The 288,358-nt window shown below is 38.5% G+C and overlaps 1 protein-coding gene across 16 annotated transcripts; it reads left to right on the top strand.

Annotated features, from left to right (window-relative positions):
• Positions 1-55,228: 55,228 nt before the first annotated feature.
• Positions 55,229-286,343, top strand: Mlip (muscular LMNA interacting protein). Of its 16 annotated transcripts, none has more exons than XM_051197975.1 (12): positions 55,229-55,427; positions 159,922-160,077; positions 162,209-162,601; positions 171,519-172,994; positions 184,630-184,701; positions 207,850-207,915; positions 207,997-208,080; positions 208,201-208,260; positions 213,143-213,187; positions 219,580-219,624; positions 229,308-229,436; positions 286,234-286,343. In XM_051197975.1, the coding sequence occupies exons 1-12, from the start codon at positions 55,272-55,274 to the stop codon at positions 286,234-286,236; spliced, it is 2,685 nt and encodes an 894-aa protein (XP_051053932.1). In that variant the 5' UTR covers positions 55,229-55,271; the 3' UTR covers positions 286,237-286,343. The 16 variants fall into 16 exon arrangements, with proteins under 16 accessions (XP_051053932.1, XP_051053937.1, XP_051053934.1 ...); XM_051197987.1 differs by lacking the exon at positions 55,229-55,427 and adding an exon at positions 67,097-67,393; XM_051197976.1 differs by lacking the exon at positions 55,229-55,427 and adding an exon at positions 155,680-155,848.
• Positions 286,344-288,358: the final 2,015 nt, after the last annotated feature.

Here is a 288,358-nt window from a genome sequence, read left to right as displayed (position 1 = left end):
GGACTTTGCATATGTAAGAGGAGTCCCTGATGGGCTGACTATAAGTAAGAGGATTATCATGATGACGTGAGTGAGCCTGGGCAGAGCTGTTGGAAGGCATCAAAGGAAGGACAGGTTTTCCCAGGAGAGAAGACATTGCAGTTGGCAGCTTCAGCCTGTCCCCACAAAGCCTCCCTGAGCTCCTGAATTTCAGTCCTTACAGCCCTGTGAGACAGGGGTGGTGATAGTTGCTTTGGCGCTGTGTCCTGCTGCCTTCCTGGTACATCATGTATAAATACACACATCCTTTAGTTCTGCTTTGGTTTGACTTTGACTAACATGCCATTCCCCCCTTTCATATGAATTGCAACGTCAGCTTGCTTTACTGTACAAAAAAATAATGTTTGGGTTTTGATTTATACTACATGGAATCTGCTAATTTGAGTGAAATTGCTATCGCCATCAAATCTAATCTTCCAACCCACGATTTCCACTTAACTAGATCTTCTTAATAGTTTATGAAGTTACCATTTTATCAAAAAGTTAGTAGCTATTATGGATGCCAATTAACCCCCCCCATATTAAATGAAACATAGATATGGAAACTGTACAGCTTAAAGGGCTGTGATAAGCATCCATGTAATTACTACGCATGTGATGGAGCAGACGCCGTCTGAGACTTTCTAAGTACCCGCTCTGTTCACAGTCCCTCCCAACCTGATGGTCACAGTCATTGTGGTGTGAATAGTGCACACCAGAGCCTTCTGTCTTCTGAGATGATCGTTCTGAATCCCCTTTCCCAAGACCTCCACGGTTTGTCTTTTTTTCTTGTATCTTTAACAATGTATCAGATTTTTAAAAACTTCATTCTAAATAGGGTGGTTAGGACAATTTAACTCAGCCATTACCAGAAGCATTTACAGAGTTCTAGTTGTAATTTCTTTTAAATTGTTTTTCTTCGTGGCTACCTTGTAAGATAAAATCATTTTTGATACATTGATCTTAATCTTCTCCAGTTGCTAAATTCAATAACTTAAGCTTTTTATGTATAATTTTTGTTTTCCACGTAGATCCTAGTTTCATTGATAAACAATGAAGATTTCATTCTGTCCAGTCTCCATGTTGTATTATTATTCTCTCTCTCTCTTCCCCCCACCGTGTGTGTGTGTGTGTGTGTGTGTGTGTGTATGTGTGTGTGTGTCTTCCCTCTCTCTGTCTTGCCTTGACAAGTATCTTAATATAATGAATATAAAAGGAGATCTTTGTCTGCTGACTCCAGACTTTAAAAGGAATTCCTTTTAAAGTTTTACCAATGAGCAGGCATTTTTCACAGATTTTTTTATTTTTAGTAGATTAACTTCATCAGTTCAGTGGGTTTCTTTCTGTTCTAATTTTGGTTAGACATTTAAGAAAATCTGTAATGGTTATTGAATTTTATTGGTACTTATTCTGCTTCTATTGAGATGATCATGCCATTTCTGAATCTATTATTATTGGAAAGTCACGTTACTAGTAGCATACATTACATTCACTTGTGATGCTGAACCTCTTGTGCTCCTATGAATAAATTCAATTTCACCACAATTGTCACTTTTGTACTTCTCTTAGTTCGTGTTACTGATGATTTGCATAAGGGTTTTGTTCTCATGCTCACAGGTGGCCTGGAATTTAACTGTCTTATAATATTCTTGTCTAGTCTAGGCATTCCACTGATATACAGCTCACAAAATGAGCAGGGGCATATTTACTGTTCTCTTTTTAAAGTAGTGTAAGTGTGGCATTATCTCTTCCTTAAATGCACAGGAGAGCTTGCGTCTAACCCATCTGGATCTTGCCTTTCTTTGTGGGAAGACCATAAATACTGATTTAGTTTATAGGCAGAGCATACATCATTAAGATGTTTCTAGTGTGGGAATGTCTAAGGCAGGTGACCTGTCCCAGCTGTCACTGTTGCCTTGCTGACCCCTGTCCTTTACCAACTTCAGGCTGCAGCGACCCCCAGTGGCCTCTGAAAGGCATCACTCAAGGGGACTGACTGTCAAGTTGCTCAGTCCTAGCCTTGGGGAAGTAGAGGTACCTGCCTCCAGTCTCAGCACTGTTGAAAGCCTGCCATCTCCCCACTGGGATGAAGACTGATAAGAGGAAGAGAGTAGGAGCAGCTGCGGAGGGATGCTTGGTAGGTGAAAGGACTAGGGTATAGGGGAACTCAGAGAGCGTGGGCAGGTGCATGGTAGTCCTGGGACAAACTCACTGCTGTGCCACATTCTGGAGCACAGGGACATCCCAGGAAAGCTGCAGTCACGTGGCTGTGTGGCACATGCCTGAGCCGGGGACGTGGCTTGGTATTTGAATGCCAAAAGCAACTTCTTTACTGTGTAGCAACTCTGCCGACTTTTGTGTAGTTGCAGATGGACAGATATTTTCTTTCAATATTTTTAAAACATTCCCTTAAACTTGGGTTTCCTTCTTTTGTGAGAAATTATTAGTCACGCTGTGTTTCCTTTTTCTCTATGATAATTTTTAAAGGATCTTTTCCTACTTGGTTATTTTGCAGGTTGGTGATCACATGTCTGTCAGCGTCCTGCTTGGCCTTCATGAGTATTGAAATCTATCTCCAGTATTATGACTTTCTCGTGCATCCTGTCTTCAGTGCCGGACCCCCACCCCATTTTCTGTTACTTTCTTCCATGTTGTTTAGCATGTCCTCTTACTTTTCTCTCATAATTTACTCATGAATTCAGTTTTCTATGATGTCCTCTGGGTGATATTATAAAGCTTTGGATGGTATCTCACTAGCTCTCTTGTTGCCACACCTAACCTATTGTTTAGCCTATGGAAAGTCTCATTTCTACAAGCTGCACTTGGTCCCTTTTCAGAAATGCACACTGACGTTTGGACGTCTCTTATTTAATTCTTTGAAGTGTTAAAATGCTTATTTTACAGAGTCCCAAATGTTTCCGTATTTGTGCCTCTTCTGGGGTTTCTCACAGTTGGTTGCTGTTCCCACCTTGCAGCCAGGTCTGATAGTGAGCGAGCTCCCGGCAGTCCACTTTGCCTCAGGCACCAAATGCTAGGACTGTAGATTTGTGCCACTATGCCTGATTCACTCTACTGATTTGAATTCAAGATGCCTATTTCTTCTGGCTCGCTGAACTTTTACTGTGCAGTGTGATTTAAAAAACAAACTAAACGAAACAGTTTTACCTGTGAGAGAGTATGAGATTCTGGTGTTGAAGGGCTTGGCTTAGTGACCACTGTAAGATACTTTTCCATGTGGAGGCTTGCCGTGAAATACAGACCGAAACCCATTCTTTTGTGCGCTGATGTTACCACTTTTGAAGGAGAGACTATCCTATTCCTACCTGTCCACCAGAAGAGAGGCAATGGCTAAATAGAGCATCAGTCCATTCTTCATATCATAGCCCTGAAGACCTAATTTTCTCCCCAAGTATCACTACAGACATCCATTCTAGTATGCTCCACCAATCTCTTACCTAATTCAATTACATTGATTGCCAGGATTAACCATTACGTTTGACAGTCAGTGATGGAACTAATCCATTCTTGGAACTGTTGAGAGGAATCTTTTGGAATGACTGAGGTCCTTTTAGAAGGTGTTGGCCATTTCTGTCTTCTTTCTGGAGAGCTGAGATGAAGAAGCCCAACTCCCTTCAGAAGCCCCTCCCCCCCGTTAGAGTTTGTGTGGATCCCCTCAGTGAATCATATTTCCAGAATCACAGTGCAATGAATGGAAAGTTCTAGGACTGATTTGATTTGGAGTTATCTAAATATGAAACTGCCCAAGGAATCCCTGGTTATAATTCATCATTTTTGTGTGGGAAAGTAAAAATTTCTACCAGAATGTATTATCTTTACTAGGTGATATGAGCAACCTGTACGATAAGCAACTGTTAGGAAAGTAGTTTTTAATATTTTATTTAATAGTCATACATAATGTATGTGGTTCCAGTCCATGTCATCATTCCCTCCCTCCAGTTCTTCCTCTGTTTCCCAACTTTTCCTTCCACATTCCATGTGTCCTCTTTCTTCTTCACTCTGTTTCAAAGGCCACGGAGTCCATTTATTGCACTGTCTCTATGCAAATGGGTATAGATACCAGAGTAGGGGTATCCTCTTGGTGCCTATATTACCAAGGAAAACAGATTCTTCCTTCCTAGCAGCCAATAGCTCCTCTGATAGTGGTGGGGCTTCATGAATCCCTCCCCTATCTGTGTTGGGATTTTGGTTGACTTTATCTTGTGACAGTTGTGTGCATGCAATGTTAGCCACTGTGAGTTCATGGGGACAGCTTTGCTGTCCTGTCCAGCAAATACTGTTTCACCACACGCATCTTTTTCCCCTGGCTCTTAGAGTCTTTCAGTTTCTTCTTCCTTGGCAATCCCCAAACTTCTAGGGGAAGAGGTGTGATTTAGAGCTGAGAATTCCACAGGCTGTTCTTCTCCATGTGTTGACTGGTTGTGAGCCTCTGTCTTAATCTGTCTTAATCACCAGCTATGCCTAAAAGAAGCATCTCTGGTGACGGCTGAGTGCTGTACTGATCTATGGGTATAAAATAAGAATGTAGGGGGCAGTTTGTGACTATGCCTATTTAACACTGTGGTTTTCAACCTTCCTAACACTGTGACCCTTTAACACAGTCCCTCTTGTTGTGGTGACCCCCAACCATAAAATTACCTTCATTTCGACTTCATAACTGTTGTGGATCGTACTGCAAGTATCTGATATACAGGATGGTCTTAGGAAATCACCATGAAAGGGCCATGAAACCCCCAAAGGGATTTCGACGCATAGGCTGAGAACCCTAGGGCCTGTGACCTGTCCAAGTCATAACCACCACCCCTAGTTATTGTTACTTGATATCTAGGTGCCAACCTGTGGAATAGGCTTTAAATCCAATTATGAAATGGTTGGCACAATATTCACCCCACTATTGCACCAGTGGGTATATCTTTTTAAGTAGCTGGCAGGGATTTGCAGTTAGGTAATCCTAGTGATGACTTTCCTTTCTGTCTGTCTAGCATGTGTAGAATCTTCCATAACTATGAAAGCTAGCCAGTTTCCACGTTGGTATCAGTTTAACTTTTCTGTGTTCTGTGACTCAGGTAGAGGATGTCTTCAGCAATAGGGTCTTAGCATCAAGTTCTGGAGGGAAGCCAAGAGCAACACCAATAGCTTATAATGTTTGAAGGGGTCAATAGATCATCACTAACCAACAAGCCAAATAGGTAACCCATACCTGGTACTGGGATTTTTTTTTTTATTTGATAGCTTATGGAGTCGTGTGTGTGTGTGTGTGTGTGTGTGTGTGTGTGTGTGTGTGTGTATGTGTGTGTGCACGCGCGTGTGTATGTATGGTGTTGTCCCTCCTATGGTCCCAGAGATACTCTTAGTATATCAATGACCAATATAATTTTTGGTATTTTATAAATATAATAGAATGATTTAGTATCTAGTAAGGACATTTTAAAAAGATGACCTGAAAGTTTTCAGTTTTTTTTTTATTTTAAATATTGTGTTACATTCTCTCAGTGTGTGCACTTTAATAGACACTTCTTTGTAAATGTTCTAAATTCTTAGCGGTAGTAGCCGCAGGATCTGATATCAGTAACTTCAAATAGGATGCTATTATTAGCAAAACCAACACCACCTGGTCCTACCTTGCCTCTCAGGACATGGGGAAGAGGCTTGTGAAATCTCCCAAGAGCTAACCAAGAGATCCCCAGTGGAGCTCATTACCGGGAAAGGAAACTTTTTCACAGTGGTTTTTGGACAAACTCAGACCAGCTAATGAAGAGCGGAAGGAAGAGTCAGCGAAGAGCAAGAAGACCGGAGACAGAGCACCTGGAGAAGACATAAGGAAGGATTTCCTTCAAAATAGGTCTACGAAAAGCCATTGACATTTCTCTTTGCAGCTGTATAGTTTAATACCTAAAGAAACAAGCATCTAGTGGGCTGGAGTAACCATATTACCTGGCCACCATGCTGAGTTTTCCCTATTAGTGATCGGTTGTTCTGGTTCTCCAGACTCCCAACACTGATCCCTTTTGTATGATAGCCCGTTGCCATGGCATCAGCAAGCCTTCTTTCCTGAAGATGGGCCTGCTAATAGGCTTTTCTATTCTCAGTTTCAGGAAGAGAGTAGAGAGAGGGGAGGGAATTTGATTATTCTAGTTTACCTAATGAGTTCTTTGAATGACTGAATAATTGGCCATTTGTACATAGAGGTGTTGAAACAACTCCTTGATGAACCTTTGCCAATATATATTGGACTCAAACATTTTTTTTTTATTTTTTGTTGATTTTTTAAAATTCCCTTTGAAGTTACCAACCCATGCTTTCATACTAAAGCTTGTCCTATGGGACTTTAATATTATTTTCTTTAGTGTTGGGATTGATTCTAAGGCCTTCAAGTGCCACTAAAGCTGCATTCTCAGCTGGACTTAAGGTCATTTAAAATTGCATTATATGTGCATGTTTGTATAATGTATGTTTATGTGTTTGTGTGTGTGTTTGTGTTTGTGTGTGTATATCTGGGTGTGTGTCTGTATGATGTATGCTTATGTGTGTATGTGTGTATGATGTATGTCTCTCTTTCTGTGTGTGTGTGTGTGTGTGTGTGTGTACTGATCATGGGGACTCTGAACTCAGGTCACCAGGCTTGGGCCAGGTGCCTCCACCAGGTGGTCACCTCACCAGTCCCTCAATTCATCTTCATATTAAATGGGATATGTCTGTTTATGCAGTTTTGTGCCTTGAAGCATCACTAGCATCACAGTTTACAAATACATGATTATTTTTTCCCAATGTTGCTTAGCTTTTCAAACTGGTTTGTTGGCAATTTTAGTAGATTGCTTATTATTTTGATAAATATGAAGTTAAAAATAAAGTCTTAAGAGTTAGGATCGCCTATGTTGGTAACACCAGTAGATTGCTTATTATTTTGATAAACATGAGGTAAAAAAAAAATCTTAAAAATTAGGATCCCCCACAGTCCAGTAACTTTCTTCATGCTGACTTAAAGGAATAATTAGATATACATTTCCAAGAAGTTTACCCACTCTCACATTCTAGTCTAAATGTAAAGCAACACAGTTAAGCCCACAGGACCACATACTTTGAGATGTTAACTACTCACAATAGGCATAGATGAATTTTCCTTTGTTGGTAGAACATAGAGAAGTGTATCTTGCTGCCTAGCATCCCTTGGAGTTGCTGATGCTTCTTCTCCATTCATTCAAAATTCTGTGTCTTCCTGTCCCTGCACCGTCCAATGTGGGGATGGCAGGAGCTGACTTGGATTGGGAGATGATCACTCTTTCCTTAAAAATCTAATTACCGACCAGCTGTCTTTCTTGACTTCGGTCTCTGATTGTTTAAAATATTTAGATCATAATGTATCTGGGTCTTCCTGTCACCCTGAAATTGATGTCATTGAGGTTTCTCAAGCCACAGAGCAGTCAGTCATTTGTAGGAATGACAGAACAATTTAAAGAACATTGCTATTTGGAGTTTCCTAAATCTTCTGAGAAATGCTTGCATGGCTGATTCCACAGCCATTTCGTTTCCATTCTGCTTGTCTCCCCTGTTACTTAGGAATAAGCTTTGGACATAAGGACTTCTGGGAAGGCTCTTAGGCCTCTCAGATAAACGCCCATTTAAATTAGGTACAGAAACAAAAGGGTGGAAATTACTTTGAATTACTTTATTAAAGTCTTCACCAGTTTTAATTCACTTTATTTTATTTATTTATTTATTTTTGTGGGCATTACGATTTAAAAGTTTGCTCCAGTTTTTTTGAACGATGAATTTATTTATTTATTTATTTTTTTAAATGAAGAACTTACACTGCCTAAAGGATTTTGAATCAGAATTAGTGTGGAAAAGGTTAGTTCATTCTGAATGATAATGAAGGAATCAAGAAAGAGAGTCAAGAAGGGCTAGGAGTTTACTCGGTTTTGCAGGGACTGTTTACTGTTAGCCAGACCTTGTGTGCTGTGTTGAAAATGGCCTCAGCCTGTGATACAGGCAGTGTAGTTTGCCAGTCTGGTTGAAGTGGCCTCAGCTTTGTTGAAAACAACTTCACCATGAGTCGGTTACTTAAAACATTTGTAGCCTTGCATACAATAATTTTACTTTTAGAAGTTGACTTTCTCTGTATATGTAATGTATTTATTATATATGCATATGTATGGGGAAATAGTTATTTATAAAAGATAGGTAGGCCATTTTAAAACTTTTCTTACTATGTTTTGACTTTGTTCCTCCCCAGGCTAGGTTACATTCTTTCTTTCTGAAGATTAATGTTTGAAAATTGCAGACACGTGTATAATGTGTTTTGATAGAATCCACATCGCTCTTCCCTTCAATGCTTCCCATATCTCTTCAACTTTTACCTCTAAACTTTATACATTCTATTTAAAAACTAGTGAGTGCACTTAATCATGCCAGTATGAGCTTGTTTGTAGCCATCCACTGGAACATGGACAACACCTCACTATCTCCTAGAATCCATCAGTTAATAATAGTTATTCATCTGGAGGTGAGAGTTTGTGAGCCTCTCCCTTACCCATGCTGGGGTTTTGGCTGGCTTATCAGATTCATGAGTGGGGACACCTGCAGAATGTGTTGAGTTTCTGGTTTAACAAACATAAATGATAGAAAATAAGCAACCTGGGACTCTATTAGGAATTGCTAGTGAACCTAAATGTTAATTTAAGTATTGTTGAAAAGTATAACCTCTGCCAGTTTCTTAAGCTGTTAAATCTACAATTTAGACACACATCGTAGCAGATGGGAGAGGTAGTTCTCAGAGGGGTGACACACAGTTATTTCCATTGGCGGAAATCCTCTGGGATCAGTAACATTAGCGCAGACATCCCATTTAACAACCCCTCCCCTTCTTCCTGCAGCCTACAGGAGAGAACTGCCTCCACTCTGTGCGGTTGTCCCTAGGGAGCAGTGGGGACCGGTGTGTGAGCATTAATGAGATGGATTCACTTCTGCAAAGTAGATCCATTTTAGCTTGTAAGTTAGAAACAATTTTCCAGCTCACTGGGTCTCAGGTTGGAAAGTTGGAGGATATACATGGAAATGGAGTTAAAGACATCTCACACAACAGCCACCCCAGACAGAAATCTCACAGAAAGTCTTGGTAGCAGCTACAATCCCACTTCCTTCAAATTGAAGAAATAGACTAGAAAAGAGATAATCGTGACTTTAGAATTCTTGAAACAACAAACCAACCCTTTATTCCTACTTTCCCCCAATATTCCTGTAGATTTCATGTTTACTTTTTAATGGCTTTTATCTTTTGAAATCTCACCTCAGGTTATTTCCAGGAAGAGTACAGATTTTAAAAAAATACAATTAGCAATATTTATTGGATAAGCTATTTTCAAGGAATGTGATATTCAAATGACCTAAAGCTGTATATGAACATAGTTTGAGAAGCCAGAAATTGCTGTGAGGACATAAGAGCAATTCCTGGGTGGCCCTATCTGCTTTCCCAATTTCCACTCTGCAGGAACCATTTCCAAGAAGAGGGGTAGTTACTTCCTGAGAGCCCTTTCCGTCTTTGTGTTCATTATTTCCATGGTTACTTCTTTTGCTACAACCTTATTGCTAATGTTTTTGTATTTAATCCACAGTATTGCTCCATGATCTCTTATTTGACTGCCCCCTTTCCTCTTTCAGCCTCTCAAAGAAAAACAGAACATTCTTTTAGTGTTCTGTTTTGTTTGGGCTGTGGAAATGCTGCTTTTAGATGAGCCAAGTGGAAGTCTCTCATCTCTCATTTCTCTCTCTCTGTCTCTGTCTCTCTCTCTCATCTCTCTTTTTGTCTCTGTCCTTCCTTACCACCCCCCCACCCTTTTTCTTTGAGACAGATTTCTCTGTGCAATCCTGGCTGTTCTGGAATTTGCTTTATAGGTGCTAGGCCTGGATATTCCTTTTCTTCCTTGTACATTATTTTCTTTTTCTGGTAGTAATAGTTGTAGTTTACATGGGTGTTTCATACACTTGTTCTGAATTGTGTCAGTTGTCCAAATTTAAGCAGCCACATTTAGTACTTCTGTAGTCATCTTCTTGGCTGGGACCTATTGTCTCCGTGGGAGGCTAAAGCAAGAGCTCAGGGTCCTGTTGGGTCCTTCAGGGTCTTTCCCCATCCCTTGCTTGGGAAGTCCCTGTCCTTTTTACAGATTGCCTAAGCAGCTGTCATGAAGCATCACTTGGATTTTGTTTTCTTGGTCCTCCTGTTTCTTAGTTTAGCCTTTGTTTTGGAGAAACACATCCTTATTTGTTTTCTGAGGAAAAAAATTGTGTGTGTGTGTGTGTGTGTGTGTGTGTGTGTGTGTGTGTGTGTGTGTGTATTTAGGAAAATGTCCCTGCCCCTAGATCTTACTTTAGAAAACATTTACATGTTACTCTGTTATTTAACCCACTGTTTTGTATAGAATCACAGGTTGGAAATTTTCTTCCCTCATAATTTCCAGTTCTCAGACTTGTGATTGAATTGCCATTGTCATTCAGAGACTAAGAAACAAGTTCCTAGAGGTTGTATGTCTCTATTGTCTCTATTGTCATTCTGACGTTCTACAGAGGTGTATACACTAGGAATTTTCTATAGTTTCATGTGCAAACTACTCTCCTTTAAATCTGGAGAATGTTTTATATTATGTTTTGATTGCTTGTTTTCTGCTTTCCTGGTTTTTTTTTTTTTTTTCCTGTAGTTCCTATCATTTGGGTATTTGAACACAACTTTACTAATTTAATATTTTCTATGTTTTTTTTTTTTAAATTTAAAGTCTCTGTTGCTGTAATAAAACACCATGACAAAAGCAGCTTGGGGAAGAGTACAGCATCCAGGGAAGTTAGGGCAGGAATTTAAGCATCATTCCTTCATGGTCTCTGCTTCCTTCAGTTCCCGCTTCCAGGTTCTTGCTTTGAGTTTCTGCCTTGGCTTCTTCCAGCAATGGACTGTTACTCAGAAGCATAAAACTAAATAAACCTTTTCCTCCCCAGTCAGCTTGTGGTCATTGTGTTTATCACAGCAACAGAAAACAGAAATAGAAGAGGGCTCATGTGTGGATACTGTTGTTTTTTTAATGAAATGGTCAGTTGCCTTGGGCTCATAACACAACATTAAAAATAGAAAAGACCAAGTGTGGTGGTGTATACCTTTAAGGTAGATACTAAAACATAGCAATTATGTTGTATGACCATCTAAATAAATTATTAGTGCTAATTCCTTTTAGTAAAATGTATTACAAATACTTGTGCAAACTGTCTTTAATATTTATACTTACATTCCTTGGAAGTTAAAGTACAATTTTATCCCAGCCATTAGTCAGATTTCTTATAAACTTCTAAGCTACCTTTCCTCATTTTAAAAAGCATGTAAACCTGTATTTGGGATTGTGGTGGTTTGAATGGAATGTGCCCCATAGTAGTCTTGGGCACTTGAACACTTAGTTGGTGGTGCTGTTTGTGAGGGTTAGGAAGTATGTCATTGGCGGTGGGCTTTGAGGTTTCAAAAGCCTTGCTCTATTCTCTGCACGCCTTCAGCGTGTGCTCCAGTCACTGTGCTTGCCTGATGTCCCCAGTGCATGTCCTCAGGGTTGTAGGATATTAGTTGAAGGCATGTTACATTTGCTAAGCTGTGGAACATTTGTTTAATGATGCGAAGATGTGTTGCATTCTTTTATGTTACGTTTGTTTAACTCTGCAAAGCTGTGTTACTGTGCCTGCCTAAAACACCTGATTGGTCTAATGAAGAGCTGAATGGCCAATAGGAAGGCAGGAGAAAGGATAATGTGGGACTGGCAGGCAGAGATAATAAATAGGAATAGAAATCTGGGGAAAAAAGATTGAGGAAGGAGAAAAGGAGGAGGGGAGGATACCAGGGGTCAGCCATGCAGCCAGACACATAGTAAGAAGGAAAGAAAAGATACACAGAAATAGAGAAATGTAAAAGTCTAGAGGCAAAAGATAGATGGGTTAATTTAAGTTAAGAAAAGCTGGCTAGAAAGAAGCCAAGTGAAGGCCAGGCATTCATAAGAAAGAATAAAACTCCATGTGTATTTATTTGGGAGCTAGCTGGGTGATGGGCCCCCAAAAGAGTAAAGAGTAAAACGGCCAACAACACCTCAGCTTGCTGCTCCAGTCACCATGCCTGCCTGCTGTTACTCCTCTCCTCTGCGATGAGGATAGACCAGCAACTTCTGGGACAGTAAGCCAAAATAAACTCTTCCTTCTATAAGTTTCTTTGGTCCTGGTGTTTTATCAGAACAAGAGAAAAAGTAACTGATATAGAATTATTCACAACAAAAATAAAATATGAAATTACCCATAGCCATCACCAGATAAAGAATTTTCTAGTTGTAAGACTTTTCTGTGAGATGATAGAATCAGCATGTATAATAAAACTTTTCCTCTCACCTCTAGCTCAGGGCTTTTCTGTTTACATTGTTACTTTTTAATGGACATAGACCAACACACAGCATCTGGTGCCCTCTTGTGTCATGTCACATGACTTCTCCATCCCACCTGCTCTGGTGAGGAGGTCAGACGCTCTTGAGCAGGCCTTGCTCTTGACCTATCTTTTTCATTGTGTCTTTTGTATGTGCATTGACCTGCTGTGTGGATGTGCTCATTCCTCTGGCTTCCATGACCACAGGGAAAATTTTTTTCCAAGTTTATTTTTCAAAACTAAACTTATTTTCTGAAGTGATTTCCTATCTCCATCTGTTCTTTAGAAGTTTGATTTTGGATGTCGTTAATGTTTACTTAAAGTCTTTTTCAAGAATAGAATTTTGGTCTCTCTTTAGGTTTCCCAACAGCTGTTGGTGATGCGTGTCTCTGGATTAATCATTGTTCTTGTCATCCTTTCTGTGTCCCGACACCCCCTCTCATCTCAAGCTGTTACCAAGGCCCCTTGACAACCAAGGTCTCTGTGATTCTTTCTGTTCTTATTGTTATCCTTTTGTACTTGGCCTTTTTGTTCCCTGTCTCTTTCTTGCTTCAAGTGCTGCAGCAGTAACCTTGTGAACACACCCCTCATAGGCTGTTATCATCCTGCCCAAGTGCCCTCAAAGGCCTCCTGCTGTCCAAAGTAGAAAGCCATGGACATCTGGTGCTTAGGTCTCCACACTCGAGCTGGTGCTCAGGTCTTCTGCAATGGCTGTCCACCCTGAAGTACCATCTCCTAATTTTAAAGGACAAACAGCATCACTCCTGCTCTTTTGAATGCTCCTGGTTTATACTCCTCTTTATGGTTCTTATGTTGACTGAGGCTCTTCTTTCTGTCTTCTGTCAGATGATAAAATTGTATTTTCTGGGAGACCTTTCTGTGTATGTTTGTGATAAGGTAAGTTTGTTTGTACCAGTGTATGCAGAAATTAGAGGTCAATGTAAAGTGTCTTCTATACTTGCTCTCCACTTTAGTTTTTGAGGCAGGGTCTCTCACCAAACCTGGAACTCATCAGTCATGGAAGCTGGTTGATTGGAGAGCTTCAGGAATCTGCCTTTGTCCAATTCTCTTCTTTTTCTCCCTACCCTAAGCAGAAACTTCCATACCTTGTTTTTGTGTGGGTGCTGGGGATCTGCACTCAAGGCCTCCAGTCTTGCACAGCAGACTCTTCACTGACTGAACCATCTCCACAGCCCAAAGAATCTCATTTGGTCAACTAATCAATCTACAGCCTTTCCTCTATTCATTTGAGGTGAAAACAACTCCTGTCTCATGTATTTGGATCTTAACTGTAGGAAAACGGCTGATGAAAACTGCTTTTAGTGACTATCACATAGATGAAGTGGGTATAGTAATTGCTTCATTTGCAGACAGGGAAATCAGGCCCAGACTGAGTACATGAAGTCCCAGGATGGCATCCAGGCCCTGGGCTAACTCTATTTAGAGTCAGTCCTCTGCATTCTTGGATTACTCCTTGTACCCAGTGTTTGTGCTGTACATTTTGTGTGTCGCCTTGTCAAGTAAAGTGTCTGCCCCTTGAAAGCAGGGCCATATAGTATTCCCATTCTCCAGAAGGACTAGCAGAAGCCTGTGTAAGCACTCAGTGCTGTGTGAATTGGAGTGGGCTATAGAAGTGCTTAGTTCTTTTGAGATGATACAACTGATTTTCATCAGCTGCGAAAGCGGTCTCAAGTTCTGGACTCTTGAGAGCAAATATTCACAGAAGCCAGTGTCCTGGCTTATATCACTACAGTCATTTCCCGAGCTCTGGAAAATAACGATGATGCAATGATCCCACATACCCCCTGCTGCTCCTTGTCACAGGTAGAAATCAAATACCAGTGAAGTCCGTGAGTAAGCAAATAGAGTGAACCAGACTTGAGTTTATGTGTCTCAGCTTGGTGGCATTATGAGTGTCTTTTTTTCCCCTTTGATGTTAAGTGTGAAATGTGGGTGGAAAGTTCTGATGAGGTGTTTTTGTCTTTTTAAGGTCCCCCACTGATTCCTGAAGTTGCTTCAGGGAAACCAAGAAATGCCAGGACTGCCGGGAAGAGGTGGGCCCTCAGAGGTATGACTGATGGAGAGGATGCATGTTTAAGACTGGTTATATTTCAGCATTACTTGAGGCTAAGTCATGAGCCACAGCTTTGATTTATTCTCTCCCCAGAATGAGAACTTTCCAGAAGCTTGTGAGATTGCCTAAATTATATGTAAATGAGATAAAACTGTCTGTCTTAAAAGCCACCCACTTTAAAAACAGTAGGCTTGAGTCTCAAGCTATATGCTAACAGAGCGTTTAATAGCCTCTTCTAGAATGTTCTGGGTGCTTTAAAAGTGAAAAGACATACTTGCATTTACTTTGTGGTTATTAGTAACTTGAGTAGAATTTGACTCTCTACAGTCCTTGGGTGGACATCCTTGCCCTCTGGCCTCCCCCAGTCTACAAAGAAACAAGTTAGACATTCCTTGCAGGTCATAAGTAAGGCCTATTGTTCTATCAAGAAAGAAATGGGGAGGGGATTGAAAGAGAGTAGGCCCAGATGACATTTACCTTCTAGCTGTGAAGGGCAGCTTGGGCTAGGGCCCATCTCCTTCACCCACATATTCCTTCTCAGTAGCTTCAACAATATTCTCTTGTCCATAGACAAAAGGGTCAAGGTTGTGCTCTCTCCTCGTACTTTGTCATGTCATATGGTGCCAACCTTGCATGACCATCACTCCATGTTGGCACTGACCACTGTGCCTAGATGTGTTTGTAGATTGCCAGTGCCATTCATTTGGTGTTGATGTTATTTAATACTCTGAGTTCTGAAGAGGTTTCCATTTGTGTCCATATACTAGCTGCTTAAGGTAGATCCAAACCAAACAAAATCCTAATTACAAATGTCAGACAGTAATGTCCTAAAAACTGAACAATCTGAAAATGTTTCTAAGAGTCAGAACATCTATTTAATTTAGAGCTGGCCGATGACTTCAGTTTTTACTATTGGCAGGTTCTATAAACTTTTGCAGTGTATAAAGGGGGAAGCAACATTTGCCCAGGCTCTTCCCTGGACTGTTAGAAAGCCCACAGGAGCTCATGGAAGGGAGCAGGGAAGAGGTGTCCTGAACACCCAGAGCTGTGGTGTCCTATAGAGTCTTCATACTTTCTATTATGGGAGATACTTGTTTGTGCTCATTTACAGAGGGCAAATCCAGATGTTCACTTCCAGAGAACATCTGGTAGTGATTTTTAAAACATGTTTTTTAACCTTTGCTAGTGTGAGCCGTTGCCAAATCCTTCCTCTAGAATTGGCACTGCTCAGTACAATAGCCCCTGGCCACATGTAGTTCCTGTGCATAGGTAATGGTATGATATGCTAACAGATAGTACACATCTTGGAATTTGAAGACAAGATAAAAGTGCAAAGATTGAATTGTTAATGTTTTGATAGTAATAACTTTGAGACCATGAAATTTTGGATATACTCGATTAAACAGAGATGGACACTTGCTTTTTTTTTTTTTGGTATGGCTACCAGAGAACTTAAAGGTACACATGTGACTTGCATGCGTGGCTCATATTATCCTTCTGCTAGACAGTGCTTGGTTAGAATTTATACAGAAATGGAGATGCCACACAGAAAGAGCATTGCATGTTGGGACCAGTGCTTTAGGGGGGATGCTTGTGAAGTGGGTGCAGCTGGCAAGCTGGTGGCCCTGCGGAAGATGAGAGGAGCGGTGAAGGGCATACATTTTTGAGGAAGAATACAACTGTAAGAAAAGGCAGGTCAGGAAGACAGAAGTTTGCACTCCTGGGAGGGAAGGAAGCTTTGGGACTTACAGGAGGATCTGCCTGCAATACAGAGGAAAGCGGAGGAAGAAGGAGGGAGAGGCTCCAGGAAGCATAGAAAAGTTATTTTTATAGTTTCTTTTGATAGAGGTCAAGTTTAGGGAAGCCTCCCTAGAATACGGTTCTCGTACTTGATTGACAAGCCTATTTATTTGACTTGCAAATAATGCATGTATTATCTCAAGGTATCAACAGATGGCACTGTGTTCTAGGACTGAGAAAAAGGCAAATTCTTGGATTAGTGGTGCTTAAAATTTCAAAATATCACTGCTGTCATTTTTGAGCGTGCAAGACAAATATATATATAAATCACACACACACATACACAGAGTAATCATTAGACTTCAGAGCTTCAGAGGATGGGTTTTTAGGTAGGAAAAGACCCCATCATTATCATCTAGAGAAGGACAATTTCTGTTAATGAATAAGGAAACTTGGTTTAGGAGCTAATGATTTCTGTAATGGCTGTGACCCTATTTAACCAGGTTGGGTGTCAGTCTCCTCTCTCCTGGACATAAACAGAACAATGTTGTTCTTCAGTTGATGTTGACTTCTCTTAGGTTCCCTGAAGTCTCCTGGTGCCTTTTAAAGAGTCTCTCAGAATGCTAGCATTGCAGACAGTGTAGAGAATTAAACAATGTCATGTAAGCGCAGCTTAAATTATAATGAACAATACAATTTAAAGTTCTCTTCTAAAGTGGGCACAGCATCCCACCCCAACTCAAGAAGCTATTGGAAAGGGGAAAATGCTCTTTCTTCCATGGAGTGACATTGGGTATATCAGTCACATGCAGGGCAGGCTGCATGGTCAGGAGTTTGTTTAAAGGGATGGAAAGGATATGAAACTGGGTGAGGGGAAAGCACATGCTAAAAATACGTTCTATGAAATTCTCAAAGGACAATTAAAAGCATTTAAAAAGTAAACAAAGTTCCCTCCTTTCTCATCACCTGGGTGGTAGGGTGGTATGCAGCTCTCGGAGTAGGCACTGTGCTCACCTGGCAATACTGTGTCCTGTCTTCACCCCGAGCCTCTTAGGCATGGCGTTTTCGGTGAGGGAGGCAGCAAGAAGCCATGCCTTCCCTAAATAGTGCTCTGTGTGTACTCTCTGGGGGCTGCTGCTGACTTTCATAGAAGATTCTAGCCTGATACAGACAGGCTATTTGGGTAATTCTGGAAGCTTCCCAGAGCCTTCCTCATGGCTTAGTCCTCCACCAGAACTCTAGCTTCCCTTCTTGTTCTACCAAGTTCACGGAGGCTCCCATCCTCAGAGGCTTGGTTGATCTCTCGCTTCATGTCAGCCATTTTGGGTAAACAACAACAACAACAAAACAAAACAAAAATCCAGCTAGAAGCTGGGGCCATGCTTCTTCCATGCTGTACATGTGACCTAAGGAAATCCAACATCCCTTCTGAGCCACAGGCACAGGGTTCTTGTTCATAGCCGCTTCTCTTCAGTTGACTTTGCGCCTGTCTCAGTGGAGAGAAGTGCCTCCCCATAGCTTCCACCACAGTTAATGGAGAAGAGCGAAAATCCTAGCCTGCTCTATGGCTGTAACATTGCTTCCAGTAACATCGCTTCCTCCCCTCCCTGCCTCCATTGTACTGAGCATCCTCCAAATACTATAATCTTCACACAACAGATAGTTTGTAACAGACAAGGGCGGGGACAAGCACAGGCTAGAGAGCTGAGTACTGTTAGACAGCTATTGGGCAAGTTATAGTTTGGAATGAGGTGCTCTGACCTCAGGCTGTGTTTTTTATATATGGTGTGTGTGTGTGGGGGGGGGGGGCTTGGGCTTTTGCTGTGGGCAACAGAATCTGGTGGTGGGGGACTCTAAGTAGCCATGTTCAGCTCACAGGAGTCCATGGCTTTCTTGGTAATATGGCATGAGGCACTTAAAACCCAAGAATTGACTCTACTGACTTGGCACTTGGCTTTCTTCAGTGTCCACTCTTTATGGATGGATTGTTTGAATTGTTAATTCTATAGGAGAGATGATTTGAATGTATGTGTCATTTCCAAACTTAGGGCAGACTAGGAAAGCCAACAAGCAGGTGTCTCACAAACGCTAATGAAGCTCTCCGTCTCTCAACCACAAACCAGGATAAAGAATAACATGTCAGGCAAAGAAGCCGATGAACAGTAATGATTCCTTGTTCAAGTTCCTACATGAATCACTGTGTTAGTCAAGATAGTGGTGGGATGTTCTTGCTAGCCACAGTTGGAGCACATTTCCTGTCTCCATTGGCTCTTGGCAGGAGCTAGGGGAGGGACTACACTTATAGGCTTCCTATGTAGGGCATCACGGAACAAGCCATGCCCTGGGATTCCTCCCTCATTGCTTAGTCACTGAGTCAGGAGGGAGCCATCATCTCCAGAGCTTTGAGGGCTGGGTTTTGTGACAGTTAGGGGACTAGGAGGTAACATAGATGTGTTTTTTTCCAGTTGAGCACTGGAAGTGATGAAATAAATGTGTCCCCTTTGCCTTGCAGGAAAGGGCCCCTCAAAGGCAGGGTGAGCCGATTGTGCTGGTGATGCAATTTCAAAGGCAGCCTCCCTCCAGCCAGTGAAGCGTGTAATAACCATGAGTTAGCCCCATGATGTGGGTAGCTGATTGGAGCTTCATTTAATCACCATTTTAGCAGCACCACTTCTGTCTGTAACCCTTTATGGTTGTCAGGGGAAGTCAATGTAAAGAGATAGATGACTTTTATTTTGTTTTGTCTTACTTTGAGGCCCAGGCTGGCCTCAAACTCAAGATCCTCCATCAACAGCCTCCAGAAGGCTGGGGTTTCATGTATGTTTTTGGCAAAGTTTGTACTATTTTTTGATAACAGTACAGGTACTTGCTTCTCTTGCTATAACTGAGCCACTGTGAAGATCAAATTGTTTAATTTTCCCAAACCACCATATTGGGGCCATCCCCAATGATTTTCTTTGCTCTGAAGAGAAATTCATTTCTAGGTTCCTCTTCAGTGGCAACAGTTTACACCATGACTTCTGTTGAGAAACGTAAAGCATTGTATGGGACATTCACTTTTTCATAGCTCTGTATAGGTTACATAATGAATTTTGACTATTTTACTTAAGATAAAAGTTTAACAATTTTGATATTAACCTGTGACATTTGTAAGCGTGGAGTTCACTGATCCCCCAGAATCAACCAACCTGCCAGGTGGCACATGGCATTTTATTTATTTATTTTTACATTGCGGCATATATCTTATTATATTTTTATGCACTGTAAACATTTTGGAGGGGTGGGTGGGAGAGATAGGACACTGATATTAAAGAAAGAATTTGTGAATTGTATACATTTCTAAATCACTTAAATACATTGTGCTGTTATTCTAATATTCACACGACAAAAATATACAGAATCAACCATTCTTAAACGAATGAGGCAAAAAGAAAAGAGTAAGTCTCTGCAGGCATCATGTCTGGTGGCAGTGAGACAATCCACAAAGAGGTAAGAATGAAACTCAGTTCACCTTGACTTCGTCAGCAAAGCTGGATCAAACTTTGGGAGTCTGCTGCCAGGTGGTCTGCTGTAAGCATATTTAAACATCATACAATTTGGAAAACAATTATTCCAATTCCAGGGGCACAATAAAGCTTAAGATATGACTATATAGAAATTCCTTTGCAAAGTACGTGTGACACCGTGAAGGTGGGTTCTGTAGCTTAAAGGTATAGGTGTAGTCTCTGATAGCATAGATGTCAGTAAGCCGTGAAGTACGTGCCGTGCACGCGGCAACTCCTGTAAGGATGGGCTCTATTAACAGGGAGCTAAAGATAAAGGTCTTTGGAGGGAGAGTCTGGGATAGATGTTCTGGGGGGTTTGGGTGAGGTCTGGCTCTATAGATAGCAAAGGTCACCAGGTCATTAACAACGTCCACTCCCAGCTTACTGGGTGGAATGCAGGTGCTTTATTTCCTCCATTGAGGAGACACCCCTCAGTGTTTAACATTCCTGCTTTCCCTATCTGTGCATACAAGGGCTTGTGACTTCTGCAATTTGAGCTTAAGATCCTTTCTTCATGCTAATCCTGAGGTGTGACAAGGGCCCAGTGAGAACTAAGCCACCATCACGGGGCTGTGGAAATGAAAACAAAACCAACAGCACACTGGGATGAACTTCGGAGTCACCTATTCAAATTGTTTTTTCTACAAAACCTGGAGGAATTCTAAATGGTGTTCAGCATCCTAAGTCAGAAAACAACGCACCTCGCCATGTGTGGGAGTGCTCATCCCAAGTGATTGGGAAAACATGTAAGTGGGGTGACTGTCTGATTCATCCCTGTCTGTGTGTATGCCTTTGTCTTTTTAGGGACAAATGCTCACCTGAGAGCCAGTGAGGCCTAGAACCTGGGATGATGTACCAGTCTAGGACCAGAGAATCAGTCTCTCTGTCTGTGTCTCTGTCTTGCTCTCTTTCTCTCTGTCTCTCTCTGCCTCTCTCTCTCTCTCTCTCTCTCTCTCTCTCTCTCTCTCTCTCTCTCTCTCTCTCTCTCTCTCTCACGCACACACACACATCGAAGTGAAGGGTTGTCTGGGGATACACCCGAAGCTTTGGCAACTATATGTAGAAGCAGTTTCATTTGATTACTTTCTGGCAGCTTCTGGAGGGTGACTTCTAGTTCTCAAATGGATTGAATGGAAGGCCACAGACAGTTGCCTTTCATGGCAATTTGAAACCAGTATGCAAACAACTTGTTCAAATGTGGAACAAACAGATAGGGCAGTTATGCAGATTAGCCTTGAGAGCCACTGAGGAAACTTGCCTGTTATGTCTATTAGTCCCGGTTGGGTTGGAGACGATGTATCCTCTCTCCTCCCCTGGCTCCTGGGTGCATTTCTTCAAATGCCCAGCAGGCGGTATTGTAGAGCCAGCTGATGAGTTCAGCCTTCAGTTTTCTGTTCTTCAGGGCTCCTTATTCCTCATATTCCCAAGGACAATTTGCTTTAAATGTCTTTCTACCATTAAATACTTTTGAGGATATCTGGAAAAAGCTTACTGTGTTTTCATAGACATTATTTTACTTGATCTTCACATTTTTTTTCAAGGAAAGTACTCTCCCCACATTTTATGGATAAAGGAAACAAATTCTGAAAGGTTAGAGGACATCCAGTAAGTAGAAGAAGAACTGTGAAGCAAATGGTGGTCCTCTGATTTCTACCCAGAATGCAAGAACGATGATATAGAAGATAATGTATTTTATTAAGCTTAAGCACACCCAGACAGAATTGATTGCATTTATTTTATTCATTGTGTGTGTACTTTTTTGTGTAAGTATGTGGGAAGGTCTGTGCCACTCAGAGGGTGTGGGAGGCAGAGGACAACTTTCAGGAGTTGGTTTCTTCCTTGACATAGGTCCTGGGAATAGAACTCAGGCCATCAGGCTGGTTGCAAGTGCCCTATATGCCATATTACTGTGATCTGAATATGGTGCAAATCCTCTAAGGCTGTTCCTAGAGTTCCTCAAACTCCAGGGCTATGGCCCATCCTGAGTATGCTGGCTGCATCCTTCCTCTGACTATCTTCCTTGTTAGAGAGAGACGAATCCTCTGGACTCTTCAGACACTTGTGAGCCATGGTGTGGGTGTTGGAATCAAACCCCACTCCTCTGGAAGAATGGTCAGCTCTCTTAACATCTCAGCCACAGTGGCACCCCTTTGGCTTGGTTTATATTGACCTCTCAGGTGGAGGGCTCAAGAATGGTACAAGCTAGGGGGTCTTGATATTGTTTGCTTTCTCTGCAGGTTAAAGAATTGGAAGGCAGGAAACATTTAGAGCATAGCAGATATCAGCAGGGGAAATCTCAGACACAGCATATAGAATCAGCCAGTTAAGATAAGCGTTACTAGTGAAGAGGACACACACACACACACACACACACACACACACACACACACACACACACACACACACACATGACAAGGCATACAGAGACAAGGACTCTGTGCAGAACCAAGGGGGGACTTGGGAGCTGGAAGTAGAGGTCTTCATCTACTGAGTTAGTGTTTACTTTCAGCAAAGACAGGGGAGCTGAGAGGCCTCACCCACCACTCATGGATAAGCATGCCCTGACCCAGGCTTGTACTTTTGGGACCAATTCACAGGCAGGCAGGCTTTACTGGAAGGAGAAAAATTGCTCCAGGTCTTTGTTTTAACCTTTTTTTTTTTTTTTAGGGGGGGCATCCTTCTACTTGGGGCCCTTGTCCCTCTCTGCCTATTGGGGACAGTTCCTACAGGCACACTAACCTCAGTGCAGCACGTGGTGGGCCTTGCCTTAAAAACCCTTGGTAAAGGAAAGCTGTCACTTTGTAGCTGTCAGAGAAATGTGGCGGATGACCCAGGCGAGCTCTCTACATGTCTCTCAGCACCAGCCAGCTAAGAGAGATGCGCCACTCAGCAAACAGCTCGGCTGTCCTCAGGCCGTTTTTACCGTGTGGATGAGTCTTTCTTCCTTAGCTTTCACTGCCTGCTTTAGCCTGGTGCTCTTCTGACTCACATTTTGCATCTTTTTCTGTGACTCCCGACTCTCCACTGCTGTCTCTTCCTCTTGGATTCCCCCTTTTATATCCTGACTTTATTTCCATAAAGTCACTATATCTTGAAGCATATGTTTTAGAAGGAATTTTTTTAAATTTAGTATAGGCAGTTTACATTCTAGAGCTGTCTCCCCAGTCCCCATGTTTGGGTGACACATTGTGTGTTATGCTCACAGGAGCCCTCCTATATATTCTGGGGGCATTTCTCCCCAGATAAATTGCCCTTCTAGATAGATGCAGAAGACTAGCTAGTGTTAGCATCTTCCAAGCTGACTCCTGAAGGTGACTGCAAAGCAGAAGCTTTCCACCAGGGGTCAGTCTCTCCCAGTAGAACACAACCTTCATTCTACCGCATGTTCCTTTTTGATTTTTTTTTTTTTGAATGAATCTTTGAAAAAGCAAAACTAACCTCTTGTATGTTTTAAAGAAACTCTGGGTTGGCTTTCTGAGAGAAACCATCTCAGTCTGGTACAATTGCACACCTAGAATTCCGTACTGATACTTTCCCTCTTATTAAAAACATTGACTGGGGTATTGTCTGAGTGAATGAATATCATTCAATAGGTGATCCAAATTTTAATTTTTTACTTGAAGGCGATTGATTCATGGTTGTGAGTATGGGACCGACTGTGTCCTCTGGATGTGGGCAGCATACCCCCAGGACCTGGAATTTTAAGCTGATAAAACAAGGAAAGAGGTTTATTTAAAAACTCATAGCTGTAAAGGTAAGGCTCAGAATTAGAATCAACTCAAGAGACTAAGTATCCTATCTGGGTCTTCAATAAGCCTGAGTATTGAGTCGGAGTGTAAAGCTACTGGTGACTTCCTTGACCTTGGAGATTGTCTGAAATCAGTAATCTATCCTGAATTTCCATGCTCAGAGGGGCAAAAGCTGTCAAAGTCCATACATGCTCACCAGTGATTATCTTCAGTGTAATTCCTTCAGCAATGAAGCACAGTGCCAGCTCAGAGCTGGGTGATAGAGATGATTGCACTAGTGAAGGAAAGAAACTCCCGGGGGATGGCTTCTCATGCTTATTGGCCTCTGTGGTCGTTTTCCCTTAGGCAGCCACAGTAAAACTACTTGCCCATGCTGGCTGGAGCTTCATGCCCAACAAATAGCAAGCCAGGAATCACCTTGATTTTCATTTTTTGTGGCTGCATAAGGGATTCATGCCCTAGGGTGCCTTTTATTATAGTAACCACCAGACAGGGAGAGATGAAGTTTTAGGACAAGGATCAGAAGCTAGCAGTGGCTTTCCAGAGGGAAACTTGAGCTGGTAAAACTAGATTTAATAAACACAGGGACAAAGCCCAAGGCAGGCCTCCCAGAGCCGACTTCGTTGGGTTTTTAAAAGTGGTTTGGGAATGCTGAGTGACTTTTTCAGGAAATGGCAGGGCTTTAGGTGGAAACAGCTGGGCTCTACCCTGTGAGGTTGGTTCACAGCAGTGCAGTAGAAATAGTGGTGCTTTGTCCTGTTCTTCAGAACAGCTGTCCTGACCAGCTGTGGGGAGTGTGACCCACAGCTAGAAGACAGATGTCATATTTTGTGCCACCCTCAGCCTGCCTTGTGTCTCCCTTCACCCAAAAGCCCACCTTTAGTGACCACAATGGAAGCTGGGAGGAAAAGGAAGTTCCTCACACCCAGTGGGAGCTTTTAGGCCCAGAGTGGGCTGGCTGAGGCCAATGGACTTTTCCTTTTGCCCAATTCTTCATTCTCATCTCAATCCTTCATAGATGTTGATCCTAAATCTGTCTCAGCATCTGCCACAAAGCAACTTGCCTCATCTTCTTGGAGAACCTACAGTGGAGAAAAAACAAAACAAAACAAAAAACAAAACAAAATAAAACTAATTAGAGCCATAAAGTAAATGTCTAAAGTCCTTTAGAGATGTTTACCTTGTCAAACATTTTACATAAGAGAGAAGGTTTATTTTCACAGTGTCTCAGGAAGGAAAAAGTTGTCAAGTGTTACTATTATGATTGCTTACAGTAAATTGACTTTCGACATAGGTCACTCAACTGCATTTTACAATGTGAAGAAAAGGTTACTAGGCTTTTGATTTATAAGGCTTAAAAAGCCATATCCTGAAGGGTTATGAACTCAGTTCCTTATTCATAATTTCCCTAACATTTAAACATGTTTCTCTTTGTGTTTTTGTGCTCCATTTTGCACACCTTTCTAGTAGTTTCAAAATGCCCAGGCATCACCTAGCAGTTGTTGGATGTAAGGGTCATGCTTTCCCACCCTGAGAATTCTTGTAGGGCTCTGGGACTAACAGGATGAAGTGAGAGGGGAGGAGGGAGGTGGTGGCTCTTCTTGGTACACGAGGCTTCATTCTGTTTCCCTGGCAACTTTGACCTTTTAATTTTCTGACTGAATAAGTTGGAGACTGTTTAGAATCTATGGTTTGGATCAGAAAAGAGGAAAATCTGAAGGAACAAATACACGTTTACCTACTGCTTTTTGAGACAGTGTTTTATGTGTCCTACGCTGAGCTTGAACTTACTATGTAGCTATGGGTGACCTTGAAGTCTGACCCTCCTGCCTCCATCTCTTAAGTGCTGTAATTACAGGCAGGTGTGCCCCACCAAGGCCTGGATTTTGGAATGTGCCATCTTGCCTTGAAAGTGCTGGAGAAGCATCCAACAGCATTAACAACTGTTTGTGACTTTGGTAAACTGATTTGTGAGCAGAGAGCATGAGCACAAGCTACATGTAACCTACAAAGTGATGTGCACATATAACCCACTGGGTTACGTGAAGTATGGAAAAATGTTGAATTTAACAGAAGGAGCAGATTGGCCAGATCAAGAACAGGTTTTAATATGATACTGTGTCAAGATAACCCTGGATCTCACAGGGCCTGTGTTTAGGAGGTGTGTTTAGGGTGATGATAATATCTTGTTCTTATGTGTATTTCAGGAAGCATTCTTATTAGAACCATCTACCCCCTAGGAGAAAGAGAGTTATATTAAAAAGATTGTGGCTCTGGTTAGTTTTCAGTTTCGCAGAATGATGAAAAGCTATATCTGTGCATCTTTCTTGGAAGCTTTATTAAGGGTGAAGACTTAAAAGCAACAAAAGAACATCACCAAGAAATGTTAGTTTCATTTCTGGGATTTACTACTACTAATAATATGTGGATACAGCTCTGTCAAAAAAAATGTGACATGTGTTTTACTCTGTGAGCTGTTGACACTGGTCTTTCGTCTGCTAACAGGGCTCTCTTGAGTTTGAGCTGGTATGTGAAAAAGGAAGTCACGAACTTCTTACCATATGAGAATGTCTTTTTCTCAGGTATGTTCTAAAGCTTTGAAAAATTTTTTCTCACAATGTCATCAAGGGAGTGTTTTCAGAATTTCTCCTTTTAAGACTTTTTACTTTTCCTATTGATTCAAATTCAGAATGGACAACGTAGAGTTCAGCTGAGCATTTTCATTTTGGGCATACTCACCTGGGCTCACTGATTCCTGTGTCTGTAATCAGAGGCCCTGTCACAAGCTGGTTGGCTCCCTTGTGCTGTCTGCAGCAGAAAAAGCAGATTACATTTGGGCCCAGCCACCTGGCTTGAACATTGTTTTTCTTTTCTTATTTTATTCTTTGACCTTTTAAACAATTTCTTCTTCTTTTATCCTATTACCAGCATTCATCTCTGCTGAGCTTTCTCCTTCTGTTCTGCCATTTCTGGGTTTTATTTGCCTCTGTGAGTGTGTGCGGAATGTGTGTATGTTTGTATGTGTGTGTGGTGTGTGCTGTATGTGTGTATAGTGTGTATGGTATGTGTGGTGTACATGTAGGGGGTATGTACATGTGTGGTATGTGTGTGTGTGTGTGGTATGTGTGTAATTGTGTGTTTGTGTGGTATGTTTGTGTGTGGTGTGTGCATGTGTGTGCATATGGTATGTGTGTTGAGTATTTGTGTAGTGTGTTTGTGTGTGTGTGTGTGGTATGTGTGTGCATGTGTGGTGTGTGTGGTGTGTGCATGTGTGTGTGTGCATGTGGTGTGTGTGTGTGTTGAGTATTTGTATAGTGTGTTTGTGTGTGGTGTGTATTTATGTGTGGTGTGTGTGCATGTGGTGTGTGTGTGTTGAGTATTTGTGTAGTGTGTTTGTGTGTGGTGTGTATGTATGTGGTGTGTGTGTGTGTGTGTGTGTGTGTGTGTGTGTGTGTGTGTGCACTGATCTCCTGGAGTGGGAAGATTTCAGCTCACTAGAAGTGCTGACCACACTCCACAGAGGTCTTGATTGTTCTTCATCTGCAATGCTTGGCTGAGATAAATGATGTTGTTTAGCAGTGTCCTCTCTACAACTTAGAGCAGGAGGCAGGGAAGACATCATAGAAAAATGTGACATGTGTCTGGGAAAACAGGGCAATTTAGGGATGGTTTTGTTCTCCTTGTTATTTTTAAATTTCTTTTATTTTTAGCTTTGAGTATCAGTGCCCAGTTTTAAATCCCCACTGAGGATGCTCCTACATTACCATAAAACTTCATGGAATTTTCCAGTATTTTCCTTAGTTCCATCATCCTGGCATCCAGAGGAACTGAAACACTGCCAAGTCTTTTCAGTGTTCTAGTTGGAGGTCTGCCTTACTCTACACTTATCAGGACCCTCATGACTAATCTTCTGGAAGTTAAATATTGTGATTAAGAAAGCCAATATACCCCAGTGCCCAGACATTCAATGTCACCCTGGAACTTGAGAACTGTCCTTTGCAGAGTAAGAACAAAGCCAATGGAATTCTTTGGAAGGGTTCCTACTAGAGAACAGTGTCCCCAGAGGTCACAAGTCCTTATCACCTCTGGGCCACAGGCATTTCCTTTTCTTCCCTGTATATCACTTAGACAGCTCATTTCATTAACAATGATTTTTGCCATCTTTGAAAGACTGATTAATGTTCTAGTCTAAGCAAACACTCCATCTCTTTATTCTAGCTATGGTTAATTGAGCCCACCAATATATCAAATGTTTTTAACAAATGCATGTTTATTTTTCTTTGTGTTTTTAAAACATTCCACAAGTCATACATTCTACTGGTGAAGCAGATGCCATTTTTGAAGATATATGCAAAATGATATATATGTATACATATTTTTTTATTTAGAAGTAGTTTTGTGTTTATAGAAGTTTCTTGAATAAGGATAGCATAAAGAACAGCATTTAACCAGTTCCAGGGTCCATGCATTGGTGACATTGTACATACCCACTAAGACCATTTATTTGCTGTTCTGTTCTCTCAGATCTCTACTCCCTGTCACATAATGCTATAAAGTGTATATTCATTTATTCATTTGAGTAAATATATCACTACTTCTTTTTTTCTGAGATAGGGTTTCCATGGAACTTGCTCTGTAGGCCAGGCTGGCCTCAAACTCACAGAGATCTGCCTGTGTCTCTGCTTCTCAAGTGCTGGGATTAAAGGCACGCTCCACTACCCGGTACTTTTCCTATTTTTATGGTGACAGAAGTTTTGGCAAGAGCCCCTTGTTTTTAAAACACTCACTATGAATCTGTCTGCCATTTCTTCACAATTAAATTCAGGCTGTGTATTAATGGCCAGACTGTCTTATTTGTGACGTGTGTGCTTCTCAGAGAGTCCATCTGCCCCATCCATTATGATGTTTTCATCACACAAAACTGTTGCACCAATTCTCCAGTTGTAAATGATCATCATTCCCTCTGCCCCTTGCCCTCCCAACCCCACCACACAAAAAAGGTTTATGGAGGGACACTTTAGGATCGTGCAGACATCAGCATTATCATCTAAATTTCCCCTTAGGTATAGCATCTATTGAGGATTCTTGCCTGAACCAATTTTTTTTTTTTTTTTTTTTTTTTTTTTTTTTGTGTGGAAGTAACACAGTGGTAAGTAAGGATCTTCTCTGACAGCATTTGGCATGTCACTGGAGCCTAGAACCCTTCTCTCTCTCTCTCTCTCTCTCTCTCTCTCTCTCTCTCTCTCTCTCTCTCTCCCCTCCTCCTCTCTCTCTCTGTGTTAGGCTACTCTCCTTGTCTAACAAAAATGATGGGAGATGCCATTCTGTAAATATGTTTCTCATACTGGTTAATGAATAAAGCACTGTTGGCCAATAGGAAAGAAAGAGATGAGGGACTAGGAGACAAGGAGGAAAGAGGAAGTAGGAAGGAGGAGTCAGCATGGAGAGACTGGGGAGACCAGACACAGGCCCCTTTCCCAGGTAAGATGAAAGCACATGGAAATACGTAGATTAACAGAAATGGGTTAATAATTAAAACAGAGCTAGCAGATAAGAAACTAGTACCTGGCCAACAGTAGTATATCAAATACAGTGTCTCTCTGTGTGTTAATTAGGGCTGACATGGCGTTGGAACCGGCGGTGGAGAAAAACTACTTGTAACACAAAAATATTTCAGATTGGGAAATGTAGAAGTAATAAGACACATCGTGCATGGATATGGATGCTGAACAGTCTGAGATCAAGGCACCTTCAGACTCTGCTCCATGTTAGGCCCCTTTCTCATGAAGAGTGCCCTTCTGGGTGTCTTCACAAACTTGCCCAGTTCTCCCTTTACTCCCATTCAATAGGGTAGGGCCCTCCATGCTCTATTGTAAGAGTGTGGGGAACACACTCACTAAAACCGCAGCAGTATGCGTTATCTGTATGGACTCACAATCCCATTTCTGTACTGCATTTCAGATGGTCAGCAATTATGATCCACACTCAGTTCAGTGCTTAGGTTATTTTAGATCTGGTCAGTTGTAGGCCTTTCAACCCAGTTTTGTGTGCCTGTACCATACAGCAGTTATTCTTGTGAACGCATCCCTAGATTCTGGCAGCACAATATATTCCAGGCTCCTCTTGTATTTAAAGTTCTGGAACCTTGTCTTACTGCCCTTCTCCAAGGTATTCTGGTTTTCTCCTTTTGGTGGAGAATAACATTAAAGATTGAGATCTGTGTACTAGCTGTGCTCATTGCTCCTGAGATGTCTCTTTCCACACTTTTTGAGTTAGGAGATCCAGGAATACAGGCACGTAAACGCACATACAAACATGCACACACGCCATGCACAACACACACAGATGGATCTACATGTTTACACGTGCAAGCACAGCACTCCCATATTTTACCTATTGTGTCTGCATCAGCACCTCTGCGTCATAGTCATTACCTTGTGTGGGATTTGGCTTTGTGTGAATATAATCACCTTGATTTGTCCCAGATTACAGCTGACTGACCAGTTGACAAGTAGCATGTAGGGTTTTGCAATCATGGCTATATACAGGTCCCTTTGATATTATCTTAAGATAAACCAACTATATTCTAGCTGGGATGAAGTCATCTTTCTCCTAAACCATAAATATACCCTTTTAATGAAAATTGTAGACCTTGCCAGGAGCTAGGAATACACATCCACAGATCACATCCTTTAACTCCACAGACTGTGTTCTGTAACACTGACCCTGTCACCCTCTTCCTGTGGTCCCACGGTATCATGGAGAGGGATTTCATCCACCGGGACTGAGTCTTACCAGAACACCTTCCCCATTCCATATTTGCTGTTCCTTCCTTCATGGTGAGAGCCATGGCTTCCCAAAGCTGCCACACATCTTTTTATTTCCTCAGTCTTACAGCACATCTAAAACAACAGCTTTGCTCATACAGAGCACACACAGCAAACCCATTAGAATGAATCCAGGCTCTTCACTTTCTAGTTCTCATTTTCTCATCTTGACCATGACTGAGGGCATGCAATCTTGTGATGGAAAGTATATGGAAAGTACATGATAACTTTCCTGGATTATACATTTTTGAGAAACAACTTTGTCTCTCTGCTATGATTATAATGTTCATTTGACATATACTTAAGCTAGTTTTCTGCACTGGCCTCTCTTTGCCTTGTTAACTGTTTTTGTATCTAAGGAGATTTTTAGTTCTTTAGGAAAATATTTTCCTTCTCTTTGCATTTATTCATTTACAATGTCAAAATTATTTACTTGTTTACAAAATACAATACCATGTATTTTGATCACCCCCTCCACTGTGCTCTCTTACCTATGTCTGCTCTACTCCTTCTCCTTCCCAACCAGTCCCCTCTTGCATTCATGGCTTTTGCGTTTTGTGCCCTGCTGCACTGAGTTAGAGATGCTTGCATGAGGTTATTGACTGAGGTGGGTTGTTTATTGGGTTTGCCAATGGCTACAGCACTAAGGTCTTGACTGTTCCTTCACCAGAAAGCACAATTGCCTACAGCTCCTCAGGGAGGAATGAAGCTCCATGCACCCCCTTCACCCTATGAGGGAAAGATCAGGGCCTCAGTCTTGTCGGGTATCCACAGCTACTGTGTGATCAAGGATGCCACAGCCATACTGTGTTTTGCAGAAGACAGTGTTTCACAGTATTCCTTCCCATCCTCCTCCCTCACAACCCCCTCATGGTGTTCTTTGAGTCTTTTTATGAGCACACACACACACACACACACACACACACACACACACACACACACACACACGAATATCAGTACTGAGATTTAAAATTAAGCCACCACCTAAAGCTTTCTTTATTACTGTTTCTGGCCTTTGAATCTTGTGTTAGTGACAGTGGTAGCATGGTCAAACACCAGTTGGGTAATACAGAAATTCTGGCTCCTGAACTCACACTTTACAAGTTGTCAGGAGTCAATTACTTTTTAATTGGTTTAAAGTACAGCACAGTAAAGATGGAGCAGAGGTCACTGGGTTCTTTTTTTAAGATGGTCTCAGAGGAAGGGGGCAGCCTCTATAAGACAAATATCCAGGTGGCATGTGTGACAGCCATGCTTAAATTATCTGCATGATGACACATACAACACAGGGGGTGACTCAGAAAGTGAGGGCTCTTTCTGTCACTGCTTGGCTCCTGGAAATAAATCCATATTTGGTGGCTCCATAGCTACTGTTTCAATTTCATTTGCGTATAATATTGAGTTCTGTGCCTTTCAGTCTTTCTGTGTTAGACATTGCTTAGCCACTTAAGGGCTCTGAGTGACTTAGTTTTGTGACAAAAGCCCATTCAGTTTACAGTGATAGATGGCCACTCTGATTCTGTGAGATTAAAAGTTAGATCAGAGGAGTACATTTACTAGAGTTTAACATTCCACATTTTATGACATTGCTTCATGTAATCACGATTTGTTCTTTCAGAAGCAGGGGTATAAATGGTTATGCATGGAAATGATAACCAATCTCTCTACCAGACTTCAGCTGGGCATTTCACATATCCTTCTGTCTTTAAGCTTTGTTTACTGAATCCTCTCAGAAAATATTCTTTTCCTCTGACCATTACTACTTTTCTTAAATAAGGGTCTGTTGTGGTTCCAATGTCTGTTTTGCCTGCTTGTTATGAATAAAGTTCTAGTTACATGGGGTGTACATGTGCCCATTTTACTGTGTAACAGTAAAATTGTAGAGTGATGGGATCACAAGCCCAGCATGGTCTTATGCTTTGCATGTTTAAAACATCAAACATTAAGTACAGAGATTTTTCTGTTTACTGTCCAAAAGTACATAGCAGCAACCGAACAGTTACACTTAGCTTTTTGGCAAAGACCTGACTCTCTCTCCTCTGGATTTCTCTGACTCTCATCTGTATTTCAGAGCCCAGAATTAACACGGATTTAATTTGGGTGAAATCTGCCTACTAAATGATGCTTGCAAATAACACATTCACCCATTAGCATTTGGGATTTTGATTAAACCATTTTGTAAGTAATTTCACATTAGTGGTTGTTAAAAGGAGTATAGTTTGAAAGGGAAAAATATGTTTTGGCATTTAGCACTCTGAGATTCTCTGCTTTTTTTTTAATCAAAATCTATGCAAATTTTAATGCGGCCTTTATTGTACAGCTGAAACTTCTGATCCCAGCACTGTCTGCTGCATAAAGTAATGCACGTGCCTCCATTGCTAAAACCAGCAGAGAGGCAATGGTTTTCTTTGCTCTTGTTAGCATTGTTTTCTTGGCTTATTAGCTGTAATTGGATGCATCCTCTCCATTCTTGTCTTCAATTTTTCTGTTTCATTGCTAGCCCCAGTGCTTCTGGGGCATATGGTCTGCAGGTGCCTTCATCTACTCATCCTGTTTCTCCTCACTGCTTCCTTACTTTGGAAATTTCTCTGTCTCACATGTCAACCATCTCTGGTTATCTCAAAGGTGCCACGGATGACCTTCACTGGACCTTCAGCTTCAGATGAAGACAGCAGCTTGGTACCTCAGGATCCATAACTTGAACACAGGAGATGGAGCCAGCGCTGATGTCCTCCATGGTTCATATATTGTTCAAACCCTTTCTTTTCTTTCCCTTACCCTATTGCTTTCGTAGAAAATGGTTTAATTTCCCATTTACATATTTCAGATCTTGTTCTTTAGTTTGGTGCTATAGACATGTGGTTAAGTAGGTTGTAACAAAGGTGTTTTCAATAAAGCAAAAACAAAAAATTATGTTTGGGTCTTTTATTTACAAATTCTAGCTGAAATCAGTTAAGAATTGTAAATCTTGGAATAAAACAATCAAGTAAAATTATTGGCTTATTGAAATTTCCTAATGTTTGGGCTGTGGAGGCACCTCAGTGGGTAAAGTCTTACCTATACAAAAATGATAATGTTTAGATTTCCAGTACCCATGCAAAAGCATCATATATGTGTACCTTTAGCACTCGGGAGCTAGAGATAGGTAGATCTAGGGGGCTCAGTGGCCAGCTAGACTACTCAGCCCCCCACTTCCTATTGTTTACTTTAAGTGTATTTTATTTGACATAATACTCCACAGCACTAAAGTAATCATGATAGTATCATTGTTTATTATATTCCACTGGGAAGAATGATGAAATAATTGCATAGATTTTAACTTTATTGTTTTATGCTGCAAAGCCAATTATTTGCTTTATGTATAAATGCCTTGGTTCCTGAAAATGTTTGCTGTTCATTGAAATAGAGACTATTTTCAATTTAATAAGTAACTTTTTATGTATATACATTTGTTTTGAGAAAGAGCAAATAATACTAATTTATTATGTGCAACTTTTCTTCTGAACTTTATTAATCCACTCACAGTATAATGGATTTCTCTCAGAATAATAACCTTTCCTCAAGGAAATGCTATCCTTCTTAAAATATTTTTAGCTTGTAGTTCATTTTTTAAAGTTCATTTTTCTGAAACAAAAGTCCTGTCTTTATTAAACGTGACAGAGTTAGTATAAGGACTTAAAGATGTCATGTTGAATAGTGGGTGTGTAAGTCTCAGAGCCATTTGCTCATGGTCACAAAACAGTTGCAACCAGTCCAAGCATTGCATCTACTTGTAGAAAGGGGAAATCTTTTCCTTTACCTTGTAATTCAAGAGGTATATAGGAAACTATTCTCCGGAGGATCTGTTACCTGACAGCACAAATGCTACATCTTTTATTTGTAAAAAACACCTTACTTTTCAGAAGTGTAATCTAAAACATACATGTCCTATGAATTATTATTTAACATTTATTCATTTAAGGATTGTTGTTCACCATGTTCCAAATGATGTTTAAAGAACTGAGACAATACATGTAAATTAAACAGATTTTTGTCTTTATATTGCTTTTGAACTCATACTAGAAAGAGGGACAATAGGGTACCTGGGTACAGTACTGTGTGAGTGAGAAGCCAAAGAGTTTGCTACTGCCAGGCACAGGACAGAGTGTGGAGTTGCTATATGGAACTTGAACAGATGAGATCTGGTCTAAAATGTGTCACTAAAATTGAAGAGAAGGAATAGTGTTCCCTAAACATCAGGTCCAGTGTATATACAATCTTGGAAATGCCAGAGTACAAGAATCAAAAGTGATTCTGTATGTGGTGATAGATTATTTATGATTTATTAAAACTTGTCTGAGGGTTAAGAATGCAAAGCTAACCACAAGCCATAGAGGTCACCTATGGTGATACACACCTTTAATCCCAGCACTCAGGAGACCGATAAATGGATCTCTCTGAGTTGGAGGCCACCTTGGCCTACACAAGAGTGAAGAGTAACAGAGCCAATGCCTTTAATCCCAGCACTAGGGAGGTGGAGTCAGGAGTGATATGGCAGGGTGGAGAAAGGAATATAAGGAGGAGGAGACAGGAACTCAGAGCTTTCAACTCAGAGGATTTGTGGAGATAGCATTGTCTCTGAGGATTCATGGAGACAGGAAAGCTCTTTGAGCCTGAGGCAGAGGTAAGAGCTAGTGGCTGGCTGCTTTGCTTTTCTGATCTTCAGCTTGAACCCAAATATCTGTCTCTGGGATTTTATTTTTCATGTTACATCTGTGTGGCTTGCTTCCAGGCACAAGGAGTGGAACTCTATTAATAATCCCTTCCTTTATACTTTGGTCTTCAACCTTCCTTTGGTAATTACACTGTAGCTTTTTACATTTGCCTGGTTCTGATTCCTTAGAACTTCATTTTGGATTCACAGTCCTGGAACACACAGAATATCAAGTCTATTTTTCTTGTTTTAATGTTAGTATTTAGTAAAATTTTGTTTTGGCAGTTGGACAGCCTAATCTGATCTACAGACATAGGGGGTTATTTTTCCTTTTTTATCCCTCAAAGTTGAAACAAAACTAAACCATATAGTTCATTATGGTATTGGAAAATCAGGATTTTTATAGATGAATCAATTACTTTAGAAAAACTAGAAGATTTGGAGTGGGAACGTGAAACAAGAACATTGCAGGCCTGGCTTATGTAGTGGGCCTCTGTGTCAAGTAGAGAAACACACAGCTAAACAAGAATGAAGAGGAGGAGGAGGTCTGGGAATCCCACACCTCCTGTACTGCATAGCTTGCCACAGTGCCATTTTTTCCTGTGTTTTTATGACATGTTCACTTGATTAATCAAAGGATGCTGCCTAATCCCCGAGGACATTTACACTCACTACCTCTAATAAAGGCTACTGGGCAATATAAGCTCTTTTTTTCTCACCATTTTTAATTTATTTTTCTTATTTTACATATCAATCCCAGTTCCCTCTCTGTCCCTCCCTCCGTCCCTCCCTCTCTCCCACCCTCCCATGCCCCTTGACCACCCTCCAATTCCACCCCTTTCACTCCACATGTAGGGTGATGCCTTTCAGGAGGGGCCATCTAAATCTGTCAAGTCATTTGGAGTAGGGTCTAGGTCCCTCCTCCTGCCTCTAGGTTAAAGGAGTATCCTTCTATGGGGAATGTGCTCCCAAAGTCCTTTTGGGTACTAGGGATATATCCTGGTTCCACTGTCAGAGGTCCCTTAGACTGTCTAGGCCTTCTAACTGAGACCCATGTTCAGGGTGTCTGAGTCAGCCCCATGCTGGATTCCCAGCTATCAGTCTGGGGGCCCATTAGCTCCTCCTTGTTCAGGTAAGCTGTCTCTATGTGTTTCTGCAGCGTGGTCTTGTCCTCCCTCTCTGCATCTGGATTCCATTTCGGCTCAGTGTTTAGTTGTGGGTGTCTGCTTCTGTTTCCATCAGCTACTAGTTGAGGGCTCCATGATGGTGGATAAGTTAGTTATCAATCTCAGTTTCAGGGAAGGGCATTTATGGTAGCCTTTCCACTGTTGCTAAAATTGTTAGTTGGGGTTAGTCTTATAGGTCTCTGGGCATTTCTCTAGAGTCAGTTTTCTCTTCAAACCTATAATGGCTCCCTCTTTTATGGTCTCTCTCTCTCTCTCTCTCTCTCTCTCTCTCTCTCTCTGTTCTCTCATCTATTCCTCCCCTGACTCAATCTTCCTAGTCCCACATGCTTTCCTCTCCTCCCCTTCTCTTTCTCATAGTTCTTTCTCCACTCACTGCCCTCCCCTCCACTCCCACTATGCTCAGGAGATCTTGTTCCTTTCCCCTTCTGTGAGGGACCTTTGTATGAATCTCTTAGATTCCTCCTTATATCCTAGTTTCTCTGGTGGTGTGAATTATAGGCTGGTGATCCTCTGCTCTATTTCTAACAATATAAGCTCTTTTAACTTACAGTTTTTCCTCAAGGTGTGGTGACATAAACATTTGTCACTGACACAAATTGACTATATGATGTTTAACACTGATGCCAGCTTGCTTCAATGAATATGTGTCAAATACCTCTATATCATGAATCTTGTTTTTAATTATCTTACGTAATTTTATTGTACATGTGTGTGAGTTCATGTGTGAGTACATGTGCTAGTGTGTGTGTGTGTGTGTGTGTGTGTGTGTGTGTGTGTATGTGCTCATGCATACACAACCATATGGAGGCTTGAGGAAACTTTAGGTGTTGTCCCTCAGATGCCAGACACCAATTTTTAAAATTGAGACAGTCTCTCACTGTCCTGGAACTCATAGAGTAGGCTAGTTTGACTGTCCAATGAACCTTAAGGATCTGCTTATCTCTACCTCCCCAGCACTGGGATTACAAGAGCAAGCCACTATGTGTAGCTCTTGGGACTGAGATCAGGTCCTCATAATTTTTCAGCAAGTACTTTACTGACAGAGTCATCAACCCAACCCCTTAAGTGCCATTTCTGTCTCTAAAATGATTTTTTCCTCAATAGACATAATGATCTGAAAATTCATATCAAATTATTCAAATAAAACACAAATATCAAGCTATAAATCTCTGGGCACAATGTCCAACAAATGTACTGATATTAGCTAACTGTACTTACTCCCTTGGCCCTCAGTATCTTCTTGTCTAAAATATGGCCCTCGGTATCTTCTAGTCTAAAATATTTATAGTGAATGGAATGGGATATGACTTAGTGAAAGTGCTCATTTACAAACATGAGGCCCTGGGGTCTATCTGTAGAACCACAACAGAAAGAAAGAAAGAGAAAAGAAAGGAATTTATCTGTGAGGCCATCACTAGAATTGAAGTGAATGGCATGGCACATGCCATTCTTAGTGGAGGCTATGGGGAGGTTCAGGTCGGGGCAGGGGGCACTGTTTATGGGATTGTGTACAGTATTTTATCCTTTGATTTTCCTAAGAGCACCACTAGCCTATGGAAATTATCCCCCTTTAAACCAGCCAAGCATGGAGGCTTGTGTCTCATAGACTGATGGATACAGACAGGTGTGTCAAGGTTTTATGTTTTGCTCAAGGAATACATTAGATTTTTAAAACATATCTTTATCATTTTTTTCTTATTTTACATATTGATCACAGTTTCCTTTCTTTCCCTCCCAGCCCCCTGGCCCCCTCCCATCCCATTAGATTTCTGTAACAGAAAGAGAAAAGAGAAATCATCTGCTCCAGGCCATTCATTTTAATAATTGCCACACAGATCCTAGAGGGACAAAGGGACTAAGTATCAGAAATGAGGTGAGAAGCACTCATGTCTAAGTCTCAGTTCAAAGATGAGATGATTTGGTGTTCATTTGGGGCTTAGTTGCAAAGCTGTTGATTTTTCTGGTTCATAAAGAAGCCATTGTGTTTAAAGATGTCTTTATCTTGTGTGTCAAGGAGGGGAGCTTCAGTCAACAGTTCTCATCCCAGATGGTTTGGAATCAGCAGAACTTGGGATGCGTTCTGACTTCTTAGTGGTTGGAGGAACATGAAATAGAGTTGCTTCTTTGCCTCAGATACTGTAGAATGCAGACATCTCAACTCTGTCTTATGCCTTTGTGACTGGAGTTCCATCCTTAATCATGGCTATGCATGAGGAATCTTCTCAATGGCAAACCTGTCACAAGTCCACCCACCCATAAGGAAACCTGTTACAGGTGAGTAAAATCATGTCAACACTAAGGAACTTCTTCTTTCTCAATACATTGGGTTTCATTTCCAAATTATCACTGCCAATTATATCCATAAATAATCTCATTTCTAACACCAACTAGCTTAACACTAGAAATCAATCCTGTATTTTTGTTTCATTGATTGATTTCATTGATTTTTTTTTCTTCTGTTTCTCTGGCTGGGATTTCTTTCTCACTAGATCTGTCTTGCCTGGGTTTCTCCACTACAGCATCTTCAGATTTTCCTGACTGTGTTGAGTCCGTCTGTGACAGAATGGTTGAGCTTGAAAGTGTCCTTCCAGAGCTTCCTTCCAGCTGAGTTTCCTGTGGAATTAGTGAGAGGAACTTGACGAAACACAGAAGTAGAAACATAGTGTGGAGATGACAGGACACAGCGGTGTCTGATTGGTGCTAGCTGATTCTCACAGTGCTTCCCTTGATGACCCTTCCATCTCTCTAGCTTTTGGGCATGCTATCATCTGTCAGCCCAAGCCCACCATCATGAACAGGAGCTGCTAGTTCTGAGACCTTCAGGAGCTTGGCTTTCCAGCACTCTGCTTTAGAAGCTGACCCTGCTCTGCTTCTCAGCTGGAAGTACTCCTGGGGCTCTTCCTAAGTCTGTCCTCCACCTCCATCTTCCAAAGCGCTGTTTCTCTTGCTCTTCTCACACTCACATAAGCCATAACTCCCACATCAAATTCTCTATTTCCATATTGGTTTTCTCTCTGATAGAAGCCCAGTGGATTCTCATCCAGGCTCATTCATTTCCTTTTCCAGAGCAAAACTTGCATAGTGAAAATAATGTGTGCTGACTTAATCTTTTACTATTTCAATGAATCCGCGATCCTCATCTATTTCAAACTATTATTACCCAAGATTCTGAGATATCTTGCTAGATCCTACCCATCTTGCTCCATTTTCCTGCATATTTTGGGGTGTCAGACTTCTGCTCTGACAGGGTAAGGTCAGAGTCAGATTAGAGAAGATATTGTGCAAGAGAAGTCATTGATTCACTTCCTCAGTTTCCCTTTCCAAGCTGGCTAAGAGTTTTGGCATTTATTAGATGTAGCTTTATCACTTGTGAAATCAGGATGGTAATAATAGCTACTATACAGAATTACTTTTGGATGTAGATACAAAATCGTAAGCATTTAGTAAGGTCAATACTTAAGAATACTTCCACAGATAGTGACTTCCCTTTATCTGTCAGTTTTTACTGCCTTCCTAAGCAAAAGATGTGGTTATGATCCAGGCATGTCACTGTTTCTGCTTCCATAACTTTAATAGGAAAAAGGCTAATATGAACTGTGGGCTGAGACACTGTGTTCTGGGGTAGGGACATCTTGACTCAAGGGAGGGAGCTATGTCTTTTATTTATTTATTTATTTATTTATTTATTTATTTATTTATTTATTTATACATTGTTTCTATATAGCTCAGGCTAGCCCAAACAGTCATGACCTTTCTGTATAAGTGTCCTGAGTGCCAGGTTTGCCCTATGGGCTCTGTCTTTAAGATGAGTGTTCATGTCAGTAACAACATTGAAGATAACATTTAAAAAATGCTGACGTTGGAGTTCACTAAACATTTGAAAATGGACAAAAAGGAAGAAGAGAAATAACGAAAAAGGACTTGATTGTAAAAGTAATTGCAGGCATTTACATTCATGGCTTTTCACATATAATTATCATGCCATTGCATAGCAATGATACACATTAGACTTACAACACCATTCACTGCATTGGATTGAAACAGTAAATTTAGTACATGACTCTTTCTTGTTGTTTGAGTAGTATGCTTACTTGTTGTTAATCCAGAACAATTAGAGCAAAAACAGTTCCCATGAGATAAAACTGATGCGTGGTCAGTCATCGTTTTTAAACTTTTCAGTTTTAGCACAGCACCCAGAGAGGTGTTAACCTATTGTTTTGATGAGAAACTAAAGTTTGGGGTATGGGAATGTGCTTTGAGCCATCAGAATACTCATGTCCCCCATAGGCATCACCTTGGTGCTGTGTGGCATGTGTGTTCTGAAAGAAGAGTCTAAGTGATGGATGGAAATGCCTTCAGTCAGTGACATGGAAATGGGAGTAGATGGTTTGTGAAAGTCAAGGTTTGTTGGGCATGAGCATGAATTCCAGATCCTGGGGCAAGAACTGAGCTTCTCATTTGCCCCTGAAGTCAGATTTCCTAAATATTTGCTTTAGGTATGTGTACCCACCTACATTTTATCATCCATTGGCTTCATTCTTTGCCACAGTAGACATTGACACCTCATACCAAAAGGCTCTGCCTATCTCAAAACCAAATCAAATCAAGGCCAAACAAGATGCAGAAGAGTTATGGTTGACTCTAGCTCTTGTAGTATAACCAAATATATCCCTGTCACTCTGATGTAATGGTTCTGAGATTCATCTTCAAGGTCTGGAGGAAATTAGTTAATCATACTTAAAGGAAGGGACTTTTTAAAAACCATTGAAGTTTTTTTCATTTCCTCTTCCTGGGCTTTCTTGAGATTCTCACCATCTGTGGTGATATATTTTTTATGATCTAATAAAGCTTGCCTGGACATCAGAATGCAAAGCTAGCCACAGCCATAGAAACTGGGCAGTGGTGACACACACAATTAATCCCAGGACTCAGTAGATAGAGGCAGATGGATCTCTGTGAGTTCAAGGCCACCCAGGGCTACATGAGAGTGCATCAGTCTAAAAGAGAAACAGAGACCATGTCTTTAATTCCAGCACTAGCAAGAATATACGGAGCTCAGTGCAGTCTCAAGATCAGTCTGAGATTTGGTGAGGAGCAGTGCAGTCTGGAGATGCAATCTGAGGTTTGATGGATCACCCCTTCAGTCTGAGCATTGGTAGAGGTGAGAACTCTTTGGTGGCCTGACTGCCTTGCTTCTCTGATCTTTAGCTTGAACTCCAATATCTGTCTCTGGGTTTTTGTTATTTGTGCCACAGCCATCCTCCTGCCTCAGCCTCCTATTGCTAGGAAAGCAGATATGCATCTCTATACCAACTTGCTCTGAAGGTTTCAGAAAGCCAGATTGCACTGTCCTCTTGAAGGGAAGGGTGGCTATTACCCTTTTTGTAGTGTAGCTTGACAGTTATTTCACAAGCCCTGAAAATACTGTAGCAATTACTCAACAAATAGGGCACAATTAATTTATGAACAGGAAAATTACATGCAATCTGCTACTATGTTAATAAGTTTGTGGCTTTCGTTAGTAGGTAGGCCAATTTTGAGCTTTATCAACCCCAATTGTTGAAATTAAAATGGAAATAGCAACATTTGTTTTTATTCTTCTTATACAAATGACTAATTATTTTCCTCTGGGTAATGATAATTAACAAATTCCCTCCTGTGTTCCTGATCTGTGCACAGCTGCTACTCAAGTGATCACAAAGACTTGGTTTTATGTGGTGACATTAAGCTTCCAACTTGGGGAGTATATTAACTACATGGTATTTCCTGAGCTTATTAATTCTAAATTATGCCTCAATGAACTTCTCACACTGGGAGTAACATTTATTTGAATGAATTGAACGAGAGAAAAAGTAAATATATATATACATAAATATATAAATATATATGTACATATATATGTGTGTGTATGTATGCATATATGTATAAAGAGATAATGAAAATGTGCCATGTGCAGATGTTCGCTGCTCCTCATATTATGGCTGAGCATATGCCTTGATGTGTTTGAGTACATTGCAAAAGAGCAGCTCATCCATCATCTTGGGTCTTCACTCATTCTTTCAGTTAAGCAGGAACAGAACGTGCTACATAGGCCTGGTTTCAGCGATGGGTTATGCTCAGATCATTACCCACCTCATTCCTTGGGCTTTTCTGACTTGCAAGGTTGAACAAGACTGGCAGAAACGCCTTCTGTGTGAGCTCCATTGAGGGTAGGATGCAGTGATGTTTTTCTGGGTATAATCCCATCTTGACAGACACATTTCTTTCATACCCTTTGTGTAGCAGTCCCAGTAAGAATAAGTGCCAGGTACCTATGCCAATTTATTTCTGAATTTTCAACAGTTATTGGTTGATTGTTTATGTGATCAGTCAGTGCTTCCTGAATGAATGCAGGGAAGTACAGAGGGAGGAGGCTTGATGCTCATGTGTGATGAGTAGCCTCTGCAGTCTGGGAAGAAACTGTATGTGTACTCCTATTAGCTCACAATACTGTAAGTGTTCTCACTATCTCATTTGCATTATGAAAATTATTAAATGCAATATTGTTCTACATGTGTGTAAAGGGTACATTACCCCATTGAAAAGCAATTTGCAAATACCTATCTCCAACTTGAATAATGTTTATTTCCTTTAATGTGAAACTGAGCATTGGGAAGTCAACTTCCATTAAATAATTTAAAATAGAGAAATACCTTTCTGCATAAATTTCTAGTGAAAATATAAAAACAACCTAGATTTCCAGTGAAAGGGAATGTTGGTACCAGTGGCACATTCCCTGACTAGTGCTTCATTTACTAAATTGAAAAGTAAAATGTTTCCCAACTCTACAGTTATATGAACAATCTCTATATTAAATATAAAGCTGATGTATAATCCTTGCAACAATAACACTGGTAGAGTATTCTTAAATGAAAGGAGAGAAAACAAACCAGAAGAAAATCTATCGAGACTTTAACATATTTAGTTGTATTTTTCATTCATTTTTGTTTTCATTTTCCAGGTTTATAGTAGGCTCATTTTCTCTGCTTTCCTCAATACCTCTGTGTAGAGAGTACCTAACCCCATCTGTCTGTCTTCTTCCTCTTCATGATGGATACTTCACTCCAGCTCAGCAAATTGCATTCTTTCTCCTGGGAATTTATGCTTGAGAATTCAGAGAAAGCGAGTCTATTTATATGCATGAGTCAAGTTAAATGGGATGCAAATCACCATGTCTTCTCTCCCTCATATAAAGAGAATAAAACTTCAGGAAAATGACAAAATAATATATACACACAAAGAGAAACATAAAGGAAAGAGAAAGAAAGGGAGAGAGAGAGAAAGAAGGAAGGAAGGAAGGAAGGAAGGAAGGAAGGAAGAAATGGCAACTCCAAACCCAGGAGCTCAGGATACCCCAGAGAAAACTAATTCCAAGTGATTTGTTGTTTCCTCTAGCCTTCTTGAAGACTGATGAGTGCTGTGAGATATTCTTTTCCTGTTAATATGGGCTTTTGTTCCCAGTCAAGCTTCTGTTCCTTATAATGAGGTGGAAGCAAATGTAGGTGGAGACTTTTTATGTCCCAGTCGCTCCCAAACAACCACAAAGAGACTTAACATTAATTATAAATGTTTGGCCAACAGCTCAGGCTTGTTACTAGCTAACTCTTACAACTTAAAATAACCAATTATATGAAGCTACATTCTGCCACGTGGCTTTACCTCTCTTTCATCTTGCACCTCCCGTTTCCTCTCTATGTCTGGCTGGCCATTTCTCTGACTCCACGCCTCTTTTTCCCAGTGTCCTTGGTCTGGTTCTCCCACCTAAACTTATCTATCCAGCTATTAACCAGTCAGCTTCTATATTAAGTCAGTCCCAGTGACACAGCGTAAAGGAATATTCCACAAGTAAATAAGATGCCGTTACTTTCAGGATGTGTGTAAGGACTACATCATTTTTGTTTTGATTTTGAAATAAAGCTTCACTCTGTAGCTCAGGCTACCCTCCAACTTCTGCACCTTCAGGCTCAGGCTGTGAGTGTTGGCATTTTAGTCAGACACTTCTGCACCTCACAAGAGGCGTTTAGAAATTACTTTACTTTTAGTTAGCATATGGAAGTCACAGATTTCCTTATAGCATTTTCATACATGCTTCGTTTAGGTTGCTTCCTCCTAGCCATTCCCACACCCACATGTCTACATTCCCTTCATCTCCCTGATCCTCTTTGCTTGTGACCTCCCACCCCCACCACCTCGCATCACAGTTTTATATTGCCTGTATTCTATCAACTCCCTTCCCTTCCTTAAAGCCTCTGTTGCCCTCCATCCCTGTGGGTCTCTTTCTAGCTTCATGATCTGTACCCACTCACTACGCTACCACATAGAGACATACATATAACAATTGAAATCCAGGATACTCATATGAGAGAGAACATATTGATGGATAAAAGTACTGGTAATAGAGGAAATTCTTCATGATGCACTGGTCAGCAAAAGTGTAATGACAGAACAGTGTGCATACATGAAAAACCATGGATATTCAAATCAGCCTGTCATGTATTGAGTGTGGCTGTTCAGATGACTGTTTCTTTTTGTAGATGCATGTTTTCCCAATTTTTCTATATTACATATGGATTTAATTGATAGGAATTAAAAGCTATACTTTCAATTTAGAAATAACTACATACTCACAAGACAAAGCAGAACTGTCAGTCTTCTCTCCCGGTTCCACCAGGACCAGGATCTGGAGGAGGGAGGAATGGAACAAGGGCTGTGTGGGCTGCTCTCCTGTGGGACTCGCCCTCCTGTGCTGTCTGTGGACTGGATGTGGAGTACTGGGGGTCAGAGCAGACAGAGAGCACTGGCTCAGAAGTGAGTAGTTTAGAGTCTCAGCTCTGTCCTTTTCCATCAATGGGAACTTAGAAAATGATGTGACATCCATCTCAGTGTTCTCATTTGTGAAATGTTGGAGTTGTTGGACACAGGATGGGAGAGTTTTAGAACGATCATTTAGCAGAGTGGCTGTGTCAAAGTCAATAGCCAAGTAGTTTATTTTTATCACTTCTGATGGTGACAGCCAGAGTTTTCATACATGTTCATAAATCTGCCACTTGTCCTTGCCATTACTCATGCACATAGCACATATTTTGGCTGTCATTTGTCTTATTTGTCTTTCCACCTGACTTCTCCTTTCAATATCTCTATCAGTCCCCAAAGAAGTTTAATAAATGTCTTTAAAGCTTATTTTTGAAAAACAGGGATTCTCGGTGTAACAGTTATGGCTGTCTTGTAACTCTTGTAGACCAGGCTGGCCTCGAACTCACAGAGATTCACCTGCCTCTACCTCCTGAGTGTTGAGATTAAAGGTTTACACTACCATGCCTAGCTTATGCTTTTCAAACTTTAATGCTCATACATGTGACCAGAGGATCTCACAAAAGTGCAGATTCTGACTCTCTAGGTCTGGGTCATGGCCAAGGATCTGGATTTTTAATAGGCTTTCATGTGAGGTTAGTTGCCTCTGCCCAACAGCACCTTCACTGGCAAGTACCATAATGACTCAGTTCGAATCCAGCATCTCTATAGGGTCATATCAGCATCCTTCCCAGAAAGGCTTTCTTGGCATTCTTCAAGTACATCATTTACACTTCTAGTTTAACTCTGTAGTGGTTTGAATGATAAATGTCACCCATAGGCTCTTATATTTGAGCATTTAATGTCTGTCTAACTGATGGTACTGTTTGGAGAAGTTAGAAGTTGTGGCCATGGTAAAGGCAATCCATTACTGGATTGGACTTTGAGAGATTATATATAGCCTTGCCCTACTTCCAGACTGCTCTTTCTACTCTGTGCTCCTAGTTAAAAAGATGATCTCCTCTCTGCATCTGGATTCCAGTTCGGCTCAGTGTTTAGCTGTGGGTGTCTGCTTCTGTTTCCATCAGCTACTAGATGAGGGCTCCATGATGGTGGATAAGTTAGTCATCAATCTCATTATCAGGGAAAGGCATTTATGGGAGTCTTTCCATTGTTGCTCAAATTGTTAGTTGGGGTCAGTCTTAGGTCTCTGGACATTTCTCTAGGTTCAGTTTTCTCTTCAAACCTATAATGGCTCCCTCTTTTATGATATCTCTCTCTCTTTCTGTTCTCTCATCTATTCCTCCCCTGACTCAATCTTCCCAGTTCCACATGCTCTCCTCTCCTCCCCTTCTCTTTCTCCTAGCTCCCTCTCCACTCATTGTCCCCCCCCACTCCCAATATGCTCAGGAGATCTTGTTCCTTTCCCCTTCTATGAGGGACCTTATATGAATCTCTTAGAATCTACCTTGTATCCTAGTTTCTCTGGCGGTGTAAATTATAGGCTGGTGATCCTTTGCTCTATGTCTAAAATCCATATATGAGTGAGTACATACCATGTCCCTCTTTTTGTGACTGGGTTACCTCATTCAGGATGGTTTCTACAAGTTCCATCCATTTGGCTGAGAATTTCAAGATTCCATTGTTTTTTTTCTGCAGAGTAGTATTCCATTGTGTAGATGTGCCATATCTTCTTTATCCATTCTTCAGTTGAGGGGCATCTAGGTTGCTAAGACCAGGCTATAGAAACCCACAGAGACAGCTGATCTGAACAAGGAGGAGCTAATGGGCCTCCAGACTAATAGCTGGGAATCCAGCATGGGACTGACTCAGATCCCCTGAACATGGGTCTCAGTTAGAAGGCCTGGGCAGTCTAAGGGACCAGGATGTATCCCTGGTGCACAAAAGGACTTTGGGAGCACATTACCCATGGAGGGATACTCCCTTATCCTAGAGGCAGGAGGGAAGGCCTAGTCCCTACTCCAAATGACTTGACATATTTAGATGACCCCTCCTGGAAGGCATCACCCTACATGTGGAGTGGGGGGGGAGTGATGGGAGGGGAGGGTGGTTGGGGGGAATAGGAGAATGGGAGAGAGGGAAAGAGGGAGGGAGGGAGAGGGAATTGGGATTGATATGTAAAATAAAAATAAAATAAAAAAATGAGGTGCTAGTTTGTTGTTATTTTGTTTTTTTGTGTTGTTTTGTTTTCACATACATATTTTCTTCACTTGACCTATACAATTTCTCTAATAATAATAAAGTCTTTTCAAAAGTCAAAAAAAAAAAAAAAAAAAAAAAAAAAGATCTCCTGGCTTTCTGATTCCACTGCCATGCTTGCCTTTTGTTGCTCTCCATCCATCTCGTGATGGCCTCTTATCCTCTAGAACTGTGAGCCAAAATGAACTTATTGTTCTCTGAGTCTTCTTCATAATGGAATTTTCTCCAAAGCATCATAAAAGTAACTAATACAAGCTCTCATCATCAGCCTCTACTGGACTCACTGTATGGGATTCTCTTTACTCCTAACTCAGCTCCTGGCTGCTCTTTGGAAGCTCTCCGTGCCAGCCATGTATGTGTGTGTGTGTGTGTGTGTGTGTGTGTGTGTGTGTGTATAAATTTTTTTTAGTCACCAAATATAAGTGTCAAGTTATTGCACTGGCTGAAAAAGAATAGCAATGATACCTGAATATAACATTGTTCATTTGACAGGAATATTAACAGGCATTGCCAATTTAAGTCTCATTAGTGAGAATTACTGAAGACAGTAGGCAGGTGAATTATCTCAAATGCAAATACATAGTTGTAATTTGTTTCTTTTAAAAATGCACGGTGTCTTATAAATGTGTAGTAGGCTGGTGGACTGGGTGGACTGATGACGGTAGTCTTGGATGATTTGTATTCTAAACACAGCTGAAAAAAATAGATAATGATTTGTTTTGCCAATTCTGGGTCTCTTAGGTTATAATGTAAATGGAGCTTCTAACTGGACTGGAGTCCAGGGTAGATCTCCCGCATAAAGCTGAACACGCAATTAGTAGTTTTGGTGGTAACATGGTCTTAACTCTACTTAAAGTATTCAGGGACTAAACTTCATCATACCGAGGAAGAGGTGGAGGAGGTCACCCTGCTCTGAACTATTTCCTGTTGGCTAGCAGTCACTTATGCTACCTGGTTGTGGAACTTGTTCAGCCTTGTCTTTGGCCATCTGCTGTATAAATCTAGCTTTCTTTCCAGGGAATAATTGGCATTTCATTTCATAACTTAAATTTTTTCTTTAAAAATCCACTCAAAATACATAGGACTCATTTTGGTAGCATCTCACATCCTTAGGGCAGCTTGAAGAAATTTCCAACACTTGGCTCCAAAGCTTCACTATACCTAGGACATTCTTGTGAAAAAGTCACTTGGGGAAACTCAGCAACTATTTTTTTTTTGAAAATGGTCCCAGTGGGGATGAGGTGGATACCTAATTCTTTTAATTTAGTTTCTGTCTCTTGAGCCTGGCATCCTATATTAGTGACAGAGTAAACAGCATTTTCCAAAGACTGACAGGGTCAGCTGCTTTGGGAATGTGGCTGTGACCTCTCTGGTGGATTTCCATCCTGTAGGCTGCTTCCAAGTCCGTGGAAAGGTAAGCATTCTGTTTGGAAGTGCAAGTTGCTTTGGAACATGGTTCAATTTGCACTGATAAAACTGAAAGTACATCCTGGGCATGCTGTATCAAAGGACACAGAGTTGTTACTTTGGGGGCAAAGTGATTTGTCATGTCAACACCGCCAGGACAGCTAAGCTACTGGGTTTAAGGGAGAGTGAATGCTAGTGTTGAATCTGGTTGCTTTGACGAAGCCACAAAGCCACAGGAAATTTTCAATCCAGGATTCTTTTCTGAAGTTAGAAACATTCACTGCAGTTCCATGTGAGTCCTTTTCCTACAGTCTCATCCATTTAATCTGGTTTGTTGCCTTCACTCCTCAAACACCAGTGTGTGTGTGTGTGTGTGTGTGTGTGTGTGTGTGTGTGTGTGAGAGAGAGAGAGAGAGAGAGAGAGAGAGAGAGGAGAGAGAGAATGTGTGCATGTGTGTGTGTGAGGATATGTATGTGTGTGAGAGAGAGTGTGTATGTGAGAGAGTGGGTGAATGTGTGTGTTGTGACAGAGAGACAGAAGGAGAGAGAGAGAGAAAGAGAGAGAGAGAGAGATGCACAATGATGTGCAATTTCCTTAGTGTTCAAAGTGGCTGGAAGTTTTTCTAGTGCAAATTCAAGAGAAAAAAATATATCTAAACATGTATCATCACCATGAACAGGGGAAAATGCATCCAAGTTCCTTTGAAAGCTGGCTATATCAAGTGTGGAATGGTTGGGCATATGGAACATGTTAGAGTTTGATCCCAGTGGATGTAGTCATTTTTTATAGACCCCGGAGTTGTGAATTTAGCTTCATAGCTGGATCATTGTTTTTTTAAAATTGCCAGTATTTATGCTATTCTAAACAATACTCTAACTCAAAAGTGATTTTTATAAAGAATATGTTCCATCCTTTACAGCGACTAAAAGCTTTGTCTCTAGTCATTAGGAAATGGGGCCCAGTACCAAAGTCTGAAGAGGGAAAACTTTATATTTTAGTAAAAGCAGTTCTTTTGAAGATGGTTATTACAAAGGCGCATGTTTGTGGAGCCATCGTTATCTTAATTATTATAGACCGACACTTTGGGATTTACTTCTTTGGAAGTTATGAAATAACTTTATTATACAGTGATAGATTAAACTTTCAGAAGTTCTTCTGTAGATGTTATATTTTTACAAGTTGTGGAAGTGTGCCGTGACTGTTTTTTGCACTGCTGGTGTGCATAAGCTCTAACATGTGTCCTACACAGGGCAGTGGTGGAGTTAGAAGCTTCCTGGCACTTTCCTTCTTACCAGATGGGAAGGCAAGAAGAGTCAAAGGCAATTCCCGGAATAGTTTGAGCTGCTGCTTGAGAGCTTTGAGTTGATAAACCCGTGCTAGGTGAATAGGAGGAGTTCAGAGCCATTTGCTCTTCTCTGCCTCCTCTAATCTCCCCAACCCCTGATCAGCCAGTGGAATAGAGTGTTCTGTATAGTTTTAAGGAGTGAGTTAAGAACAACTATGGACAGGATATTCCCACTTTGATCCAGGTCAGTTCACAGTGGCATAGCCCAGCCTCATTTTCAACTGGCTGTTGGATGCTACAGGAATTATACTCCTGGTTTGGAACTTGGGACAGACTGTCCTACCTAGTCCTTCAATAAACGAGTCTCCTCATCTCTAACTGAACTCATAGAGAGATGACTGATGTGTGTGTGTGTGTATGGGGGTGTCCTTTTATTGTGCTGTCTTTGAATTCTTTGATTGCCAATGAAGGAGCAACAGCTGCTAAAGGACATTTGATTATAAATGCTGCTGAATTAAACCAGCCTATATATTTTGAAAATGCCTTGACTTCAAAATTTAAGTCTAAGGACATGTTACTTTGGAAAAGAGGATCTGCTTTTGTTTCCACAGAAGATGAAAAGCTGTGGATTCCTTCAGGACTAATATGGGTTGATCAAGCAAGACATCCTAAAGAAGTGGCCCAGGTGATCCAACATCCAAAACAGCTGAGATGATGCAGCTTCAAAGACTACTATAGCCAGAATTTGGACATGGTTCTGGGTTTTTACAGGATCCTCATGTGATTGATAGCACCCTCAAATAGCAGGAAGCAGTTTAGAGAGAACTATGCTCAAATTCCCAAATATTGTTTATAAATGTTTGTTTTCATTTAAATGAGGTTGGTTATAAATGGTTAATAATCACAGTCAATTTTCTAAAGAAAAAAATGGAATATAGTATAAAAATAAAAACATTGGTATGGATTTTGGTTTATTAATACAAAGTTAAGGCCAATTTTGTTATATGTATGTTGCTACTCTTGTTTAGATATTGTGTTTATACAGCTCATTTAAAATGTAATGTATAATTTAAAAATACAGATTATAGATAGTTTTGACTATTATAGTCAAAACTTATGTTAGTTAGGTTTTCGCGATATATATAAATTCCAAATAGATAGGTATTCTTCAAACCTTTCAAATGCCTACAGAATATGGCATTTAAAATAGTTTGTTAGGGTTTTTCATGACAATGAGACACAACTGTTCCTGGCAACACCAATTTTGTCAGAGAGGAAAATGGGCATCGAAGGAACTAATTATGGAGTTTGCCTTCAATATGGCAGGGATAGCCATTTGGACAAGAAACTGCTCTTGCCTAGACTGCCTGACAACCCTCTGTCCAACAAACAAGTTATAAAGAAAAGTGCTGCTGAACTTGCCAAGGGACAGGATGGTCCTTCAAGGTTCCTGTTTCATCAAAAAGCCTGCCAGATATTCTGGGCCTATAGGCTAAAGAGGAATGCCTAAAGTTACAGAGGAACTTTTGGTGACTGTCCAAGCAGCAAGATGTCTCTGCCAATTCTAGAGTTTATATAATATCCTTCTGGAGTCTTTGGTGGAGTTCAAGACAGATATGATTTTCCTTAGTTATGATAAAAGATAAGTTACATATAAAACTTAAGATTCACAAAGTTAGGATAGATGATAAAATATTTTCTTTATATTTTGCAAAATGTTAGTGGACTAAATATTGTTAACTATAGTTTTCACTTGATAACTGTTTTGTTATATATAATTTTCCATGTTAAAGTTAAAACCTTCCTTTTAATTTAGTCAGAAAAGAAGAGATGATGGGATGTTCTTCTGTATGCTGTGAATATATGTTTCTCTTATTGGTTGATGTATAAAGCTGTTTTGGCCAATGGGCAGGCAGGATATAGCCAGGTAGGAAATCCACACAGGAATAGAGAAAGGTAGTAGGCAGAGTCAGAGAGATGCAATGTAGCTGCTGAGAAAGCAAGAGGCTCAGGCATCACCAGTAAGCCAAGACCACATAAAGATACACAGGTTAATAGAAATGAGTTAGTAATGAAGAGAGATCTAGCAAAAAAGAAGCCTGAGCAATAGGCCAAAACAGTTTATAATTAATATAAGCCTTTGTGTGTTTACTTGGGATTGAATGAGTGTAGGACTGGGTGGAACAGAAACTTCCATCCACATGTGATCCATGTCCTATGTTGCTATGTAGAATGATAATAAGTGTTGATTTTCTTGGAGGAGAAGCCTCAGTAGTAGTGGTCTTTAACTATGGAGAATGCAATGGAGCAAATTGCTGACTCCCTCCTATACAGATTGTCATTCCTGTAAAGAAACTCCACATTTATTTTCATGCCCTGTGGGTATTTGATCTGCCTTGTGAGGCTTTGGTAGAAGAGTATTTATTTGGGCATTCTTTTCTCTTTCCTTTTTTCTTTTCTTTCTTTTTTAAACTTCGAGACAGGATTTCACACTGTAGTTCTGGCTGACCTGGCATAGGTTATACATGCCAGTTTGGCTTCAAGCTTGTAGCATCTTCCCATTTTAGCCTCCTGAGTGCTAGGATTACAGACATTAGCCAGTCATCTTGCTTAAGGTAATGATGGACGGGGTGAAGAGAGGTGGCAATGTCTTGAAGTGAATGTCATTTGCTGAGGGTCTTCTGTGTCAGTGCCGACAAGAACTTCTTGCTTGCCTTCTTGCAGCACAGGCTTCCACTCCCTGTTTGGAGTGATCCATTGTGAATAATATATTTCTAAAAAACCCAAGAAATCTCCAGTTTAAACAGGAATTGTTCTTTTGTTAACTTTAATAATAAAGAGTTCTATAGAGACATATTAGATGTACTTTAAAATTCATAATTTTCATATTGCTTAAAAGTTACTGGTTATTAGAGTTTTCACAGTTATCTTACTATCAGTATATTATTTCAGAATATTTTTCTTATCCCAGAGAGGAATGCTGTATCCATTAACTACCACATGCCATTGTGTCTGTATCACAGCTTCTGGGAAGAATGCATCATCTTTGTTCCTATGGATTTACTAATTCTAAACTCTTAAGTAAGTCATAGAGTAAGTGGCCTTTTGTGATTAACTTTTTCACTTATTTCATTTTTCAGGGTTCTTCCACGTTGCTGTCTGTATGAACATTCTATTCCCTGTTAGTGTAGAATAATATTTTTCTGTATATTATATAGATATATTACACCACTGTTACTTCACTTTCCTGGAGGAGACATGAGCAAATATCTGCTCAGCTCCAACATGGAACCAATGATCAACCAAAAAAGTGATGTTTCTCAAGTCTATCTTATTGAACCAGTGGCTTTAATTCATGTTATTACAGGAGCACGGGGGAGAGGTTATATAGTTTAGGGTGGGCAACTTATGAGCAGCTATGCCACCAAAGAAATCTCTGCAGCAATAATTATTATCAAGTGTATATTATCCTATACACTTGGGGGAGGAGTGGGACTTCATGTATTTGAGGTTGACTCAGTTTTTTTCTTTTTTTGTGATTGACCAACAAGTATAAGAGAAAATTTATCGTCTCTGATCATAGCTAAAGTATGTTTAAATATATTTCCAAAAATAGAGTAAATAGTAGAAACACAGAACTCTGTATGTTACTACTCACATGGTCATGCCCAGGGTGGAACTGATTAGAGAAGCTACAGTCCGCAGTGGTTAGTGAAGAATTTAGATTGGAGTGCAGATGCCAGTTGCTAGCTGTGTTGCTACTGGTTTTGTCAATGTTGAAATATAAATATTAGAGAGTCCAGAACAAGTACCACTGGCTACATGGTTTGCAAAACAGGAATTTATGTCTCACCATTCTGCAGACTAGAAATCTGAGATCAAAATCTCAGTGGACTTAGTTCTAAAGTATCCCATCTTGACTTAAACAAGCTGTCTGCCCATTGGGTTGAGTTTTCACATTGTCATCCCTCTGTGGTGACATGTGTCCCCATTTCCTCTGATTACAAAGACAGCAGTTAAACTAGATTAAGGTCCATTTTAATGGCATCATTTAATCTTAATCACCTATGCTGAAATACAGACATATGTTACATGAAAAATAAAAGATCTAGAGACACATACTGGAGTTCCAACTTCAAGCTGAAGATCAGAAAAGCAAAGCAGCTGGTAACTAGCTCTTACTCTACTCCAGACTGAAAATTGATCCTGGCTTCACCAAACCTCAGACTGCTGCCTCTCCTCAGCATGGCTGGAGAATTCTGAGACTTCAATGTCTTTCTAACCTCAATGTGGCTGAAGAATGAATGCCAGCTCTGAGACCTTGCTCCTGACTTATATACCTCCCTAATGGGTGTGACCCCAATTATTGGGATCAAAGAGCTCTGTTTCTCTTTACTCTTGTGGCCTTGAACTAATAGATATCCATCTATCCCTTAATCCTGAGTCCTGGGATTAAAGGTGCATGCCACCACTGCCTCTATAGTTTAAGGCTGACTTTGCTTTCTGAATCATCAGGCAAGCTTTAATAAATCATAAGCAATATATCATCACAGACATATTCTAAAATATTGGAGAATCAGGACTTCCAACACGTGAATTTGGAAGGGATACAATGCAACCCATGACAGTGGTGTAATAACAATGTTCACCTTCTGGATTTATTTCTAAGATTTTATTGAGATGTTATATATATAGAAAGCATTGAAGAAATACATAAGGCACAATGTGTGCAAGACAGGGTGTGAACATCAGGGTTACTACACTAAGAAAAATCCAGACTCTGCTTGAAGCTTGAACCCCAATATCAGCTACTGGGTCATTTATTTTTTTGTGTTACAGTCTATACTTGCAGGATGAAAACGGGACTCTGAAAGAACCAGTAGCCCAATAATATTCATTCTATGACCATCACATTTTCCCTTTTTAGTTGATTTATAAAGATGAATTCTGGAGTATTTTTTATTCTGCTCCAACAGCTATTGATGAAATCTGTGACAAAACTGCATGTCACGTCCATCTTTTTGAGTTTAGGGAACAAAACTTGTTGGACATTCTCCTGCTGAAGGGTTGCTTTCATGTTTAGTGACATTTATCATTATCTAGGGCCAGCTGCCTGACTTCTCTTCTGTGCTCTGCTTATGGGGTTTGGACATCTATAAATGGAAACACTAGCTAACCAGAAATTATCGCCAGGGCTTCTGATAGTGTCCCAGGCTCTTACAACGTGGAATGCCTGGCATTATCTCACATGCAAGCATGGCAAATCATTTTTCTGGACAGCATCTGGACCTCTCCCTCTCTCATTCTCTTTCTCCCCCTCTCTCATTCTTTCAGCATGGAATTGGAAAAGCATGAACAAGGAAGTTCACCAAAGAAGAACAAGAATTTAGAGGAGAGAGTGACGGTAAGATGCCTGGGCTTCAGCAAACTCAAGCTTAAAATGTAATTGACAGGGTGAAAGGGCAGCTGTCACACATTAGAAAAGTTGTTACACTGTCTCAGTTTCCATTTTGGGCTGGTCAATAATCTTGAAATTAATGAGTACATAAAATCTCATTACTGGGAAGTAGGCAAACTTGATTTGAATGAAATCTCCCTCCACTTTCAAAGCTGATGTCCCTTACCCCGAGCTTTTGCTGTGTGTGCCTGATTTATTGTTTAACTTATTGATACAAAGAATGATTAGTGTTCAGAGACAAGTTTCCTGGGGGAATATAACAAACATTCACCAAAGAAAATGCTGTAGAATATATTAATGTTTTATGAAGTAAGTTTTATAAATGTAGGTTAATGTTTTCTCATTATATAAAAGCTTGGATTTCTTTTTTTGGACATAGAAATTGTAAAAGCAACATTACTTGGATGCTAAACATGAAACAGTTGTCAGTTAACTGTAGTCACTTACATGTTCTTCCCACTACAACATGCTCTGCCTGGCCCACCTAATGGGTTTTGGTATAACTTTGCTTGAAGGCTTACTATGGTTACAAAGCAAATACTAGATTCATTCACGCCTCATTTTACCAGCAACAGAGCAGCATAAAGCTAAGCAGTAATGATTTTGTTAAGGCCCCCTTGCATAATCGTATTGTTCTAGATATCTGAAGTTACTGATAGTAAAAGCTAAAAATGGAAAAACCATCCTGACTTGAATGTTCCTGAAGAAAATAAAAATTTCAATTACTTAAAGACATTTTGGATAATATTTAATGTTTCTTAAAGGACTCAGGTCATCATTTTTTTGAGTAATAATTGTGGATGCTGTGTAGCATATGATGACCACAGAGTATTTTTTGTTTTTACTTTATGCAAAGGTCAAGTGTTAGAGAAATAACTATGGCTTTTGAGTCAGAAATATCGGCATGGAAATTATTGCTCTCAACTTCCAAATGAAAAACTTTGGAACTTTGTTCAACCATTTTGAACCTCAGGTAACTTGTGTATATGACATGGGCAGTAATAACTAACTTGAAGGGTTTTGTGAAGACTAAAAGCTGTAATGTGTGTACAGGAAGTCTCTAGAATTACTCTGTTTTCACATTGGCTTGGCTTGACTTAGTAAAAAAGCATATATCCCAAACACACACACACACACACACACACACACACACACACACACACACACACACACACACTCACAAATTATAAAAAGAGAAAGCAGAAATTAATTTCAAAGCAAAAGCAGAATCCAGATCCCTAAGTGTAAATGCTGAGTGTTATAACACCCTGATCAAAATATGTGACTAGAGTGCTGCTTTGAACAAGTGTCAACTCTTAACTCCGAGTTAGTTTTGCAAATAAACACAGTGGACTTGGGGGCAAATGTACAAAGTGAAAATGGTCTCTTATTATTTGGTGTGATTTGATGTATTAACTTTTTACTCTCAGAAAGGTCAGTCATCTTGTCTGCCTCATGCTATCTTGAAACCAGCTATAAATCTAAAGGAGAGAAAAAAAAAAAGTAGTCTTCTTAGAGGAAACCATTGTCCCACAACTCATGTACATGACTGTTGCAGAGACCTCAAGTGTCTCTTATTAACTTTCAGAAGACTGGAGGACAGTATTTCAGTGGATGAGAAAGTACAGGAGAATCAGTTTATAGTATAGAGACAGCCCACAGGGAGGGACGGGATACACAAAATTAGTCTGGGGAAACTGATGTGAACAGCCTAGCAAGCTGCATGTGTTAGATACTGTTCAGATGCCGTGATTCTGATGGTATTGATACCAAGGAAAGACAAATTCATGGTCATTGTTTACTGTACAAGAGAGCTGAGAAATGTTAATACATCTTAGGAAAAAATGAACCCAAATGTAGTGAACGTACAGTTGTTTTGCGGCTATACATCCAAACATATTCCTGGCTGGGGTACTGCTTTCTTTATCAATGTCAACATAACTCAGTATATTTAGTTTGCTAAAATTAGTTCAAATATATTTTATATGGAGTTAACATCATTCTAAAAATTATTCAGTTTATTTTAAAAAATATTTCTTAAATTGTTTTTTAAAAGAGAGAATATTTTGCTACCCAAAATTTTAATATGTGCACCTTGCTTAAAGTTGTGTCTCTCTAGACTTTAATGAACAATGTTGTAAAATAATGTATCACACTGTAAAGTAACACACATAGTCTCATTCTCAATTTAAAGTTAATATCTGAATGAATGAATAAGAAATCACTAGCCTGCAGCATTTTGAAAGGCATTAAGTTATTCTACTAGAGACAGACAACACTGAAGGGGCAGTCTTAACTATCTTTTGTCCTATAGTGAGTGAATTAAATATTATTTTTTGTATGTATACATGAATGTGAGTATATTCATGTTCACATGTTCAAATGTATGTGGATGCACATGCACTTGTGCTTTTGTGAAACTGGAGGGCCAAGGTTGATGTTGGATATTTCTGAGTCTTTTAATTCACTTTATTTATTGAGGTAGAATCTCTAGCTGACTCCAGTTGGTCTGGATGGCCAGCTTACTCTAGGTATCCTCTGTTGCTACACCCATAAGTGTTGCGATTAAGGACAGGGGACCCATCGCTCTGGCTTTGATGTGGGTGCTGGGCATCTCAACTCCAATTGTTGTATCAGCCTGGCGAACCTTTATCCACTGAACCATATCTTCAGCTCTATTTTTAAATGTTGATATTTGCTTTTGTCCTGAATTTATTGATGTTTATTCACTAAAAGTAAAGATTCCTAGGTGCTGTATTCTTTTTTCTTTCTTTTTTTTTTTTAATTTTTAGTTTTTTTATTTTACATATCGATCCCAGTTCCCTCTCCCTCCCTCCCTTCTTCTTTCTCCCTTTCTCCCCCTCCCCCTACTCCACATGTAGGGTGATACCATCCAGGAGGAGCCATCTAAATCTGTCAAGTCATTTGAAGTAGAGACTAGGACATCTTACCTGTCTCTAGGTTAAGGGAGTATCCCTCTATGGGGGCTATGCCAGCAAGATCCTTTTGTGTACCAGGAATACATCCTGGTTCCACTGTCTGATGTTCCTTAGACTGCTCAGGCCTTCTATCTGAGACCTATGTTCAGGGGGTCTGAGTCAGTCCCATGCTGGATTCCCAGGTATCAGTCTGGGGGCCCATTAGATCCTCCTTGTTCAAGTCCACTGTCTCTATGTGTTTCTGCAGCGTGGTCTTGTCCTCCCTCTCTGCATCTGGGTTCTAGTTTGGCTCAGTGTTTAGTTGTGGGTGTTTGCTTCTGTTTCCAACAGGTACTAGATGAGGGCTCCATGATGGATAAGTTAGTTGTTGATCTTATTATCAGGGAAGGGCATTTATGGTAGCCTTTCCACGGTTGCTCAAATTGTTAGTTGGAGTCAGTCTAGTAGGTAGGTCTCTGGACATTTCTTTAGGTTCAGTTTTCTCTTCAATCCTATAATGGCTCCCTCTTTTATGTTCCCAGTCTCTCTCATTTCTGTCTTCCATTCCTCGCCTAAGTCAGTCTTCCTAGTCCCAAGTACTGTCCTTCCTTCCATTCTCTTTCTCCTAGTTCCCTATCCACTCACTGCCCCCTCCCACTCCCCATGTGCTCTGGAGAACTTGTCCCTTCCCCCTTCTGTGAGGGACCTTATATGAATCTCTTAGAATCCACCTTGTATCCTAGTTCCTCTGGTGGTGTGAATTATAGGCTGGTGATCCTTTGCTCTATGTCTAAAATCCATATATGAGTGAGTACATACTGTGTTCCTCTTTTTGTGACTGGGTTACCTCATTCAGGATGGTTTCTTCAAGTTCCATCCACTTGCCTGCGAATTCAAGATTCCCTTGTTTTTTTCCCGCAGAGTAGTATTCTATTGTGTAGATGTGTCTTCTTTATCTATTCTTTAGTTGAGGGGCATCTAGGTTGCTTCCAGGTTCTTGCTATTACAAATAATACTGCTATGAACATAGTTGAGCACATGTCTTTGTTTCATGGATGTGGATCATTTGGGTATATGCCTAAGAGGAAGATTGCTGGGTCCTGTGGTAAACTAATTCCCATTTTCCTGAGGAACCACCATAGTGATCTCCAAAATGGCTGAACAAATTTGCACTCCCACCAGCAGTGGAGGAGTGTTCCTCTTTCTCCACATCCTCTCTAGCATAAGTTGTCATTGTGTTTCTAATTTTATACATTCTGGCAGGAGTAAGATGGTATCTCAAAGTTGTTTTGATTTGCATTTCCCTGATAGCTAAGGACCTTGAGCACTTTCTTAAGTGTCTTTCAGCCTTTTTTTGATTTCCTCTATTGAGAATTCTCTCTTCAGTTCTGTACCCCATTTTTTAACAGGGTTATTTGGTGTTTTGTTGACTAGTTTCTTGAGTTCTTTGTATAATTTGGAGATCAGCCCTTTGTCAGATATAGGATTGTTGAAAATCTTTTCCCAGTCTGTGGGCTGCTATTCAGTCTTGTCAACTGTGTCCTTTGCCTTACAGAAGCTTCTCGGTTTGAGGAGGTCCCATTTATTAATTGTTGATCTCAGTGTCTGTGCTACTGGAGTTATGTTCAGGAAGCAATCTCCTATACCAATTTGTTCAAGGGTACCTCCCACTTTCTCTTCTAACAGGTTCAGTGTGGTTGGATTTATGTTCAGGTCTTTGATCCATTTGGACTTGAGTTTTGTGTGTGACAATAGACATGGGTCTATCTGCAGTCTTCTACACGCCCTCATCCAATTGTGCCAGCATCATTTGTTGAGGATGCTTCTTGCCCCCCCCCATTGTATACTTTTAGCTGTTTTGTCAAAAATCAGGTTTTCGTAGGTTTGTGGGTTAATATCAGGATTTTGATTCGATTCCATTAGTCTACTTGTCTATTTTTGTGCCAATACCAGGCTGTTTTCAGGACAATAGCTCTGTAGTGGAGCTTAAAGTCAGGGATGGTGATACCTCCTGAAGTTCTTTTATTGTACAAGGTTGTTTTGGTTATCCTGGGTCTTTTGTTTTTCCATATAAAGTTGATTATTATCCTTTCAAGGTCAGTGAAGAATTGTGGTGGGATTTTAATAGGGATTGCATTGAATCTGTAGATTGCTTTTGGCAAGATTGCCATTTATACTATGTTTATCCTACCTATCCACGAGCATGGGAGATCTTTCCATTTTCTGGTATCTTCTTTAATTTCTTTTGTTAAAGACACAACGTTCTTATTATATAGGTCTTCATTTATTTGGTAAGCATTACCCCAAGATACTTTATGATGTTTGTGACTATTGTAAAGGGTGATGTTTCTCTGATTTCTTTGTCAGCCCTTTTGTCTTCTGAATATAGTAGGGCTACTAATTTTTTTGCATTTATCTTGTATCCTGCTAGTTTGCTGAAGATGTTTATCAGCTGTAGGAGTTCCCTGGTAGAGTTTTTTGGGTCGCTTATATAAACTATCATATCATTTGCAAATAGAGAAAATTTGATTTCTTCCTTTCCAATTTGTATCCCCTTGATCTACTTTTGTTTTCTTATTGCTTTAGCTAGAACTAACAATATTGAAGAGATATGGAGAGGGCAGCCTCTCTGATGTTGACTGTTGGTTTACTGTATATTGCTCTTATTATGTTATCCCTGATCTCCCCACGACCTTTATCATGAAAGGGTTTTGAATTTAGTCAAAGGCTTTTTCAGCATCTAAGGAGATGATCATGTGGTTTTTCTTTTTCATGGTGGATCATGTTGATAGATTTTTGTATGTTAAACCATCCCTGCAACCCGGGATGAAGCCTACTTGGTCATGGTGGATGATTTCTCTGATGTATTCTTGGATTTGGTTTGCCAGTATTTTATTGAGTATTTTTGCATCAATGTTCATCAGGGATATTGGTCTGTAGTTTTTTTTCTTAGTTGTGTCTTTTCGTGGCTTGGGTACCAAGGTGATTGTGGCCTTGTAGAAAGAGTTTGGTAATGAACCTTCTGTTCTATTGTGTGGAACAATTTGAAGAGTATTGGTATTAGCTCTTCCTTGAATTTCTGGTAGAAATTCTGGTAGAATTTCTGCACTGAAGCCATCTGGCCCTGGGCTTTTTTTTGTTTGGAAGGCTTTTGATGACTTCTTCTATTTTGTTAGGGGTTATTGGTCTATTTAAGTTGTTTGTCTGTTCTTGATTTAATTTTGGTAAGTGATAGTTATCCAGAAATTTGTCCATTTACTTGAATTTTCAAATTTTGTAGAGTACAGGTTTTCAAAATACGACCTGCAAATTGTCTGGATTTCCTCTATGTCTGTTGTTAGTCCCCTTTTTGTTTCTGTTTTTGTTAATTTGCATGTTCTCCCTCTGCTTTTTCGTTAGTTTGGATAAAGGTTTGTCTATCTTGTTGATTTTCTTGAAAAACCTGCTCTTTGTTGCATTGATTTTTTTGTATTGTTTTCCTGGTTTCTATTTTATTGATTTCAGCCCTCAAATTGATTATTTCCTGGCGTCTACTCCTCCTGGGTGAGTTTGTTTCTTTGTGTTCTAAGGCTTTCAGTTTTGCTGTTAATTCTCTAATGTGACTATCCTCTCTTTTCTTCATATGGACACTTAGTGCAATGAACTTACCTTGTAACACTGGTTTCAAGGTGTCCCATAAGTTCAGGAGTTCAGGAATGTTGTGTCCCCATTCTCATTGATTTTTAGGAAGTCCTTAATTTCTTTCTTTATTTCTTCTTTGACCCAGGTATGGTGCAATTGTGCATTGTTCAATTTTCATGAGTTTTTAGGGTTTCTGTGATTTGTGTTGTTGAATTCCAATTTTAAAGCATGATCTGATAAGATACAGGGGACTATTCCATTTTTTTTTTTTTTTTTTTTTGTATCTTTTGAGGTTTGTTATATCGCCTAGTATGTGGTCAATTTTAGAGAAGGTTCCATGTGGAACAGAGAAGAAGGTATATTTTTTGTGTTTGGATGGAATGTTCTATAGATGTCTGTTAAACCCAGTTGAGACATAACTTCTGTTAGTTCTTTTGTTTCTTTGTTAAGCTTCTGACTGGTGGTCCTGTCTAGTGGTGAGAGTGGTGTGTTGAAGTCTCCCACTATAAATGTGTGAGGTTTTATGTGAGGTTTGAATTCTTTATTTTGTATGTTAGGTGTTTTGATTATTATGTGTCCAGGGGTCTTTTTTCTTTGGTCCAGTCTATTTGGTGTTCGGTATGCTTCTTGTACTTTCATAGGCATGTCCTTCTTCATATTGGGAAAGTTTTCCTCAATGATTTTGTTGAATATATTTTCTGCATCTTTGAGCTGGGCTTCTTCACCTTCCTCTATGCCTATTATTCTTAGGTTTGGCCTTTTCACAGTGTTTCACATTTCCTGGATGTTTTGTGTTGAGGATTTGTTGGATTTACGATTTTCTTTGGTCGATGAATCTATTTCCTCTAGTTTATCTTCCATGCCTGAGATTCTGTCTTCCATCTCTTGAATTCTGTTGGTTAAGCTTGCATCTGTAGTTCCTGATCGTTTGCCCAGTCTTTCTATTTCCAGTATTCTCTCAGTTTGTGTTTTCTTTATTGTCTCTATTTCAGTTTTCAAGTCTTGAACCGTTTCCTTCACCTGTTTAATTATTTTTCTTGGCTTTCTGTACTTTCTTCAAGAAATTTGTTCATGTCTTCCAATTTTTTGTTTGTTTTTTTTCTTCCATTTCTTTAAGGGATTTTCTCATATCATCTTTGAGGGCCTCTATCATTTTTATGACAATACTTTTTAAGTCATTCTCTTCTGCTTCATCTGCTTTGGGGTGGTCAGTTTTAGTTGGTGTAGAGTCCCTAGATTCTGGTGGTGTTATGTTTGTCTTTCTATTGTTAGGTGTTTTCTTATTGTTAGGTATTTCCCACAGCTTCTTCCAGTAGGTGTAGGTAGGGTCTCTCTCTCTCTCTCCCTCTCTCCCTCTCCCCCCCCCTCTCTCTTTGGTACTCCCCAGGTAGGCTTAGGTGGGTCAGAGTTTCAATGTCTGGAGCTCTGGGTGGTCCAATCTCTCTAGGAAGTCTGTCCTCAGGCAGGGGCCTGGCGATGGGGGTCAAAGATCAGGCTCCAGCAGAAGACTGGTGATGGGGGTCAAAGACTAGGCTGCAATTCAGGATGTTCCATGTGCACATAGGCAGATCTAGCCTGGGCCAGCTGAGGCCTCTTTAGCAGAAGCTCGGTGATGGGGGTCAAGGGTCCAGCCCATAGGGGCTCAGAATGGCCCAGAGGGCATAGGTGGATCTCTGGGAGGGGCTAGGAACTCCAGTAGAGGACCGGTGGTCGGGGTCAGAGACCAAGCAAGTGGAAATTACTGGTCGTCTTGCGTGGACAGGTAGGTCTAGTGCGTTCAGAGCAGCTCCAGGAAGTTCCCCGAAGGTGGCAGGATTGTTGGCTCCACTCTCTGTCCCAGTGCTCAACCAGAGAGATGGGACAGTGGACTGGGTAGGGCATAGGGTAGGGGGAGGTAGGCTCTTGGCAGAGGTGGGTGGGTGTATATCAGAGCACCAGGAGTGCTCTTGATGGGGACATGGTACAGGGAGAGTGAGATCCAGGGCCAATCCAGGGAGTTCCCAGGGAAGGGTGTGGGGGGATTCCACCTGAATTGGTCCCAGACTCACCTCTAGCAGAGTTCTGGCGATGGGGGTCAAAGATGATGGGGGTCATCTACAAAGCATGACACATCAAATTATGGTACAACTAAGCATCTCCCAGTGTTACAGGTCTATTTAAACTATTTATCTGACCTTGATTTAATTTTGATGTATGGTATCTATCAAGAAATTGATCAATTTCTTTTAGATTTTCTAATTTTGTGGAGTACAGTTTTTGAACTATGATTTAATGATTCTCTGGATTTCCTCAGTCTTGTTATGTCTGCCTGTGTGTTTCTGACTGTTAATTTGGATATTCTTTATCTGCCTCTTAGTTAGTTTGCATAAGGGTTTTTCTATCTTGTTGATTTTTTTCAAAGAACCAACTCTTTGTCTCATTGATTCTCTATAGTTTTGTCTTTGTTTCTACTTTATTGATTTCAGCCACCAGTTTGATTATTTCCTGTCATTTACTCCTCTTGGGTGTGTTTGCTTCTTTTTGTTCTAGAGCTTTCAGTTGTGCTGTTAAGTTGCTAGTGTAAATTTTTTACAAATCCTTTATGGAGACACTTAGTGTCCCATAAGTTTGGGTATGTTGTGCATTCATTTTCATTGAATTCTAGGAAGTCTTTAATTATTTTCTTTATTCCTTCATTGACACAGTGGTGGTTCAGTTGAGAGTTGTTCAGTTTCCATGAGTTTGTATGCTTTCTGTAGTTTGTGTTGTTGAACTCCCAATTTTAACCCATGGTGATCCAATAATATACAGAGGGTTATTCTAATATTTTTGTATCTGTTAAGTCTTTCTTTGTGACTGAGTATGTGATAAGTTTTGGAGAAAGTTCCATGAGGTGCTGAGAAGAGAGTATATTCTTTGGTGTTGAGATGGACTGTTCTGTAGATATCTGTTAGGTTCAAGTCATAACATTTGTTAGTTGTATTTTTTTTCTCTGTTTAGTTTCTGTTTGTATGACCTGTCCATTGGTGAGAACATGATGGTGAAGTCTCCCACTAGTAAGGTGTGGTGTTTGATATATGATTTAAGCTTTAGTAATCTTTTTTTTCTTCTTCTTTTTTTTCTTTTTTACAAATGTGAATGTCCTTGTATTTGGGGTAGATGCTACTTTCTTTTCATCTAATTAATATTCACAAAAAATAAAAATAGTGATGTTCAGATCTTTTAAAGCTTTCTACATTTGTCAGTGCTGAGTGAAATCACTCATAATCAGGTTGATACCATACCAAAATTTCAAACATCATAATGAAAAATTAGTTCCATTCCCAGCCCTTGAGAATGTCCTAGTCATTGGGCCTTCAAAGTCAGATTACACTAAAGCTAAGGTTTATGAAATATGGTGTAGGTTGGGGCTATTTGTGGCATATTTCAATGTGGTGATTTCCACTAACAGAGATGTTTGTTTTTTGTTTTTCCTGTTGGATTTTTGTTTTTCCTGTCTTGTGCATTCTCAACTGTGTTCTTAGGAACTCTATTTTTTTTTTTTTTTAATGACTTCCTCCAAAAGTGGTTCTGGCTGTTCTCAGAACATACAGAATACACTAGGGAATGTACTTTTTGGGGCTTCTATTGTATTTAACATACATTTGTAGGATATATTTGAGCTTGATTTAGTGTTTCTTAAGCTCATGGATAAGTGTGACATGTCTTAGCATGCTTGCAGGGGCAGTTGAGTCTTCTGAGGAACTCTGCTGTGGAATATAATTATGAGTTCATATGTTGTTCATATGAGTTCATATGTAAGTTAGTCTTTTGATTTTATATATAACTTTATATATAACTTGCATCTAATATAACCATAACTTCAAGTTATATGTCACAAAAATCTATAACATAAAGCAAATTTTGGAGTAATTTAAAAACCGGTATTAATTTCTATTTAGTATGTCTATTAAGACATAAGCAAACCAATGCAAAATATCCTGGCTGTTCATCAAAATGCCTCTTATTTAGACTAAAGTATATCCACAAAAAGGTTAATTGAAATCTTGAAATGAAAAGAAACTATTCATACATTAATGTAGTAAAAATAGCCATGTACCTTAGAGCATTCTAAGATTTTGTGGTTTAAGAGATAATAAAATCCAATAATCCCTATATGTTATTGTGATGTGTCTCAGAAAACAATCTCATTGTCCAAAGTGTTGAATGAAGGTTCAATGATGTCATAAAATAATAAGAGAGTGTGTGATCTCTTTTTATATTGAAAGTTGTTAGATGTAATGCAACACTGTAGTAGATTTTGGAATGTTGTAAATATTGCTTCCTTAAGTAAAAGAAGCTCTCAAGATTTTGATTTTCATTTTTCATTTAATTTTTAAAAATTTCACATATTGATCTGAACCAGATCAATTCTCACCTGTCTATAAAAATCCATGTTACGTGCCTGCATGTGACTCTGGGGTGCAGATATGTTGAGGGTGGAGAGGACTTCTAAGCGGCTGCTAACTCAGTGGATATCACCCTCAAGGAGCTCAGCATTAGAAAAAAAATGTGTTTATGTGACCTTTGACAAATCACTTAACCTGTGGGTTCCTTATCTACAAAGTGATGGTTTTACAAGGAATGTTGAACTGTGTAGCATTTTATGTGTATGAAAAATGTTCTCTATCTGTGAATTCAGTAAATCCTTTGCAACCATAAGCAATCTTGAGACTTTTTTTTTTTTTACATGTAAAATGTGTTGGTAGAAGTTATTGCTATTAGCTGAAGCCTTTTTAAGTATGGAATTCACAGTTCAATAATCATGGATTAAATTGTGTATGTTTTTGCATTTTTTAAAACTAAGAAACAAACAAACAAACAAACAAACAAAAACCTCAGGAATTTGATCATAGGAGAAAGTCGTGGAATAAGTGAAGATAATTTAAGAGTCTCGATATTTGTATATAAAGATCAAAATAAAATAGTATTTTCTCATAATATTACAACATTGTGGTTTCATCAGTAAAGAAAACTTAGAACATATAGATAACTGTTTTAAATGCCATTTCCAAAATGGCCCCTTCAGCCGTGACTCATTCTGTTTTGTAGTTTTCACCATCCCCTGCAGAGCACCTGACACAGATATCTCAGTTCACTAGCTGCTTTAATTTTAGCCCCTCTGCATCACAGCAGGTTTGAGGCTCAAGAGTGGTGAAATCCTAGCCAGTGTTTTCTCGTTCTTTTTTTACCCCTGTTGACAAAAGCGAGGGTTGGTGAATGTTAGAACCCAGGGGGAGTTAAGAAGTGCGACTGATAAGGATCCAGGCTTCTGCTTTCTGGTTCAAATCCAGTTCTTGAAGCCATCCAGCCTTTTGAGAACCACTGCTAATTAAAGCACTGTCTGCTGATAATGTAAGTCCGGGATGCGCTGTTTGAATAGCTCTTTGGTTGTAGCTGTGTGTGTGATGGCGAATGCGAGGTGGATGGATTGCAGGCTGTAAACTCAGCTTTCAAAGTGACATTTAGAGCACACAGTATGAGGGGGAAAATATGTTGCAAGTTTTCATCGTGGGAATTACAATTATGTGTAAGTTCAGTCCCAAGCACGATTCCCCGTAGGGGATGAGGAATAGATGATCACCGAGGTGGAATTACATTGCTACATGACCTTCATGAAAACAGGATGGTTTCAGAGACTTTCTGCAGAATAGCTGTGGTTTAATTGCTGGCCTGTTGCAAATGCTTTCTACCTAAACACCTCCCAAGGCTCCTTTCAGGAGCTTTCTGAGTTAATGCGCATTTTCTTGCATGGGTAGCCTCTGGGGAACAAACTCCCACCTCCTCATCTTATTCTCCAAAATAGGCCTGTGCCTTTGTAAATATCAGGATGCTGCGATCCAGGGATCGCCTTATGATTTTAAACTTGATAACCTTCATCTTAGAAGATCAGAAAGCCAGAAAGCCAGTAGGATTGCTTTTTCAAGCCTGCTATAATTTCTCTGGGGACATCATGTCATAGTGTGAGGCTGAAGGCAGAAAATGTCAGCATGAATTAACAAGCTTATTGCAGAGAGTGGGGTTCTCTTTAGCCTGTGGGAAGTGAAATAAAATCTTTACCAATAAAATCTTTACCATTCTGGTTTCTTTTTTTTTTTTTTTTTAAGTTGGCTCAGCTTCTCAGCTGGGAATTCCTGCAGATTTTGTCATGCTTTTTGCTCTCCTTCCCTGTAGGTATATTTATTCACCCACCCACCCACCCACCCACCCTTCCATACATCCATCCATTCATCCTTCCCATTCATATGAATGCATTCATTCCTCAGTCTAAATGCATTGATTCATTCATCCATACAGCTGGGCAGTATCTAGTTTGTTCATTTCCTGGCTACTGCTACTGTTATGTCTGAGGTACAGAATGAGGTGCTCCCCTTAGACTTCCACAGAACTCTTTTATAAATTTAAGAGCACCATAGTGGAGGCTCTGTGGGATTTTCTTTCCTTGACTGGAAGGAACCCTTAGGGTTTATAAAGTACCCATTAGAGTCTTTTCTTCCTTCCTTCCTTCCTTCCTTCCTTCCTTCCTTCCTTCCTTCTTTTCTTTTTCTTTTTTTTTTCTCTACAACTCAGCTTCATCCCACAGCTCAGTTCTATTTCTTGTTCCCCAGGAAACTCTCTTCTCCTGCCAGATCTCTTAATTTTAAAACTTCCCTTTGAGTGGCCAGGAGACACTTGCTTCACCCATCAGACATCTTGGACAAGAAGCTCCTTGATTTATTTTCAAACACTTTATTCATTTTTGGCGTGTGTGTGAGTGTGTGTGTGTGTGTGTGTGTGTGTGTGTGTGTGTGTGTGTGTGTGTAGGTAGAAGTTCTCCTGGATCTGGAAATACCAGCAGTTTGAGTCTTTCAAGCATAGGTACTTGGAACCAAACTCAGGTCCTCTGCAAGAGCAACACATGGCCTTAACCACTGAGCATCTTCCTACCTGCCCCAATTCATTTTTATAGCTTTTTCTCAATGTTTTATTCACGTTGGAGATTCTTTGCAATTAATAAGCAATGAATGTCACTTTTAAAATTCTAATTTTAGATTTTTATTTGGTCATTGAGGTAGAGCACTGATATGCAGTTCAGGCTGGCCTAGAACTCCTTGTATATCCCATGCTGGCTTTGACTCCAACTCCCTTCTCTCTTAGCCACCTGATTGCTAAGATTAAAGTGTGTGCCATCAGGCCTGGGTTGTTGTACAATTTTATTCTGTATCAGGAGATGCTATAGTCAGAATGTGTCCCCTCTAACTAATTTGAACTAGCCAATGGGGTGCTATGGAGGACTGGGGTTCTTTATGGGTGTGGATAATTAAGTTATGTGGTTAGAGCCCTAATGAGTGAGATTAGGATCTTATTCTTCTGTGTATGAGGACAGAACAACTCTCTTTTTCTTTTCTGCCATTTATTCATTCCTCTATGTGAGGACACATGGGAGTCACCATCTCTACTAAAAAATAAGCCAAGCCTTTACCAGACATAAAACATTCAGTGCCTTGATCTTGAACTCCGAGCCTCAGGGCTGTGAGAAAGTAAAGTTCTATTCTTTATAAATGATTTAGACTTAGGTTCTTGGTCAAGCAGCACACATGAAGAATGATGTTCACAGCATTGTGTGAAACTATTGTGTAAACTATCACCTGGCATGCCAACATACATAGATCTTAAAAATTCAAATTCTATTCTCATGTACTGGATTGACTTCCATATTTCATCCATCTCTGTTTTCTTTGAGTTGCTTGCCTGTAGTTTTAACTATTCTCTAAATTCTTTAGAAGTTATTCTATACCTTTTCATTAAGGGCTGTTACTATGGGATCTCTACTTCTTGGTGGTGATATGTTATTATTTTTATTTCTGAGTTGGGATTTCTACATTCAGAGCTACTGTCAGTTGATAGCTTCTGGGAGAGGGATAGTCACTTTTCTATGGGTGTGTCCTCTGGTGGGTAGACTACTCTCCAGTGAAGGCCACACACCCAGGAGTATATAGCAGCAAAAACTATAGTTGATATGTTAAGAACAAAAGAGAGAGCACAATTTGGGTAAGTGGGAAAGAGGATGGATCTGAGAGTACTGGGGGAAGGGATGGAAAATGCATTATAAAATATTCTTAAAGAACTCGTTGGTGGCACAAGCTTTTAATCCCAGTTCTCAGGAGGCAAAGGCAGGTGGATCTCTGTGAGTTTGAGGTCAGCCTGGTCTAAAGAACAAGTTCCAGGAAGGCTCCAAAGCAATTCAGAGAAACCCTGTCTCAAAACAAAACAAAACAAAACAAAACAAACAAAGAACAAATCCAAAAAAACCAAAACAACAACAACAATAACAAAAAAGGGGGGGACAAGAAAGAATGTAGGTAACATAACTAAAATGATCCCATTTTAGAGGTTTAAAAACCGTGATTTGTGTGGCCATGATGTATACATGGTAACCCATCTATCTCGCTGTACCGTAGACCTTCAATGTGGATTCTTAGGCAGGGATGAGGAGGAGCGATAGAAAACATCCCGGTGTATGTGTGAGTGTGTTGCATGTCCAAAAGAGCTCCAACACATAGTAAGCAGCAATGACTGATACAAAGATTTATTAAAACCCATTTCTCCAGTGCTGGAGATCAAAAGCCACACTGGGTTACCCATTATTCAGAATATCTTAAAGTTTCCCTCTTTATCTGCCATTTTCCTTCCTTGTACTTATTTTTCCAGGAAATTATATTTCTCAAGGTCTTTATATAAAAGTTTTCCTATGAAACATGCAGACTAATAGTCAGAAGAACACCATAGGATTTACATTCCTGTAGCTTTTCTTGAGTGAAACAGTTCCTGAAACCCAAATATCCAACAATATGCTTTCAGGTAGGTGATTTTATTTATTAGAAGAAAAGACAGATATACATACTTGATTACAACAATGCTTATGAATATTGTTCACAAAAATAATAAACACAGTAGAAAATTGCTAATCCATGATGCCAATATCTAAGGGAATTTAGAGGCATGGGTGTACTAGACCTTGCTTTTTATTATTTTTCTAGAAAACACAGCTTTTTTTTATATAATTTTTTATTTAATTTTATATAACAAAGTCCAATTAAATGAAAACAAACATTTATACACAATATTTGGGAATTTGGGCGTCGTTCTTTCCAAACTACTTCCTGCTGGTAAGGGGCGCTGTCTTGGGGGATTCGAAGAAGATTCAGATATCCTAGCTGTAGTCTGTAGGGCTGTTTTGTCCAGCTGTTTGGAATGTAGGGTCAGCTTGTACTCTATTTCAGGCGGTCTGGTGTGATCAAACCACATTAGTCTGGAAGGAATCCACATCTTTTCATTTTCTGTGGAAACAAAAATAGAAATCCTTTTCCCCAGTAACTTGGAAAACACAGCTTTTATGCACAGTAGAAGCATCATAGATCATCCATGTCACAGATGTTAACGTGAAAATCCATGAATGCATTTGTTCAGGACAGCCCTATTTGCCAAACCCTATTGATCTCTTTTTTCCTTTTCTTTTTCTTTTAAAATTTTACTTTTCATTTTTATATACCAACCCCAGTTCCTCCTCCCTCTCCTTCTCTTACTCCTACCTCTCTCCTTCCCACCCCTCCCATCCACTCCTCATGAGATGACTCAGAGGTTAAGAACACTGGCTGCTCTTCCAGGGGTCCTGAGCTCAGTTCCCAGCAAACACATGGTGGTTTACAACCATCTGCAATGAGATCTGGTATCCCCTTTTCTTTTTATTTATTCTTCTCTTATACAGTACACCCTGACCAGTTTTCCTTTCTGCCACTCTTCCTAGTTCCCCCACACATCCTCTTTACCCCAGATCACCTGCATCTCCATTTTTCTTCAGAAAAGAAGACTCCTAGTGATATCAACTGATCAGGGTATAACAAGATGTAATAAGAATAGGCACAAACTCTCCTATTAAGGCTATACGAGGCAACTGGGTAGGAGGAAAGGGGTCCCAAGAGCAGGCAAAGGAGTCAGCACATTTCTCCTTCACTCTTAGGAGTTCCATTAAAACCCTAAGATAAACAACATCTATCTGTCATATCTATCTGTCTGTCTGTCTGTCTGTCTGTCTATCTATCTATCTATCTATCTATCTATCTATCTCTCTGTATATCTATATCTATGTATATCTATATATATGCAGAGGATCTAGGTCAGACCCACATGGGCTCCCTGATTGTGTCTTCAGTTTCTGTGAGTCCCCGTGAGCCCTGCTTAGTTGATTCTGTGAGCAGTATTCTCGTGTCCTTGGCTCCTCTGGTTCCTACAATCTTAAATGTCAACATAAGGATAATTCAGTGGGATAGGTTTTATTTTTTTTACTTTTACTGAAATTTCAAATAACTTTTGGTAATAAGCTCATATTTTTATGACTGTGTTGATTGTTGAAAGTGTATCAGTAGGGATTTCAAGGCCATCTGAGACTTGGTGCTGTATTCATCTGACAGCAGGTCTATAGAAGCCTCGAGTACATTTATCCTTCTGCTTTGTAAGGTTGGCCACCTGGAGACTGCAAGTTCCTCACGGTCAGGAACCTTTTATTCTTGGTACTTTATCATCCAGATTAACGTGGAATGGTACTCTTAAAACTTTGAGCTGCATAGTCATAGCTTTTATATGCCTAAGTGCCTGTGTGGGCATGTATGTGTATTAGACTATATATAATTTGATATGTTTTGGAGATCCATAAGTAAACCTAAATTACACTCTCAAGCTTTAGCCACGTATGAAAAGCTGGTAGTTTGACACATTTCAAGGGCTGTTTTTAAAGGATGTTGAGGAGTATCTCAGGATGGGATATACCCCAAGGGGAGAGACAGACAGGATACTTAGGTTTTTCTTCATGAAAAGTAATAATCCACAAGTATGAGGATTGCCTTCTCATCCTAGCTGCTTTCCAGCTCAGCCTCTCCATTCATGATTATGAATATGAATTGAGTTGTCTTTCGTAGAATCTTCTTTATGATATGAAGAGTTAGAATACAAGAACGTTTGATGCTGTGGCTTGGTGGAGCCCTTGGCACCCTTGTGTGGATTGATGGCAACAACTGTGATGTTGGCTGCTTTGTGGGCTATTAGCATCGGCAGTAGCATCACCAGAGAGTTATGTGAGAAAGCAAGCCAGAGTATGACAAGAGGGACATAGCATTTTCTACTTGTTTGCCAGTAACCCTGATCAAAAAACAATGAAGTAAAGAGATTGTGAAAATTTCTCTTAGTGTATAAAAATATCAATAGGGATGCTTTTATACTTTTCATATATAATATTTAAATTTTTTAATTTATTTTTGACTGCTTCATATACATATGTAATACGTTTTGGCCATACTCATCCTTCTTCCCTCTCTTGTACTACCCTCCTAATCCCTCTCTAACATTCTCCTTCCTCCTACCAAGTCTCCATCCTGTTTTCATGTTTAGTTTTCTTCTTTCTTTGAGACCCATTGGGTTTAATCAGGGCTACATGTGTGGGCATGAATGTAGAGCTCTGCAGAGGCAAAAGGCTTTCAGTTCATTTCTTATCCTCCTTTTATTCTTTTCTCCACCCAGCCATATCACTCCTGTCTCTACCACCTTAGTGATGGGATTAAAGGCAGGTGATCCCAAGTGCTGAGATCACCTTTGTGTGAGCTGTTTTCCTTTAAGACTGGCTCAATTTCATGTAGTCAGTGTGGCCTTGAACTAACAAAGATCTGTCCACTTCTTAATCCTAAATCTTGGGATTAAATGTGTGTTCCACTACTACCTTGCTTCTGTAACTAACTACTCTGGCTACTTTGCTATTTTGATGTTCAGTGACTTTAATAAATCATAAACAATATATCACCACACTCCTCTTTGTGTGGGAATACCCATGAGCTCCTCTCTCCATCCATGACTGAAAGTTAATAGGCTTCTTCTTGTATATATAGTTCCTATGCAGGGATGAAGCTTTAGTCTAAATAATCTTAATCAATAAAACAATAAAAACCAGGAGTCAGATATTAGGGTAAAGCAGAGAACCAGAGGAGCAGCCACCAGTTGCTTCCTACCTGTCTCCTTCCTCTGTCCAAAAAAGTCTCCACCCCACCTTATCACTTCCTGTCTCCACCTCCTGAGTGCTGAGATTAAAGGCCTGAGCCTCCACCACCCAGCTTCTATGGTTAACTAGTAGCTATATCTGCCCTCTGACCTCCAGGAAAGCTTTATTTGTCAGAACACAAACAAAATATCACACTACACAGGCATCCATAGTTTTGATTTCATAACTTCCATGGCCATATCATACCTGTAAGACAACATCATATTGCCTTCCTCTTTATTTGGTTCTTAGATTATTTCTGTTCCCTCTTTTGCAATGTTCCTTAAACTTTACAGAGTGATGCCAGTGTCGTCATCAATGCTGAACACGCAACAGTCACTATTTTCAGCACCCTTGGCCAGTCTCAAATCTAACCATTAATTATTGCTCACTGACAAGGGACATTTTTAAAATTAAGGCCAAGGACACCACCAGTCCATAGATGTAAACATAGATATTTAAGAGGCTGCTTGACAAAATGTTTACTCATCAAAACAAAAATAGTAGAATCACCCCCATGCCTATGACCTGCCTAGCCTAGGACTAAATCCACAGTACCAGGTGTGAACTCCCTCGTAATGAAGCAGGGCTCAAGAATGATCAGAAATCAATTTGTCACTCCCATAAATAGTCACATCACTGGCGTACTATTGAGCACCTCTTGCTTTGTAGCTGGTGTTGGAACATGCAGGGTTGAAAGCTGGGGAAGACTGCTGCTAACTAATCCTGCATAGCAACTGCTGGCCCTATGGAAGGTAGCCAGTAGGAAGGAAGCTTCCAATTCAGTTTTTGCTTTACTTCTTTGTATTCTTCAGCTGAGCTGTGTGGCATCTTCAGCAATAGGTTCTTACTATCCTGTTTTGGTGGCAACCAATGGCAGTGGCCATCACCTGTACAGTTTTGGAGGCCACTGTGTCCTCCTTGGTCAACAAGGCCCAGGGAGGTGTCCCATACCTGGCACTGGGAGTTTCATCTAATAACAGCTTCTGGGACCAGCATTATTCACCAATGCATATCACTTATGTTCAAAGAAATATTTAAAAAATACTTCATGTGTCTCTGTCTATATGCATGTACAAATGAGTTTCCTTTGATATACAGAAAGTTTGTTTTGTTTTGTCAATTATTGGTCCTATTTTCTGTGCTACCAGAGTTCTATTTAGAAAGTCCTCACCTGTAATTATGTGTTGAAGGATACTCCCTTCTTTTTCCTCTAACAGTTTTAAGGTGGTAGGTCCTTGACCGCATTTGGTGTTGAGTTTGTACAGTGAGAGGTAAGAATCTAGTTTTGGGGAGATCTAAGAGCATGCACTGCTCATGAAGAGGACCTGAGTTCATTTCCCAGTCCTCGTGTCTTATGGCTCACAACACTCTGTAACTCCAGTCCAAGGGATCCAGTGTCACTGGCCTCCATGGGTACTTGTATTTATGTGCACACCCCTACATCCTCACATACACATAGCTAAAAATAAAATTGATCCTTAAAGAAAGAGAATCTAGCTTCATTCTATAGGATGATATCCAGTTTTTCAAGTATCATTTATTGAAATTATCTTTTCTTCAGTATGTACCTTATCATAATGTTAAAAATCAGGTCAATACAGTTGCACTGACTTATATTTGGATTTTCTTTTTTTTTATTCACTTAGCTTCCTGTCTAGTATAATGCTAGTACTATACTGTGGTTATTACTGTGGCTAGGTAGTGTACTTTGAAATCAGATATGGTGATACATATACATACAGTATTCCTTTTGGTCAGGATTGTTTTGGCTATCCTTTGGATTTTGTGTTTCCACATAAAATTTTTGATGTTCTGTGTCTGTTAAGAATGGCCCTGGAACTTTGCTTGGGTTGCATTGAATGTGAAGATTGCTTTTGGTAGGATAACTGTTTTCATGATTTTTTTTTCCAGCTAATGAAAATGAGAGATCTTTCCATCACCTTGTATTTTCCTCATTTTATTTACTTATTGTGAATGGGCTTGTTTTCCTAATTTCTTTCCTGGCATGTTTGCCACTGGTATATAGGTAGACTAGTGATTTTTTAAAAAAATTATGTTACATGTGATCACAGTTTCCCCTCTCTCTTCTCCCGTTCTTTGTCCTCACCTCCCTTCTACCTCCTACCTCCATCCACTCCTCCTCAATCTCCATTCAGAAAGGGGAGTCAACAAAGCATTACACATCAAGTTGAGGTAGGACCAGGCTCCTCCCCCTACATCAAGGTTGGATGAGGCAACCCAGCATTCGGATTGGGTTTCCAAAAGCCAGTTCAAGTGCCAGGGACTGGTCCTGATCTCACTGCTAGTGCCTTACAAAGAGACCAAGCTATACAACTGTCACACACATGCAGAAACCTACATAGGTCCCATGGAGGCTCTTTAGCTGTCCAAAGTCATGAGCTCAGGTCAGCTATTTATTTGGATTTCCCTCTCATGGCTTTGACCCTCCTGGCTCGTACAAGCCTTCTTTTCTCTCTTAGGAAGACTAGTGATTTTTATGTGTTGAGTTTGTATCATTGTGAATCCTTCCACTTCGTTAAAAATATTTATCAGCATTAAGGATTTTTTTGGTAGCACCTTGAAGGTTTCTTATGTATATGGTCATATCATTTGTATGGAAGTATATTTTCACATCTTCTCCTATTTGTTGAATTTTATTCCTTTCTCTTGTCTTATTGCTTTAGCTAAGACTCAAACACTATATTGGCTAGAGTAGGGAAAATAGAAATCCTTGTACCTGATGTCTTTCATTCTTAGTTTAATGTTTTATGACATAAGAATGCATTTTAAGGTTTCAACATATACATTTTAAGATAAATATCAGCCCATAACATTATATTTTATGATAGAGAGAGAAATGATCTTCTTGTCATTATGTCAGAGCTACAGGGCTAATGGCTAATGACATAGTGTCCTTGACCATGAAGGGAAAAGGAAAATCATCTGAGTTTTCCTCAAGTATTGTTGACTCTACATGTTAATGAGAACTGAGAGAGAGAGGAAGATGAGGACCATGGCTACGTCGCTACAATTCTGTCACCTTGCCAGTGGACAGAACATTGAGTTGGTTTATTCAAAGGTATGGAGTGTTTTTTCAAAACTACAAATGGAATTATTTTTTCCTTGTGTCACAAGGTTACCAAGGACCTTTAAATGTTATTCAGATCCTTGATCTTTCATTTTGCTCTTCATTGAGTTGTGCAGGGTGATACTGCAAGAGGAAATAAGGTCCGGGTGACAGTACATATGGCTGAGAAAAACTTGCTTTGCCCACTAACTCTCAATTTCCCCATCAAGAAAGGGATCTGTTGGACAGGTAAATTGAAATTTCTCTCCCTTGGAAGTGTGAGCTATTGAAAGTTCTGATTTCAGTGACATCACTGCAATTTTATGATTCATCTAAAGAAGGCGTAAGTCAAAATTGTTTTTGAAGTTGTTTTTTTTACCCAGAATAATGCCTCTTGTACTAGTTTTAATCATTATAATGCATTTAAAAGCACCCACCCCATCTTCCTTCCAACATCACATCTTGGTTTTTATTGTTATTAATAACCATTGAGTCAGTTAGTGCTGCCTACATGTGCAGGTGGGTAGTGGTGGATGGATAGCATCAATATGCAGAATTTAAATGTGACTTGCAAGAAATAAAACTATTATTTATAAAAGAATACGTGTTTATGTCAGTAAGTGTATTGAAAAACATATATATGCATATTATGGGAGTACCATATTTTGGGAGTTCTAATGTTAGTTTATAGGAAGGACAATATAGAATAAATATTGAGCAAAGGTTGTTTTAAATTGAAAGGAATAGTTTGTTAATTAAAAAATTTTCAGTTATGTTTTCAAATATCTGAGCTGGATTAGTTCTGTATATAGAGATGAAGGATTTTTTTAAAAACAGATTAGTTTTTTAGTCATTAAGACGTGGTAGTAATTTTCAGAAGCATGTTTGTTTGTTTTAAATCAGATTTGTTGGTGACAAAGTTCACTGGTAAAGACTGTAACATGCCATGGGAATATTCTGGAAACAGAGACCCTAGGTTCTTACAGGAGAGAATTGTTGGGTAATGGTCAAAAGAGTCATTGTGACGAAGGTGAAGCATTAAGCTGGATTCAGAGCCCACGGCTGACTCCTAGTCTTTGTCACCAAGCTGGAGAGATATCTGGTGACCCCTCTTTTGTAAACTTCAGTGTTGTTTCTATATACCAGTCTTGTTGTCAGTATCCACTGATAGCTTTGTGATTTAATGTGAGATTGGAAATGAAACCACCTAGATGAACACATACACATTACAGAACATTCTTGTATATATAAGCCTTGCTTCCATTCCAGTTCCCTCCAGTCTTGTCAAGGCTCAGCCGTGTTTCCTTATGTGGTATGAGTCCAGATAAGTACATGCAAGAGAAAGGATATGCCAGACTGTGAGCACACTGTCTTAAGCCAGCTGTATAAGCCAGCCACCTTGCAGGACTCCAGTCTGGGAGGAAGTTGTTAATTTCATAATAGGAGTTCCAGGTTTGTGTGTTCAAAATATTTAAAGCTCATGGAGCAAGGACATAGTTTAAGACAAGGACAGCAGATATTAGAAGCATCTGGTTGTTTGATAGAAGACTGAATGATGAAACATGGCTTCATCATTTGTGTGTGTCAGGGTAAGGACTTACCTACTCAACCTATGGAAAAAAGAAAGTTAAGAACAGTAATACTTATTCTACCAAATAGTTTATGTTCATCCAATTTATCACTTGAGATTATAGTTATCCTTGTGTTTTAAGGTTATCTTTATATTTTAAAGGGACTTTCACTCAGACACAGTTACTGACTTAGATAGTGAAAAAGCCTGGAGACCACTTTTTCTGACCTTTTGACTCTACTTTCAAATCCCCTTAAAAGGTCCATGTAACGTAGTTTTCTCTCACCAAACTGTAGCCTATATTATATATCATCTTGCTTCACTTTCTTTAAAAAATCAGAATTTTCTTATCCAGCAAATATATTAATTTTTGTCATAAAAACTCATTTCTTCATTTTTTATTCTTGTACCATATATAAATAGCCCCTTTTATTTTTTATATAAGAAAATTTGATTCAAAGCTAACAAAGATTTTGAACTTCTCACCTACCAGGAGAGTGCAGTCCTATTGTGTGTTTTCACAGAGGTAGAATTTTTTTTGTTTATTTATTTTTGGCTGAATCATAAAGACATATAATAACCATAAAATATCTATAAAATGAATGCAACTCTTCTTGTCAAGATTGACAATCTTTAGATCTTTGGACAACAAAGATTTCACCCATTAAAAAGTATAAGCATAAGCATAACAAATCACTGGTGATTTTTGATCAGATTATGTGAAATGTTTAAATGGCTTACATTTGATTTTCATCTTCATTTCCTGAGTAATTTGTTAGAGAATGTGGAACTGTATGATGACATTTTATGAACTTTGAGTCATTCTCTTCTGAAAATCATGCTGGGAGCTGCCATTTAAAGACAAACAAACACAAGCAAAACCACCCTAGAGGGATACATGTGTGAACTAAAAATGCGTGAATACTACTGAACTGCGTTAATGACCAAGACAGCTTTCAAAGTGGGGGCTCGCCTGTCTTTCAAAATGAAAGACACCAGACTCCTTTGGCATGGTGTAAATACAGGCTATTACATCTTTCAGGGTTAAAGACCAAATGAAATGAACACTGGTGAGTAAAACCCAGACTAGAAAATTATCTCTGGATAAGGCTGAGCTTTGAATTCGGTTTCAAGTGAGTGAATGCCTACTCACCCAATAAATGAAAGAAAATACAGGCTGTTTGTTTTCTAGCTGACCCGAAGAAAAAAATACAAAAATTAAGAAATGCTGTGGTTTAACTATAATCTGAAATCGCCCGATGTTGAGTTCTTTTGATAGTTTTAAGCTCCCAGAATAAAATTGCAAAGAGTAAAGATAATCATACACATGGCACAGCAGATGAACTTGGAACCTTAAAGCCAACCCCCAGTGACACACCTTCTCCAGTAAGGGTATGCTACTCAGTCTTTACCCAACAGTTCCACCTACTGGGAACCAAATATTCAAATATGTGAAAATATGGAGGGCATTCTCATACAAATCACAACAGAGTTCACTGTTTCAATCAGTATAATCAGACTGAAAGATACAAGTGTTTCTTTAGAATGTCTTCATTTCTGCCAGGCCTGGTATGTCTCTTCTCTTCCTCTTCTTCCCCTTCTCCTATTCCCCTTCTATCCCTTCCTGTCCCCTCTCCTCCCCTCCCCCCTCCTCTCCCTCCTCACCCTTTACATATATGTATGTATGTATGTATATGTATATATATGATTATATTTATTATTGTTTCTTATTTTACATTATTAATCCCAGTTCCCTCTCCCTCCCTCCCATGCCCTCAACCCTTCCCATCCCATCCACCCCCCACTCCACAGGGAGGGTGATGCCTCCCAGGAAGAATCATCAAAATCTGTCAAGTCATTTGGAGTAGGGACTAGGGCCTCCCTCCTGTCTCTAGGCTAAGGGAGCATCCCTCCATGTGTTCCTGAAGTCCTTTTGTGCACCAGGGATACATCCTGGTTCCACTGTCAGAGGTCCCTTAGACTGTCCAGGACTTCTCACTGAGACCCACGTGGGGTCTGAGTCAGTCCAATGCTGGTTTCCCAGCTATCAGTTGGGGTGTCCATGAGCTTCCCCTTGTTGAGGTCAGCTGCCTCTGTGGGTTTCTGTAGCCTGGTCTTGACCCCTTTTCTGATCACTCCTCCCTCTTTGAAATGGGATTGCAGGAGTTTGGCTCAGTGTTTAGCTGTGGGTGTCTGCTTCTGTTTCCAAAGGCTACTATACAAGGGCTCTATGATGGCATATAAGTTAGTTATCAATCTCATTGTCAGGGAAGGGCATTTAAGGTAGCCTTTCCACTGCTGCTCAGATTGTTAGTTAGGGTCATCCTTGTAGGTCTCTGGACATTTCTCCAGAGTCAGTTTTCTCTTCAAACCTGTAATGGCTCCCTCTATTATGGTATCCCCCCTTTTTTTATTCCCTATTCGGCCCCTGACTCAGTCTTTCTGGTTCCTCCTTCCTTTCTCTTTCTCCTAACTCCCACTCATTACTCCCTACCCCACATATGCTCAGGAGATCTTGTTCCTTCCTACTTCTGTGAAGGACCTTGTATGACTCTCTTAGGTTCCTCCTTGTATTCTAGTTTCTCTGGTGGTGTGAATTATAGGCTGGTGCTGATCCTAATTCTTAAAGGTTCTTCCATCTGTTAATGCTGCCACATCAACGATTACCTTTGGGAGACAAATCACATCCAAGCCACAGCACTCTTCTATCTCTGAAGTGTGATGGGAAGGTGGACTGGAACGAGATAGTGACTGTGGAGCCAGTATGATTCAGATCTAGGAAAGTGTGTATCCTGATAGTTTATTTTAAGAAGTCCCCAAAGACATGCTTTCTCTCCTGATTGGAAAGCTGAATAAAAGACAAACTTCTCCTGTTGTCTTGTCCTAACATTGCACATAGAACTAACTGTAAATATCCACAAAGAACCTTGTTAAGTATTTAAAAAATTTGACCTAAGGTGGGGATTGTCATTCACTGAAGACTATAAAAATCTTTGAGCTGTATACTTGCAGTGGATAAATTATGTGTCATGTAAAATATATACCAATAATTATCCTTTTAGGCCAAAATTCTCAGACTTAAAAATAAAGTAATAACTTCTGTAGTCTTGCTTTACTAGTCCAGAGGCAACAATGCATAGCAAAGGCAGTAAACAGCTTCGCCACTTTTGATATTTGGTTCTTAATTTGACAAATGTGTTAATTACCTTGGTCTCTGGTTCCTGGTTCAAGAATTAAAAGCCACAATCAATTTTAAGAGCTGTCACTTTTCTTTCAGAGTGAATGAATACAGAATGTCAAGCAGATGTTCTCCACTGATTGGGCTTGAGCTGGGTTTGCAAGAAGCATGCCGGACTAAACCCTGTTTGTGTGGTACCCTTCCCCACATAAATCACTTTGTTCTTCTCTGGATGGGGGATGGACTCATCAGATACTATTGTAATAATATGCTTGGGTATTAAAAAAAGACCAGTGTATTTAGGCACTACTTAGAGAATACAGCTCGTACTCATTATTGCTTGAAGGTCAAACATGACTGCTTTTGCTAATTTTTAGATGTTTGAAAGAAATCTGTTCCGTTGACGGTAATTCCCCCCCTCTCCACTATACCATATTGTTTCATGAGACCTTGAAGTTCATTCTAAAAGCGTTGCTTAATTTTATGCCTACTGGGGAATTTTTAGAGGGTGTTACTTCAGTGTAATTAATAAATTCCTACTTGACAAGTGACCCTAAAAAGGTCTTTGGCTAGTGCTGCTGAAGTATGTCACCTTGCTTTCAATCCCTCACAGGGAAGAGCAGGAGAGCAGACTGAGGCTAAAGTTGTGTCAAGGCAATACCTTATGGGGATAAGCATAGTATTTGACATGTAGGAAATTTCAGAGTTTTATTTAAAAGTATTTTATTTTAATATAGTTATTTTAAACTTGGCTTCAAACTGTCAAATCATATTTTCCTCATTAGAAATTCATGAGGTGTAGTGGTACAATACACAGACTGATTTTTAAGATCCTTAAGCTTCCCAAGGAATGTGCTATTGGCAAAAATCTGATTTTGAGTTCCACATGAATCATCGTGACCTATTTTGCTATTAATAGAGTTGCCATGGGTGTGGAGAGAGGACCAGAATACTTGGTAGGAGCTGTACTTCTTCATTTCTTTAAGGTCAGTTGTTTTTAGTGTCAGGCTCCTGCTAGGCAAGGTTATTAAGTGGAGAAGTTGTAGTATTTTCCTCCATTTACTTTGACCAGCCCAGCTGGAATTATATTCCCTGAGAGATAGAAACTGGCATCTCCTTCCTCCCAAGAGCCCATGAAAATATTTTTCCACAATGTTCTGCTTGATTAACACTAACTCAAACATTGGTGGGTTAAGGCTATCTTCTTGGCATAGTTATTGCTTTTGGATAGGGAGACTGGTAATGCTAAAGTTAAAGACATTCCTTTTCATAGAATTATTTAACACATTTTATTATAGAACATATAAAATACATTTATCAAAGAAAACAATTTCCCTATGAGTTCTACTCTGCATATCTAGGTTAACCTTGCCATGTTACTTACAATAAAGTGACATCATGTGATATCAGCTCCTTTTCTCTTGGCCTGTGATGATGTTGTCTGTAAGATTTATGACTACAATTTATACTCAGATGTCCATGTGGTAGAGGTCCTTGTGTATAGATAAGCACTGAAGAAGTCTGAAAAAGTTAAATAAACAGTTTATCTGGTCAAAGGAAGGAGGTGTTTAGCTGCTTTTCCCAGAATGCTGGAGAAAAATACAGTATATAACCCAGTGATGCTTCACTATCTGATGAGTTAGGCTCTGTCCATATACCCCAGAAAAATTAGATGCAGAGAAGTGATTTCTGAACTGAAATGTCCATAATTATCAAATGGTTTCTTTTGAAGCGTGATGCCTTGAGGCAGGTGATGGGGAAACCAAGCAGCATCAGTGAATGACGCAAGGTTTATGAGCTCCTCACCTCATTGGCTACTAGGAGAGGGGATGATAGGATCAAGAAACATGGATCAAAGAGTGAGACTACTATGTGTAATGAACCTAGAGCTTGGAAGTTTTGTGGACTCTGAACAACTTTCCTTATTGAGGGCATTAGCTGAGTTTCTGCCAGTTTAACCACACAGACGTATATGGGACTGGATTTGACACCCAGAGCTGGGAACAGCAATGTGTGTGATGTATTATTTTAACTATAGGGAGAATAATGTCTGTGGTGGTTCAAGCGAGATGCTTGCAGCATTTGAATACTTGATCTCCAGTTCTGGCTCTTTGGAGATTAGGCAGTGTGGACTTGCTGGAGGAAATATGTCACTGGAGGTGGCCTTGGAGGTTTCAAAAGACTTGCACCATTCCCAGTGCACCTTCTTTCTGCTTCCTATGTACAGTTTTAGATGTGAAGTCTCAGGTGTCACTCCATCACCATGCCTGCATGCTTATTGCCATATTCTCCACTGGGATAGTGATGGAATTAAATGGCAGAAACCATAATCCCCAAATAAACCCTTCCTTCTGCAAGTTGCCTTGGTCATTGTGTTTTATCACAGCGATAGAAAAGTAACATATGAACATGAAGGAAATAGTATAATGACAGAGAATGAGCAATGCAGGGAAGTGGGAAGAGAGTTCATAGTTGGGAGGACACAGGAAGAAGACAGCTTCGGAGTCAGATATGACTGAGCCCTAATGATTCATTGACTTGCTTTCATTATTGAATGTCACACAAGAAATCCCAAATGAAGGTACCAAACAATAACAAAGTTAGTACCAACCTTAAGAAATTCAATGCGTGCTGTTTTAACATGTGGCGATTCCAATTCAAGACCATCATCTGTATCATTCCTAATAGTAATGGCTAAGTGAAATGTGGTGATGTTTGTCAGTGGTGGATGAAGTACAATGGAATTTAAATCCATTTTTTTGAGAAAGAAAGTCAGGCTTTATTTTGAACTTAGGTCCCTGAAAAGGCTGTCAATATCAATTCCAACAAGCATAGAAGGGAATAGATTAAGAAGTAAGATGCTAATTGTTAGGAGGATGGAAACTGTCCTGCTTCCATGGAATGAGATACGAAGTTGCAAAGAAGCCATATTTAGTCTGATGGGATTTTGAGGTAACAGTTTATTAAGAGAACAATAATGAGAAAGAACTGAGGGTCAATTGGATATGAACACATCAAGGAGTGCTGTGTAATATAACTTTGACTATGTAAAGGTGTGTTATATTGGTTTATGCTGCATTTATTTACTTACGTAATGATGTTACTGTTTTACCTTACTTGCCCAAGACACCGGATTGGCCTAATAAAAAGCTGAATGGCCAATAGCTAGGCAGTAGAGGGAGAGGTGGGGATGGCAGGTGGATAGAATAAGTAAAATGTGTCTAGGCTCAAGAGGAGTGAATGAGGGAGAAAGAAAGGAAGATACCCAGAGTCAACCAGGCAGCCAGACACAGACAAAGCAGGAAAAGTAGGACATACATAATAAAAGAAAGGTAGAAAGCCCAGAGGCAAAATGTAGATAAGGAGAAACAGGTTAAATTAAGTTATAGGAGCTAGTGGCACAAGCATAAGATGAGGTTAGCATTCATAATTGATAATAAGTCTCCATGTCTTGATTTGGGAGCTGGTTGGCGGTCCAAGAAAACCTTCTACAAAGGCATATATGTGTTTCTAGCTTACTTGCTCTATTAGAAAAACCCAAGGGAAAGGGGGGAAGACTGTAGCTAATGAGTAGGAGGTAGAAGGAATGGTGAAGATGGGGGCTACATTGGTTTTCCCTCTAAAGGAGATTGGTTCCCAGTGTGCAGAAGAAGTTTTTGTGCTGAACCCTTGGTGGGATATGATAATCAATTACTCCATTTTATGGTTATTAACCATCACCTGTGGTTAGTAGGTGATAAATAGACTAATGACACCCGCTGTTATGGGAAGAGAGAAGAATGGAAAGGGGCTTTATTTTGGCTGAGTCTGATACCATGCCCTCTCTACTGGTGCTTCTGTGAGAGTTGAATAGTTTTGAATGTTTGAAATCTGTTTTCTTGCAGTCAAGACTCAACACTATTCAGTATTCAGGGCTGTTCCAGAGAGGAAAACCCTGATAGTGAGAAGGGGCAGATGCCTATGAAAACCTTCCTTGAAAATCTATATGCTACAACTGCATTGTAAGAAAAGATAAATCATTTCCATCCTAAGTGTGGATATCCTCTTAAGCCACAGTATTCATATTCTTCATAATGATGGGTCTTTTTAATCTTGGCTGGGAATGTGAAGCCAGGTCCCACCAAAGACCAACAGGGGTTCATCTCTCTGGTGGGGTCCTGCTGTTGGTAGTTGAACAATACTCCTTGATGCTTTTGATCCTCTGCAGAGGCTAAACACATCTGCTTTATATATAAAGAGCTGAAAATGCCCCTGGCGGGTCAGTGTTCTTGTACCACTGATAATCTTTGCGCTGATATTACTACAGCTGATTCTTTTTTGAATCATAGCCATATTAGCACCCGTGCTGGGTTAGTGTTTATGCTATTTATCTTACTCTATAAATTAGGTGCCACAGTTGTAAGGGTTAGATACAGGTCAGTGAATGGGAACACAGTCTACTGCTTGCAGCATGAGAGACTGGCATGATTAAGATATAAACTTAGCTTGTGGGGATGCTTTTGGATCTCACAAAGTAGATTCTGTAGTTTTCTGCTAAATATTCCCACTGTCGTGCACCATCACCTCAAACCCCATTTTAATGCATTATTTAATAATTACATGGATTAAGCTCTTTTGTTATAAGATTACTAATCTAATATAAATCCTCTGTGGTTATCATTAAGTAGTTTTGGAAAATTCTTGTGACTTAATGTTCAAAAGAAATGAAAGAGGTTAATTCCTTTCTTTCAGTTATTTAAAATTAAACTATGTCAAATTTTATTACGCTCAAGTTAAACACTGGGTATTCTGATTGACATATTGATGGAAGCTTAAAAATTGTCCTGGAATCAAGTAAATGAATTTAAGTTTTACTAGAGAATTTGATGATGGGAGTTCTTGTTTCAGGAAAAAAGAATGATTTTACCATTTGCCTTTTAGAGCAAATTAGTCTATTTTATTTTTATTTACACACACACACACACACTTACTAATAGTGATATACACTGCATAGTAAGGATTTAACACATCAATAAACAAACAGAAGATAATAAAAATCCCTGAAATGTTTTTCCCCTTCCTATACAAGAGTGGCCACTATTAATGCTTTGGGTATAATCTGCCCACTTTACCTACACACATGCATTGCCTACACTATCACACTTGCATTGATTCTGTAGACAGTTCTTAGACTTCTCCCGTCTACTGCATTTGGATATTGTAGTTCTCATCAAGTATTCCTCCACAATACAGCTTATCCGGATAGTACTTTTTTGTGGTTTGGATATTGTAATTCATTTGACAAACTTCTGCTAATCATTAGGTTATTCCCAATTTGGGATTTAAATTTCATTTCCCCTTTTTACTACTGTAAAGAGTGCTACATTGAATATGTTAGAAGGGAAATTCAAAAAATTTTGAAGAGGAAACACAAAATGCTGGAAGAGAATGCCGTTTTGTCTTGTATGAAATATGTACTAGGAAGCATGTTTTGTATGTCAGCAGATGTAAAGCACACCATTGTGTTAGTTCCCCCAGCTCTGAAAACATCAAAATCTTGTGAAATCATTAAGCCATCTCAGTAGGCCCCATTGTGTATAATTTTACACATTTATCTTTCCAATGAGCTCTCTGGATTCATGACTCCAGCTTTAGAAGCACACCTTGACCTGTCTGCCCTCATCCTCTTCCTCAAGCATTGTCATCTTTGTGCTTTCCTACACCCAGCTCAGGCCCGTGGAGCTCCAGCCTTCAGTGAAGCCAGCCAAAATGTTATTTTTGTCGGGAAAATCTCTCCTGGTCTTGTGGGAAGAATTTTCTCCTTTTCTGTGTGTCTGGATCCACAGCTGGCTGTCCCCCACACCGCCATACTCTGTCTCCTCATTGGACCCATACAGTTTACCTAATGAACAACATCTGAGAAGCTGTTTCTACTGCAAATATGAACCACTTTCTGTAGTATGCTATACTGTGATTTTTTTTTTCTTTGTGTGTGCCCGAGATCAATTTAAATTCTTGGAAGTGCTTAATAATTCAATCTTATAAAAGACAATTCAAATATTGCATTTTCTTCTTGTCTTTTTTCATTGAAATACAAAGGCAGAGATTGAGTAATAAAGCATAAATAGAAAGAATAGAATTTACTGATTATTACCCAGTCCTATTTGAAAATGAAAGTTCAAAACATGCAAAATACTCCTCCACTCAGCTTGAAAGTTCATTTGGACTTCTTTATCTGTGCCCCATGACTAACTCATCATGTCTCTTAAGCTCTAGTGAATTCTGAGAACATCTATATTGCAGATAATAATGTAATATTTTTTTATTATAATAATATAACATACATTGTTTTCAGGATAACACACACATATAAGAAAGTTTGTGTTAAGACAGTAGATGTTAAAATAAGAGCAATTTCATTATGAAAAATTCTTCAATTCTTCAACCTTCCTAGGTCTCAGTTCCTCCAGAAACAGAAGATTTTTTTTGGGTCTAAACTGATGATAAAGTTCCATATTAAAAGATGCTCTCTATATTTCTTTAGAATGCTTGCTGATGACTAGCAGTGTACTGAACATTTTATATAATTTATAGGTTGAGAACACTTGCTATGGACTTATACCAGGCCGAATATCTTTGTTGATAACAGAAATCTAATTGAAATGGCTTTACTCCAAAGGAATAATCATTGGCTGATACAACCGGAAAGACACAAGGACATGGACTCTATCGTCAAATTCCAGAGCTGTAGCGGAACAATTGAATGCTGTGACTGACTTGCTGTTGTCATGATGCTTTGTGTTTTTATCCTCTGGCTTCTCTGGGTTCGCCTTACATCCCAGGGCCCCAGAGCTACCCTGTGCAGCAGTGGGGCTTGAAGCTTGGTCTGCTGGGTCTCATGCTTCTGTCCGAAGTCTTTCAATGCATTGGTTTTGTGCTTCAATACAGTCAAATAAGTCATTTCCTAGGGTAACAGAGTCAGAAAGGGCCAGATTTTTTTGAATGCGTATTAGCAAATAACTGTAATTTTTGTGCCTTTCAAACCTCTTGGGGGAACAATTAGCATTGGTCCTATTTCTTCTGTTTAGAGCAGTTGTCTTTCTTTTCTCCTAATTCTCATTCCAGGAAAATACAGTAAAAAGCTTGAATTAGTAGCCTTGCTTTCTATAACCAGAGATGTAAAGTTTAAGTCACATGATACTAAGTTTTTGACTTACCATAGCAAGGGGTGAAATTTCAATGGGAAAAATGTACTGTCAGCTCTATGTGCTGTTGTGAACGTGGTGTTTGGGACTGGGGGGAAGGTGACTGGGTGTAATGTAAATACATTCATAATGTAATGTACTGTTGTATGACCATTGGAAAAATAAAAATAGAAACTACAAAGAAAAGACCAAGGACAGTGCTGAGCTAAATATTCTTTTCCTGTTATTATATTTATCATACTTCCAGATTTTTAAGTGGGTATTTGAGAATTGTATCTATTTGGATATTTTGAGATGTTTGATACAAGTGTACTGATGACTGATTCAACAGACAATACAGCAGTTACTTGAAGCAGAGAATGCTCAACAAGCTCTCAGAATACTTAAATCTCTGTTCTACTGTCTAATCCTGTGGTGATGTTTACTAGCAAAACTGAATTCAGAGTTTAAATGTTGTGGTATGGAAACCTTCCAATTTTGTATTTGAACTGTTTGGGAGGAACTTTCTTATACAGAGGAAAGCTGCCAATCTACAGCTTAGTTACTCTGTCATGTAAAAGCCAAGTGGTAAAAACTCTTAGCGGTCATAGGTCATAGAGACCATGAGGAACCTTCTCCTGAAAGGCTCCTTCATCTGCACACTGCAAGAATTTACATTCCACAGTGAGTCACACTGTAAGTTTAGTGCTTCCCGGCAAGTGGCTTAGCCTCAAGTTCCACAGCTATTCTTAGATGCTCCTCACCCTGTAATGGATGGAAGATACTGGATGATCTTACAAATGACACACTGTACTAATGGCAAACAGGCCAGATCTGTCATATTGGGTTTCGAAGTCTCTCTTCTGTGTATTGATGTAGGAGAGTTGGATAAAGTAAAAACAAATAAACAAAAACAGATGTCCCTTCTTGTGATTTCAGCACCTTAGCTAACTCAAGAGCTTGGATTGAACGTGGGGGAAAGAACTCACTCCTTACAGTTCTCCAGATCTCTAGGTTCTGGTCTGATATGAAATGCCAAAACAATAGGAATTCACGTCTCACCAGCACTATAGCATAGTGTTCAGTGATTCTATAGCAGCTTTGCATGTAAAATGGTGTTTGGGATGGTAACTTGTCTCATCCCTGGATGGCAACATGACCAGTGCAATCCCCATCACACATACAGATATTTGTCTCATGGGATAAACTGTTCCAGTTTTCCCCCAGACAACTTGTAACTCTGCCTTACAAATTGCACCATCACTGTTATTTTTTCTTTAAAAAATGTGTAGTCACATAGAGACAACATGCTTTCCTGGATTTGCCACATGTGTGTAGTGTGTATCACTGTGCCTTGTTCATAGTACCACATCGCCCATTTCTACCCACCCTCACTGGTCCTCTCCTCTGGTAGCTCTTCTGCCCTTACCATTTTTGTGTGCCTGTGTACAGATGCTTTGGCAATTTGGATTTCAAATGAGTGAAAGCATGCGAGATTTGTCTTTCTGAAACTAAGTCTGACTGATGTTTTACTAAACAGGATGCTCTCCAGTTTCATTGGGTACATAGAGCACAGTTCTTCATGCATTTATCTGTTGATGGGTGTCTAGGAAAGTTCCATGTCTTGACTGTTCATATAGTTCTGTAGCAGACATCATGTATCTCCGTGGTATGCTTACTTTTACCCCTTCAGGTGTACATCATTGTTTCTTTCCACGTGTATTTCCTGTGTTTTTCCCATCTATATTTCCCAAGTATCTGACATAATCCTAATAATATAGGAGAGATTGTGTATCAATCTGAACATGCACATATGTGTATATTTACAGAGAAAATAGGATTTTATATATATAAAATATTTATTGTTATTACCTGACTTTCAAATTCTGCTAACCTAGTTGAAATGTAGAGACTGGTCATCATCAAGATACAGAGATGTATATTTCAATACAGTTCTTTTGAAAGAGATTATCTTTTTCATATTCATAGTTATTTTAGAGAGATGAGAAAAATAGAGAAGAAATAAAGTGCTCAGGAATTGCCTGAGAAGGTGATGTTAATTAAGGAACCAGAAGAAAGGCTCCTACTGCTCTGTTCTAGGGCAGAGACCACAGCTGTGTTTGTCACCTGTATGTGAGAATTTACGCACTCAAGCAGATACAGTAATTTGGGTTGTTTCCAAGAACTGAGGCATTGATAGTTTCTGTATTTTACATATGCATATCATTTTCATACTCTCATGGTATTTTTGAAATAGAAACAATGATATATCCCCGTCCCCTTTCTGTGTGGTGCTACAACTTAAACTTAGGGCTTTTGAACTAAAGTTTATTTACCATGTCCTTGCAGTCCTTGCTTTGGTTATGGGCAGGACCTGATATATGCCTCTTCAGTTTGGTTTTCAGTTCACCATTGGAAAACTGCAAGATTCTGCTGAAAATCTGAAATGGGAAACACTGTACAGAGGCTTGAATGTGAAAGGTCAGGCTGACCTTTGGGAGTAATTCAGAGGCTGTTGCTAATCTCTGCCGTCTTCTCTCCCCCACTTTTGGGAAGATGTTGCTCTCTCCCTATCTTGGAAGTCACTTTACCCTCCCCTGCTCAGTTGATAGCTTACTCTGTGAATCGAGACATTAGGGAATACTCATAGAACTAAACAGTGGGAGACCCAGGACTGAGAAACCTCTTCTGGTCCTTAGAAGATGCTTTTACTTTCTTGTGTAGTGTGTTCATAGTTCACTCTGTGGTAGTGTAAAAGCCGCATGCTTCTAAATGTAGATAGTGCTAAAAAGCTGGCCCTGGGAGCTCACCAGCAAGAATGATTTTGTCCCTACAGTGTCATCTACACTGCCAGCTCTACTAGCTGTTAGTGGAGCATTTCTCCTCGAGAATAAAGAATCAAGATTAACAAGGGCTTTCTACTCAAAGAAGATACTTTTCTTAGTTTATAATACTGGAATTTTTTTCTGCCGGTATTTGTGTAGAAGTCATGTACTTGGAAGTATTTTCACATCTGTCCTGCAATTGTCATTTGCTCTAAGTTGTGGGTGGGCACTTCTGTGCATTCTTTCTAAGTGAGAAAACAAAGACACAGACAAGGTAAGAAATTTGCTTGCAAGAGTAAGGTTAACAGTTTTTGAACACCTACCTGTGTCAGGCATGGTTGTGTCTGGCATGAATCTGATGTTTGCATGCTCTTTAAAGTAGACTGTGGAACTTTCATATTGTATCTGCTCCAGTTTTTCAGATGGGGAAATGGAGTACTGAAAAATTCAATGATTTGCCTAAGGACATGAAGATACAGTTAGCAATGGAGAAGGTGCTCTGGCCCTGACTGAGAACACTGAGTATTGTCTGTGTGGCAGGTTGGTGGGTGTGAGAAGTGGAGACTCTAGAGAAATCTGCTTTTAGGAGTTTCAAAGTTTAGTGGCTGCAACTAAATGGCTCCACACTATAATGGCTACAGGAATTAGTCTCATGGCTTGCATATCCAACAGTGAGCATACAGCCAAGCTCATCCCTACCAAGCCTATTGTGCTTTTTTCCATAATGAATAACAAAATGCCAAAACATCTGTAGGTCTACACACAGGTGAATAGTCAGTCAGTGCTTTGTTGGTAAAAGGATTTGCATTCGTAGGACATACTGAGAGAATGCATTTCTTCACACTTATTTTCCCTCCTTCTGGAGTCTATTTACAACAGCCATCAGCCCACTTTTGCTTCCTCAGGCCCTGAGTGATGGCAAGTTGTATATGTGTTGTGTGTGTACGTGTATGTGGTGTCTGAGCTCATAGTTTGTTTTATATGAAGATAACCTGGTATTCAGAATTTGCTTTCCTCTTTAAAATACTGGAATTAAATCTATTTTGTTTCAATGGTTTTACTGAAATATAATCCTCATACCGTATGATATTTGTTTAAATACACAGGTAGTAATTTCTATTATATCCCCAGAGTTACAGCAACTAGCATATTCGCACTTTAGAGCTTTTCTTCTGTCCTTGGAGAATTCCCCAACCAAAGAGCAGCCACTGCCTCATTATCTCTTTTCTCACTCTAGTCAACCACCGATTTATGTTGAATTTTGAATGTTTCAAAATAATTTTAGGGACTCCAAGGTGGTATTTATACCCCTGAAGTTAATTAGAGCTTATATATACACATATGCATATTTATGTTATATATATATATAATAGTATATATATATATATATGTATATATATATATAAAGCTTTGTTTCAGGATGCATGTGAATTACTGATTAATATTACTGATTTATTTCTGTAGTTATTCTGAAGTTTTTGCGTCTCACTTATATAACTTGACAATATTTAAATTAATCTGCATTTACAAAAATACAGAGTTATGAAAGATACTGTAGATAATGTGGTAGTCTGAATGTAATCGTCCACTATAATCTCATAGGGAGTGGCACTAGTAGAAGTGTGGCTTTGTTGGAGTGGGTGTGGCCTGGCTGGAGGAAGTGTGTCACTGTGGGGGCAGGCTTTGAGGTCTCTTTTGCTCAAGCTTCCTCCAGTGTGACACTCAGTTGTTGCCTGAAAGATGTAGAACTCTCAGCTCTAGGACCAGGTCTGCCTACACGCTGTCATGCTCCCCATCATGATAATGGACTGAACCTTTGAAATTGTAAGTGAGCCACCCCAATTAAATGTTTTCTTTAGAAGAGTTACTGTGGTCATTGGGTCTCTTAACAGCAATAGAAAATCCGAAGTAAGACAGATAATTAGAATAAGATCTGTAATTCCTTGGTAACAATATGCAAAATAACAAATGATGCCATAACACATTGGAGCTTGCTTTAGAGATTTTAGTATATGAGATTACTATCTCTGCTACACACAGTTGAAATTACTAAAGTCAATAGTCAGGAAAGAAAAGGTGGGCTGAGTTGGAAGGAGGAAACAATTGAGGCTGGTTGGAGGAAAGGAAGTGGGGAAATTAATGTAATTATCTTTAATTCAAATGTATTAAAATAACAGTAACAACAGTAACGACAACGTCACGGTTTTTGTTTTTTGTTTCATTTTTTTTTTTTTTTTGAGGCACTGCCAGAGATCTTAATAAACAGTTTGGGACAGGAAGGTAAAAAGTAGACTATGTTCAACAAACTTAGCATTATTTAATTGTATTAAAAAATCTGACTATGATAACACACAATGTTAACCTTCCAATGTCTTCTACTTAATCTCTGACCAGCACTGTCACCATGGGTCTAAGTTATAGCGGGCATCCTCTGAAGAAGCCAGAGTAAGCAAATGATGTTGAGCCACAGGCTTAGAGCAAAAAGAGATTAATATTTGTGTGAAATTGCATGCACAATTGTGTGTGTGTGTGTGTGTGTGTGTGTATGTTTTAAGGGGAATGCAAAGAGCAGATTAACTGACCAATTAACTGATTAATTGATCTTTGAATTTTAAAATTACATTTTACTTACTTTTCTATTGTGCATATGTTGTGGGTGCTGCACACGTAGAGGTCAGAGGTCAGAGGACACTGCTGCTTTTAGCTCTCTCCTACCTGTGGCTTCTCAGGTTGTCAGTCAAGATGATTAATGCCTTTATCCACTGAGCCTCCTTACTTCTGAGCAGGTTAATTGGAAGATCTGATGCTCATGGTTAGACTTGAGTTTTAGGTCTCAAAATTTACAGTACTAAAATTAAACTTGACAATTAAGTATTTTTTAGGTGCCAACTTTTTACTAGGTACTGGGGACAGGGTGATAAAAACAAATGGTCTCTGTCTTGAGGGTGTTGTGTGTTGGTACATGTTCACTGCCATCATCATGAGCGGATCTGGCCCTGGAGGAGCCCTCACCATGTCACAGTCATATGTGCTATTAGAAGGAAACCAACATAGGCGTATCATATGAGCTCCAGCAAAGCTTTAAAAGGGCCACCTTCTAACAAGAAAGACAGTTCTTGAACACATGACCTATTGTTATTACAAGCGAGAAATTTAAAATATTTGATTTGGGTCAAAATGTGAGAAAATCCTTCTTGAGTAATTGACATTTAAAAAGAGTACCAAAGAGCATGGCTAGAGATTGAAGCCACATGTAAAAGCCAATCTCTGGCCTCATAGGGAAATGGTTATTGAAATGTCCAAACAAAAATATAATGTCATCTCAGAGATAGCTATGTTTTGCAGTTAGCTGGACAAAACGAAGGAAGGTAGAAATTTAAAGGAAGGTATAAGGTCATCGACTCCTTTTCCACTTCTGCAACTGAGGCTTAAAGCTCTACATTTGAAACCAATCCACTGTAAGCAATTCCTCCATTAGATTCCCCTTTAACAGGTAAATCTAGGTTTGTGTCAATTTGAAAATAAAACAACAACAACAACAACAACAACAACAACAAAAACTATCCAGCACCATCTGCGAATGTCTTTGTTCTGTGGCACAGACAAGGAACAGAGGTCAGGGTGTGTAACAAACCCACTCCCAAAACAGCAGTGTTAGTTTATTCATGAGAGTAGAGTGGCTAAAGGTATCTCCCCACCCCTTTCTTGTTTTTTGAAACATGGTCTCCCTATGTTGCTCTGGCATGCAACTTGCTAAACAGTTCAAACTAGTCTTGAATTCAGAGATTTGCCTGCCCTGCCTTCTAAGTGCTGGAATTAAATGTGTATGTTACCACACCAGGCCAAACTATCCCCCTGTGAAGACCATTGATGATAGAAATTAACTTTCAGTATGTACTTTTGAAGAAGTTACCACTATAGAAACTACGGGTATGTTGGTTGGAGATATGCCTTTCAACGTAGAGAGGAAAGAGAAGAGGCAAAATCATGGAGGAGAGAGAGAATATCTCTGTTGATTTTGCTTCCTGTCTTTCCTACATTTTACAATGTACTGATTTTGCCTTTAGAAAAATAAAGAAAAGATTATTCTGTGTTATGCCTCACATAAATTCAGTCAGATCAAATCTAAATGCCTTTCACTGGGGAGTGCAGTGTTTGGGTAGGTACCAGACATTCCTTTGGTCTTGCTGTATTCAGTTGTCATAGAACTCTTAGAGTTGTTAGTGACATTAAAATCTGACACAACAGTGTGCCCTGTCATGATGCTTTCCCAACACTGCTCCTAGAGCCGGTCATTGCTTCCTCTTCGCTCTCTCAGCCAGCCAGTCCAGAGTGGACTACTCATGGGAGATGCTGCAGTAAATAGGACATGAATTAAAAGTTAATGACCTTTACAGGGAAAATGAGCACAATGGAATGCACCTGGCTTTGCCATCTACCTCTCCCAGTTATAGAGGGAACACTCTTCTATACCAGCCACATTTAGTTTTACTTATTTCAATAGTTGCTTTTATTTTTCTACCTCTCACAATATTTGAAACCTGATTAATTCATTACACATATGCATTGTTACCCCCCACATGTCCACAGAGGTACATTTTTGTTTAAAGACCTTTTCTTGGATATTAAGTTTGGTATCTGCTTGAGGACCAGAGTTTGCTTTCCAGCATCTGTACAGTGGAAGGAGAGACATGCCTTTTCCCAACAAGTTTAAGAGCATAGATATACAGTTTAAATAAAAAAATAAATGTAATCGAAAAAATTTAAGTGTAGTAAACTTATTACTTCCTTGTAGTTTTATTTTTTAATTCTCACTTTGTGACTATAGAGAGCAAAAGCAGCTGAATGCTTGCCCTGGAAGATCTAGGCATCCCTTCCCCAGAAACATCTAGAGGCCCTTGCAGCTTCTGGAAGCCATAGTCACAGATTACACTTAATGGCAATATCATGTTGTAAGTATACAGAGTTCTTAACAGGATTCTGAAGTGTTTCACACTTAGGAGTCACTTTCCTGGGTCACAGATCTTGGAAATGCTTTTAAACTGAGTGGGATAAAATCTTACTGGAGAACTTATTTATTTGGGCCATGGTTTGGCATTTTCTTCTGTTTACCTAATATTCTTAAACGTTCCCAAAGGGCTGGAAACAATAGGAGGTGTGCCTCCGTGGAGGTGTTTGTGGTCTGATATAATGAAGAGATATGTGTTGTGGTCAGGGTTGTAAGGTCTGACCCCACTGGGCACTCTGACCCAGACCACACTGTCTCATTGACTGTGCTTTTTTGTCATTTCTCTAATAGATATATCAATAACATTTTGATATTGTTATATGAAAATGGAAGCCTATGAAAGAGGTGGGAAACATCTTTACTCTGAAGGGCAATGAATCTGTCAGGAGTAACAAGAGTTCTTATTTATTAGCTTCGTAATTAGCTAAAAATAAGGTGAAAAAACAAGATGTATTTAAAATAAGAGCAATAAATTCACAGGAAGGGATGAGAAAGACAGCAGGAAAATTAATTGTAACATGAACAAAGAATACATACAAAAAAGAAAAAACAGTTTTCCTTGCATTTGGAGCGACTCATGCCTACTTTGGAACAATGCCCTAGGGAGGAAAAGTTAAACGTGCTTAGGGGAGCTGGACCTAGGGATCCTGATTAGGGACACCACAGGCATTTCAACTTTTATTGTTCTTTTTTTCTTTTCTTAAGAATTAAACCATCTGACTTCACAAATTTACTCACAGTTGGCATTTTCCAAAAGCCGAAAGGGGCTGAGCTACCTGGGAGAACTGCCAGGTCATGAACCTTAGCTGCCAAAATCTGTCCATTTCACCTGTCTGAATAGTTTCCTTGAATTACTTTGGCTTTGCAAATATTTCACCATATTATTAGAAACACAGCTAGCTCAGAAAGGAACTGGAGACAAGAAAATGGAGCTAACAGAGTGACATGTCTTGTGGACAAAACCCAGAAAAGCAAAAGAAAGCTCATGCTAGACTGTGCTACCCACCTGGTAGCTCCTGTCAGTTACTTGACATGGAGATTTGTTTCTTATCCACTGATATGAACCAAACCTTGGTCTGCTAGATTCTTTTGAAGATCAAGTACAGTAGCCCACATCCCTTAAGTACAAGATGGGCAGCATAAGCAAATCACCCCTGACATTGCTTTTTTAAAATAAATTTTGTTTAAATTAAAAACAATCTTATTTTACATACCAATCCCAGTTCCCTCTTCCTCCTGTCCTCCCATGCCCCTCACCAACCTCCCATCCCACGCCCCCATCCATTCCCCAGGGAGGGCGAGGCCTTCCATGGGGGATTATCACCCCTGACACTATTAATGACTGTCTTTGTTTTATTCCTATGAAGAGACACCATGACCATGGCAACTCTTATAAAAGAAAGCATTTAATTGGGGGCTTGCTTACAGTTTCAGAGGTTTAATACATTATCATCATTGTGGAGGGCAGGCCAACATGGTGCTGGAGATATAGCTGAAAATTCTACATCTGGATCTGAAGGCAAGGGGAGGCAGGGAGAGAGAGAGAGGGGAGGGAGAGAGAGAGGGAGAGAGGAACAGAGAGATAGAGAGACAGAGAGTCACTAGGCCTATTTTGGGTTTTGGAAACCCCAAAGCCCACCCTCAGTGACACACTTCCTCCAATAAGGCCACACCCACCCTGGCAAGTCTACTCCTCCTAATCCTTCTCAAGTTGTGCCACTCCCTAATGGTTAAACCTAGGGAGGCCATTCTTTGTCAAACCACCACAATGACCCAGGTCCTACCTTTGAAAATATTTGATAATTCCAGTGGTAAAACATGCATATTAATTTTAAATGTTAATGAATAAATGGAGAACACTGTGTGTCAGCTACTGCACAAATGGCAGCATTGAATAATTAACATAAAAAATAAGGCATTGTACTAAAGTAATGCTAACAGTGCAGATGTGAAAGGCCAAAGGAGCTGCCAGACTATTACAGGATTAAACAGGAAACTCTTGGAGAGACCATAGATCCAAGGTTAGTTTAGAAGTCAAATCGGTTGGAGTGCAAGGATTGCCTGGGGATTTGTGTCAATCCCATTACTTCCTCAAATTGGTTATATATATATTTTCCAAATCATTGCCTTTTAAAAGTCTTTGCTTTGAAATGTTCCTATTTTCACTCTACACGTTTTAAACATTTCACTTTTAAGAGACTGTTGAAATCATTTCTGGTTGACCTGATTTTGTATTAGTCACCTTGGTTATCAGGGAGGCAATTACATAGAGACAGGTAAATCCCTCTCTTCTCCATCTGTGTGAGGGGTCAAAGGAGCCATGGAAGGGAATCACTATATTCAATATGAGAACTGTTTTTATTTTTCTGTATTGACTTTGATATCTGTATCATTCTCCCCAAACTTCTTTTTTTTTCTATGTGATTCCTCTCTTGCCCAGTCAGTGTTTTCTTCCCCTTCCTCCCTTTATTTCTCTTGTCAACTCCTGACATGGGTTTTCTAAAAGTATTGTTTGAAAGTGATTCATCTCTTCTCCATAATGAATACCACAGGCCTTTTCAACGTGTCTACCACACAAAATGTGGCAGGGTCAAAAGTCCCTGGAAGCACCTGTAAAGGCTACTTCCTCATTTAAAAACTTCAGGGTCTCTTCCCAGAATGAAGTGTAAGCAGCTGTAGCATTTCAAAGCATCTGTGATCCCAGCTAGTGTCTAGTGGCTCCTTCTTCTGAACTCATGTGGAACATGGAACTCTTCCATTTTCTGTTCCCAGAGAGACACTGGGAAATAAGGGGCAAGGGAGGACAGAGAGAGAGAGAGAGAGAGAGAGAGAGAGAGAGAGAGAGAGAGAGAGAGATACAGAGACAGAGACAGAGAGAGAGACAGAGAGAGACAGAGAGAGACAGAGAGAGACAGAGAGAGAGACAGAGAGAGACAGAGAGACAGAGAGAGACCCACAGAGAGATACACAGAGAGAGAGACAGAGAGAGGAGAAACCAGAAGTCCTAGGGGCATGTTTAGTCCCCGCCCCACAGAATTCTACTCTGACTCTGTTAAGTCTTCATTTAACATTAACATTGATTTCAGATTTTTAAAATTGAAAAGTGATAGTACATTATCCAAAAACAAAGGAAGAGAAGATTGAATGTTGTGGGGGTGGCGTTGGGTGGGTGGGTTTAGACTTTCCATGTATTTTGAGTGGAAATCAAGCTGTGCACCTGCCACACAGCAGGTGCTCAGCATCATCTGTAGTATGAGTAAGACCTAGAGCTGGAATTAAAGTAGATCAAATGGTGAGCTCTTCTTTTTTCCAGATCTTTCATTTCCTCATCACCTCCTCTTTTAACCTGAGAAGTTCTGACACTTTCCACACTAGTGTGAGTGCATTGCGGAGGGATGTGTGAGCGTTTACAATTCACTAGAGCTAAAAACATTGTAGTTAAGGCTTATTTGTTTTGTAAGAAATAGAGGAGATATTTTGTATATCATAAAGATGTTTATTTGTCATATTTAAAAATGGTTCCCTAGCTCTATGCATATGATTAACTTCTTGGTCATCACTTGGGTATTGATGTCCTATAAATAGACATTGAGCAGTTCAGGCTTCATCAGGTTAAACATTGCTATATAGTTGGGATATTTATACACCATAGATGAATTCTAAAAGCTCTAAGCCTTCCTAAAATAGGGGATAGGGTAAGGTAGAAGGAAACAGAACTAGGGATGATCTGTATGTGTGTGATAGTTTTGTAAATATACAGTTGTGAAATTTTGCACTGGATTTTATTGTTTAAGACAAATATTTGTGCTTCAAGAGTCTGCTGTGTGCTCTTGGAATTCCATGCTCAGTGTAATTGCTCTACTCAAAGAGTTAAACAAGACACTTATGGCTTTAATTTAATATTTTGTTTTATCTAAATTTCCCAATTAATGTTCCACTGGAATCAAGTTAGCTCTGCTTGAGGAATCGTTCTTGTTTGGACCTTTTTGCTTCAGGTCATAATACTAATGAGCTCTGAATTTCCCACTTCTAAAAACTGCTGTCTTTATTTTAGAAATAATTTGAGAGTAACTTTGCTAAAGAGAGTAGAAAATAATAAAAATACAAGACCAATACATGATAGTGGGTCATGTCTAATTTTCACTGTTTTATTTAAATAATTAATTGTTGTTTTCCTCTTTCCTTAAAAAGTGTATTGTTTGAGGCTTTCATACATAGATACAATAAAACATTGTAAACGTGTATAAAATAAAAGACCTCCCACTCTAACTTCCCCGAATCCTCCTGAAATATCACCCTCACAACCTTATGGCTCTTTTTGTAAAAGTAAGATGACCTTCTCTGTCCAATTAGGACTGCCTGTATGTGCATGGGTGTAGGGCTGTGCACTGGAGCATGGGCAATCTACTAGTAGAAACATCTCCAACCAGAATGATTTCTCCTTCTCCATTAGCCCTCACCTAGGGATATGATCCTGTGAGAGCTCTTCCCTAATTCGTGCTAGAATTTGAGCTAGTTTGATATTATTCAGGTCTTGTACCAAAAGCCGTAGCTGCTGTGCTTTCACAAGTTTAATGACTGTGTCGTATCCAAACAGACAACATTTCATAGCATTTACCTCCATCTTCTGTCTCTCTTTTTTTTTTTTTTTGCCTCTCTTCCACAAAGTTCTCTGAGCCTTGGAGGGGTTAATGTGAATTTCCCATTTGGGCTGATCACTTCCAGTGGCTTATTTTCAGGACATAGATCAGTTATGAATCTCTGCATTGACTGCTTCTCAGACAAAGCTTGAAAGCAGCCCAGGTTTTTATATAAAGATATACATAAACATCATTTAGCAAAATTGTATTAGTGGTTTCACTCCGGTGTGTATGACCTAGTGCCATGGGACTTTGAAAAGATTTACAGTCGCAAGCATTAAATCCCTCCTGTAGAGCAGACCTCAAATCTGTTCAGAAAGCAGTTGGTTACTCCCGGCCCAGTTATACCATGATTTCATGATTAGCCTTTTTAAAAAATGCATTTAGTTCCAATTAGCGCTTAGCTTAAGAGTTTAGAATAAGGCAATATTTTTGTTGTTTAAGGCAAAGAGCAGTAGAGGTCTGGAGGCCTTCATAATTTCATCACTGCTGATGGTGGAATTGTAGCTTCCTGGACATGTGTCCCTTTCCTCCCTGCTCCCTAACACCATCAATACCCAATGTCATGATGTTTAACGTAGTTTACAGAATAGTAGGTCTTTACATAGCTTTTTGAATATTCTTACTTCAATTTGTTAACTATAAAATAAGTGTATCTCTCATGTGTGTGTCAATGCCAGCTTTAGTTTTTTTTCCCCTTTTTAATCTGTAAAGGAAATTTAGGAGCATTTGAAATGGAAACAATAGATTATTTTACACTAACACAAGTATAATATCCCTGCCATGTCTGTGAGCCACTGATCCAAGTGACTCATGTTCAGCAAATAAAAACTTCTAAAACAGAGAATTTAGCTGTATTGTATGGTATATATGTGCACTGTACGTGGTTACTGTGCATGGTCAATGTGCGTGGTCACTGTGTGCGGTCACTGTGCGTGGTCACTGTGCATGGTCAATGTGCGTGGTCACTGTGTGTGGTCACTGTGCATGGCCACTGCATGGTCACTTCTGAATGTAGGTTTGAAAACATCTGAAACTGCCAACAGCTCCCAAGGTAAGGGCTATCATTAAAGACAAGCATTAAACTTCCTTTTCTCCCACTTTTTTCTTTAATATTTTTTTCTTATTTTACATATTGATCCAAGTTTCCTGTCCCTCCCATCCTCCCATGGTCTCCACAGATCCTCCCATCCCATTCTCCATCCATTCCCCAGGGAGTGTGAGGCCTTCCATGAGGGATCATCAAAGTCTGTCAAATCATTTGGGGTAGGGCCTAGGCTCTCCTCTGTGTCTCTAGGCTAAGGGAGTATCCCTCCATGGGGAATGTGCTCCTGAAGTCCATTCCTGCACTAGGGATACATCCTTGTTCCACTGTCAAAGCTACCATAGACTTCCCAGGCCTCCTAACTAAAGACCCATGTTCAGGGGGTCTGGGTCTGGGTCAGTCTTATGCTGGTTTCCCAGCTATCAGTCTGGAGTCCACGAGCTCCTCTTTGTTCAGGTCAGCAGTTTCTGTGGGTTTCTCCAGCCTGGTCTTGACATCTTTGCTCATCATGTCTCCCTTTCTGCATCTGGATTCCAGGAGGCCAGCTCAGTGTTTAGCTGTGGGTGTCTGCTTCTGATTCCATCAGCTACTGGATGAGGGCTCTAGGATGGCATGTAAGTTAGTCATCAATCTCATTATAAGGGAAGGGCATTTAAAGTAGCCTCTCCATTATTGCTTAGTTTCTTAGTTGGGGTCATCCTTGTAGGTCTCTGGACATTTCCCTGTAGTGAGATAGTCCTTCTGTGACACTGACCACGCCCATTGGGGTGGAGCCATGGGCGGAAGTGACCTGTGGAAGGAGGTCGGAGAGAGAGCCGGGAAAAGCTCTCTTGCTGGCGTGACTCGGACAGGAGAGCATCGGGTGGAATTCCCTGGTGTTCATCTGTCTAGGTTGTAAGTTATTTCTCCCTGAATAAACATCTATTCGGCCTATTTGTTTATCCTGATCCTTATTTAACCGTGATATTTCCCTAGTGTGAAATTTTTCTTTAAACCTATAATGGCCCCTCTATTATGGTATCTCTTTTCTTGTTCTTTTCTATTCTTTCCCCAACTCAATTTTCCTGTTCCCTCATGTTCTCCTCTCCCCTCCTCTTTTGCTCTTCTCTTTTTCCTAACTCCCCCAACCCAGTGCTCTCAATTTGCTCAGGAGACTTTCCCTTTCTGTGAAGGACCATGTATGTCTCTCTTGTTTCCTAGTTTCTCTGGTGGTGTGGATTGTAGGCTGGTGATCCTTTACTCTGTGTTTAAAATCTATATATGAGTGAGTGCATACCTTGTTCATCTTTTTATGACTGGGTTACCTCAGTCAGGATGGTTTCTTCTAGTTTCATCCATTAGCCCGTGAATTTCAAGATTCCATTGTTTTTTCGTCTGAATAGTACTCCATTGTGTAAATGTACCACATTTTCTTTATACATTGTTCAGCTGAGCGGCATCTAGGTTGCTTCCAGGCTTTGGCTATTATAAATAATGCTGCTACGAACATAGTTGAGCATATGTCTTTGTTGAATGTATGTGCATCTTTTAGGTATATGCTTAAAAGCAGAATTACTGGATCTTGAGGTAGACTGATTCCTGTTTTCCTGAGGAACTGCCATACTGATCTCCAAAATGGTTGTACAAATTTGCACTCCTACCAGCAGTGGAAGAGTGTGCCCCTTTCTCCACATCCTCTCCAGCATAAACTCTTTGGTGTTTTTGATTGTAGCCATTCTGACAGGAGTAAGATGGTATCTCAGAGTTGTTTTGATTTGTGTTTCCCTGATGGCTAAGGATATTGAGCAATTTCTTAAGTGTTTTTCACCCATTTTAGATTCCTCTATTGAGAATTCTCTATTTAGTTCTGTATCCCACTTTTTTAATAGGCTTATTTGGTATTTTGGTGTCTAGCTTCTTGAGTCCTTTGTATATTTTGGAGATCAGCCCTCTGTCAGATGTGGGGTTTGTAAAGATCTTTTCCCATTCTGTGGGTTGCCATTTTCTCTTGTCGACTGTGTCCTTTGCCTTACAGAAGCTTCTCAGTTTGAGGACGTCCCATTTATTAATTGTCTATCTCAGTGTCTGTGCTACTGGTGTTGTGTTCAGGAAGCAGTCTGCATTAAACTTTCTATTTAGTGCCTTGACTTAAAAATAATGAGCCAACATACAACAACAACAACCAAAGAAAATACAAACTGATATTTGTTTAAGACAGTCACTTATTCCTTTTTTATTTATTTTATATAACCAAGTCCATTTAAATGAAAACAAACATTTATAGATAATCTTTGGGAATTTGGGCGTCATTCTTTCCAAACTATTTCCTGCTGGTAAGGGGCGCTGTCATGGGGATTCTAAGAAGATGCAGAAATCCTGGCTGTAGTCTGCAAGGCTGCTTTGTCCAGCTGTTTTGAATGTAGGATCACCTGGTACTCTGTTTCAGGCTGTCTGGCTTGATCAAACCACATTAGTCTGGAAGGAATCCACATCTTTTCATTTTCTGTGGAAACAAAAATAGAAATCCTTTTCTCCAGTAACTTGTCCTTGAACTTAAATTTTGGAGTCAAAGCATTTCTTTTTTAAATTTAATTTATTATTTTACATGTCGATCCCAGTTCCCTCTCCCTCCCTCCCTCCTTCCCTACCTTCCTCCCTTTTACCCTCTCTGCCTTCTAACCTGCACCCTAACCACCCTCCCCTCCCATGCCCCCACCCCAATTCCATATGTAGGGGAATGCCATCCAGTTGGGGTCATGTAGATCTGACAGGCCATGTGAAGTAGGGACTAGGGTTTCTCTCCTGTCTCTAGGGTAAGGCAGTTATCCCTCCATGGGGGATGTGTTCGCAAGGTCCTTTTGTGCACCAGGGATACATCCTGGCTCCACTGTCTGAGGTCTCTTTGACTGCTCAGTCTTTCTGGCTGAGACCCATATTCAGGGGGGCCTGAGTCAGTCCCATACTGGCTTCCCAGCTATCAGTCTGGTGGCCCGTTAGCTCCTCCTTGTTCAGGTAAGCTGTCTCTATGTGTTTCTGCTGCCTGGTCTTGTCCTCTCCATCTTCATCTAGGTTCTAGTTCGACTCAGTGTTTATGTATGGGTGTTTGCTCCTGTTTCCAACAGGCATTAGATGAGGGCTCCATGGATAAGTTAGTTGTTGATCTCACTCTCCAGGAAGGGCATTTATGGTAGCCTTTCCATGGAAGCTCAAATTGTTAGTTGGCAGCAGTCTTGTAATTCTCTAGACCTTTCTTTGTGTTCAATTTTATCTTCAAACCAATATTGGCTCCCTCTTTTATGTTCTCTCTCTGTATCTCTGTCTCTGTCTCTGTCTCTCTCTCTCTTTCCTATCTTCTATTCCTAACCAGGCTCAATCTTCCTGGTCGCACATGTTTTCCTTTCCTCCCCCTCATTTTCTCCTACTTCTCTCTCCATTCGCTGCCCCCCCCCCACACTTCCCTTGTGCTCTGGGGGACTTGCCCCTTCCCGGTTCTGTGAGGGACTTTATATGAATCTCTTAGAATACACCTTGTATCCTAGTTCCTCTGGTGGTGTGAATTATAGGCTGATCCATTTTTTTTTTTTTTTTTTTAAAGTGAAATGAACTAAGGTCTAAGGTAGGCAGTACTGAATGTGACTGAGTGGTTCCTCATTTAGATGATTGTTAACAATCCTAGCTCTCTTAACTACGTTTTCAAATTTTGGAAAAGAAGTATGCCTTCTGATTCCTTACACAAAGAACAGAATAAATAGTAATTTAATAACAAACACGTATGAGTATTGTGTATCTAAAGTGAATCAACCCATGCTAAGCACTTAGAATAGTGCCCAACAAATGCATATTCCATATTCTGTGTTTGTTGTTATTAGTGTGAATCATAAAGAAACATTTGTACATAAAAACAATAGGGATATCTGAGGATTTTCCCAAAGGTGTCCTTTACAAGGCACTGATCTCTTTGGGGGAAGAAGCAGGTTGAGATTGATGTGAAGGCCAACATGAATTTTAAAATTCATGAGTTGACATTTGATCTTTAGCATGGCACTGTGTTAATTCAGCATATTATATGTATTTGTAGCTGAATGAATCAAAAGTACTAAAATTAATAAAAGAAGAAATAGATTTTGACATACTGTTTGATAGTTGCCATTAATTAAATGCTCCGAAGCTTTAACAAAGTACACAGTTAATGCGGAAATAAAATTCTGTTTTTTCCCCCTTAAAATTGTCTCTAATTACCTTTTAACAGGATCTGAAAAGTCCTTAAAGTAGGTGATTCTATAGAAACAGGACAGAATTTTAATTCATTTGGAATCAGCAGCTCATTCCAGTTCATTTTCTGGAATTACATTGGATCGTTTTCTTTGAGTCAAGGATAATTTTTTTTTCTCTCTCCTAAACAGTCAATCAGCATGTTGAGGGCTCATCTGAAGTAAATTTTGTATTTTGATATTCAAGGCACAAGCCCAGAAAAGTTAAAAGCTTTCCTGTGCATATCTTGTACCTTTTATCTACAAACTGAAGAAATCCAGGAAGCCACAAAACTGCAGGTATCTGCACCTTTGTAATTAGGATAGGGTGTGGCAGGAATCAATCACCATACAAGGTATCCCTAAACAGTGTTTCCTGATGGACAAATTCACACCAATTCTGGGAATGCAGGTCTCAGGAGAAACAGCTATGCATAGTCTCCGGATATTAGGAGCCAGGATGTGTAGCACAAATGTTTTTTTCCTGGACACCCAAATCTGGTTCTTTCTCACTGAACATCCATCTCAGCTGGATGCAGAGCATGAAGAGCTTCTCAAATGTATAATGAACCACTTTGCTAGCCAAGGGGTTTCAATAACGCACACACTAATTTAAAAAAAGTACAGAAAAATAATTTCATTGATTTGGCTTAGCTCAGTTGTCAACACGGAACCTGACATAAGGAAATATTTAATGGACCACTCTCAGCTGAAATCTTTAGTACCCAGAATGTACTTTTAAACTATGTTTTTTCACAAAAGTTACAGCAAGTAGAAATCTTAATTTTTATTTGGTAGATTATATAATTATTAATTAAAAAGTTAGGTAACTTGCACGGCTTTACCAGTTAGAAATACCAGACCTAAGGGATATGATTCTGGATCAATCTTTTTCCAGAACTTCTTTCATCATCCACTGCCCTTCTCTGTCATTAACTTTGGCTGAGCTAGGTAAGGTCTTTCTGGTATATTTCCAGTTAGAAAGGCTCAGAAGGACCATGGCACTCACACTGGACAGAATATAAGATAGGGGCACATCCTGGACAGAGAACAGCATAGCAGAAATCTTCTACCTCCCCACCATCACCATAGGGATGTTGGTTCTCTTACACAGTCCGTGTGCCAGCTGTCCTGGTACAGAGTCAAGTCTGACAAGCCACTTTGTGTTTGGTAGCATGCTGGGTGTTCTGAGAGGCCTTCTGTGTTTTTAGGTATGCAAGCCAAGCTTGCAATTCAATTTTTTTTTAAGTTTTGAGATTATCATTTCAACATTTCTTCCCTTGTCTCCCTTCAATTCCACCCTCCCCATATACCCCTTGCTCTTTTTCAAATTCATGGCCTCTTTTTAAAAGTTGTTGCTATGTATATACAGTCGTTTATGTATATGTGCATACTTATATCCGTAAACATAAGGTGCTTAGTCTGTATAATGTTCCTCATAAGGGTGTCTTCAGGGCTGGCCATTTGGCCAGTTTATGTGTTCTTCCCCAAGTCAGATTTCTTCCTCCCACTCTCAGCATTTCCTGGTTGCCTGTAGTGCTTAGGGTAGGGTTGAGGCCTGTGGGCTTTCCTCCATTTTATTTATTTGCTCTTTAGGACAATAAGATGTATTTGTATCTCTTTGACATAATTTTGAAACTTTTCAAAGAAGGTTATTCCCTCCACCTCCAGTTAATTAGATTTATCTTTCTCATTTGGGTGTTTGTAGATAACACACAGTCCAAGGATAGAGGATATTCTTTTGTCCACATTCAGCTGGAGAGCCGCACATTTGCTGGATGACGAAGATAATGCCTATTTCAAAATTAAGTGGTTGAAAACCAGTAGATAGGCCCTTTCAACCAATGTATGGAGGTGGTATTTGTATACCAAGCATGATAAATGGAACCACAAAACAAGCTTAAATTGTGTATTATTTCTCTTCCACACTGTAATGTTTGAGAACATAACCCTTTGAGAACAGAAAAAATGTGGAGAAAGCTCAAAACACAATCCTTTTTAGCGTTCTAGACTCTGCTTTGCTATTTGCTGCAGAGATGGCCCAACTCCTTGTGCAAATGTTGTTTGAACTGTTCCCAGTCATATCATAAACAGCCAGAGTCTTTGTGCCTGTGCCTGGAAAAGCTGGTTGAAAGAAAATTAACGGCCACTGTTGGGCAGCCTTGAAAATTGATCTGTCTTTGGTAAATGCATGGTAATTCCTGGGCTGCTCAGTCTCACTCCCATGCTGGGGATTCAGGATGGTGCCAGATGGAAAGGTGTGGCCATACTCTTCTTCTTCTGAAAGATATCATGGTAAAAGAGACAGAGATCAGCTCAGGAGACCTGAGCGTAGTTGTCCTTGTGGGCTCTGTGACAAAACGGGAAATCATAGTGAGGAAAGAGTTACTGGAAGCAAATGAAAAGAATCTTCAAGGGCCGAGGGACGTCATAAGCTGTACCGGCTCAGATCTTTGTCTTGGAAAACCCACCCAATACCAAGTGACTGTTAATGATTCAATGACTATCATTATCTCGTCCTTGTCTGAATTTTGTCAATCATGTTGAGGTGAAACAGAAATGAAAGGAAGTTATTGGGGGCTTCAAGGCGGAGGCTGCCTCACAGAATTCACCATGACACAGCAAGGCTGTGCTATCGTCAAACTCAGACACCCCGCACCCCCACTGTGGGAGTCAATCTCTGACCGCAGTGGAGAGAACTGGATCAGAGCCTCAGAGGCAGGGCTGTGTGGGAGGTTGGTACCTCTGATGCAACTCCCGTGGGACTCCTGGCTATCTGCTTCCGCATTCCGTGGAGCATCTGGAGTAAGACCTGGAGGTTTGTTGACTGACCTCAAGTTAAAAAAGACTTTGTGTAAGCAGTTTGTTGCAAAGAAACGAGACAGAAGAAACATCCCGCTTGTGGATTTCCTAGCTCCACATGACTAGGTCATCATTTTGATATGAACAAATAACTCAGAGCCCGGCAATTTAAGTGGTGTCTTTGATTCTAGTACCAAATACTGTAATTACTTGTGAGCAGCAACACATTTTAAGGTTTTTGTGATTCTTGGTAGAGATTTGTGAGTGGGACTCTGTTGGCATGCTTATTAGTGTTACATTCTAAATAAGAATACGTACAGGGGATAAAAAAGTTTTGCTAAGAATTAAAAAACAAGACAAAACAAACTTACCATGCTGTGTCCAGTGCAAACCTTCTCCTTGTTCGACTTCCCTTTTCTTACTTTTGAGAATAAAGTATACGGCATGACTGCTCTCCTTAGTGTGGCGTTGTGAAGGATGGACCATTCCTTAGGCCTGGCTAGTTCTCTGCTCACTAGGACAGCTCCAAAGTACACACAAGCCAGTTTTCTCCACCTCACTCATACTATTTTTTTTTTCTCTCCCTTGAATCTTCTCAATGACTTGGTAGCATGCTGGGTCTCACGCAGCTTGATACAGTAGGGTGTGTTACATAGAGATTCTCTGCTAATGTTTTAGCCACAGAGATATATGAGGAGAATCTGGCTAATTATTCCCAAGCTTGCAGTGCATCTCCAACCAAGTTGCTGCACTTATATCTAGAAGAGGCAGTCCGTGTCAAGATTATGACATGCAAAATGTACCTTCTAATCTTGTTCCTGTTTTCTTCACAGCTAGAGGACTACCATTACTGCTGATTTTTCTTCAGAAAGAACCAAATGTCATGAGTTAGCTTGTTTGGGATGTAAAATCAAGAGCTATTTTATGACAATGACATCCATTCTTTTAGAACTAAAAGGAGCTATAAATTGACTCTGAGAAAATTTTAAAAATATTTTCAGATAACAGAGTACCCTATCCTCCTTGGATATATTGACATTTTGGATCAAACTCGGGTCCTCATGCATATGTAGCAATAGTTCTGTTATCGATCCATACCTAACTCTCCAAAGCAAGGTCATCGTACGTAGCATTCATATCAATGTATGTTTATTCAACAAACCTTACTTCTGGGGCAGGTAAGATGGATTAGTGCATGTAGATGTTTTCTACCAATGGTAAGCTGACTTTGATTTCCAGGACTCACAGGGTAGAAGTGGAGAGCTGACTCCAGGTCTCATCTGACCTCCTCGTGAGCACTGTGGCACATGCCTAGCTACAGGAGGGCAGAGAAAGGAGAGGGAGAGCAACAATACATACATAAATAAATAAAATGAAATTTAAAATATAAAAAAAAATCATTTGTGAGTCATGTCTTGCAATTTGGGGATAGAGGGACCTTTGGCTTGGATACCCGATTCTGTGATTTAGGCATCTGTATTTTGCTGCTTTAGACTGTGTCTTCTTTTAGTTCCTTTAGACTCAGCAATGGAATGAGGCATGGCTTAAACCTGTGTCTGTTGTTAGTATTAGTGTCCTGGAGTTTCCGTTGTCCTGCTGCTCAAAGCCTACTGTGCTTTGCATTGAGATACCGCCATGATCTGGGAGAAGTACTGTAGGGTAGAAACATGAATTCTGTCTGAATATATCAGAAGTCATTTTGCCTTTCTTCCCTCTGTGAATATTTTCTGTAAATATGTTACATGATTGGTGATCTAACATTCTTTACATTGCATTGGTCCCTGCTTATGAAATGCCAATAGCATTTTTAGTGTGAGATGTCTAACTATAGACATTAAATAGGTTTTATGGATGTGGCAGACTTTTTGTATTGCATTTAGAATACTTTTAGAGAAAACAGCACACATTGGTAAATTTTTATTTCTGCAGGTTGAGAATTGCTGCAGCTATCTTTTCCTTTGATTTTTCCTGTCTGCATATATTTTTTATTGTTGCCATTTTTTCCATCTTGTATTCTTTTTTGTCATTATAATATGTTTAAATTTAAATTTGCAACAAGCTTGTTTTACATGTCAATCCCAGTTCCCTCACCCTCCTCTCCTCCCCCTTTCCCCTCCTGACCCCCATCCCATCCCCTTTCTGCTCGCCAAGGAGGGTGAGCCCTTCCATAGGGCATCTTCAAAGTCTGTCATCTCATTTTGAGTGGGGCCTAGGTCCTCTCCCATGTGTCTAGGCTGAAAGAGTATCTCTCTATGTGGAATGGGCTCCCAAAGTCCATTCGTATACTAGGGATAAATACTGATCCACTACCAGAGGCCCCATAGACTGCCCAGTCCTCCTAACTAACAACCATGTTCAGGGGGTCTGAGTTGGTCCTAGTCTGCATATATTTTAAATAGTTCTCCTGAACTAGATCACATAGTTTGTGCCTTCTAGAACAGATTTTAAAATCTTCAAATTTCCTATAGACTTAGACTGCTTGTTGCCTTTCCCACCTGTTATGAGCAGTTTTCCTGCCAGCCTGGTCCCACAGCTGTATCAGTTCCAAATAACACACAGAGACACTGCATTAGATACAAAGCTGTTGGCCTGTTACTAGTGTTTCTTATTGGCTGGCTCTTTCTTAAATATTAACCCATTTCTATTAATCTAAGTGTTTCCATATGGTCTTACCTTACTAGAGAGAGCGTCCGGACCTCTTCTCTCAAGTCCCTACATCTTGACTCTCCTACTACATCTCCTAGAAGCCTCCTTATCTCCTAGTCCTGCCTGTCTTGCCCTCCTATTTGGCAACAGTGCTTTATTCGTTAACCAATAAGAGAAGCATATTTACAGAATGACATCTCCCATCACCCACCAGACTCCAGAGTTCCTGACTTGCAAAGCTTGGGTCTGAAAGTTTGCATTCTAATGGATCAGAAATTACAGTAAATGTCTATGGTTTTCATTTCTTCTGCATCAGAATGAGGTTTATATTGCTATCTGGATATGACATGGTCATTGAAATTATGAATACACAGCAGCTATGCCTCATAACTGCACAAAGTCTGTACAAGACTGGGCCCTTCAACATCTCATCGCAGGGTGAAGAAGTTTCAAGCTCTTGCTGGGCAACTATTGGAAGCTGATGTTTTCAGGGTTGAAGAAGAGACAATTTCTTCAGTGGTGTAGCCTTTACTGAGTTGTACATGTTTCAGCAAATAGCCTTCATCCACGCTTTTTAAACCAGCCTTAAGGGAATTCAAACAAACAAACAAATTGTGAAAGTAGGGGAGAAAGGAAATGGTGTGTGTGTGTTTGTGTGTGTGTGTGTTTGTGTGTGCTGTGCATGTGTGTATGTGTGTGTGTGTGTGCTGTGCATGTGTGTATGTGAGAAAGAGAGATGGGAAAGCGGGAGGGAGAGCGAGAAGATGGGAATGGGGAATCAAATGTAATTGAAATATATTGTTTATAGGTGTGTGAAATTATAAAAAAGGAATATGAATTTGAAATTACTCAAATTAACACAAAACTAAGCTGACATGCACTGTATATACTTATTTGCTTATTTTCATTTGCAATCAGATATTTATTAAGCCCTCAATGTATAACAAGTGTCTTACCATCATTCCTCATTTTATGATTTAATCTTTTAGATCAATCCACTTTTACTTACTTGTGATCAATTTTCCTTCTGGTCATTAGCTTTTGAACCATACTTTCTTGGGAATTGCCTTTCAACAGTTTTACAAACCAAGTTTCTTATCTCTTTTAGTTTGAAGTCGATAGGTTTTTTTTTTTTCTTCCACCATTGACCAATGGCTTGCAATGGGTGAAAAAATGTAACTACGTTTATTGCAGTGCCAGGACTCTGCTCTGGAGAATGCCTATACTTGGCAGATATGTGCATGGAATCAGAATGGGTGAGTTCTATTGCTAATCATTGCAAGCTGCAAGCTGGTGGGCCGGACTTGGGAGGCAAACAAGCAGAAGGTTGCTTTTCTTTTTGAGGGGGAAATGAAATAAAAGCTATGACATGTTTATATGGTTGGTCCTCATGTTCTCACTTTAAAAAATGTACCTTTTGATTAAAGTACAGATACTTTAGTTCAGATGTCATCCTGAAATCTGAACATATGTTTATGCTTTTGATTCAAGAGGTTTGCCTATAAGCAAGAACAGGCAGAATTTGTTACATTTTGTGAAAATTAATGCGGTGTTTCCTTATTGCAGTGTGCACACTAGCAAGTTCTGTGTACTGCAAGGCATTGATATCCCCAAGGAACCCAAGAGGTATTAAAGAATGAAGCTATACATAGAATAGCCAGTCTTGAGTTCAAAACTCAAATCTGTTACTTTCAGTAAAATGTGTCCCTTACCTTGGAAAAGTAATCAATTTCCTTGTCTTTTAGGGAGCATGCAGGCCTTAGAGGGGAGGAATCAGACACAACAGCTGTGGAATTGCATGGTATTGAGAGGAGCCAATAAGTGGAGGTTATTGTAGACAGAGGTTCAGGAATTTGCTTATTAATTTATAGCCCAAAATCTTTGCCATCTGCAAAAAAGTAGCTACCCTTTGAGAAGCCTCCTAACTCCCCAGGTGATAATCAGCAGTTGCTTATGTCTTTCTCATTGAGTTTTTACTCAAGGTGATTTCTAATCATTTGTCTTAGCTTTTGTTTACTGTGTAGGTTGATTTGCAATTGGCTGGTTGAATTTTCATAGCTGCATCAGAACTTTCACCTATTTCATCAAATTCTTCAAAGCAGCTTTGAAGTATGCAGCAGCTATAAATAGAACTGCTATGGTCTGCTATGATTGTCTGATATATGTTGAAAACCTTGCCCAATGTTGCCTAGCACATGCAACTTAAAATATTCAGTGGTTCTTTTAAATATTTGCATTGTACTGTATATGCTCCAAATACTTTCTGTCCTGAATACCATTTATGTGGGTCTATTTCAGATGCAAGCTGAGAGTAGCTGTTGCTCTTTTTATCCATGTAACTGCTTTCAGGTCTTTGAGGTCACCAAGGTGGTTTTCCCGGCACCGAAATTGCTGCATCCAAGGAGCTTTTCTACTTCTCATCAATGCCTCAGAAGACAATCCTCAAACCTAACTGAAGCCTTGACAATTTTGATTCATTTCCCTATGCTGGGAAGAATAGATAGTCCATCAATATGGAACCATTTATTTTCTTCTTGTGGTTGATAAATGGTACCCAAAGCAGAAAGAATTGCAACTGGACCCTGATTAAGAATGATTGATATTAAGGTTATTTCACTGGTTTCTTAAACTATCAGAGTCAATTGCTTTGATAAAGTTAAGAATGATTTATTTCTGATCTCTTTGGAGAAGTATTCACCTCTGTCTGTAGCCATCCATCCTGTCCTATCCCCACGGGCTTGGAATCAATGAATTTGGCAATGGGTGCGTTAGTGTGGAAAAACCTAAGGCATTTCACTTTTATCCAAATGTACCCAAAGGAAACAAAAATGTATTGCTGATTATTCAAATATTAGCAATTTGTAGACAATATGAAGATCAGGTTCAGGCCAGGCTGACATGCCTTGGCTTTGTGTAAGCAGGGCAGTGTGTGATGCAGTAGTGGCAGAGAGGAGTTTGGGCTATCGTTTGGATTGGGTGCTGAATTCTTTTTCTGGAGGAAGAGCATAACAAACCACTGTAATCAACAAGAGACAGGCTGACTCCCACAGCCTTTCTCATCTGAGGCATGGCTGTAATTAATGCCCATGGGACTTACTGAAGAAAAATCTCTTGAGTCACCAATAAATGACTTCTCCAGGCTTCAAAGAATACATGTTGCATAGTATGGCAGTTAGCTTTACTTGTCATTGTGACCCAAACTAGGATCGTCAGGGAAGAGTATCTCAATGAGAGCTTATCTACCTTGGGTCGGCCCATGTGCCTGTCTGTGATTGTTTTAATTATTCAATCCACATCCACTGTGGGCAGCATTATCCTATAGGTCCTAGGCAGATAGTCTTATACTGTGTAAGAGTAGATAAGTGGAACTGAGCACAAGCAAGCAAGTGGGCATGTGTGCATTTACTCTATGTGTGCTGTCGACTGTGGGTAGGATGTGACACATTGTGTCTATGTGACTTCCTTGAAGTGATGGACTATAGCACTTGTTTGAATGTTTTATCATGGGAACAGAAAGGAAATTAAACACGTAGTGTCCGAAGGTACTATCAGGATTGAAGCCTATATACTATCACATCTAAATAGCCTGGTGTGAAAAAATGTGCCCTATGTTGCTTTAGTGGAAGTATATGGAATACCATCCCAACATGTGGGTATTGTTTCTGGTCTTAATTTAGCTTAGTATTTTCTAGGGTGAGGGTAGGAGTTTCTTGTGGAAGGAATTTTGAAGGATTTGTCATTTCACTAAAAAATGGTGTGGGGAAAGAAACAATAAAAATGATTAATTAACTTGAATTTTATAGCAAGTGGTAAACTGCACTTTAGCTCTTTTTCCTACCAGAAGCAATGTTTGGAGGTGAAAGATCTGGCAAAGCCTTTGCATGGAAATGAATAACGTTTACTCTATCTTGCTTTGCCAGACATTTTAGATCAACAGTTTCAGATGTCACTGGGCTATACAGTCTAAATTATTGTTGGTGCTTCAAAGCAATTCCAGGGAAGTAGTCAGTATATGTGGCTGTTGTTGAAGGTGTATAGTCCATGTTCAGGTCCTGATAGTCAATATTTTAGGTTTTGTTATATAACTACTCATCTTGCTTTTGAGCAAAAGACAACATTTTCCAGATGGAAATGAAAGTGTGAAGCTCTGTTCAAACAAAGCTTTTTTCAAATATAGATCACAGGTCAAAATTAGAAAGCGGACCTCTAGGTGCAGATCCCTGATTCATACCATACTTGACAAAACTTTAGCTAGAGACTGAATTATAAGTGTCAATTCTAAAAATAGTGGTCAAATCTTGCTTGAAAAGCACATATATCATAGTCCAAGAGCAATAGCTATGTGAACTTAGAACCTACACTGATGTGGACATGTTATTTATAAATCTTGTAGGCACAAGCCTACTTTGAACAGCAGATTATGAAGTTCAATTAAGAGCATCTGTCTGCAGATATATATGACTCAGAGCACATAGTTTCTTATCAGTGGTGTAGTAGAGTTATTTAAACCTTTAAGGAGGGTTAGGGAACATCTCTTTTCCATTGATGAGAAAATAGCTTTTCTGTGGGTCAAAATAATCAATCTTTCCTATCGAGAATCCACTTCACTGTGGTCATGGCTATTTTCATTTTCACCCAGAAATTGAACAGGAAAAAATGGAGTGGCAACATGAATAACTTTATGTCTCAAGTGCTGTTACTTTGGTGGGGATGTTTAAATGGGCCCCACTTTCCTCTCCTGACAGGTAGTGGGCTCTTTGTGATATTAAAGCAGCCATCATTGGGACAGCTGGTGCTTCTTATTGTCACCGGGTTAACATTGCTTGGAAATGGATTTGTAATCAATTCATTTTCTCTTAAGAATTGATGCTCAGAAAACATCACAGAGGCAGTAAGTGGCCTAAGTACTTTGTTTCTCTCCTGCCTCTTGTCTCGGTTCCTTTTCTCATCACTGTGACAAAACACCCAGTTGAAGCAACTCAGGGGAAAAGAGGCTTGCACTGACTCATGGTTGAGGGAATACAATCTTCAGTACTACAGTCTTTAATAGTTGACATGGTTGGGTTCATGTTGATGGGTGCCTGCTCCATGACTTGTTTACATCTGAGGGAAGCAAAGAGCTGTGGCCAGAAGCAAGGCCTATGACCTTGAAGGCCTGTTCTCAACAGCCAGTATTGACCAACTGGGTCCTGTGTCTTCAAGTTTCTACAACCTTCCAAAAATGTGACTCATCATGTAGCATCATGTAACACAAATTCTTTTTGGTCTTAATAATAAAAACCCAGAGTCAGATATTGGGGTAAATGCTAAATGGTCAGAGAAGTAAAGGAGGCAGCCACAAAAGAGACCTCTTACCTCTACTGAATCCTCAGACCAAAGGCTGCATCCCTCTCTACGAATCCTCACACTGAATGCTCTACTGACTGCCATGAGCTACTGTCTCCTCCACCCTTATATTCTTCTGTCCACTCTGCCATATCCCTTCCTGACTCCATCTCTTTAGTGCTGGGATTAAAGAGTGACACTCCAAGTGCTGGGATCACCTTTGTGTGAGCTCTGTTTCTCTTTTAGACTAGATCAATTTTATGTGGCCAGGGTGGCCTTGAACTAAAGGAGGTCCATCTGCCTCTGTCTCCTGAGTGCTGGGATTAACGGCATGTACCACCACTGCCTGACTTTTATGGCTAACTAGTGTGTGGTTAGTTTTGTACTCTGATCATCAGGCAAGCTTTATTTTTTAGATCACCAAAAAAAAAAAAAAAAAAAAAAAAAAAAAAATCACCCTACCATCAATTCAGGAGCAAGCATTCAAACACAGGAGTCTGTGGGGGACATTTTAGACTCAAACTGCAACAGAAGAACATATAGACATGTCTTGTCAAAAAGAATGAATGAAAACCCAGAAGGATCAATGAAACTTGAATGTGAACTAAATGGCAAATACTGATTTAGTGTATTGAAAACAAAATTCTTGGGACAAATAACTCTTAATTACTTAACTAACACTGAACTTCTTATTCTAAATATTTTATGTGACTCAATTATGACAAAAACTTGTTTAGGTGTAGTATGAAATTCAAATTTAATTAGACACTTTCAAACATGGAAGTGTGTCTTGATAAGGAAAAGTTTGCTAGATGATACTCTACTTTATCCAGGTTGCCACCGGCATCTAAATGTGCACATGGTTCAGGTGGGCAGTTCTCCTTGGCAAATCTGTCTAGATGCTCCTGTTCCCCTTCTTAGCTGGTTGGACTTGGCCACACTAATGGGTGCAGCTGTGATAACAGCACAGGATGGATAGTTTCACTGCATGACCTTTGTTTTCTTAATTCATAACTGGTACCTAAATGAAGGTAGAAAACAATTCCACTCCAAATGCCTGAAGCCAACCATACTCCCTGATCCTCCCAGGGATCAACTCAGAAGGAAATAGAATGAAATTATATCTTATCTATAATGAAAATCCTAAAACAATCAAGAAAGAAATTGGAGAAGGCAGTGGAAACGGAAAGATCTCCCTTGCAGAGCCAGCATAACTAAGACTGGGAAAATGTCTTTTATACTCCAAATGGACTGTGAGGTTTCCATAAAAAATTCAATGACATTCTTCAGTGAAGCAGAAAAAAAAAAAAAAAAAGACCTAAAATTGACCTGGTTATGTAAAACACTAAAACAACCCTGAACAAAATGAATAACACTGGCAATATCAAACAACTGACTTCAAAATATACCACAGAACCATAGGAGTAGACAAATATGCTGCTGGAATGTGGACAAATGGGAGGGAATAAAGAACCCGCATATTTACAGCTATCAGATTTTTGACAAATAATCAGAACAATGTGTTATAGAAAAGACAGTAGCTTACTAATGATAGTGGGAAAACTAAATACTCACATGAAGAAGACTGAATCTAGATCAACTACTTATAAAAAAAAAATTCAAGATGAGTCAAAGACCTTAATGTAAGATCCCCAAATTTGAAGCTACTAGAAAAAAAAATAAAGGCAATTTTTAAAGGTATTAGTACCAGGGAGACTATCCCAAATAGGACCATAATAACATGGAAAACAAAAGCAAGAATTTGTAAATATAATTGCATTAAAATACAAAACTTCCCCACAGCAAAGCAGACAACAGAGTGCTCAGACAAAGTTTAGAATGGGTTAGGTTCCATACGCATGGGTTAGGTTTAATTTCTAGAATACGTAGAGTATGGACCAGTGAAAGGGCTCAGCATTTCAAGATGAGGGTACCAGGGCCAGTGAGACAATCTGACAGATAAGTGGACTTCCTGCCAAGCCTGGCAACCTGAATTCAACTCCTGAAACACATGGTGGAAGGAAAGAAACAACTCTCACCAGTCATCTTCTGATGTCTATGCATGTGCTATAGCATGCATGCTACCATATGTATTTACACACACACACACACACACACACACACACACACCACCACCACCACCACCACCAATGACAAGCATTATGTTTCCTCTCCTACGCAGAAATTGAAAAGAAAACCAAACTAGTAAAAGTAAAGGAAGTGCTCTTATACTAGAACCACACAGGGAAAGACACACATTACCCTTGCTTCTTACTGGATGACTTGATGGCTTGCTTCCCAGGGCATCCAACATGTGGACTTGTCTAGGAAGTGGAGCTGATCTCAGGTCCCATGTAGTCTAAAGGGCTATATTATGATGGGACATCTTAATCTTTAATTTCCAATTTAATGGTTTGATTTCTTTCTCCATCTGGTGGAAACCCCCAGGACTCCAGAAGAATATTGTAAAGATCCTTAGGGAGAGTCAGATTGTGAGCAGCTGCCTTCCATTCTCCGTTTACTCCATTCTTTAATCAGTTCTTTCTCACAAGGTGTAACCTGTCAATGTGCTCATTGTTCCTCCAGACTCTGACTCACTGTTCTGTGCAGCTGACGATTTCAAAGCCTAGACAGCCACTGAGAGGGACTCAGCAGAGCACCGGCAAAGCAACTGAGTCCCGAGTTGTCATTCTGCTTTTGGAAGCTTCCGAGAAATAGGTTTTGCATCTGCTGTGTTATTTCAAGCCCAGGAGGCTTCTCCAAGCTCCCATTTCATTCAGTAGCCTGGCTTCCCTGACCATGGCAACCCTTTCTTCTCTCTCCCTTCTCTCAACCTGAACACTGGCATTTCTTATTCAGAGTTGTTGTTTAACCCCTCTATCCACTTTTCCAGGCACCATAGTCAGCTGAGAATGTCACAGTTTTAACTAGACCCAGGATCTCTTAGGATCCCTTCCCCAGCAAAAATGATGAATAGTTTTTCCTGCTTTTACTCCTATAAATGATGTTTGGGTATCCTAGAAGCTTGCACATTATTTTAGATGAGACTCTTTTATTGTATACATTCTTAATTTTCCAATTATTTCCCTTTGCATCAATAAAGAGGAAAACATTAAAATTTGCAAGTGGAAAGATGCAGTTTTGTATGCATGTGTAAATACAGCTACACAATAAGACACATTGATCCCCCCCCCTTTCTCAGAAATGCATTGGCAAAAGGACCAGAGAAGCCTTGGGGAGTAGTATTTGAAACCATGAGCCAGGTTAATTCTTGGCACAATTTCCTTCATAGAGTCATTCCTGTGTATTAAAGGTTAGGTTGTGCCCCTTTTCCTTCAACCTATCTCACCCTGACCTCTTCGGTATTTGCTTTTTCCTCTGCTTCACTGTTGTGTGATTCTGTTTAAAGTTACCTAAGAGAGTGATCAATCCAAGGGACTTTCCATTTCATTCTGTTTGGTTTTCCTGTCAAATTGCTGCCTCCTCACCTCTCCCCAAGGCCTCTGGAGTGCATGGATTCCTCTAGACACCCTTGTTGGCTTTCTTACCTCTCTGGGAGCTTCTTTCAAGGGCAGATTATGTCAAGTTTATGCTCTGTGTAATTCATTATCCATTCACTGACTGTAGAACATTTAGATTGTTTCCCTTTCCTAGCTGTTCTGAATAAAGCATTAATGAACGAGGCTCAGCAATTAACTCTGGAGTAGGATGTTGAGTCCTTTTGGAATACACTAGGGCATGATACAGCTGGGTCACACGTATATCTAATTTTTTGCTTTTTAGAATTCTTCAGGGTAATTTCCATAGTTGCTGTACCAATTTGCAAAATCACGAACTGTGAATGCGCAGTTCTCCATATCCTTAATTCTTGCCACCATTTGCTGCCAGTTGTTTTCTAGATCTTAGGCATCCTGATGGGTGTAAGATGAAATTGGAATTTGCATTTTCTAATTGCTAAAAGTGTACAACAGTTTCTGAGATATCTGTAGCCATTTTTAAATTAATTAATCTATTAATTTTTTCCCATCCTGGTCACAGTTTCACCTCCTTCTCATCCCAGCCCCACATCCTTCCCTTCAGAAAAGTACAGGCCTTCATGTATATCAACTGGCTATGGGATATCAAATTGCAACAAGAGTAGGCATCTTCTCTCCTATTAAGGCTGGATGAGTCAATACAGCAGGAGGAAAGGGTCCTAAGAACAGGCAACAGAGTCAGATACAGCCCCTGCTCACTTTGCCAGGAGTCCCACAAAAAGACTAAGCCACACATTGCACTACATGTGCAGAGGGCCCATGTCAGTCCATGCAACTTCTCTACTCCCACGCGGTTCAGTCTCTGAGAGCCACCTTGAGCCTAGGTCAGTTGACTGTGTTTTCCAGTGAGGTCCTTGGCCTCTCTGGTTCTCACAATCTTTCCTTTTCCTCTTTCACAGTTTTTCCTGAGCTCTGCTTAATATTGGCTGTGGGTCTCTGCATCTGTGTCCATCAGTTGCTGGGAAAAGCCTCTCTGATGACAATTGAGCTAGGCAACTATCTAGGAGTATAGCACAATATCACTAGGAATCATTTTATTGACTTATTTTTCATTTTTTTTTTGCCAGTCATGTTAGGTCTATGGGTTGTCTAGCCTCTGGGTCCTGACCCTCCAGGTATTGTTAGGGGTGGGCTCCTTCTCATAGTATGGCTTTCATGTTGGACCAGTCATTGGTTGGCCACTACCATAATTTCTGTGCCACTTTTGTCCCAGCTTATATTGTAGGCAGAACAAATTGTATGTCAGAGGTTATGTGGCTGGGTTGGTGTCCCAATCCCTTCACTGGAAGTCTTGCCTGGATATAGAAGATGGCTGTTCAGGTTCCATATCACTCATTGCTAGAAGTCTTAGCTAGGGTCTTTCTCATGTTGTTGGGCGTTTCCATTGCAACTGAGTTTCTAGCTCATCCCAGAGATGCCCCTGATTCCAGTTAACTTTCCTAGTACTCTCTGCCTCCATCCTCTCCCAACCTGATCCTTCCTATTCCCATGCTTCCCATCCAGACCTCCCCCCACCCCCCGTCCACCTGTGATGTCTATTCTATTTTCCCTTCACAGTAAGATTCAAGTGAGCCTTCCTTGTTACTTAGCTTCTTCGAGTCTATGGATGGTAGCATGGATATCCTTTATAGCTAATATCCACCTGTAAGTGAGTGCATACCCTGTTTTTCTTTCTGGGTCTGAGTTACCTCATTCAGGATGACTTTTTTCTAGTTCTGTCCATTTGCCATTGTTTTTAACAGATGAGTAATGCTCCATTGTGTAAATGTACCACATTTTCTTTATCCATTATTCTGTTGAGGGACATCTTTCAAGAATTTATTGATTTCCTCCGATTTTTGTTAATCTTTTCCTTAATTTCTTTAAGAGATTTAAAAATTTCCTCATTAAGTACCTCTATCATCTTTGTAAATTTGGTGTTAAGGTTGTTATCTTGTGCTTCGGTTGCATTGGATTATTCACGTCTTGCTGCTGTAAGAGAGTTGGGCTCTGCTGGTGCTATATTGTTCTGTCTACTGTTGACTGTGTTCTTACACTGGTGTTTAGGCATCTGGGTTTGGGATGATTATAGGTCTAGGTGTTATTTCCTAAGTTTGTCTTTGTTGTGTGAGTGTTTTGTTCATTGGTTTCTGTTTTCTCTTTAGTCTTCTGGCCTAAGTGGCCAGGCATTCTGGTGTCTGCTGAGTCTTGGGTCTCGTAGGGTATCTCCAGTGGGATTTTGTAACTGCAAGATCTCTAGGATATTGGGTGCCAACATAGCCTCTGTAGTTCCAAGTATCTGTGTGGCCTCTCCTTCAAGTCCTGAAATTCCATTTCAACTTGATCTGTTCTACTGGTAAGCCTTTCTCCTGGTTTTTCTAATTGGATTATTGAGGTTTTTGATTTCCTCTGATCTTCAGCTTGCATTTTCTTCAGTGTTTCTTTCTATCTCATTACTAAATTCAGTTTTCAGAGTTCAGATTTTCTTTGCATTTTCATTTATCTGTATATTTGTTTATTTATATATTTCACTCAGGATTTTTTAAAAATATTCTTGATAAACTCTGAATTCTTTGATCATGGTTATGATTGCTCATTTAAATTTGACATTTTAGGATTCATCTCGGTGCTTCTCACTGAACACTATTTTTATGAGACTAGTATGTTTCAGAGGTGACACACTTGGAGTTGGAAGTATGGGGCACTCACTAAGATGGGCTGGTAAACAGGCCTTGTAATCTGGGTGGGAGTGTGGGATTATGTGGGAGGTTGGGGGGCTAGAGCACTCACCTGGATGGGCTGGTTCACTGGTTACTTGGAGCTAAGCCCAAGACTGTGGGGTCAGCAAAGGTATAGAAGCATTTTACTTTTGAGTATATATTCCCATGTCTTCTTTTGTGGGAGTGATAAAAGCTGAGACTTCCATGCTTTTGAAGACTGTATGGACACTTTGGCACTGGTGACTATTCAGGCAGGGGTTTTCTATGCAACTAAATGAGTGGCAATGCAGTGGCCTCATTGAGGGAGCTCTGGTTTTCATGAGGCTATTTGAAGACACCCTGACCTTTCTCTGCGAGATTTTCAATGCCCATAGTTTTCCATGGCCATTTTGTTTGTTTCAATTGCAGTTGTGTTTTCAAGTAGAACCAAATGTTTCATTACATGTGTTTCATTTACTTTGAGCTTACTTTTCAGTATTTAAAGATATTTTATATATAGGGAGAGGAGAAATAATAAGATTGCACTGTTATATGCATGTTTGCTTTTGCATTTTTGAGACATCCTACATATCATAATAATCTTGTGTCTGAATGTAAGTGCACTGATGCATATATATCAATATGATTCATTACATTGTATTTTTCATTCAATGAATGTTTTATGCATGTTTATGTGTTTTGTTGGTGATCATTTAGACTGCCACTTCTTATTTTCATCTATAAAGTATCTATAAGATTTTCAGGTTCATGGCTTCTTGGAGCAGATGCAGGGATTTCTCTAGGGCTTATGTCTGGGATCAAGACTACTAGTCACAGTGTGAATTTTTTTCTGTCACAATGCCCATGATTGCCTCCCAAGGCAGAACTACCAATATGCCCCCCCAGCTTTATGTGACATTATATTTTCCTCCACATTCATGGCAGCATTAGGTTTTGCACATTTGGTGGGTAAGAAATGAGATTCTATTATGGTTTTAGCTTGAATTTTTGTGATCCTTAGTAAGACCTATCATGTATTTTTGCCATTCATGTTTCTTTTCTTATGAATTTATTTTACTGCTTTTTTTAAAAAAAAGATGAATTATAGAACACTTAAGTACATTTTATTTGTTTTATTTTAATTACATTGTGTGTGTGTGTGTGTGTGTGTGTGTGTGTGTGTGTGTGTGGTGTGGCCTGTGCATCAGATTCAGCATCATGCCCCTTTACACAGTGAGCCCTCTCATTGGCCTGAGAATTTAGGTTATTAAGTCAGCATCCAAAGTAATGACATCCATATACATATGTGCTGTGATGCTTTGGTCTCAATTACTTTCCTTTCCTGCTGTCCTCCTCCATGCTCTGTACTCTTCTCTGAGAATCCTCATGTCAGTCACACTGGTCAAACCCTCTTCTGCTTTCTTACTACACATGCTCCACAGAGAACCCTCATCAATGGACAAGTGTGATTATACAAAACTAGAAAGCATCTGTCCAGATAAGGAAACCAGAATGAAGACACATCACATGAAGGGAAAAAAATCTTTCTTAGTTTAAATATATCTTTAAATACTCTCTTGATTTTATGTGCAGTGAATATATTCTCCCCATCTATGTATGAATGCAATATTTCTAATATAACTGAAGGAAAACAAATAATGCAATTCATTATAGGAGCTGTTATAAATTTAAACTTTTTCTGAACCCAAAGGCATTTCTATAATCCATTGCATAGGACATATGCATATATTCATTTTTTGTGTATATGTGAATATATACTGACATACATGTTGAGAGTGGCAGTGTTATACTGTAGTGTGAATCCATGGGTTTGGTAAAGATTCTCAAGAATTCATTGAGGTATAAAATAGGGTAAACACTCACCAATACAGAAGAGGTTAGATGCCACCTGACTTCATCCTGTTGTTCTGTACAGGGGTAAAGAGCAAGTCAAGCCACCAGATCTGCTCTGACTACACAAGAGAGAGCACAATCAAGAGAGCAGAGACCCTTTCCCCTCAGCTTTTCAGTTGTCAGTGTATCAGACAAGACTGTGCTCTAGGACAAAATGGATTGAAAGTATTGTGCAGAAGAAAGAAGAGTTAATAACATAAACAAAAATGAAATTACAACCAAAAAGAACAGCATCAAGCAAGAAACACATGCTAAATGATCAAGCCATGGGTAATTGGCAAATTACAGAGATGATTCCAATAGCTGCCCTATCCTGGAAAATCTAAGTCTTGTGCCCAGCTAAGATACAAGAGATTGTAACTGTAACTGTCTAATCTTCAACCCCATCAAAGACCTGAGAAGGAAAATAATTAATGTTTCTCTGTAGTGTTGGGGCATCCAACTTTGGCTATGGGCCTAGAATATTGGACAGACTATTTTCAGAACCAGGAAAATTTGAAACACTGTCCTACTCTGTCTTGGCAAGGCTATGCAGTCACTTTTCCTTGAAACCTGCTTATCCATATTGAACAATGTATTTACTTTTTAAATTTATTTTCAATTAATTTTTTCACTTATTATTATTGTCTGTGTTTTGTACAAGTATGAATGTGTGTGTGTACATGTATGTGCATGTAATGGTATATGAGTTTAGAACAAGTTTCATAAGGCTATACTCTCATTTTAGATTACTGAGGAGGGGGTCTTTATTATGTTTCTGTCCTCATGTGTACTCTGGGTTATCCATTGAGTGGTCAACTCTGCCTCCACTTTCCATCTTGCCATAGGAGTGCAGGGATTACACATGCATGCCACCACATTCAGCTTTATGTAGGTTCCAAGGATTACACTCAGGTTATCAGTCTTGCATCATGAATGTTTTTGTTGACTGAACCATCTTTCCTGCCCCTTATTAACTCCCACAATAGAACTCTCTAGTTCCAGGCAGAGTTTGTCTCAGAATGTCACTGAGGTTGAGTGGATTAATAGATTCAGGTGAGATGGAAATAGCAGATTTATTGTTCAGAGTTGTGTCAAGCAAGAGGGAGGAGGGTATAACTTGTGTATTGCTTTGTCATCTCTACAGTTCATCAGTATCAGCAGCTGACACACTTATGTGTCTGTCAATAAGCACGGTTGCTTGACACTGACCTACCTTGTCATTGCAACCAAGTCTTTCTTGATGTCTGATAGTGTGACATGGGCCGGACTCTGTAGAGTTGGTAAGCTGGACAGTGAGTTCCCTGATATTGGTGCAATTCCCTTAAACTGTCACTGTGTCATACTTCTGACATCAATGATAGCTGCGTACTTTTGTATCTTGTTTCATGTCACATTAGTTATATTTTAAGTATCATCTTGCTGTTTATAATGAACAGCAGCAGAGAACAGATGTTCACATAGCTGTGGACCAGCATGCCTTCATGTGGGAATTGCTCCCTTTTACTGTCACTTTGTAGGTGATGAGAAATGAAAAGGAATTTATGTAAGTAAGTTGTGGGTAGGAGGGAATGTGAAGAATTTAAAAAGTTGTTTTGTATTTAAGCTGCAACATTTCTAAATTAAAATAAGATTATATATCTAAATTTTTCCTTTTTATAATTTAAGTAGGAAGAGCTCAGAACTTTAGAATGTAGTATGATTTTAATCACTAGATATTGAAATGTTTCAAAATTGTAAGTCTAACTTAGTCTTAGTTGTCAATTCAGATTACAAAATACGTAAGGCAGAGTTTCTGCTTTTCCCCTTTGTCCTTCCTTAAACCAGTTTCCCTCCCTCCCTCCTTCCTTTCCTCCCTCCCCTTCTCCTCCTTTCTCTATCTTAGTACCTGGATTCCTAGTATTCCTGATATTCTTCTAGTCTTTTAGGAGAAGCTTAGGACTCAACTTCGGAAGTTTCATCATCTACTTTGCCCTGGTCGCTTCCCTTTAAGACTAAGAATTCTGCTCAGAGGAGCAGAGCATTGTGTGCTGTCTGTGGAATAGAACTGCATTTGCTATGGAATAATAAATGGTACTGAATGTCCCTGCAGCTTTTATGGGAGGCATTGCTCTGTCATCAGGGTCACATTACCTAGATGGAAGCAAAATGAGATGGACAGAGGATTTATCTAATCCCCTGCGAATGCATTCTGGAGTTATTTGATTGTTCTTGTGTCTTTGAGCAGGGGTACATGAGTATGTATAAATAGCTGGGAATATCTTTTATATTTGTGTAAGTAGGGAAAGTATTCTTTGCTTTGTATATTTATGCTTCCCCTCTTGATTTCTTCAGATAAGAGAGAGCAGTATATTTTCAGAGATTCTTAGCTTGTTCCCCCTAACTCCCCCCCTCCCCCAGTGGAGATGCTTATTGTAAAGACCTTTTAATCTTAGCATCAAGGAGAGACTTCTCTCAAATGAGTTTATATTTTGTCAAAAGACATGTCTCCTAAAAGACCCAATAACTTAGGTGTATAAGATTTCAGATGCACTGTCCCTGGGCTGATGACAGCTTCTCATGAGAAGCCAAACTCGTGGCATACGGTTTTGTTTTTGTTTCTGTTTGTTTTGTGAACCAGGGCTCCAAATGAGAGTTGCTTAAATGAACAACTGAGGCACAGAACAGATTATTGACAGTCACATCTCCACTTTACTTGTAACAATACCTTTTCCTCAGGACCACCAGCCTGTAAACAATGACCTAGAGACTTATTATTAATTAGGAAAGCTTTTTACCAAATTTGCTCTTATAACTTAAATTAACCTATTTCTATTAATCTATGTTCTGCTGCATGGCTCAGTTATCTCTACTCTGTACCGTATGTCTGACATCTTTAGTGTCTCTCTAGCATCTCTTACATGACTGGACTCCTTCCTCTGACTTCCTCTCTCTCTGCACAGAAGTCCTGCTTATACCTCCTGCCTAGCTACTGACTGTTCAGCTTTTTATTATACCAACCACACTAATATATCTTTACATAGTATACAAACATCTCACAACACTTACTCATGACACCAGCCCACTGGCGCATGTGAGAAGAATATCACTGGAAATATTGCACCATAGTGGTTAATATCATAGTACTATACAGCCTGAAAGAGCTGAACCGTGCCAAGCCTATAATTTGCCTTGTGCAGGAACTTGGGGAAGGTGAAGTTGCTATTGTTGAGCATCAGAATTTCCCCTTTAAAATGAGGATAATGCTAGTGTTCAGCCCATGGTTTCTATGAAGACTGAGAAAGCACTTAAAAACATTTTTTCATAAAGAAAGCAGTAGGTGCATGTTAGCTTGAATTTTATGTTCAGTATTATATAGTGATCATCATTGCTATTTTTGGTGAAATCAGAATTCAGTGGGGATATTTCGAGATGGCATTTATAGCTAGGATACAGGTAAACAAAAGCAATCCATGAGATTAAGCAGTGAAAACCGGCAGGGCAAGTCTGAACAGCGTTGAAAACACAGCTGCTGCATTGTGTGAGAAGCCCTCAATGTGCCAAGTGTTGATCCTTTCTTTTGAAAAGGTCATTGTGCAAGGAACTGCCTACTGGTGCTTACCCTCACACAAGCATCTATTCATGTCCACTTTCTTATTCACACTTCTGGAGTTCCAGCCTCTGTTCAAAGCCTTCAGTTTCTTTCCCCTCCAAAAGGCATTGTGATAAGTGAACCAAATTTCACCTTTTTAAAAGTAGATGTCTACAAGTTCACGATGCTCTGGAATTCTAAAGAAGAACATTTTAGGCTGCATTCCAGGCCCTCTATGTTCTGTCCCAGATGTCTCACCACAGCCTGAAATTCTACAGCTCAGCTTCCCATACTGCATCCCACAAGCTAAGCAACTGAAAGTGTTCAGAGGACACACTGTAGTTTTCAGCCTTCATCTTCCCATATGATTGTTTTCTATGGCTTGCAATACAACTTAATCTCATGGCTATAAACACTCCTTGCATACTGTCTGTTTTATATCTGAATACTAGACTTATGTTCATCTCTTTTTTTTCTTGGATATCTGAAAGGTCTTGCTAATTTATTATGTTCTTTCCTTAATTCAGTTGCCATGAGTTTATATGTAAAATTTTAGTTCACCTTCATCTTAATAATCTTTTCTATTCAAAGGACAAAATGTTTGACAAAAGAACTTATGGAAGTCAGGCTTTCTTTTAACTCAGCATGCAAGGGCATATACAGTCTGTGTGGTGGGGAAGACAGGGCAGCAGGAGCTTTGAGGCAGGTGAACATATTGCATTTGTCATCCGGAAGCAGAGAGACATGAACCCTGGTCCTCAGTTCCCTTTTCATTTTTATTCAGTCCAGGACCCCAGCCTGAGGGTTGGTGGTGCTGCCTACATTTTATGTCTGTCATTCCACGTCAATTAACTTAATATAGAAATTCCCCACAATTACCCATTACTGTTAACACAGGATTTAGCACAGTATCTTGAATTGGGCTAGTGCTCAATCAATATTTATTGAACAAACTGCACACAGTTATTGCAACGGAAAAGACAGAAGGAAGGAATGGTTTTCAGAAGGTCCTTACTAATATGCCCAATTTCCTTATAGCCTTCTGAGCTTGTGAGGAAAGAACATGGAGAAGAATTACCCCAAAATTTCAAACTGCAGAGGAAGTAGAAGTTTCAAATTGACTGCAATTAGATTTGGGTTCAGACTAGCTGTTAATGAGCCCATTTTGATGACTCAGTGGAGGTGGGCGCATTTGTTGAAACGATGAATACACAGAAGGTAAAATAATGGCAAGGACCAAGAAACCCCATGTCACTCACTGATGGCCACTTTTAAAAGCTGTTGAGTTTGGGAGACCGATTCTTCACCAAGTGATGGTTTTGATGACAGAGAGAAGGAACAGAATCCACATTCTGGGCCCACATGCTTATATCTGTGGCAGGGATACCAATATCAATACTAGTTTAAATAAAAATATGTTGAGTTTCCACAGGCTGATGTTGTCAGTTAGTGGTTCAATTAAGAAAAAAGTTTATAAGAAAATAGATTTTCAGATACTTTTTGCAAAAGATACATTTTTTCTTTCTTCCCTTCTTCTTCCCTCCCTCCCTCCCTCCCTCCCTCCCTCCCTCCCTCCCTCCCTCCCTCCCTTTCTTTCTTTCTTTTGCAAATTCCTCTAATGTGCAAGACCCTAACCCCTTGTCAGGAAATCTGTTCCCAGTGGGAAGTGGCCTGTCTGCATGTTCTGAAGTCTGCTTGGGGGACATGTGCAGAGGAGAATACCTGGATAGGATGAGCTTGCTAGACACCCTCTTAGAAGCTGCATTTCCACTGGGAGCCTGCAGAAAAAGCCATGGGGTTATTTTCTTTGCTTTACTTCCAAGACAAAATGCAACATTTTAAAGGATATTATGTTCTGTACTTTATACTTTAAGTTTAAGCAAGATGGTTTAAGAATTGAGGTGAAAAAATTTGTTTTCTGTGAAGAAAATATCAGGGAGTGAAAGGTGTGTGTACGTGTGTGTATATTTTCTGTAGATGATGATTTTAATATCCTTTCTAAAAGTACCATTGAAATCTAATTGATGTCTTGACAGTGATGAAGGGTAGAACCTCTAAGAGGTTGTTGGGTTGTGTGACTATCACAGTGAATTAACTCACACACCTAATGTAGGACCTTCTGGCATGCATGCCCTTGAAACTCATAAGCAGACCTAAAATTCTGAGTTAGGTATTTAGGGGATGATCTGTAATTTTGCTCAGCATAAATTTGATCTTATGTATTTGTGCAAATCAAATTGTTGCATTGTTTGAATCACTTTTGTGTTTTCTTCCTTTTTTATCTTTTTTTTTTTAAGAAATAGTGTTCTATACTATTTCAAAATCACAACATTATTGAAATTTTAGGTTAGTTATATATTTGTTTTGGGAGTCCTATCCTATGTGTCATTGGATGTCTCAAAATATTCTTATTTTCTACCCACTAAATGACAGATACATAACTCTTCCTTTTTTGTTGATAAATCAAAATGTCTCCTGGCATTGATAAATGTACCACAGGGAGGGGGAAAAATCTCCCATGATTAAAAGATTCTTGGATGATGAGTGAAAGTTGAGGCATCGTAATTCATATAGAAAAATAGAAAATACCTGTATTTTCTATAGATATTCTGTTAAACTTTGTGATTTATTCCTAAGAACCCACTCAATTCACAGAATTACAAAATCGATTTACATTATTTTTGCTTTTTAAAGTGCTTACTGATATGGAAATTGCAGTAGTATAAAATCTCTATTACTTTTAAGGAAAGAAATCTGCACTAAGGCACCTTTAATCTCTTTAATCTTTGAACTGAACACCATCAACTTTTTTTGTTGAATATCAATGCTTGCTTGATGCAAGCAATCTTCTTTATTGACAGGAACCATTCAGCATTCGAATGTGTGATGAAATTGTGAGCAGCAACAGATTTCTTTTTAAAGGAACAGAAGACTGTTAGGGAAGATATCTTTTCAAAAACTCATAGAAAAAAGCCATTGATTTCCAGACAAATGGTCACATTATACCCAGTGAAATAAAACCATCCCGTTCCTGTAGTGGGGGTCTAGTGCTAATTGGATCTTCTCAGTTGGGAGCCTCTGGTGCTCAGCCTCTTCTCCTAGCGTAATTTTTACAATCATCTAGCCCTCAGGTTTGCAGTTACAACTCTTTTAATTATAGTTGTTATCTATTGTTTCAGAACATGTAAAGGTTCAGCACATTTGAGTTTTGTATTTTAATTCTGTCTCATGGTTTTTGGTACTTAACTACTTTTATGAGTTCTAGTTCTTCAGTTCTCAGAGCGCTTTCTCAAGCCATCATGCTGGGCAGCATCTGAGCTTGGGCTTTTGAATGTTAATGCATCAAGACAGTGTTCATAAGAGAAATGGCAGCTAAGGGAAGCACAGATCACTTATCAGCCTGCAACTTCTTTACATGACTTCATTAGGATCTAGACCCAAATGCCCAAGAGAGGAAACCCGTTTCAGAAGGGGGCTTCTCTGTCCTTTGTATTCAGTTTATTAATTACACTGGCATTATCATTTCTGCAGAACTTGCAGTGTTTCCTCTAGGGTGTCTAGACTACAGTAGAAAAAAAAAAAAGGGACTAGTTCTTTTGACTGGATAGTTTTGCATGTTAGTTGAGTGCCATTTAAAGGCAAATCATAATTATTGGCTTACTAATAGCATAGAGTATATTCTTCAAATAGAGGTAAGAAATGGTAGATTTTGTGCCTTTTATATATGTTGGTGTACTGTGGTTCTCTAAAGTAATAGAACTGATAGAGTGACTGTATCTGATGTCTCAGCAGTCCCCAGTGTGATGCTGCAATCTGGGAGGATTTCTGGAGAGTTGTTGGTCTTCTATCTACATTGGAATCTTGAAAAATGAAGGTTCTAGGGAAGGGATGCATGAAATGCCTCAGCATCAATGTCAGTGAGAGTGAGGACAAGCAGGTAAAAAAGCTTCCTTCTTTCATGTCCTTTTATGTGGACTGCTACTCAAGGTGTGGCCCAAGATTTAGAGTATTCCCACTTAAAATAATCCAATAAAGAAAAAAATCCTTCACAACTATGCCCAACTTCTTGTGTTTTAGTTGGTTTCTGATATGGTCAAGATCACTAGAATGATTGATATCGAAAAATTTCAGATAATCCAACATTTGATGTTAAAAAACCTATTATTTAATCTTACTGTTCTACTGGTAGTAATACCACAAAAATCAGGTGGTTTTGTAGAAATTTTTAATAGTGTTTTTCCAATTCAAATATATACATATGAAATTATACATACCTTCAATTTAACAAAAGTAATGTTATAACTACTTTTTTTTGTAATAGTACAATAATAGAAATACAAACACCATTGTTACAGCCTGGTCCACAACTGGGTCAGCCCCAAATGAACATGCAGAGACTTATGCTAATTCTAATACTATTGGCTAATGACTAAGGCTTCTTATTGGCTAGTTCTGTCTTAATTACTAACCCATTTCTATTAATCTAAGTGTTTCCATGTGGTCTTATCTTACCAGAGAAAGGTTACTCCTCTGGCATCTGCTTTCTGCCTACACCTCCCAGAATTTTCCTCATCTCCTAGACTTGACTGTCTTGCTGCCCTGTTGACCACAGTGTTTTATTTATCAACCAATAAGATAAACATACTTACAGAATGACATCTCCAATAATTTCCTCTTTTATGTCTAAATAAAAATAAATGTTTTAACTTTAATGTAGTCAAATTATATAGAAAAACAGTTATATATATATATATATAACTATATATGCACATATATATTTAACAAGCAGTTGTAAGAACTATAGTTACAATATTTAGTCCATTAATATTTAGCAAAATTTAAAGAAAATATTCCATCATCTATCCCATCTTTGTGAGTCTAAAGTTTTATACGTAACTTATCTTTCATCCTGAGGAAAACTATAATCATAACTACCTGTCTTCAACTCCATCAAAGACCATAGAAGGATAGTGTATATAAACTCTAGAATTGACAGAGACATCCTGCTACCTGAACAGTCACCCAAAGTTCTTTTGTAATGTTGGGACATCCATCTTCAGCCCATAGGGCACAGTATGTCTGAAAGACTTCGCAGTGCAGATGAAATTTTCAAACTGTCTGCTTGCATTGGCAGTTTGTCAGTAATTTTTCTGTGTCCTGAAGAATGTCTGCCAGACTCTTCTATGAAGCAGGAACCCTTCAGGACTGTTCATCTTGTCTTGCAAGTTCAGCAGTCACTTTCCTGTGGGTCCTGCATACCCACCTTATACAGCATAGAGTCAAACAGTCCAATAAGAGCAGTTTCTTGCCCAAATAGCTATTTTTGCCATATCAAAGGTAAACTACATAATGAATTTCTTCAATGCCCATCTTCCTCTCTGAAGTAATTGGTTTTTCCAGGAGCAGTTGTGTCTCTTTGCCATGAAAAACCATAAGCCATTTTAAATGGCATATTCTATGGGTGTTTGAAAGGTTTGAAGAATATCTATTCATTTGAAATATATCTCTATATATCTAGAAAACCTAACAAACTATAAGTTTTGAGTATTATAGGTGATTATACATGACATTTTAAAATGAGATATACAAATGCAATACCTAAACAAGAGGATAAATATATACAAAATTGATCTTAAAATTTGTATTAATAAAACAAAAATAATATCAATGTAAAGTATCCATATTTGTATCATATTCTCACATTCATATTCTCATATATCATATTTTCCTTTTTTTCTCTAGAAAGAGATTGGTTTTGATCCTTAACCATTTACAACAAACCCCATCTAATTGAAAACAAATATTTATAAACAATATGTGGGAATGTAGGTGTCATTATCTCAACACTTCTGTTTGGGAGTGCTGTCATGGAGATCCTAAGAAGACCCAGAAACATGGCTAAATCCTGACTGTATCATCTCAGCTGTGTTGGATGGTGGATCACCTGGGTCATTGGGGGGTCTGGCTTGATCAAACCATGTTATTCTGGAAGGAAGCCACAGCTTCTCATTTTCTGTGGAAACAAAAATAAAGCCTCTATTTCAAAGTAACATGTCCTTATGTTTAAATTTTGAAGCCAAGGCATTTTAAAATATATAAGTTGAATTAATCCAGCAGCATTTATAATCAAGCATCTATTAGCAGATTTTACTCTTTCTTCAGCAACAAAAAACTTCAAAGCAACACAATAACATATAGTATCTAGACTCTGTGTATTTTCTATCTTCACCTGGCTTTTTTTAAAATTACATCTTCTCCAGTAATTTTCAAACTTATGAACCATAAGCAAAGAATTCATGTTCTAATAGAACTCTGGAATAGCCTCCAAAATAGATCTTATTCAAATATTTTCTAATGAATTTGTTCTATTCTGTGTTCTACTAAAAATATCTTTATTAGAATGTTTTCTATAGCTGTGTTTTCCTTACAATGAGATGAGTCATTGTGATGGAGATAGCATGGTTCATAGAATGTTCACTATTTGACCCAAGATAGAAACATTTGTCAATTCCTGAGAATCATTTAATGTGGTATTTATAAGTTCTATAACATAGAAACACGAAAAGGAGCTGCTATTGCACAATGACAATGGTGACTTAGATGACATGATAATGATGATATTAGTCATTATCTTAATACATTATGGTGTTGTTAATAATGACAGTAATAACAAAAATATAAATTAAAGTAATTTATTTCTATGACTACAAATTTTGAATTATTTTGTCTTTTTATAGAAGCAACTTCTAATATTGCCTAAATAATATACACTTAATACTCTTTCTATGGTTTGTTATCAGAATTCCTTCTGAGAATCTGAAATCTGCTGTAAGACAGAAGAGATCTTGATGTTTAAGGCCTAGTCACTGAGTTTTGGGAGCTATTCTGGAGGCTACTCTGGCCTACTTCTTTGAACAACTGCACGCTGAAGCCTCTAATCTCTTTGTCTCTGCATTTTTTTTTCCATGCTGGACAGCTCCCTTGAAGATGCCTGTGGAACACTCCCTTTTGCTGTTCCTTCAGGCTTATCACCAGTGTCCATTGGAGCCTTCACCTATGTGAGGCTTGATGGTGAGTTCTGGATATTTTCCTCAATTCTGGTACTCTTCCAGGAAATTTTTTGCCTTGTTTTTGGAGTTTCAAAAAACATACTTCCAAAGATCAAAGAAAGAAAGATTTTTTGACCTACACCAATAAGACTTCTGATTATTGATAATTTTTGCTGTCTGTGACCTAAAAATATATACTTCATTTTTGCCACCCGTAGACTCTGAATGTGATTTAAAGTAAATTAGATTCACCCGGAAACTTAGCATCCATTTCTTCCCTCAGTTATAAATTCACAAAGAGATCCGTCTCTCCCTTTAAAGTGGTTTCCCTAGCAACAGAACCACCCCGAAATGATCAGAGCTGTTTGTCATTTTTGAAGTCTGACTTTCCTACAAAGCTGCCTGACTCAGGGGGATGAGGAAAACATCATCTAAACACAAACACTTCCCAAACATGCCAATGGTGAATAACAGATGGAAAGAATACTGAGGTGACTTCTCTGTAGATCTCATGTCAGCCTCCATTAGCACCACCCTCCTCCACCAACTGGCAGAGGGAAATATCTCTTGAAGTAGCTATCTTTGTAGTGGAGAACAGATGGGGGTGATTCTTAAAGTGGATCAATTACCATAACGATATATAACGATATATTCTGGGCAACAGTGGGTAGACAGCAATAGGGAAGACAGCAGCAGGCACACAAAGTGAACTCACCTTGTGATGGCTCAACCTTGCTTATCTCCAGGCTAAAATAAACACATGGGTCCCCAAATACACATCAAAGGGACAGAGATACTTGTCTTACTCACAGTCAGACAGGGAAAAAGGAGGACAATGTGGGTCTTACTGCATTCCCAGTCTACCTTTTTAATTTTTTTACTACATTTACAATAGGATGAATCAGAATATTTAGTATGTATCCCTGGCATTCCCTTAACACTGTGCTGATGTGTTACTTTCCAGTGACCAGTCAGAACTGCATTTATTTTGAGTTTTCCTCCTTCCTGAAATCCTATTCTAGCTCTTGTAACTAGAATACAATGAAAAAGATGTAGATAGTGTACTGGTATAGAAAGATGGGTATAGTAAATATGTCTGCTTTTTAATATAGTTATCTTCTACTCTTTAACAAAAGTGAGAAAGTGATTTATAAAGCTTACTGGAAACTTTGAGACATATAGCAACCCCAAATGGGCATATAGTAATCAAAGACAAAAAAGCAGCGTGGATGCCCCAAACGGGGTCTCAGAGTTCTCTCCCAGTGACTTTGCACCATTGTTGCAAGATGAATGACAGAAAAATGATCAGTATGTCCTGTTTGCTGCCCTTCAGATGGAGCATGTCTGGAGGCCTTAGCAACATCTAGCATGGTGGTAGGCATCATATAGACTTACCTGACAAAAAAACCAAAACAAAATATGGCTGAACAGCAAGGATCTTGACTGTTAGGCTCTGAGTACCCATTGCCTGGAGTAGAAGATAAAACATTTTTTCCTTCTTAAAAAGAAAATTTTGGATACCTTTGTTGTGGTGAAAGAGAATTAATTTCCTGAATTTGATACAGATCATATTTCTTAGGTTAGTTATAGAAGAAATGAAAATTAAGGATTCTGCTAATACTTATCATGAATAGATTGCATATAGACTTAATATTAAAATTAGTATTTTGGAAGTGAGTATAGATACTATGGTGGTCACAAAGATCTGAAACACTGTTCTTCTTTTTTGGATAATGATCTTGCTGTTGAACCAATACATGACAGTATATAGTTTGAAGTTTCTACCTGATGGCTTTTTGGGGATTTTTCTGAGTTCACAGCACCCCTGTGCAGTCCCCATAACGGGTAAAGCATTGGCTAATTTGGCTGGCTACTATATGCTTTTATTTGACAATGCTTCAAACCAGCACACATTAGTAGATACATCCATTAGGGAAATCTCAAGTTCCCTCCATGCTCAGTTAGCTCAGGCTTTGGTAGATCTGTATGTCAATTCATTTTTTCCCTTTGTCCAACTCTGTTTCTGTCCCCTTGTGGTAGCTAATCTTAACTGTTTACTTGATTGAATTAAAACCCATCAGGAGATTAGTGAAGTGCACCTTTGGGATTCTGGAAATATGTTCATGAAGGTATTTGAAGAGCGGATTAGATCATGAGGGCTCTTGCCTAATGAATAGATTCATCTATTGATTTATTCTCTATATGACATTATTGGAGATGGTGAAAAGTAGGAAGTCTCCAGGGACTAGGACTTGCTGAGATTAATACTTGTGTGTTTCCCATGAAGTGGACAACTCTCTGCCATAATCTTCTATCATCATGATGTTCTGCCTGTGTGCATGGGGAAAGAGGCCAGAGGCTATCTATGTTCTCTGAAGTTTGGCACTATGTGCTTCCTTTAACTCTGTTGCTTAGGACTTTAGGTTATAGTAATGCAAAAATAAGAACTGTATGCCACCCTCTTACCCGCATTTATGTACTCCTCAAAAAATAGCTCCATTCTGAACATGTCTTTTGTTTGTTTCTTGCATAACCTGTTATGAAGTAATTCAAGAGATGAGGCAATCCTCTGTGGATTACTGGTGAATATACATGCTACATGCATTCACAGGAAAGGAAGATGTTTAATCAGGACAAAAATATGAGTGGCCTCCACACATACGTGATTTTGTGTGTGTATGTGTGTGTGTGTGTGTGTGTGTGTGTGTTTTCTTTTGTGTAGAATGAGATAGGAAAGTGTTAGAAGTGCTAAGATAATAAAACAGGGGCAGTTCAAGAATACAGTGAAGCTATTATGAGAAGACTATCTTGGCTGGACACAAGGCTGCACAGTAGGTGGCAGCTAGAAATCAAACTATTGTTAACTAACCTCTGATCAGCTATGGGTATAGACAACAGAGAAAATACCAGGGAAAGAGTTTACTTCTCTTTCACATGAAATAATTAATGTTCTGGCACAGTCATTTCTGAGATCTCTCGTGGTTTCTTCCTGCTCATCTATTCATCACTATTCTGTTATCTCTAGAGTGAAGCCCTGTCCTTAGGATCTAAAAAGGCTGTTGGACTTCTCTTCACCCCTACCAAATTCACAATTTTTGGATGTGGGGTGAGATAAAGGCAGATGTATCACACCATTTTAACCAAGCTTTCTTCTATCATGTCTCAGTGCTTCTGACTTGGCCACAGAGCCAAACATACTTATCAGGTTGGCTGCAGGGTATAACCTTTAAAGGAACAGCAACATTCACATCTTAAAACAATTATTTTAAAATTGCACCTGAAATGTAATGTACTGTTACATATGATGAAAACATAAAGGCCAAAACATGGTGTTTTAAATCAGAAGGTGGCAAAAATACATTCCTTGAAACTACAGAGAAATTATATGTGTGTTGAATGTCAAAAGACTGCAGTTCTGTCCCATGGGAGATCATTAATCATCATCTAAGATGTATGGCCTATTTCCCATGTACCAGGTACTATAGAACACATTTCCCCTGTCTGTCATTGTATTTTACAGAGCTTATGATATCATTTTTATGAATGTCCTATTATAGCAGATAAAGAAATGGAGGTTTTGAAAAGTGAAAAAAATTGATCAGGGTCATAAAACTCGTTCCCTTGTAGAAAACTCATGCCATTCTGGCTTCCATTTGCATTATGGTGTTCATGGGAAGGTCCACAGGTGAAGTATCACATAAGAAAACCTGGAGGTCAAGGCAGGTATGGAGATAAGGGTGAACTGTGAAACTCAGCCAGTTCCTTTGAGTGTTGGAACCATGAAAGAAGAACATACGAAGTCAAGGAGGAAGGAGCTCCAAAGATGGCAACAGGTGGGTGGCACTTCCACATTGTCTCGAGGCTGAAGGCGCCCAGCAGAGTCACTGGAAGAAAACCAAAGAAGGAAATGTCAGTCAGGTCCAAGAGAAAGATTTCTGAAGAAGAAGAAAAGGGTTAAAATATCCACAACACAATTTTACAAAAGCAGGAAAATCCAATGGTTTGAGTACTAGAAGGTTCTATATTGATTATCATTAGAGTGCGGACAGTGGGAGCCAATGATCTGTTGAAATATGTATGGCAACTATAATGCTAATAACAGCCGACAGGAGAGAGAATAAGGAAGGAATGCTGTGGTCCGGGTGCTGCTCCGAGGGTTTGCTTGCATTGATTGGGATTGCAGCCCTGTGGCATCACTACTCTGACCACTCCCGTATTATTGGTGGGAATAATGAGCAGTGAGACAGTAACCTGTTCAAGGTTACTCTGCTCTTCAGTGGCAGAGTTGACTGCTGAATTCTTGCTTATGACTCTAGGAAAATATATGCAACTTTTGCAGTTGCTTCTCTGCTTGCCTTTCTATTTTTGTGTAGGATATTGACCTGAGGGCCTAGTGAGGCATATGGACTACCACTGAGCTGTCTCCAACTAAAGGCTTCTTTGTTTTTATTTTTATTTTTGTAAAAGGATGGGGAAAAAAAGTCCATAGATTTTTCCCTAAGACATCTTGATATTGGGTATATTTTCATAGAAAATATTAAATGTATTTAAAGATTATGTATTCTTTCCTTATAAAATGTGATGAAGAGCAACCAATGTATTTGATCTATTTTTTTTTCTGTATTAGTCTCTCAAGGATATATAACTATTATTTTAACAATAATTTAAGTGAAATTCTAAATTCTTTTGGAAAATATTACATTTTTATGAGTAAGCTTATTAAGACAATACAAATGATACATTTAGGATCATAGTAAATGTCTCTGGAAATAAAGAAGGCATTTTATCTTTAGAACAAAACATTTTACCAATTCTCTACCCCAACAGTGCTCTTTTGTGTTTTGAATTCCTTCATGCCTACAGATTGCACAACTGAATGTCATTAGGACCTCCAGAACTTATTTACACATATTTGAAAGCTCTCCTATCTCCTACACAGTCATGCTAATAGGAGAAACCCACAGTGTGTATATAGCGGGGCATGATACAGCAAAGGCAGCTATTGGAACCTGAGGCTCACAGATTGCTGTTCTACAACTCTAGCCCTTCTTTGATAACCAGATTAACGCCATAATGTACTCTCAAAATACTGGTAAGAGCTTCTTAAAATATTTTCGCCATGAACATTGCAGATTTTTTTTTTTTTAAATAAAATAACATGACTGAGCTAAAATCAATAAGCTAAGGTTTCTTTTAAAACAGTGTCTGTTAAGTTTAGTAGTAATTAAAATTAGAGGATTTGAAGACAGTTGTTTTACCTCGTCTTACCAATTAATGGAATCATAAGTAGGGATAAAGTATCTTTATACTCAGATTTATAAAAGCACAGATACTAAAGCAAAAAAAAAAAATCAATAGAAATTGATTGTGGAATAAAGAGGAAAAAACAGTGATTTTAAAAGAAAAGTACTTTGGAATGTATTCAGTACCGATGTTTTGATTATGTCACGGACTTGTACTGGCTTTTACTATGTTCTCAGCATAGCTAGTTGCTTGGGAAACTCTGTATTACATGGATTAGCAACAAGTAGTATCCACAGCTGAGTGCTTGCTGGACGAAACTCATGTTAGGAACACCCTGCATCTATTTTTATTTAATTTGTGCCGAAGTCCTAAGACTTATATAACCTGGCTTGTTTTCTGAAATGAAGGATCCATTCTCATCAATCTTTAATAATGACTTTGCTTTAACTTGTGGGCCAGTGTGATGTATAGAGCTTCCCTCTTTCTTTCCTCCTCAGGTGTGGTGGTTACTTTGTCAGTTCGTTTATGTTTTACAAAATACCTTTAGTCAATGTTGTTCTGTTAGCTTGGAAGTTTTCCTTTTTATACACTACATTTATTCCTTCATTATATATCTCGAAAAAGTAAATAAAACATTTTCTCATGTTGTCTGTTTTATGTCTTGTAATCTCACCTTTGAACTATCTGTTTCTGATGTAGGCAACTTTCTATCCCCCATCATGGTTTAGTGAGAGACAAGAGAGTGGTAGAGGGGTGTTAAATTACTTCTTTAGCTCCTGGTTTACACTAACTAGTGAGTTCTGGATGAGAGTTTATCCCATGTCTTCTGGTCCTTAACTGATGACACACAGTCTCAGTGTTTCTTACTGCTCTTTGGGGGTAATTACACACTATATACCCACTCAGCAACAAAGAACATCTACTAAGTACGAGCACCAGGGGTAGAGTAACAACCCAGAGTCATCATTGACTGCTCCGATAGAACACTGCCCAACTTCTGTTTCCCAGAATACTTCTCTGGCTTTGAGAACATGCTGGGTAATTGCGGATGTAAGATGCATGGAAACTGCTATGTTTAAAGTAAAACCAAAAGTAAAGATCATCCTAGGGTAGCTTGATTTACCAGGAAGTTCAAATGTATCTGGTTAGTTCTTTACAAGTGTACATGTCTTCATGCAAAATGGAACTTCAGTGTAAATGGTGATTCCTAGAATTTGCTTTTCTACTCTGTAGTAAAAACAAAACAAAACAAACAAACAAACAAAAACTAACAACAACCAAAAAACCCATTAAGGACAGAAGAAAGGAAATTATATAAACAATAAACTTACAAATTATCTGTTTGTATTAATTAGAGGGTTCTGCTAAACTTCATGTGTTTATCCCAAAAAGAAAGAGAATTGTATTGATTGGGTTGCCACTGTGGGTAGAGTATTTGCTAGGGGCTTTAATGTCATCTCAATGTTCACAGATATCCTATGAGCTTTGAGACTTTCTAATGATCATTTTATAAGTAAAGGAACTAAAGTTCATGAAATTTAACTAACTCATAAAATTTCATCAGTTAGTAATAGATTGGTTTAGAATTTGAGTCTGATTCTGAACACCGTTATTTCCATTAGCACAGCTAACAAATTCGTGAAATCAAACATCAATGTAGAGATCACATGCTACTTTTGATTTATTCTTTATTTTATAAAGTGCATGGGTGTTTTGCCTGTGTATCATATGCATGCCTGGTGCCTTCTGAAGTCAGAAAAGGGGTTCAGAGTCATAGGAACTGGTGCTACAGACATTTGTGAGCCACTGTGTGGGTGCTGGAAATTGAACAGACAGAGGCCTTCTGGAACAGCAGCCAGTGTATCCTTAAACTTTGAGCCCTTCCTTAGATGAAGAGATAAATATTAGTTGCTAAGAACTTTGATAACGACCATGCTGCCCATTCTACATTGAAAGCCGTGTGTAATGGCTTTGGAGCTCTTATTGAGGCCAATGTAGTTTTATCCTTGGGCGAGCTCTCCTCTACTTTAAAGCTGTGCTTCAAAACAACATGCACTACTTTCATAGCTAGGATTAAACATGCAGACACATACAAATGTAAACATGCAAGGGTAACATTTATGAATAGCCTATGAGCTGATAGGTATACTTTGACTATGAGGGGTTTAAGAAAAATTTTCATTTGACATCATTTCTCCTGGGTAGGAACCTCGTTATAGCAAATCCTCACTGGCTATGGTGCTGTCATTTATCATGTTCTGCCACGTTTCTTATCTCTGTTCTGTAAGTGAGCATGTCTAAGATAAGCTTCAGGAACGGAGAACAAAGAAACACAGCCTGACCCTGGCTGCTGGTAGGCAGGTGCAAGTGCAAATCCTTACATGTGTGCTGGTCAGCAAGGTCTTTAATCTTGCTCACACTCATTTTTCTTTCTTGTCCATTAACATAATTCTCTGGATGCCTCATGAGAAACATAACAGACGAAACCTTGTTGCCAAGGGCAAACTCAGAGAGCTCACTAAGTGGCATGTCTAAGTTTTATATGTAGAGTGAAATCTTGTCTCTGGATGAGAGTTTGAGTTGGCCAGCATGTCAGAGCATAGCTGCCAAGGAACTCTGATTTTGAGTAGGAAAGCTGTCACTATCTTTCTGCATGCCCTGGGCTCCTCACACACACCACTTTGATGATGATTCATCTCCTGTGCTCTTAAAACACTACAAGCCTTGGCACTTGGGGTGGGTCATGTGTTGTGTCTTCAAAGTGAAAAAAGAATACAGAGCTTAACTCCTGTTACTCTGCAGACACTGAACTTCTTGACATAGAAACCTGTGGATCTACATGAATACACACCATCACTCACTTAATGAACATGTGTTGGCCTTTGGAAGTGACAAGCACTATTGTAGCTGCTAGGGACACACAGGGAATAAAACTGAGAACTTTCCATTGCTTGTGTGACGATGTCCCAAATGGGGAGGCAGATGATAAAGAATTTACTGCCTGCTATCATTGTAGGGCAAAAAGTACTACATAGAAGTTCAAGGTGAGAAGGGATTATGCAGCAGGAGTCTCCTCAGAACCTGTGCTGTCAGGGAAGCCTTAAGGCAGTGCATTTAGGAATAGTGACCTATGTCAGATATAGACACTCTTATGACATAACATTAAATATCTGCCCCACAACCTAAGTTTCTGGATGGTTAGTGGAGAGAAAAATTCAGGAGAAGCTTGGGGGAAGAATTCCAAGCCAAGCATGTAGAACCTTAGACACTCATCCTACTCCAATTAAAAATCTATCCTTTTCTCCCTCCCCACACCTCTGGGTGCATGCATGCATGCCCCTCTCTCTCTCTCTCTCTCTCTCTCTCTCTCTCTCTCTCTCTCTCTCTCTCTCTGTGTGTGTGTGTGTGTGTGTGTGTGATCCTGTCTGCAACTGTCTACACACGTCATGGAGGTCAGAGAACAATCTTGGCTGTCAGAAACAACACTGAAAAAATGATTTAGCAGGGAGAGAACTCACCACATCTTCTATGTAGAGAAATGGTTCTTTTCATTGAGCTCCTCTTTTAAATTCTTCTGTAGATAGGTCATATTTGTTTAATCTGAATTTCTAATTACAGTAAAACTTTATGTTTTTTGGAACTTCTGGTACACTTTGATTAAGGAAGGTAGTAATATATTTTTGTTTCGCTAGGAGGAGACAGCTCAAGAGGAAGAGGGGCCACAGCGATAATGATGAATGCAGACACAACCTGATTGCTCAGTCTGTACAAAGTCAGAATAGTTTTTTTGTGGGTTCTCCTAAGATGTTGAGATGACAGTGGACTTTGCTTGAAACATTGTGTACTTGTTGATTGGGATAATCTTGATTTGGATCATTATAATTAACTGTCACCCCAGAAGAGAACAATCCATACTCTTGGTATATTTAATCATCCAGTATGGAAACAGAGCAACTGTGTCCTAATGTTGGTCTCCAGAAACAGGACCAGAGAATGCAAAACTCAAGAGCCATTCTTCACCAGGTGCAGTCTGAGACCAGCTTCACATAGAGCCTCAGTTGAGCACCTCACTCTTTTGTATGTTTTCCTTTACTCACCTTGATGTCATTTGTGAAAGTGTCTTCTGGAGACTATACCTCTTATTTGTGTTGTCACTTGTGAAAGCAGTTCGTTCTAAGACTGTGCACTAGGTTGGCAGTAGGGCGGGTGTCTCCCAATGTATAGAACAGTGCATACCACTCACTTGATGGGTCTCAGTTAGAAGGCCTGGGCAGTCTAAGGGACCTCTGACAGTGGAACCAGGATGTTTCCCTGGTGTACAAAAAGACTTTGGGGGCACATTACCCATGGAGGGATCCTCCCTTAACCTGGAGGCAAATGATTTGTCAGATTTTGTTGACCCCCTCCTGGAAGGCATCACCCTCCCTGTGGAGTCAGGGGGATGGAATGGGAAGGTGGTTGGGGGGCATGGGAGGGAGGGAGTGAGAGGCAGAGGGGGGGAAAAGAAGGGGGAAGGGAGAGGGAATTGGGGTCGCTATGTAAAATTAAAAAATAAATAAATAAAGGAAAAAAAAGATGGTAAATGACTGGGAGAACTCTAATGCACATGTGGTCAAGCACAGAGCATAAGGGGAGATAAATGGATGTCAGAAGGGCCTGGCAGGTTAATTGATTCAGTCACAAGTGTCTTGGCAAACTTTCAGTGGTCTTTTCTATTATTTTTCTCCAATTCAATTTTTAGGAAGATAGGTTATTAATTCTATATTGTTTATTCAAAAGCAGTATCTTAAGAGTCTTTCATCTCAGAGGAACTGTAGTAATATTTCGTAAGAAGGATAAAGGATGTCTGTTTCAACCATACACTGTGCCAGATGCTAAAGAGTTTAGAACTGAAGGTGTCTCTTGTGAGTGCCAGCCACCCCTCTTTCTTTTGAAGAAAGATTGTCTAACAGAGTAGGTTTTTCTTTTGTGGGAAAGATCACTGGAAGCTTACATTTATAAAATGCATATGTGTCATGGAGAAAACCTAGATGGTTCTCCTTGACCAGAGGAAAAGCAACTATAATTGTAGGTGGCACTCTACTATTCTCCTTCCCTCAAGTATCATAACATTACTCTCTAGAGTTTTCTTTTTTCCTTTGGTCAGGGGCCATAATTTGCTCTCCAAGTGAGAATGGTTTCTATAGAAACTTTTCTAAACTCATATACTCTTTGTAGCTATATGTGTAACTAACCAGATGGCTGACAAATGTTGCTGCAATGCATGGCTTTTAAGTTTTTATTTTAAGTAACTGGTACTGAAATAGTCTTAACAGCGACAATTATTTTTTAATAGAAAAATAAAAGAAAATTATTAGAGAAGAAGTTGCTAAAAGATGAAAATAGCAAATTCACAGGTTAATGGTTCTCATGTTACCAAGTGCTTCAAGAAAGGCTTTGGATAGAGCTAAAGACAAAGGCTAAAACATTTCCTTTTATAAATTTGTCTGTAATTGCCTGTCTTGTTTTATGCTGGTGGTGGTGGGGAGAATGGGAAGAAGAAAAGACCATAGAAGGTATAGCAGAATTAGATATAAGACAAGAGCACTGGAGTTGTCAAATTCATTTAGAATAAATGGGACCGTTGACAAAAGAACTGACATCACTGGCGCGCCAATAAAATTCATGGATGAGTGTGTCTTGGTGGTTGGTACTCTTTGAACTTTTGTTCATTACATAAAAGTATATATATGCATCTCTTCATCCTTAGTCCATGCTGCATAAAGTTAAAATACCTTGATTCAACGTCTTCAGTGGTCTAGATTTGACCCGCTGCTTTGGCCTTATGAGGCTTTATTCTCACTCTTGTTATTTATAAGGTTAAAAAACCCACAGTGCCAAGAGGAATAATATACATGGAATATTGCCTGGCATAGAGCTATGGGCTTCCCAAGCTGAATCTAACCCTCTATAGGGCAGTACTATACTTATCCATATGTCACAGGTGAGAAGTTCAGAACTTCTCTGAGGTCCTCTGGCCAATTTTCTGACTTGTGTCCCATGCTTGGTGACTATCCCTGCCACTCTCTTCTTTTGCTGCTCCAACAAGGGCTTCCCTAAAGCTCTTCTACCTGCTAAATAACTTTTCCTAGATTTAATAGGACATTCCTAGTGTAGCCAATTTATTGCAGTTATTTCATTGCAAGTATCTGTGAAATTATGGCATTATGAACTGTCAGTAGTGTGCTGGTTAGTTTTCATCGACTCGACACAAACTAGAATTGCATGGGAAGGAACAAACTTCAGTTGGGGAAATGGTTCCATTTTATTGTCCTGCAGTTAAGTCTGTGTGGCACTTTCTTGACTGCGTATTGATATTACAGGGCCCAGTCCACTATGGGCAGTGGCATCCCTGGACAGGTGGTCTCCTGAGAGGCATAAGGAACTTTGTTGAACATGAGCCTGGAAGCCAGCTGGTTATCAGTGCTTGCCCATGATCACTACCTCGTGTTTCCTGCATGGTGGACTACAATCGGGATGTGTGAGCGCCAAATAAAGCTTTTCCTCCCCAAAGTGCTTTTGGTCATGGTATTTATCAGAGCAACAGAGAAGTGAAGCAGGACAGCAACACACCAGCAAGAGGGCATGGCCAGACCAAGAAGCTTGTTGAAAATTCAGCTGCAGAGACTCCTTTACAGAACCCCACCTCAACCAGAAGCTGCAGTCCTAAAAGTGCCCCAGCTAGTGTGGTGTGCAGTGACATGCAAGCACTATAGGATGGGAGTCCTTTTTTAAAGCCCTCTTCACATTGTGTCTTTGTTATTTATGTGCTAGATTTACATTGTCAGTAAGAATGGAAGGATTTTGGCATCAGGCACACATTACCTCTTGTGTATCCATAACTGTAAATGTCAGAAGATACATGTTTTTAGCACACACATTCAGAAATTTAGCCCATTTCTAGGTCATTGTGTACTAATGTGGCTTGCAATAGTTTTCCAGCTTCTTAATATAATCACTTTGAATAATTACTATACTCATGATTTTCATAAATTCAGTCTTTTGACAGTGTTGGAAGTGTTAAATGCTTTAACTATACTTGAAATAAAACCTTTATTCCTTTGCATAGCTTTCAGTATATATGCAGCTCCTTCCACACTACATCTTTCACTTCTTTTTTTTTTTTTTTTTTTTTTTTAGATATAAAGCTGTAGGCCAGTTACTTATTTCTTATTGGCTAGCTCTGTCTTAATTATTAACTCATTTCTATTATTCTAAGTATTTCCACTTATCGGAGAGAAGGACTGGCATTCTCCTCTTCATCCTCCATCTTGGATCTCCTCCCTCCCACTTCCTTTCTCCTGTTAGTCTCCTAGTCCCACCTATCTTGCTTTGCTATTGGCCAACAGTGCTTGATTCATTAACCAATAAGAGAAACATATTTACAAAATGATATCTCCCTTCATCTTCTCTTTTCTGTCTAAAATAAAAAGAACGGTTTTAACCTTAGCATAGCAAAATGTATAACAAAACAGATATCAAATAAGAACCACAGTTAACAATATTTAGAATATTTAGTCTGTTAACATTTAGCAAGACTTAAAGAAAACATTTCATCATCTATTCTATCTTTGTGAGTCTAAAGTCCTATATGTAACCTATCTTTAATCATAACAAAGGAAAACTATAACCATAACTATCTGTCTTCAACTCTTTCAAAGACTACAGAAGAATAATATATAAACTCTAGAAATGACAGAGACAACTCGCCACCTGCTCAGTCATCTGAAGTTCTTCTGTAATGTTCCATCTTCAGCCCATAGGCCATAGTGTGTCTGGCAGACTCTTCAGCAAAGCAGGAAACTTTAAACTGTCCACCTGTAGTGGCAGTTTGTCAGTCACATTTCTGTGTCCTGCAGACTGTCTGGCAGACTCTTCTATGAAGCAGGAACCCTGTAGCAATGTCCATCTTGTATCAGCAGTCACTTTCCTGTGGGTTCTGCATGTCCAGTTTATATAGCATAATGTCAAACAGTCCAGTATCTTGCCCAAATGGCTAGTCTTGCCATATTGAATGCAAATTTCATAACATGTGTCTTCAAGGTCCCTCTTCCTTTCTGATGCAGGTGGTGTTGCCAGGAGCAGTTGTGCCTCACTGTTAAGAAAAACCCTAAACCATTTTAAATGCCATATTATGTAGGTCTATGAAAGGTTTGAAGAATGCCTATCCATCTCAAATACATCTCTGTGTATCTTAAAAACCTAACTAACTTAAGTTTTGACTATCATAGGTAACTATCTATAATGTGTATTAAATTATACATTACATTTTTAAATGAGCTATATAAACCCAATACCTAAACAAGAGGAGAAATATACACATCACAAAATTGACCTTAAATTATATCAATAAATGAAAATCCATTTTAAAACAAAGTATTCATCTCTATACCATAATCCCCCTTTTACCTTTAAAAGAATTGGTTGTGATCATTAACCATTTATAACCAAGCCCATTTAAATGAAACAAGCATTTATAAACAATATTTGGGAATTTGGGTGTCATTCTTTCCAAACTGCTTCCTGCTGGTAGGTGGTGCTGTCATGGGGGATCCAAAGGAGATGCAGAAATCCTGGCTGTAATCTATAAGGTTGCCTTGTCCCAACTGTTTCGAATGTTGGATCACTCTATTTCAGGGGGTCTTGCTTGAACAAACCACATTAGTCTAGAAGGAATCTTCAGCTTTTCATTTTCTGTGGAAACTAAATTAGAAATCCTTTTCCCTAGTAACTTGTCCTTAGACTTAAATTTTGAAGTCAGAGGATTTTTTTTTTCAAGCTGATAAATTTTATTTTCTCAGGGGAGGCTAATATAGGGCCGTGGGCAGGATGTGAGCAGGGTTTGAGCGTAGCCAGGGCATGGACACTGGCACATAGGCAGAGTGAGAAGGTCAGTAGAAGGAATGCCCTGAATTGTTTAGCTAACCTGTAATTGGCTGTAAATTGCAGCAGAGAGATAGCCCTGAGCTGGTTAGCTACTCTTTAACTGGCTGTTAAACTGCAGCAGGAGAAAGAGCACCCTGAGCTATTCTTTAACTGGCCGTGAGACCACAAGCCTGTACCTTAGAATGTTCTGCTGAACATTCTTTTTGTTTCTTTAAGAGGCAGTAATTTTCTGCCTGAGAGACTTGAGGTTATGAGGATGGTGATGGTCCCCAACAGTAGTAGGCATGGCATGACTCATTGTGACACTAGTGTCCACTTGCTGTGGGTGAAACTATTCTTCCCAGGCTGCTCTATATGAGACACTGACTTCTAGACTAAAGACCTTTAGACTAATATTCAAATATTCTCTACCTGTAATTGCACTGATTTTTATCTATGTCTACTCTACCCCTAAAAAGGAGTTAAGACTATTGTAGTTAATAGATTAGCATGAAAAGGGAGCTTATTATTTTAAAGAGATTTTGGTATTTTAACCTGTGGATGCTGACATGTGGAATAACATATTTAACTAGTAAAGAAAAATGGTGTGCTTAAAGAAATGCAGGCATCTGGGAAATACATTTGGTATTTCAGTGTTTTATTGATATGTATGTGAGCCTCAGTATATCATTTATTTCTCTGGCTTAATTTGTTGATTTGTAAAATGAACTATTGTGTCATAAAATTTGAAATATGTCAGTGTATCCGTCTGAACTTGATGTAGTAAAATTTAAACTCAACAGAAAGCAAATCTATAGTGATTAAACCGGTCTGAACCTGATTGAACTGGCTTGAACAGGATAAAACTGGTCTGAACTGGATAGAACTGGATTAAACAGGTCTGAATCAGTCTCAAACTGACTAAACTGGTCTGAGTTGGATTGAACTGGTTTAAACCGTTCTGAACCAATATGAGCCAGATCCAACTGGTCTGAAATGGATCAAACCGGTCTGAACCAGTCTCAACCAGTCTGAACTGGTTTGAAACGGATAGAGCCGGTCTGAACCAGATAGAGCCGAATAAAACAGGTCTGTACTGATCTGAACCGGATCAAACAGGTCTGAACCTGTCTAAATCGGTTTGAACTGGATAGAACCAGTATGAACCGGATCGAGCTAGTCTGAACTGGATAGAACTGGCCTGAACCGGATCAAACTGGTTATGCTCTCCTTTTCTTTTCTGATTTTGTTAATTTGCATATTCTCTCTCTGCTTTTTCATTAGTTTGGATAAAGGTTTGTCTATCTTGTTGAATTTCTCAAAAAAAACAACTCTTTTGTTGCAATGATTTTTTTTTTTTTTTTGTATTGTTTTCCTGGTTTCTTTTTTGTTGATTTCAGCCCTCAAATTGATTATTTCCTGGCATCTACTCCTCCAGGATGAGTTTGCTTCTTTTTGTTCTAAGGCTTTCAGTTGTGCTGTTGATTCTCTTATGTGACTATCCTCTGTTTTCTTCATATGGGCACTTAGTGCAATGAACTTCCCATGGTAACACTGCTTTCATGGTGTCCCATAAGTTCATGTATGTTGTGTCCTCATTCTTGTTGAATTTAGAAAGTTCTTAATTTCTTTCTTTATTTCTTCTTTGACCCAGGTGTGGTGCAATTGCACATTGTTCAATATCCATGAGTTTGTAGGGTTTCTGCAATTTTTGTTGTTGTTGAATTCCAATTTTAAAGCATGGTGGTCTGATAAGATACAGGGGACTATTCCAATTCTCTTGTATCTGTTGAGGTTTGTTATGTCATCTAGTATGTGGTCGATTTTAGAGAAGGTTCCATGTGGAGCAGAGAAGAAGGTATATTCTTTTGTGTTTGGATGGAATGTTCTACAGATGTCTGTAAAACCAAGTTGAGACATAACTTCTGTTAGTTCTTTTGTTTCTTTGTTGAGTTTCTGATTGGTGGTCCTGTCTAGTGGTGAGAGTGGGGTGCTGAAGTCTCCCACTATACATGTGTGAGGTTTTATGTGAGGTTTGAGTTTTAGTAGTGTTTCTTTTACGAATGTGGGTGCCTTTGTATTTGGGGCATAAATGTTCAGAATTGAGACTTTGTGTTGATGGATTTCTCCTGCGATGAATATGAAATGACCGTCATCATCTCTTTTAATTAATTTTGGTTTGAAGTCTAACTTGTTAGATATTAGGATAGCTATACCTGCTTGCTTCTTGGGTCCATTTGATTGGAAAATCTTTTCCCAACCCTTTACCCTGAGGTAATATCTATCTTTGAAACTTGGATGTGTTTTTTGTATGCAGCAGAAGGATGGATTCTGTCTTTGTATCCATTCTGTTAGCCTGTGTCTTTTTATAGGTGACAATTAATGTTGAGGGTGAGTAAGGACCATTGATTGTTAATGCTTGTTTGTTTTAGATTTGTTGTTGGCAGTGGTATTTGAACATATTTGTCCTGCTTTACCCTTGCGTTCTGGTGTAGTGAGATTATCTGTTGTCTACGTCTTTGTGAGCATTGTCAACTTTCTTGGGTTTGAGTTTTCCTTCTAACACTTTCTGTAGTCCTGGATTTGTAGATACGTATTGTGAAAATCTGGCTTTGTCATTAGATATCTTGTTTTCTCCATATATAGTGATTGACAGTTTTTCTGGGTATAGTAGCCTGGGCTGGCATCCGTGGACTCTTAGTACTTGTAGAACATCTATCCAGGACCTTCTGGCCTTGAGGTTTTCCATGGAGAAGTCAAGTGTAATTTTGATAGGTCTGCCTTTATATGTTACCTGTCCTTTTTCCTTTGCTGCTCTTAATATTCTTTCTTTATTCTGTATGTTAGGTGTTTTGATTATTATATGTCGAGGGGTCTTTTTTTCTTTGGTCCAGCCTATTTAGTGTTCGGTATGCTTCTTGTACTTCCATGGACATGTCTTTCTTCAAATTGGGAAAGTTTTCCTCAATGATTTTTATTGAATATGTTTTCTGCACCTTTAAGCTAGGCTTCCTCACCTTCCTCTATGCCTATTATTCTTAGGTTTGGCCTTTTCACAGTGCTCCACATTTCCTGGATGTTTTGTGTTAAGGATTTGTTGGATTTATGATTTTCTTTGGTAGATGAATCTATTTCCTCTAGTTTATATTCCGTGTCTAGATTCTCTCTTCCATCTCTTGAATTCTGGTGGTTATACTTGCGTCTGTAGTTCCTGGTCTTTTGCCCAGTTTTTCTATTTCCAGCATTCCTTCAGTTTGTGTTGTCTTTATTTTCTCTATTTTAGTTTTCAAGTCTTGAACCATTTCCTTCACCTGCTTAATTGTTTTGTCTTGGCTTTCTATACTTTCTTTACTTTCCTTAAGAAATTTGTTGATTTCTTCCAATTTTTTGTTTGTTTTTTTTCTTCCATTTCTTTAAGGGATTTTCTCACATCTTTTATGAGAGCCTCTAACATTTTTATGATGATAATTTTTAAGTCGTTCCCTTCTGTTTCATCTGCTTTATTGTGTTCCAGTCTAGTTGGTGTAGATTCCCTAGATTCTGGTGGTGTGATGCTTGTCTTTCTGTTGTTAGTTGTTTTCTTGTATTGCTGTCTTCCCATAGCTTTTTCTAGTAAGTGTTGTTGGGGCCCTTCCCTCTCTCTTGGTACTTCCCTGGTGGGCTTAGGTGGGTCAGAGGTTCGATTTCTGTCGCTCTGGGTGGTCCAAGCTCTCTAGGAGGTCTCTCTTCAGGCAGGGGCCTGGCGATGGGGGTCATGGATCCTGAAGGCTGGGACTCAGGATGTTCCTTGTGCCTATAGGCAGATCTAGCCTGGGCCTGCCTGGCACTCTCCAGCTGAGGCCTCTTTAGCAGACCTGCTATGGGGGTCAATTATCCTACTGGCAGGAACTCAGAGTGGTCCAACAGAGATGGGTGAATCTCTGGGAGGTGCCAGGAACTCCAGTAGAGGACTGGTGGTGGGGGTCAGAGACCAGGCAGGTGGAAATTACAGGTGGTCCCTTGTGGATAGGCAGGTCTCCTGTGTTCAGAGCCACTCCTGGATGTTCCCTGAAGGTGTCTGGATTGTTGGCTCCACCCTCTGTCCCAGTGCTCAACCAGAGTGGTGGGACAGTGGGCAGAGTAAGGCACAGGGTAGGGGGAGGGTAGGCTATCGGTGGAGGTGGGTGGGGGTGTATCAGAGCTCCAAGAGCACTCTTGATGGGGGCAGGACACAGGAGCAGGGGGATCTGGTGCCAACCCAGGGAATTCCTGAGGAAGGGGAAGGGTGTAGGGGAGAGTCCACCAGAATTGGTCTCAGACTCACCTCTAGCCAAGGCCTGGAGATAGAGGACAAAGGCTGGGCTGACACTCAGGATATTTCTGCACCGATAGGCGGATCTAGCTGGGCCGTCTTTCACTTCTTATGCACAAATATAGATAGCCAATACTTGTAGAAAAACAAATCAATGCTTAAAAAATAGAAATACTCTAAGCTGATGACTACAATCAATCGCATGAGAAGCATTTGCGAGTCATTTATCAGTAGTCAGGGAAGTCACTGTCTTCCAGAAACAGTGGAGGGGAATTTTGTTTTGAGAACTGTTTGGTAACAAGCTCTATTTTAGAGCTACTTTTGTTTAACAGCAAAAATTGAGTCACTCGGATGCTCCTGTATCATTGGCTGCTGGTCACATACTAAGGACTCGTCATTGAAATGATCACTGTGTTTTCCAGTTCTTTATTTAGACACTGTGTTTGCATGTGTTTGTACCTCTGAATGTTCTCTGCAAGTGTGGCCAACTGATCACGGAGACTGGCAGATGCCAGGGCCCTTCAATCAGTGTCTCATTGCTGTACAATCTGGCTTCTCCCCTTTCTTTCACAGAATGCATGATTGGACTGCATGCATGAAAGGAAAAGAGGGCAAACACATATAGGTGGCAATTTTTCACTTCCACTGATCCCATTTTAGCTGTCAGTGTGACCTCTTGTGAAGTTCCAAATGTAAAAATTGTCAAAACAAATCCCTTGGAGATGAAAAATATCCAACTCAGTGAAGAATCTGCTTTGTCTTCTTTTAGATTCCACCCCCAAACTGTGTATGTGTGTGTGTGTGCTCATGCATATGCATGTGGGTACATGTGTGGAGCGTGTGCATATTCGTATGGGTGCATGTGTGTGTGTGTGTGTGTGTGTGTATGCGCGCGTGCGTGCCTGTGTGCCTGTGTTGTTTTAGTAACAGGCTCTCTTCCCACCTTAGTCATTGGTTTGCTCACTCCCTTATGTGATGAATCAATGCTTCCAGAACAGGGGCTTCTGAGTAACTGCGGGAACAATTACTTCCAAATGACCTCCTGCATCTTAGCGGGGAGCATTGAGACCACACCCAAGGTAAAAGGAAGCCTTTGCTTAACGATTTCGGTAACTTTTAAAGATACTGTCTTCCTAGTATATGCCAGAGGGTGTGAGGGTAATCTACCCGGGTGCCGATAAATCTGTCTGTGTATCGAAATGAGATGTTATCTAGTTAGAGAAACGGGCAAACGATAAAGACAGAACTGCTCATTGGGCAAAGGAAAATGCTGAGGATGCGCTTGGCATAGACTTAATGCTAAGAATGCTTGTGATGCCTTATCTTAGTAAGAGGCTAGTGGCCCTCTGTACTGCTGGTGCCAATATGGGGAGTGGGAGGGGGGACAGAACTTTTAGGGAAATAGGAGAAACAAATGCACAAAGCTTGAAGCCAAGCAAAGGAGCATACAGCCTGTAAGACAGGGGTGAAAACCATTTCTCACATTACTAGCCTGTGTGGTGAGAAGGGGGTCAGGTATTTCAAGCCAAATCTAGAATACTATTTTAATTCACTTAGTTCTTATTTCTATTACTAAAATAGTTTCTCAGTCATCAGATGTTTAAATGGCATTGGCAGCTGAAAGCGTTAATTGGCAATTAAGAAGTGAATGCCATTAACTTGCATCTGCTTCTGCTTTGTTGGAAAAATGATTTTTTTTGTCGCCATAGCGATTCATTTTGGGGCTCTGTTGGATCTGCCACACAGTATGCAGTAGATGGTAAATGGCTTTTTTCCTCAACTGAACAAGGGATTCAGCAGTGTCTTTTCAAGTGAACCTTAGATGTCTGGTAAGATACAGGTGATAAGGAAAGATGGTGAAAAGAGCTCTGCGCTAATTTTGCTGTACTTTCTTGAAAGTAAATAGCAAAGGGTTGCCCTTTCCTGATGTTCTGAGAATGTTATATGGACAGGAGTTAATCTCTGAATTTAGTTCTATTCAGTAGTAACTCAGGAAGATAAGCCTTTAATCATATATAAACCTGCCTATCTATCTATCTATCTATCTATCTATCTATCTATCTATCTATGACATATATATTTGTTCAGCTAAAATAAGGAAGTGGAATTGTCTTCCTACGTTGCTGAAAGAATTTTACTTAGGGTTCAGAGGTTTCTGTGGGGGAGAATATAATGATAAAATTGAAGTCAACCATCTTGCTTCTGTTCAGTTGCCCCCCCCTCCTTAATCATGAAGTCTTGTTTAGAAAGCCTCTGTGCTACTCTGATACAAGCCCATCTTCATTCATGTGCTAGTTTCACTTTATACTTGGTTCTTGTTTTATTCTCTAAAACTATAGCTTCTAACTTTTAAAAAGTCTACAGGTTGTGAAGTATTACATTTAGAATTCTGTGCTATAAAGACGTAAGACAAGTTTAACTGGACAATTGTGTAAGCAAGGCCTTTGGAGAAGTAAGTTTTGATCACTGTATATGCTTTAGAAAGTATAGTTACTTATTGTTTATTAAGTGTCTGTGGGTTTTGTAACCCCAGGTATTCATACTGAAGTCTTCATATAGAGCTATTTATTTTCTTTTGGATAGACTTCAGTTAGGCTAAGTCATTTTGTGAGAAAATGAGGGCAGGTATAAATACAACAAGGTAGGATGATTATTTGATGATTATTTGAATTACTGTAGCTACTGCAGGAAGCAGGAAGAGATGGATGCTGCTACTGATCTGGCTTCTCTTATCTTTCTTTTCTGTTTGGAACTCTGATGCATTGGCTGGTGATGCCCATATTCAGGCACATTGTCTCCTGTCAGTTAAGCCTTTCCAGAGGTAGTCTCCTCGCCACACCAGTCCTTGCATCTCCTAAGGGATTTCAAAAATCCCATCCAATTGACAGTGAAGCTCAACCGCCAAGTATCCTCAGGGGTCCCTCTCACAATCACTCTCCGTCCCAGAAAGTCATTGTTTAAGATTAGACATGTAAGCAAATCTCCCTAGGATAATCTAGAAAGTCTGTAGCATTAAGTGTTATTGATTAGCCTAAGACTTTCCTAGCCTTATAAGGGCTCTAACATTTCTTCCCAATAGAGATAAAGTGACTTATTACTTTCTGATGATGAGCTAATGCTTGTGAATCTGACCTGGCTATCTTACAGGCTAATCACAAATAATTTTAAATGTTTATTTTGTTCATATTATTTGTCCTTTCAAACTTCTTTCAGATAATCCCCCTTCTGACCCATGTAACTTCATAAACTTTGTCTTAAAGAAAAGAAAGGAAGGAAGATGAAAATAAAATATAGAAACCTGTTTACTGGTAGGAATGGGGTATGAAGTCACCCACTATCATTGTGCCCTTTTTCTCAGGTCATCTTCTTAAGGTCAATGCCCAGACTTCATAGTCTGTCAGAATTTCTGTATTATTGTGTGCGTGTGTATGGTTTTTTTTTTTGGGGGGGGGGACACCTCTTACTTACTTTTTTAGAGTAAAATATAGATTTTAAAACTGACCAAAATTGAGCACATGCATAGTTAACACTGAAGACTCAATGCTTAGAGAGTTTCTCTGTCAGAATTGATGCATGGCAGGGACTCACATGGAACCTGCCTTTCTATTGAAAATGAGACCATCCTGCTCACACAAACAATGGTTTCACAGAAGGCAAGGGGGCATGGTTTTCCTCTAGGATGGTTAGATTGCCAGCCTCCCCAAATTATGATGGAGTGACTCCTTCCTGGCATTCTCAAGCATCTTTCAATTTCCCTACCAAATCTTGAATTAAAAAATGTCACACACACACACACACACACACACACACACACACACACACACACACATATGCCTGTGTGGTCTGTGCAAGTATGAGCATTGGTACCTTAGAGTCTAGATGAGGATGTTGGTTCCCCTGGAGCTGGAGTTCTAGGTGATTTTGAGCTGGAGGTTCTAGTTCAGATCCTCTCTCAAAAGTTGTATGTTTTCTTAACTACTGAGGAGGCATCTTTCAACTTCTTTGATTTTTGAACTCTATCCTCAACTATTGAGTTGTTTTAATGACTAGATCCTCATTTCTTATAGTTACTCAGATAAAAAATTTTACACTCATTTTAAATCTTTGCTATCTCCTGTCCTTCACCTCCATTTACATATTTTCCTTAAAAAAAAAGATAACTAGAATTTAACACATCTTATCATTATTACCATCAGAATGAACCCAAGTTTGTTCCACTGTTTTCTTGTTCATGGTATTCTATGAAGCCTGGTACAAAGTCTTCATAGCACTTGTGAAACTACTATACGTTTTGCACATTTATTTATTACTGTTTGCCTCCCTCCACTGGGTAAATTCACGACAGTAGGTATTTACCTTCATTGTTAAATTACCAGTCCCTGAAGTTGATGAAACTTTGTTGAATAAGGAAATAACAAGGCAGTGTGCCCAAGTGGGGGCCAACTGTAGCAGAAACATCAGAGAAGGAGTGAAGAGCATGGGGCAGAAGGGATCGAGGTGTGGGGATAGGTGTGGGATTCAGGAATCTGGAAACACAGGTCCCTTCACACTGTGTGCATATCCTTTTCTATTTGTGAGTTGTCTGGTGACTGTTTCCTATTCACTATTATAGCCTTTCTTTCTGGGGACACAAAACAAGCACTTCGTGAAGTTACTTTTAAATCAATTAAATACAAATGAACCAGAAGGCACATCCTTTAGAGCAGAAGCTGATATTCTGATAGGCATCTTTCACTTTTTAAGCCCATACTTTAGCATGAATATGATGCATATTTGAATTTTCTTGCATGTTTCTTGGTTGTAAGTCAATAATCCGAGTCTATTACCTTAGTGCTACATGAATAGATGACACATTTGAAGTAGATTAGTTTGTGTGTTTAGAATGGCATCTCTGTACATAGTAGGGACTCAGAATAGCTTTCCAGGTTGCTGCTGTGTGCTGTGCCCAGGGGTGGGGGGCAAAATGCTTTCCTTATTATGGAGTCTTAAAGGGGGTTCTCATGCACTATGAGTATTTTTATGTATATTTTATTGGCATCAGTACAGGACAGCAGGCAGCTTATTAAAGTGAACCAGACAAATATGGAACATGAAAAATAAAGCTAGGAACCTTTGGCAAGGCTGAAAGTCTAATTTCTTACATATCTCATAGGTCTCTCCTGGAGATTCTGAAGCCAAACCTCTGATCTTCACATTTGTCCCTACTGTCAGAAGACTACCAACCCATATTCAGTTGGCTGACACTTCCAAATTCCTTGTTAAAATTCCAGAGGAACCAAGTGATAAGAGCCCAGAAAGTGTTAATAGGGTAGGATTGTTTTTCTTCTTTTGAAATTTTGAATGACAACCTAAAATTATCTATAATAATGACTTGGAAATTTGTATCAATGTGTATTTCCTCTGTTTAAAATAATATGATGTGAACTCTAAGGATGCTTAAAATATGCTTCTGAGAGCTGAAGGTTTAGCTCTATAGTGGAGCATGAGTTTAGCCTGAGCTCCAGGATTGCCATGCGTTTGCATATGCATATATATATGTATTATATATATATATATATATATATATCAGAACAAATGTATAAAGTCTTATGTCTCTTATTATGTGTCCTCAAACATATTGCCATCCCAACCTTCTTAAATCGTCAAGTGTCAAGAGCTTACCACAGCCAAACAGTGCCATGCTTCCAAGTTCTCTCTGTCTCCATTGAGTGTGTCCATGCGTAGAGTGTATAATCTCCTTTAATCATCTTAAAGAAAGTTGACATTATCTTGCTTGTTTGCTTGTGAGCCTGTCCTTTAATGGCTGAATCATCATTCCATCTCAAAATTGATATTGATATTCTCACCTCATTTTATACATGAAGAAAGCAATAATGATTTCAGGTGACATGCATAGAAGATCATGCTAGTAATACATTTCAAGAGGATAATAACAACTCACAGGACAATGAAAGTAAAGATAAGAAGAGTGTATGGTGAAACCCAAGGTAGTGGTAAATGTTGTGAAATAAGCTACCTCAGAGTAAACAAACAAACAAACAAACACAAAATGGAGGAAGACACAGAAAGCCACATATGACAAGTTTCACCTGTGTCATTTAGACTGCAACAGTATCAGGAGCAGCCAAACACGGTGGGCTGGGATTATGAATTGCCTCTTCAATTCAGTTGTACTTACTCAGTTTTTGACTTCTGTCTCTATTCATGTAACACATACATTTTAGCGGATGTTAAATTGACCGCCATCGTTGAACTTGTTAGTATTTAGTGACTTACTTTTTTTCTTCTGAACTAATTTGAACATTATAGGAAAGTGGTTTAAAAAGAACAATCACAGAATGGTAATTAAAATAAGGAATAGGTGTTGGGTTTTATAGGCACTGTCTGTCAATGGCTGTTATGATAGAAAAAGAAATTTGATAGCTTGATAAAACTATAATAATTTGGATCTTGTAAAAATTCTGACTATTCATAGAAAACTGTATAGAAAAACTGAAAATTCCCAGTTCAAAGTGACAGCTCAAAATGAAATAATGTACTGAAATAAAACCCCCACACTTTACATTACGTTTGTCTGTATCTTTATACATGGGCATGTACATCTTGTCAATGTCAGAATGAGTCTAGGGCAGAGATGTCCTATAGTGTGTTCCTCAGTTGCTTTTCTACCACATCTTTTGAGACAGAGTCTCTCAACTGAACCTGGAGCTCACCATTTTGGCTAGAATGGCCGACTGGCTGCTTAGCAAGCTCTGTATCCACAGTGATGGTGTTATACATATGTGTGCATCACTTAGGTTTTCTTTTTGGGTGATAGAGATCTGAAATCAAATATTCATACTCCTATAGTAATTGTTTTATTCACTCACACATCTCTATAGTCCCTGTATCTTAAAAAAAAATGTCCCATTCATAAGGTCCTTCCAATTAGCTTACATTTTTCATCTGACAATTGATGTACTTGGTATTAGTGTTACCTTTCCTTTCAAAAGTTTGGAAATTTATTTTATTTTGGTATTTTTTATGGGACCCCCCCCCAACATCATTGTTAGTAAAGGATGTGCTGGTTGTGTGATAGTTTACTAAAACCTTGTCCAATCCACATGACAGCTGCTTTGTGAATATCTTCATTGATCACCCTTCTTGCTCTGTCTTCCCTGATTCCTTTTCTCTCTCCCTTCCTCATGATTTATTGGGAAGCAGTAAACTTTACTTGTTGATGTTAAGTCTGAACTCTAAGTCTTTTGGAGCTGGGGAGGTACAAACAAATGAGCTAGTAAGAGGAAGCATGTGTTTCAGATCATTTCTCTCAGGCAAGCCTGGTATTGTAATGCATTAAAAACCTTTCAATGAGTGGGTTAAACTTTTTAGCAAAGTTTAACAAAAAGATGCATCTGTCACCCCTTGTCAACATTTTTATCTTCCTACATTTGTTGCAGTTTGAGTACAGTGACCATATGACCTTCAGCTGTGAGAGCAAACAGGAGAGAGACCAGAGGATACTGGCTTATCCCTCATTGTTCAGTGGAAGGAATTCACAAGGACCGAAATTTGATAGGAACGAACCAGAAGGAATGCAGAAAGGTGACCTCTTCAAAGCAGAATATGTTTTTGTTGTGGATTCCGATGGTGAAGATGAAGCTACAAGCAGACAAAGTGAACAAGGACCCCCAGGGGGAACAGGCAACATAGCTACCAGGCCCAAGTCTCTGGCTATTTCTTCCAGTCTGGCTTCTGATGTGGTTCGTCCCAAAGTACGTGAGGTTGATTTCAAGGCCTCATCACATCTGGAAATTCCTCATGGGATGACCCCTAAGCAAAAGCATGGACAGGTAGGTGCCATTTTCATTATCTTTTGTTGTGGGCATCTGCAAACATTCCCTGTTTAAAGAATAGGTGACTCTCAAAACTATTAAAACCTCCAAACCTCAAGATTACAATAAACACAGTATAAATAAGCATTGAGAAGTCGATGTGACTGGAAATTATACCGTGAATCAATTAGATAGAAAATATAACACAGTTAGCCAGAGTAGATTTGGGAAAATACTGTATTTTCCTTTTGAGCAATTTTTTGGAGAAGGCTGACTTGAGTATGGGGATTGCTGGGGAAATCAAGAAGCATATTTCTTCAATATGAAATATCCAAGAAGTATTAAATATATCTAAGGAGTAAACACAGTACTTTTAAACCAATAAAGGAGTAATAAAAGGAAAGAGCACTATGTAAGGAACAGAATATTGTCATGTATGTCTTAAGGAAAGTGTGTGGTTCTGGAATATGATAAGACAGAACTGCCTTGAATGAAGCTGGGAAGAATATCCCATTCTGAAATTTATCAGTGAGATAGCAGCATCTTCTAAGATGGAGAGCCAATATTGTGGTAGGAGAAGCCTATTCAGTGATGGCAACAGAGATGGGAAGGGAGTTTGAAGGAAGACATGGGAAGAAGATTCTGATGCTGATTGGCTGCTGAGTATAACTGAAGTGCCAGGTGCCTCTGAAATGGAAGGTGTGGTTGGAAGGCCAGGGCCACAGAGGCTGACTTTGAAGGTGCTGCAGGAAGAGGTCTCACTGCCTGACAGTGGACAGTGAACTGGTTCTAAGACATCCTGTTTAGATTCTAGCAATTCAAACCCTTATATGCATTATCAGGTAGCTTGAAGGGTATTTTTATTTTTTATTTATTTATTTTGTAGTGTAGTTTTTTTTTTTTTTTTTTTTTTTTTTGTGGTATTAGGATTTAGCAAGATGGTAGAATAGGTCTTCTACATTTCTTGTCACTCATGTCTATTCCTGCAAACTTCCCTGATTCCTGATGCTGTAATTTTTATTACTTTCAAGCACTGAGTATACTTCACTGCTGTTTAGTAATGGCAGATGCTCATTAAGGTATTGCTATTGTGGATCTCAGTATATAAAACATCTCTCTCACACATGTCTTTTATCTTTAAATTTTTTTTATGAGTATGGTGTTTTTGTTTTTTTTTTTTTTTTTTTTTTTTTTTTTTTTTGTGACTGTATATCTGTGTACTATGCCTTTTGCCCCTGGAAGCCAGAGAGAGCTTTGGATCCTCTGGAATTAGAGTTATATAGATGGTTGTGGGCTGCTATGTCAATGTTGGGAATTGAACTCAGGTTCTCTGCAGCTGCCATTAACCACTGGCCATCTCTCCAGTCCCTAAAATATTATTTCTTAGAAACTTATTTTCAGTGAGGTACTGACACAAAGTAGTGCAGTAATGTAAGTCAGGGTGTTCTCAAAAGGCAGCACAGACTCAGACATTGCTTTCTCAGACATTGCCTCAGGAAATTGGATAAATAAGCGAAAGGATTGCCATAGATTTCTGTTGCCAGGGAAGACAATAGAAGGTGGTCACTTCTATAAGAGTAATAGCACAATAACAATAAATTTAAAGCATTCTGTTGAAGAAATTTGGAGATTTTATTTCTTCTTTTCCTGTTCATTGATTTATTTAATTGAACTGGTCATTTATTTTGCTTTGTGTAGTCAAATATAGTGAGGTCAAAGTAGAGGATGAGTTCATATTTAGGAATATTTTTTCCTGGAAGATAGATGAAGTTACCTAAGTGCCAAACAAAAAAATAGAAATCAACCTAGTTCCTTAGTAGCTGAGGATTATGGTTACAAGCTATAGGGAGGTGCTGGATCCTGATGTCAGAAAACTGATACTTGATTTTCTGTGAAGATGTAGATCATGATGAGGTAAGGACAGCTACTATGGACAAGCATAAACTAACAAGAAATGACTAGAATAGCAATTAAGACAGTAGTGGGAGTTTGTAAAAATTTGACAACAAATTCCAAGACTGGTTGCTAGATATTAACAACATTTGTTTTTTCATTTAAAAATGTAGTCAATGAAGTAAACCTCTGATTTTTCTTATAAAGAAAAACAAACCCATAAGTTAGTAAGTTAGTATTACTGGTTAGTCAGAAACAAGGTATTCCTAAAGAATGTCTTCAACTCTTCACCTGGCCTTTGCCCTTTCCATAGTCTAGACTCTTAATCTAGCCACATCTTGCATTGTTTTTCTTTAGCTCTTGTGAATTATCACTCAGTATAAACAGCTCACTCATTCATTGCTGATTTCTTGGTTTCTCTGTTGAATGGTGTCTTCCCAGAACTCACATCTATGTTGTTTGATACTGATGCTTATCTTTAGCTGGACCACTTCCTGGAGATGAGTTAGTGCTCCTCTATTTTTGTGATTTTCTTTGAGGGTGGATTTAAGAAAAATCTCTACCATTCATTGTTCCTTTCTACCTTTAACAATTGATTTTCTTCTTTCTTAATTAGATTTAAAATAACTTTAAATAAAGACTTATTTCTGTTAATTTCTTTAGAGAAGTCCTTTGTGTGAAACTGGGCTTCACTAAGGTATAGAAAAAAATATTGCTAAAGTCACATTATGTTCTTCTCTGAAGTCCTTGCTCAGATACTAACCCCATGAAATTCGTTCCAGTGCCCTTAGTGAGTACAACTCTTCCCCAGAACAATTCTGATACTTCTTTAACATACAGTTTTGAAATGGCCACAGTACAGCATGCATTGTTACTATTTGGCACATGTCTCAACTCCCTTAACAGTTTTTAATGTCCTTAAAGATGTAGCTCATTTTTTATTTGTGTTAAACATTTTGTTACCTATTGACTTGATGTATTCTAAAAATATTAATGTAAATTTTGTGGTTTGGTATATCCCAAATATGATAACTCTTGTAAAGGAAAACATTTAGTTTGAGTGGCTTACAGTTTCAGAGTGTTAGACCATTATCATCATGGTGAGACATGGCAGCATATAGGCAGACATGGTGCTGGACAAGGAGCTAAGATTTCTACATCTTGAGTGACAGGCAGCAGGAAGTGAATTGAGTGCCTCACTGTGAGTAGTTTAAGCATATGGGACCTCAAAACTCACCTCCAACAAGGCCACACCTACTCCAAAAAAGCTGCCGTCTTGGGTGCCATTTCTTTTAAACCACCACATTCTAGTTCCTGGTCCCCAAAGTCCTGTAATGATATCATAATGCAAAAATGTATTCAGTCCAACTTCAAAAGTGCCCATAGTCTATAAAAGTCTCAAACTAATTTAAAAGTCTAAAGTTTAAAGCAAGATTGAAAACAAGCTGGGCAAACTTCAACGTCTACATCTCCATGTCTGATGTCAAAATGCAATTCAGATCTCCAACTCCTTTCATGTTTGCTGACTGCAACATACTTTTCTTACTTGGGCTGATTATATTCCTTGTTAGCCACTCTCCTTCACAGCAGGGATCCCACTGCTATGTCATCTCCAACATCTTGGGATCTCTAAGGCAATTCAAGCTGCACCATCACAGCTTCATGTAATGGCATCTGTAGGCCTCCATTCACCTCAGACTCATGCTTGGCCTCAGTGGCTTTCTTTAGTCATGGAGGGAAATTCCATTATCCTTTTTTTTTTTTTTTTTTTTTTTTTTTTTTTTTGAATCCTTGACTCTAAAGCCAGAACCAGGTGGCCAGCTAAAACTGCTAAGTTCTACTGCTTGTTTGGACTGGAACATGGCCTCCTTGCTTAATTACATCTTCTCCAGCTTTCTGTTTTCCACGGTTTCCTTCACTGCCTAAGCTTGGCTCTCCAGGAACTAGATCTGTAGATTGAGCTGGCCTCAAGCTCAGAGATCTACCTGCTTCTACCTCTGGAGTGCTGAGATTAAAGGCGTGCACCACCACACCCAGCTCTAGGCTTTTCTTTAATTCCTTTTCACAAGTTGGATACTTAATTGGGTGGGATCTTGCCTGAGGTAACTACTCTCCCCCCCCTTTTTTTTTTTTATTTTTTTAACTTGATTAGCTTCTTGAAGACAGGGTTTAGTTTCTGGTGTTCCCTTTCTGCTCAAATTGTACATTTTGTATTTTTACTTTCTTAACTTTCTCCTTTTCATTACAAATCTTCATAAGAGTGATTGCTCAATACCATACCACAGAGTCAATACTAGGCTGTTCTGAGAGTTCCCCTGGAATTAATCCCAAACTGTTCATTTTAGTCTTGGACAGACTTTTTTGAAAAGGGCATAAGCCAGCCACATTCTTCACCAAAATATCACAAGAACAATCTCTAGGTAAGATACTAAAATTCTCTAAAACCTCTTGAGTCAGTCCCCCACAATTCAAATCATTCTAGGTACCAGTGTATTTCATGGACTTACTAGGATGGCCCATTAAGCAGTTCTTAAAGTATACTGCTACTCTCCTAACCCACAGTACCAAAGTCCAAATTTTTAAACAATAACATGGTCAGGCCTATCACAGCAATACCCTAGTCCCTGCTACAAACTTCTGTCTTAGGGTTTCTATTGCCATGAAGAGACACCATGACCAAGCTAACTTCTATAAATAAAAACATTTAATTGGTTTCAGAGGTTTAGTCCATTATCATGGTGGGGCATGGTGGCATGGGCAGACATAGTCCTGGAGAAGGGGCTGAGAGTTCTACATCTTGAGCTGCAGGCAACAGGAAGTTAACTTAGTGTCACACTGTGAGTAGCTTAAGCATAGAAGACCTCAAAGCCCACCCCCCCCCACAGTGACACACTTCTTCCAACAAGGCCACACCCACTCCAACAAAGTCATACCTCCTAATAGTGCCACTCCCTTCAGAGGCCATTTTCTTTTAAGCTACCTCAAAGTGGAATATTTAAGTGAAAGCACATACTTTAAAAAAATAAATAAACCAATAAGTAAAATCAGTAAATGAAGTGTGAATAAAAACCAAATATGCTATTGAAAATAAAACAAATAATTGAATAAAAAATCTCAACTGAAACTTAGAATAGATTTAAATGTTCACAAAAAGGCTAAAAAGAATTTTCATGTATATAAATAAGAGACTTTCCAAAAAGGAAGTTTGTAATTGAAATATAAAACAAGAATAGTAAAGTGGGTCATTTCAAGCCCTTTAACTTTGAAAATTAGGGGATTATTTGATGACCTTTGGGAAAAGAGTGTGCGTAGAGTCATAGGACAGATAGAGCTAAAAATAGATGGGAAGTGAGGTCAGGGAAGTCATTGTTTAGGAGTCACAGACACAGAAAACAGACACCCTAGCACTGATGAAGCCTTGAGCATAGATGTTCATTGATTAGATTTTAAAGGTTCAATTTTATGGATTAAAGCTAGAGTTAGGAATATCAGACAAGGTTATTTTATTGGTTCAGATAAGAAAGGCCAAGAATTGTCCTGGTGGCTTTATATGTGTATGCCATAGAGAGAAGAGGACCAGCCACTAGTAGAAGGGCACATTTCAATGATATAATGATTGCTGTTAGGATAATGGGGGTGTTTTCTAAAGGATGTAATGATTCTGGGGAGGGTGTAGTTGTGGAGGACCAGCATCTGGCAATGCCCACATCTCAGATAACAGAGCAGTCACTTTAGCTTTGATGTAGACACTCTCAAATCTCTTTGGCACATTAGAAAAAGTGAATGTTGGAAGCCACAGCTAACTTCAGATTTACTAAAATAAATTACAAGGCAGTTCTCTAATAGCATGGCTGTTTAAAGAATGTGGAGCCTCTGTGATACATGATGCAGTGATTAAGTTCATCTACTTTAGGATAGTAGCACATTGCAAACATATTCTCTCATTAGAGTTCTGATACTGCATCCAAAAGTTTAGGACAGCCTTTTGAGAAGAGCGTCCTGAGAATGCATTTGGAGGAAGCATGTGGTTAAGAGATGGAGGAAATGAGAGATGAGAGTGCTGGCAATAAGTACAGTCAGCACCAGAGGAATGTCCAAACAATGTGGGGGAAAGGACGGGATGGTGGAGAACACAGCATAGTTATTAATGGGGGAACATGAACGGGGATACACTGTATATTTCAATGAAAAAATTTACCATTGCTGGTGTTGGCAGAGGGTTTAGAGGTGAAATGAAGGGACTATTCCAAGTTACTGACTGAGAATTTGGTGAGTGACCCTCTCTTCCTTCTCCATGAAATTATTCATTTATGTCTTTGCCTCTTTTTATATAAAAGGAATAAAAATGATATGGACTCAGTATTGTGAATTTTTTACAATTAATGATGAATCTATGGTATCTAGAAAGTATATAACGTTATGGTGTTACACTTATATGTTAGTGTAAATTAGAATAATATAGTGCATTTGGAAATTGCTAATGAATATATTGTAAATATATTCAAATGCCAACTAGAAATTATAAGTAAAATTACATGTAGATCAACATAGTAAATATTATTAAACATCAGTGTTTTAGAATTTTCTCACCAATTAACTCTTAAAATGTGTGACAAAATTCTGAATTTTTATTAGGAAAAATATCCCATAGTGCAGTAGGATGTTAGGGACATAGAGGCTTGTACTCAGAGAAAGTTCCAGGGAAGACTTTTACTAATGTAAAAAATTATTAGCCTATGTTTTTAACATGTTGGCAATTTGGTAAATAATAGAGATAAATTGATAGTTTATTGCCTATGTTGAAGCTCTTAGAAAACAGCATTGATAGAAATATAGCAAAGAGAAGGAAGAACAAAAAAATGTGGGTGGGGTAGAATGCAGGCCAGAGACAGATGTAAATATCCATTGCTTGTAAAACGTTGTTGAGAGATACCTAATTCACAGAGAACAACAGTGAGCATCAGGCATGCCCTGCTGTCCGCTGATCTCAGTTCCAGTAGCTATGTTCTTCAGCTCCGTGCATGTCCCCTTGTGGAGTTGCCTTTCTTATTTTCTGGGGAGGAGTTTTCATCAGAATCCAGCATGTATTTTTCCAGAAATATGGGTGTTTTTCAAGATTGTGTGTTTTCCCTTGAGGAAAGTTGAAATAAAATGGTTTTCATGGGGGAGGGTGGGTGGAAAGATAGTTGGATTCCCGTGGCAGTCAGCAGCAATTTACAAGGAAGTTGCTAGCAAATTCTAACATCTTTTATAAATAGGGTACAGTGACATCCTGGAGACTTGAAATGTCTCCATTCTTCTTCTTTCACTTACGGTTAAAACACTTACAATTGCACTCACACTCACACACACACACACACACACACACACACACACACACACTGAAAGAATAAATAGGAACTCTTGAGAGAATGATTTTTTAACACTAAATGTAACTCCAGCTACAAATTATTGTAAAACTCCAAATAAAATGTTGTTGTCTTTTAGTAAGAGAGGCATTGTTTTGGCCAGTTGGTGATGTTTGCATTTAAATATCCTCCCCAGCCATATGAATCAGTAGCATAAACACCAGCTAAGCAGTGTTCCAAGATAAACTGCATGGGAATGATTAAGCTTTCTCAGTTTGATTGAGTTCTGTTTGATTTTCCATTTTCAATGATGTTTTGATGTTTTGGACTCTGTCAATGATTTCAAATGTTATTTATGTGGCAAAATTGCTTGCTGATCTTCATATTTATAAAAGGAATATTTGAGGTGTGTTTGCACAGAGGCTAAGAGGTTTGGAATGAAATCTTTGAATTTGTTAGATATAAGTTTTTAGGGCTTGAGACTAAATGTCAGGAAGTTCATCACAATGGTCTATTAGAAATTTTGTTCACATGGATCTAAAGCAAAAGCCTAAAATATGTCTTTTATCTACAAACAGAAATGTGCTGATTTAAATATACAGACATTTTTCTGCTATTTACTTAGTGCATTATATATATTAATATCCATTAATATTTTAGATGACTCATATTTCTCAAGTTCACTGGCCTTGCGTACTTTTATTTTATAGTCTGATAAAACCAAATTAATAATCTTAAAGTCTCTGTTTAGAAACTTTGGCGTGATTTCAGCATTTGTCTTAAATTCTGGACTACTTAAGTGGTGCAAGAATATATATATATATGCTATCCCACAGACTAGCTCTACCTTTTAAAGTAAAATTATGTTTTAAAAATTTTCTCCTGTTTTTGGCAGATGGTTTGCAGTTGCTCTAGCTTTTTTTCATAAGAAAGAGAGCCCATTGGTTCCAGAAGAACTCAAATCATTGGCTAAGTGTTTGCTAAATTATTGTTATATGTTCATTCTGGCAAGTGATTGGGGGGACATAAGCTAAAGTGCTGTCTCTATTTTAGGCTTGGTGTTTGCTCTAATAAATAATAATTTATTATTGTGTTGAGCTTCATTCTTTGAATTTTGGACAGATTCACAATATGTAGTCCAAGTCTTTCAAATTTTAAGCAATGGAAATATATTAACATTTAGGGTTCTAGTCATTATTAAGCTGTGCTTTATTTTCTTTCAATGGTAGAAAAATCTATTCCATTTTCCAAAATGAAGTTTGATATTTGTAATTAAGACAACTTCAATCCTTTTATATTATACAATTCCAAATTAGGACGACTATTTTAAATATTTAACTGTTTTTACAATAGAATAATGAAAACAAATTTCATATTTGTTTTTGTTTCAGGGAATAAATAGGTTATAGGGTGTACAACTTCACGATTTATATCTTATTTGAAATTCAAAGCCATGTCTCATTAGTAAGCATACACTCCTTCGTTATTAATGGAGGCTTAAAATGTCATTCATTTTATCTGAACTAGAAGTAGGGCTGTTGGCACAAACACACAGTGGAAGAGTATTTTGACAATTTCATAAGTAATGTCCTATTTCAATCTATTTTTCTTTCCTCTAGCTAACTTCTCCCACTACCTCAGAGCAGCTTGCTCATAAACCACCTGCTTTCTCCTTTGTTTCTCCAACTAATCAGAAAACGGCACCCGTTCCAGCTAACGTCAGCGGAGCCTCTGTGCTACAGGAATTTCACACTCACAGGCTGGATGTCACAGGGAACTCGGTGGAAGAAACAGCTACGTATTTCCACTCTACTGCTCACGAGTTCCCTCTTTCTGCATGGAGGGGTGCTTCGTCATTAGTATTTTCCCCTTCCACTCAGCTGTCAGGTTCTAGTTTACGTGGTTCAAATATTGCTGGTCACACACGTGGACTGGCATCCGAAGCACAGACGAGTATGTCAACTGCGCCTGTCCTTAATCCCAGGGAAGATCTGAGAACCTCTCCTTCACCTGCCTCTGGTGCTTCTCTGAAGTCACCTTCACCTTCCTACATACCGGTCCGCATTGTCATGCATTCACTCTCTCCAAGTCCAAAACCACTTACCTCCTCTTCCCATGGCTCTTTGTCTACTGTCTGTAGCCGCATGTCATCCAGTGGAAATCTTTCAAAGGCAGGCGTGAAGTCCCCAGTACCCTCTCGGCTCTCTCTCCTCACTGCTATCCTCAAATCAAACCCTTCTCACCAAAGGCCTTTATCCCCTGCATCCTGCCCAACCTTCTCACTCAATTCCCTGGCCTCTTCCACTCTCACACTTGATCAAAGAGTGAAGCAATCTTCTCCCACACCTAAGAAATCTCTCTCAAGTTGTTCCTTGACAGCTGGGTCTTCTGAGCAAGGAGAACACCAGGCTTCTGCAGAGACACGCCAACCCTGCCACCTCCCTTCCTTTCCCAAGTCTCCCCCACTTTCTCAGGTGTACCTCATCTCTCCACCAGCACCTGACAGTAGCAGCTATGCTTCTATGGATGTAGAGAAAATACCACGAGGCACACTGAGGAGCAGCACGACACTACCCCAATTACAGACGGACACATTCGGTTTTGCTGATGCCCCTCCTGTCACACCGAGCTCATCCCCTCTTCCTTCTTCAGAGGGCAGACAGGATGGTGACCTCAGGGGCCCAGAAAAGGACAGGAATATTTGCACACAACCTTCTACCTTATTATCCTCTGTGTCTCCTGTCAATGAGAGCCCTGCCCTTTCCTCTCTAGAGAAGTGTTTCCACCCGTCCCCAGCCCTCTCAGATCTGATAGATAGATCCAAAACAGCCTGCTCCCAACAACACTCAGGCCCCAGGCTGCACCCTTCTGTTCTTCCTGCTCCTCCCACCCCCCACGCAGGCTCTGCTTCTCATCCCAATTTGGGGCTCTCCAGACTTCCTCCTGAGAGTTCACTCACCCAGGTACTCCAACCTAGTCCTTCAGCACTGTACCCTAGCTGTGACCGTGGTACATGTCCTTCAAGAACTGGACCGTCTGAAAGCACAATACCCAACCACAGCTCACTCGTTCCAAGCCCATCACTTCCTGTCTCTCTAACAAGAACCAAGGAGCTGATCTCACCTTGTGCACTGTCCATGTCAACAGACCCCGAAAATAAGAAGCTCAAGGTATTTTCTTTTTGCATGTTGCATGTTTATTTTGAAATAAGGAAGAATTTTCTTTTCAAGGAAAAAAAATCAATAATTGTTATGTTCATCCTATGACTATGACCCCCCCCACACACAGTTAGATATATTTTTTTTTTCTGGGCAGTGGTAGAAGCTTTGGTTCCAATTCAAAACAGATAGCATTTTCAAATATGCTACATTTCTGGTAACTTAATGAGAAGGATCTCATTATCCATTAAAATACTTTGTACTGACAGGATAGTTAGTAGATGTGATTAATATATTGTATATAGCATAGATCTAGGACCATGATATAACCAACACCAGTTTGAAATTGTTCTATTTCCTTTGCCTCTCTTTATTCATAATTTTCACATTTCTTTCCCTCCTGCAAGGCTGATTTTCTTGTCATTGCTCCACATGTTGCAAGCGAAATAAAATTGGATTTTATTCTCTCCATTTAAGGCCAAAGGGAATAGAAATTTTCTTTATATGCAAAAATATTTAATGTACTGCAAGTACTTATTATTTAGCATTGTTCAACATAGGAAGAGTGAACAAACTGAGCACGAAGAAACAAAAATAAAAGTAATGCTGGCTTTTAAATGTTCTAAAGCAGTCTGTTGAGTACATGTGTGAAGTGACATTTATTGACACAAGGGAAAGAATGTTTGAGGAGGAACTCCATAATTCAGTCCTGATGGAACCTGCAGTTCTACTCAGGGCCATGGCAGCTTCCCATCTATCCTCAAAGGACTCAGGAATGGATCTTATTACCAACAGAGTTTGATAGTTGTTAAGCAAGTAAAATAAAACTGAAAGTGCTAGCATTAGTAGTACATGGGACTTTTAAATTCCATATATCTTAATAATACAATTTCTAGGTTTTTGAGTATTACAGAAAGTGAGTCAAATTCTGTTACTACCAGATAATGAATGTGAGGTTAATGAAATAGAACAACTCATAAGATATTGTTATTGATATTGGAATATATTTCAACTAAAAGAGTAGGCATTAGACACTGTATGCCTACTACTGTACTAGGTTTTCTAGGAGTCCATGTGATAGTTTTAAGAAGAATTAATAGATAATTATTCACCTTAAGAAACTTGTTAACATTTGAATATAAATGCATGGTTGTGAAATTTGTGTATCATGTACTAAAAATTGTCAATCTAATCATTTACTGATTTTTTTTGACTTGTTATCTTTTAAATTTAAGTCAGAGTCTCCCTACACAGACCATGTGCCCTTGAACTTGTGACTCCTGCTTCAACCTTCACAGTGCAGATTCCCCCTCCATGTTCTGTTTCTGAGATTTGCTCTCCAATGCTTTCTTGATGTTCTGGTTTGCTTTTCAATTGCTGTGATAAAACACCATAACCAATGTGGCAAGGAAAATGTTTATTTCACATTATAGCTTATGGTTTATCATAAAGGAAATAAGGTAGGGACTGGGGCAGAGACCAAGGAGGAATACTGCTTACTGTCTTGGTCCTAATTGTTGCTCATGCTCAGTTTTTTTTTTTTTTTTTTTTTTAAGACAGGATTCTGAATGTCCCGGAACTCACTCTGTAGATCAGGCTGGCCTGGAACTCACAGAGATCTGCCTGCCTCTGCCTCTTGAGTGCTAGATTAAAGGCACGTCCCACCAAACTGCTCAGTTTGATTTTTATACAATCTAAGACCCTCTTTCTAGAGATGGTCCCACTCACATTGGTTTTCTTCCTGCTTTATTTGTTTAACTTTCTTGATTAGTAGTTAAGGACATTATAGCTGTAGATGTGCTTATTGAAATTGGTGACAATGAAAATGACAACCAGGACTATTTACCTGTCAGTCAAAATGGTAACTACTCCTTTGTTTACAAAATATTTTAACACACAAATTCATGACTTCATCAACAAGATGTTCTTGAGACATGCTCTTTCTTTTCATCCTAGTTTTTACTTCCTTCTTACTATTGCATTTCTATCGTCTGCAGTTAGAAAGCTAACTCACTTTTTATTACAAACTACCTTTCTTGGGTATTATATTTTGAGTATAGAAATTCATTCAAATTGATACCATGGAAGATGAACTATATTCCAATTTGGGTTTTGTGTCTAACTGTTTTGTTTAAGTTGGTGAAATTACTTTACAGAAGACAAAGACAAACTAGACAAAAGCTCAGAGATAGCAAAGAATTCATTCACTTTCACAAGTTGTTTCTTGCCTCACTCCTTCTAGGGTGGTGTCAATCCAAGCAAAGTACTGTTTTTGAAGTAAAAAAAAATATCAGATTTATTTAAGTTTTTTGCTCCAGACAGATAGAGATTTTCAAACACAGGTAGTTACAAACTGAAACAGAAATACTTGAAGAACATCAGTTCAAAGTCTGGGCTGTACCTACTCTCCTTTGATATTAAAATAAAATGGAATGGCTAGAGAGTACTGAGCTGATTCAGACAGAAAACATGTTTGAAGCTCCTTTGCCATTCTCATAATTGTATTACATTAATATGGTATAATTGGCATGCTAATTTCAGATATAGCTTAAAAATAGTCTATTTTATGTTCATGACTCTGGACAGGATGGGCAGCTTCCTGAGTATTGCTGAGAACATTCTCTGATCAACTTCTGTATTGCTTGAGATACTTTCCCCTTTGGGAAATCTTGGAGTACAACATTCCCCCAAGATTGTGTTTTAGTGCCAAATATAATTGGTTATCATTTTTAAAATAGTTTGATTTTTTCCCTCCTAGTGAGCTGCCATGGTATTTCATATAGAATTGGAGAGACTATTATATCAAAAGCTCATATAATCTAGTACTCACTGAAAATGGTTTCAAATTTCTTCCAAATGAGTGCTTCCAATGGTCTGGCTTAAAGCTATTTGGACTCAGCTTGTTTACAGGATCAGTCGGGAGCTTTTACTGCTTCATGAGACTTCATAGTCAGTGTCCTATTTATTAAACTCTCATTCCTTTAAGGCATAAAAACATTTCCAATTTTGTTATGTCAAAAACTTGGTGCAGCAGACTGGATATGACATCCCCTATTTTTGTATAACCAAATACAATTTTAGAGATGAGTGTTAGGAAACATGAGCTAAAAATTTAATTTGGATGACCCATGCAAAAAGCATGTACTGTCCATTTAAAATGCTTCCCTAACTCATAATTATGACAATAAGTTAAAAAATGCAAAATTACCTCCTCAAAGAAAGTTGACATTCTGTGTTGAAAGAGAAACTATCCATTTCCCAAAATGAAAGTCAAGTATCTTCTTAGAGGATCAAAAATAGTATGAGGAAGAATGCAACCTAGTAAATTCAGTACAGAAAGGGATAGTGTCTCAGATTTGTGTTGGATCACTGAGTTTGTTTCTTTGAGAAGTTATCATGCAGGAGTGTATAATGAGGAAAATCCCTGAGACCAAAGGGTACTTGATAGGAAGAAGGAACAGGTCCAGAGCAGGTGTTGGGGTGTGTAGGGAGAAAGAGGATGCTGACATCAGAGGAAGAGGGATCTGAAGCCAGATTCTGCTCTGAGGCCTCTGAATTTTACTTTGAGGAAGACAGGAAGCCTTGGAGGTTTTCTTTTTATTGAAGTTACCGAAGATTGTTTTCATGTCTCCTGGCCCCACTACAGCTCTTTCTATGCCCCCCCAACTACCTGTCAACTTAATGGCATCTTATTAAGTATCTTATGTATGCTTTTTCATAGATGGGTTTAGGACTGAATACTTGGGTTTGTACCTATTGGAGGACTGACAGTCAAGAAAACCGACTGTCCCTCTCTCAATAGCCTTTGATTGGCTGTAGTTCTTCATCTAGAGGTGTAAGTTTCTGATATTTTCCCCTATCTATATTGTCATACTGAATGGTATTTAGACAACCATACTGCTGAAATTTCATAGGAATGACTTCCCTACTATATGAAGAAGACACTGTTTAATAGCAGGCATCCTCATCCTTTGGTTCTTGCAATCTTTCCTCTCTCTCTTCATAATGTTCCCTGGGCCTTAAGATTAGGGGTTGCATTGCTGATATAGCAATCCTGGTTGAGAACCCCTTGGTAATGTATATTCTGCATTTGACAAGTTGTAGGTCTCTGTAATAGCTTCCATCACTGCAAAAGAACCTTATATGCCATTCTAGAGCCCTCATCCAGTAGCTGATGGAAGCAGAAGCAGACACCCACAGCTAAATACTGAGCCAAACTCCTTGAATCCAGTTGTAGAGAGGGAGAAGTGATGAGCAAAGAGGTCAAGACCAGGCAGTTGAAACCCACAGAAACTGCTGACCTGAACAAAGGGGGAACTCATGGACCCCAGACTGACAGCTGGGAAATCAGCATGAGACCGACCCAGACCCCCTGAATGTGGGTCTCAGTTAGGAGGCCTGGGAAGTATGTGGTACCTCTGACAATGGAACCAGGATGTACCCTAGTGTAAGAACAGACTTCAGGAACCCATTCCCTATTGGCTTCCTTAGCCTAGAGACATGGGAGTGGGCCTAGGCCCTATCCCAAATGATTTGACAGACTTTGATGATCCCTCATTGAAGGCCTCACCCTCCCTGGGGAGAGGATGGGGGATGGGTTGGGGTTGTCTGTGGGAGATATAGAAGGATGGGAGAGAGAGGTAAATGGGATCGATATGTAAAATAAGAAAAAAAATTAAATAAATATATTTAAAAACCCTTCTTTGATGAGTGGTGAGAGCTACACTTATCTATGGGTATAAGGGCACATAGAATACATTTAGAAATTATATTTGTTTGAGAAAATGACAGTAGTAGGTTCTCCTCTAGGGTTGAAGACCAAGAGTAGTTGTAAGGTTTACAATACCAGACATGGATTCTTTCTCTTGAGTGAAAGCCTTGTGTCTATTTGGACAGCTGCTGGTTACTCCCTGTATGAAAGTGCCACTATTGTACCATTAGGAGTATCTATCTTGTCTGGTCAGTTATCAGTGAGATTTGTAGTCCATGAAGTTGGTGGGTCTATTGTTTGATTGTCTCCATTGGCTGTTTCCATAGCATTTTCAATGTTATGAGAGTGGGTTCTCAAAGAGGAAGCTTACAGTTGTAGCTCAGTTCTTTCATGTTCTATGTCTGGAGTATGTAGTGTTTTCTCTACAGGGTTTTACTTTCAAGTTCTGGGAAGGTTTTGAATAGCTATGTGACACAATCCTGATTGGTGTATAAAGAATGGGATATACGAGGATAAGCAATGAGGTAAAAAACATAGAAGTCTCAGAAGGTGATTGTAACTGTCTAGGTATGTTATTGTCAAGCAATAGAAATGAAGGTGAAGATGCTTGTATAGATTTTGTAAGTTGTATAACTTTCAGCAAACATCAGGATCACAATATGAAATGTTAAGCTACTAGATTTCTCGTGACTGTCTGGTTTTGTTTTTTTTTTATGATTGCACCTCATAATTCAATCCTTATTCCTGTCACTTCCATCTCAGTTCTGACTAGCATTGTGTCCCATTTCTTTGTCTTTTCTCCAGTGGGACTCTGAATTTTTCTTAGCGATGTATCACACTCAGGTGTGAGTAGTTAACAAAAGCTTCTTTTTTATTTTTTCACCCTAGGGGAGTGTTTGCTTTTTAACTGGGGAATTGTTTAGTTTAATTCAAGATCAGACTTTATTTTCCTTTTTGACATGGTGTGTGTGTGTGTGTGTGTGTGTGTATCTTGAGTATATATGTGTGATGCAATTTGTATGTGTGTATGTATGTATGTATCTGTGTGATGTACTCATGTATGTATGTGTATCTGTGAGCCACATCTGGAAATCAGATCTTGATATGGTGATATCTTCCTCAGTTGCCTCTATACCATATGTTTTGTCTAGGGTTCTCAATGAACCTTGAGATCGACATTTTGGCTCCAATGGCTGGCCAGTGAGTCCTCGAGAAATGCCTGTAAATGCCCCCCCCCCCAGTGCTGGGGTTGCAGGGGTGTGTAGCCATATGTGGCTTTTTACATGGATGCTGTGGATCCAAACAGAAAGCAGAAAGACAAGGCTGAGCATGGTGATGCACACCTTTAATCCCAGTTATTGCTCTGAAGGAAGAGGCAGGCAGTTCTCTGTAACTGGCCATGGAAAGTAGGGTACTGGTTGGGGAATGGTTTTTGTAGGGATAAGATGGGTATTTGTTACCATTAATCTCACAACCAGCATTAGTGAGATTAGATCTGCAAGCAAGTATAAAATCTGTTTTCTTTTCTAAACCTAATATTGCTTTACAAGGTATGGCATATATTTAAGAACTATTTCTTGGTGCTTAACTGAAAACAAATTACAAATGAGAGATCTACAGTGGATAGCATCACTCTGTTGACAATGTTCACAAAGCTGCTTAGAGCTGGTTTTTCATTTCTGCTATCTATAGGAAGCTGAAGGCTATTATTTTCCTTAATGTTTGTTATAATTGTGTAGGTGTGCTTGTGTGTGTGTGTGTGTGTGTGTGTGGGTGGGTGAAAGTGGTTAGTGGGTGGAGGTTGGAGGACAGATTTGTGGAGTTAGTTCTCTCTTTCAACATTCATGTGGGTTCTGGGGATCAAACACAGATCCTGTGAGGCATACAGTCACTTTACCCTTTAAACCGTGTCTCTGGCCCTACTGATTGTGATTCTTATAATACATTTTAAGTTATCCCAAATGATCTTCTCTAGAACAGTTCAGATTTACATGAAAGAAGGAAACAAGTGAGTTTTACATAGTACCTGGAAGCCTTGGAATGCTGGGAAGACATATTAGAACAAAGAGCTACATGTTCAAACCTATCAATGTCAGAAACTCAGAGGAAAGATGTTTAATTAAAAAAGCATCTTTTATGGCAATAAGTATTGTTTTAGGTAGGGTTTGTATTGTTATGAAGTAACATCATGACCATGGCAACTCTTATAAAGAAAAATTTAATTGGGGTGTCTTGCTTATAGTTTAGAAGTTTAGTCCATTCTCATCATGGTGGGAAGCAAGGCAGTATGCAGGTAAACATGGTGCTGGAGGAGGAGCTGAGACTTCTTACATCTTGATTCAAAGGAAATGGTATGTCTCACTGGGTATGACTGGAGCATATATGGGACCTCAAAGTGACACACTTCCTCCAACAAGACCATATCTACTCCAGCAAGGCCATACCTCCTAAAAATGGCACTCTCTTTGGCAGCCATTTTCTTTCAAACCACAACAAGCATTATTTTTGAGGCTGAAAATCTTGGAAAGCCACATGCCTTAGAGGAGCACTGATGTCACCACATAGAAGAAGTCAACAATTACTCAATATGTAATTGTTGAATCAATTCATTAGTTGAATTCTATATTTAGTAATATTGACAGGACATCTACCATATTGAGAGAACCTAGTAGTAAGAGCTTTCCATCTTTGATATTTGTTTTGGATAATGATAAAATAACATATCTAACAAAATGGTTCATGAAATATTATAAACTTTTTATCTTCATGTTTAAAATTAGAACATAATTCTTTAAGATGAAATTAGATAGAAATGATACTGAAGTCCAGGATATATCATTTGACTGCAGATTTTCCTGATGAATCTTCAGCTGCAGGGTTCTGTAAATTTATGTAAATATTCATAAAGAAATTACATTTCCTTCTAAATCTTTACCCAGACACATTATTGTCTAGATGTGACAGTATTTCAGGATCAATGTAGATTCTAGGACTGTAATGACCTCAAGTATCCTCCAGGAATTGTTTCTCATGCATGGAGTAGATGAAAGTACAGGATGCGGGAGAGCTGGGAGGCTTACAGAAGATTGAAAAGCTGCTGCTTCTTATAGCAAAGAGGCATTTGGAGAAGAGAAAATAGCAGGTAAATAAGCAGAGTCTATTCCCTAATGGGAGAAGTATTCAGAGTCAGAGGTCTCTTCCTGTGTTGAGTTTGTTTTTGTTTGTAGGAGATGATGGATATATGCATGAATTGAATGAGTTTGTGTGTCCATTTATTTGCATGCGATTATGTGTAAGTGAGAGTTGTAATAGACAGGCTACAGTGGCTTCCTGACACCCTTGCCTTGGGTTGCTAATTTTACTATATCTAATATAGTAAACAAAAAAGGAAGAAAACAATAGAACAACATTGAGAGAGAGAGAGAGAGAGAGAGAGAGAGAGAGAGAGAGAGAGAGAGAGAGAGCGCTTTTGGCTTTCAGCTATGTACTGTCATACTTTCCCCTATGCTGCTAAAACATTCATTACCCACCTCCTGCCCCTTCTAAGGAAAATAGATGTGCTAGATTCAGCCTCACCATATAAGTTTAACCAAATTTCTTTTAATTATAGCCATAAAACTCAAATTTTGTTTTGTTTTTAATTGAAAAAAATTTTATTACAGTATGTTCTGATCACTTTCCCCCTTCTGTTGCTTCTCTTAGATCCTCTCTACCTCCCTACCCACTCAACTCTACACCCTTTCTTTCTTTAAAAAATAAATAAGCAAACAAACAAACAAACAAAAAACAAACAAACAAACAAAGAACCTAGCTAACCAATAAACCAACCAAACGAAAAACTCCACTAGAAACAAAACCCACAAAAGGATGACCCCAACTAACAATCTGAGCAATAGTGGAGAGGCTACCTTAAATGCCCTTCCCCGATAATGAGATTGATGACTAGCTTATATGCCATCCTAGAGCCTTTATCTAGTAGCTGATGGAAGCAGAAGCAGACACCCACAGCTAAACACTGAGCCAATCTCCTGGAATCCAGTTACAGAGAGGGAAGAGTGATGAGCAAAGGGGTCAAGACTAGGCTGGAGAAACCCACAGAAACATCTGATCTGAACAAAGGGAAACTCAAGGACCCCAATCTGATAGCTGGGAAACCAGCATAGGACTGACCCAGAACCATCCCTCCCCCTCAAATGTGGGTATTAGTTAGGAGGACTGGGAAGTGTATGGGGTCTCTGGTAACGAATCAATATTTATCCTCAGTATATGAATGGACTTTGGGAGCCCATTCCACATGGAGGGATACTCTCTCAGCCTAGACACATGGGGGAGGGCCTAGGCCCTGCTCCAAATGATATGACAGACTTTGAAGATTCCCCCATGGAAGGCTTCATCCTCCCTGAGGAGCAGATAGGGGATGGGATGGGGGATGGAAGAAGGACAGGGGAGGAGGGGAGGGTGAGGGAATTTGATTGACATGTAAAACAAGCTTGTTTCAAATTTAAATTAAAAATATTATCACCCCCCACAAAATTGGATACTACAATATACAAGCAAATGACAGATAAGACAAAAAAAAATGACTAAACAAAGAAATTTGAGACAAAATGTTCACAAAACATCAGAGTTTGTTTTGTGTTAGTCATCTACTGATGGGCATGGGTTCTACTCTAACTTTTGTTTAATATATCCAGTGGTTTTCCATTGGAGAAAACACTCTTTGTAAGAAGGTCTCAATTGCAGATAGCTTCTTGGTTAGGGTTTGAAACCTATGTTGACTTACCTCTCAGTCCTTTAATCCTGTCTAGCTTGAACTTGTGAAGGCCCTGTACATCTTCCACAGGTTCTTTGAAACAGTTCTGTTGTGTCAGGATTATGCTGTTTCCTGAAAGTCATCCTTCCCATCTAGCTTTTAGAATCTTTCCACTTTCTCTTCCATGAAGTTTCCTGAGCCTTGAGGGGAGGGGTTTGATGAAAACATACCACTCAGGACTGAGTATTCTAAAATATCTCATTCTCTGCCTGTTGTCTAGTTGTAGGCCTCTGTATTGGTTCCCATCTATTGCAAGAGGCAGCATCTCTGATGATGGCTGAGTGAACCATTAAGCAGAATGTCACTAGGAGTCATTTTATTGCTAGGTCTCTTGCAGAATAGTAGTATTTGTTTTCTTTCTAGGATCATGGTCAACACTGAGAAGTGTCAGGCATGGGCTCCTTTTCTTAGAAATGAACTTCAACCCAATCAAACAATGTTTGGTTACTCCCACAATGTTTTGCCACTATTGCATCAGTATATCTTGCAGGCAGGTCACCTTTGTAGCTCACAGAGTTTGTAGCTACCTTTCTCCATTGGTAGTATGCAGAATACTTTACAGTACCATGTATGGTAGTCAGTAGGTGTGAAGTTTCTAGGTAGGCAACAGATCAAATATTTTGTATTCAATGAAATATGTAAGTGTTGTCATCAGCAATAGGATGTTGTGAACTATCAGTCTGAGGGGAGCAACCAATAGCTGTGGCATTAGCCTGATGTTTGGGGCTTCCTATGGTGTCCCTTTGGCCAATGACTCAACTAGATGTAACTCTTTTCTGGCACTGGAGGTTTAACTTTATGGTAAAGATGTCTAGTTGGGGCAGTGTCTCATTATTTTCTTAATCCACTTAGATTTCTTTCTCATATAGACTTATTAGGAAGCTTCTCCAATAGGAGGTTGACATATGGCCCCTCAAATGGCCCCTAGTGCTAATTGCCCCTCCAATAGTCCCTCATTTACTGTTTCTTCCACCCCCTTTCCATTTAATTCCTTCACTCCAGTCTTTCACCTCTCTGTAGTTATATATTCTGTTTACCCTTAGATTTTATTTTTGACAACCCCAATTTTCATTGGTTAACATTTTCATTTGGTTTTCAAGGAACTAAGGCAGCTTGGAGTGCTATGTCATCTCCCTCATGGTTGTGAGCCACTGGGGAGGTTGCCTCAGGAAGGGAATTGGCTATATAATAGGTGTCTTGAATTTAGCTACTCAACTCAAGAACTAGAATAACACTAAACCGAGGCTTTTAATAATAGATTTTTATCTTATCCCAATTTCTACAGCTTCATTAACTTTCAACTCTTTCAAACAATTCACATAGCTCTGTTTGTCTTAAAACTCAGGATGTTTTTAATATCTTTTGCTAATGTTGCTGCAATAGAAAGCAGAAGTATTGATAGAGTGAAAAATGAGATTAGGACCAGGAGATTGGGCCTCATTTCAACTATGGTGTTAAATTTCTGGTATTATTTAGTCATTGGATAAGTTACTGTGTTAAAAACTGCTGTTAGCCAGGTGTGGAGATCTATCCAACATTTTCACCTCTTGGGATGGGGAAGCAGGAAGATCATGAATTTCAGGCCAGCTTGGACTACATGTGGAGGTCAAACCTACTTTAAGCCATGTAGAGAGACCTTGCCTAAAACATTTCAAATTAAGCCAACCTGAAACTGATGCAAAATTTTGTGTAGTATAATCTTTGTTTGTATGAATGTTGATGCGAATATGTATCAAGAGATCAGTTAAATTTGTTGACATATATGGCTACATAAAAATAGTAATATTTATCTGAGAATTCAACAGAACACCAAAGTCACTTAAAGAATTGTACTTCTCTTATACAGTTACTGAGAAATTTATATATAAATTTGTAGAAATGGATAGTTTAAGTTATAAAGCTAAGTAATATGTTTCAGATCTGTAGGCTAACCTATTATTGCATGTTTCTTAACAATATAACAAAATATCAATGTGATGGACTAATTTCTTTTCAAAAACAAGTTGTGGAGAATAACCCCTTTCTTCACCTGATAATGTGTCACTAACTTGATAGACTGCCTACAGTTATGTCATATTCTTTTCCCTTTTCATCTCCTCTTGCTTTCTGGTTACCCATTCTAGCAATACAAGACCAAGTCAAGCTACAAGGCTTTTGCAGCAATCCCTACAAACACATTGCTCTTGGAACAGAAGGTCAGTGTTGGCATTTAAACAGAGTGGTTTTCATGTTTCTAGTATCAATTTTGTTATGTGCATAAAATTTCTAATGGAAAAATGTGTTTTCCAGGTTTTTTGTTTTTTAGTTTTTGTTTTTTTTCCCCTAAAACCGAAAACGTCTCCTAGTTTAGGATACTGTGACAAAAGTGTCTTGGTTAGTATAATGGCAGACACTCTTTTCATCACTAGGATTTGAATATGATCTCAGAGGTGTCTTTTCTACTTTCAAGAAGACTTAGAGGTTTGGGTCAGGTTTCACTAGATTCACCTTCTTTGGAAATTTAAAATCTGTTGTGTTAAGCATTTCTTTTTCTGTTTGCATGAATCAAAGTTAAGGTGCCATGATGTTATGTGCCAACTGGCTACCTTAGTCACTGACTGGTCAAGATTTGATTAATATCAGCCTCCATTACCATTTATATGCATACTCAAATATAATACTGAGTGTTTGCTGTAATAATGCAGACTCTCCACCAGCTAAAACTCTTCACCCATTACTGTCAATTAACTACTGGTTGTATTCCGGATCCCCTTCAGAGGAGCAGGGAGATTGGAGACCACTCCTAATGACTAAATGAACAGCTTTCATATCGATCTGGGTAGTTTTGCTTTGCTTTTAAACATCACCAATTATAAAATGATAGGATAATATATATTTTAATAAGTTAATCACATATGTGCAAGTGAAATCACATGGATATCGCGGTTAAATAAGGATCAGGATAAACAAATAGGCCGAATAGATGTTTATTCAGGGAGAAATAACTTACAACCTAGACAGATAAACACCAGGAAATTCCATCCGATGCTCTCCTGTCCGAGTCACGCCAGCAAGAGAGCTTTTCCCTGCTCTCTCTCCGACCTCCTTCCACAGGTCACTTCCGCCCATGGCTCCACCCCCAATGGGCGTGGTCAGTGCCACAGAAGGACTATCTCACTACAATTCCCCTTTTAGTCTAAAGAAAAGATTTAGGCTTAATACAAAACTATATACAAAACAGTGAATAACAAGTGTGCTCTAAGAAAAGGAAAATCGAGAACAAAATGACCTACATATCTAGTCCTAGGGTGAAGGCATAATGGAGTTTACAATAGAGTTGTCCCAAGTTGGAAAACGTAAGTCTAGTACCTAATATATCTAACTAGGAAGAGAGAATAATAGTTGTGATAGTTTAATCTTCAACCTCATCAAGACCTGAGAAGGAAAATAACAATACTAGAGTAGACAGGAAGTGCGGAAGGACAACTTCCAAAAGGTGCAGCAAGGACAGAAACAGCAAGCCACCTGGACAGTCACCCTAGGTCTCACAGCAACGTTGGTACACCCAGTTTTGGCTAAGGCCAAGAGAACTTGACAGACCACAACAACAGCAGGGAGGTAGAATGGCTGTCTTACCCTGACTTGGCAAGGTCAAGCAGTCTTCTATATTTGTCTCCTGCAAACACATAGGACTGCATGTCCAAATCAGTGGTCAAGGTGGGGGCAATTCTTTGCCCAACAGGCCATTAGCTGAGGCGAGAATGAACTTCAGCAGGAGCAACAACAGTGTCCAACATATTTTCGGGAAAGTACACGGTGCTGTCAGGAGCAACAGTGTCTCATGTAATATTAAAACATTTAAATGCCATGTTCTGCATGTCTATGAAGTGATTGAAGAATAAGCATCTATATCTGACTAATCTCATAGGTACAGGAAACATGAGTGAAGATAATCTGTAATACTCAGGAACTTAGTTAAAAAACTGATTAAAACTTCCCTGAGTAAAGCAGGAACAAATACTTAAACAATATAACTATATACATATACATACATATAAATCCCTAAAATAGAGGTAGAGTAGAAATGTCAAGACAAGAGGTAGAACTATTAAGGGCAGCATGATAAATATCCCAAATTGTATCAATATACAAATGTCTTGAATACAAGAAAAGTATACATACATAGAATATGGTAAAAATAATGTGCATAAAACATCGTAAGTGGAAAGATTTCACACAATATAACAAAATATAAACTTATTTTTACATAGCTTACCACATGTAAGAATAAATAACAATGTAAGCTGTAAAATACTATCTCATTCTTACTCACAAGAAAATAGGCTAATCTACCTATATCCCATCTAAACCACCCATTTCTGCTGATGTGTGTATTTCTCTTACTGGGGAGCCAGCCAGCATTCTGCTTTCTCAGGACTCTCCATCTTGGCTCCTCCTTCCTTACTACTTCCTTTTTCCTCCTTGTCTCCTAGTCCCGCCTATCTTACTTTCCTATTGGCCAGCAGTGCTTTATTCATTAACCAGCACGAGAAACATATACAGAATGACATCTCCCATCACATGAGGGAGTCACATCAGAATCAAAATGAAATTGTTTACCAAGTGTGGGAAATTTTAGATGTCATGTATTATTTTATGGTGATTTTATTTAGGATATTTAGTAGTTTTTACATTAAACCCATTTTTAAAACCATGGCTAATGATAGTGTTTCAAGTAATGTTGCTATTATTTGTCAAGCTTAAATTGTTTGTCAGCCAGGTGGTATTTTGATATGCATGTTTATGAATCTGCATTCTTATTCTCTTAGCACGGCCCAGAAAATGAAGCCTTTGTATGATGTCTAAAAAGTAGAAACTCTGTGGTAAACATTTAGCAGCTTAAGGTCACCATTAAGTGGGTCTTTCAGCTTGTGTCTTTGTTAATAACTCAAACTATCCACATGTGATCTAAAGTTTGTGTTCTGTGTGTACAAATTTATTGATCCGCATGATCATCTACTGTAGATACATCTGAGTCTTGGTCTCTAGATCCCCAATTTTCTACTGTTTATAGCTTAACCAAAGTTAAAATAAGATTAGAGCATTGTAAGTTCATGGGAAGCAACTTTTCCTCAGTTGCCCCTGGAGCCATCATGGTGCACCATTTAGGGTGCAGTGTTTAGGGACATTGGGCCTCTGCTAGCTTCATATGGCCATCTCTGAAATATGATCACAAGCACCTGCCTTCAGAGGTATGGGAGATATTCTCCCTGGCATCTAGGCAAAGAGGACATGTAGCATGCTTTCTCCTCTGAGACATACTTACCTGGAGAGGGAGGGGTTGTATGTTACTATGTTAACTTTCTATGTAGAAAACTAATAGTTAATACTTCCTGGAACTCTATGAGATGTGACTCCAAGTCATGTTTCTTTTAGAACCTCTGTATTTCTAGGTTTCTTTCCTTTTAATGATCTGATTCATAGAGGTTATAATCTGTTGCGCATTAAAGATGAAACCTCATTAGTTTAACTTCTAGTTTTTAATCACAAACCTATTTCATGAAGGTGTGTGGGAATATTGATGCAATCTGTGCAGTTCATATGAGACATCTCTTGTGTTTTTATTTATTTATTTGTTGAAAAGATATTTATTTAAAAATTTTCATTTTATACATCCCTTCCCCTTCTCCTGCACCCCTACTTCCCCCTACCTCCCTTCCATGCCACCTCCATACACTTCTCAGAGGGGGTAAGGCATCCCTTGGGCAGTTAAAAAAATTTGACATATCAAGTTGAGGCAGGACAAAGCTTCTCCCCTTTGTATCAAGGCTGAGCAAGGCATCCTGCCATAGGAAATGAGCTCCAAGAAGCTAGTTCATGGACCTGGGATAAGTTCTGGTCCCACTGACAGGGACCATCCCGCCAACAGATCAAGACACATAACTGTCACCGATATTTAGAGGGCTTAGTTTGGTCCCATGCCATTTCCACAGCTGTCAATCCAGAGTCCATGAGCTCCCACTTGCTCCAGTCATCTGTCTCTGTGGATTTCCCAATCATAATCTTGATCTCCCTTGCTCATATGATCCCTCCTCCCTGTCTTCAACTGAACTCCATGAGCTCAGCTCAGTGCTTGGTTGTGGGTCACTGAATCTGTTTGAATCAATTACTGGATGTAGGTTCTATGATGACAATTAGGGTAGTCATTTTCTGATTATAGGGGAAGGCCAGTTCTGGCACCCTCTCCACTATTGCTAGGAGTCTTAGCTGAGGTCATTCATGTGGATTCCTGGTAATGTCCCTAACACCAGGTTTCTCTCTAACCCCATAATGGTTCCCTTGATCAAGATATCTCTTTTAAATATAAAATTATATAAGAAAATTAGTATTTTAACTTGTTGCAATAGGATGGATCTAAGCTACTGGTTCTCTAAAGACGAGTAGATTATTGTATAAATACTAATTTACTTATTGGGCCAAGGTGAATTGTCCTAGACCATAGACATTTGTGCTACTCAAAATCCATGAATTAGATGAGAATGACCTTTTATTTTCAGATCATTTATAATTCTACATCAAAAAATATGACACCAGTGACCTCTAGGATTTATTTATCCAATATTGCCAATTTTCTTTCCTTTAGTCAAAAGCATCTCCCATGAACAACAACAAAACATTGAGAGTACACACTTTATAGCACTCACTGGCCCCATCCTGCCTGATTTTTGTCTCCAAGAGATTTGATAGCTTTGAGATAAAAAGAACCTTGGCAAAAATGAGGAGAATAAGCAGCTTCCTGTGAGCCTTCCAGCAATGTTGCTACTTTCAGAGATGGAGCCAACCAAATCTTATACAAGCACAAAATAACTGCATCAATTGAGCAGGAGAAAAATGGAGCAGGGAAATTGGAATTTTATGTATTTCTAATTGAATTTTCTTATTGCACTTTTAAAATCAGACAATTACTTTTAAATAATGTAAAGATATTTATTTTCCTTTTCCTCCCTTCCTTTTCTATTTCTCTTCCTTCTTCTCCTTTGTGCCTTTTTTTTTTCTGCTTAGTGGAGACTTAACCTAGGGCCTCATGCCTGTTAGACAAAAAGTATACCATTAAGCAGTATCCACAGCACAACAAAAATTTTATGTAAAGTCATGTTCATCCCAACAACATTTAAAAATGATATTGTATTGCCTTTTTTGGTGTTGTAGTTTTTAAGAAATAAATCTGATAATTTCATTTTTGAACCCAACGATTCATGCAGTAAAACTCATCATGTCTCAAGTCAAAGGATTTACTTGTAAATTGAGTGACAATTAAGAACATAATGTTTAGAAACTCATTTATTTGGTTGGGGTGGGGTTCAAAAACTGCTTTCCTCCTTCTGTGTTAGAACACAGACTGCCTTGAGCATAAAAATCACAGAGCTATGAGTTCATGAGCTCAGCTGGCCTGTTTTGTTCAGAAGACACTGTTTGTTATGGTCCTTCCTGACCTCTGGCCTTACAGTATTTCCACACCCTCCTCCTGGTCCTCAGGAAGAGGATATTATTATAGCTGTCCCATTTTGGCTAAGCATTCTGCAGACATTTATTATCTTTGACCAGCTGTAAGTTATTGTGGAAAATTCTGTTCACTGCACAGCAAACCTTCTATAATGAGGTCTGAGAGTGGCACTAATCTGTGGTTATAGACATACATATGTAGAGGACAATTTGGCATTATGTATATTAAGTAGAATAATAGTAGTAGGTTTACCCACAGGGCCATGATCTCTTAAACCACGAGTTCTTGGCCAAATTTATAGCAATGCATCTGTTTCCTCCCATGGAGTGGGCATTAAATCCAATCAGAAAGTAATTGACAACTCTCATAACAGTCATGTCACTATTGCTCCCTTGGGAATATCTTGCCATACTGGTAGTTACATTATTATAGCTCACAGAGTCCATAGCTGGGTAAAATTGTTGATGTTCTGCCTCTTTAGTGGTCTATACAGTGTTGTCTAGTATTTTGAAAGCTATCTAGTAGGGAGGACACTTCCTTTTTACTATCAACTTGATTTCATTTTGTATTCCAACTACAGTTTTCCCTTCCACTCCTCCTGTCCCCCTTTTCCTCCCCTATATCCCATCCCACAACCCACTCCTCCTTCATGGGAAAAGATAGGGGATGAGCAGCAGGTTCCTACCTTCAAGCTCTGGAGGGTGGTCAAGAGCAATTGCAATAGCCTGCATTGCTTTGGTGGTCTCTGGCCCTCCTCTGACTTATAACTCAAGGGAAGGTAACCCACACCTGGAACCTTTTTGTTTGGCAATCTATAACTTCTGGAATGAACATTATTCTCTGTACAGGGTGATTTCAGTTAAAACGTACATATGAAATTTACAGAATGGGATGTTTTTAATCATGGAAGTTTGTCACATTTTCTTTCCTGTCACATAGAATGCAACTCGAAGGCTTATCTGGGAGAATCATTACAACATTTGTTTGGGAGCTACACTGTATGGGTTGTCTTAACAATAGAACTCACATATATAATTCAAGTCTTACATGCTTCAGCAGTTAATCCTCTCTCAAGAGAAATTATATGCACAGTATATTTTTATACCTGGCATATTGTATAATTAGAAAATAAATTTATTTTTAGAAAATAATGTTGTTTTTAAAAACAAGATTTTCAGCAAATTTGTACTAATCTATCTTTTGAAATGAGATATTAAGCTATCAGTAAATTATGGGATTAGTTTTAGCTCTATTACCTCAGAATGAAACCTATTTTTTCTTAATTTTTGAAAGGATATATTTTGTTGGTAGGCAACATAAGGTTTCTTAACTTGTCTACATCAAAACTTAAACCTTACTCCATTTCTAGCATTTTTCCTGTAAGCATTTGTGAAAGAAAAGTTTTTTAGCTCATTTATCATTATTTAATGGGAAGAGATAAATGTGAGGCATCATGTTTTAATGAAGTAACTGGCATATTTGGTTTAAACATAAGCCAATAATCATTTTCCCTAAACGAACATGGGATCACAAGGTATATGCCATCCTCTATAGATTTGGTTAAGAATGAGGTTCCTAGACAAGTGACTTCATTATAATTACCTTTACTCACAACATATGCTGTCATCTATTTCAGAAAGTGTTTGAGATACTTCCATTTTTTAAAATCACTCAAGTCTGACAGCAATAAGGATAACTTTAAAGTAAAATTGTTGCATTATTCCAATTAATACATCATAATTTTTACTATGAAATTGCTCTAAGGGAATAAAAAGGAAGACATATAAATGAAAAAGGAAGTAAATTTATATGTAGTTTATTGTGTTATAAAAGAATGATATTTTTTCTACAGAAAGATACTTTCTTTTTCCTTGAAGGTAGCTCATATTGTCTATCCCTGACCTTTTGAACATCCATAAGGATATCATATTTATCTAGTGTTAGATACCATTTTCCCACTAAATACCATTACTACCTTCCATTTTAAAGATACATTTAATTCATGAAAAGTATGTGTCTTTGTTGGATTCCAGAGCAGTTCAATTTTAATAAATGAAGTAAAAGCATAGAAATAGTTGTTCAAGTATAAAGTTAAAAGAAGGGTACAAGATGGCATTTCTGAAGATCATGATGAAAGCATGGTATGAAACTAGAAAGGAAGAGATTTGTTTCATCCCATTGCCAAATCAATTTACCGTACCTTGTCTGTTTATATTTTCAAGTATGAGATGCTAACTGTAACCTGATCAAATATGATTCTTTAGTGAATGTCTTTTTAAGAGTTCTATGGTTCAAAAAATAATCTTGTTTTGAGTTTTAATAACATTTCTTTTATGAATGTGGGTGCCTTTGTTTTTGGGGCATAGATGTTCAGAATTGAGACTTCATCGTGATGGATTTCTCCTGTGACAAATGGGAAATGATCTTCTTCATTCCTTTTGATTGATTTTAGTTTGAAGTCTAATTTGTTAAGATATTAGGATAGCTACATTTGCTTGTTTCTTGGGTCCACTTGATTGGAAAATCTTTTCCCAACCCTTAACTCTGAGGTCTTTGAAGGTGAGATGTGTTTCTTGTATGCAGCAGAAGGATGGATCTCTGTCTTTGTATCCATTCTGTTAGCCTGTGTCTTCTTATAGATGGGTTAAGACCATTAATGTTGAGGGATATTAATGACCATTGATTATTAATTCTTGTTTGTTTGTTTTGGATTTCCTCCCATTTTTCTTTTGGCTGTTGGTGAAGTGGTATTATCTATTGCCTATTTTTTTGTGGGTGTAGTTAACTTTCTTGAGTTGGAGTTTTCCTTCCAGATCTTTCTGTAGGGCTGGATTAGTTGATATGTATTGTTTAAATCTAGTTTTGTCATGGAATACCTTGGTTTCTCCATCTATAGATATTGAAAGCTTTCCTGGGTATAGTAGTCTGGACTGGCATCTGTGGTCTCTTAGTGTTGGTAGAATATCTATCCAGGACTTTCTGGCCTTCAGAGTTTCCATGGAGAAGTCAGATGTAATTCTGATAGTTTTGCCTTTATATGTTACGTGGCTTTTTTCATTTCTGCTCTTAATATTCTTTCTTTACTGTATGTTTGCTGTTTTGATTATTATGTGGCAAGGGAACATTTTTTTTTGTGGTCCACTCTGTAAGCTTCTTGTACTTTGATTGGCATGTCTTTCTTTAGGTTGGGAAAGTTTTCTATGATTTTGTTGAATATATTTCCTGTACCTTTGAGTTGGGCTTCTTTACCTTCTTCTATACCTATTATTGTTAGGTTTTTGTCCCATATTTCCTGGATATTTTGTGTCAGGGATTTGTTGGAATTAAGATTTTCTTTGGACAATGAATCTATTTCTTCTAGTTTATCTTCAATGCCTGAGATACTCTCCTCCATCTCTTATATTCTGTTGCTTATTCTTGCACCTGCAATACCTGATTGTTTGCCCAGTTTCTATTTCCAACATTCCCTCAGACTGTGCTTTTTAAATTGTCTCAATTTCCACTTTCAAACCTTGCACTGTTTGAATTATTTCTTGCAATTTTTGGTTTGTTTTTTCTTCCATTTCTTTAAAGGATTTTCTAATTTCCTTTTTTATGGTTTGTATCATCTCCATGAAGTTGTTTTTAGGGTCAATCTCTTCTGCTTCATCTGTGTTGGTATGTTCAAGTCTTGCTGGTGTGGAGTCCCTAGACTCTGGTGGTGTCATATTGATCTTTAAATCAATGAAAAGATGTCTAGGATTCAAATTTGTACTAACTGGTTATACCCAACTGGTTGTCAGCCATGCACACATTTTCTTTAGAGCACTTATGAATTCTAGTTATTTATCTGTTGTTTTCATTATTTAAAAAAACGATATTGTAATTACATTATGTATCCCTTTCTCTTTCTTCTCTCTAATCATGCCCATGTACTCCCTCTTTCTCATCCAAATTCATGGTCTCTTTCTAAAATATTGTTGACGCACACATGAGAATGCACACGCACGTACACATGTGCACACGACACACACACACACTCACACACACTGCTCAGTTCAAACAATATTACTTTTATGTACAAGCTTTTAGGAATTATCATTTGGTTTACCTGTAGTTCTTTGCCTGATGTCGAGGCCTCATGAGCTTTCATGTTTGCATGCCTATCAGTATCATTCTTTTTCAGATCCTGTTTAAGTAGCCATGTTGGTGAAATGTCACAGGTGTAGCTTCTCTGACATTTGTAGAAGGCATAGTCGCACAAATTACTCTGGCTTTTACAATCATCTGCCCCTCTCTTCTGCAAAGATCCCTGAGTTTTAGTTGTAGGAGTTGTGTTATAGGTGTATCAGTCAGGACTGGTTTCCACAGCTCTGGGTTTTAATTTGTTGTGGTTTTCTGTAATGCTTTGTTTATGGCAAAGGGAATTGACCCTGATGAGGGGCAAGAATTACACTTATCTCTGTTTGTAAGGATACACATTTAGAATGTATAATTATTCTGGTTTCGTAAAGTGGCATCAAGTCATAGGTTCTCCCCCAAGATCCATGAGTTTTCTAACCATTGGTAGTTGGCTAGATTTCTAGTGCCAGGCATTATTTTCCTCCTATTGAGTTGGTGTTAATTCAAATTAGAGAGCTGTTTGTTACTACCAAGGTATGCCTGCCACTACTGTACTTTTAAGGTTATCATGCCATACTGGACCTTGTTTTGGTTCATAGGTGCCAATGTTGGTTAGGATTGTTGATTGCTACCCTTTTTTGGAAGCTTGCAAGGGGCCTTCTGGTATGAAGAAAACTAATCCCCAGGAAGGAGATTTTCAGGTCAGATCCAGCTCATGTTCTCTGATCACTGTGCCCAAAGTGCATGGTATGTTAGGCAGTAAAGAATTACCTTCTGTCTATGGGGACAAACAAGAGGAACAGCAATGGCTTATAATGTTTCGGGAGCCCCTTGGACAACCCTGACCAAAAATTAAAAGAGGGATTCTTATGTCTGGTGGTAAGTTTTTTGTTAGATAGTCTATGGCTATTGGGGGAGCATTGTCAAACCAGATGGTAAAATTTCATTTAAACTATATTTATATTTATACACCAACTTATGTGTATTATCAACATTTTAGCTAGATTATTAATAGTATGATTCTTTATAATTTTTTAGATGCCCTTACTGTTACTTTATCCTCCTCCTTCCTTCTTTATTTCTCCCTTTTTATTAACAAGAGTCATTTTGTTTTTCCTATTTCTCCCTTTAGATCACTTATACCCAGCTAGTTTCCTCTTCTAATTGGTCTTAATAAAAACCCAGGGCCAGATATAGGGGAAAATGCTGAAAGATCAGAGAAAAATAGTAGCCAGCCACTAGAGTTCTTACCTGTACAAAATCCTCAGATTAAAAAAAGAGGGCTGAGCTCTTGTCTCCTCTTAACTTATATTCCTCTCTCCACTCAGCCATATCACTTACTGTCTGTCTGTATAGATCTCTAGACCTCTATGACTAACTAGTGGCCAGCTCTGCCCTCTGATCTTCATGCACGTTTTATTTGTTAGAGTACAAACAAGATATCACCACAATGTTGTTTTTTCCCTTCCACACACATGAAATGGTCTCTTGTTATTTTCCTGGTTTTTGCAGTTACTTCAGATTGTATCTTCACATCTGAAGATGTGGAAGATAATAGAAAGCAAGTGACACATGTAATTCTGGGCTTGGATTGTCTCACTCCCTATGATCCTTTCTTGTTTTATTCATTTACCTGAAAATTCCATGTATTTTTTTTTTTTAGCCTAATTGTATTCCATTGTATAAACATACCCCATTTTCATTACCCATTCATCAGTTGAAAGACATTTAGGTTATTTCCATTTCCTAGTTATTGAGAACAGAGCTATCATGAACATTGGTGAGGAAGTACTTATGTAGTAGGAATTTGAGTCCTTTTGGCATATGCCAATGAGTGCTATAGTTTGGTAATATGTTAGACTCATTTTTTAACTTTTAAGGATTCCTGACATTGATTTCCAGCATGGCAGGGCCAGTTTGCATTCCTCCCAAAAGGGAATGCAGACACTCTTTTCCATATATCCTCTTTAGCATCTGAAGTTGGTTGTTTTGTTCATCTTTGCTGTAGAGTAGGACAACAATCTCAAAATTGTTTTGATATGAAATTCCCTAATTGCTAGGTATGATGAACATCTTTTGAGATATATTCTAGCCACTTTTGATTTTCTTTATTTTCTTGAGTTCTTTTCCTATTCTGTTTATTAATAATCTGTCAGGTATAAAACTGGCAAAGATTCTCTCCCATTCTATGGACTTCCTCTTCACTTGATTGACTGATTTTTTTCCTCTGGACTATTTGTTGAAGACAGTTTTTTTTCCAGTGTATATGTTTTAGCATCTTTGTTAAATATTAAATTCCTGAAGTTATATGTATTCATGTTTGAGCCTTCAATTTTGTTCTATTAGTCTCTATATATTTTTGTGCCAGTGCCATATTTTTTTTATTACCTAATATTCCTAATATCTTTATCTTGATATCTGGAATGGAAGAATGGAATGATCCCTCCAGCATTGTTCTTTTTGCTCAAGATTGCATTGCCTATCTGAAGTCATTTTGGGATCCATTTGAGTATTAGAATTTTTTTCTATTTCTGTGATTGATTTGGGGATTTCAATTGGGATTGTACTTTATGTTGACAAAGAAGCCAAGACAGTACAATAGAAAAAGAAAAATATCTTTAACAAATAGTGCTGGCATAAATGGATGCCAATATTTAGAAGATTGAAAAAAGATTCATATCTATCACCACGTACAAAATCTAAGTGGATCAAGGACCTCAACATAAACCAAAGGTACATTGAACCTGATAGAAGAAAATGTAGGAAGTAGCCTTGAACACATTGGCACAGGAGACTACTCCTAAATATGATACCAGTAGCACAGGCACTGAGAGCAATAATCAATAAATGGAACCTCCTGAAACTTAAAAGCTTCTTTCTGTAAGGCAAAGGACACTGCCATTAAGACAAAATAACAGCTTATAGAATGGGAAATTATCTTCACAAACCCCACACAAGAAACTAGACACCAAAATACAAAATACAAAATAACTCAATCAAAAAAATGAGGTACAGAAATAAACAGAGAATTCTCAACAAAGGAATCTCAAATGGCCAAAAGACATTTAAGGAAATGCTCAATATCCTTAATCATCAGGGAAATGCAAATCAAAATGACTCTGAGATACCATCTTATAACCATTAGAATGGCTAAGATAAAAAATACCAATGACAGCTTATGTTAGGGGAACACTCTTCTGCTGGTTGGAGTGCAAACTTATACAGCCATTTTGGAAATAAATATGGCAGTTTCTAAGAAAATTGGGAAACAATCTACCTCAAGACCCAGCAATACCACTCTTGGGCATATACCCAAAGGACTCTCGATCATACCACAAGGACATTTGTTCAACAATGTTCATAGTAGCATTATTTGTACCATCTGGATGCCCCTTAACTGAAGAATGGATAAGAAAAATGTGGTATATTTACACAATAGAGTACTACTCAGCTTTTAAAAAAGGATGACCTCAGGAAATTTGCAGGCAAATGGATGGAACTAGATAAAACCATCTTGAGTGAGGTAACCCAGACTTAAAGATAAACATAGTATGTATACCCTCATAATTGGATATTAGATGTAAAGCAAAGGATTACCAGACAACAATCCACAGCTCCAGAGAAGCTACGTAACAAGGAGGACCCTAAGAGAGACATATGTATTTCCCTGGGAAAGCAAATTAAATCAGATCTACTGGGTAAACTGGGGGCAGATGGGTGATTAGGTGAGTGAAGGGTGATGAGAACATGAGGGAATTGGAGGGTCAAGGCGGGGGGAAGGATGTAGTGGAAGAGCAAAGAAAGAGATATGTTAATACAGAGAGGCACTGTGGGGTTAGGGAGAAACCTGGTGCTAAGGTAATTCCTAAGAATCCAGAAGAATGACCTCAGCTAAGAATCCTAGCAATAGTGGAGAGGAGTCTATCACCTCTCTTACCCCTATAATCAGTGGATACCCCAACTATCATCATAGAAACTTCATCCAGTAATTGATGGTACCAGATACAAAAATCCACAACCAAATACTAGGCTGAGCTCCAGAAATTCAGTCAAAGAGAGGGAGGAGGAAATATATGAGCAACGAAGGTCAAGATCATGATGGAGAAACCTACAGAAACAGCTGAACCAAGCTTGTGGAAACTCATGAACTCTAGACAGATAGCAGTGTAGACTCCAGGGGACTGAACTAGGCCTTCCATAAAAGGGAGACAGTTGTGAAGCTTGAACTATCTCAGGGCCCCTGGCAGGACCATGATGCAAACCTGGTACATGATCTAGCTTGTTGGAACCCATTCCCTATGCTGGGATGCCATGCTCAGCCTTAATGCATGGGAGAGGGGCCCTGCCTCAACCTATTTTGCCAGACTTTGTTGATTCCTCATGGGAGCCCTTGCTAGTGAGGAGCAGTGGATTGGGGGTAGGTTGGGGAAGGTGAGGTGAGATGGGGTGAGAGGAGGGCTGGGAAGGAGAACTGTGGTTGGAATGTAAAGTGAAATTTAAAAGAATAAATAAATTAAAAAAGATTTGTTGACTTCTTGGTTTAATATTGGTAGTTTGGCTTAATCTAGTAATTCTTCCATTTATTTTATACTTTCCATCTCAATGGAATAGAAATATTAGAATTCTGAATTATCTTTGGAGTATGTTAAAATGTTTCCCTATGCATTTTTGATTTTGTTTTATTTGGTTTCTCTCTTTATTTTGGTAGTTGTGCCAAAGGTTTGTCAATCATATCTTATCAAAGAACCAACTCTTATACTTATTAGTTCTTTGCATTGTTTTCTTTATCTTTATTGATTTCTGCTCTGATTTTTATTATTTATTTTTATCAACTGAGTTTGGATTTGGTATGTCTATGCCTTTTTTTTTCAAAAATTTGAGTTGCATCATTGTTACTTTTTTTAGTCTTTCTGACTTTTTAATGTAGGTACTTAGAGATATAAATTCCCCTCACAGGTCAACCTTCACTGTGTCTCAGAGCCCTTTTCTGTGTTATGGTTTCATTTTCATTTAGTTCTAGAGTTTTTTATTTCTTTCTTGAATTGTTTTTTGACACACTCATCATTTGGCATTAAGTTGTTTAATCTCTGTGAGTCTGTATTTACTAGAGGTTTGTTTGCTGTTGATCTTTAATTTTACTGAATTATGGTGAGTTCAGATACAATTAGTTATTTCAATATTTCAGTTTCTTTCTGAATTTTTTATGCTTTTGTTGTTGTTGTTGCAAGGTGTGGTCTGTTTTAGAGAACTTCCATGTGCTGCTGATTGGAATGTATAATCTTAGGCATTTGGTTGACACTTCCATCAGCCACATTTGTGTTTTACTGTGCACCATCAGGTGTTTTCTTTTTTTATTTTTTGAACTCTTTAAGTATATTGAGTTGTTTGTATCTTTCAACTCTTTGAATACTTTTATAAAATTTATGATTGTTGTTTTAAATTCTGCGTCCTGGGGTTCGTCTAGGTAATTTTCATAGGCAAACTAGTGGGGTTGGAGGGATGGGTTTGATTGGAGCAAAGATCTTGTCTGGATCTTTCCTACTGCTTTAATTTTTGTGATGAGGTCTGAGCAGATGGACTTCTTTTGTTAGTCTGTGTCTGAGGTGGACAGTAGTTTGGGGCCTAAGAGAGGATGTACAGGTCAGGTTGTATATGGATATGGATTTGGCTTAGGTGTAATGAAGTTAGGTGGACACAAGAGACTAGGTCCATCTCTAGAATGTGTGTTGGATCCAAATCTGGAGTTTGGGACTAGAACTGGGATTGGTGAGGGTGCATGAAGGAAGGATTAGGCAGACTTATCTGGTTAAACCCTGGAAAAGGACATATAGGATCTGGCTGGGTGGAAAGGTGGATGAAATATGGGAAGGTCCTGTCAGTAGGAGGCAGGCTGGGAAGTCCTGGAAGAAGCTTATTTGTTATTGTATAGGTAGTATTAATTGTAGTAGGTTGAGGCACCTGGTGTAGCACAAGGGCTGGATCTGCGATTTGGAGAAGGTGCATAGACAGAAGGATCAGGAGGACTCACCTAGCTAGACCCTGGAGAAGGAATTACAGAGTCTGACTGGTAGGACAGAATAAGTTCCATCAATTGTACTTTCACCGAACAGTTACAAAAGACTTTCTTCTAGAAGACATTACTTTAGACTTGGTGACCTTTAGCAACTGGACAATGCAGTTGTGATAACTTCTGTATCGCAAACTTGAGGATGTGATGCATGCTTTACTATCTTCACAACCCAGTTAAAAATTTGGCATTCTGAAAGGCCTCCTAAATCGTGTCTCCCCCCCCCCCCCACCTTTCAAAGCAGCACAGCCAGGGTGTGTGTGATTGAATTTTAGCTAAACTCCATCCAGACTCCCCAGGGGTGTTATGATCACCTCCCAGCAATAAGAGTAGGCGTACTTATTGAAATACCAAGCAAGATGTAATGAATTTAGATTCTTTTGTATAATACTATTTTTCTTTAGTTGCTAAAATATATTATACCCTTATAAAATAAGAATGACATAGGATTTTCTTTTTATAAGAAAATATTAAAGGGAATTTGAAACAATTTAACTTTGAGAAGAACTGAATAAGCCAGGGCTCACAAACAGCCTGATTCCTTGTGATGCTGAGAGAGATGAGGTACATGAGGGAAAGGAGCACTGGCTGGAGGAAAGGAGCATTCCTCAGCTTCTCTGAAAGGAAAGTCAGGTGTGAATCCTCCTGCAAGGAAGCCTGGATGGAATGGCTTTGAAACTGGTGGCAAGTTTGTAAAACCCCAAAAAGCAAATAAAATAACATAAAAGAAAACATTAACTGCCTTATGTGTGGGAGGAGCAGGCATCAAATCCTCTAATTTTTTCAGAACTAAAAACACGGAGTAAGAGAAAGAGAGCTCCTCAGATCTCATAGCTCATAAACATGTCACATGAAAGGAATATACTTTGAATGGTCCCAGATCTTCGAAGAAACTGGGGTTGTGTAATTCTCCATGCTCTTTTGGCTTTTGCTAATGGAGGCTTAAATATATTTAAATAAAAATGTATCATACAATAAAAGCTACATTTTATAGGTATTAGGAGTGAGTCGAGATGATGTATTTGACAAACTGCTCATCATAGTCAATTAAGAAATAAATTTTAGTAAAATTTAAGGACATTTTGCCCCAAATGGGCAATGGAGACCATTCCAAAGTCACAGCCTTTCTTCCCAATGTTCATTATCTTTTGTAGCTTTAGGATATCATTTTGACATTCATTGGGTATAGTTAAATATTTCAAGTAGCATAAGAATTATGTTCGCCTGTGGTAATTTTCCACAGGCCAAACTATTGACTTCATTTGGTTTGGGCTAAAAAAAAGTCTTTTCATGAATATTGATCACATGCTACAGTCTTGATGGCAGAGGAGTTGAATAGTAATATGTAACATACTTATTTGCTTGTTAAAACACTCAGTTTAAATTACTTCTCCATAGTATTTTACAGAGAACTACAGTAATAATACTTATTTGGTACATTTATCTATTTAATTCTGCTTTCCCCCTCAGTTTACCTTTCAATCTATTCTAAATATCTTTACTGATCCCTTGACCCCAATAGGAAAAAAAAAGACCTACTAGATTAGATATACAATAAAAAAAAAAAAACACTCACCATATAATAGTCACTTTTAGTTCTAGTGTGTGTGTGTATGTGTACGTGTGTGTGTGTGTGTGTGTGTGTTTGTGTACATGAGCACTTGTGCACATCTGGAGGCCCATGGTTGTTGTTGGTAATTGTTTGCTATTGCTTTTCTACCTTAATTTTTTGAGGCAAAGTTTCTCAATCAAGAGGTCTCTAGTATTGCTAGACTTGCTAGAGAGTTTGCTTTGTAAATTTTGTCTGCACCTTCTACAGCTGGAAATGAAGGAAGACCACTGAGCTCACCCATGTAGGTGGGTTCCTGGGGATCTGAGTCTGGTTTGCAAACATGAGTGGCAGGCACTTAACTGCTGAGACATCACCTCGTGATTCAGTAGTCTGTTTTTAAAATTGTAGCAATTTTATTGAAACCAATCAGACTTTTTATACCTTTATCAGAAATAGAATATAACGGTAATTGCTGGAGTCAATACAGTTGTAGTTGCCAGGATATAATGAAATTTGCAAGCTAGGGTACATAAGATTAATAGCTAAGACCATCAGTATTCTTAAGATATGTGAAATGCATCCTTAACTAGGGAATGAATAAATTTTGGTCTGCAGTGATGTCAAGAGAAGACATTTGGATCTTCACATTGAAAAATAATTCTGTATGTGAACTGAAATTTAGAACAAGTCAGTACCACAAAATATAAAAGATACAAAGTTCAAGGAATACAAGTGACTCTTTGTGGCTAAGAGTGACAGTAAGAAGTGCATGGAAAAACATTTCTGGGAAGGTGAAGGGTGCCATAAAACAGTTTTTCTGCTGTGTTTAGCCTTCGATACAAAGGGGATATAATTTCTTGTATTTCTTTTCTCAATAACTATTACCATAGTGAACATCATGTATAGTCTATAACCCCCGATAGATCCAATGTTATATGTGGCTTAACATTGAGTGAAGTGGGTGATCCTAACTGTAATCTGCTTTTCCTTTACATCCCTGTAGATGTGGTCCTCTAGTCAGATAACCCCCTCTTCTCCAAAGATCAGGTCCTGTTCCTGCTTGCCATAGAAGCAGCTTCCAGTCCCAGTGGGATTATTTCAATAGTTGAATCATATGCCTCTGTGGAATCAGATGACACTTCGTCCTCTTGATACTTCGAAGGCTCCCTTTACAGTCTTTCAGCAATGAAAGACTTTAGTGTAATTCTTCTTTTTATTTTATGGTATCCTCTGCTGGGCTGTGGCTATCTATTGGTGACCATGCACACTATATTTAAAACACTGTGGCTGTATGTGTTCAGTACAGACATTGTATACTCTGCTATCTTCTTAACATTGTAGACAGGAGCTCTCCCTTACCTACAGGGTAAAAATTAGATGAGAAACACCTTGTTGGGGAAAATTAAACTCTCTGAGTTAGTTTTTATGGAATTTTCTCTTCCCATCTCACCATTTGTGTTCCCCTAGAACACAAAGGGGAAAAGCATAAGAATAATTACTATAAAGGTGACTCTTGTTATAGTTTTCTGAATTTTATTTTGTAAGACAGAGAAGTAAAGTCTGAAAACAAAAGTTTTATGATAATATTTCCTATGTAGAGCTTCTGAGAGTGGGAGACATAGTCTTCCCCAAGGAAGAGCACATACTTGGTTATCTAATACCAAGTGATCAGCCCTGAAAACACACAGACAAGTAACCTGATAAGACTGAGCAAGTTGTATTTAAGAGCATGTATATACATACATATATTCATGTAGCAGAAATGAATGAAAAAAAAAGAAGCCACAAATTTGAAAGAGGATAAGAACAGGTATTGGGAGGGTTTGGAGAGAGTAAAGAAGATTCTAGTTATACTAACATTATACTAACATTAAAATTAAGGAATGGTCTACTTTAACTTTCATGTTTCATTGTCTGAACTCTTAGGAATATATTTTATGCTCATATCCTAATTCTACCAGACATGGTACCTGCTAGTGAAGACTGTTATGAGCACTTTCCCACCAGCCTGGTCCCACAGCTGCATCAGCCCCAAATAACACATAGAGACACTGTATTAATTATGAAACTGTTGGCCTGTTATTAGCATTTCTTATTGGCTAGCTCCGTCTTAAATATTAACTGATTTCTACTAATCTAAGTGTTTTTACAAGTCTTATCTTACTGAAGAGAGGGGTCTGGACCTTTTATCTTACATCCTACATCTTGACTCCTCTCTACTACATCTCCCCAAATTCTCCTAGTCCGACCTATCTTGCTTTCCTATTGGCCAACAGGGCTTTATTCATTAACCAATAAGAGAAACATATTTACAGAATGACATCTCTCATCAGAAGACAGACTAGTAGTTTTAGATCTGTATAATTACTTGATCTGTTAAAAACAAACTAACACAAACAAACAAACAGATTCTGATGAGCAGTGAACCCTATAGTTCCATTGACTTTGTAGTCAGGATATGAGGTCATCAGTATAATGGTCAAATGTAGGAACTGGCAAATGAATGCAGATGAGAAGACAGGGTGACTTGCTGTCTAAACGCTGTTCCATCCTTTCCAGTAGAGAGCTGTCTTGTTTGTCTGTTTACAAACCTACCAGGACACAATACATACATATAAGTGATCATTTTTTCTGTTGGAAACTATTGCTTAAAGAGAGCAACATTTGTTCTAATTACATTGCTAATCATATTTTATAACCTTTTATAATTGTCTACAAACTCATTCCACATATTTTTGAATAACTTTAATGATGATAAATAGTCAAACACTGAAAGTGGATTAGGACCAGATATCTTGATAAAACCCCTGCAGCAAAAGCCTTAGAGTCAGATAGATAAAGAGGTATAAAGGTTGAAAAGAAATTATGAAATAGGAAAGGTTAAAGGAGAGGAAATGGCTGAGTAGAGGAGAGAATACTGGGAGACAGGGGTAACACTAAAGACTTTGAAAAAATCATATGGAAACCCTGCAGAAGCTTTTGTATATATACATAAAAGGACAACATGGAATCTCCCTTTTAGCAGGGCAACAGTACTACAATACACAGCATAGGCTAACAAAAAAGCCAATAGAGCTCATGTCAGTGAGGTTTCAAAGACCTCCAAACATTACAGACGATTGCAAATGCTGCTGGTTACTCTCTAGAACTTGAAGATATGAACATGTTGCTGAAGACACCACACACCTGAGTCTGAGGACAAAGAAATCAAGTTTTTACTGACCCAGTAACTCCCACCCTACTGGATAGTTTTCATAGTGCTAGAAGGTGCTATGTGCACCAAGAGAAGTGAAAAGTATCACCAGTTTTATCCAGCTGTAGACCTTGTGAGATGACTAGATTGATAAGACATGCCCACCAGTGCAGTAGTGACACTAATGTCGTAGGAATAACCAACCACTTTCCAGTTGGATTTAAGATCTGCTCCACAAGATGAGACCTGTACCTGATGCTATCATTAGGTCAAGAACTTTAAGCTAGAGAGGTCATAGATCATAAAAGAGAACTTATTACTATTATTCTGCTAGAAGGACATAGTATTAAGTCAATTCCTAGTGATTTATCAGTATACCCATAAATTAATGGGTCTTTCACCCATAAATTAATGGTTCTCTCATCCCTCATCAGAGAAACTTCTTTTTACAATAGATGGCCAAGGTTCAGAGAATAAGAGAATTCATAATGTCCAGCATTAAAAGAAACATAAACTTCTTCCTTTTTCCCTCCATCCCTCTCTCCATCCTTCCTTCCTTCCTTCCTTCCTTCCTTCCTTCTTTCCTTCCTTCCTTCCCTTTTTCCTTCCTAGACTCAGACATCATGTGAAAGAGGGTAGGAAAGAATGTAAGAACAGGAGGTGGTAGATGAGTACAAGGAAGCATTATCTTCTGAACACAGTGGTATAACTACACATATGTACTCACAGTCCAGTGACAGCATGAGCAAAACCTGCAAAGCTCCAGCAGATCAATTTCCTGCATAGAAAGGGGAGCTGTGCACAGAGTTCTACTGCAAGCTGATGAGCTATTGATAATTGTCAACTGTTGTAAGAAAGAGGGTCAGTTTTTTTCTAACAGTGTAGCCCCTAATAAGTTGACCATGATCTTGTTCTAATGGAAGGCCACACATCCGAGTATATTTGGGCAGTGTAAATTTCTTTTGACAGGAGAAAAAATTACACAAAGTTGACAGAGTAGAGGGAGAGTGAATATGATCAAAACTCAGTATATAATTCTCATAAGAAGTAATAAAACATATAGAAACAGGTTCAGCCTTATGAAATTACCATCTTCCTGGGTAATTTTCAATTGAATACTGACAATTCCGTGTACGCCAATCCAGGAAAAATGTTTGATAACAAAAATTTAAGAGGAATCTCCAAGTTTTGAAATACTGTTGTTTATTTAGATATGGATGCTATTTTGAAGGTGTTGAACTGACAGCTGAAGGTTGTCAAGCAGGCAAGAGTAGGGAAGGATAGGGCTGGGAAAGGCAGAAACAGAAAGTGTACCACTGTTACAAAGCTAAGACTTTTTAAATATCGTATTCTCTAGTATATGATGGATGAGAAAAATTATTTGAAAAAAATAAATGACAATGATATTTGCTAGGGTAGGTAAAAAGTACTCCTTAACCAGAATGCTATTTTTCAGTGGGTTTGAAATTTATATTTACATGGTCTACATGTTAAGGAATTTGTGAGCTTAAAATATAAAATTAGCTTGTCTCACTGCTTTCTGAAAATGGAGGTGTAGCCTACATCGGGGAAGTTACCTTACAGATCACAAATAAACTCAAGATGAAATATTAAAAAGATGCTCTTTGCTGTAGATATAGCTTAGCTGATATAGTACTTGCCAAGCTTGCACAAAGTCCTGGCTTCAATCTCTAGTAGGAGATAAACTCGGCAGCATGGTGGCATGTCTATAATCCTAGCACTTGGAAGGTAAAAGCAGGAATATCAGGAGTCAAAGTCATTTTTGGCTACAAGCAAGTTTAAAGTCAGTCTAAAATACACGAGGCTCCTGCATCACAAAAATATAGAGGATGGTATGAAGTTACTAGAACCATAGGTGGAAATTACAGTGAAGTCTCTACTCACAAGAAGAAAATTATATTTGGTTGGCCTCTAAGTTGTATGTATTTTCTTTCAAGACTGACCATTATTTACTCACTATAAAGTAGTTGAAACTTAGCAAGAATCTAAAGCCTTGTTGATAAAAAGAATTGGAGAAAAACACATTGATGTCACATAAAAGCCGGAATTCAAGGGGAGGAAGGATATTGTAAGTCTCCACAAAGGAGACCCCCAAATGCTGCTTCATAAACCCTCGGTCTCACTTGTACCAAACATCATATACAATAGCTGAGTGGAGACTTTGGCTGCTACTCAGTATCAAGGAGACGGAGTTTAAAGACAAAGCCTAAAGGAAAGGCTGACAGATGGCTCAGGAAGCAAAAGAGCCTGCTACCAAGATGATCAGCTTGATGAGAATCAGCTTTCATTGGAACACCAATGGTAGGAGAGAATTAGTTCCCTGACTTCCACACATGCATCACATCATACACCAAATAAGCAAATATAATGAAAACTTAAAATTAAATGAAAATAGTATTTATAGAATCATAGCAGAATTTTGAGTCTTTTTTTTTTTTTACATATACCATTGCCTCTAGTTCATAATTTTTAGGCATTCAAAGAAGCAAATAGTGTCATTCATATTCAAAGGAAAATATAATTTTTTAGCAACAACTCCAAGGCTTTGCAGATGTTGTAGTTAGCTAACATGAACTCAAGCTGTTGTTAAGGTGAATAAGAAACATGCCACATTCAATCAGTTAAAATTTACAAATTAAGCAAAAGCAAAATAGAAAATAAAGAACAGATGTTAAAAAAATAAATAAAATAAAAACAGACTCCAGCCTTCATCAATACTACACCTTATATTAGAGGCACTGATTTCAAAGGAGACACTGGACAGATTTGAAAGGTGTTTTCATGTCTGAGAATAGCTTACCAAATTATTTAATTACTTTTGTCCCTTAGAAACATTGAGATTTATTTACAGGACTTCTTTGTAAGGTTATCACAGCATTGTGATCAATAAGAAACCTCATATGAGAACTGTTTCATTTATCACTAGGCCCTAGATGAACCAGCCAGGACTGAAAGCAACTCCAAGGCCAGCGTATTAGACCTACCAGTAGAGGTAATGGCTTCGGCTTGCCCTGCTTTGGTATGCAATCCCCAAACTCAATGCTAACCCCGTTCCTGATTTCAATTCTTCCAGTTGTATTTCCCTGCACAGCTCAGGCAGCAAACTGAAGAGCTCTGTGCTACCATTGATAAGGTCTTGCAGGACTCCTTGTCGATGGTAATGCTGTAGAGTAGAATGTGCTATTCAAACCTTTGCTTTGCTTTTCTTTATTTCCCTCTGCCTTGCGATAATGCCTCATAGGCTTGTTCTCTTTCCTTTTGCTTTTTTCTTTTCCAGCATTCTCCTGATTCTCCTTCACGGCCCCCACAGAAAATGTTGGGTTCTGAAACAATCAAAGTATGTATATATTTATTATGTTTACTACACTATTCCATTTCCCACAGAGACGATTTCAAACTGTGATTCAAGGTTCAGTAGTAATAGGAGAAACCAACGCAACAGCTAGTAACCAGAGTGCACACTGGTTTCCATGTGTTTGTTTCCATGTATACAAGTCAGTCTGTCTGCATTGTAAAGTTATTTTTTTAGCTGTGGATCCATTTCAAATTGTGTGGAAACTGATATTTCAGGTTGCTGGATGTTGGCATTTTGTGGATTTACATGTCAAGTTTGTAGCTTATATTAAACTTGAACCTCAGCTTCAGTATTCATGTAATTTACATACACTTAAAAGGTAGAATTGGGATATGAAGTTGACTAACACAACACTCTTGTAGCTTTCATATGGGTGTTAATTCAGTTCTTTCCTTCTTACTGACTGAATTGATTTCACTGTTCTGTGTCTTAAAGAGGCAGAACTGTGGAGATGTTAGCCTGTCGGAGCTGTTCTGTTTTCATTTGCTCCCACAGAGTATACATTAAGGTAATGCTTAATGTAGCTCTATTCATCCCAATTTCAAGATCTATTTTGCTTTTCCTTTATGGGTACCAGTATTTCTGTTATCATTGTCAACCTTGTTTTCTCTTTCAATGAATATAAATGTTTTCAGCATGAACTGTGTACAATGGGACATTGTGTATCTGAAGCAGGTTATGAATGTACAGATTCTCATGACTTAAAAGAGTTCTATTCATTTTCAATTTTTTTAACATTATAGACAAATATTGTGAATAACTAGTGAGATTATGTATTGTTCTTGCTGTTATGATGTTGGAGTTTCAAAAGTAATCTGGATACCACATCTTGTTGGATACTTTGGAAATAATGTTTGCTATTTGGTCTCTCTCTCTCTCTCTCTCTCTCTCTCTCTCTGTGTGAGTGTATATGTGTGTGTGTTATTGAAAATTTCCTTTGCTTCAAGTATTTATTATGTACCCACTATGGGCTTGGGCTGTGAGACATAGAAAGATAAGACAACCCAGGTGGAAATCCCGAGGAGCTTATTACAGTTGTGGAAGCAGACATAGAATTTACTCTGAGATTTGCAGGTGAAAAGAAAGACCAGTGATAATATCTCCAGGCAAAAGAATAGGAATGTATGAATTTCCTGAGGCAACTTGACGTATGTCTGCGAAAATGTTGAAAAATTCAATGTGTTTGAAGTTAGTGAACCAGGGATGAACAGTACAAAATTAGTTTGGGAATATATTTGTCATGGTATGAAATTTGGATCTCAACAAAAAAGAAGGACACAAAAATGCCATTCTGGCTGTGGGAAAGAGGCTTTTGAGTAGGTCTGGGATACAGTTACTGATATTGAACTCTCATCGATAAACAAATGGGCTTGGAGCTTGATAACAATTCAGATATGAGTAATAAAGGAGAGGAGACACAAATGAGCCCTACATGTCTACCCAGGGCAGATGACGGTGAAAAGATAACAGCATAATGGAAGGTAGAGAGTGTGCTAATTTAGATAGTGTTTGTATTTGAGTTGTGGGAATGGAGTCATTGAGTCTGTAGCTAGTGGGAGAGACATGGGTATCACAAACTGTGAACCTTACAGAATTCCAAGGAACAAAACATTATGGGTTGGTGGAGGAGGAGCCAGTCAAACACAGTGAAAATGTTATGTTAAGAGGAGAGTCATAGAAGTAGAGAAATGTGCTGATATGAAAGCTTTTAGAGTGTTTAAGAGACTACAATTGATTATTGCTACCAAGAAGATTTGACTTGTGTATTTTGAAACTATTGCTGGTACTTATAGTTAGATTATTTTCAAATCTAAAATTGTATAACTTACTTCTAGAGTGACCAATTTCAATTTGACTCTGTAAACACTTTGAAAATTGACTGTATATGACATTACTAATTTTTCTATAGGTGTCTAGGAGTGCTTTTCATCTTCTGCATCTTTACTGTTACTATCTATGGCCTTTCATCTAAAGTCTTCAGACTTCTCCCCTAAATTTTGTGTATATTTTTTCGGTAGGTGTATCTGATACCTAGAATATCAATAATAACTGCCAGTACTGGGATTTATCAATGTTATCAAGGTTTCCTCATTATTTTCAGAGTAAGAGGAATGTCCACCTCAAAGTGCAGATGCTCCCCATTGCAAATGTCCTGCACATTGGGAACTCTGAGCTTCATCCTCCTCCACTGCACCTCTGCTCACAGCTCTTTTGTAGTCATTGTCCTGGTTGTCATCACTGAGGGAGAGCTCAGTAAAGGAATAGCAGAAGCTATCAGGCTGTGTGACCATGTGAAAAGCTGCTTACTGTTCTGTAGCCAGCACAAAGTAACATGGTGACACAGTTTACTCCCCAGCCATGCTCCTTTGCTTGCCTTATCCCTGATGTTGCAAAAAAATAATAAAACAGCAGAGACAAAATACCTAAATGCCAGCAGTCAAAATTGTAGAATAAAATAACACCTGTCATTATTTTGAAAACAGACATTGGTTAGTAATGGGGTCAAGGAAGACATTTTTGAGGCTTTGACAACATCACACTATTGTACAAGCAGGTCTTGTGTTAGGCAAATGTTAGGTGCTGGTTATAAAAAAAAAAGAATAAGGATACTGCAGAAAATATTCCCTCTTGACTCAGACATTGATTAAAAGAGAAATGTGTTATTGTCTGATTCCCTCCTCCAGGAAGTAGTTGCTGATGTTGTATTATAACATGGGGCTTTTAAAATGTGACTAGGACATGGGGATTGAGTCTTAATTGATGGGATTATGAAAAAGACCAAAGAGAAACTTCTTACCTCTTCTACCAAGTGAAAAAACAAGAATTTTCAAACTGTGAATGAGAAAACAGGATTTTAGTATACAATGAGCCTATATAAGCCTGTCCACATTCTAGCACCAAGAGAATTAAATGCCTGTTGTTTTTAAGCTACTGGGTCCATTACATTTTGTCTAAGACAGTCAGATATCACTCTTTGATAAGAAAGAGAAAATGGCTTCCACCACTATAGTAGGTAAGAAAATAGAAGACAAAAGTTCAGATGTAAGGATAGTTATATTGGGACTGAGAAAATAGAGAATTTTCTGAAGATACTCATATTTCATAGTAAATACATTTCAATGGTAAGTTTAAAATAAAAAAAAGCACCATATTTGTCTAATTCCTTCTCTGCACTATTTCTTGCTCTCCTCTGCTTTCTCATCTGCCTTTCCCAACTGGCCAACATGAGGGGTGCATAGTGATCAGTCCCTGGTTTCTCATTCTTTAGTATTGTCACACAGCCTTGCAAAAATCACATACATGCTGACAGCTTCAAATGTATGCCTCTGGGCCAGTATTCCTCCCACACCCAATTTTAGATTCCTAACTATTTAGTCTTCATTACACTTCAGACTTACAAAATCTTTCATACTCAACACAGATGAAGATGTAGTCAAAGACTGTTTTTTTTTCTCTCAAGTGATCACACCCACCACTTTTCCATATTTTTAACAGTATTCTTTCATTGGCTTTAGTCCATAAGCTTTACATGAAGGTTTTCTCTTTATGTCATTTTCAACACCTCTTTTTCAGTGTAGTCTCAAAACACCTGTAGAATGTGATTATTTCAAAGTTTTTGTGCTACTAAACAATGCTCATGTTTTGTTGACTAGCACAGTAGCATTATTGTCATGATGGTACCACACTCTACACTGTTTTTAACACACAACACAGAGATACTGTTAAAGTATTTATTCATGATGCATGTCTAAAACCTATGCATTTCCTCCAAGAATATGTCAAAATCCTTATAAGATGCTTTATTATCAGGCTTCTCAACACTGTCATGGTCTGTCCTCCTCTGGAATCCTCTACTTTACATTCAGCCCTAGTAGGCTCTACTATGTCATGAATGCCCCAAACATGCTACCACTTATCGTATATAGTTATCTGATTCCAAAACATGTTGATTTAACAACCAAGACTAACCATCATGAAGAACAAGTATGGTTAGTTCATTCTTCAGGTTCAAATCTGTTCCTGGAAAATCTTGTTCTAACTTCAGAAAGTAGACCCAAGAGAACAAATATTGGGAAATTGCCAAGGCATATGGAATGGGTACAGGTGAAGTTGATGGCCATCTATTGAACATGAAATCAAGTTGTGGTTGAGAGTTTCCATAGAAACATTTTTCTTCTCAGGTACAAGTATGGAGATAAGTGGATCAGAGTGACCATGTAGGGCTTCTGTTCTTGTGTTACAAGTGAATTTTTCACACCAAGAGAGGGAGGCAAAAGAAATGGAAATAGTAAACATAAGATCATTATATATGCAACAAAACTAGAATAAGGTAAATAATTTAGAAAGCCCACTGTAGCATAGCTATTGACAGAGGTTTTAAAGACATGAATGTATGGTTAAAGAGGTAGAGTTCTGAGAGAGTGCCATTTGAAGCTGAAATTTTAGAGAGCTTTCATATAATTCTTGGAAGTAAAGTTGGGTTTGGTCTTCAAAGTAAATGATTGAACTGGGATGAATGTCTTTGGGTGTAAAGGAGCTCAAAGAACAAACAGAACAGAAATTTCTAGTGAATACCGAGACAGCCAAAACTATAGAAGAAATGTGATGAGAAACTATAGGACGCATGGCTACATTATCAACAAATGAGAGGAAATTGCCAGAGTTTTGATAAGTGATTCCTGTGAAGAGAATAATGAAGGGATATTAATTTAATAAAGCAAATTTCAAAGATAAATGGAAATTTGTGCAGGACTCATGATTAGAAAAGTCTCAGTAAAGGAAAAGATGCATTCCTGTATTAAATTCTAAACCTTTCATTATTCACCAATTATTGAGATGCATAATTATTTTTATTTTTATGCAGACTCCTGCAACTCATCCAAGAGCAGCTGGTCGAGAAACCAAATACGTAAGTATCTTTCTAACTGTGTTTGCGACTCTGTGTGTGTTTTAAAGGGAACTTGACTCTATAGCAATTATAATGGAATTTATTCATTTTTTAATAAATGGAAGGGGGTAAGATGCTATGATTGGCCCAGGCTTGGGAAATTAGATCATATCAGTTGTACAGCATCAAATAGCCTTATCAACTGAATTTCTTCTTAAATGAATGATTGTTTAATCCATTTAGCTAAACAAAGCAGGCCTGTATCACCTGCCTTTTGTACCTCCAATTATCAAAGCTTAGATGACATTCACTTTTATAAGCACTGCTTGTGTTTCTAATTTAAATAAAAAATAATAATAAAAGAAATTGCCAACTCATGTGCTTGATATGTCCAGGTTAGTCCACATCTAAAGGAATCATCGGTTTAATTGAATGATCAATTTGTTGCTTTTCTGTGTTTAAATTATCAAGTAGTTCAACATCTGTTAATGAGAAAAACTATACTAGGGAGCTGGAGAGATGCATTAAGGGAGGATAGCCCTGGCTGCTCTGCACAGAACCCTGGTATGTTTTCCAGCACCCACATGGTAGCTTACAACTGACTGTGGCTCCAGTTCCAAAGCAACAGGGTTTTCTTTTCATTTTTTGGCCTCTGACAGGCAACTAGCACTCATATAGGGCACATACATACATGTGAACATATGTATATAAATAAATAAGTCTTAAAGAAGAACAGTACACCAATAGATATGTAGATATGAACTCACATGCTTAATTCAAATGGCGTTGGGTTGACTTAGCACGTTATGCACTCAGAGACTTAACCACTTATCTCCATTATGTCATGATTGTGGTCATCATCTGCTTCTGCGCAAACATATTCTATTATAAATGAGACAGTTTCCTAGCAAGTATTGAGCATTTAGCCTAAAACAAACCATTAAACTATGCCTTTTACAGCTCACGCTGTTTTCTCTAATCTGTACTTTTCATCATTATCAACGATAAATAGTTATTGAATGTGTATTGTGTGTCATGCCATCATCACACTTCACACCTTTCTGCCTTCATTTGGATCTCTCCAAGGCAAACAATAAGCTCAGTGAAATTATTAAATTTTATCATATTCGGGAAATGATGTTTACGGGATGTGTCAGGAACATGGTTCAGAGCATTTCCTGGACGCGTTTTCTGTTAGTTTTCATTATTATTGGAAGTCCTCTGGAGGAATGCTCTGAAGGACTGGAGGCATTGGTAGGCTAGGCCCTGGTGGGAACTGCTGTTTCTGAGGAAGGTCATTTAACATTATTTTACCATGCCTCCATTTTCATTCACGAGATAGGGGATCGTGGTAGCATTCTTATTTGATTAATTTAAGATTGATATAGTCCTTATGTATGTAAAAAGCCTTTAAAGCAGTCTCAACACACTGGAGTTACTCATAAATCATAGCCCCTTTCTGTCTCTCCCTTTTGTTTATGCATTTATCAACATCTCTTCCCTTCTCTTGTGTCTAGTGTACTAGATGCCTCATGATTTAGGTTTCTTGTTTAGAAATATTTTATACATTTCTATAGTGTGACTTATGGATTCTGTTGTCATAAGGACTGGTCCCAAGAAAAAGCACCTAACTTCTCTTTCTCAATACCTTTTGTTTTTCTTCAATTGCTGAAGTTTCACAAATAGTTCCTGATTAGCTAACACCCTCCCCTCCCCAGGGGGAGGTATCACAATGTAATAACAGCTGTAATAGTTCCAGAGGGGCTGCTCCAACTGCCATACATTATTTTAAATTATTCTTTTATGATTTGTATTTATTTATTTATATATTTGTGTGTGTGTGTGTGTGTGTGTGTGTGTGTGTGTGTGTGTGTGTGTGTGTAATGCCTGCACTTGTGTGGGTATGGAGACAGAAGTTGACATCAATTCAATGACTTTCCATTTTATTTATCAAATCAGGGACTCCCTGGGAGTATGACACTTTTGCTACTGCAGGTAGCCAGCTGGATCCAGGATACTGTCTCCTGAATGCTTAGGTTATCAGTGGCTTGCCTTGTGGGGGTACAGGTGCGGTGTAGGGTCTTCAGGTTTGCACATTCATCATTTTACCCACTAAGCCATTTATCCAGGCTCATAAAAGTTACTTTTTTTTATTAGATCTGATCAAAGGAGTCTCTTTTTAATTCCCATAGCTTTTGAGAGCAGTTGAGTCATTTTAAGTTAACTGTGAATCATTGAACAAATTCAGGATTAGATTAAAACAAACAAACTTTAATTCTACTAAGGATTTTGACCTTAATTAAAGTTTGTTCCTTGAGCAAGAAACTCTGCCTTTTACTTTCTGTTACACATAACATTTGAATTGTGTGTGGCATCTCAAATAGATATGTAAGATATGTCTTTTGGAAGAGGGCATCTTATAATGGCAGATAAAACCAGTTTTTTGTTTTTGTTTTTGTTTTTGTTTTTTTTTGGTGTCAACATATAGACAACTCACACTTACCAACACACAGCTGCAGTTACTGTAATTACTAAGTGGCAGCTGATGCATTTACTCTGAGAAGAAAATAACACAATTTTAAGACAGAAGTTCAGTTTAGTTTAGGCTGTCCTTTTATGTCAACCATTTGTCTTAAATACAATATATTTTGACTTTTAAAAAATGAGCAAGGCAATAATTCATTTTAGAAATTCTGATATAATGAATGAAACGCATGAAGTTTTATCGAAGTACAAATTTTGAATAATTTTTATTTTATCAAATTCTGATTTTATTCCCTCCCCATGTCCTGTCAGAGGAACTTTTAGAAGTCTGTAGACTAACATTTTAGTACTTCACTCACCTGGGGAAATATGCGGAGCCTCCAGGTTTCATTAACTATTTAAGAGAGTCCTAGATTTAGTTCAAAAGCAGGGGCCATGTAGTTAACCAGGGCAAATGGAGTTCTTAGTTGGTCTAATTAATAAAACACTGGAGTCATATATAGAGGAAAATGCTGAGAGATCAGAGAGAAGGAGAAAGCCAAAGCCACTTTTACCTCCTTAGTTGCTCAGCAGAAAAGAGAGCCAGTTCTTGTTTCTTTCCACTTATACGCTCCCTTTGTCAAGCCATTTCACTTCCTGTCTGTCTGTACAGACCCCCAGACTTCTATGGTTAGCTAGTGGCAAGCACCGCCGTCTGATCTTCATGCAAACTTTATTTGTACAAGCAAAATATCACTACACACAATTCCATGTACCACAGAGTGGGCAGAATAAGGGAATGATTAAAGTGAAGAAGAGTATCATGATCAATGACACATTCGTTTAGATTAACCAAAGTTTTAGTATTGCTTCTCCCCAGTTATGCCTGAATTAAAGGGTATTTTGAAGAATTTAGCTGAGATATGCTTAAACATAGTAGAAATTAAATAGGAATGACAGCATATTGAAATGCAGTATTTGGTATTTTGTACTATCAAATAGAATGGTTTAAACAGACACTAAATTCAGCAGTAATAGCTAGTAGCAAACAAATTTTATCTAGTTCATTTAAACCATCCATGAGTCCTGTGGGGTCAGTTTTATTATTACAAAATTCCCGGTACCACCCCCTCTTCTTCTTAAGGTGCTGGGAGTTGAACCCAGGCACTTAATATGGTAGACCACTGCTCTACCACTCAGGTGCATCCTAGCCTTCATTCTGCGACAATTTCATTCCTCTGTGTAAAATAATAAGTTTTATATTAAAATACTGTTTCAGCTTTCATTCAGTCTCTTGGATTTTCAAGAAAAATTTTCTCTGCTTTGCATTTGCCTTTATTATTTTTATAAACCATTACCTGTATAAATCTACTCATTCATGTAATTTAACAATCACAGCATGCATTCTTGGTAAAATTTAATCTTAGAAAATGAAATATTTGTGCTTTGAATGAGTTTATCAGAAACTTTTGGTTTTGGGGTAACATGCTATTTGATAGTAACTTATTTCATGAACTTTTAGTATTTCATGAATTACTTTTTACGTTCCATAAAAATGGTACAGCCTTATTAAGTATATGGTAGTTTATAGGTAAAATCTCATTTTAATGAGCTCAAAGGACAGAAAAATGTCATTAAGGTGGGAGAATATTGATTCCTAAATATCACAATATATTGAAAAATGTGTCAAACCTTACTAAAAATATTTTCCACTTTATACACGGATATTCAAATAAAGGTCATCTTCTCTCATTTATGCAGCTCACATATTCTTGTTGCTATGCTTGGAGGTGTTGCTATGCTTGGAGTGACTCAGATGCTGCTCAGTACCAGGCATAGATTTTAGGAGAAAGAGAGACTTAAATCTCGCTTGTGGTCCAGATCTGCTTCCAGAGGACAAGCCCAGAGCTTGAGGAGTTACAGGACAGTTGTACACAACAGAGGCAAGAAATGCCATTCTACCAATAACTTTCATGTGTTCTTCCTCATGTTGGGATGAGCTTCAGCAGTATATTTGTGTGTGAAAAGGGCTGAGGGAGGAGAGGAAGTTACAACCAGGTTCTGTTCCAGTAGAACGGAGAGGACAGAACTAATTCTATGTCTTATATTCATAAGAAGATAGATTTTCATGCAATTTTAAAGTTTCTCCAACGTGGGTTCCGAGGAAATGGGCCTGTAGACACCAACAAAGGGCTGATGGTACTTGGTGGTTTTGGTGTTTCGTCTTTAGAAAGCAGAATTACTTTCTCCAAAACTGGCTAGCATGGCTGGGTCCTCTATAGTCATTTGTCTTTCAGACATTCACATTGTCACTCTGTAGTCTTCACTCTTTTAGTTCCTATATAACCTAATTGTAAGAAAGGAACAATTGCACATCTTTTGACAGCACTTAGAGGCTGAGGCAGGAAGGCCATGAGGTTGAGCCCACTTTGGGCTGTAATGAGACCCTATAAAACAAACAACACACACCCCAAAATAAAACCAACTAACCAAAAGTATAACTAACAGAATTTCTTTGATGTTAAAAATGTAACTTAACTGAAAACATACTCTACTATTTTTATAAAAATTTATAGTTATATTTAATTAACAAATAATTTATATTTATGAATAATGGTGTGATGTCTCATCTGTGCATACAAAACAAAAACTTTGATAAAATAAATGAACATAATATATATCTTCCTACCAAATCACATTTATTGTATGTGATAAGAATTTAAAAAATAGACTTTAGTAGTTTTGAGGAGCATGCTATTTGTAGCTATAGCCCTAGGCAGTGAAGCTGATGACTCATACTCTCAGCCTGAATGAAGATTCACTGTAGCCTTGCTTTAACATTGTCTTTATCCTCCCTTTGCTGGGCCCACTCCTATCATCTCTAGCCTCCATGAGTGAGATTGATGACTATCTTATATGCCATCCTAGAGCCTCCATCCAGTAGCTGATGGAAGCAGAAACAGACACCACAGCTAAACACTGAGCCAAACTCCTGGAATCCAGTTGCAGAGAGGGAGGAGTGATGAGCAAAGGGGTCAAGACAAGGCTGGAGAAACCCACAGAAACTGCTGACCTGCACAAGAGGGAGCTCATGAACTCCAGTCTGATAGCTGGGAAACCAGCATAGGACCAACCCAGACTCCCTGAATGTGGTGTTAGTTGGGAGGACTGAGCAGTCTATGGGGCTTCTGGTAGTGGATCAGTATTTATCTCTAGTATAAGAATGGACTTTGGGAGCCCAATCTACACAGACACACGAGGGAGGGTCTAGGCCCTACTCCAAATGATATGGCAGACTTTGAAGACTTCACGTGGAAATCCTCACTCCCTAGGGAGAAGGAGATGGGATGGGGGTTGGTCGGGAGATCAGGGGAGGGCAGGAGGGTTCGGGAACTGGGATTGACATGCAAAACAAGCTTGTTTCAAGTTTAAATAAAATAAAAAAATTATTTAAAAATAAGGCACAATAAAAAATATTGCTAAGAAAAGTGTAAAATACTAACAAGTTGTAAAGAGCTGACTACCAGACAAAAGGAGTGAAGTACAGGAACCAATGACAAAGAGATAATGTTAACAAGCTCTCTAAAGAATTCTGGAAGCAAAGTATTTCCATTCTCTACTCCCGTGAGTCATGTTACACTATTCTTTTAATATAAATTTTCTTTAAGAAAAATCTGCATTGTTTTTTATTTTGTTGTAAGGAAGCATACATATCAACAATGATTCATGCTTAAATAAAATATGGATTGAACAAACAACAAATACTGTCTAATGTTGAAGAATTTTTGGTATCATGTGATAGAGCTTATACTATTAAGACAAGAAGAAAAACAGGAAGTACCCTACTATGTGAGCTGAAATGCAAAGGATGTGTGCCACATTGCTCAAAAGTACCATTTCTTGGTGTCAGGATTTAATTTCACTAACATCCCTCATATTTATATTTTCAGGCAAATCTATTATCATCATCTTCTACAGCCTCTGAGAGTCAACTGGTATGTATCTTGTTCTAGGGTATATAACTCTTTTGAATTTTCTTATTTCTCAAGATAACTTCAGCTGAAAGAAAGTTAAGGGATAATATGTTTGCTCACTTATCTAACAAAATTTATTGATGTTTTAGTAAAGCCACAAGATGGCTGATTTTTAGTCAACTAATACATAAAATTTATAGACCAAACTACCCCTAACTCTGAGCAGTGATGTTGCAAGAGATTGAACTGAGTAAGAAGAAAATGTGATTTGATTTTACAAAGGAGATCACTTCTTAATGAGAATGTTCAAAAAATACTTCAAGGAGATCAAAACAGATAAAATGTGTAGCTTCTAGATATGTGGGAATGAAGGAGACTATCTCCTTTGTAAATTCAACAGGACAACCAGAATCTTAAGTAATACACTACCCAAACCCTCCAGGATAGAAGCAATGCTTGCAGACACAGTGAGTGAAGTGGTAACCATTGAAACAAACATTGCAGTTACAGTATAAAGTTGACAAGTTCCCACTTTAGATCAGGAAATATTACAGTGCTTTTAAGTTTTAAAATAATTTCATTTGTTTCGTGAGAAGCAATGTTTGGAAGTCAACAGTGGTTTGACCATGCTCATGTGGAAATTCATTCACCCTAGTATACAAAAGATATATTTTAGGTGTTGATTGATAAAAAGCATGCTTAGGGATTTGTAAGCTATACACATGGTATTAAAATTCAATTTCAAAGGAATACACATTTAAGTATCAGTTTCATAAAATGAGGTATAGTATGGACAAGTTATAAATAAAATAAACCCACTTTATCTATCAAAGTATCCTGCATTTCTGTGTTTATGTTCCCTAAAAGAAATGAAAAACATTGCTTTGACTTAGTGAAGATGTTTTTGCATTTAATTTAGACCAGTTTTTCAAGGAGTCCAAAGCATGTCTTAACTAAGTTTTAATTTGTGATTTCTTCTGAGGTATAGGTGCTTTTATGATAATTTTATCAAGCATATCATAATAGTATTGGAATGACATAATCATTCAGTCAAATCACTTTGATTTCACCTTATGACATTTATCCTATATTTAAGATTTCCCCAAACAGAGTAAACCAAAAAAGAAATATATACACATAGTATCTTATTTTTAGTGACATTGTTTCTGATTGTTAATTTTTCATTTTAATAAAAATGTTACCATCATATTTCATGATCAACATTCTTGGGATTCAGTGCAGAAAATGGGAGTATATAGGCACAATTTTGAAAACTGAAATTACTATATATATATATATATATATATATGTGTGTGTGTGTGTGTGTGTGTATGTATGTATTGAGGATATAACAGATCAATTGCATATATATATATATGTCTATATGTGTATACATGTATTGTGTCTATCCATAATAATTCTTACAAAATGATATATATTAGAGTTAAATTATATAAATAAATCTATCACATAGGAATACAATAAGCAGTTATTGTGACAATTACTTGACTCACCTATAGGACAGAAATATTGTAAGATTATTTAAGTGAAAATATGTGACAAATTGTCATATTGACACAAGTTTAATATCAATCACAAGTGTAGAGATCTGACTTTTGAACGATGAAGTAATTTCATGCTGTAAAATTTTCAAGCTGGCCCATCTACTTACTTGTTGTCATTACAAGTATGCATCTCTAAAAGTCATGAGTTGAACTCTTAAAATATTTGCATTCTGGATTTCGGGTCTAGCTCAATGGTGATGTACTTGTCTAGCATCCACAAGACTCATGTCCATTCCACAGTGCTTCAAAACACAAACTCTGTGTGTGTGTGTGTGTGTGTGTGTGTGTGTGTGTGTGTGTGTTTATGTGTGTTTTCATTGCTTTTTTCTAGGGGCCAAATAATGTAATATTGAACTTGAGAAACTATGTTGGGGACTCTTATGAGACTCACCCACAATATTAGCTTCTCCTCTACTAACCACCAGCACAATAGTTAACAACTGGGAAGGAATCTCCCATTCTAAGTGGAGGTTGGAATAAGTACTGTGCCAGCCTGAAGGGATTTTTTTTTATGAGATTCATATAGCAGCACAAGCTATTTTCAGAATGGTCCTGTAGAAAATGAAGATATTATTATTATACTCCAAAGCCCTAGATTATCAAAAGATATGAGAATCCATTTTTACAGGCAGTGAAGTGGAAGCTGCAAGAGTTTAATTAGATCATCTAAGATCATAGCATTAATGTTTATCCTTGTTCCTTGTGTGGTTTTCAAAGGGAATCATTGTTACTGATTTTTAGCAGTTCAGGAGGCTTAAGAAACCTCTGTTGAGTGAATTGGGAAATAGGTCTGTAGAGAGCTGTTATCTCCATTGACCACCTCCATGGTCTGGCTCATCCTGAAATTTTGCATTGTCTGTTAAATATGATGACTTAATGAAGAGGTGCAGACAGGGTAAGTGCAGATGGAGTAGGGGGAACAGGGCCACTGCAGCAAACTAGTTAGTGCTTCCTGTGGCACATCAAAAGGAACAAGAATTGGAAAATGCTGGCTGTCAGTTTGAAGCTTTGACGAAGCTCTCCTAATTCTGGAACTGGGCCATCTCAGTATTAACTAAGACGGCTTTGTCCTTGTTTCTCTGCTTGGGAAACAGTTGAGTTTGGACAAGATGGGTAAGATCTGTTGATTTGTTTGTTTACTTTTATTTCTTGAGGTGAGCTGGGTTAGATGACAGCTGGTTCATTTGCTTCTGTAATTCTATGCCATTGCAAAGCATCCAGTGTTGTTCAGGATGGGCTGCTGAATGTGCAGTGGAGACCAAAAGAGGTTTAGGAAATAAGGCACATGGCCCCATAGAAGTAAAAGCAAAGGCAACTTACTGGAACAGAATAAAGAAGAACTTTAAGCAGGGGGTTACTTTGTCTCTGGTTCTGAGTGCCAGCTGCTGTGCCTTGCTTTACTGGGCATGACTCAGCTTTCTGAGGGCCCTTAAGTCTCTGTTGTTTAGAAAGGCTTTTGTGTAGAACTGATGTCTTCTTTGAGCTCAAAGGCAGTTTCTCCTTGACCAGTTTTCCTTGACACAGCATACTTAGGAGGTACAACATTCATCATGTACGCCTCCTGAGCTGTGACTCATGCTATTGTCTTTTCATTTCCAACAAAATAGTTCAATCTGTATTGTGTATGTTCCACAAAACAGTCCTTAAGCCACAGGATGCGCTTTATAATTATTGAAGCCCTGTGTTTAGTTTTATATGGCGGGTTATGGTGATTATAAAACTTTAAAAAAAACCCATTAAGTAGTTATCCTTATGATTTGTCTAGGTTATTTACAGTTGACATTGTGTATAAATTCAAAATTCTTTTATTTTTTCTTTATAAAATTCTGTCATGCTTCTTATCCCATTAGACCCCCATAATCACCTTGTGCCATCCCAGTGGTCTCATAGAATAAAAATGAACTGCTTTACATTAGGTTTATCATATTCTAGAAGATTTTGAGATCTGAGGTATTTATTTGAAGGGAAAATGGGCATAAGTATTAGACTCAAGTATATAATATTGCTAATGGACCAGAGTCAGGTACCATTCACTGATTCAATGAATGAATTGTTACATAAATAAATTAGATAATGCTTCTTTTATCTATAATTTTATATTGTAGATAATTTTGGATTCTTACAAGATTTTTTGCAACAAAGTTTCTAAAGGAACAAATCAACTTCTGAATGTTGAAAAGACAGAAGCAAACAGAAACAAATAGCAATCAGGTCACTAAAATGTTTTGATCCATCAAGTCAGTTGAGGTTTTAGCAGGTTCACAGTATTTGCTATGTTCTACACTATTCCTTTTTGCTGTTGTGAGGAGATTATGATTCGAAAACATGAGATAATAGACTTGAAAACTGGTTCCTGTTTATGTTTCTTTCCCCATCATATCACTGTATAATTTATTATTGTAGCTACAGACAACCTATCATCTTATTTGTTGAAATTACTAATTTAGGAAAGATTTTGCTCTAAGAAGCCATCATTTTAAAATGTTGGCAACAAATTTGCTAGGTCATTGCTAGCAGTAAATCTCCAGCATTGGTCTATAGCCAGAGGTAGTATCAACTTGCTGTCACAAAATTATGATTAAGTTCTTAAGGCTGAAGAAAATCCAATTTTATGTGCTCTAATAACTGTTCAAGTAAAAATTTACATGTGATAGATTGTAAACACAAATAAATAGCAGCCTTAGATTAATGTCTTTCAGCAAACCCCAACCCCCAAATAATCATGATAGGGAAAACCCATAACTATTCTTTCTATCTCTCTGGCCTGAAGCTCACTAATTAGGCTAAACTGATTGGACAGCAAGCTCCAGGGATCCTCCTGTCTCCACATCCTTTAACTTGGATTATAAGTGTGTAGGCAATGATAATGACAATTTCATGTGGGTTTTGGAGAGTCAATTTCAGGTCTTCTGAGATCTCTGTCCTCATGGAGCTTGTGTTGTAGTAGATAGAGCCCAATAACAAACACATATGCAAATGTATGATGGTGGCACATGTTACATGCAGGGTGGTGGGTGGTAGAGATGAACATTTTGTATGCATGATCAGGAAACATTGATCTGGTAATGTTTGAGCATCTACTTGAAATGAAACCCACATATACTACAGAGTAAGTGAAAACTCCTGGAGGAGGTTCACAGTGTGGGGAGTTCCAACAGGGAGCCTGAGTGGATGTACAGGTATGAGAGGTATAGCAGCAGAAGACAAGATAGAAAGGGAGAAGCTAGTTGAATACAGGGATGATCAAGCATTGCAGAGATCTTTGCAATGAGAATGGCAAAGGTACCTTTGAAAGATCAGTTGACATGATTTGATATGGAACTGAGTGGCATTATTCGGAAGTTGAGCGACATGATGTGATTTATACTATAGTACTTGGTGGATTGCTTGACTACATTGTCGATCCTCAGTTATGAGTTGTATCCATGGCCATAGACAACTACAGTTTTCGTAGAGGTCTCATTTGATAGAATAGGCCCTAATAGCCACTGATAGATGTGTTTTCAGAGTTTCTCAGTCCTCTCAATCACATCAGCTAATTCTCCATCTGGAGAATCTCTTCTTCCCATGTTCTGGGTATTAACTGTGTGAAAAGGTCCTTTCAATTTTTCCACTTATTCCAGACACAAATTTACAGAATCTCAGTTTCTGATGTAACTGTAGCAACATGTGTGTCTGTCTGTCTAGTCTGGTTATTCTATGGGGTCTACAAGTGACGAGAGGCCTTCTGTGGATGGATTAAGTTGTTGGACACTGACAGTTTTATAGTAACTCACTTTTTATGAACTCTTCTAATGTGATTCATCTAATTTTCTTCATATTTGTTTACACACAGACTTAGCAAATTAGATTTACAAAAATGAAGGAAATCCTTCAAGAGAACTCTTGCTTGATGTTTAACGATAATGGATTACTTCAAACAAAGTGAAAACAGAGATGGGAAATGTGTAAAGCATGGCCTGCTCTTCTTCTATGGGAGACATTATAAACAAATGTGTCTGGAATGGCGAAGCTAGCCCCAGCTGAGAAACTCATTTGAGAAGCTCTGGTCTAATGTCGCATAGCTTGTATTTTGCACACACATTATCTAGGGACCTTTTAGTGTCCTGCAGTTCATATGTCAAGGATGGCTCTAAGGTCAGTCAGTCCCCTGTGATAGGTTCTCAGGTGATGCTTGTCTATGGGCTGAAGGGTGAGATGTCCTTTGTATACTGTGAATATGTTTCTCATATTGGTTGATGAATAAAAATATCTTGGCTAATGGACAGGCAAGATGTAGCCAGACAGGATGTATAGGCAGGGTTACCAACTAGGAGAATTCTGGGAAGAGGAACACAGAGAGTCTCCAGAGAGATGCCATAGAGCTACTAGGAAGATATGACTCCCAGGCATTCTCCAGTAAACCAAGACCACGTGGAGATAGATATATAGATTAATAAAAATGGGTTAATAATTAAGATGGAGATAGCCAATAAGCCTGAGCCATTGGGCAAACATTTTGTAATTAATATAAGCCACTGAGTGTTTATTTGGGTTTAAATGGCTATGGGACCAGGTGGAACAGAAACTTCCATCTATAATGGGCCCTATTCTGAGTGGCAAGGCATTAGGAGACTTCTTGGGTGGAACTATTAGTTTACTCTCTGCTGTAATTTCAGGTTGAGAAAATATCATCAAATGATGATATGACATAAACAATATATTAGAGAGAATAGAAAGAAAGCCATTGTGGAAGAGCCTCTGAGTGCCCACATTAGCTCTTGATGAATCACATATTTTACAGGCTTTCCAAAGTACACACTGAAACCACACGTGGATGATGATGGATTTGAGTACATTGAAATAAAGCTGATGTGGTGATATGGGGTGTCATTCCTGAAGAGACAGGGATGTTAGGAATATAAGGTGGCACTACACATTATGAAAGGACACAGCTAAGGATCAGAATTATAACACTTCAGGTGGCTTGTTATATCAAATGACTTTTCCAAGAATATAGTCTGATACCTGCATTTCAGAAATGTATGTTCTGATACCATCATCCTGCTATCATGCTTTGGGAATGGATTGTTAATCAAATCTAGAGAGTCAAAATTTTTGACTCATTGAGAGGTGGATAAAAGTGTGTGTGTCTGTGTGTGTCTTTGTGTCTCTCTGTATGTGTATAGAAAGAGGAGAGTGCATATATATGTACATATGTACACACACACACAAGAACTGGAAAACATGGGGTTTCATAATATTCCAGGAATATTTAGAAGATCTAGTGAGTTAAAAGGAAAATTACATAGAACAATTCAATGATGGTTCAAAAGCAGGTGGGTAGCATAAATGAAGAGACTAAATAAATTTTAGTTTGAAGTTATGGGGAAGCAGGTGTTTTAAAATGACCAAGTTTCTCTCTCCTGTTCTCTCTGCCTCCAAGGAACAGGGTCAATGAAAATTACAAACTTGATCATTGGACCATCTCACCCAGATTTAGATCTTGGCTCACATATTAACTGACTTTCTGTCTTAAAAGTTCTTACAGTGTTTGTGGAAAATCAGTGCATAACCCTAGTGCTCCCATGTAGATGCTCAATGGATTCACGGTGTCTAGAAGAATGAGGTATTCTTTAGCTCCCAAAATGGCCCACAGGGCTTTGAATCTGGCTGTGGCATGTGTAGAACAAGAACAGGAGGCCTGAGGCCACCTTCAATTTGATTTGTTGTGTACAATGACTAGAGTTTTAAACTGACCAATAGTGAGAGAGGTTGGAAGCTATGATAAAGCTACGATGGGGAACATGAACACTATCAAAGACAATCTCTGCCTGTTTTCCTGGTTTGCACTCATGGCTATGAAATATTGATAATTATACCAATCATGGCACAGAAGCAAAATTAAAAACAAAGAAAGTGGCAATTCACAATTTAAGACAGAGCAATCTGTCTGTGAAAACCAAGTTAGCAATGAGGAATGAGAATGACTCAAATATTTCAGATAGACAAAGTCTGAGATTCGGTTTTTAATAATAATGAAAAGTGGAGAAACTTACAGCACAGAGGAAACAGGAAATACGGCTCAGCAATCATCTAGATGTTAGAAGGCACACAGAAAGTAAAGAACAGAAAGTTGGGTGGAGGAGCAATATGAGGCAACTGACTGTGATACCAAATGTATTGCACTTAAGATTTTACACCTTGCTAAGTTTCCTTCCTTTTTTTCTAATTTTTCATTATTTAAAAATTTTAGTTTATCTTTCTTTCTCTCTCTGTCTCTCTGTCTCTGTCTCTGTCTCTGTCTCTCTCTCTCTCTCTCTGTGTGTGTGTGTGTGTGTGTGTGTGTTTGTGCATTACTGCAGAGAATAGAGGACAGCTGATGTTCGCCAGTTGTTAACGTCTATCATGTGTTTTGGGGGTTGAATTCAAGTTGTCTGGCTAAACAGTAACCCATTTTACTCTCTGACCCATCTCACTGGACACAGACAGTCTCTTTTCTGAACTCATCCTTGAAGGAGCTTACAAGTCAGATGGGCTCTCTGCCAATGTAACTCAAAGCATTTGCTTGCAATACAGGAGACAGCTGTGTTTCTCTGGCATGGAGATTCTCTACCCTATCAAATTCTGCTAGCAGAGTTCCCCTCTCTGTAGGCTGACACCTTGCTTATAGTCCTGAAGTTCCAGGTTGGTGTGAGTACCTGAAAGGTTGCTTTGATTCCCTGTATTGATTTTATGAAGAAAGTATAGGGATAGGAGAAGAAGCATCCTATGGAAGGGCATCCTATGGAAAGGAAGGACATGCATACAGCACAGTGTCATGGTCCTGCCATCAGGCAGTAGAATTGGAGATTGCCTGAGTGGTGCTCTTATGCTGTTCGCTTGAGGAATACTGTTCTCACACTTGTTAAATAACTGGACACTTTGGGCTCATGTTTTCTCTCTCTGGAGATAGATCAGCTTCTTAAATCAGAGCTATTTTTCAGCTTGGAGAAGGAAAACATTTTCGCAGTCTGTAGTTTCCCACTTGGAGAATACACGGAAAACAACTAGGGAAATAGCATCTGTAAAAAAAGTATTAGAAAGCAACATTTACTCAAGACTCAAAATACATCAAGTGCTTCATGGAACAGAGAGATATACGTAGACTCTTAAGGCTTAGCTTGGGAACACCAGGTTTGACTAGGCAGGGCTAATTTACAGTTTTCCAGTAGGGCTGGGGTTGAGAAGAATGATAGCAGAGAAACGCTCAAACAAAGACTGGCACAATTACTTTTTATTGGATTTTTACTTGGCATGGTTTCAAAACATATCAATCATTCTGTGATATTTGACAGTGTGACAAGATTTTACATTTTGTGAAACATTTAGAAAAAAAATTGCCCCAAGTGAAAGAAACCTCCTCTCTTATTGTCATTGACTACAATTTTATGAGTTCCCAGTGACTGATATGTTAGTTAAGGCTCTTCTGATACAAAGTCCATCAGATGGAACCTAGCGTACAAGGAGAGAACCTAGGGAACAAAAGGACAGGAAGCTCAGCTGCCTCATGAATTTCCTTTTTGGAATTCACTCTCATGGCTTTCCTCTTTGGATTGTGTCTTCACAAACTTTCTCCATTTCAGTAGTCTGTCCTTTTAAGTTAAATTAGGTCACGTTATAGCTCCCGCATTGACATAAAATAATTGCAGGTAACAGATGTCTCTATCACATTATTTTTTCCAGCTAGACCTTGTTCAGCCTTATATAATATAAGTATGGCTTAAACATAATATGGGTGGACTTTCCAAGGTCCTTGATCCCTATATATTGAATGTTGCAGAACAGGCACGCAAAAAGCCTTTATCAAAGGAAGGAAAGAGGAACATGTTTGGTGTGGTTTTACAATTTTATCATGATAGGAGATCTTTATGATTTAGTTGCTACCATAATCAATGGACTAATTGATTATAATTGGTTAACAATTATGTTGGTATTTAAGTTTAGTTACATTGGTAAAACAATCTAATTTCTAAGCTGTTTTATTCATTATTTTAAATTACTTCACATTTCATAAGAAAAATTTTGTGAGAGCATTTGGTAACAACAATAATTATATTTACTCATTTTAATAGTGTTTCCCCCCCCCCTCTATTTAAAAAACATTTCTCCTTCATGAAGACTAAGCCTGGAGTAATTCGCCCAGTACCTGTAAAATCCAAACTATTACTGAGAAAGGAGGAAGAAGTTTATGAACCTAATCCCTTCAGTAAATACCTTGAAGACAACAGTGGCCTATTTTCTGATCAGGTGAGTATACACATAAGAAAGTATTTTGTATTACAATGTGTGCCTGTATAAAGGATTAATCACATATGGGCAAGGAAATATATTTAAGAGGTTTTATCCCTGATAATTGAAAATATCATTTTGTATACAAATAGAGATTCTTTGTTATTAAAGGGTGGTATTTTGAAGCATCTCATTTTTTTTTCTAAAAGAAAACACTATCTTCTACCAAGTGAAGGTACTGTGTGGGAACCTACACAATTCATCAAGAGACCTCAAGAGCATGTTGTTGATAGCCACATGGCACTGAATTATTATTTCGAGACAGCTTACCTTTGAGACTATATGATATTTCAGCTTTGCTAGACCTGACAAAAATCCCATTGTCCATATTCATATTAATAAAGTAGGTTTGAGGAGCGATGCAATTCTTCTAGCTAGAGAGCACTAATTACTTTGTAGGGCTCAAATCATTTCACTGCTGTTTATACAGAGTAAATACTCTGTTTGCATTATATGTACCATATGCTGGAGAAGGATGAAAGGAAAACTGTCAGTGGGGACTTTCTATAATAATGGAAAACCTGGCAATACACATACACATAATATAAAACTCCAGGTCCTAAAGATGGTTCATTAAGAGCACTCATTGCTGCTGCTGAGGACCCGGGTTCAGTTTCTAGCAACCACAAGGTGCTGACGACTATCTGAAACCATATTTCTGGAGATCAAATGTTTCCCATGGCTTCCTTGAGTACTGCACACACACAGTGCGCTTACATGATGCAGGACAAACACTCCTGTATATAAAGTAAAAGTAAATTAAATCCTTAAAAATCTATATAAAACTTCATTTTGCCACCAAAGAGGACTTGTACATCTCTGTTTGTTTTATGAAATACAACAAATAGGCACAGGCTGTACATTTTTTAATCTTAAACATTAAGTGTATAAACAATGAAAATTAAATGCTGGACTCAATCATCATATTTTATAATCTGCAATGAATAGGTTTATAAAAGAACATAAATATAATATCACCTTTAATATTTAATTTAAAAGTGACAGCCAGTAAGATACTTAAAATGGTAAATTACATTTTATATTTGTTTATAAGGAATGTTTCACATGCCATGTGTGAGCTCCATGACCCTGGAAAGATTGTTTTCCTCTAGCTTCAGTTTCTTCATATGTAATCTATGAGGATCAACTCCTTTAATGGATCTTTAAACTGCAAGATTTGTGCTAGTTTTAGTGATTGATTAACCCTGAATGGCTCTTAAGTCTTTCTGTAGCCTTGAAAAGAGTCATCATATATGTTTTCTCATGGGAAACCATTGATTTCCCTTATATAATGCGGTGGAGACAGCCGAAGACTGTCTAGCTGAGAGGCTGAGGTGGTAGGACCTCCTGATGCATGAGTTCAAGGCCAGACTGGATTGCACAGCGAGGTTTCATAGTAAAACATTTCCCAGTTACTTTTGTTCACCCTGTGAAACTTATAAAGAGGTATAGAGACAGTTTATTTTCATTTTGGGGAATAAACTTTTTGGTATGTAATTTATCATGGTTAATGCTATACTGTGCAGAAATAGACATTTCTGTTAGGAAACCAGATTTTTTTTTGTCAATAAAAGCACATATAAAATACCTATTGTTTGTTCAACACTAATATTTTTGAAGATTAATGTGATTTTTTGGATTAGGAATTCATTGTAGAAAGGTCATTAGAATATAATGTAGTATTTATACAGAAATGGACTACAGTTGTTAAACTTCACATATTATAATCCAGGCAAAATGTTTCTCAGTATTTGAACAACTGCTCTAAAATAAAGTTCTTTACTTTTTATATAATCTTAAAAGAATTTTTCTTCAAGAAAGCTCCCTTGTAGCATATCATATTAATTTGTTTGTAATTTATCACCCTCATTGTCTTGTGGAATGGTGAATTCCATTTATAGTTCAGGAGATTCTTGTCACTAAAAAGAATTGCCATTTTCTTTTTTCATCATTATCTTGTGGTTATACAAGTCTAAAGTTTTGTTTTTGTTATAACTTAGACCTGAGTATTTCCAGATAATTGGATGAAATTGTCTGTTTTTCAAATATTTGTGTGCTACAGGCATAATTGTGTTCATATGATCTTTAATTAATTCTCTCATATATCCTTATTTGAGGGCAGGACATCTGACCTAATAGGATACCACAGTATGTTAAGAATTGAAAGAAATCTAGCATGTGAATTTCACAGCTCCTCTGGCTTTATTTGTTGGCTGTAAGGAATTCTGGGGCCACTGCACAGCCAGGAAAGGCACATTTGTTCAGCTGTTTTCTATATGTTGAGCACTATTTATAATCCTTTGGGTCTAGAATCTACAGTGAAGCACATTGCAAAGTTGGCTCATAAATGTACAGTTAGGTCCACTTAAAAAAAAAATCACTGAGTATCAATGACTCAGTGTGCTGGTATTGCTACCTCACTGGGACTTCATCTGAAGACCTTCACGTTCAGCTCCACTCACTCTTGCTCTCTCTCAATCTGCCATAGAACAAATTGAATGTTTCCAAACTTGGTTAATCTCATTCGCCCATGTAATAGAAAATTCCTTAGGCAGGCAGCCGGCCAAATTGAAGCAGCTCACACCCACTAATCTCTCTTGTACCGGGGGCAGTTCCACATGACAGGAGGTGTTGGATGGGATGGTTAAGTTCATAAATTTTCCATAGCAGGTTCACTGCCATAAAATATGATTTCAAAATGCTGCTACAGAGTGTCAGATGCTAAGGATGATGGGACTAAGCAGAGATGTATTTATCGTAGCTCAAATGATACAGCCAGGCAGGCTATTGAACAGATTAGGGGCTGAAAAATTGTCTGGAAATAGCCTCTCAAGGCTAAAAGCAAAGTTTGAGACTAATGCAAAATCTAGTAATTGAGACTTTTTATTTAATGGTTTTTACATCAAAATGTCCTAGGGCAGACAACAAAACAACAACAAAAGCCAGAACTCTGTTGAAGGAAGCTTATGTTTTTCTGAAATTGACTCCAAGTCTATTATTGTATCAATTTATGGTCCTTTTAAATTATTTCAAAACATCTTCACATTCTACCCTAAATATATGGATTTACATGGACTTACAATGATGACCATGCATTTTGAAGAATGCCTCTACTGATAACTAAAGGCACAGCTAGAAATAATTACTGGAATTGATTGGGTTAGTGAGCATGCCTGGGGTGAAGAGATCTGAGACAGAATGGTGTTAAGTTTGTTTTGATGATTTGTGGCCTTGCAAAATAAATTGCATACTGATTATAAAACCAATCTACTTAGATAAAGGTAAGTTCTCCACCAAATATTTTCATTTTAATATAAAAAATAGCTTGATTCATTTTACAATGCAACATGTAAAATATTTTTTCTCTATGTTAATAATGCAGTTCCTGACATTATACATGTTATTCCCAAGGCAAAGCCTTAGAGAGTCAAGCTTGAAGGTTTGGACCAAAAAAGAGTGAGACTCCTATTTTTTTGACTTGACTTCTCCAGAGACACATTCTTTTCTTTATGAGAAAGGGTGTTCCCTAGTATGTATGCCCTTCCCATCTCATTTTTTTCTGATGTGTTTCAATAGAGAAGAGGGTATATTTTGGTTAAAATGAGAGTTTTGAACAGAGGCTCTCAACCTGTCAGCCACAACCCCTTTAGGGTTGACTGATACTTCCCAGGGTTCTTGTATCATATTTACACTGAGTCATAACAGCAGCAAAATTACAGTTATGAACTAGCAATGAAAATAATTTTATGGTGAGTGTTACCACAGCATGAGGAACCTGTATTAAAGGGTCACAGCATTTAGGAAGGGTGGAAGATATTTTTCCTTAGCACTTACAGAGACAAAAAGTATCATCATGGGGAAATTTCCTCTTTGTATTCTTCTCATTCTCCTTTTTGCCCCTGATATTTTTAAACATTCAACTTTTCTCCATTCCTCATTTCTCTCTGTTTGATATTCCAGTTTGATGATGATGTGAACAACCTTCAGGTTTCTATTTAATTATCCATCAAATTATATATTAACTGTGACCCCTAAATGCTCTTCCTGGTCCCACCCAGGTGAAATTACAGGCAAATATCTTTGTCACAGGTAAGGTGAACAATGCTTCCTTTTAAACAGAATGCCATAAATTACCACTTTTTCAAAAGTAATTTTCAGTCAGCATGGTTCAGTGTCTTCTGTCATAAACGACAGTCAAAGTGTGATGAAATTTGACTCATCAGGTCTTTTTTAGATTTAGAAATGGCTAAATGACTGGGACTGTTTTAAGGAGTGAGAAACAGAATCTTTTTTGTAGTGTTACATTCATTTTGGAAGGTTTAACTCATAGGATTTGGCTTTTCTCAAATTGTGCTGTATCTTTGCGAATGTTTCTTCTTCCCCCATCTTGCCTTCACTCCGTTTCTCTCTTAAATATATATATATATATATATATATATATATTTATATATGAAATAATTTATCATGAATATGCTGGTTAATAGACGTAGTAGATAATTTACCATAATGTAGCTAATTTGCTCACTTGTATTTTTTTTAAAAAACATGTCCCTTTGAAATAATAATATTTCTCCTCCAGATAAATTCAGATAAATTCATATAAATTCACTTCATATTTAAGCTTTCATTGCTCCATTTTGGCATTAAATTTCTCTTGGTGTTGTCTTCAATTGTAAAATCATAACTGAAGCATTGCAGTTTTTGTTTTCAGCATTTATGTTGCTCTCATAGAAAGTGCAATCTAGTTTTAAATAAGAGCCTTGTTGATATAGTTTTTCTAAATTTCATTTTGATTTTGTTCCTAAAAGTATTCAACAACAGAACTTCAAAACAGAAGATAGCTGTATTAAATGGATGCTATTCACAGGTTAGAGCAGTAGAGAAATTGCCTGGTCAATAGGGGAAGATGCATTCTTCCATGTCTCTTCACAGGAATCTGTGTGATAAAATGTCTCCTTTAACTTGGAGTCATAGAAGCCTATGTCTAACGCTAGAGTCAAAGGTTCATCATGCTTACTGTCATCTGTGACAGAAGAGACTGAACCACCTTGATTGAAAATGACTTTTGAATGTTGTGACCACATGCCTTTTGGAGAGTTGTGCCTCCTGGCTTAAGATAGGATACTGCCTATGCTTATCTGTCTTTGTTTGCACAGTTCTGTCAACAGCTGGAGAACTTTCAGATGACTGTTAAAAGTGTGGGTAGTCCCAGAGGATCAGGGAGCTTGTTCTGAAGTTGTGTCTCCTAGTAATGTCAGAAGCTACACGCATTAAATCTCACCAGAATGACTTTGAGTTCAAGTTGAAAAACACATTTTTAAAAGCCATGTGTATTATCAGTATAAGAAATATGGTTTTTCCGCCTGCTGCCTGGTCTTGTCCCGCCGCCATGCCAGCCCCAAATAATACACCGAGACTCTGTATTACATACAATTCTGTTGGCCAGTTACTTGTTTCTTATCAGCTATCTCTGTCTTAATTATTAACCCATTTCTATGTATTTCCACATGGTCTCCTTACCGGGGAGTGGGGCAGGAGTCTGGTCTCCCCGGTCTCTCCATCTTGACCCCCCCTTACTACTTCCACTTTCCTCCTTGTCTCCTAGTCCCTCTTATCTTCCTTTCCTATTGGCCAACAGTGCTTTATTCATTAACCAGTATGAGAAACATTTACAGAATGACATCTCCCATCATATCAGTACTTGTAATCCTGGCAGGGACTATGGGACAGACATGCTTCTTGGGGCTTGCTGGTTAGTTCGCCTAACCTAATGGGTGAGTTCCTGGTCAATGAGAACCTGTCTCCTAAAGATGATGTACACATGTGCACATTTGCTCACCACACATACCTACACAGAGACCACCAGCCAGGCAGCCAGGCAGCCAGGCAGTCATATACATACAACTTAGGTAGCTGTGTGGATTTATGTCTACTCTCTACCTCTCTATTGTATTATGGTGGCGTACAGATCTGTTTTATGCCAATAGAATGCTGTTTTTATAACTGTGGCAATAATTTGAAGTCAGCTGTTTGATACTTTGATACTTTGAATATTGCTTTTCCTGTTTGGATTGTCTTTTTTTTTTTTTTTTTTTTGGTTTGGATTTTTTTAAGCTTCTGTGTGAATTTAGATTGTTTGTAAGATCATTTGGACTCTGATGAGGTTTGCTTTTAATGTATAAGTGGGTAACTTTTCATATTATTGCTACTTTTACAATTTTAACTTTGCCAGGGTCTGGGTCTGGGTTGTTTTGTTTTTTGTTTTTGTTTATTTTTCAATTTCTTTGATTTAGTATTTTGACATTTTCATTCTGTGGCCTTCTGACTTCCTGGTTAGAGTTTTTCTTTGGTATTTTATTTTTCTTTTTATTAGTTTTTATTTCCCCACATATTATATTTTGATCATATTTTTTACCCTTCTCCAACCCCTTTTAGATTCTCCCTCCCAATCTACCAAACATTATGGTTTTTTTTTTCTTTCAAAAATAACCATGAACCAAAAACAAAAATAAAAAACAAAACAAAAAAAAAAAAACAAATAGAAAAAACAATAAGATAGAAAATACTCAGACTAAACAAAATGGAACAAAAAACATGACCATCTGCTCAATTTTCCCATGGTTGATAGTACAAATAAGTAGTGTCTTCAGCAATAGTATTTTTATCACCAGGTTGTGGAGGGTACCCAGTAGCATTGATAATAGTCCATAATTTACAGGAATTTACGGGACCCCATTGTACAATGAATGAACGAGATACAACTCACTGGCGGCATAGGATGTCTAGTTGGGACATGTGTCACCCATTGTTATCAGCTTAGTATTCCTATGTATTCTTTTGGTTTTGAAGCTATTGTGACTGGGGTTTCTCCATCCACTCCTCAGAGAGGGTGAGGCTTCCCATGGGGAATCAACAGATTCTGTCACATCACTTGAGGCAGGATCAAGGCCCTCCCTACTGTATTTAGGCTGAGCAAGGTATCTCTCCATAGGGAATGGGCTCCAAAAAGCCTGTTCACAAACTGGGCATTAATATTAGTTTCCCTGCTAGTGGCCACACAAACTACCCAAACCACCTAACTGTCACCCACATTCAGGCCTAGTTTGGTCTTATGCATGTTCCCCAGCTGTTAGTCCAGAGTCAGTGAGCTCCCACTTGCTTGGGTTTCTGCGGTTTTCCTCCTCTTCTTACCTCCCCATTCTCCCATCATCCTCCCTCTACACTCCCAATTTACTCAGAAGATCTAGTCTATTTCTCCTTCCTGATGGATCCATATATGTCTCACTTAGGGTCCTTTTAGTTTCCTGGCTTCTCTAGTTGTGGTCTGTAGGTGGGTTGTCCTTTGCTTTATGTCTAATATCTACTTATGAGTGAGCACATACTGTGTTTGTCTTTTTGTGTCTGGGTTACCCCACTCAGGATGTTTTTTTTTCTAGTTACATCCATTTGCATTGCTTTTTTTTTCCCTGAAGAGTAGTACTCCATTGTGTAAATGTACCTCATTTTGTGTTCTTGAACTTGGTTTGTAAGATTTTTTTCCTTTTTATAATTTAAATTAGAAACAATCTTATTTTATATATCAATCCTAGTTCCCTCTCCCTCCTATTCTCCCATGCCCCCCACCCACCTCTCTCCCATCCCTCTTCTGCTTCATAGAAAGGGTGAGGCTTTCATGGGGGATCATCAAAGTCTGTTACATCATTTGGGGCAGGGCCTAGGCCCTCCTCTGTGTGTCTAGGCTGAGAGTGTCCCTCCATGGGGAATGGGCTCCCACAGTCCATTCATACACTAGGGATAAATGCTGTTCCATTACCAAGGGTCCCCTAGAATGCCCAGGCCTCCTAATTGACATCCACATGCAGGGGTCCTGGTTCCAGTCCTATGCTGGCTTACAAGATTTGTAAGAATTTTATTGATTTTTTTTTTCATTTCTGTTCATCAGAATAATTGGTCTATAATCTTTTTTTTTTCTTGTGTCCTTTTCCAATTTTAGTATTAGGGTAATGGTGATTTGTAGAATAATTAGGTAATATTCCTTCTCTTCTGACACTGCATCTCTTTGTGGAGCATTGGTATCAGCTCTTCTTCAAAGGCACAGTAGAAAGAGGAAGTGAAGACCTCAGGATACTTCTCATTTTCACCTCCATCTCATTCATTGCTATGGGTCTGTTTAAGCTGTTGACATTCTCTTGATTTGATGTCGGTAGGCCATATGTGCCTGAAAATTTCCCCATTTCTTCTAGATTTTCTAAATTTTGGTAAGTATTCACAGTACTCCCTGTTGATTCTCTGTATCATATTGAAATTCACAACACTCTTATTTTCATTCTAGTCTCATTAATTATCTCATCTCACTTTTGCTTTTGGTTGTTTTTCTTTGCTAGGAGTTTGTCAATATTTTTAATTTTCTCAAAGAATCAACTACTTGATTGAATCTATATTTTAATTTCTTGTTTTTATTTAATTAAAGTATATTATTTACCTCTCCTTTTTCTCTTTCCCACCACTATGTCTACCCCACCCAAACTCATAGCCTCTTTAGCGATTGTTTTTGTACACACACACACACACACACACACACACACACACACACACACTCAAATACAACCTGCTGAGTTTGTTCTGTGTTGCCTGCATGCCTTATTCTAGGACTAATCAACTGGAATTGGGGACTCAACCCTAGAGAAAGATAAATTCTCCTTCTAAAGGCACAATAATATTGACACTTCTTTATTTGCAATAACCAAAAGTTGTCTACATATTATTTTTTTAAATTCTATTTCACCAATTTCTGCTCCAATCAAGAATGTTTTGTTCATTCTTAATGTATTTATGTAGTTTCTGTAATTTTTCTTGACATTGATTTTTAACTTTATGAAACTATGATCTTATAAGATACATAAAATTATTTCAGCTCATTTGTGGTTGGTAAGACTTGGTTTGTGGTCTAGAATTGCATATTGATGTTCTGATTTTTCATGTTTTCTAACAGAATTTCATGTTCAATGTCCTAGGTATTTGAAACCCAAATATTTTGTATCCAAAATATTATCAATGTCATAGGCTCTCGAAATGTACTTTGAAGCAAACACACAAACAAATGACTAATTCTTTCATATGCAAGTATGCTTTACTATTACTACCTGAGCATTAAGTTCAAGTTTATCTATAGCTTCCTTGAGCAGCAGGAAGAACAAATTTGAAATGCTGTTGCCTGGCAAGTGGTTCCACCCAGCTGAGGGCGGTTGTGGTTCCTGATAGTTGGTGTTGCTGTCTTCCTCCACACTCTCTTTTCCTGTCAATCAATACTTGTGCTAGTTACTTTTCTGTTGCTGTAATAAAGCAGCATGACAAAAGGCACCTTAAGGAAGAGTTTATTTTGGCTTATGGTTCCAAAGGGTTCGTTAAGGGATGGCAGCAAGCTTCAGGCATGGAAACAAGGAAGATGAGAAATCATATCCACGGCAGCCATGAAGCAGAAAGTTAATCAGAAGTGTAGTGGTGCTAAAACAAACAAACAAACAAACAAACAAACAAACAAAAACCTCTTAAAACTGCCCCATCACATGACATTTTCCTTTAACAAAGCCATACATCCTGATCTTCCCTAAACAGCATCACCAATTTCCATCATCTTCCTAACTCCTCCCCACCATGTACTATGAACACTGTTCTGCTCTGTCTTTCTGTGAATTTGGCTTTTTTTGGTATTTTATGTGTAAATTTATCATTTTGTGGTTGATTTACTTCACTTAAAATGTTTTTTTCTTTTTTAAAATTTCATCCCTATTGTTGAGAATGTCATTGTTTCCTTTGTTAAGGATGCATAATATTTCATTGCCTCCATTTCACATTTTCTATATCTATTCCTCATTGGCAGGCTCTTCAGCTGCCTCCATGTCTTGGATGTTATGAATAAGGTTGCCATAGTAAATGAAATGACTGTGGTCAATGGGTTCTGGACCCTTGGGAGGTATACAATTTAAAAATGTTGTCTGCTTAAAAATCATTGTAGTTTTGGAAGAAGATTGACTTCTTGTTGATAAGACACTGAGTGTATCCCCTTTCTATCTTGAGGGGTCACAGAAGTTTTCTAAAGAAATTACCTCCTCATTTTTTCAATGTAAATTTCTCTAAATATGTCCATATGAACAGTGTAACATGTGAAATAAACCATAGGAAAAAACTCAGTATATAGCTCTCTTCTGCTAATATGATGAGGAAATTTTTTCTCCTTCTGTTGTTGAGCACCTGCATCGATCATCTTCATACTGATTCATTTGCTTTTTGAAACTGCCAGACACCATACACTTTAAATACTGTGACCCAAAATCTATCTTGAAAGTTAGGTGTTGTGAGTTTTGTGATGGGTATGTGTAAAGTAACAAATTCATTCTGGATAAAGGATTCATTCTTCCGGAATATACTATGACTGTTCTTGACTTTAGCTGGGTGCTGTCTTAAATTAAAAGGAAAGATAAATCACATGATTTTGATTGTGAACAGTTGCAAATATAGTTTCCTGTTTCAGCAAATAACTGGCAGGTACCTGGAGCATGGAGCTGGAGCTCCAGGACTCTGCTCACTGCCCTGGGTCACACAGTTGGCCTGTGCACTGAAGGTAACAGCATGAGGGGACAGCATTGATGCAGAGACAGTGGATTTTTCACTGTCATGTCCAAACCACAGGAAAGGATGTAACTTTTAAAATACTAGGAACAGAACAAAAGAGTCCGAGATCTACAGTCTTTAATGAGGAGAGCCCAAAGTGCCTTAAAATGCCCCTTTATTGCAATGGAGGTAGCTTTTGAAGTTAAGAGCTTAATGGTTGAGGAGAAGGTAACCTTTGTGTAGAGTAGCCAGTGCCCCAGACAGGACTGTGGCATTAATTTTCTGATGTCTCTGTCAATTAGGCCCAGCGGAATCAATTTACTTACCACATATTTGTCTGCTAATTTTTATCTGATGAACAGGAGTTTATTGCTTCATACTCCCATGTGTTCTTGAAATTTTACAGTGCCCAAAACCAATGAAAATAATTTTCTCCTTTTCAGTAATCAAACTTAAATAAGGCTTAAAGTTTGGGGAATTTTTAAAAGGTAATTTTGTATTGAAGAGGGCAATTATGAAGAGAGCAAGAAGTGGTTTGAAACATTTTTTTACCAGAAATAGCTACACTGCCTGTTTTACTAATAAGAACATGTATGACTTTTGTCCTTTAAAAACTAGAGCTTGAAGAATCACATGCTGAATACTGAGGTGGAGAGTGAAAATCCCTTCAGAGCATTTAGAAAACAGATTTCCACAGTGCCATGCTGAGCACAAGATAATTCACTAGGGTGAGACAGGATGTGGTTGAGATATGAGAGGTTATTAATGTACTCTAATAATAAACTGAAAAAGGAGTTTGAAACCATGGCCTGGGGCAAAATCTGGCCCAACAGTCTTTATAAACAAGCTGCTCCCATTTACCTGTGTCTTGCCAAGGCTGCTTTCACACGATTGTGGCAAGGTCAAGTCTTAGAATACATAGGTGTGCAGAGCCTGCAACGTCCATGCATTGCCCCTTCCTAAAGTATGTGCAGCCTCCACCGAAAGTAGGAAGGTTTGTGCTTTGTTCATTCTACCTTGTAGACTGTATTCTAAATACTTGAAGGTATTCAAAGTGAAGCTTCATGGAACATTAGTGCTGTCCAGGTGGGCATAGTAAGTATTTTTTACTAATCCTGTTGTATCTAATTGTATTTCACATGAGTTACTCCTATATTTGCCATTTAAACTTTTAACTAAACTCATTCTGATAAAATAGATTCCTTTCTTTAAAGAAAAACAAAACTCCCCAATAGTCTAGATGAAGCAATCTACTACTGATATGAGCATAAACAAAAAATACTATATACAACATAAGCTTATCAACCATAAATAGAAATTTAAAATATTGAATTTGAACTTGATAGGTAGGCCAGTTTTTAATTATACGAATCATTTGAAGTATATATGTTTATCTACATCCTCTGTGGATGCACTTAGACCTAAGTGCATTGTAACTATAATACAGCATCACAATAATACACTTACAGAATAGGGAACTCAGGGTATGTAAGGCCTATGAAATTGTCAGTATTGTTTGAAGACAGCATGCTCAAAAAGTATAACATTTAAAGGAATTGTTGAGGCAAATAATAACATTATCTGTAGGAAAAACATTAAAAAATTAACAATGTAATTTAATAAGGGTTAAGTATATTTTTTCTTGCTGTAATAAACATAATATAGAAATGTGAAATGATTAATGGAAAACTTTTGTAATCAAACATCTAGAAAACACGTAGGAATCAACCTTGCAGATCTGGGGGGGGGGGGAAATGAGGAATGAGGAATTCAACTATACTGAGTTTGATTATGGGTCTAGATCAGAATATACACTTTAAAACATTTTCATCTGATCCATTTATGCTCCAAATCGGAAACCTACAAAAAGTGACATTCCTGAACCTTAAGGGAAAACTAGTGAAAAGCACTGGTGAAAATAAATAAACTTACTAATAAAGGCACTGTTTTCTTTTGTAAAATATATATATATATATACATATATATATATATATATATGTATATGAGTGTGTTGAATATATTTAAAGATGGTGCAGTTATATTAAGAACCACTGATAAGTAATGGTGGCCTAGAAGAATCAGACTGGGCAGATGGTGCAATGGGTAAGGCATGTCCTGCCCAAGCATGAGGTTTTGAGTTCAGATCTCCAGCTGTAAGGTAGCTGTGGTAGCATGGGCTATAACCCCAGAACTGGGGCAAAGGTGCAGAGGGGAGACAAGTGCCTCCCAGGTATTTGCTACTCAGCCAGTGTAGCCAATAGGATGTGCATAGGACTGACCCAGACCCCCTGAATGTGGGTGTTTGTTAGTAGGACTGGGCAGTCTCTGGGGCCTCTAGTAATGGATCTGTATATGAATGTACTTGAGGAGCCCATCCCATATAGAGGGATACTTTCTCCTACATGTGGCTATCCAGTTTCTTTCCTTTATGCTTTGACATCATTTATTTATTTAATTTTTTCTTATTTTACATATCGATCCCAGTTCCCTCTCTGTCCCTCCCTCCCTCCTTCTCTTTCACCCTCCCATGCCCCTGACCACCCTCTCATCCCATCCCCCCCCACTCCACATGTAGGGTGATGCCTTCCTGGAGGGGTCATCTAAATCTATCAAGTCATTTGGAGTAGTTACTAGGCCCTCCCTCCTGCCTCTAGGTTAAGGGAGTATCCCTCCATGGGGAATGTGCTCCCAAAGTCCTTTTGTGCACCAAGGATACATCCTGGTTCCACTGTCTGAGGTCCCTTAGACTGCCCAGGCCTTCTAACAGAGACCCATGTTCAGGGGGTCTGAGTCAGTCCAATGCTGGATTCCCAGCTATCAGTCTGGGAGCCCATTAGCTCCTCCTTGTTCAGGTCAGCTGTCTCTGTGTGTTTCTTGTCCTCCCTTTCTGAATCTGGATTCCAGTTTGGCTTAGTGTTTAGCTGTGGGTGTCTGCTTCTGTTTCCATCAGCTACTAGATGAGGGCTCTATGATGGTGGATAAGTTACTCATCAATCTCATCAGGGAAGGGGATTTATGGCAGCTTTTCCACTGTTGCTCAAACTGTTAGTTGGGGTGAGTCTTGTAGGTCTCTAGACATTTCTCTAGATACCATAAAAGAGGGAGCCATTATAGGTTTGAAGATGCTTTGACATCTTTATCAAAGGTCATGATGGATTTAACTTTGAGCTTTCTATTCTATTTCATTGACCCGTGCTTCTCCCTTTACATTGCATCACAGTATTTGATTTTAAATCCTTTGTGGTTTATTTTGAAAGCAGTTATTATGTTCTTTGACATCCTAAAAGTGATATTTAAAGACTGTACCTGGGTTCATAGGATTGAGAGAAATTTTTAATTTTGTCTTTTTGGATTGTTCTGTATTTTGATGTTTTAAATAATGATTGGCCATTTTACAATAATACCAAAGTATGTTTTTAAATAATGAAGTAGAATATAATAAAAAACCATTTAATGTCTATCTAAGAAAGCATACTGAAATTTGAATACTTAAAACTTTTTTATTAGACTACTCTAGAGATTATTAAAATATTTTTTGGGGAAAAGATTTATTATTTTCAATATGCTTAATGAAGAAAAGAAAGAATAAAAGACAATTGGGTATTCACTGTTGAAAATTCAACAACAACAACAAAGCAAAAACCGGAGGAAAAAAATCAAAGAAAACATTACTCATGGAGAAAATCATCTACTGCTTATAAAAAGCAAGAGACTGGAGTGAGGATTGAGAGTAGATAGCTAAAACAGGGAAAACTGTGGAGAAAGAAACAGGAAATGTACTTTTCGAAAGCAATAAAAAGCTGTTTGCTAGAAGATTAGTAAAATAGGAGAAAATATAACATACAAAATAAAAAGTAGACATAGAAATAGCTAATAACACACAAGCCACTAGAAATTCAACACTCTTCACCTTATTCAGAGGTAAATCCAGGGAGACATACAATTTATAACAGATATGTAAAATTTCAGATGTATAATCTCCTAGAATAGTTCACAAAACCAGCTACCAAAAGAGAAACAAGAAAAGTGGTACAATGTACTCTTAAGAGCACAGAGGAGTCATCAGGGATGCTGTAGACATCTGTGTGTTATCTTCATAAGAATATCCACTAAAATATTTCACGTAGCCACATTGCCTTGTCATCAACACCCAATAGGGAGTGCACAGAAAGGAAACAGTCCACGTTCTGTTATGAGCAGCCATATAAACATCACACTTTTGCCTACATGGAATTCAGTAGTAGTGCATTAAAACAAACTGCAACCCAACAGTTAGGACTCATTTTAGACATTCAAGGAGGAAATAGAGCTTGGCTCTGTATATTTCTAGGGGTTAGTTTCATCAAACCAAAACCTCTTGGGTGATCCAGAAGAGGATGGGGGATTGAACACCACCTCTAAATTTGTTCCCCATCAATAACTTTTAAAAATTTACTCTGTGGATGTATTTTTATGATAGAGCTCATAAATGCAGAGAAATGAAGAGGGCATAGGAGAGCATAGTGTTAGAGGTATAACAACATCTTGATGCTGTGAAACTGATAAAACAGAGTTAGAAACTAAATCCTGAGCTGGGTACTTAGATATCCAAGCCTTGATTCCATCCCTGCCTTAGAGCTCTCAACAGGCTGAAGATTTAGATGTGCCAGATGATAACCTCCCAGAGGAGAGAAAAGAACAGCAGCTAACATAAGGAAACTACTAGTTATTTAAGTATCTACCCTTAAGGCCCTGCTTCTCAGGGTTGGCTTTCTCCCTTCAGCTTAAAGGAAGATTGGGTTTGAGAATGAAGGGATCACTGGCACAACACAGGGCATTTGGGCTTTCCAGGGAATGATACAGCCTCAAGCCTGTAACTCATGTTAATACCCTTCTCTCTTTTCTCTGACTGCATCTTGGAATACTATAGCCCAGCCTGTTTTATTTGCTGATAATTGTTCCTTTGACCTTTGAACTAATGATTTGGAAAGTTTCCAGTAAGCAATCTGACCAATCCATAAATAATTGAGATTTTCATTTTTTGGACAGTGAACTCTAATGTTAGTATGTGAAATCAGGATCTGTAAGAAGCTCTGCACCAGACTCCAACAACATCAGCAGTCTTTAGATATCCAGATATGTGGAGAGAACCTACAATGCAAAACACAACATAGCAAAATTAACAAAACCACCAAACCTGGAATTAAAGAAAAATTTAGAGGTGCTTTTTATGTAATTGAGTGGAAAGTCTATGAACACTAATATTTCCAGATGCTAATGAAACAAAGAGTTTACTAAAATCAGAACAAAGGGCATTTTAGAGAACAGATCAAAGTCTTGGCAATTAATTTGAAGAACAATACACTATCAAAGTCTACCAGTCTTAATTTGTTTTGTTACCATAACTCTTAAAGCCTGAAGAAGTATCTCAGGTGTTAAATATTGTCATCTGTTAATCATCTTTTCATCTCTTCACCTCCTAGTTGCCTAGTGCCCAAGTCAGCTTGGCCAATAGTCAGCCTCCCTGGGTGTGTCCACAGTGATCAAATTATGCCTTTTCTTTTTGCTCAGCTGTTTAGACAAGCTGAGGACACCACCTGATTGCACAAAAGTGTGCAGAGCAGATTGGCCCACTCTTTAGGTCAGAGATTGGCCACAATGAAGCAGATATAGAAAACACATAGGCAAGTCACCCTATTTCATTTCTGAGTCTGGTGGCTGCATGAATTCTTTTGGATCTCGATTTGACTCCTGACATTCAGAGAACTGCTACTTTGCCTTCCAAGAAATATAGTAGTCTGTAGACAATAGACTGTCAGACCACCCCTTCCCAAGCTTCCTTCACTTTCAACAGGGGCATTTCCCTGTTCTTACACAGCTAGGTTTGCTCTTGCAACTGAATTTTTCCATTAATTCCTATTGACACTACATGATGCAATTGTTTGCTAATAAAGTAATAACTATGTGACTGAGAAATTAGATAAAATTAGAATACATTTCAATTTAAATGACAAAACACTCTACTAGAGAAACAATACATGTTTTGTTTAAGTTACTTAGAAGCATGAATAGTTTTGACAAGTACTGACCAAATAAACCAAATAAAAGAAAGAAAGGAAATGTGTACTACCCGGAAAAAGAGTCAAATTCATTGCTGTTGGGTGAGTTGACATTTTAGGCAGTATCCCTATATGTTCTAAAAGACTCAACTGAGTAGCCACAGAAATTAATAAACAGCCATGTTTCTCTTGTAATTGGCATATTTCAATTATTGGGCTAAAGTTCTATCAGAGACTTAAAAATATATTGCTTAAATGAAGGAAATAACATACAGTATTAATTTTACTATGTTACAATTTGGGTTTACCTGTTACTCAAATGTGATTTTGATCCATATGTATTATTTTATACTACATTTGTTCCAAGCACAACAATCAGTTCATTATTTATGCAGCACAGAATAATATATCATTAAAGTTACAAGAAATATCATCTTCCTATACAATTCAATGTATTAAGTATTTACTATAGCCTCTCTTTGATTCTGAGGTCAGAAAGGTGAGAAAGTAGGTTGCTTGTCATACAGTAAATGTCCTAGAGAATTTTATTGTATGATAATCAATTTATCTTCTGACATGAAAGATTTCAAAAACATAAAACATTTATAGGTATCCATAAATATTAGCCCTTTGTTATTACAGCTACATATTGTATATATGTTCGCTCTTTCTAACCTTTGTTGATTGCTTGCTCCATTTGCATAACTCATGTTTTCATTTAGTTGCATAATCCTTCAAGCTCTTGAATCCATCCCTTTTCTATGTTAAGAATCCATGCTCATAAGGCCTCTAACAGCAAGCTGTCCTATTTGCTGAACTGCCAGACTCTATCCAAGACAACACAACTTTAAATTGGATATGGTCTTCATTCATTTCAGACACCTCTAACAGGTCCTTTATTTCTGCTCAGCTCAGTTGGATAAACTAACATGCCTGGAGCTTCTGTGTCTCTGCTCATAAATTAATCCCTTCCCATTGATCCAGCAAAATCTATACCACATCATCTTCATTCCTGAGTTAAAACTTCCACTGCTGACTCCTCTTTTCTGGGAGAATAGTTCTGCTCTTCCCCATACATTTCTCCTCTAAGTACTTTCAGGAATAACAAACAGCATCTTTAGGAGGTATGTTGCAAGCCCTTGTTTTACTTGTAGGAAAAGACTGGGGATGGGGGCAGAAAGTATTATTCAAAAAGACAACATACTATGAATACAAGTGTTTTGTGAGGGAGGCCTTGTAAGGTCTCTCTTCTTGCACATGTTCAGTTCTAACACATCTCTCATAGGTAAGTCGTGGTGTGGCAGACTCTCAATTTGTCCTCCTTCTCACTGAGGGATAAACAGGAGAAATCCCCCACTTTCCTTAGTCAGGACACATACAATAAGGTGAGAATATTTTGCCCAAATTAGAATTGTTCTTTGCTATGAAATGTTAGGGTACCTAGCTTCTAAAGCTTATATATAGTGACAAAGTCTAGAAAAAAGCTCTAAATGCTTACGTTTTTAACATTTAAGTTTATTAGAACTATTAAAACTTGGATTGAGTTGTATTGCTTTAAGTAGGTAGCAACTGACTTTGAGAAATAATAGACATGTATTGCGGTAAATAAGGATCAGGATAAACAAATAGGCCGAATAGATGTTTATTCAGGGAGAAATAACTTACAACCTAGACAGATGAACACCAGGAAATTCAACCCGATCCTCTCCTGTCCGAGTCTCGCCAGCCAGAGAGCGCCTTCCTGGCCCCCTCCGACCTCCTTCCTCAGGTCCTCTCCGCCCATCGCTCCACCCCCCAATGGGCGTGGTCAGTGCTACAGAAGGACTACCTCACTACAGACATGGACTTCCTTTTAAGTCTATTCTTGCTCCATGTTCCTCATCCTTTCAAGGTCTAACCCCAATATGGAAATGTAAAGGAAGTTTCTAGAACTTTATATGGTGGTGTTATTAATTTGTGTTCTAGTCTTATTTCAATATCTTTAAAAGTTTAATTAGTTACAATGGCATGTTGAGGAGACATAGCGGCAGTGAGCAAAGAAATACTTAGAATTCCTTCAGGTACCTGTGAAATAACATATTTTATTATATAACTTGCCCATTTGCCGAATAGTTTCTATAAACATATTTATGTAAATCACAAACTATTCAGCACCTGGATATATGTATATGTGCTAATGTGTTATAGTATTTTAATATATTTATGAGTGCCACTGGAGTGCATTTATGTGACCTGTTAGCAATACACAGCCCCACTGTGTGGTTTAGGTAGGTGCCCTTTCCCATTTGAGTGTAATCACAGCAACTTGGTTATCTAACATAGACTTCCAGACCCCCCAAATTAACGAAAACAATACTTGACCTTCAATTAAATAAATAATTCAGATTTTAAAATCTTACTTAAAAAACATTTCTCTAAAAATTCTTCATGGCAAATAAAATTCATCCCTGCCATTAAAAATAAAAGCAAAGGTATCTCAGAGGGGATGGCAGGACAAAATCCCTTGGACCTTGAGATTTTATTTTTCAAAGAAATAATATAGCTGAGCAGTGGTAGCATACACCTTTAACCCCAGTACTTAGGAGGTAGAGGCAGGCTTATCTCTATGAGTTCAAGGCCAGCCATGTCTACAGAGCTAATGCTAGGACAGGCTCCAAAGCTATACAGAGAAACCCTGTTTCAAAAAAAATTAATAAATTAATTAATTTTAAAAAATGAAATAATGTTGATAATATACTATAAACATAATCGCCTGAAAAATGGGCATGGGTGTATAAGGAAGAATTAGCTTTTTATATTTATATCTATGATGAATAAATAATCAGTCTTGAATTTAAAAAACTTTTATAGGATCAATTTCTTACCAACAACATTTAGAATGATATTACTATCGAGTTTAGATGTGTTTTACTCTTGGTGTTTGATAAAAGGAAGTATGTACCATGGAAGGAAGGATCTTAAAATGATTTTATTTGAAATGTCTATGAAAAATCATTTTGTTATGAAAGTTATTTGTGCTAATAACTATTATCTGTCTTATAAATTATCATTATAGTTTATGGCTATATTTTATAGGTATCAGTTATATTAAGCAGCTTCATCTTCTGATATCTTTATGGTACTAACTACTACTATTCAAAATATTAGATCTACCATTGCAGTACCAGTTTAGCTTTGCTTTTCTATACTGTGAAAAACAATGCACAGTTCAAGTATTGTAGACTTGCCTGTAGCCAATTTACAATGGAAGGGACACTTGACTGCGAGGTTGCCACATAAGTGACAACCTATTTCAGATGAAGAATTAAAAAGATAAAAGCTTATGAACTAGACAATCTTCATGAATAGATTTTGTCTTTCAAAGTCTAAAATTCATTTACAGTGAACAAAAAGCCACTCATATCCAAAATATTAATAAAATTATCTTGTAGTATGACAATTTTCATCAGAGGATGATTTAATTGATTAGTCATATATTCCCAACTCTCCTATTAAAATACATATTAATTACTAAATTTTATAGGTATGTTTAGAAATATAGTTGTGGGTTAATATTTCATCAATACCAACATTGCCTGGAGTTGTAAAACACAAACTGCCTTGTAAGTGAACTTTGTCCTAACATGCTAATGATATTCCTAAGTTTGACCTTTTCCTACAACTAAATCTTCCCACTCTTTCTTCTGAAGCGTTATCAGGAAGTACATGCTGAATTTGACTTGTCTGTTAATCTGTAGATTTCTCATCAACTAGGATTGCAGGCTTCAGCAAGCTGTCATTCTTTTGTTGAATTTGCAGTGTAATTGTTCTAAAATTTTACTGAACTCTTTGTATCTTAAACTCTGACCCTAGTCCCTTCCCTTCTTTCTTACTTTCTAATCCATCCATTATAGGATGATTTCATCTTGTTCTGAACTGTCTTACCCATCTTCCTTTATTTTTTTCTCTAGTAAAAGGAAAGCCATGCCTTTCAGTTCCTTCCATTATTCTGAAAAACTATAAACCAGTGGGTAAGAGCATATTACTTCTACTTGGGCTATTTGAATTCATGTATTGATTCCACCCATTCTAGATAGGGATATTTAGTGAGTAAATCATCCTCTGCATGCTTGAGCCCTCATCTTTTAAAATGAGGATTATGACAGGAACCAGTTTATTAGAGCCTATAAGAATCAGGACTAAAGTATAAAACAAAGGACCAGAAACACAAAAAGAATCACGAAGATGCAAGATGTTATATTACCAAACCTTTGAACTACCATTTTCCCTGCTCTCTTGTGTCTTCATTCATCTCATTCATCTTTTCTTCACTGTCTGTTTCCTTGTAGTACAAAGGAAACCTAAACAAAAAACAAAAAAACAAACAAAAAATCACAACACAACAACACAACAGGAACACCTCTCCACTTCTCCATCCAGTCCCTTCATGATACTGTAAATCTAGCAACCTCTCTCTCTCTCTCTCTCCCTTCCTTCCTTCCTCTCTCTCTTTATCTTTTTTCCTTCCCCTCCCTTTCTTTTCCCTCCTTCCCCTCCCCTTCCTTTCTTTCTTGTTTTGTTCTCATAGTGGGCTGTAGTCATTGTCTCCATGTCCAGCTATGCTTAAATCATTCTTGAAAACATTCTGATTTTGCTCCTCCTACTGAACTGGAATTGCTCTAACAAAGAGAGGTTGGTTGGTGGTGAAAGTCCTTCAGGCCTCTCTCTCTCTTTTATCCCTCTGTAATGACTGCTTCTCTTCTTTGTTGAGCATCTCTTGTTTGTCTACTTGTTGCCTTTTCTATACTTTTCCCATGACTGGGGATTGAACCAAGAGTTTTGTGTATACTAGGAATTTTTCTACCACTTAGCTATACCCCAGTCCAATATTTTACTTTATTTTGAGAGAGTGTCTTGCTAAGTTTCTCAGTCTAGGTATTAACTTCTGGTCCTTCTATTTTCTGCCTTCTGAGTAGCTGGGAGTATAATTTATAGGCATGATATGCCACTGTACCTGGGTAATTTCTACCTTTTACACTTCAGATATCTGACCACTCACAGATTTTAGTAATTATTACAGTGTTAATAGGTGTGAAACCCACTTTTCTAATTCTGACTTCTGCATTGATATCAAGTTTCTTACCTTTAGTTGTTGCTAATTACCTCCCCTCCTGTGGTAGTTTGAATGAGAATGTCTCCTGTAAGTGAAGATGCTTGAATACTTGGTCCTAGATTTTGGCACTGCTTGGTTTAGGAGGTGTGGCCTTGCTACAGGAATTTGATCACTGCAATGGGCTTTGGGAATTGAAAGACCCCTGCCATTCCAGTGTGTTCTCAGTTTCCTGCATGTGGTCCAAGACATGGACTCTCAGTCTGCAGCTCCAGTTGACATTCCTGCCTGGTGCTACTGTTTCTACCTCTGATGGTGGTAGACACCTGTCCCTCTGGAACTCTAAACCCAAATAAACTCTTTCTTCCATAAGTTGCCTTGCTCATGGTTTGTATATTATTTGTTTGTTTGTTTAATCACAGCAATGAAATAAAGCTTGAAAAATCAAATTGGCATTCTACATTCATTTTATTGGAAACTAGTTTGTATGCATTTCCTTACTTCTGTCATTAACATCATAATTCCTCACACTGGAAGCTGGATTCATCTATTATAATCCATCTTTCTTTCACATTGTCTTTGTAGCTAGTAATTTCGCAGGTTGAATGGGAGCATCTTTAGCTGTGCAGTGGCATTATTTCACACTGTTCTGCATTGTCTACTTTACTGGAAATGATGTACTTATTTTCCTCCAGGCATGCCATCAGGATCTCTTATAATTTCAGTTCCACACAGACTCTTCTCTTATAAAATTATTTAGGTTTTTCTCTATAGGTATGAGCATTTGTATATTTTGAATTGGACAAAATATGCCTCCTTTTCAGTGAAGTTTCTTAAAGCAGAGTTTAAGTGATCATTTCCCTTTTCAGCCTCTACAATCCTTGTCTGTGCCAAGCACCTCATGTGTCATTATATATTGACAAGTGTCTTTATTGACCCTTTCTTATTCATTTACTAAGTGACACACTTTGACAGGATGTTTCCCACAGTATAGGCACTGCAGCAAATGTGTGTAAATGATGAACAATATGAACATGGTTTATTTCCTCACTATGAAGCCCAGATGCTAGAATAACCACTGCTATTTCTGTTTTAAGCAAATACTTAATCTGACAACTTACAGTCTGCCAATATGTTTAGAATTATTTTAGTAAACAGAAGAGAACTCCTTTGTTAAAGGCTGCATCTGGTCATCAGCTCTTGGGATTCCTTAGTAAGAGAAAAAATATAGGCAGAGAAGCAGTGGTGTGGCCATTTAGTTTTCTCTTGCTCTATGTAGATTCTGGAATATTCTGAGGAGGGTTCCCGTTTTTTTAAGTGCATTTAACCAGAAGTGGTACGGTACCTTGCCTTGTCCTTCTACTTCCCCTGTGTGGCACACCCTCATAGGATTTCTTTCAGCTACATCTGTGCCTCCAGAGCACATTGTCATCTGCACACAGAAGCAAGAAACTCGTGCCATCATCTTAGTTACTTCACATGTCCTTCATTCCTTTGTAAGTGTGCTTTGGCCACAAGTAAACTTCATTTCCATTTGAGAATCAAAACAAATAGCAAATGTTATTTTGTGTATACATGACATATGCGTGTTGGAGCGAGTGGTGTGTCGTGAAAGTGGAAGTCAGAGGACAAGATTGTGGAATTGTTTCTCCCCTTCCTTCTTTACACAACTTCCAGGCATCAAACTCATGGGTTCAGGCTTTCAAAGAGCAAGTGCCTTTACTCACAGGGTCATTTCATTTGCCTCTAAGCTTCACGATAAGCAACCTCAAATACTATCTGTCCTTTATTTGGTTTTCTAGTGGGTTGTGGGCATGCTTCAAGGGGGAAAATTTATGTCATTAACACATTTCTTATGGTTGATCTTCATAGCTAGAGTTACGATAACCTCTAGGCTTGTATGAGTGTATTTAGAAATGTTTAACTGAGGATGTAGGGCCCGCCCTTAGTATGGTCAGCATGGGTGCTGACGACACCCCATGGGCAGTCAGTCAAATTGCAGTGTTCCCCGTTTCCTCACCTGCACCATGGATTCAGCTGTTCCTATTGTGCCTTCCTTGCAATGAAGTGCTATTCTCAATGGTGAGCCAAAGTGAACCTTTACCCCTGTAAATGTGACTTGTCAGATACTTGGTCAAGGCAATGAGAAAAGTCACTGGTACACACGTGCTCCTAGCTGATGAGCAAGGCAATGCTCTGCTTCCCTCACATAGCATGCTGGGATGTTTCTTCTGGTGATCTGTCCAGTGTGGTTTATAATATACTGTTTGTACTATAATTCATGCTTTTATTATTTAAAATGGGCCCTGAATTTGATGTTGGGTTGTTACATAAGTAGGCAAAATAACTGAGTTACGCTTTTTTTTTTGTTGAATGCTGTTAGCTAGGAATTTATTGTCAATGTATCATATATATATATATATATATATATATGTACCTATATATATGTTTTAAGAAACAGGAACACGTATAACAAGTTATTTATTGATTTGTTAATGCATATGTGAATAGTGATAATTGGTTGCCAGTTTGTTTAGATTTCATAGAAAAAGAATTCATATATGAGAAATTACTTTGGGAGTGAATTCCAAACAGGTTAAGGAAGCAGAGAACATGACATTAAGGGATCCATTAAAATTATGCTGGGAAACAAGTTATCATTCTGAAGAAACTCTAGAAGACAAACAAGAACCAATGAAAGACACATAGTTTGGAACAATGCCAACTGGGGGGGGGGGAGAGTTTTGCCCTGTACCAGGGCAGAGGAATTAGGTGGAGGAACAACATTAATTTCTAGAGAGAGTTCGTGACAGGCAAGGAAAAGCACAGGCAAACAGCATGGAGTTCATGTTAAAGAAGGAGAAGATGCCCTGTGTCAACATGGATGCATCTCTGCTCACCTATTCTTATATTTTGGAACTACATTTGAAGTTTAGGCTTCACCATTTCAAAACTCTGGCTACCAAAATTTAAGAGTGGATTTGAGGATATGTCTCTGTGAAAGAATCTCTACAAAATCACCTCCAAATCTCAAGAACCCCAAGATCTCATGGCATGTTCTTTATTTTTAATGTGTTATCATATCCTGCTGAGCAATGAAGGGTACAGGGGATAGATGTGTCTGGGCTTGAGATGTGATGTGAAGCTGTATCTTATCTATGGTGATTCCCTCTAATTTTGTGTTTCTTTTGTAATGGGTTTTTAAAGTTTTACTTTTAGGGCAGGTAGGTCTCATGTGCAGCATCTCAGCTTCTGTCTTGATCAAGGCCTTTTGTGGTCTATCCTCAACTATCCTCCATGTCAGAAAACTCAGGTCGTGCAGAAGATGACACTTAGTAGGAGCATTCATGATTCCACGGGCTCCTCATGCTCTTTTTGGCCCTCAGTTGAGAACATCCGGAAAATGATTAAGTAGAAACTTTAACATTCTGTGTAACTCTGTTTCCTCTCTCCAGCTTCTGCCTTCTCTCTCTTGTTTTCTACTCCCATAATCTCAGGTATGTCTAGCCAATTTATTTTTAGTCCGCCTGAAATTCTTATTCTTCTGGTCTACTTTAAACACTCCAAATCCATTGCTCAGTTGTCTGCTCTCTTTTTCATATGCCAATGACCTTTTTTTCCTTTTATTTTGCTAAAGCAGTGTGGGCAGAAAGTTATCCCTCACCCATGTTTCTTTCAGTTCCTACTCTGTTGATAGCAACAAACCAGAAAGATGTGGCTCTTGTGAGAAACACCCAGCTAAGTGAGAACTAAACTTCCACAGTCTGGCTGGGGCTCCTAATGCCCTGCCTGCAGAGTGCCAGTTATGATTTCCTCAGCAGTAAGGTGCCAGGCCTGTGAAAACTTGAGAGGTTTACAAGCAAGAATAAAAATCTAAAGCTTTGAAGCCACAGGAGAAAATCCACAGGCATTCTTAAAAATATCTCCTCTTCCTGTTTTAAAAACTGCATCTTATTTTTATGCCTTGTTAACAATTGTGTAACCATTTTATTTCATTTTCCTTTGCCAAAAATACATCACCACTCTTTATAGCCACACTCTTATTTAATTTTGAATTTGATCATATCACACCAAAAACATGCACAGAGATTTCTTTGTATACATATATTCCCCTTGAGCAAACTGCCACTGTAACCTGTGATATGTACATTCCTATTGCATCAGCTAGCTCTAGCTCTCCTACCACTTTACATTTAAATATCTTAACAATTGTTTCTGGTGTAGCCTGTTTGGAAACAAACAAACAAACTAACAACAACAGTGGAAACCCAAAGGAAGGAACAAAAACGGAACACTGCCAATCCATGCCACCCACATTCTCCCTGTTCATAATCCCTCACATCCCTGGCCATACCCACCCACACTCCTTTAGCCTCCTAGGCTGCCACCACTGCTGACAGCAGAGCACGACTTTAGGATCTCTCAAATAGCAAGGGAAAATATATGCTTCTATGTAGATAATTTGTATTCTGATCAGTTTAGGGCTTTAAAAAACATAAACAAATATGTACATTTATTTTCAGGGAGTTTATATTTAGAAATAGGTTTGTTTTTGCAAGGAAATGTTTGATATGTTCTGTAACAAACTATTTCTATCAGTAAATACCTATTTTAATAATTATAATGACTTCAGTGTCCCCTTTCATTATCCCGTATTCTGGTTTTATTAGTAATGGCAATTACTCTTAGCAAAATGCCAGTTAAAACTCAACTGCAATGCCTACTTATAAGATATCTGTTGCTGAATTTCTTTTGGTGAGTCATTCAGTTATTTTATGTCTATATTTGAAAAAAAAAAAAAGAACAATTCATCCCCTTGGGGGGGAAAATATAATCTTTTGGTTGTTGCTAGGATCAAGTGAAATTTTTACTTGCACATTCCAATTTTAGTACTGAATTTAGTTCACTCTTCCATATCTAGCTTTATTAATATAAATGTGGTGCTAGAAAGAAATAAGAAAACCCAGAAGTTTAACTGAGAATACAATATAGTGTCTTCATCTTAAACGACTTTTCCTTTATGGCAGCGTATTCCCTTCTAATACCCCTATTTATTCACTTGTGTTTCTTGTCATTTGTGCACCCTTTTGTTTTGACTCAGAAGCCTACCCTGAGTACTTGAATTTTATGTTACACTTGTGCACATTCAGTAGTTCTCTTAGTGTTTTCTTGACACAAAGAAACCATTCTTATCACAAAGGAAATAAAGATGGTTTATTTGGAGGCCAAATATGAGTGATCATGGCCTGGAATCACAAACTCAAGTTAGCCCAAGCTCCATGAAATTTTTATAGTAATAGAACAAAGAAAGACATAAGTCAAGCCATTTTAAAAGACACTTTGGAGGAAATATCAGAGAAGCAAGTTATAATTGGGTGAAGAAATGTCATTTCTGGGCTTCAGAAGCTATTTATACCAGTCTTGGTTAGCAATTTGATTAGTGGAGAGAGTTTTGTTAATATTGTCTAAAAGTTTATGTCTACTTATAGGATGATCACAGAAGTGGGAAGCTAAAGATTACCCCAGATAGATAGTCACTGGGCTCTAGAACCCTCCAGAGTCACGACGTTTAGACCAGCACACTAGGCTTTACAACTACAGCCTCTTTCCAGGAATTCTTGTTCACAATATAATTCAGTCTGTGTAAATGCTATTGGTTATATCTTTTTTTTTTTAAATAAAAACTATGATCTCTTTCTTCTGGGTTATAATTTCAGTATGTTTGACTTGGTTTTGGAGCTCAACCTTGACCCCAAACTGACACAAGTGCATCAGAATTGCTGGGGAAACTATAAAACCACAAGCTCCCAACCCATATAGAATTCTTGCAAGTGGATTATAACATGAATATTCCATGTACATTATACAAAGCATGAGTCAATGGGGCACCTTTGAAAGGAGATTTCTTCTGCTATTTTAACAAAAAGTATTGCTGAACAGAAGGGGAGGCTGGTTATAACTGGTCTGGGTCAGGGAACCCCACAGTAACTCTCATCTTTACCTAATGGTGGCTCAAAGGCTTTGGGAAGCTTTGAAACCATTTGTCTCTTTGAGGTAAAATGTAAACATTTACATTTAGGGATGCAGAGCTCAGTTAAGAGTAAAACAGCACAATGAGATGAGTTGAGCTTCAAGATGATAAAATGAATGTCAAGTGAAGTTAGCTCTTTCAAAATTATGAAAACCTCATCTAACCCATAACCCAATTCTCTTCCCAAACAAAGAATATAGACAGTGTCTATTTAATACTGAAATCTAGGAGCCCTGGAGTCCAGAAGTAGACAAAGCATAACTATTTATTTGTGTCACAAAGATTTATTGAATCTCCAGTAGGCAAAAGCCCTGGCTGGTCAGTGCCAGCGGGAACAAAGAGTGGGAGGCAAAAAAGGCTTAACTAGGAATTTGTTTCCTATGTAGGAAAAAAACAAAGTAAAAAAAAAAAAAATTAAACAAGGAAAACAAATACGGAAATCACCATGCAGATGCTCCAGCTGCTATGAGGTCACAAACTCCTCTGATGGATCAGGGTTAACTAAGGAAGGGTGTGACCCTGGATGGAATCTGAGATGAGAATGAAGCAAGGGCCTGGCTGGGTGGGAGGGGGCAGTGGAAGGGGAGATAGCAACTCTGGAGAAAGAAATGGCTCACCTGAGAAAACACCAGCAGGCTGGGTCTGGTGTGGAAGAAGCAGGTGGGTCAAGAACCCCGGGAGGAAGTGTGTAGCAAGAAGTCAGATTGCTAGATGGTCTTCCGAGTTTGTGGGCATATTGGCTGTTCGAATTGGGAGGAGAATCTCGGGAAAACATGCCAAACGTGTTGTTTGGTAAAGCTCTTCACCAGAGGGCATTTCAACATCATAAGTGTCTTCGTGGTGGTTTGGCATGTAATGAGGAGTCTGTGTAATTTGATATTTGGAAAAAACAAAACAAAACAACACTTGATGTTTACTTTAAAGACCATATTTTTTTTTCTTTTTCTTTTACATATCGATCCCAGTTCCCTCTCATTCCCTCCCTCCCTCCATTTTTTCCCTCTCTCCCCACCTCACATGCATCAATTCCCCCCTCACCCCCACACTGCACATGTAGGGTGATGCTATCCAGGAGAGGTCATCTAAATCTGTCAAGTCATTTGAAGTAGGGACTGGGACTTCTCTCCAGTCTCTAGGTTAAGGGAGTATCCCTCCATGGGGGATGTGCCCACAAGGTCTTTTTGTGCACCAGGAATACATCTTGGTTCCACTGCTTGAGGTCCCTTAGACTGCTCAGGTCTTCTAGCTGAGACCCATGTTAAGGGGGCCTGAGTCAGTCCCATGCTGGCTTCCCAGCTATGACTCTAGGGGCCCATTAGCTCCTCCTTGTTCAGGTCAGCTGTCTCTATGTGTTTCTGCAGCCTGGTCTTGTCCTCCCTCTCTGCATCTGGAGTCTAGTTTGGCTCGGTGTTTAGTTTTGGGTGTTTACGTCTGTTTCCAATAGGTACTAGATGAGGGCTCCATGATGGTGGATAAGTTAGTCGTTGATTTCATTATCAGGAAAGGGCATTTATGGTTGCTCAAATTGTTAGTTGGAGTCAGTCTTGTAGGTCTCTAGAACTTTCTTTAGGTTCAGTTTTCTCTTCCAATAATGGCTCCTTCTTTTATGTTTGTCCTCTCTCTCTCTCTCTCTCTCTCTCTCTCTCTCTCTCTCTCTCTGTTTCTCGTCTGTGTTCTGTTCCTCCCCTGACTCAATCTTCCTAGTCCCTGTGCTTTTCTCTCCTCCCCTTCTCTTTCTCCCCTCACTGACACCCCTCCCAAATGCTCTGGAGCACTTGTCCCTTTCCGCTTCTGTGAGGGACCTTATATGAATCTCTTAGAATAATACACCTTGTATCCTAGTTCCTCTGGCGGTGTGAATTATAGGCTGGTGATCATTTGCTCTATGTCTAAAATCCATATATGAGCGAGTACACACCATGCTCCAAGTTTTGTGACTGGGTTACCTCATTCAGGATGGTTTCTTCAAGTTCCATCCACTTGCCTGCGAATTTCAAGATTCCATTATTTGTTTGTTTGTTCCTCCCCCAACCCCCCGCAGAGTAGTATTCCATTGTTTTATTTAAATTTCAAAGCAATTGTGAAGTGGGTTTCATTTTCTCTGTACACGAGGAAACAGGAACAGAAAGCATAGATAATTTCCATAATGTTCTATATGCTATCTCTGTGTCTGTTACCATCAGTTGTTGGGTGGAGCCTCTCTGATGACAATTGGATTACGAGAATAGCAGAATATCATTAGGAATCATTACATTGCTCTTAGTTCTGTCCTCTGTCTCTGAAACATCCTGCCTCTGGGTCCTGGCCCTCAGGGGTAAGCTTCCTCACAGCGCATGGGTCTTCAGCTATGCCAGTCATTAGTGGTCACTCCCACAATTTCTGCAATCGCCTTTAACCCAGCACATCTTTTAGGAAAGACAAAATTTAGGTTGAAGGGTTTGTGGCTAGGTTGTTGTCCTAATTTCTCCACTGAGATTTTTGTTGGTTGCAGGTGATGGCTGGATCAAACTTTGTAACTCCTATTGCTAGGAGTCTTAGCTAGGGTCACCTTCATAGATTCCTGGAAGTTTCCATTGCTCTAAGTTTCTAGCTCGTCCCAGAGATGCTCCCAGATTCCAGTTGTCTTTTCTGCTACTCTCTCCTTCCATCTTCTGCCACCTAATCCCTCCTGTTCCCATCCCCATATCCCCACTCCAGACCTCTCCCCCATCCACTGGCAATGCCCATTCTATTTCCCCTTCACAACAAGATTAACGTATGAGCCCTTCTTGTTATTTATCTTCTCTGGGTCTGTGAGCTGTAGCATGGTTCTTCTTTACTTTTTGGTGAATATTCATTTATGGGTGAGTACATACAACAACAAAAAACCAAAAAAAAAAAAAATCCAAACCAAAACAAACAAACAAAAAAACAGGATAGCTAAAACACTCTTGTACAATAAAAGAACTTCTGGAGGCATCAACATCCTGATTTAAAGATGTACTACAGAGCAGTAGTACTAAAAATCCTACATGGTATTGGCATAAAAACAGGTTGTTCAATGGAACCATACCTAAATCCCAGAAGTAAATCTACACATTATGGACACTTGGTTTTTGACAAAGAAGTCAAAATTATACAATGATTAAAAAAAAACATTCAATAAATGGCGCTGGTCTAACTTGATATCTGCTTGTAGAAGAATGCAAATAGATCCATATCTACCACCCTGCACAAAACTCAAGTCAAAGTGATTCAAAGACCTCAATGTAAAACCAAATACATTGAAAGAAAGAAAGGAAGGAAAGTGTGGAATAGCCTTGAATGCATCGGCACAAGAGACAATCCCCTGAACAGAACACCAATAACACAGGCACCAAGACTGAAAAATTGACAAATGGGATATCATGAAGCTGAAAAGCTTCTGTAAGGCAAAGGATACTGTCAGTAGGATAAAAAGGCGGCCCACAGAATGGGAAAATATTTTTATCAACTTCACATCTAACAGAGAACTAATATCTAAAATATATAAAGAAGCTAGACATCAACAAACCAAATATTCCAATTCAAAATGGGGTACAGATTTAAACAGGATTCTCAAAAGAGGAATCTCACATGGCCATGAAACACTTAAAAAAATGTTCAATGTCTTTAGCTATTAAGAAATGCAAATCTAAATGACACTGAGATTCTAGCTGAATGGAGTCAAAAAACATAAGTGACAGTTTGAGTTGGAGAGGATGTGGATCAAGGGGAATACTCCTCCACTGCTAGTGAGAGTGCAAACTTGTACAGCCACTTTGGAGATCAGTATGACAGTTTCTCATAAAACTGAGAATTGATCTACCTCAAGAACTAGCTGTATCACTCATGGGAATATATTCAAAGGATACTCCACCATACCACAGGGACACCTGCATAACTATGTTCATAGCAGCTTTGTTTGTAATAGAAGAAACTGGAAATAGCCTAGATGTCCCTTAGCTGAAAAATGGATAAAGCAAATGTGGTGCATTTACACAATGAACTATTACACAGCTATTAAAAACAATGACATCAGGAAATGTCCTGGGAAATGGATGGAACTAGAAAAAAAAAATCATCCTGTAGAACAATGCACCTTTAAAGACAGTACTAGGACTCAACCTGAGGCCACTTGACTGCCTTCAGCAACAGACAACAGGCTGATCCTGTAGAGTGGCAGTTTTAATTCTGTGGGTTACAACTCCCCTGAGGGTCAAACAACCCTTTCACATGGTTTGCCTAAGACCATCAGAAAATAGATATTTATAATACAATTCATAACAGTAGCAAAATTACAGTTATGAAGCAGCCCAAGAAAAATTTATGTTTGAGGATCTGTATAAAGGGTCACAGTATTAGGAAGGTCGAGGACTACTGCTATAGAATGATACCCAGAATTATAGCACTAGTCCTGGGCAAGGTCTGGGGTTATCTTCAACCCCATTACTTCTTACCCGGCATCTCCAGACCCTAATGTGCTAAAGGTTAGTATGTAAGAGGACATATCAGGGGAAGAATAGGTAGGAGGATACTTGAGTTCAGGTCTTCAAGAACAACCTACACAGCAAGACCAAAAATAAAATAGAAAATAAGAGAAAAAGAAGTAAAACTTCAAAACAAAAATAATATACATTGGCAGTCACTTTACTGAAAAAGGCCATTTTGTAAGTTGAAGGCAAAACTGCCTGTAACTACCTCATTAATCATGCTTGCTGCACTCTGCCTGTATACACAAGTAGAAACCTGTCTCAGTGAATAAACCTAGGTAATTTGTTTTTGATCAACATAGAGATAGATGGCCTTGCTCTCAATTTGAAAACTTTTCTGACAGTTTTTTGGGGTAATAGGAATTGGATGACTATCAGGATGCTTCAGAAGAGAAAAATCTTTGTGGTGGGTGGAATAGGACATTTTATCAGATTCAAAATTGGTTTTTAATGTTCAGAACTTTTCAGGAAAGCAGAGCAGAGGCAGTATTTTCGGATGCTAAATTGTTTTCAGAATTGATGGAGTCTTTCAATATGTTCATTAAGAACGTTCTGTTCAACTGGCTAAAACAGACTAATTGGACTTTTAACATTCAAAAATGAATGTCAATGAGCAGGTATTTAGCAGATGCACTTGCACAATTGAAGTATCAAAGCTCTTAGGTTCTTCACCAGAGGGCAGACAGAGAGAGAGAGAGAGAGAGAGAGAGAGAGAGAGAGAGAGATTCAACATTGTAGAAGCCTTTGTAACTGCTTACCATGTGAAATAGGACTGTCTGTGTGTTTAACTGCCTGTTATCCTGAAAATATTCTTAATTTAACTACAAGACCATTAACTTTTTTATTTCTTCTGGAAAGCTGAGAACTATGTACACTTTTATTCGTATTTCTCTTTTTGCCTTAATGTTTATAACAAAATCATCTGCCATGGCTCATTTGTTGTGTGGCATTAGACATATAATATCTAGTTAAAATATTTTGTTTGTGAGCAGTTATCAACTGAAGATAGCTTCTGGCTTAGGAATGGGGGCTTGTGTCCACCCCCTTTCAGTGCTGGTTACCCATCTGTCTATGACTTCTACAGGCTCTGTGCAGGCTGCCACATGAGTTAATATGTGCTTTGGCCTTGCATGTTTAGAAGGTATTGTCTCCTTGATGTTTATTATCCACTCTGGCTGTTACACTCTTTTTGTTTGATTTCACACAGAGTTCCCTAAACCCTGAGGAGAGGGTTTTGATGGAGACATCTCTTTTATAGCTAAATTTTCCAAGGTCTCTCTCACTCTCTGTACACTGTCCAGTTGTGGGCCTCTGTATTTGTTCCCATTTACTGCAGGAAGAAGTTTCTCTGATGATAGCTGGGCAAGATACTGATATAGCAGAATGTCATTAGGAGTCATTTTATTGCTATGCTTCTTTAGCTGAATGTTAGTATTTGATATTCCTATCTAGTCTATATGATCTATCCAGTCTCAGGTTGTTGGCCATCTGAGCAGTGTCAAGGATGAGTTCCACCTCATGAAGTAGGCCTTAAATATCATAAAATATTGGTTAGTTAATCCCAGAAGTTTTGTGTCATTGTTGCACTAGTATGTATTTTTTCCTCATTACATGTATGTATTTTTTATTAATCTATTTATTTTGCATTCCAACTGCAGCCTCCACACATTCTCCCCTCCCAGTCCCTCTCCCCTATTTACCCCCCCCCCAATCCACCAATCCCCTCTTCTTCCATCTCCATCAAGGAAAGGGCAGGTCTCCTATGAGTATTAATAAAACATGGCATATCAAGTTGTAGTAAGTCTACCTCTCCATGTATTAAGGCTGGACAGGGTGACCTAGTATGAGAAAAAGGGTCCCAAAAGGCAGTAAAAGGGTCAGAGACAGCTGCTGTTCCCACCGTTAGGAGACCCATAAATGGACCAAGCTACACAACTATAAACATATATGTGCAGTGCCTAGGTCAGTCTCTTATAGGCAGATTGCTCCTCTAGATCAAAGGTTTTGTATCTGGGTTGGTGTTTACCTTTCCTCTTTGGTTGCAAACAAAAATATATCAAACATATCATTCACCAGGATCAAGTAGACTTTATCCAAGAGATGCAGAGATAGTTCAATGTAATCATAAGCCTACTTGATCATGGTGGATGATCTTTTTGGTGATTTCTTGGATTTGGTTTGCAAGCAATTTATTTTGAACATTGCTCTGTAATTCTCTTTCTTTGTTGGGTCTTTGTAGTTTGAGTATTAAGGTAACTGTGGCCTCATAAAATGAACTGGGCAAGGTTCCCTCCATTTCTATTTTGTGGAATAATTTGAGGCATATCGATTCTATTTTAGAAGTCTTGCAGAGTTCTGCTCTAAACTAGTCTGGCCATGAACTGTTTTTAGTTAGGAGACTTTCCATTACCCTTTCTATTTCAATAGGGATTACCAATCTGTTTAAATTGCTTATCTGATCTTGAATTAACTTTGGTAAGTGACATGCATTGCGAAAATTTTCTATTTTTTTTTAAAGATTCCAACTTGTTGGAGTACAGGTTTTTAAAACATGTCCCTATGATTGTCTAGATTTCCCTGGTGTCTGTTATGCCCCACTTCTCATTTTTGTTAATTTCGATATTCTCTTTCTGCCTTTTAGTTCATTTGGATAAGTGTTTGTCAAGCATATTGATATTTTCAAAGAACCAACTGTTTGTTTCCTTGATTATTTGTAATGTTTTGTTTGTTCATTTCTATTTTTATTGATTTCAACCTTGCTATTGATTATTTCTTACCAAGGTATTGAGCGCTATGAACTTTCCTCTTAGCCCTGCCTTCAGTGTGTTTTATAATATTGGGTATGTTACATATTCATTTTCATTCAATTCTGGAAAATCTTTAATTTCTGTCTTGATGCATTTTTTTTTCATTCAGTAGTCAGTTGTTCAGTTTTCCATGTGCTTGTAAGCTTACTTTTGCTTCTGTTATTGATATCTACCAGTCCTTGATGGTCAGTTGCACTGAAGGTGTGTCTTGTATCTACTGAGGCTTGCTTTGTGTCCAAGTATGTGGTAAATTTTGGAGAAGAAGGAATATTCTTTTGTGTTTTGGTGAAATGTTTTGTAAATACCTGTTAGGTCCATTTGGTTTACAGTATCAGTTAACTCCAGCATTTCCTACCTAAGTGTTTGTCTGGATAACTTGTCTATTAGCTAATGTGTGATATTGAAGTCTCCCATTATGACTGTTTGAAGGTCAGTGTTAATTTAGCTGTAGCAGTGTTTCTTTTATGAGTTTGGGCACCTTTGTGTTTTGTACACATATATTCAAAATGGCAACATCTTTTTGGAGGCTTTTTCCTATAACTATGTGGTGTCCTTCTGCATCTCTTCTGATTAGTTTTGGCCTGAATTCTCTTTTGACAGATTTTTGATAAAGTTTTCTTTAATCTTAAAAAAAGTGTGCTATTTAGAAATGAGGACTTTGTGGAAGGCAGGCAGGAGAGCATTTTTAGCGAGGCAAAGCCTACTTGAGGAAGATGAGGTTTCAAAGTTCTCATCAGGTACCACACTGTTCCATTTTGGGATCCATTTCCTGTATTTGTGCTGTATGGGTGTGGAGTCACACAGGTGTATGTCAGCAGTTGTACCTCACTCAGAAGGAGAAACAATGGGAAACAGAGGTTGCATTTCACAGCATACACCTGGCTATAATTCTCATGGCAACCTAGATCAGGTTCTTGAATGAAAGAGCTTAGGTTAGGGTGCAGTATTTTGCTAGGATGTTGAATAAGTGTTCTTCACAAATGCATGCTATGAGCAAAGGAGAGAATCCCAGTTGGTTGGGGGAGAGCTGGGAGAAGAACAAATGTGTTTTCCTGAAAGTACCAGCTTTCATATAATTAATAGGCAAAGGGGTCTAGGACATAAAAAGAAACTTATCTACACATGAGACAGGAGCTTCCCCCTCTTCACACAATCCTCTTTGGTGGCAATAGTTTAGGGAGGTGAGGACATACTTCTCAGTGAGCAGATGCTCAGTTCAGTGAGACCTTTATGGAAGCATTTCACCTCAGGAAGTCAACTGTCTGCAAAGTATGCTCTTGCTCCCTGTATTTCTTTTAATATCCACCTGCATTTCTTATTTATTTAAGAATAAAATGAAGAAGTTTAAAAGGAACTCCTTTTTGGCAAATATCCCATGGTCATGTATGCCTTGTATTTTGTGGTGCACATCTGAATGAAATTTTAACAGGTATTAAAATTCTATATGATACTTTAGATAAATGCTTTTGGTTTTGATATAGTATCTTATATACCCCAGGATGGCCTATAACTTACTGTGTAACCAAGGATCTCCTTGGATTTCTTTTCTTTCTTTCTTTTTTTTTTCTATTTTCTTTTTGCCTTTCCTTCTTGAGTGTGGGGTTATTGGCATGAACCATTGGTCTAGATTGAAATGGTGCTGGTGGTAGGTCCCATGCTAGGCAAACACTTTACCAGCTGAGCTAATATTTCCAGCCTGTAACATTTCTCTTCTAGTTTTATAAAACTTACTCTTTGAGATTGCTGATACCTAAGGGTAATATTAAATTCCTGTAAGAGACTTGTAAGCAATGAAATACCCTACTTATCTTAGGTTTTCCTACTCGTAACATAAGTTTACGGGTGCTGACAAAGTGCCAGGCTCTGGGATTGATTTCCTACTGTTTTCAGGGAATTTGCCTGAAGAAGACCTCCATTGAGAGGAATGGAGAGCAACTGGGACTGGAAAATAGTTTTGTAATCAAGAGTTTTAATATAGATCCATTTACTTTCTATTATGGGTAACACTGGAATAAAACAGTAATATTTGTGTGATACATAAGATAAAGAAAAGAGAGAAACAAACTTACCAATATTTTCTTTCTGAAAAAAAAATAGATATTTGGTTTATGATTGTAGTAGAGCCCTGCGATATAAAAACAATTGAAAATGACATTTTATGTGCCACTCTAAGCAACTAATTCTGCCCTTAAAGGACAGATAAGAAGAAAAGCAAATATGCTTCATTGTCAATTCCAGTCACAATTTCTGGAATCCACTTTTAACCCTAGAATAATGTTGGCATATAGACATTTTTATTATTGCCTGAAAAGTCTTCAGTAAGATGAAGTGAATAGTGCAGTTGAGCCCCTGAGGAAGTAGTTTTCTGCTTGAGATGGGAAGCAACTCCAGGTAAAATGTGAGTAAACAAAAAGGTAAAAAAAGTAAATAGGCAGAACATAGCATCCCATTATGCTATAAGCTGCCCCTTACAGCATAGAGTAATGTCTTTGGAGAAAGGCAAAAAATATAACAAGTAAATGTGGACAATTTTCAGATCTACTACAGAGATCAGAACAGAAAACTTACTTATTTTCTTACTGTATTTCAAGAATTGAGATTGCAGTATGTTAAAACTAATTATTAGTAACTCATCAGCGAGACCTCTGTGAACATATCAAACAATGAGTACACACACACACACACACACACACACACACACACACACACACGCCATCAACTGAGCAGATGACACCTAAGGACTACACAGCAGAGTTCTTTAAAATTTGATAGTGTTTATAAAAGGTCAAGGAGTCAGTAGAAGAGCAAGACAGATATTAAGGACCTCAGGCCATGTTCTCAGGGGGATTCCTTTCTCCATCTGATGGCAGGAACTTCTAACTCAGCAGTGGCCCTGCACTGGACATTTCAAAAGGAAAGTACTTTCATTTGAAGATTGTGTAATTTTTCAAGCAATAGTATTTTGCTAAAGAGTCATAGAAACAATAAATTGACCAAATGATAAAGAGGCTTGAGAACATCTACTTGGGCCCTAGTTATTTTTTTAATTGGCATATATTAATTTTACAAAGTAATAGGTTTCACCATGATATTCCCATACATGCACATGATAGACTTTAATCAACAACCCCCTTACTATCTTCTCTTAAACCAACTCTCTCTCCCTTCCTAATAGTTCCTAATAGTTCCATTGGGATCAGTATTTTATTTTAGTTGGAGAATTAATCATGCTAGCTATTGTTATTTTGCTAGTGATGGATAGCAAACCGAGGGCCTCACACATAGTAAGCAAGCTGCCCACAGCTTGGGGGCAGATTTTAAGAATGAGGAAACTGGGCACAGAGAGAGGTCATAAAGGGCATCAGTAGATAGAAGATAGACACATTGGTTAACCTCTGGGTAACACCAAAATGCATCCTTTTAAATGCAAGGCATAGTTAAAGTACTCATGTTCCTATCTTCACTTTTAAAACTCAGCTAAATCAAGTGAAATGTTTACGAGATGTAACTAGCTCTCTCTTTGAAGCAATGGCATTTTCCTGCAATACAGGGAAGCCAGTCTTTCATTGTGACATATGATGTACTGATTTTCATAATTTTTGTTGCTGTTGTTGATGCACAACTGCTAGAATATGGCAGGGCTTATCATCTAGCAGCCTGAAGTCTTTTAGGGGAAATGAAACAAACTTCAATTTTACAGTGCTCATTCATTTAGCAAATTGAAGAGCTTACTCATTGCCTATGAAGTGGAGTTGATGCTTGCAATTTTCCTGACATTTTCTCAATCACTCATGTTATGAATTTCCCACTGAATTTTCTCCCTAGTTTCCAATCATTGTAATTATGATTTCTTCTCAATGAGTGGATCCATGTGCACATTCACTGTTCCTAGCTTCTAGCAGGTAACTGGGCACATTGGGAAGTTTCCCTCATATCCTTGTAGACTGCCTCAGGTCTATTGATAATAAATTCTTGCAACACTCAGATAATTATTTTCTAATATATTATTCTGTGTTACTATCATCATTATATTAATAATTAATGGTATAAATAATATAAACAATATAATAGCATATTAATCATGTTATACTGTTATTGTATTATTGTATATTGTATTATTAATTAACTATATAATTATCATTACAATATTTTATAATATAATAAATATAGTAACATTATATAACAATGTAATTATATTATTCACATATAATAATTCAATTTGTATCAGTTTCTCTCACTAGACTATAATCTTCAAGGTCAGGAGGCTGTTCACTGCTGTGTTCACAACATCCAGCCTAATGGCTGGCATATTAACAGGTATAAAATCAGAAAGATCTGTGGCAAGTAATTTTATTATTCAACTGCCATGTAAGATGATTGATCAGGACATCTGAATACAGTCAAATGGAGAGCTGACTGGGAAATGTCTGAAGCATGCTTTTCATAGGAGCTTGTTGTTCATGGCCTTGTTACTCAAAATGCAGGAACAGCAGCTGTTAGAAATGTAGTCTCATGGCTATCTTGCCTCTTTCTGTGCCTGTATGAGAAATTTATAGACTGCTCTCTGCACCGTGAAATGTTTGAAATCAGTGACTAAAGCCCCAGATCCTTTGATTGGCCAGGTAGATCTCAGAGAGAGAGAGAGAGAGAGAGAGAGAGAGAGAGAGAGAGAGAGAGAGAGAGAGAGAGAGAGAGAGAGAGAGAGAACACACAGTGTGTGTGTGGGGAGGACAATCAGATTTACAAATTTGAGTGTGATGACCATAGGCCCTGACTTCTCACCCGTCATAGTAGAATTGGACCAACTGTCTTGCCATGGGGTTCTTCAGTGGCTTCTAACAGGAGCAGGCTGATTTGCAGGCCTAGAAGGTACAAATCTCATATCTAGACCTTTTAACAGTTCAGGAGGATCCAGAAATAAGAAGCTGTTTAACTGTGGAGTTAAACACTGACAAATGTTGTCTCCTGAAAGCAAAGGAACTGTTAGAGTCCTGTAGAGCTCTCCTGTCATTCTACTGCAGGGTTCCGTGTGTGAGGTCTCATGTGAGACATTCGAGCCTGCAGTGAACAAATCCTAAATATTCACAGATTTGGAATTTTTTGATTGGTAAATGATAAATTTTTCCCTCTACAATGTGATTCATTTTTTAAAACTTGATTTACTTTTTCATATCAATTTGTTCTCTGTTCTGCATGAGTTGTCTGCCAGGCACAAACAGCTTAAAGATGAATGGCACATAATTCAGGTTTCTCAGGGACTTGTGGTCTCATCATAACAGCATATACTAAGAAAGCAGACAGCAGTAGTTGTTGCAGCGGTGGATTTTCACAGCTACTTTCTAGAGGCATTTTTTTTTTAATGAAGGTCACACTGTACCTTGAGTTACTAAGTGTAGAGAAAGAGAAGGAGCAGGTTTCTATAGATACATGATAAGAATATGGTTTATAAGGCATTGTGAAGAACTTGAAAAGCATTCTTAAGAAGTAAATTCTGAACACACTGCCTTCCATTGATGAGTTTAAGGCGTTAAAATGTCCTGCAACACTTCCTCCTCTCTGGAGTATCTGGCAGTCGCAAAAACTACTACCTTCAGACAGAACTACTCCACGGATGTCACAGCACTGGAATCCACCTCTTATGGACAGACTTACTATGTTTTGCAAAATGTCTTCCTTCTAGTTGTTGCAGCCTCATTTCTCTGTCTGGCCTGGGAAGATTTCACCTTCTTGTCTTTTCATGGAAGGTCACACAGCCTCTAGAGAAACAGCAGTGTGTGAGAGAAAGCCCACGGGTGGTCAACACTCCATAGGTTTGCATGCCAGTTTGCTGGCAGTTGTGATGAAGTGTGGTGAAAAGCAAATGAATGTGCTGTTTAAATACTGCAGTGATGAGTGTGCAAAGGTCTAATGCAGCTGCTATACAGAACCACAGACCGAAGTTCCCACCTGTGATGGAAGTGAGCTTTGCCCCGTTCACTGCATATTCCGTTTAACTCACTGTCTATGCTGAATATCGCTGAGATGGGAACAGTGACCTTTCAGCTATGTTTTTGATTTGAGGTCAAATAGTAACTTGTTTTTTTTTTTTTTTCAGAACATTATAACCATGTGTGTAGTCTTGGGTTGCCCTCTGCCCCTCCGTATGCTTCTTTTGTCTGTGTAGCAATGATGTAAAATTTACTTTTGTCTTTCTTTTTAAATTATTCCTTTTTGGACTCCTGCAGTCTTTTCTACTGTGTTTTATTGCCCTCATCACTTAATAGCTATGTTCTTCATGCTTTACCCAAACATCTACATTCAGCAGAGGTTTTATCATTTACCATTTTTCTTTCTAATAGTTCCCAGATCACCTGCCCTAGCCAGCACATCCATTTGCTGCTTCTGCGAATCCAAGGAAATAGGAAGAGAAATCCATTGCCCCAGAGTTGATCCTATTGTGTTTTTCTAGACAATATTTTCATCTAAAATTCCTTCTTTCCTTCCTTCATTTCCTCCACTTCCTTTTTTCCTTTACTCCCTGCTGCCCCACTTAGAACGGATTCCTTAATTATCTTCAGACAGCCATTAATATTTTGGTGACATTGGCTTCTGCTGAAGTTGGAATTTCTTATCATGTGTCCCTTTCTTGGTTGCAATACCCAAAGGGCTGCTTGTGGGCATTTCCTCTCACAGTTCTTTCAATTGCCTTGTCTTCAGAAACTGTCTTCCAGATCCCAGTCATTGTTCTCTATTTCTACTTCTGGATCTTAAATAAGTTATTCTAGTCTTTTAGTGGAGTCTTCCTTTCCCAGGAGCCACTTCCAAATAACTACTCTGAGGCCTATATTGATTGTAAATGCTTGGTCAATAGCTCAAGCTTATTACTAAGTAGCTCTTACATTTTAAGTTAACGCATATTCCTTATTTACGCTCTGCCACATAGCGATAAACTTATTAACATGGCACTTTCATCTCCTGCTCCCTCTGTGTCTGCTGGCTCCTCTGACTCTGCCCTCCCTCATCCCATCATTCTCAGTCTGGCTTTCCTCTAACTGCATCCTGTTCAGCTATTGGCCGGTCAGTTTGTCTATTAAAACCAATCATACCAACATGTATTCACACAGAGTAAAGGAATACACTTCAGCACCTAGCGCTTTGATTTATCTGTGAAGCAAGGTTAGGCATGTGATAACTAAGTGAAGAGTCTGCTGCCAGGGCTGTGCTTCTAATCCCAGAACCTGAGAGGCTGAAATGGGAGGATCAGAGTCGGAGGAAAGCCTGGGATACACATTGAAGAGATTCCCTAAACCCAAACAAAACAAGAAAACTAAAATCCTTAATAAGTAAACACATCTAAGTAACTGCACATGAATATAAAAAGAATCTGTATGACTAAATTCATGAACTTTATAAGATGCCAGCAGATGTCAGCTGCCTTGAAGAAAATGGTGAGTGAATCTTCTGTGCTAAAAGTTCATTCTCAGGCCAAATGAAGTCATTTAGAGCTTAATAATTGTTTGTGATCAGTTAGTTACTGTTCCCTTGTGATTAGGGAGTCACTACATAGGTTTTGAAATTTGAAGTGATAATGAACTTGATTTAAGTTAGTGAGTATCTATGTTGGAAAGAAGGGATGGAATATCAATCCAGGCACCACATACTGACCCTGTTGCTTTTTTAATCTCAACAAAATTCTTTTAGGGAATTCTGAAGTTTGACAATTTCAGGTTGATTTTCCTTGCAAGTATTAGGAAGTTAGAATAATGAAAATGTGCTATTACCATACAGTGGAAAGTTATAAAAATGCTGCATCACCTTTCCTGGGTGCAATTAAGAGTCTGCTGGTCCAGGGCTGATTACTCAGGTTGGAAGCTTGAGCAGCACACAGGAACTGATCCTGAGCACAGCTTAGTGTCCCTAAGACAATGAGGCCATGAGACCATGTAGCAGTAGATGCTTTCAGTTGCTACCCAGATTGTTTCAAGTTTTGACTGATTCCATCCTCTTCAAGCCATTGTGCTGTGGAGAACTCCTGATGCCACCATAGCAAAGGAACTGTGGCTGGGATAGAGCTTAAGGACTGGAATGTAGTGGAGTTAGAATTTTGAGTAAAAGCAGGTTCAGTTCCTTCCAGCTGTTGGAACTGAGTGGGAGATGATAAAGTGCCAGGGGAGAGACCCCCAAGCCTGTTCAGAAGCCTGGATCAAAAGCTTCCCAGGACTGTTTCACTTACTGGCCTCTTTGAACTCACTTTGAAGAATCAGGAGATAGTCATAGTCCTTCTGTTTGCTCAAAGCATAACTGTGTGGAATGTGAAGGGGCCCATCTTTTCTGTCACCCTGGTTTGCCTCCAACATAAAGGCATGTGCCTGGCAAATGGTTTCAAAACCTTAAAGTTGGATACATGAAGATGACACAAAAGAGGATAAATGAAGCTCCTCATAGTAGTTTATGCCTGTAATCCCAGCACTCCTGGGAAGCTGAGTGAGGTGGACTATTATGAGATCAAATCTAGCCTGAGGTACATGGTGAGTTCTATGCTAGCCTAGACTATGAAGTAAGACTACATTAAACAAAATAAAGGTGATGGGAGTTGGATTTCATTACAAATTCTGTGTGTCACATTCTGGCCTTTACTGGTATGTTGTGGACTTCCATCTGTCTTAGTGGGTTTAAGGGTATATACAGCGCTCAGAAAATCTATGCAATAAGAGTAAACATTGCCACATACGGAAAGAACCCCCTCCCATTAAATGTTACTGTGTTGAAATGCATTACAATAATGTTAATCTGGTGGGGTTACACAATTTTGAAAGTCTCTGTGTTTCGATATTACTGAAGTTCATAACAATGTATAAAATTTGATTGTTTCAGGAAACAGATACCGTCTTGAGACATGCTATTTATTGCGAGTCTGAAGATGAACTGTTGTTTTTACTTTTGAACCGTATTTATCAGGAGCTAGCACACAAGGCTGGGGACGTCAACTTCACTTAGCTTCTTTTCTATAAAACTTACCCATGTTTTGAGCATTTATTCAATAACTAACCAATGACAATATCTGCTGTATTGCTGAGGCCTATTAGAGTTGATGTGTAACAGAAAAGTAAGATGTGGTCTCATGCTGAGTACCCAACACCTGCCAAAATACTTTCCCATTTCAAATGACAGCTAAATCCCAGGCCTTACAGTTGGTAAAATCCACTACTGTTTGCAGCAAAGTATGAGATGTCATTATCTAATTATCTGTTGAAATGAAATCTAAACCTCTGTTTCTCCTCACTTTGGCTCCTGATCACAAGCGTGGCATCTTTTCTGTAAAGCTGGGTCAACCATGGTGGCAATTCCTGAACATGACACTTTTGACTCTAAAGAGGTAATATAAGATAGGTGTAGAGATCTGTGTCTCTAGAAGTAAGCCTATCATTTTGTTGACTATTAACAAAACCACAACATGTTAGTTTTGAGATTATACATAAGTGCAACATTTATCCCTTTCCTTTTCTCCTTCCAAACCATTCCTCATACTCCTCGCTATTTTTAAATTCAGGGCCTCTTTCATTAATTGATGTATGTATGTATGTATGTATGTATGTATGTATGTATGTATGTATGTCTGTATATTGTCTCCTGCACAATCTGTGTAATGTTGCTTGTGTGTATGTTTTCAGGCTGACCATTTGGCATCAGATAACTGCTTTGTATACCCTTTTCTTGGGAAGACTACATCTCCCACTCTCAGGTTTCCTTAATTGTCTGGAGTTCTTTTGTTTGTTTTATTTCTTTTAAAAAAGTAATTAAATTTAATTTTGTGTCCATTGGTGTGAGGGTGTCAGATTCCCTGAAACTGAGTTACAGACAGGTGTGAGCTGCCATGTGGGTGCTAGGAATTGAAGCCAACTACTGTGGAAGGGCGGCCAGCGCTCTTCACCACTGAGCCATTTCTTCAGCCCCTGCCTGTAGTTCTTTATGTAGGATTGGGGCCTCATGGGCATTTCCCCTTACCCTTTTGTGCATCTATTGGTGTCATCATTGTTTAGCTCATGGTTTGATAGTCATGTTGGTGAGACTTTATAGGTATAGCTTCTGATATTACTAGAAGACTCAATCTCACAGCAAACTCCCTGACCTTCTGTCTCACAATCTTTGTGTTTCTTTACCAATGTTCCTTTACTAATGTCAGTGTGGTCATGTTTTGTACATGTATCCATTAGACTGGTTCCACTTTACCCCTAGCGTATGAACTGACTTTCTGCAGTCCATTCTCTATGCAGGGATACCTTGCTCAGCTTTGATACAGGGGAGAGGGGTTCAGTTGAGCCTCAACTTGATATGACAGCCTTTGTTGACTCCCCATGGGAGGCCTTACCCTTACTGAGGAGTGGATGGGGGATTGGATGGGGGGAAGGTGGGGGAGAGCAGTGGGGGAGGAGCGGGAATTGTGGTTGGTATGTGAAATGAAAAGAAAGTAAATAAATAGAAAATTAACGGGTTCCACAACTCTGCATTTTGATTGGTTATAGTTTTCTGCAGTTCCCTTTATCCGGCTTAGTAAAGGAATCTTGTAGGTTCTCCTCTAATATCGATGACTTCACTGGTCCTGGTTTGTTGCCTAGTTTTCTAGTACCAGACACGATTTCCTTCTTGTTGACTTTGTGTTTTAGTTGCACTTGAGAGATGTCATTTATTGCCAAGGTATGCGTGCCACTACTGTACTCTTAAAATTATTGTGTCATGCTGGCCATTGTTGTGGTTAATAGACAATATAGTCGGTAGGACTGTTGGCTGCTTCCCTCCTTTGTTAGTTTGTACAGGATCTTCTGGTACTGTGAATCTAGTAATCATAGGGGAGGTATTCATATCAACTCTAACTTGTGGGCATCTTGCTCCTGTTTTTGAATTGCATGGTATCTTTGGCAACAGGGACTTACCTTATAGCAATAGATTGTATGTTTTGGGAGTCCCATGGAAGGCCCTGGCAAACAACTCAAAAGAGTCCTTCTCATGTCTTTATCAGGGCTTTTGGTAGGTGGACTTTGACTCTTAGAGGCAACATTGTCCTGACTTTTTAAAAAGAGACATGGTGACCATCTGGCTGACCATGATTTTCTGATACACCTGAGGGCTTAATAAGCTTTTCCTTGCTGCTTGTAGAACTACCAGAATTCTATCTATACACATCACAGGGACAGACCAACTTTCTCTTCCTCACCTGTCAGTCTTGGGCATTTTTATGTTCAAGTGTAAAACCACTGCTTGATGTCAAGTGTGGGTGGATGGCCTTTAAACATGGGGTGTGTTTTAGTTAGATGGCTGTGCTAGCAGGCTCTTAGGTCTTGGGACATAGGATAGTTCTGTTCCATGACCACCTCTCCAACCCCACAGATGAGTTGTATATGTTGGAAAGTGTCTATAGAAAAAATATGGACCAGCTTAGCCATAGCATCCCAATTTCATGCAAAAAAAATTTTAGTCATGTTCATATTTAAGATGATAAAGAGATGCTAAATTTTAAACCCCGCCTTTTATTTTTACAGATGCTGAATTGTACAAAAGAAATAATTGATAAGAAGTTCTATATATTTAATTTTTGTTTCTTAAGAGAAGTATATTGAAATTATTTTTTAAACACCATTTTGGATAAAGTGGAAAATTTGAGAAAATGTAAATTTTACATTTAATCTCTCTCTCTCTCTCTCTCTCTGTGTGTATGTGTGTGTGTGTGTGTGTGTGTGTGTGTGTGTGTGTGTGTGTGTAATCATGCCACAGTGTGCATGTGGAGGTCAGAGAGCAGTTCATTTTGAAAATGTGAATTTTAGAGGACTTACCCTTCAAAAGATAGTGGATGCTTTCATGTTCGTCTTAAATTGCTTTGTTGTAGATTCTATCACAAATAAAGTATAGAAATAAAGCACTGTGAAACAAAAAAGTAAAATTATCAAAATCTGAAATAAAACTAAAAATTTTCTTTTTAAGGTGTTTTTTTTTTCACAATTTGGGAAATATTGTACATTTGTCATGAAGTGACATTCCTGTTTCTACAGTTTATGGACAAATCTAAAATCTGGATTGTTATCCTATGTCTAGAAGACAGTTCTTGTACTTTCATGAAGGTTTATGTACTTTTTATTTTTATTTGATTTTACTCTGAGATGGGGGTCTCATGTAGCTCAGGCCAGCCTTGACCTTTTCACTTATTAGAAAGTTATCTTGAATTCTAAATACCCTTATCTCCACTGGGATTAGAAGAGTATGTCACTATTCCCAGCTAAATTTATTTATTTATTTTCAGTATTTTCATTATTAATAATAATAATTACACCACCAACATCATTATTATTGTTATGTTTTGGGTGGTATTTAGAATTAAACCCAGAACTATACACATGATAGGCAATTACTTTACCAGCCCCTTATTTGAACAAATTTTGAAGCGATCATTGTGCAAAAATCTTGTAGGCTTTCTGCAGTGACAATGGTGTAAAATGTAAGAATGTACGGAGAATGATTCACATGGGTGCTTTTAGATACATTTCTGGTTGTCTTTAAAGTAATACACTAAGGGTGGGATATTTTGATTCCTTGCATGTATACATATGGAGATATATGTTGCCTCTAACACATGCATACAAAGCTATACTAAAAAATTATACAACTCAGTCTATCATGAGTCTGGTACAATACCTGTCTCCATGTGCTCTTGCTTGAGCTGAAATGATTATACACAACAATTTATTGAGAGCATACTGTATGCTAAAAAGAATATTCTTAGGTAATTTTATTGTTCTTGTTTTACAGTTAGCAAATTAGGGCTGACAGAAGTCAGTCTACTGTACTGGAATGGCTGGGAAGTGTAGGCAAAATTCAGTATTAAATCTATACTGATTGCCGAGCAATTTGGTTTAAGTACACTCTCACACTATGTCCAGTATTTAAATTAAGAATCTCAATTTAGATAAAAGTCTTTATCTACATTTGTTTCTATCTGTCTCTAAGTTTCCTACTGTGTTAGCTAATGTCCTCTTTTTAATATATTATTGTAAAGTATTTGCCAATTTCATTCAGAGGAGTTCAAAATTCTGTATTTTGTCTATTGTTTTTCATGGACTTATGTTCTTATGATCCACTGGATGGTGACATTGCTATTGAGCAGAAAGCTCCCTTTATACAGTCAGGATAATAACCTTGTCACATGTGTCATCCCTTTTAGTGCAATAGTGGCAAATTATATATAAATAAAAATTTGGACCAGAGTATATGTACCTTAATAGAAGAATGGTTGAATAAATTTGTTTTTTTTCTAATGAATATTTAAAAAATAGAAATATTATTGCCTGTATTTCAAACATATGTTTGATTCAAATTCACTTATGCCACATCTATAAGCTATCAGTGTTGCTATAAAATAAGGTTAAAATAGATGTTTATGTGAAGAACCAATGCATCCAGTTCTGATGGTAATACTGAACTCTGAGAACTTATCAGTTTTAGGTAATAGAAAACACTGCTTTAAATTGCCAAATAACATTGAGTAGACAGAGCATTTTATTACATTGTGTGCATGTGCTTATGAAAACTTGTTTTGTTTTTTCTTTTATTGAAACAGAATTTTTTCATACAATATATTATGTTTATGGTTTCCTTTCCCCTTACTCCTCGCAGTTCCTTTCCAGTACCCTTCCCATCTTGATCCATAATCTTTATGTCTCATCAGAAAACAGACACAAGGAATAAAAATAAAATAAAACAAGGTAAATGAAAAACAAGTTTAAATATGACAAAACTACTCAACAAGAAAAAGACTAAAATAAAAAGCACAAGAAATGTATATAGGTGCAGAGACACACACATTTGTACACACAGGAATCCCACAAAATACAAAATTGGAAGCCACAATAAGGACCTGTACAGTAGAAGAAAGGAGGAATGGAGGGAAGGAAGAAAAGAGAGAAAGAAAGATCAATCATCTCTGACTTACCATTATTAGGCAAAGACCCTCCAAAGATGCTTTTGAGTTTATTATGTGCTGGCCATATACTGCTGGGCATGGAGCCTATCCTTAAAGAATTGTTTGTTTCTCCAGTTAGATTCCCTTGGAGAAACAGAAAATTTCATTTGCAAATGGCTATCACTTGGAGATGGCTTCTTCTTGGTTAGGGATGGAGCTGCTTTTCTACTCCTTTCATCTCTAGGACCCCATCTGTTGCAGACTCATACAGGCCCTGTGCATGCTGCCACAGTCCCTGTAAGTTTGTATGTATGGCAGCCCTGTTGTGTCTAGAAGGCCTTGAATCATTGCTGTCTTCCATCCCCTTCTGGCTCTTACTCTCTTTTTGACTTCCCTTTTTCAGAGTTCCCAGAACTCTGAGGGGAGGGATTTGATGGAAACATCCCTTTTAGGGTTGAATGTTTAATGGTCTCTCACTTTCTGCATATTGTAGGGCTGTGGGTTTCTGTGTTTGTTCCCATCTGCTGCAGGAGAAAGCTTCCCTGATGATGGCTGACCAAGGGATGGATCTATGAGGATGGCAGAATGTCATTAGGTGTCATTTTATTGTTACATCCCTTTAACAATAGTATTTGGTTTTCCTTTAGGTCTGTGGCCTGTCCATTCTCAGGTTTTTGGCCATTTCAGGAGCATTGAGTCTGGATTCCTTTTCATAGCATGGGCCATAATTCAAATCAGATATTGGTTGTTTTTTTCTTACAAGCTTTGTGCCAGTACATCTTATATATCAGTCACCATTATAGATCTAGGGATGGTGTTTACCTTTCTCCTTTGGTAGTGTGCATAGTACCTTCTAAGAACCATGATTAGTGAGCTATGGAAGGCTCTAGGTAGACATTAAGTATGAGTTCAATGAGTTGCAGGGTGTTGTCTTAATAGGGCCTTCCTGTCAGTTTGTGGAGAGCCACCAATAGCCTTTGCAATAGCCAGGGTTATTGGGGTGGGGGTTCAATGGGATCCATTTTTGCTTTAATTTTGAGACTCAAGAACAAATGTACTCACCCTGCAGCTCAGGTCCCAGCAGTGCTAACTAAAGGACAGCATCATCAGCAGTGACTTCTTCGACCAATGCTGGGCTTTCCCTTAATCCTGAACCAGGGAAATGGAGGATCTCAGTTATATAGAGGCCTTTGACAGCTTCAAAATTATTCATTTATTTCTTTTTATGTCTTCATTTGTAATTGTACACATGTCTATATACCTGTACCTGGTACATGTTGATGCTCATAGAGGACAGAGAGAACATTGGGTCTTCTGGAATAGGAGTCACTGATGTTTGTGATCTACCATGCATGTGCTGGGAATCAAGCCTGGGTCCACTGGAAGAGCAACCAGTGATATATCTATATCTATAATCTATCTATATCTATCATATATATATATATATATATATATTTAAATTTGAAACAAGCTTGTTTTTACATGTTGCCCAGTTCTAGCACCCTCCCATCCTCCCTTCTCCTCCCCAGGGAGAGTGATGCCTTCCATGAGGAGTCTTCAAAGTCTGTCATATCATTTGGAGCAGGGCCTAGGCCCTCCCCCATGTGTCTGAGAGAGTATCTCTCTATGTGGAATTGGCTCCCAAAGTCCAAATGTATGCTAGGGATAAATACTGATCCACTACCAGAGGCCCCAGTCATTCTAACTAACACTCACATTCAAGGAATCTGGGTTGGGTCTATGCTGGTTTCCCAGATATCAATCTGGGGTCCATGAGCTCCTCGTTGTTCAGGTCAGCTGATTCTGTGGGTTTCTCATCACTCCTCCTTTTCTGCAACTGGATTCAAGGAGTTTGGCTCAGTGTTTAGCTATGTGTGTCTGATTCTACTTCCATCAGCTAATAGATAAAGGCTCTAGCATGGCATATGAGGTAGTCATTAATCTTATTGTTGGGGAAGGGCATTTAAGGTAGTCTCTCCACTATTTCTCAGATGTTGGGGTTATCCATGTGTTCTTAACCATTGAGCTATCTCCGGAGTTCCACCTTGGACACCTTTAATCTCAGTCTCCCCCGGTGATTCAATTATATGGCATTATAATGTTAGACCCTTCACTAGCAGGGTTGATGTGTCAATCAAATTAGCAATTTAATTTTGATCACACATAAAATAAAGCAAGTGATTTTTTAAAAAGTTATCTCGATGAATTTTTCAGTTACTAAACTTTGAGTCATATTTTTCTGGCCCAGTAGTGCAAAGTTGTAATATGAGCTTTAACTTATGGTACAATGATTCTTAGAGAGCTGCATGATGACGATCATTATTTCATGTGAGATGAAATACTTTATGTTTCTCTTGCCAGTCTACACAAAGTTTGGAAGTTTCTTGGCCTGATTGTAATACTTACACAGTAAAGAGAGAGAATTTAGGGCACTTGATGCAGTGTTTTACTTGTGTTTTTTTTCACACATGCATACAAATGCATGTGTACTCATACACATATATACACATATAATTATATATCACACACAGACACACAAGTGCCTACATATATGTATTATGTACATGTACATACTCATGTACATACTCAGTCAAATATACACATGTACATTCATGAACACATACATATACAAAATATATGCATACATAAACTCATAAACACACTCAAGTAACATATAGACTTATACATGCACATACTCAATCATACACATATGCTTACATAATACATATATACACATATGCATACATACATATACACACAAACACACATACACGCATACATACACATGCACAAAGACACACAAATACGGCCATGAATGAATCCTGAGATAACAAGCTTCCTAAATAATCAGATAAACGTGTAGGCTGGTTGAACAATTTTGAAAGATCAGTTTTGTTGATTTCTATTGTTCACAGAGATATAATAATCTCCAAGTAGGTGGATATTTAACATTTTACAAGGAACATATATTCTCTCCCCAAGATTAGTAATGTCTGAGTGATTTTACAGAGAAGAACTTTGTATTCTACCAGATATAGTCATTTGTGCTTGCATGTAGCATATCTTGTGAATTCAACATCACACACACACACACACACACACACACACACACACACAAACACACACACACACACACACACACACACACACACACACGTTTTCTTTGAAACACAATTCACTCCGAAACTAACTTCTCTCTTTTCAGGATTAATTGCAAGCACCACAGTGCAGAGCAGCATATTAGCAACCTTGTTCTCTTTGCTCTTCTCCTGCAGATGACCCAGGATGATTTCTTTTCAGCCTGAGGGTCAAATGACTTTCAGTACAGGACCAGATTCCTGTCTCAGTATCACAGGAGCTAATTATTCACTAGTTCCCAGAAAACACATGCTCTGCAAATTCCTCTCCCAGGTTCATAGTGATTTGTGTGTGGTGGTGCTTGGAATAAAATTTAAGGCCTTGTGCACACTGGGGCACACTCTGTTACCGAGACTTTGTGCATGCTTGGGCACACTGTCACTGAGCTACACCCCCAAATGTTCTGTTTTCTGTTCCTCTTCTTGCAGATTTTGACAGATATTAAGGATCGTCAGGATTCTTTTTCTGATAGCAAAGAGGAATGATAGATTTGCTGTTGTGTGGTAGAACTTAGTGTGCCAGGTTTATGGAGAATTTCAGGAGCTCTGTTGATGCCTAGGGTTCTTATCATAAAGATATGCACCTTTTCACCCTTCTCTTGATGAACACAGAAATGGAAAAAAATCATGTGCTCAAGGTAACCACTCTCATATATGGTTTGATTCAAGGTAAATTAAAGCCCTTAAGAGGGATTGGCACAATTTTTCCCTCAAATAATTTCCCTAGACTCTTATTTCTCAAAATCAAGCTTGGATAAATCTTGGATTGCTAAGGTTGACTTTCAAGGGTGAACTTGAAACCTGGCTTATCTGATGATAAAAGAAGCTTCATATATTTGATACATAACTTGCTGGAGGACGAGAGTGAATTTGTCTTAACAAGAATAGATGTATCCACAATATGCATACAAGAGGGTATAACCTAGTCTAGACATCCAGAAGGACATTCCAACCCCCAAGATTAGCAACAGTGAACAATCAAAATGCCTCTTCTGCTATTATCTTCTCTATCATAAGTCCAGAGTCTATGTAGGTAAAAATATAACCTTTCTTAAGATTTCTTCTTGAGAAGCCCACCCTGGAGTCCTCTTGTTTATTTCATTTCCTCCTGACCTTTTCCCCTTTCCAACTCTTCCCATGCCCTGTCCCTAGTCCCTCTTTCTGTAAGCCATCCTGTCCTTTTCTAAAACAAACAGTGTGACCTCTTATTTAGAATTGAACATCATTGGCTCAGTGGAATGTGATATTCATCATGGGTAATCCATTAAGAGAATGCAAACCCTGGAAAATTTTTATCAGAAAGCCTAATAAACATAGTTCATTATCCTCTCCAGATAAAACAAATCACTTTACCCTTAAATAAGAAGCATGAAGGCACTGTTTGTAACCCAAAGCTTGTCCTAGATTTGCCTGGCAATTTGGGAACTCATCTGTGTTTTATTTTTACTTATAAAAGAATTAAATATCTTTAGGAAGTAGTGACAGAACATAGAGCCAGACACCCAAATGGATCTAGCACCTGCTAAACATGAGGTGTTTTGTGCTCTGGAAGCTAGGAGGGAAAGATATTAAGTTCCTTGGAAGTTTACACCTTGTAAAAAAGTTGGATAAAGCCTCAGAAAATACTTCCCAGGGCTTCACAAAGCACCCATCTATTTTCCCCAAATGGATTTCTAGACAGTTCAAAGAATAAGGACAGTACTGCTGACACATTTTCTAAAATGCATGTTCAAGAAAAAGGAGGGGAGAGAAATATATTCCATTATGTTCAACAGGGAAGATGAAGCTCGTAATTTAAATTCCCACTTATTTTTAGATTTTGTTCAAAATAATCAAATTGAAATCGTAGAGAATCTCTCAACTAGGCAATACAAAGGAACAGATCATATTTGTTTCTTGTTCTAAGACCTTGGGTGAATCTACTATAGGTGAGCTTGACAATTTAGACTTTCTCCCAATGCCATCTAAGCAGATGAAAGGTAAACTTTGTCTGGAGTGAATCATGAACTGAGGGGCAAGTGGCATTGGAATGGGATAACTGGGATTATGGGATTACAGAACCACCACAAAACCAGGTCCTACAATGTATTCATATCTCCTTTTTGTTCTTATATTTCAGAACAACAACAACGAATAAGGCAATAAGGTCAAGTTTAGCCTTGGATCTCAGATCTAGAGACCAGTGATTTTGAACCTAGATTCAATATTGAGTTCTTAGTGTTCACTATAAAATACATGGTTTCTCCATCATGTTATATACTGAGAGGACCTTAATTACTAAAGACTTCACAGGGTTTGGTGTGTGGATAATAAACTATAATACTGTGTCTCATGTCTTCACTTAAGTTGATCATTAGTAAACAATGTGCAAATTATTTATAGTCTTATGGGATATTCTGATCTGCAAAGCCTGGTTCTATATCTTCAAGATAAATTATGCATATTGTTTCCCTTTATTTTTTAGGAAAATGTATGCATATTTACAGTAAAAGAGAGAAAGAACCTATTTACATTGCTCATTCTTTAAAAAAAAAAAAACAAAAACATGCTTTTGGTGATAATGGCTTCAAGTTTCAAAGGCTACACTCACTTATTACCCAGAGTCAGCTGTAGAGAGAAGTAATGGAGTAAGATTCTCTTCAGAATTATGATTTCTCAGGGCATTAAGTTCTTTCTTATGTATTTTTTAAAAACCCAAATAAGTGTGTTGTTCAATTGGCAATAAAATAATGGGTCTGAGGTGCCAGAGTGTCAGCTTGAACACATGACATTTTATTGCTTTATTTAATTGTCTGCATCTTTCTTAAGTGCTTACTCTTGGCCCTCTTGTGCTTAGTTTTTTTCCCTATATTATGACTGGCAAAGGGATGTAGAAATGTTAGAATGTGCCTAAAATGATCACCGTACTTGTAATAGTATCATCTGACATTTCTAAGCCCACACCAAATTGTGGTGCCAAACATGACTTTGCTCTCCCAGCAGCATCAGCATCCAAGTGTGATGGCGAGCCAGGGGACTGGGCTGTCTTTACTGCTTCACCCTCTTTAATTATGTACAGAACTACAACATATTATATTTAATTATATCTAGAAATAAACTGAGTGGACACTGGTATATGATATTTGATTTAATGTAAGCAGAGGAATACACCTTTCTGATGACAGAACATAAACTATACTCAATACTTACTTTAGTATGATTAAGACAGACTAACTTATGGTCATACCAACAATGAAAACAAGTAGGGACACTGCCTAAACATAGGTTGAATGTGAAATAGAGTGGCCTTAAATGTGCTATTTAATATTCTTGGACTTTAATTTCATTCTGTGTCAAATGGCATTATGTTACACAGATTAGAATAGGTGTGTGTGTGGGGGGGGTGGTGTTTAGCTTATGTCTTGACATTTCGTACATGTGAGCCACATGATTAGTTAAAAATCATTTGGAATATGAAGTACTATGTGCTGACACCTTGAGGAAAATTTAATTAACAAGGTTTTATTTGTTAACAATATAAAGGATGTACAATTTAGTCATTTCCCATTTTCATTAGAATTATTGTTTCAGAGAATCTCTGCTTCTTAGCTCACAGCAAATGGTTGTCTGTGGCTGGACCCTACAATGCATCACAGACCCAACCTCCATCTTAGTGCTTTCTTTTCTTCTTTCCTCCATTCACACTACTGAAACCATTACCTTAAAGTATGCAGAGGGCATACACTTTTCACAAAGCTACTATACTTTCTTTCTGCCTAAGTTACTCCTTGGCTAGATTATGGCCCTTCTTGGAGCCAGCTCTAAGCCACAGGTCTTATGGGTCACTGCTCCTGTCCATGATTAAACCCAGTGCAAAGCTGAAAGAGTTGCCTCTGAAAAAGCAACTGGCCTTCTCTATTTGCCACTGGCCATGTTGGATTGTTTCATTCTCAATCATGAGTTAACACCTGGAAATAGAAAGTTCTAGTCATTTCCTCCTTTGTCATTGTATCACAGTGTTCTATCAGACTATGTTTTAGAAATTAATTTTCTTCCCATCTCTTCTGATGCTTTTTATTTTTGTTCACTTGGACTCACTGCTGCAAATGCCCATCTTCATTAGTTAACTTTATCTTATCAGTTCCAGACAGTCTCACTGTATCAACTGGGAACAAACAGAAGTGAACAAATAAAGACATTTTTGCTATCACTCCTCTACTAAATAGCAGCATTACAAAGCCATGAAAATCAACAAAGAAAGGAAGGCAGGAGGGTCTTTGCTCTCTCTGCTTTATTCCATGGTGCATTTTACAAAAGTTGGACTTCAGCTGAATCCATGCTCACTTTGCCTTGTTTTAGATATTATCTTTTAGGGTATGATGCACTCAGTCTATAGAGACAGTAAGGCAGCAGGCCGAGATCCTGAAGGGTGGTTGGGTATGGAATTGCACTCCTTAAACAGCACCTATCCTCAAAGCCAGCATGATTATTATGGGACCTGAGCTGATCTACTAAGTCCTCTGGACTAGAACCTAATATAGAATCTATTTTCACGTCTGACACTGTGTATACACATTAATGTATAAATTTCAAGGTATTTTTTATATAAGTCCTCCTCCTCATCAATATATTGTTTTATTTTGCAGTAAAGAAGTTGGAGAGGAAGTGAAAACCAGTCTGATGAAGAGTTTTGGAATGCCAGTGCTAATTGCTTGCTAGATTTCACTTATGTTTTTTCAGAATGATGCTCTGTTTAAGAGCTCAGCCCAGCAGACACACTTTATAAAGGTTTGCTGCAGCCACACAGCATCACCACACTCATGAAACCCAGAGCAGGATGATAGACCTGTAGCTTCTTGCATTGCTGCTCAAGCATTTAATGTCTTCTATAAAGTTGACAGCAATACTAACACTCCCCTATATTTAGCAGCTAAATAAAGAAAAATTATACCTGGATACAAGAATGTCTGTGACTCTTTTTTCAATAGTAGTTCTGTTTAATATATGTATTACTAACTGAATTCATCATTGCGAGCATATCTGTGTCTCAAAGGATGCTGATGCGGAAAAACCCATACTTCTTACAGATAGTTTAGGGTCCATCTGTGAAAGTGTAACTAGGGAAATGTGATACTTTTCATAGTGCATGCTGCTTTCTAAACTCTTAGGATTCTTGCCTGTTGTATGGACTGTCCCAGGAACAGCCTCAGAGTAGTGACCAATATTATGCTGGCATGCCTTGAATATCAATGCCTCTGCTTATGGCTACATGACTCCTGTCAAAGCCATCTCCTAGATGGTGTTCCCACAGAGCAAACCCACAGTATGATGGTAGTCCAGGAGCTCAGCAGTATCACAGCTGCTGCAAGCCCTGTTGAGTATTTCCATTTGTTTCATAGTTGTCACCCCAGCAGTTGATCTTAGTTTCCTTCTATTGCCCATCAGGGAAGACTAAGACAACACTCAACAAGAGTCCTCAGCAGTTCTGAGCAGCAAACTCCAGGTATCAAAGGAGCCTTTGCAAAATCTTTTTGACTTGCCCTTGGCATGTAGCTCACACTTCCTGAAAGCCAGATCTCCACTACTGCTTCTCCTTCCCACTGCTTCATCAGCCCAGCCAAGCCACTCAAGGGAAGTTGCTATGAAGGAGCAACAGGGATCAGAAAGTTTCATTATCAGCCATCAGTTAATACCTGGAAACATAAACTTCTTTTAGTTTCCTCTATTAGTAAAAAAAAAAAAGTGCATACATATCTTCTTGGTAAGATATCTGCTCATCCACCTTCCCCAAACAACTACATCATCCCCATGAACCACTTAATATGTCTTAATATACTGAGTCTTGTTGTACACCAGTTACCACAAGTTGTTAAGATGAATTTGACTTCATATTCACAATAGGTGATTTTTGTAAGGTAAATAATATTATTTACGTTTTATGTTTACAAAAGTAGGTATAGTCAAATGATTAAGTCAATAGTAAATAGAGGGGGTAGAAAGCCAGGTAATTTGATTCTAACACCAATATACTTTCTTAATGTTTTTTTTTCGTTCACTCATTTACTCATTCAGTCAATTGTTGGGTTGGTCATCCTCCTCAGATCACACACAACTGATTAGATCTGAGAAAATCCCTTTTTGTATTTAATTATTAAATGGTAACTGTTATTTACAATATTTTCAACCCCCCATAGAATGCAAACATCCTTATGTGTTTGATGTTTATGTATGTTTGAAGATGCAGTTGGTTTTCAGCATAAATATTTAATAAATGTATTTGCTTACCCAATATAGGTGAGCACATTTTTATTTCTACTAGAAACTCAACACCTGTAAAAGGCAACTTTTAATATGCAAAGGTTGTTTGAATGTGGTATGCTATCCATCTTAAGTTTTCAAAGGTTTGTTTTAGTTATTTTATGTTGTTCTAAGAAAGTAATTGACATGAATAATTTAAGAGGAGTGAAAATTATTTTAACTTGTGGCTTCTGATATTTCAGCCTATAGCTCCATTGATACTAGGACCATGGTGAGGCACAGTATCATGGTATATGGAGTGGGCAGAACAGAGTCAATCTATTTATCTCACGGGGGAGAGGAAGAAGCGAGATAGGAAGGCATAAGTTGTAATAAAGGCAAGACTCCCAGTCTTCTAAAACTCACCTCCTAAAGTGTCCAGAACCTCCCAAAATAGTGCCAACAGCTGAGAAATAAACATTCAACACATGAGCCCAGAGTGGGCATTTAATATTCAACACATACATGTTTAAT

The sequence above is a fragment of the Phodopus roborovskii genome, unplaced genomic scaffold (assembly GCF_943737965.1).
Source record: "Phodopus roborovskii unplaced genomic scaffold, PHOROB, whole genome shotgun sequence".
NCBI classification, from domain to species: Eukaryota; Metazoa; Chordata; class Mammalia; order Rodentia; family Cricetidae; genus Phodopus; species Phodopus roborovskii.
The sequence above is the reverse complement of the archived record's forward strand: the minus strand, read 5'-3'. Positions and strand labels throughout refer to the sequence as shown.

What these genes read in the sequence shown, in the direction of transcription:
- Mlip (XM_051197975.1), top strand. Translation starts at nt 55,272, where the DNA reads ATGCAAGCATGGCAAATCATTTTTCTGGACAGCATCTGGACCTCTCCC. An exon ending in CTAAGCAAAAGCATGGACAG is followed by an intron (nt 162,602 to 171,518) that starts GTAGGTGCCATT and finishes CCAACTAATCAG; the next exon opens with AAAACGGCACCCGTTCCAGC. An exon ending in CCGAAAATAAGAAGCTCAAG is followed by an intron (nt 172,995 to 184,629) that starts GTATTTTCTTTT and finishes TACCCATTCTAG; the next exon opens with CAATACAAGACCAAGTCAAG.